Here is a 245,342-nt window from a genome sequence, read left to right on the forward strand (position 1 = left end):
TCCTCACAGGAACATTTACCCTGCAGGAAGCTATAATGAGACTAGAGTGCCTATAAGCCATTCTCTCATATGTCTCCTTATCTTTTGCTGGCAGAGGCGTAGTAGGTTTGCCAACATTTGAGCCAATGATGGGGTTCAATTCTTTTTAATTACTGATTATGTGGGCTTGGCTTGGTGGGCGTGGCAGTGGAAGGATACTGCAAAATCTCCAGTCAGAGATAGTGGATATTTGCTGGTTCTCTGAACTACTCAAAATTTCCGCTGCTGGTTCTCCAGAACTGGTCAGAACCTGCTTGAATACCACCTCTGATTTGAGCCATAGCTTGGCTGAACTACACTATCCAAGAAGCTCTCTGCCCAATCCTGCCATCTGCATTTTAAATTCACTTTAAAGCTAGAACTCCTTTCATCAGTTGATTAACTCCAGGTACATTGTAATATACATTATGTATATTATACGTATAATACATGTCATAGTTCTGAGCTGCTAGTTTCATTTCATAGTATTGGAAGTTGAGATATAAAGATAATTGTTGACAATTGCAGAATTGTCCCATGTAGTTAGCCTGTTCCGGATTTTGGCCAGCTCTTTTATTCATTCATATACCCATTCCAGATTATTCCATTTCCCCCCTCGCCCCACCTGCAGATTTCTGGAGCATTTGATTGGTTAACAGAGAAATAAATAACAGAGGAACACTGATTTGGTTTGATAAGTAGAGTTTTTCACTTCTCATCTCAGAAATGCAGGAATTAGAAAAGGGAAAATTCTTAATCTAAATTTTAAAAGATTAAAAACTTTAATAAAAACATAACTTTATATAGTTTTAGCCTGATCCCAGGCCACATTGATGGCAGGGATATTTCTGAGCAGTTAGTCATTCTGCATGTCAGTCAGTGGCAGATTAAGGCTCACCGGTGCTCTAAGCACTGAGAAATCTTGGTGCCGCCACTCCTTTGTACATACTGTACAAATGAAGCCATTTTCTCAACTTTGTGGTACCCCCTTTGGGCCTGGTGCCCTAAGCATGTGTTTAGTCTGCTTAATGGTTAATACACCACTGATGTCAGTCCTAGGGGGAACTGGAAAACAGTGGTCCCCAATGTTTTGGGAACCAAGCTCCAGTTTTGTGGAATATAATTTTTCCACCTTGGGGAGAGCGGGGTGGAAGAAGAGCACACACAACCTAGATACCTTGCATGCACATGCTCACTTGCCTGCTGCTTATCTCCAGTGGGTGGCCTGGTCCCAGTACTGGTCCATGGCCCAGAAGTTGGGGACCCTTGCAGTAAAAGATAGATAGTTGTTTGAACAGTGCCACAATCACAGTAAATATCATTATTTACAGTAAATAGTTCTTCTCATATTAATTCTTTATTAACCTTAACAATGGCAGTGGTAGGGTGTTCACTGTTTTTTGCCCTGGTTTTTCACTCGTAGCATCTTGAGATGAACTTCAGATCTTTGTTCCTTCATCTTTCCCCAGGCTTGAAGTTAAGTCAGAGTGAAAGTTGGCCTCGGGAGTTTTGTATTCCAGTCAGCCCTGATGGGGTCAGAGAGTTAAGTGCCTGTGGGTAGTTTTAAAAGGATGGATAATTTTATGGCTGAGACAATAATTTTATGAGCTTTTGCTTCTTCAGATGAACTAATTAGAATTGGTATTTCGGAACGTCAGCAAAGCACTGGCAAAACTGGGCATAAAGTTTGGTAAATATATTTTATCTTTGGGAGTGACAGCACGATTTCTTAGCATTCAGTCCTCTCCTACAGCATCTCATTGGCTTTCTGAAAGTTTGTGCATTCATCCATTTTAGTCATCATGATACCACCAAACTACTCAGGCTAAAGCTCTAGTTGGGATAATATTATTTTTAAAAACCCAGTAGAAGTCATGATAACTCCATTTTCAGTGCTCATCCATCACTATAAGTTAAAAATGGCATCATTCCATAAAACAGAAAGCCTGTGTGTAAGATAAGCTACACAAGCATTACACACATGCATCAGGGAGCAGATTGCTGAAGCATTGAAATTAGAATTCATTGCTTGTTTATTTCCAGTATTTCTGCACCGCCACAATTACGCATCTTTAGATGGTCCACAAATCAAATGGTAAAAATAATAAATGACATCAATCTCACAAAACATCAGTAAAATTTGCTTCTTGTCCACTGCCATTTGGATGGGAAGCAAAATGTTCAAGTCTGTCAGAAATGCCATGCTTTAACCTTAGGAAGACTAAAGTAGCTAATGTGGATAGCAACAGAAAAACGGGGCTGATGGGTATTCGTTCCTTTCACTGCCTAACCTGAAGGAGCATCTCTTCCCAAGCAGAATGGATAAGTCAGGTGCAATCAACCTGGAAGAAATGGTCTGATAAGTAATGTAGTAAAAGGTAAAAAATGTAAAGGTAAATCCCTGTGGATTTTATTTTTCTGGTCGTTGCTGACTCTATGGGGCAGTGAGCTCTATGAGCTCTCTGTTTCAAGGCCATTGAGCTAGCACTGTCAGAAGATATTTCTGTAGTCATGTGGCCAGTACAATGCCATGGAGCACTGTTATCTTCTCACCAAAGTGGTACCTATTTACCTACTCGTATTTGCATGCTTTCTGTGATGACCCAAGATGGGATGCAAAACAAACACAGTCACAGAAAACAGGTGAAGCCCCTTTTATTCCTTCACTTCCAAGCTCCAAATATCTTTGACAGAAGACAAAAAAACTCCCACACAAACAGTTACATGAAGAAGGAAAAAAGCAACAAAAACCAGGCAAGATAAGGGCTGGAGGATGTCCACAGATAACACACACTGGGAAGGATGCCAAACTCAGAAAGGGACTTTAAACTAGAGATATTTACACACTTTGTTTCCAGCGTTTGCCAGTATGCAGGTCCAAATTCTTATTCAGTTGTCACACCTGCAGCCCATGAAGAGGATCAAGGCCCTCTCCTCCCAAGGAGACCACATCTCTCCCTTATCCTCTCCTCCCTGCGTGCCCTAGGATGGATAGGGGATGGGCCTGGGTTCTCCTCTGACTGCTCAGCTGGCCTCTGCCCTACCACAGCCTCCTCCACAACCTCTGGAGCCACACTTCCACTCCCTGTCAACTGTTCCTCCTCTCCCTCAGAGTCAGTCTCCACCAGGGGCATGACACTTTTAAACTGCTAGATTGGCGAGGATGGGAGCTTACTCTGTCATGTAGTGCTCAGGCCTTGAACCTGGACTGCTGGTTTTCCAACTGACAAGCCCAGCACCTTAACCACTGAGCCACCACATCACACAAATAACATGGACTCTTACTGAAAAGGGCTTTATTTGCCACTGTGGTGCAGTGGATAGAATGCAGGCTACTTCTGCTGACTGCTAGCTGCCAGCAGTTTGGCAGTTCGATTCTCACTGGTTTGAGATTGACTCAGCCTTCCCTCCTTCCAAGGTCAGTAAAATGAGGACCTAGATTGTTGGGGTTAATATGCTGACTCTAAACTGCTTAAAGAGAGCTGTAAAGCACTGTGAAGTGGTATATAAATCTAACTGCTATTGCTATTGCTTGTAATATATTCCATGGGCTCAAATCACTGCACAATGTCTAATAAAAATAATAATAAATGTTGTCACAAATTGAAAAAAAAATAGCAAAGAGGTCATATTGGAAGATCTGCAAGAAATACCATTTGCCTGCAAGCAAGAACTGGTGGGACCACAAAAATAGATAAATAGAAAATGAAGAAGCTAAAATGCTTCCAGATAACACCCCAGACTTAACAATTGTTGATAAGATAAAAGTCTAGATAGTAGATACGTTAGTGCCTGGAGACAGCAGAATAGAAGATGCTGGGGTCAGGGACATAGGTACACAGGAGGAATTTCATGCTTTAAAAAATGGTGCTGGTTGCCGTTTTTAAAAATTGACCATATTGGGTGCACCGTGAAGAAAATTCCTGATGCCGGGATCTGGGATGTGAGTGGGAGAACTTTTTCACATGAATGCAAGGACAAGATTCAGGGTGGAATTTATGGTCCTGGCTTCTATTTATAAAAATTGTCCCTATGGAGTGCTTGTGGAAGAACATTTTTGATGCTGGGGTCAGGGACACAGGAAGCTGGGAGGCCAAAATTTTTTTCAACCAGAATGCCCAAACCAATGATGGGATACAATTCAGAGTGGAATTTCATGCTTAAAAATGGTGCTGGTTGCTGTTTTTAAAAAATAATGGTAATGGGTTCCTGGGGAAGAACATTCCTGATGCTGGTGTCTGGGATGCAGGAGACCAGGAGGCCAATTTTTTAAAAAAACCTGAATGCAGAAAACGGATGCCGTGTCGAGATTCAAAGACCAGCAGATAAAAGTAGAATGAGTGTGGCAAAAGAAATCAAAGATAATACCAATAGGGACAGGTGCTTTGGGTACAATTTGAAAATATCTGGAGCAATGCCATTGACCCTGACCATCATCAGTATTGACCCCCATCAACACTGACCATCTAGTGCAGGGGTGTCAAACTTGCATTGTCATGGTGGCATCACATGACGTATCGGGACTTTTTCCCCCTTTGCCAAACCGGGCAGGGGCGTGGCCAGTGCATGATGCTTTCGGCCCATGGTCCACAAGTTTATCAGCCCTGGCCAAGTGCAAAAGGTGGCTTTACGTGGAATAGCTTACATCTTGACACAATACCTTTAATACCATCAAAGCACATTTGTCAAAAATGTCAAATCTATTCTAAATATCTAATTATATGATTATATGAATAAAGAGTAAAGTTTTAGTTTTCTGTAGGTTTGCCTACCAAGTTTTCAGAAGTACCAGAATTATATATATCTCTCTCTTATCTTGCTGATGGCCACAAACTGGAGAATCAAAGATAAACTACAGAGAGCTCTAACTAGCTGGAATAAGGGAGAGAACCACCACTGAATGGAAGAGAACTACTGTAGAAACATGCAGCTTCCTGTGTTGTGTGCTTGGTTTTTGTATCCTTAATTACCTAACTGTGCAAAGCATGGTTAAAATTTAGCCACCATTATATCAGCCTAGCCAATTACAGGGTACAACAAACCTCAGGTAAATAAGCTAATACTTAGGTAGTACTCAAATGCAGTCTATAGTTTGTTCAAGATATCATATTCAATCAAAAGTTAAGAGGAATCTGGTGGAACCTTTCCAGATTAACAAACTGTATTGGAAGGGACAGATTTGAAAAGATGCTCCCAGATTCCTTCTGATTTGGGGCTATTATAAACTTTCCTACATCAAGCAGATTAAGATAAAGCATGAATCAACCGATCTGTAATGATACGTAGGAATAATCTTCAGAGCTGGGGAAGAGCCATAGCCAGGGGAATGGTTGGATAAGAGGTTGCTTAGCCCTACAGCAGAAAGGTGGGTGTGGCAAACATCTCAGAAGAGAGCTTCCCTAGTTTCTTGGAGGGTAAAGGAAAAGTGGGGGAAAGTGTACTTGCAAGCCTCTGTTAAATAAACTTGCTCTAGAGTAGAATTGGATGGTGTGATGGCTCAGCAGGTAAGACACTGGGCTTGTCAGCTGGAAGGCTGGCAGCCCAGGTTCAAGACCTGAACATTGTACGATGGGTGAACATTCGTCTTCACCTAGCTCCTGCCCACCCAGCAGTTCAAAGTATGCAAATGTGGGTAGATAAATAGGTACCACTTCTGCAGTAAGGAAACAGCACTTTGCAACATCATCCTGTTCACATGACTATGGAAATATCTCTGGATAGTGCTGGCTCACAGTCTTGAAACAGAGATGAGCGCCATCCCCTAGAATTGGCAAAGACTAGCAGAGTAAAATCTAGCAAGACTAGCAAGAGTTTCCTTTCCTCTCCTCCCCTCCCCTCCTTTCCATTCCTTCTTCCTTCCCTTCCTTTCTTTTAAAATCAGTTTATCTGGATGCGCTTCTTGCCTTGATTACCTTATAGGGCTAACATCATCCCTTCCTACCACTTCAGTAAATTTGGATCAAGATGTGGTCAACCGTTTTCTAGAAACAGGAAATGAAAGCTTTTGGAAAGATAGTCAGTGCAAGTATCTATACCAGTTGCCCTCCTGGGCTTTATTCCACTTTTCCAAACTACTCCTACCTTTGCTTATAGGAGGAAGTGCACTTTGGGCAAACACTGGAAGAGGAGCTTTTAACAGCTGCTTCCTGGTATAGTTGAGATTCAAAGTCATATGAGGCAAAGCTCTACGTGGCCTTTCACCAGGCACCCTACATGGCTCGGCTACATTTGTGGCCCCTTCTGCTTTAATCAGGGAACTCCAGGGGGGGGTGGGTTTCCTGTCAAAGAGGGGTTAAGTAAACATAGACAGCTGCTAAGCAGGGAGCCTGGAAACCCAAACCTTTTGTGTTTGTTAAGTGTGGCTGAGGCCCCATTTCCTTCAACATGTTACATAAACATCCCTTCCATCTCGGAACTGAAGCCTCATATGGTCTGTGATGAGTTTAGCATCTGCAGGCAGGAAGATCTATGAGCTCAGGAGATTTGACTGCAACTTTGGGAACAGCTGCCGTAAAAGTAGATGAAGTCACTGACTTCTTTTGTTGAATCAGCTCAGTGGAGTCAGAAGCTGGTTGGGCTGAAGACTTGGCCCAGCCCAGGTTGGCAGGACAATTGGATATTGTGTCTCTGGCTGGTACCCGGCATGATTTATATGAACGGCTGATTGCAGTGAAGTGACAAGGGACTCCCATGAGTCCCATTGTATTTATGTATATTCTGAACGCATATATTTGGAAGAATGGGGATTGAGCAGCCAATGAGAAGGAGAAGCTGATGGTCAGTCAGAGTATTTTTACTTGCATGGATAAATGGATAAACACTTTCTATTAGGAATGAGCACAACCCCTATGTCTATCCTGTTCGTGAACATTCCTAGTGTTGCACATTGTGTTCTGGATGGTTAAAGACACTGAGCTTATCAGCTGGAAAACTGACAATCTGGGTTTGAGTTCTGAGTGCTGTGTGATGGGGTGAGCTCCTGTTGCTCCTGCCCAGGTAGCAATTTGAAATCATGCAAATACAAGTAGACAAATAGTGGGAAGATAACTGTTCTTTGTGCCTTTGGCATACAGCCGTGCTGGCCACATGGTCATGGAAAATGTCTTCATACAACGCTGGTTCCTCAGCTAAGAAACAGAGATGAGAACTGCGCAACAAAACTAGACAGGGGAAATATTTATTTTTTTCTGGAATTCAGGAAATAAGAGTAAGTACTGTTTGTGACCCTCCACTTGGTTTTTTTTTTTTTGAGGTTTGGACTTTCACTTTCAAGGTCCCTTCCAACTCTGTTAATCTCATCTCATCTCATCCCATCTCATACCTAATTCCCACAGGACTAAGTATATTTACCCATGTGGTATGGCTGTATTATTTTCCTTCTCATCTTCTCTACTACCTTCTTTTATTTGCATTATATTATTATTGTTATTGTTACTATTATTGTTGTTGTTATCTTTCATTCATTAAACATGAAACTCAGTCAACTGAACATTTAAAAATGTATCACAAATGTCAGTGCCTGGCACTGATGATTGATACTGGTTGCTACCAGAATTCTAGGTGGCATCACCATCACCATTATATTTTGCATGCACATTGAAAGCTTCTGCACCAGAAACAAATTCCTGTGCACTTGGAAAAACAAAAATATTCTATTCTGTCCTGTCCTGTTCCTGTTCCTATTCCAAATCCAAACTACATTGCTTTAATTGAATTGCAGGTTTATTTTGTTTCTAAATGGTGCCTGTTCTTCATCTGGGCTGCCCTTCCCCTGTGATGTTGTTGTACTGAGGCTCTTCCTGTCTCCCGAAGCTCATTAGAGTAAGCCTTGATGCAAAGGAAACAAACTCATAAATCCTACTGAATGAGCTTGTCTTCCACTCCTGCTTTATGGCCCAGTTGCAATAGACTTCTTTGAAGGCATGCCAGAATAACTTGAAGAGGAGTGGATTGCAGGGAAGAAGTTCAAGGCTCAATTTGATTCCCCACCACCCAAAATGAAAGAGGCAATCATTGTTTATTTACCCCTAGGTAGATATGTATTCTGAAAGAGTGTGCTGGAAATTGTTTTGTGGTGCTGTTGGCAAACGAACCCCACCTTTTCAGACCATAAACCACATCTTCCTGGGAAAGCAGTCAGACAGTTTCTTGAACAACATTTCTCCTTGATTTACAGACTATAAGCTCATTCATCACTAAGAGCAGAAGGATGAGGTGGGTGGGTGTGGTCATGTATTCCCACCAGGATGATAAATTGAAAATATTACTTCCCTGAACAAATAATTCCCAACTTTTTTTTTAGCCCAGCTCTCTGGCATCTTGCACACCAATTTGCATGTGCTGATTCTGATATACGCCTGGGAAAGATAGACTGGCATAATGGGTATTGCAATTTACACTAATATCTCACTATAGTGGGCAATAAAAAGGCCATGACCAAGATACCTTCTCAGTTTGCCACCCAAGGATGTTCTTAATTGACAATTTCAAATCTTTTTAATTGATCACATCCTTTCAAAGGAAACAGAAATGGAACATAGGCTTAGGGTGCCTATGGGGATCCAAAGTTATGAGGACGCCAATCAATTGGAATAAAGCTGGAAGGGACCTTGGAGGTCTTCTAGTCCAGCCCCCTGCTCAAGCGGGAGACCCTATACCATTTCAGATAGGAGGCTGTCCAGTCTCTTCTTAAAAGCCTCCAGTGATGAAGCATCCACAACTTCTGGTGGCAAGCTGTCATTTTTCTCACGGTTAGGAACTTTCTCCTTAATTCCAAGTTGCTTCTCTTCTTGATTAGTTTCCAACTATCATTTCTTATCTTGCTTTCTGGTGCTTTGGAAATTAAGTTGGACACCCCTGCCTTCAGAGCAGGGATGTCCAACTTGGCAACTTTAAGACCTGTGGATTTCAACACTAAGAATTCCCCAGCCAGCATGTTAAAGTTAACGTTGCCAAGGTGGGAGACCTTTACTTTAGGGTAAAATAAAGAACCCTGTTTGTAAATAGTCTTGCACAGCTTTATTTCCCTAACTCTAGAACCTTCTTGGGGTCTCTCTGATTTTGCTGCTTGGTTGACTCTGGGCACTGATTTTATTTACTAATGTGCTCTCTTCAATTTGGTTCAACTAGGAAGCACTTTTGGCCAGCTAAACTACAGAAATGGTCTCGTGTCGGGGCAGCTGTTTATGACCACAAGGAGCTGATGTGTTTTGTTCAGCCATCAGGCAATAGGCTTGGTTTGGGCTTAGTGCATTGTTTGACCTCAGCCTGTTGTGAGGTTCATAAACCACAGCTTATAGCTTCATGATGTAGCCTAGCCAAGCCAAGCTTGACCTCATCCTTCTGTTTCACATTTCTGGCCCTCAGAAAGTTGCTGCAGCTTTGTGCAATACAATAAAGTAAAAACAATGCAGTTTCTGGCAATTTCCTTTTCGAAAGGGAGGTGAAACAGGCAAACTACCTGCGATACGGTAGCCATGAGGATGCATCACCAGGAAAAAGAAAAGCACAGATTATTCAGCAAGACTCAGGTTAACAAATAGCTTTATTGGCCATTTTACAAAAGGATTCATTAGCTACCAAAGAAATCCCCACTGAACCCTGCTTTATGGCAGGCAGGGCGAAGCACCTGGGCAGCATCTGATTATGTGCTTGATGTGATGGGCTCTTTCAGGGCCCAACATGAACTGAATGTCTGCAGATCCACTTCATTTCCTGCCTCATCTCCCACTTCTTTCCCACCACTGCTAGTGGCCCCAATTTCCCCATCTCGAAAAATGCCCAGCCTCTTCCCAAACAGGCCCACCGAGGCTTAAGGCTTGAATGTCTCTTTGTCTCCATTTATAAATACAGTTTCCTTGCCTCTCAGGGACCGTCAACCTCCAGAAAAACAAACCTATTTACATGGAGCCAGGCCATACTGCTCCTTTGGAAGGATCATAAATTAGATGCACAGAAAACCACCAGGCCCCAAGTCTACAGGTTTCAAATTCGTAACCTTGCTTTGCTCATGCCAATGGTGTTTGGTTTCATCTTTTCTCCTGAAAATGCAAGAAGAGAACACATCAGTATGCGTGTTCCTGTAGCTTGTTTGCCTTTCTGCATTGCATCATCCAGGTTATGCTGCTTAGAACCCAGACGGGCCACCTGTAGATCACACATCTGGACCCCTGCCCACTTTTCTCACTGCCTGGTTGAGCCATATCTTGGCTAGCTGCCAGTAACTGACCTTGTCTGGTATTTCCTAGAAGTTTATGGGGAGGCACTTTGATTATTGGCATCTCAAAGCTACGAGCAACAGAAAACTAGTAGCCATCAGTGATTTCTGAGGAAGGAAGAAGTAACTGAGGGAGAGGGAAGAGGCTCTGGTCTATTTTGATGTGCATGAATGCACATTATTACCAACCTGTAAATGTCTTGGCTCACATATATCACAAGATTTTAATTGTTACTTCATATTTTTTTCAATGATTTGCCAATTCCCTGCTTAACTTATCTAATTTTTCTCTAAACTGGCTTTGATTATTGTCTCTAAAAGTCTCCTTGGACTCCCTCATGCAACTACTAAAAATTTTAGGGCAGATCTGGATTGGGGTTAAAATTGTGCCTGGACAAAGTTCCCCCAAATGCAATGACCTAGAAATCTTATGAGGAACATTAATTAGGTAGTTTAAGACCTGACAAGCTTGCTCACTAATGCAAAGTCAAAGTGATGAGTCATGGTTTACAAACCCTGCTGATTTGTTTAATACAACAAACTAAAATATAATACTTTGTTTTATCTTAAACATGGCATACAGTTTAGCAGGTTGTATAATGCAGGCACTGTGAGCTAATCTAATACTTGGTTTGTCTGCTCCATATTAAATGAGCAATCCAGAAGAGTCAGGGTAGAACAAAGAGTTAATACTCTTCCCACATTCTGTGGTTCTAATACACGTCAGGATACACATCCTTTTCAGTTGTTCTTGAGACCTTCATGGCTCTATCAGCTCTGTATGACAGCCAGTCAACCCTTCCCAGCCCATCCCAAGCAGGGGTCTCGAACCCCTCATTCAATCATGCAAAAGAAAAGGGGAAACGTGGCGGTAGGAAGCCCTGTGCAGTCACCTCAGTGCGATCCCCTGTTGTCCGGCTGCGTCCTGATCCGTGGCCTCTGGATGCCGTGGAACCCCGGGAGGAAGAGCTTCCTGTTGTAGAGCAATTGCTTGACATCTGACTCCGGGAGAAAAAGGTGGGCTTGTGGTAGGGAACAATTTCTTCTTCTGCCAAGAGACACCCAACAAGGGAGTTTAAAACAAACCACAAAAAGCAACAGTTTCTCTCGCAATGCACACCACAGCCATTTTGCAGCCTATGCAGCTGTGGAAGCAAGGGTGGGATAAAAATAAGAATAATCACCAACTCTTGCATCAGATATCCTTTTCTAAGTAAGTAGCTATTGTGAGCACACTCAAAATCATGAAATAACAGTTGTTGATTCATTTCAAGTCCTTGAATGAACATCATCCATACCTGTGATCATTTCAAATTGCCTCTAATTCCTGCTTTTAAGAAAACCAACTTAAGAAGCAACTTCCAAGCATCTTATCTTGGCAAAAATTCAGTCCAGAGGACAGGAAAATTCTGGGCTCAATACAAGGAACAAGGCTAGCGATCCTACACCATGCAATGGTCCTTGTCAACTGCATAGTTCAACAAAGTTACATTACAAATAAAAGTTGTGGGTCTTGAAAGAGATCCCCTAATCTCCCTAATTAGATCTTGTGGAAGTGCCAAAAAGTAAAAGGGGGTTAGAGATGAGAAGAGTGAGTCACTGTAGAAACGTCTGCTTGTAATTGTCACCTACATGATCTAGAACAGGGGTGTAAAACACAAGACCCGTGGGCCAAAAAATCTGGCCCACAATGTGGTTGGATCCGGCCCATGATGTGGTCAGATCCAGCCTGTGGGGCCATCCTGGAAAATGGAAGGGGCCAGCATGCGGGGCTTCGGCCTGGTCTACCCAATGCAACACTGGGCCAGCATGGCTTCAGCCAGGTCTACTCAGTGCGAAGAGGACACATGCCAGCAGTTTGGGGAGTTTGCGTCACACCCACCCAGTTGGCCTCACCCACCTACACAGTCAAGGTCAACCACAGCCCTGATGCGGTCCACGCTGAAATTGAGTTTGACACCCTTGATCTAGAATTCCCCCAGGAATTCTTCACTAGCTTGGATCATAAGCTGAACCGACACACCTCCTTCTCTCCAGGGACCTCAGAAACAGCAACTGAGGCCGTAGGAACTCTGGGAACTGTAGCTTCATTTGGGGACCTGAATTCCTCATGTCTGTACAAACTAGGTATCTTAGAAATTATTTCTCAGGGTTCCTGCATTCTGATTAATATTTTTTTTAGAATGGGGGAAGATTTCATTATAGGCATTCACATTTTGTCATACTGCCAAAGCAAAACAAAAACAGTCAGGCTGCCCATTGCTCAAAGGACCAAGAGCAGTCTGGTTTACTGTATATGTCTTTATGATAAGAAGTCCTCAACTTATAACTACAGCGGGAACCAGAATTTCCATTATTAAGCAAGGTGGTTATTTCAGTGAGTCACACCCAATTTCATGACCTTTTTTGCCACATTGTTAAGCGAATTGCTGCAGTTACTAAGTGAATCACATGGTCATTACACGAATCCAACTTCTCCCATTTGACTTTTTAGAAGACAGTTCGGAAGATCACAAATGACATTCGATCCTGGGAGGCTGCAACCATCATAAATAAATCTTGGTTGCCAAGCACCTGAATTTCTACCATGTGACTGTGGGGATGCTGCTACGATTGGTTGTAACTCACTTTTTCAGTGTTATGGTAACTTCAAATGGTCACTAAATGAATTCTTGTAAGGAGAGGACTACCTATATTGAAATCTACTGCAAACTGCTTTTGAGACTCGATCTGTTGGATGGTGAAACATACATCAAATGAGCAGAAGCACTCAAGTTTTCCAAGTGGAAAAAGCAAGTGGATTTCAATTATTTTATATAACAATTCAGTTTGCCAAGCCCCATGTCAGAGTTCCAGTTAACACACCTAACGGAATCAAAACTCCAAGGCAGGCATATTCCTCAAAGTGTAGATTTATTAGGCATGTCATACTGGCACATCTGGGGAAAACCCAACTCTGAAGGACCGGAGGTTTTCTCCATCCAAAGTTCTTTCCCTCAGGCCACATGTCCATCACATGGTCCAACAAGGTTGCAGCCACCATCCTGGCTGGCTTTGGTCCATGCCTCTCCAATACCTGGTGGAGTGTGCTTGGTTCCCATGGGAAAGAATGTTGTTATGGCTACACATCCCCAGCTATCTCTATCTCTCCCCCCTTAGGTTCTCACCACTCCAAACCAGCCTGGCTGTGGCAGCCCTGAAGATGCTCCCAAAATGGCTCCAGCTTAAAAAATGGCTTCAGGACTGACACCCCATGCTTGACCTTTCTATGGTAACTGTGGCAGGAAAGAACATTTCCAAGACAAATCAACTCCTTGAATTGTCAAGGAGTTCCAAAGCTCCAAATCTTTCTTGGAAAGAAGAAAGCCCTAGAGAGGGATGAGAATTCACACTGCTGGCCCGTGACTCTACATCAATATGCAATCTCACAATCAATCCATAGTATGAGAAATGCTTTCTATGGCTAACATTACCATCTCGGTGCTGTTGGTAGAGCTGGCCAGCCACTGTGCGGTGGGCAACTTTCCTCTCCATGGCTGAGAAACCATTGAGGTCTTTCTCTAAAGAAGGGTCACTGTCTAGACGTGGGGTGCTGTCTGGAGCACAGCTGCCGAGATCTTCTGCAGGTGGTGGCAAAGGTGGTGGTGGCAAATCTGCAAGCAGAACTGATGATAAAGCATCCACTCTTGCTTTCTAGGAAGCCCCTGAAATTTCTTTAGACGGTCCTCCAATGCATATTCATCTTAGAGCAAGGGGGTCTCCAAACTTAGCAACTTTAAGACTTGGGGACTTGAACTCCTAGAATTCCTCAGCCAGGCACACTGGATGAGGAATTCTGGGAGTTGAAGTCCACAAGTCTTCCAGTTGAAGTAGAGAGTTGAAGTCCACAAATCTTAAAACTGCCAAGTTTGGAGATCCCTGTCTTAGAGCATTCATACTGGCAGCCTTAGGAATCTGAAAATCTCAGAATGGTATGTGTTGTACTCTGAATGGTGAAGCTTGGAGAATCAGGTGGATCGTGATAGTACTTCATTTGTAGTTACTAAAAGAGAAAAACTGCTTGCTGTTATTTGCAAAAACCAGAAGGAAGTGGGAGAATCAGGACCAATATCAGCAAAAGCAGAGTTTGTCATTGGCGAGTTGTCATTGCTGAGCCAGGACCTGGGGTGTCTAGAGCAGGGGTGTCAAACTTGCGTCGTCACGGCATTGTCACATGATGTATCAGGACTTTTTTCCCCTTTGCTAAATTGGGCAGGGGCAGGGCCAGCACATGACATATCTGGCCTGCGGGCCGTGAGTTTGACACCCCCGGTCTAGACAACCAGAAAGTAGCACAGACTTGGAGCAAACCAAAATGACTCCTTCCCCCACAGATAGCCCTGGATATGAAAAATTTAATATCTATAAAGGAGCATATTTGTAGCTCAGGGTTGATATGAGGGGTTCTTGGCGCTGTCTGAGCTTGGTTGTTTCATTATTCAAACTAGGTAGAATCATCAGTGCTAAGACTAACACCAGTGATGTAACCTAGTTTGGGCAAAGAAACATCTACAAGAAAACAACCAAGCTCAGAGATTACCAAGGACCTCCCCACTTTAATAATAAGTAGGATTTGACATTATTTTGGGGCCATGGGAATCATGGTGTGGCCAAATGCAATGGCCTGAATGCCCAATAAACACATCAAACCAAAATGGAAATCCCATGCGAGCATTGTGAGAATCTCAACATCTTGCAATTGTGACAAGGACATTACATGCATGGATACACATTTTAAACATCAACAAAACCAAACCAGGGTTGTTCTTGAGGATTTCGCAGGCACGCTACCATCCTGGGGTTCTATGTTCCTCTCTCCAGGTCTAAATGGTGGCTTATTAGCCTTTTAAATAAGTAGCTATTTTCCTTAGTAAATTGCTTCATTGGTCCCCAATGGCTAAGTCCCAATTTAATACTTGCAATGTGTGGCTTGCTTAAGATACGAGAAAGGAAAAGTTAAATGTGTTCCTGAAAACAATTGTGTGAGCAAGTTTCTATAAAAGGAGGCAGAAAGCAGATGCTTCCCAGATGTGAGTGGCTGCTTCTTGGTACACTTAAAACACACACACACACACGGAGGAACTAACCCGATTAGGTAATGGAATTAGGAGGATGCTATAATTAAATGCATCAAGCCAGTTTGGTATAGTGGTTAAAGATCTGAGGCTAAACAAACAGGAGACTGAATTTGAATCCTTCCTTAGGCATGGAGCCAACTGGGTGACTTTGGGCCAGCCATTCTCTCTCAGCCCTAGGAAGGCGGAGACAAAGGCAAACCACTTCTGAACGCATTGCCAAGAAGACTACTGCATATAGGCTTGTTCATGCACTCATCGGGAATCAAGAGACCAGAAGAGGATTTAACGCTGTATAGCACAAACTTGGGATTTACCTCCTTGTTTCTTCTCTCGACGATAGTGGCTGGACTTGGATTTCTTTTTGCCTTTTCCTTTCTGACCCAGGGGAAGCAAAACATCACCAAGGCTGGAATGTGTCTTGCCTGCCAGTAAAAGCCCAACATCAGTAATAATTTAGCCTTCCCCACCAACATATTGGTAAAGTTCATAATTGCTCACCTGTGCTAAGTGGATAAAAAACATGGGCAAAATATGTACATTATGCTAAGCTGTTCTACAGTATGTTGGATTTTGGTTTAGGGTGTTGGGTGAACTCCATCATAATGGCTCCTCCCCAAAATACTTAGGACCAGGTTTCAAAGTTTTGACAGCCAGGCCCCCATCTCAGTCATGCGACCACATTTCCAGCTCTTGGCAACTGGCCTGCATTTATGGCTTTTTCCCATGGTCACATGACCACAAATTGATTGTTCGTAAGCCTCACAGAGTCACTGAGAGTGAGTGGGCAGCCATATAAATCCTCTAGATAGATAGATAGATAGATAGATAGATAGATAGATAGATAAATGGTTCTGCTGAAAACTAGTATTTACTTCTGTTTTTAGGAGAAAAGTCCCATAGCAAACAATGGGTTTACTCAACAAACATGACATTTGCTTAACAATTATGGTATTCACTTAACAGTCAATCAAAAAGAGTAATAAATCAAGTCCACGTGTGGATGATCCACTTTACAATTCTCAGAACTGTAAAAGGCACCATTACAGTCATAAATCAGAACTACCTGTCACTACAAATGTTTTGCCCTTCCTGTAACAGGAAGTTAGTTATAAGGAGAATTCCCTGACATTCTCTTCAAAGAGGATGCCACAGCCATCCCTATTCCTGTGATGCTATGGGACACCTGGGAAGAGGGATTTAGAAAAGGTCACTCACCTTGACCTGGAGAGTCCACATTCTCTGCACTATGCGCTGGTGTTTGGCTCAGGTTACGCCGGTGACTTTGCCTGGGAAGCATGGCTTCTGACCTCTCTTCGGGCAGGTTTAGACTGGGATTAGACTGAGTCAAGGGAGGACTTGAGGGCCTTGGCAAGGGACCTGACCCATTGGGTAGCCGCCTGGGAAGAGAATTAGAGAATTAGAGAAGAACTTTATTGTCATTGTACAAGTACAATGAAACTGTGGATGCACCCCAGCAACTGTTCACAATACAATAAAACCAAAGCACTTAAAAATGAAGATAAGGAAAATAGAGTACCCACGTCTTCATTTGCAATTTGAGAGTACAATACCTACGAATATACACAAAATATACATCCAACACTGACTGTTACGCTTAGCTGAGTATAATACACAAGAGATGGATTGTACTGTAATATGTTATTATACATCTGAGTGGGGTATTGAGATTTCACATCTTTTCACATCTTAATAAGGTAGTGACTTCGTGTTTATTTGCGGTTCGGATGGCCCAGAGAAAGAAACTACTTGTTAGTCTAGTGGTGTGGGATTTTATTGACCTTAAACGCTGTCCAGACGGCAGCAGGTCAAAAAGATAATTGCCAGGGTGTGAGGGGTCTTCTATAATGGCCTTGATTCTGCTTTGGCACGGGACCTGGCTAAGTCATCCAGGGAGGGCAGAGGGCAACCAGTGATCTTTTGAGCTGTGTTTATCACCCTCTGTACAGTTTCCCAGTCCTCAGCTGTGGAGCCTGCATACCACACACCCAGACAATATGTCAGAGTGTTCTCCACAGAGGCTTTATAGAAAGCCAGCAACAGCAAAGGAGTATCAGATTAAAAGGACGGGTTTTGGGGATGTTTTAATTTTCTAATCACTTAAATGTAGAACATTATCAGAGGTTTTCAGAGAATAGGCATCGCTTTAGCCTTCAAATAGTATGCTTGAACACCATCAAGATGACAGGCCCTGTCTGCTTTCACTTTCCATTGTACCAAACACTGGGGGGGGGGAGGGTGTCTTGGGGGGTTATTTCCTTACTTAATAGATCTTCCTCCTTTTTTCCAATACATCAAAAGAGCTAATGGCCCACATTGATAAGAGAAAGATGTATTTATTGAATATGATCCAATATGGTCAAGTCTATACTAGCACTCAAACTGCAGCGGATTAACATCTGCCTGAAATGACCCTTCTTTTCCAAGTCTCGGGCCACTTCCCATAGCAAAGAGAGACAACAGAGACTGAACGTAAAGGTTCTGCAGATCTTTAGGAGGACTGGAATCTGTGAGGGCCACACTAAAGGTGACCTCATAAGCCGAGACTGCAGACTTGGGGAGCTCATACCTGGGCAGATGTGGAATCTCAAACTGGTGCAACCTGGGAATGTCCTCTGAAGCTCTCTTCTCTTCCCGTGGCGAGGGAGTCAGAGTGGCCGTGGACTGCTGTCCATAGGAATTTGCAGGAGAAGAGGCATCGTTGCGAGGTGGGGGAAGAGGACATTCTTCTTCCTGGATGTTCTCCATTAAGTAGGTCCTCTCCGGCAGAGGTGGACACCATTCCTCCACCCCTGACCTATTAATACATTGTCTTATTGATACATTGTCCTAAGCCATGACTTGTTTTAACAATGATTTATTAAATGCATGCTCTTTCATATGTAATATACAGCCATTACAACTCTGACCTACACTTATTCATACATCATGCAACATACCAAACAAGGCACGCTGTGGATTCATTGATGCCTAAAGTAAGCCATCTAGCAATCTACATGGCTGTCAGTGGACTAAAACATGCTTAATGCAGTTTCTAAATTAATTCATTTGGGCTCACACTGACATTGAGCCATCAACTGCTACAAACTACAAGTAAAGCAAGACAAAGTGAAACCAAGCTTAGTACATTTCCTAGGTTTTCAATGAATGAACGCAGCCAATAAACTGGCCAGGAAGACTAGGCTCCTAACATTTAACTAGTATCCTAATTGAACACATGTATGCTCCTTGTAGCATCAATAGGGAGAAGACAAGGGAGAAAAAAGTCATAAATGCCCCGTGGAGGAGCATTTAAGGGTTCTGAAGGTTAAAACTTGATTTTTGAGTCAGCTGAGGATATCCTGCATGGAAGTATTGACTTCAAAACTGGCAATACTGATTATAATTATTTTGCCTCTCATACGTATTGCTCTGTTCATAAGCAGTACATTAGGAAAGTTTGTACTACAGGAAAATGCATTACTCCTGGAAAAAGCTGGTCAAAATTCAAGTGCAAACTCAGCCTTAATACGAACATGAAACCCATACTTCAGTGCCAGCTCTTTCAGCGAAGAAAACACAGTAAAATACTGCAATTTCCCAGTCCTCCAGTAGCCCTTACGTGAGTTCTAGTTCTTCTTCTTCTTCCTCTTCTTCTTCTTCTTCCTCCTCCTCCACATATTGGCTCAGCTCATTGGCAGATGGTGGTGGGGGCAGCACTTCTGTCCAATTGAGGGATGGTGTTTTTACTGGCTTCCCCATCGATTTCTGTTTCCCAGGTTTAGCAACTATGGAAACAGAGAAGTTAGACCTTCCATTACGGTAAAAGACTTCAGTTATAAGCCTAGTCCTATCTGCAAAGAACAACTCTTATTAAAATTAATGAACCTGTATGTTCTCTTAAAGTGGCCACCTAATTCTCTGTATGCTAAGCTTTATAGTTCTCCTAATCTTCCTGCAGCAATTTGTGCTCCCCTTGAACAAGATGTTATGCATTTTTATGGTACACATATTGTATTGCATTGTCATCAAGTGACGAATTATCCTTTTCTGGGAAATGCCAGGCCCATTCTTCTCAAGACAAGATGACCACATTGCAAGTTGAGACTAGGTACATGATATACTTGGTGGGGATGGGAAGGGCAGAGGAAGATGTCTAGTGTAGGCTACAATTTCCATCGTCTTTAACTTGGCTACACTAGCCACATCTTAATTAGACTTGCACTATCAAACATTTGAGTACGTCCACGGTCTAGCTTCTTGTAGGCTTATGGTCCCTACCACTCTCCACCCTGCCCCGGTCGGGCTGGGCATACTGGATGGTAGAGATGCCAGGCTCGTTGTTCCATTGGCCTTCCTCTTCATCAGGTGAGTGTAGATGGGTTGCACCATATGGTACCACAGGGGTTGTGGCATATGGGGTGGTGTGCTGGGAAAATGCCCCATTGAAAGTCCTCATGTCGTCACTGGCTGGGTCAATGGTGCTGTATATGGGGCCATCGGACACCCCCGTCCCAAACTTCTCTGTCTGAGCAATGTAATTAGAAATCCCAGCATCTGTAAACAAGGAGAGAGGTTGTGGGCCTTACCAGGTTTTCGGGTTGAGCTCAAGCAGATTCTGGCTGCCTCAATTTTTCAGACTATCTTTTATTTGCACTTACCAAGAGAGAGAGAAAAGGGGGTCTTTATGGTATTTTCAAAATCCTGTTTCAGTTTTTCTCTTGGGTGGGAATGTCTCTCAGCTACTTCCTCTAAAGGATCAAGCTCCTTACTGGAGCCTACCCACCCTGTTCTCCCACAGATGCAGATTCAGCAGGTTCTGACTAGTTCTGGTATCAAAAATTTTGACTGGTTCAGAGAACCGGCAAATACCTCTCGCTGGTTCCACCCACCTGCACCTGCCATTATCTCTCCTACCTGTCAAATATTCTGTAGTTTATTAGCTCAGCTGATTTGCATGGCAGAGCGGATTGCCGCGCCTCAGCTGAGCTAAAAAACAGCACAGCTCACCATTGTTGATAAAGAGGGTGGTCTCTGAGCCCTTTTCACGCATGCACAAAAGGTGCGTTTGGCATGCATGTGCATTAGGCACAGCTCACCAGCGTTGATACAGAGGGCTGTGTTTGAGCCCTGCGTATGCGCAAAGTGAGCTTTCCGAACTGGTAGGAAATTTTTTTGAAACCCACCACTGCACTGATCAGCTAGCTGGCTACAGATTTTTATTTATTTATTTGTAAAATTAGACCCCGCCCACCTCACTTACAGAGGGAGTCTAGGCAATGCATGTTGCCTTTTGCTAGCCAGTGCTAGACTTTCTGTGCTCCTGAGAGACACAACTGAAGCTATGGAACTCTTACCATTGTAGTATCTTTCGGTGACGTTATGGTTTCCTGTACAACAGGCCATTCCAGGATCTTTTGTCTTCCCATTCCGCAGCAGATTTGGGGCTGGCCAGGAGTCTGCCAGCCATGGGTAGCTGGAAGCACTGGTAGCCATGGCCAGCATGCCAGGGCGGCTAAAAGAGAGACAGAAAATTATTTATTTGGTGACTAATGTGGCAGGCATTTAAAAATAAATTGTGCATGCTTCAATTAATTAATTGATTAAAATGGTTTCAATTTAATACATGTTTTTTTAATTAAATTCAATTATGAGGTGAAGAAAACACTTTCAATTATCAGGGGTATCCAACTTAGGAAAACTTTAAGTAGTGGACTTCAACTCCCAGAATGGGAGGCTAGGGAATTCTGGGAGTTGATGGCCACAAGTCTTAAAGGTTCCTAAGGTTGGAAATCCATCTTTTGGATATGCACAAAGTTGCAACAAACAAGGCAATAAAGGAAGTATTGGTTCAGAAATGCATAACTTTAAATTTTGGAGTTTGCCTTATACCACATTTTTAACTTGGCTGCTAATGTTCAAATACCCAAATTGGTGTCCTGGGGAGCTGAGAATTATAGCCTAACATAACAGGAAAACACTTGACTGAAAACAGCTGGAGTTATTTATTTGTTTGCTTGATTTCTTAATTAATAAATAATTGCATTATTGTAATGTTCAACATCAACCCTTCATATATTTCTTGGTATTTGAGGGATTAATGTATTCCAGCATGCTGTTCTGTTTTGTGATTAATTTTTTAATCTTCTCTTTGGGTGAAGTGTTTAGAATGATCCTGAAACAGACACAGGAAATTTGGCATATAATGAAACAAGCTACTCTGGAGAGATCTCCTGCAATTTTAACTATTTCATTGAAAAATATTGAAAGGGTTGAAATAAAGATTAACCGACAGCTGGCCAAAAAAGAGGTAAAAGTCTGAGTTATATGATGGATTATCAACATGCTTTCATCACTTCCTTCAATATCAAGATAAAAAGGGACGGAAGAACTTTGTCTTTTCAGAACGTGCTTGCCTATTGCAATGTTTATTGCTCCTTAGAAATGCCTTGATTAGCAGGATTTAGTTGACCAAAGGCATTTAATTGATCCAAATCCAAATCAATTAACTGATTAAATGTTGCAGTAGCTATAACTTCTAAGATTTTGCCCCGATCAAGCAGAAACATGGGTTGTGCTACAGAGATCTAATAAAGCTTATGGGAGAATCCTTCCTATGACCTGAAGCCCCTGCACTCACCTGCTGCTGCCAACACGAGCTGGTCCATCCGTATGGGGGAAAGAAACTACAAAGGAGAACAGAGCAGATTCTCAGGGATGCTCCTTTCAACAACAAAAGAAGGGGAAAATTGGTGGTATGGAGGACCAAGCAATACGATGGGAAGGGGGCATGAAGCCTTACCTGCTGGCGTGTATGCAAAGGAAGCTGAAAAGAGAAGCAAGCAAAGAGTGAGGCAGCTCAAAGAAATCATTGCTGGGGTCAGCATGGATGGGCAGGGAGTCTAAGTTAAAATGATGGGGCACAGCAGGTGCATTGCATGCAGAATGGCATATAGTCCAAATCCCAATTAAAGGGAACTCACCAAAAGGAGAAGGAACCCCCAAATGGGTGTGGTGTCCCATTCACAAAGACTACATTTTCCTCCAGTACTCAAATATCTATTTGGCCCATTAACACAGTACAGAATAGCAGGGGAAGCTGGGGGCAACTAACACGAAGTTTGCCTTCCCCTTCTCCAAGAACAGAAGATGTTTAGGAGGGGTGGTCCAGCCTCCAGGGTAGGGTTCAACTTCATCTTTGGAGCAAGTGATTCAGTTGGAGCTCTCCATGGTGCTGAGATGCTCCATTTGGCTTAGTAGGCTTCTAGTCTAAGACAGGCCAAAGGACCTAGTATAAGACAGCCCACCTACACCCTCCCTTAAGATTGCTAGAGTGGAGAGCTGGTAGTAAAGATGAGCTTATCTTGCCTGTATAGTGGCTCATCTCCTTTCTCTTCTTTCGGCGACAATAGATCCACACACTGAAGCACATGAGAATGACCCAGCAGGCTCCTCCGATGCCAGCAATAAAAGCTGGTTGCTTCACTACACCCGTGATCTGTTCAGCAAGGCTCACACTATCCCCATTATCCACAGGTGCAGTATCCTGGTCTGGCAGGGGTTCTGCAGCAAACATGGAAGGCAAAGGCATTTGCAGTCAGAAGAGGTACAAGGCTTGAGCAAGGTTAATTATGCGGTGAGGACAGTAACCAGGTCGAAGATTGCAGTTTTTCTACAAATAGAATTAGCATATCAAGGAAAGAGCCTGGTTTCTTACTAATTTTCTTTCTGGTAGGAACAGGGCTTGCATGGAAAAACACTCAATAATGTGAGTCTCTACTTTCACTGTCCTAAAATAGCAAACTGCTGTTTATTGTCTTGACAATGTGGCAAGTGTGTCTCACACTTTCTTATTCCTATTGCATTTTATCACTTTTCTTACCTCTGGTATCAGCTGTCTCCTGTTTCAGAACTAAAGTTATGGAACATTTGCCAGAGAGACATTGAAAGAGGGTTTATTTTTGAATAAACATATTTAAGAAGACCTTGAATACAATTCAACCATCTAAAAGCATGATAGTAATAGCAGTGGATGTAATTTTAATCACTGTCCTCTTCATTATCAATCAATTTCTCACAGGCCATCTCTGAAAAGACCATCTCTTGTCCATATGATAGCTGTATCTTTGAAGATGCTAGGGATGTGCTATAGAGCTTCTGCAGGTGATTCACCTGGTTGGGCAGGACTGTATGGAAATAGATCCTCTTTTTACCAACCGTGGACATATGAAGGAGTACTGAATACTCACTGATCTGTATGATGACTGGGGCGCTCCTTACTCCGATGCCAGCACTAGTAGCAGCAGCAACCTCTGTGCGGTAGATCATTCCAGGGATTAGCCCCATTAAAACTGTGGAACGTATTGTGCCATCCACTGTCTTATTAATATGATAGCGAGACTCATTTCCCAGACACCAAACCTGTCCAGAAGAAGGAGAAAACCATAGTAACTAATGGCTGAAGAAGACATTACCCTGCAAAAAAACCCCAAGCTGCACATCACTGGATTGCAGTATCTACTAGAGTAAAGAATTTATGCATTGGCCAGGGAGTTGGACAAGACAGTCTACAATGCACATCCCAACTCTATGACAATATACTCTAGCTTCTGTGACCACTGGAAGTCCAAAGGACTTCAGATCCATCCTTTTTGGCATGTCCCTCATTGCAAAAGTTGTCATCTTACCCGGTAATCTTGGATGATTCCATTTTGTTCTCCAAGTGGAGGTGGCTCCCAGGATATGCTTATACTAGTACTGTTGCTGGTTCCCACAGTCACTACAGAAACTCCTTGTGGAGGAGCGCTAGGAGCTGAGGAAGAGGAAAGAAAAGGGATTTCTTGCTCAGATTAGTCTGATAAAGATCATAGCCATTGCAGCTTCTACTCCAAGTTGTGAGCACACAGCAAGATATTGTCAGGACAGGCTGGCAGGGTTTTTATACGACACTAAGTTTTGATACAGATTTTGATACTGGTTTTTGCTAAACAGAAAACTGAAGAGCATCTGGTCTTTATTGCAAACAAGAAATTCACAACAGAAATGGAGAAGCTATTGTTATGAATAAAAGGGGGTCGAAGTCACTGCTTGGCTACAACATCAAAATGCTAAGTTTAAGGCAAGTCACTTAACGTTTCAGTGATCCCAGTCTTATTTTCCAACCCCAGATACAGCTCTATAGCATATTGCAACACTTAAAAAAAAACAGTGGGAGACTGGAATCCTAAAATTGGAACTAAATAATATCTGCAATAATGGGACAATTTGACTTCGGTATACGAACTAAAGCAGGAGACAGACAAATAGAGATTTGCTAAGAAAATTCAATGTTTACAGAAAATACCTTCTTCCAACAGCCTGAAAGATTACTTTACACATGGACATTAGTCAATGGACAAGTCCAAAATCAAATTTACTATATACTCTGCAAGCCGAGATGGAGAAGATGTATTCAATCAGCAAAAACAAGATTTGGTATTGCCTGTGGCTAGCATATGAACTTCTCCTTGCAACTTAATTCATCAGGCAGACAAGATATTATCTCAGCAATATTCAATATGATTATACAGCGAAGGTAAAGCATATATTTAGTGGATTAGAATTGATAAATAGAGTGCTTGAAGAACTCTGGATGAAACCTTGTGACATCACCAAAGATAAAGCCAGAGAAATATATTGAAATGCAGAAAGCAAAAAAAAAGGTTACATTGCTGCCTGCTAATATATTGAAAATAGCCAAAGAAACAAAAGGCAACAGAGGCAGAAAGAAATTGGTGTAACTAAATGCTACATTCTAGAGAATGGTACAAAGAGACAATGAGTTATATCTACACTGGCATGCAAAGAAGTTAAGAATAACAATAAATGAAAAGGACAAGAAATCTGAGAAAATTATAGAAATTGAGTGGTCATAATAAAAGACAAAGCTCTAGAGAAGTTAAAAAGAAGAGATGGCACAAATATATTAAAAAAAACACATGGAAAAAGAGTTGCACATGTACAAGATGGGTTTGGAAGAGTCAAAGGCACCTGAGATCACACAGGTAACATCCTGTGGAAAATGAAAAAAGAGTAGAGAGTCTTTTTTCCATTTATTTATGTATTTATTTATTTGTCACATTTAAAATAAAAAGTGACTCTGGGCAATGTTTTAGCTGCAATAAATTGTGAATAACTCCTTAAAGACATTGGTGCACTCTAAGCTTCCTCTTATTCTGCCTTTGATTGAATTTTTATCATGACCGGGAATCAAGAATGAGAATTGAATGTGAGGCAACTGAAGTGTTTAAAATTGGGAAAAACGCCAGGGCTGTATACTGTCACTGTACTCAATATTTATTTATTTGTTTATTGATTGATTGATTCGCATTTAGAGGTGGCCCATCTCACTCACAGAGTGATTCTGAATTGTGTACAATTAAAACATAAAAAACATATAAAATATTATATTTCAATAAAAGGAGGCAGTTAAAACAAGGCTGGCAATTAAAGTTTGCAAGGCAGGGGAGAACCTTCAGGGATGTTGACTGTACCGAGAAAAATGTCAGATTAGGAGAGACAGAAACTGGAATTACAATTGCTGTGACAAATGTCAACAACCTGAGATGTTCTGATGATACCACTTGATGCTTGGAAGTGGAGAAGACTTAAGTGAAGTCTTTTTGAAGGTGAAGGAAGAACGTGCTGGTATGCTGCTCAATATTAAAAAAACAAAAAACAAACAAAAAAACCCAAAAATTATGTCAACAGGCAGTGCCAACCCAATGCAAAGAAACAGGGAAACTGAAGTGGCCAACAGATTTTATCTTCCTAGGCTCAAAAATGGCGTACATACTGTGGAGGTGTCATGCCTGCAACTAAATTATATATTGTCAAAATCATTATTTTCCCAGTTATAACATACAGTGTAAAATGGTAGACGATCAGAAAAGCTGAATGAAAAATGCATGCTTCTGAATTGTGGTGCTGAAGAACATTGTTGGGGAAATAAATAATTTCTTTTTCTTGGATTGCAAAAAGAAGAATTCATTCAAGGAGAGGTGAAACACCACCAGAGTGCACATGGAAATACTAACAACGAAACCAATGCTTATATATTTCAGACAAGCAAGCAAAGCACAGACAAGATTTATTTTAAAAAAAAGGCTGGGATGCCTGGAAAAATCAAACTCAATTGAAAAAAGCCAATAAAAGAGCAAGTGGCATAAGAACTATGAGGCATAAGAACTAAAAAAAATGCAGTTCTTCAGTGATAATTCTGGTAGAATGATATCCTTTGGGAACCTGAAATGACTGAATGACTGAACAATTTCAACATACTCTGTGAAGCCAGCCGTTGTGGTTTATCAGTTGTGATTTATTTAGTGTATTGTGTTAACCTGACCAGTTTCAATCTGTTAAAACAACCCTCATTCTTATGCAGGGTTCTCCTCTCTCCTGCTGATGGGCTTTCTGTAGAAATCACCAGGGGATCGACCAAACAGAAGACCCTATTAGGCAGAAGACACAGCCGCTTCATCAATGCATGTTAAGTTTATAAATCAAGACCATGTACTTTGGTTCTATTAAAAATTAAAGCCAAATTATCATTTTTTTTTGCCTGTTAAAAGGAAGACAATTTGGGTGGGAGATGAAAAGGGAGCATATGGAAAGGGATCATTTAAATGTCTTATAAACCACCCGGAAGATAATTAAATCAAAGGGCCAACATTTGATCAATCATTTTTTCAATCGGGTAGGAAGCAAATGTTTGGTTATTAATAATAGATGAAGTGGCCATGAGAATCCTAATTCTGTAAGATATACTGCATTTTACAAAAGAAAGCTCAGAGATCTCCTAATCCATTCCACCAATGTTAACAATTACCACTCATGAATAGTTCACTGGGAAATTATTTCTTCCCTTATTTCTATCTAACAATCAATATAGCATTCAGAATTCATGTTTCTATAGGAAAGAAGCCTATAATTCTGGGTGCCAAACCTGATTTTATTGAGGGCTGCAATAGGGTTGTCTTTGACCTCAGAGTGGGGCAGTGGGCAGTGGTGGTATTCAGCAGGTTTGCATTGGTTCGGGTGAGCCAGAGGGTTGGAGGAGGCTATCGCAGCCAAAAACAGAGCTTGGGAGCCCATTTTCGCTGGCAGAGGCACCGTGAGCCCGTCTTTCCAGGGCGGCCCTGTGGGCCAGATCTAAGCTCCCCACGGGCTGAATCTGGCCCCAGGGCCTTGAATTTGACACCCCTGCGATAATGTGCTGAGTTAGACACAAAACAATGATGATGACAGCAAGATGCAATACACTAAAAGAGAATAATTATATCAAACTTAAACAGCAGATAGCACTAGATTTGGCGAAATGGGAAAATTTACAACTGTCATTAATGGGGAGAATATCAACAGTCAAGATGAATATATTACCCAGAATTTTATATTTGTTCCAAACAATTCCAATTAGGCTTGGAAAAGATTATTTTGAAGATTTAAATAAAATTGTGTTGAAATATATATGGTAAGGTAAGAAAGCGAGAATAAAATTAAAACTTTTGCAAGATGCTAGAATAAGAGGAGGATTTGGTTTGCCTAATTGGGAGTTGAACTACCAAGCTACAAATCTGATGTGGGTCAAGGAATGGATAACATTAAGAAATGCTAAATTGTTGACACTAGAAGGACATGATCTATTGTTGGGGTGGCATGCTTTTTTATGGTATAAAAGAACTAAAACACAGGGGTATTTTAGAAGACATTATATACGGGAGTCTCTGTGGTTAAACTGGGAGAAGACTAAAAGGCAAATTATGGTCTGGCTATCGACTATTGAAGCATTTTCGTATCCTATAATATACAAAAAGGAAAAAACAGTTAGATATGGTGAAATATTGAATGAAAAGGGTGAATTTAAATCTATGCAAAAATTAGAGGAACAAGGTATAAAGATGAATTGGTTTTCATATGCGCAAATACATTCAAGGTATGATAAAGATTCTAAAACAGAGGCTTCTATGATAAATTGACTGATTTAGATAAGATTTTGACAGGTACTGATGAAAAGATGATTAAAAAACTGTATGGATATTTATTAGAAACCAAACTAGAAAAAGAACAAGTTAAAGAAACAATGATTGCTTGGGGGAAGAATTTTGGATATGGGATTGATTTAGAGAAATGGCAAAAATTGTGGCCTCAAAATTATAAAATGACAATGTCAACAGCATATAAAGAAAATTTGTATAAGATGTTTGATGTTTTACAGGTGGCATTTTTTCCCAACAAGAATAGCAAGAATGTTCAAGAACAAGTCTGAATAATGTTGGAAATGTCATCAGATACCTGGCTCATATTACCATATGTGATGGAGGTGCGCGGATGCCAAAAAATATTGGATTAAAATCCAGACATGGTTGGAAAAAATGACAAAAAAGCATACTGGCTTGAAACCAGATATATTTTTATTGGGAATTTTACCTGAAATATATGGTAAAGAATTGAAATATTTGATTGTAAATGTAAACAGCGGCTAGGATGCATTTGCTAAAAACTGGAAAAAGGAGAAAATACCAACACAGGAGGAAGTTATTAAGAAAATAATGGAATGTGCTGAAATGAGTAGATTGACATTTGAAATCAGAGAACAAGAAGATAAACAATTTTATAAAATTTGGGATCTATTCTATCAATGGTTAGACAATAAAATGGTAATGAAATATGTAGATTTTTAGAACATAATGAATATATAAAGATGTATTTTTTTATTATGTCTACAAAATGATTATAGGATAGATTTGAGATGGAAATATGAATTGTCATAAAATAAATTAAGTAAAATATGGATTATTTTGTAAAACATGAATGAATAATAGTATAGTCAAATGATTGATTAACAATGATATTAATGTTTTCAGGAATATTTGATTGACAATATAAGAACATATACAATGTAATTCTAATTGAAGACTATGAAGTGGAAGCACAAAACAATTTGTAAACCAACCGACATACTGTATGTACATATACGGAAGATGGTTTGATGGTTTGATGTTTTTATGTTGTGTTTGTTTATGTATATCTTAAAAAAGCAATAAAACTTTTTTTTAAAAAAGTGATGATGATACAGAAATAGCAAAATATCAAAATGTTGATGTAAAGAGGAAACCTCAGTATGCATGTGACCATTGAAACCAAGAAATTTGGTTATGGGAAGGCTTAAAGATAGCAGCTTCCATTTCCTACAAACCTTCTTCTGGGGTGCGCACCAGGAGCACCTCACTATCCATGCCTTGGAACTCATCAAAATATGGCCGGATCTTGACTTCATATTCTTGGCCTTTGCGTAGATCTACTAAGACAGTGTTCCGTTCAGCAGGTGACTTCACATCCTGCACCAGCCAAGCGCTGTTCTTCAGTCGATACATTACTCGATAACCTTGGATGAATTGAGCCTGGCGATCCACCTGAATGAAATGAAGAGATAGCATTGACTGTATGGGTATGGAACCTATTGCCTGGATCCATGCTTTTCCAATCTAGGATCCCATTTCTTCCTCTTACTATTGGTTCTGATGATGTTGTTTCAAGAAAAAAAATATGAGTTTATTAGCACTCACAGTCCAGGTCACTTGGATGGTGGTGGAAGTGAGGACAATGGGTTCCTGGAGCTGAACTACCACATCCCCAAGTTCCCGTTGCACCTGCCGATGGTCAACTCCTTGTCTGGTGGGACTCACATCTATCAAAAAAGCCACAAATCCCATACCAGATGATACTCTTTGCAACAAGACCAACATAAAATATCCAAAACAGAAAACAACAAATTTTCAACAAGCTGTAGAGATGCATATGCCCATGAAGTTTGTTTCTAGGTTTTACTGGGTTTCTAGGTTTCAAGAGTTAGAAATATGTTTTTGTTAGAAGAGTTCAATCTGTACTAGGCCAACAGAATTTTCTATGGAAGGATTATAGAGCTACAGATGTACAACTGGAGATTATAAACTATGAACTCTTCTTAACTATGGTTCCTAGAGGTTTTCTCAAAAAGTATTCTGAAAGGCATAAGAGGGCAGATAACTAAAGTAGAAGGGACCATATATCATTGAGTAGATTTGTTGACTTCTCTACAATTAATTGGAGGACTGCAGAATGAAGAAAGGGGTTCTACATATGCGATCATCCACTGCATTTGCACAGCTTCTAATTCCTTATAACCACCATGAAATAAATCTTTTATTTCTCTGTTTTACATGTGGAGTAAAACCTATCACAACAGCAGTAGAATTCAAAATGGGGCCTTGATCCATCTTTTAATCCCTATCAAAAACTTCCATCAGTGTTACTATCTAGGTCCCTTTCACACATACATCAAGCCAGGGTTAGCTTTAGCCCTAATTTTCTAAATCCCCTCATAGTTACATGGATTCACACAACATGCATGCTAACACAAAACCTCGTGGTTGGATCTCCTTCCCATGCTAAACCCAAATAAATAAATGACATTATGGCTTTAATACACTGCATCAACCAAGCTCGTGTCAGATCAAACCCTAATTCAACGTAGTACCTCATGGGAAACTCACCTTGTGTACGAACTGGCTCTGACACCGGGCTAGGATCACTGAGGCCATAGGAGTTGACAGCTCGTACAAGGAAGAGGTAAATGGTGTTTGGATTCAAGCCACTGACTGTGTGCTTTTCAAGCCTGACATCATCTGCCACGGTTTGCCAAGTACTGCCTGAAGACTGACTGCAGTAGGACAGAGTTCAAAAAGGAAGAAAGAGACAGCACAGGCTTCATCTGTGCCCTTGGCATCTGATTTAGCTGCTTTAGCAACGGTCTGATTTAGCAGCAGCCTGATTTAGCAAAATTCAGAGGCAGAGGTACACTAGTAGAGCTTGATGTATGTACTTACAATGTCCCACAGTTTACTTTGGGATCAACTACCCAGTTTCCCTGAAAACAAGACTTATCCCCAAAATAAGCCCTAACATGTTTTACATGTGCCTAATATAAACCCTACCCCCCAAAATAAGACCTACTTAAGAGCCTGTACAGATGCCTCCACCCCTCAAAATTTGGTTTGGTTGCTTGCAGTGCCATAGCCACGAAGTGAGATGGGTAGTGGTGGAGTTGCCCCATGCATCAGCTTACCTCGGGGCCCCCACAGCCAGGCCTTCTGCACCCGGATAGCTGCCTCACAGTGGCAGCACTAGTACCCATGTGCAGCAAGAGCCCATGTGACTACTGGCCCACTTCTTGCTTGCGGCTGCTATGGAGGCTGAGTTGTGTCCTGGTGCCACAGCCATGAAGGAAGGCAGGTGTAGGGAAGTGGCTGCAGGGCCTGGCTGCAGGGCCCTGAGGTAAGCCAGTGCGGGGTGTGTGGGGGGGGGCAGCTCCACCCACCCTACCTCACCTCATGGCTGCAGCACTGGCATGTTGTTCAGTCTCCTCTGTGGTGGCTGCGAGCAAGCAGAAGAAGTGGGCTGGTGGCCACTCGGGGTCCTATGAATGGGGCTGTTGGAGCCACCACTGTGAAGTGAGGCAGGTGTCAGGGCCTGGCTGCAGGGCCCTCAGGTAAACTGATATAGGGCACATGGGGCAGCTCCACACACCCCACGTTGTGGTAGTGGCACTGGTGTACTGCATGGCCTCCTGCCCCACCACAAGCAAGTGGCCCTCCCATCCATGAAAAAAGACACTTCCCTGAAAATAAGCTCTAGTGCTTATTTTAGGGCTCAAAAGAAAATAAGACCCAGTCTTATTTTCAGGGAAATACGGGTAGCTATAGAAATTTAGTTTAATTTAATTTCACTAATTTTTATTCACTCTATTTAGGTATCACTGACTCCAAACAACTCTAGGTAGCTCACTGTATAACAACAAAGTTAGCACAAGTCAAAAACATAACCAACCAACCAAAATAAGTAAAAACAGATTACAAATGTAACAATAATGGGTAGAACTTTGGATGTCTACCAACAATTAGTCCACATTTTTCTTATCATGAAATGAGAAAATTAGTGGTTTCATTAAGACAAGACTATTGACAGCTTCTGACATTCTTGGACAACTATTTGGGCTCATGCAACCTCCAAACCTAATGAAGATCATTTTTTCTCTGGCTGTTGGGTTGCCCCATTAGGTCCCCAAGGACCTGGGTTACCCCCTGGCATTTTAGATTCCCCAAACTCTAGCAAAAAAGCATGGTTGTACTGTCCAGCCAGTTATAGTTAATGGGAATTGGTATAGTTACTTAGTAATTGGGAGCTATCCTGTTAAGGGAATGCATCATGGTAAATGTAGTTAAGGTTTCCTGGGAAATGTAGTCCATGTCATGTGGTCACATCTGTAATCCTGATTGGTCACTGAATTGACCCTTGATGGGTTGGGGGAGGTTTCTTCACTCTTGCCTGAACACAGCCTCATGGTAGCACCTCTACCCCTTGCTTCTACTACTACGGGATGAAATATGGGATAGAAAGATTACCATCATTTTTCAACTATGCAAAGAATTGGACATTAGATGCACCTCGACATAACTGTGAGTTACCTTGAGGATACCTAATATAATCCAATAAAAGAAACTTCGTATGGAAGAATTTGTAGAGTTATCTATCTGTCTTCATATTCAGCAAGTGAACCAAAAGACCGAATGATAGGTGCAAAGCATTCTGGGAAATTTGAAAGGGCAGGTGGATTTCAGCTACTTGCTACGCACATGACACTCTTCCCCAGTGAGGAACCAGCATTAGAAAGAGACCAGTTTTTCCAAACAGTCTCCCTGCAAGCCTTAAAAGATCTCAGTAACTGCAGAATGACTTTGCAGTTATAAGCAAAGACGTTGCAGTTATAAGCACATCCTTTTGTAGACACAAAGGAGCTGTAGACAAGATTCCCAGGGCCTTAACCACTGAATTTTAAGGTTCACAAAATTGTTGTAGAATTACTGCCCACCTTGAGTTTTCAAGGTTCAGAATTCAATGGAACTCTGATTGACAGGCTTTTGGCTCAGGTAAAGGTAAAGGTAAACAGAGACTTGGCCCTTAGCCCAACCTATTCTCCCTGCAATCAGAAAATCTATTTTTTGAGCCTTTTGACTCTGCTTCAAAGAGATGCAATTTTTTGTAGCCTTTAAATGGGATGCGGGAACAATGGGGTAATATGTTCCATGCTGGAAGCTAGAAAGAGCTGAAACTGAATGCAACTCCAGGACATTTTCATGGCTTAGAATAGGATAACTCAGAATTCAGACCAGCTCTGAATTCTAAGCTAAACACACAAGTCCACGTTAAAGAGGATTTGTAGCAGATGCCAGGCTGCCCCTAGTCTTGTGTTTCCATGTCCCTTCGTGCATGTTCCCATACAAGTCTGGATTAGTTTGCTCAATGATTTATGAAGTAGCAGGGCTACCTCCCCATTTGCCAAACCACTCAGTGTAAGTGACTTACTCAGCCACCTGCTCTTCCCCCCAAAAAAACTCCCTGTCCAGAACAGATGGCTCTGTTAGGTAAGGTGTGCAAACCACACAAAAAAGAAGAGCTTTCCTTGATGCACGCATCCCTTGATAGCTCAGCTGCAGGGAGGCGGAATCCAAACAGGGCATGTGGCGGTGGTGATGTGTGTGTCATGGGCAGGAATCACAAACAGAAGCTTAATATGGATTTAGCAGAGGAGGAAACGGGTGGTCTTGGAATGTACCAACAGCAAAAAATTTACACAGCTGCCTGGATCTGCTCTCTTGCCCTCTGAAAAACTAGCTCCAGACACAGCTGATAGATTGGGGGAGGGGGGAGAGAGGAAATAAAACAGCCCAGATCTTTATAAAGCTAAGTCTTCCTTATCAGGTGAAAGGTGGAAGTTGCCATTCTTGGATAATAGAACAGGGACCCCCCAGCCTGACTTGTGTTATGCTTCTTCTAAACTTGTGAGTAACATTCAGGGCTGAATATTGCATTTTGAATATTTTGCCAGTATGCTGGATGGAGTGAGCAGAGCTAAGAGAAACCTAAATTAAATTTACAGTTCAGCAAGGTTCAACTTTTTGCAATGAGAATTCTAATTCTGGCCCACAGCCATACATGATAAAAAAAACCCAAGGAAAGCACTAGTTTCTCCCTATTGTCCCATCTGAGCAGCACAATCTCATCTTCGTTTGCTGACTGGAACAAAACAAAATCCTGACTCGGTTTCACCACCCCTGTCAAGGGGCAGCCAGCGCAACAGGAGGCATAAGATTGCTTGACCCATGGGCTAAGGGGAGACTGAGAACCATTTTATTGCCCAAGATCCCATTACATGGCTGAAAGCAGCAGAGCAAGGCTAAAAATGTGTGTGTGTGTGTGTGTGTGTGCTCCCATCTTCCTTCTCTCTTCTCATCCAGCAAGCTGCTAGGAATAGATTGTTCTTAGAGGAGATCTGAACTAATCATTAGTAGATAATTGGTGAAATCACAGATGACATGCCATTAGGCCAAGGGCTGTAGATTGCCTAGCCTTGAACAGATGGATTAACTCTTTTATTTATTAGATTTTTATCCCACCTTTATTATGATCCTTTCCCCAACAACCACCCGGTGAGGTGGGTTGGGCTGAATGAGAGTGACTGGCCCAAAGTCACCCAGCCAACTTTCATGCCTAAGGTGGGACTAGAAATCACAGTCTCCTGGTGATTAGTGCAAAGTCTCCAAGCCCACATTTATGCCTTTCAATGCCTAAAATGGGACTAGAACTCCTGGTTTCTAGACCAGCACCTTAACCACTATACCAAATTAATTCTCCAATTTTTTTTTTCATTCTGAAATTGCCCAACTGTCTTCTTCATGCCCAACAGCATTTGGAGACACAACTCCCAAGAAACCTGTGAGTTACCTGAATGCTTCAATAATATATGAGCTGATAGGAGCACCCCCATTCCCAGGGTTTGGCTTCCAGATCAGAGCAACACTGTTCTTGGTGACATCAGTGACCAGGGGAGCTGAAGGTGGACCTGGAAGCAGGTTTGGCTCTGGAAGCTGCATCTGGAGATCTACTCCATTCTCTGGAAAACCAAATGTAGAGGATGAAGAGAACATTAGCCAGAAGGCCTTCAGGGAATACTGATCAAATCAGCTACAGAGGGTCTTTGTAGATGGTGCGCTGAATTTAGTATTGTGCACCTTGTGGTTTCTCAATGCATTTTCCATTTGCAAAGCAAAACATACATAACCTGGAACATCGATCTTCCTTTTATGAAGGTATAACGGTCTGTGCAAGGAAGTATGGACTTTCTTCATCCTGGAAATTAGGGCCCCCTACTAGCCAGGATGATATCTTAATAGAATTTACTGTCATGAGATGTGACAACAGCCATAAACTTTTATGATCTTTTTCCCACTCCAAGAAATTAGGCAACTGGTGGTTTAAGGAGACAAGAAGCCAAACATTCAAGTCTGGCAGGTTTCACATTCTTTCCAAGGATGTAGAAAGGCTGGGCATTTTTAGATTTGCTGGTTGCAAAAAAGCCATTCAGAACTGGTCACTGGGGCTACCTTTGTTTATCTAATTGTGGGCAGGATCTTTCTCTGGGACACACTAGGAGAAATGGTGTTCTGCAAACTAGGTCTGCTTGAAAGATTGAAACAGGTGTGACCAACTGTGGCAACTTTAAGACTTGTGGACTTCAACTCCCAGAATTTAGCAGCCAGAATGTCCATTTAAGACCAGAAGTCTTAAATTTGCCACTGTTGGACAACTCTGGATTAACGTCAAACTAGACCTGCATTTAATACAGAATTTTTTAAAAATTGGAAAGGCTCTTCCTTATTGGGAGCAACCATTAGGACAACCTCCTTCTATCTTAGCTATGGACTGAATAACCAAATTCTGTCTTTGTTTTTATGGCACACCTGGCACCTGCATTCCCCTCCTTGGCCCTATGTGTTTATTTTTAGAAGAAATCCAATAATCTCAATTGGGTTTAAGAGTTTGGTCTACTTCTCAGTGCTTCTGAAGTTACCCGCCCTTCCATACTCCGGCACCTCAGAACAAGCATAGTAAATATGAAGTCCCAAGTAAACCACGTTCTCCCACCCATCTCCATTCAAGGGGTCCTGTCAATGACTCACCTTGCACTGCCAGAAAGCCACTCCACCTGGTTTCACCGGTTGAGCTTGTAGCAATGCAAACATACAGCCCAGAGTCGGAGGTCTGAAACATGCCAAGGGGAGAAGCTGTTACTCCTTTCTACTCACTGCAGTTGTAGTATGGACTTTGTTGTTGGGTTTTTGTTTTTTTTTTGCCTTCAGGGAGTATGTATACTATAGCCCCTTAGATGTATACTAATAAGTGCTCATCCACAGGAGATATTGAGGAAAGAATAGGCTTGATGGAAGCTGGAGGGCATGAGACCAGCCCAGATGTCCTGGTACAGGGACTCGTTGTCTTACAACTATTTATTTAGTCACCGTTCAAACCGAAAAGTGATTTACAACCAGTCTTTGCACTTATCACTGTTGCAGCATCTCCATGGTTATGTGATCAAAATCCAGGCAGTTGGCAATGGGTATGTATTTATGGCCCTTGCAGTGGCCCAGGATCATGGGATTGACATTTGTGACTGTCCCAGGGGACTTCCAAGGATCAAAGTCAAAGGATTCGCCTTAGGACCCTGGGATTCCCTTAACTGTTTGCTTAACAGCTGTAGTTTTAAAAGAGTCATAAAATCGGAAGTAATTCACTTAACAACTATGTTACTTAGCCATGGAAATTCTGGTCCCAATTGTGGTTGTAAGTTGAGGAATACCTCTGCATCTCCCCGACCCCTTCTGCAGGTTGTGTTAGCTCTCTGAAATGCAGTTGCGGAGCACAGGAATAAATATAATAGTTTGGGTGTCATAAAAACATGCCGGCAAAGGATTCTAGCACTATATTTTTACAGACAAAGGGGAGCTGGACTCACTGTTCCCCAGGCACATTTATCCACATTGGAATTTTAACATTCGAATGCTCAGATAATCTGAAAAGCAGCAGAGAACCTGTGGCTATGTGCTAAAATCTGCAAAGATGGAAATGTGTGTTGCCATGGCTGACATCCCACCCCTTTTGAAGCGGCAGGTTTTTTAGTTGTGACACTCCAACTGCCACCTTGCGGATTTTGACCACTCTCTAGAACTGCCAACATTCGGAACAACTATTATTTTGGCCTCATTCTATCAATAGGCAACACAGAGGTACTTCTATTAATTACCTGCCTGTTATCTTTCATATTTTCCCCTCCGTCTCCCTTCTGTAGTATGGTAATTCTTAGCTCACTTGCCAGACTATTTATTTATATTTAAAACATCAGATCCTTCAGGTATGAATACAGCTGGAGGAGCTAACATACAATAATGACAACAACAATAACAATGGTTTGGTACTAAATTAAAAATGTAAGTCAAAATAAAATTAAAGTGGAACAGTTGACGAAGCCCATAAATGAAAAATAAAGTGACAGATGGAAAGAAAAGAAAGAAGCCTAACTTTGACAAAAGGAAAAAAAAAAAGTGTCTGCCTAGCACATAAAAGCAGAAGAAAGGCATTTCTACAAGAATAGAACAGAGCAGAATAGAATAGAATAACAGAGTTGGAAGGGACCTTAGAGGTCTTCTAGTCCAACCCCCTGCTTAGGCAGGAAGACCCTATACTATTTCAGACAAATGGTTGTCCAATCTCTTCTTTAAAACCTCCAGTGTTGGAGCATTTACAACCTCTGGACACAAGTTGTTCCACTGATGAATTGTTCTAACTGTCGTGAAATTCCTCCTTAGTTCTAGGTTGCTTCTCTCCTTTATTAGTTTCCATCCGTTGCTTCTTGTCCTGCCCTCAGGTGCTTTGGAGAATAGCTTGACTCCCTCTTCTTTGGGGCAGCCCCTGAGATGTCGGAACACTGCTATCACACGCTTCTTTTCATTAAACTAGACATACCCAATTCCAGCAACTGTTCTTTGTACATTTTAACCTCCAGTCCCCTAATCAGGTCTGTTGCTCTTGTCTGCACTCTTTCTAGAGTCTCAACATCCTCTTTTACATCATGGCAACCAAAACTGGACGTTGGATCTCTCACCTGAACCCTTGCTGATATTGAGGTGCCTTCATCAGAGTCTATGACAATTCACCACAGTCAACTCACCACAACCAACTTGTCATGGTCAACTTGCTGCCGGACAAGAATTACACTAGTATCAAAGAAACAGTGGGATAGAATAATTAAAGGACGGGTGCAAAAGGAGGGAGAATGAGAATGAAATGTGAATGAGAAAAATTAAAAATATGTTTTATATATTTAAGATAATTAGACTGAATTGTTCAATTGTCCCGTGGTAAGTTGGCTGTGGCGAATTGTCCCACGGCGAGCTGGCCATGGTGAGTTAGCCACATTGAGTTGGCTGTGTTGTGTTGTCCCATTCTCCTTCATCCACCTGATCCTTTTTGACAACACTGAGATGGCTGTTGCCCAAACTGACGAACACAACAAACACAACAGAGGAGCCTGCCTGACACTCAATGAACCTCTGGCTCCTGCTTGCCTCACTCTAATTGGCAGCATTCTCCAGGATCTTTCTCTCTCTCCCTCTTGAACTTCACCTTCATGCTTGGAGCTTCAGAGTCAGAAGCTGGACTCTTCTGTGTACAGGTAGTCCTCGACTTACAACAATTCATTTAGTTTGAAATTGTAATAGCACTGAAAAAAGTGACTTAGGACTATTTTTCACATTTGCAAACTGTTTGTAGCATCCCCCGTGGTCACATGATCAGAATTCAGATGATTGGCAACTGACTCATAGTTATGACTGTTGCCATGCTCCGTGTCATGTGATCTACTTTTATGACCTTCTGACAAGCAAAGTCAGTAGGGAAGCCAGATTCACTTAACAACAGTGTTGCTAACTTAACAATTGCAGGGATTCACTTAACAAATGTGGCAAGAAAGGTTGTAAAATGGAACAAAACTCACATAACAACTATCTCACCTAGCCACAGAAATTTGGGGCTCAATGTGGTCGTATGTCAAGGACTACCTGTATAAAGCATATATTTTACCACTAAGCTATGGTTCCTCCCAACCTTACAATGAGCAAAAGCCAAGAACTAGAGTTTGTGAGCAAGTAGTTGCTAGTTGTGTTGATGATCATAGAGACAAAAGGAAGGGGTTCCTTTCATGTCTTCACCTGGTGGGCTCTGTGATTTGAAGGCCACTGACTTGCTTTCCCCTATGTATCAGAAGGGCCTGATGAAGACAACTCATCCTGGGGGGACCATTAATTCATGTTAGTCTTCTGAACCACCTGACAGTTCTAATTTTTTCCTGGGCAAAGCGCCACAACTGCTATCAAACAATGCTATTAGGTGCTCTGGGATCCAGTTGATGCATTAACCTCCTGACTCTGACACAATGAAAGCACAAAACTAACGTGAAATATTTCACTCCCTGCTGCCTGCTGGCATTAATTTTTAAACAAATGTTTAGCATTTGGTCTCTGTTTTGATAAGTAATTCATGAATAACTTTCACATTACCCTGTCACTGTATTTGACTCTAGTGCATGAAAAAGCAGATTGGACTCGCCCAGATTGGAATTGTTATAAGGAAATGCAATGCGTAATGCTATGAACTCTAAAATGTTTAGCTAAGATCTTGTAATGTGGGAGGGATTGTCCCCTTGTCTCTGGGCTTTTACACTACATCTGCCTCAATTCAAGATTCAAATTATGCAACAGGAAAATCAGATGCTCAGAGCCACAGCTCGATGGCAGAATCCTTGCTCTATAAGCAGAAGGTTGCAGGTTCCATTTCTAGAATCATTGACTACAGAAGAATCACAATCTTTGTTGCTGCCCTTGTTGAGAGTTGTATCAGTGCAACTCTTCCTAGCAACATTTGCATGATGGGTGGAGCCATTCCCATTGTGAATTGGACTTTTAAAACTGGAAGCATCTGCAATTGATGGAAAATTGCCTTGACCTTTAGCTTTGCAAAGCTACTTCGACTTATAGAATATATAACAAATGGCTTAAGCCAAATCTAACTGATACGTGTTTATGAGCAGGCTGGAGTCAGGGATATTAGGTGGGTGAAAATGACAAGTCCTCATGCCATAATAAGTGTGTTCCTTTTCAAAATGCAACAAAAGTCTTTGTTGGTTTTCCTACCTGAATGAATGTCCTGGATGTATCTTCTTCATATGTGGGATCTGGCTCTAGAGGGCCATCAGAACAGCATGAAAGCAAACGCTTTGTGATCCCCATGCCTGCCTTTACGCAGAGAATGATTTTTTGCCCAACTATCAATCTGTTCAAAGCTATCAAATTATGTTGATGCATTATATCCACTGCAATGCATTTATAACAGCAGGGTGGTTTACAGCCCCCATCTCCCAATGGAATGAGCATCTCTTGGCATCTTTACATCTACAAAACACACATGCACACACCTCCTTCTTCTGCAGTATTGTAAATATTCATAAATTAACTTATACTGAGGGTGATTATGTGAAAGTGCTGAGAGACTTTAGACTCACTGAATCAGTAGGAAATTGAAACCGTTAACCAAGTGTGATTGTAATGCATCAAAATGTATACAATGCTTCACTGGGGAAATAGTTAATTTCTGAAAAGAGGTAAACAAGCAAGACACAAACATTTGTCTTGCCAACTGTTAAGATGCTTTTCAACTGGAAGGCCCTCCTACAGAAATATTGTGAGACCTCTGGCTTTATCGCAGCTTTCCACATGTGTTAGAACTGTATCTACAAGATTTAGCAACTAACACTTCCAACACCACATCAGGCAGCATGTTGGTGAAGGTATATATAGATGACAGGGTGTTGACACTGGTTAATGAACATTCTCTTTTGCACAGGACAGGAAAACTATATAATGAAGACTAATTAGAAGACAGGTCCACCACAATGGTTACTATTAATAAGAGGTTTTGCTTCTATCTTTTTTGAAGGTCTAGGTCTCGTTGTTTAATTTCCAGAATGGCTCTCCAAGGTCCTGACATCATCAGCGTTTGGGTTAATTGGCCCCAATAATTCATTTCCAAGATTATGCTTTCCTTCCAAGAACTGCATTTATCAGTTGGGACTAGTGGGTGAAAGTACTATCAAAGGAAATTTACTTTAGCCAATACTTGATTCAACAAGGTAACCAAAGTTGAGTCCCTACCAAAATGCATTAAACCCACAATCAAAACTATCTAAGGAGACTTCATGGACAAAAGTAGACAAGAACCAGATTGAATTTCTCTTTGAAAAACTATTAAATCTAGAATCCAGAATGTCAGCCCTGTTATACCAAGTAGAGCCATGTTCAGATATTGATTATTACACTGTGGCTCTTCTGATGTTCTGCTGATTGGGCCTAAAATGTCACAGAAGCTGGATTCATGTGTTGCATAAAAACACAGCTGGAGAAAAACAGAAGAGCTTGCTTCACTCAGCACAGGAAGCCATAAAACATGGGTTTATAAACTGCATTATATACTAAAAAACCCAGTTAATATCTAGGATTGGGTGATCATGCCCATGGATATAGGAGGTTTTGTTGAAGATTCCAGAGCTTCTTAAGTATTTATTACTGGAATTCAGTAACCAAAGTATAGTTTTCTCTAATGTGATCTTTAACACTTAAAATAAGCAAATTAAATCTCTAGAAATATCTTAAAGAATATATTTAGGTTTTTTTTTAAAAGCCACATCCCCAAATATCATTCCAGGAAGCAAAACAATGTCCCTCTCTGAACTAAGATATTCCTGGTTTAGAAATTCAGCTTTGAACATGAACCACAAACAGTAGTATAACTGAATTGATTCTATCATTGCACTGAGGCAATTATTGTTTTCTGAAAAGATTAAAGTGACTGGACAGTAAATAACTTTGGCTAGAGAACCCTGGTTAAAAAGACTTAATTACAATTGAGTTCTTGGCAGAAAGTTATGTTATAACTTTGCTCATAATGGCATTTGCCACAAAATGGTTTTCAGATTCAGCTGCATTGCAAAGGGATTGATTTGGCAGGCGTTGTTCTTTGTTAACTGATATTTACTTTGTTAAGGATAAGAAAATTGCATTCAGCTGTTTTTAGCCAGTAAAACAAAGGAACTGCTTATTGCCTGTTAACAACATTAATTTCTTAATAAGTACGCAGTAGCTTATGGGCCCATTCTCTATGTTAGCTTTCAGGAGTATTTAAGAATTCTTTTTCAACTTCTGAACCATGCAATTACAGTCTCTCTTTTATTGAGTAATTTCATTACTGAGCTATTTAGCACAGTTATGAAAGCAAGCAATTTAATCCCTAGCTAGGTTGTGGCATTCAATTACTAGCTGGCTAGTTCACTAGAGAGATTGAATTTTCCCAGATACAAGAAGTCATGAGCTGGGAGGAAGATCAGAGGGTTCACAAAATTCAAAAATACTACAACTGGGAGAAGGAAGGGAAAGAACATAATCTCATATTGACTTGATTGCATAAAAATAGTCATGTCAAATGGTTCACTGGGAAGGTAATGGGTTGAATCCAGTGGAAATTTTACCAAGAATATCTGTAAGGCAATTGGCCTACATGATTCCTAAGATGTACCTTATTTGGTTTGAATTTGGCTTAGCACGTTGGGTGAACTAGAATGGGCATTTGGAGACCTGGTGGTGCAGTATTGCAGGCAAATGCAGTATTGCAGGCAAACTTTGCCCACAGCATGGAGTTTGATCTTGATGGGGCTCAAGGTTGACTTGCCTTTCATCCTTCTGAGGTTGCTAAAATGAGGAACCAGATTGTTGGGGGCAATATGCAAATAATGCTTTTATATTGTAAACAGCCCAGAGTGTCCATTAAAGCACTATGGGGTCGTATATAATTCTAAGTGCTATTGCTACTAATGAGTTTTCCAGTCAATTCTGGTTTATCCTGCAAATCATGGCAAAGCAAATTATGACAGCATAATGAATGAATCCTAGCAGGTAGTCCACTACTGGTGAGGTAAAAGTGGAGAAAGTACAGAAGAAGCAAAGGCAAAGCAAGAGACAAAGGAAAGCCAGAAGAAGGGGGAGTTAATGGGAGCAAAAACAACCAGGTTGGCCATTGTCCAGTAGCTTTTGACCCATGATTCTGGTGCCTTGGAAATCATGACAGAGGTCCTTCTACTTGCAATGTCTATTGGGATATACAGTATAGAAGCAACTTATAAGTCCACTAGTACTGAGACTCTCAGAAAAAAATGTATTTAAAGTTACCCAATACCTTATAGATATGAGTTCATACATAACAGTTGCAAAGTATTTTTTATATTGCTATTGTGTTGTGGTTGTAACTCTACAGATTGCATCAGGCTAATCTTATTATCTGATTTTGCTGAGGGTTTTGTTGCATTGGAGGATTGGCCAATGGCCTTAATAAAATATATTGCTGCTGTTGTAGGTACCATGGGAAAGGAGAGTAGAAGTGGAGAGCAGAAATGCTCTGAAGGAAGCATTTGGCTGAAGAATTGGGAAAGGATTGGTCTGAAGACAGATTTGAAATGAGGGCTGGAAGGAGCTGGTGGACCCCAAGGGGAATGAAGAAGTTCAAGTTAGAGACATTCAATCTTAGTTTTTGAAGAAATGTTGCAGCATCTAAGACCCTTCCTTACACAATTTCCTTTTGCTCTCGTAACCATGTAAAAAATGGTGTTTTACCGTTTGCTCTACTTTTACACATGCAAACTATCAGAAGAAGAAGAAAAAATATGATTGTAGCTATGGTTTTCAAAGAAAAAGCAAGCAGCTATACAATATTTGTGAATGTCCTTGTACATTACTGAAAGACAGATTTCACCCTGGCAATTTTACCTCACTTCAAAGAAATAAATAGGCTGTTATCCTATACCTTCATCAGAACATCTCTACCTATCCAAAGCCCAATTAAAAGTGCCTGGAAAAGGTAACCTGGACATTCTCCCTTTCCTGATTTGTTGCCACTGTGCAAAGGCGAATCTTCTCAACTCAAACACCCCTGAGATAAGAAAGCAAATGCAACAGGCACAGCAAGGTCCTCCCATCAGTCATGTCACATGCATGGCTGGGAAACTGTGGGAAAACCCAAAAAACATTCTGGTGGGTCTACTCCAAGGGAGAAGGAAGAATGTTGCTTATTTTAGAAACGATAGAAAATATTTGTAGCTTGGGTGGTAGATGGTGGTGGTGGTTATCTTCTACAAGGTTACTGTTTAGCTTCCAAACATTTCCTCACCAGGCTGATGTCATCCTCAACGGGATCTCACACATAGCATGACCAGCCAGTCAAATGACCCACCAATCACATGACCACATGAGATCAATGTAAGCGGTGAAGAACTGGAACAAGATGCTCCAACCGAAGGCCCACTGAGGATGTTACGTACCTAGCTTGGTGACGAAATGTTCAGAAGAGAACAAACCACCACCAACATTACTTATTTTGTCTAAGGGAGGGTTATCGTACCTGCAGATTTGTAATCTGTAACGTTCCATTGTCCAACAGGCTCATTCTTGGATCACTGCCCACAATCCGCTGTCCATCTTTCAGCCACTGGATGCTGGGGAGGGGGTTCCCAGTCACGTGACACTGTAGCAGCGCTGTAGATTCTATGGCAAGGGTTTGATTCACGGGACCCCGGCGAATAATTGGTGGAATGCGATCAGTTGTTACTTCATGCAAGACAAAACCAAGACAGCACATCATTAGGAACAGAGACTCTTACCAATACACTTGTTTCTGGGGTTTTTTATTCACTTCTTACGTGATATTTTTAAGTGGAGTGAACGGGGGACTGATCTTTCCTGCATTTCAAAAGCCTTCTTGACAGATCCTTACCAGCATCTGAGCTACAGGTGATGACATTCAAATCTACCAGCTTGTTTAGTAACATGTAATTAAGCAGTCAATTAAGGGCAAGGCACTAATTGATTACCTGGAGTTGTACTGCCGGAAAGTGACAAAAAGCAATGAAGGTGTCGATGTACACCTTTGATGTAACCCATCACCTGTCTGATCTGAGAGAGGCAAGAAGAGTTTCTAATGAAAAGCAGAAGTTTTTCTCTTGTAGCTTGTTATGGATAGTCCTCAACTTACAACAGTTCATTTAGTGACCGTTCAAAATTACAACAGCACTGAAAAAGGTGGTTTTCACATTTCCCTTGCAGCATCCCCCTGGTCATGGGATGCAAATTCAAATGCTTGGCCATTGGCTCATGTTTATGAAGGTTGCCTTGTCCTGGGGTCACATGATCACCTTTTGCGACCTTCTGACAAGCCAAGTCAATGGGGAAGCCAGAATCACTTCACAGCCGGCTTACTGACTTAACAACTGCAATGATTCATTTAACAACTGTGGCAAGAAAGGTTGCAAAATGGGGCAAACCTCAGAAATTTGGGGCTCAATTGTGGTTGTAAGTCGAGGAATACTTGCACTGTATTTTATTTTAGTACCAACCTCTTCCCAAATTGAGTGAAGACACAGACATTTCTTTGAACAGCAGGTTAGAAGATAACTGGAAGAATCACAGAACCGCTGTGCATGACTGGCAGACTGGGACCAATTAAAGCAGGCACCAAGAATCCCAAAACGCTGAAATAATATTTATTGTAGAAAAGGGACAAACCCATTATGAAAGAATTCCACAATTGCTGTGCACTGAATATGAGGTGCATTTATATTGCAATCGCAATTCAAATTCTTAATTCTCACACCCTTTTCTCCTGCCTGCTGTACATAAAGGACTAGATGTGGCTCTGTAGATTCAATTTTCATCTGTGCCTTGCTGGACAGTTTCTACTTAATCTGATTTGCCTCTCCACATTAACCTTATTTTGATCAGGTGGACAAAAGGACTTCAGATCTAAGTTGTTAGCAATGCAGCTTCTGTTGGGTGCTCTCCAAGTTAGTGGGTCCTCACTCTTGGCAGTACATCATTGAAATGTTTCCGGGGATGTTCAGTTCTTCCCTTTTCAAAATGTCTCTGATGGTCACCAGGAGCATTATGGGTAATTTAAATCAGTGGGGGTCCAGGGGAGGAGTGAACAACAGCAAGATCATCCCGATCTATATTGACTGTTTCCTAGTATGAGTTGATTGCTTATTGTACCCTATGACTATTATTAAGTGTTGTACCTGATGATTCTCGACTCCTGATGAATGTATCTTTTCTTTTATGTACACTGAGAACATTTGCACCAAGACAAATTCCTTGTGTGTCCAATCACACTTGGCCAATAAAAGAATTCTATTCTATTCTAGTCTATCATCTGGTAGCATTAAGTAGCAGGGAGAGTTACCCGCGCCTTTTCCTTTGATGTTTTCTAGGCACACGTTTCCTTCTCTTAGAAGACAGAACTGTGTGTGAACTACATAAAATATTTTGAATCTCCTAAACAAGCTGTGGCTATCAGATGGGATGATGGCTCCTCTCCCATGCCAACAAGGAAACAAGATCTAACTGCCTTCTTGACTTCTACTCAGATGGTGAAGTGTTCTTTGCAAGCACAAACTTGGCCATGGCCCCTTGTTCAAGAGTGCCAGGGATTTTGGGAGTGAGAGCCGCACACCCTCACAGTGATGCAAGATTCATAATGTCTCCTTCACACATGCTGTTAGCACAAAATGTTAAATCTGCATGTGTGAATCATGTCTGTGGGATGCAAAGTTGCAGAGAAGGGGAGACAATAGTTAGAGATGATTTAGCACTGTAAGCGGAGTGAACACAATGAAGTGCCTGGCTTTGCTTTCCTTGCTGTCCCCTCAGTCATCAAAATGGAGCCATTATTTCTTTTTACACATAAATTGTTTGCTATAGAAGAAGAAAACGCATTAAACTATTTCTTGTGCAGAGAATAGGACCAAGGTAGAATTAACATTGCAGAAATACATACTCCTTTTCTTCACCCCAGCCTTGCAACCCCTCTAGAATTTGCCTCCTATTGGAACAAAGTTAAAGACATATGTAATCAGCCAATGATATGAAACATTCAGCTGAGATCTAATAGTGATAAATCAGTTTGACTGCTGTTAAATAATTTTGCTCAATACGTTGCTTATGTTAGAAGTGTTTGCCTAACATCTGCACAGACATTGAAAAAGATGAGAGATATTTAGAACCATATACAGTACTCTAATTTCCAAGACCTGTGTAAAATATATAAATATATATGTAAATGTATATATGAAAGAAAACTCGTGTTCTTTGATTTTACATGCAAATGTGTGCAACACTCCTAGCTGTTTAATCATGTGCTATGATGTGCTGAAAGAGGATCGAACGGAAGAATCAAACTTGCCTTCTGTCCTTATCATTCAATCTAGTCACTGCCAAATTAAAGCATTTCTAAAGTCCCCTTCATAGTTCATTCTGCAAGGATTCCAGACTTCATGATAACCTGCACTATATAGTCCTCAATTTATGATCACAATTGAGCCCAAATTTTCTGTTGTTAAGTGAGCCATTTGTTAAATGAGTTTTGCCCCATTTTAAGACCTTTCTTGCCATAGCCGTTAAGTGAATCATGGCAGTTGATCAGTCAGTAAGCCAGTTGTTAAGTGAATCTGGCTTCTCCATTGACTTTGCTTGTCAGAAGGTCACAAGAAATGATCACATGACTTTATGAACCAATTTCTAAGCACCTGAACTTTGATCACATGATCACGGGGAAGTTACAAACTGTGAAAAACATTCATAAGTCACATTTTTCAGTGCCGTTGTAACTTTGAATGGTCACTAAATGAATGGTTGTAAATGGAGGTCTATACGTAGAAAATCTCTTTTCTTTCAATGAAGGGCGACCATTTGGGTACCATGCTGGGAAGGACTAGAACAAGCTATGAGTCCTGCTAGAGGCAACGTGGGTAGTGATAGTGGGGAACCAACTTCTCCTTAATGCTGCCTCTATCAGTTGTTCTCTTTCCCAAGATGCACAAGAGCAATAAAAATTAAAAATATCATAATTCAGATTATATCATCTTCTGCATTATGACACTTGCATTTCACCTTCCCTGATAAATCAAAATGAGATGATGATTTCTGGAGACATCTCCCCAAAATAACCCAGGGAGATGATTCACACTGAGAAATAGCAACTGGCCCAAAGTCACCTGGCACACTTCATGATGGAGTGGGGATCTACTTGGTCCCAATCAAAAACCTTAACCACTGTAATGAACCAGGGCATGACACAAAAATAACAAAGTCACAAAAGTAGAATAAATTCCCTTTAACACCTCCAACTTGGCTCCAATGTCCAATTATCCTTGGCTGGATAACAAATTCTTCAAAAAAACAGTCTACGAAGGGCAGAAATGCAGTCCGAATCCAAAGTGAAGATAATTAGAAATAAAAAAACCAACACAAACCACACTGAAGTAATTAACACGGTGGGCCAAGATGATAAATTGCAGACTTTCAAAGGATAACTCAGCACCCACAGTTGGGAGGATGCCAAAACCCAGATAAGCCTTGACCAAGATAATGCACACTTTGCTTCCAGCAGGGAGCTGGACACATATCCTGTTCTCCCAGCTGCAACTAATGAAAGGGATCAGGGCCTTCTTCTCTCTCATAAGCCACGTTGCTCCCTTATCCATTTGTTCCTGCATGCCCTAGGGTGAAGAGGGGATGGTCTTCCTCTGAATGCCCAGCCGGCCTGTGCCCTTCCCCCGTTTCTTCCACAGCCACCGGAGCCACACTCCCACTCTCTGTCAGCTCCTCAATCTCTCCCTCAGAATCAGACTTCAACAAGGGCATAACAACCACTACATTATGCTATATCTTCAATGGATGATACACAATCTGCTATCATCCACAACTCAGCTCTTCTAGTGGTATAAGTAAATTAATACCCCTCATTAGTCATCTTCAGATCTGTGTTTGGGGGATGGGAATAGCTTGGTGGAAGAGCACATTTTGCACGCAAACAAAATTGTACTTTCAATGCACTGCATCTCCAGGTAAGACTGAGAAAGGCTCTGCTTGAGGTCTAGGAGTTAAGTTGTGTCTCATGGTGCTGGTCTCTATGTCTAAAGTCAGGATAATCCTGTGATTACCCATATCTGTTAGATTTGCTCTTTCCTTTAACCACGGTCCATTCTTGGTGTCAGGGAAGTTTGTCCTCACAAGCTCTCAGATAAAGTATTCTAGACCACAGCTATGTGCTGCTCATTGTTTAAATGGGAAGAAGCTATTAGTCATGATCATGCTTTTTCTTCTCTGTCCACTCTCTCCACGGAATTTCTTCATTTATTAACTAGGTTCACACCAGTGGTGGGATTCCAAATTTCTTACTACCGGTTCTGTGGGTGTGGCTTGGTGGGCATGGCATGGCTTGGTCGGAAGGATACTGTAAAATCTCCATCCCCTCCCCACCCCACTAACCTGCTTTCCAGCTCCGTTTTCCTGTGCAGGGCAATAAAAGAAGACCCAGCCAATCAGCTGGGACTTGGGAGGCAGAGAATGGATGGGCGTGGAACCAGTCGGATGTGGTATTGGCTAGTTCTCCGAACTACTCAAAATGTCTGCTACCGGTGGTTCTCCAGAATTGGTCAGAACCTGCTGAATACCACTTCTGGTTCACACCTTATGTCAAGTCATAGCTTTGGCTTAGTATGTTCTCAGCCACTGTGGATCATAAACCATGGTTTATAGCTCAGGATGATGTGTGAACCTCCCACTACAGTTTGTTCAATATGGCATGATTAAAACAGGTCATGACTTTGCTTGAGGTATTAACCCAACCACTGACAGAGGTCATCACCAATTGAATTGGTGTCAATGGCAGAACTGATCCAGCACTGTTTCATTATTCTAGCCATTGTCTATCCACTGCAACACGAAGGCCTTTCTCGCATATATCCAACCAATACAGTTCCAACCAATTTCGTCAAATACATATTTAGAAACAAAAGAATTTTTTATAAGCTGTAAAATAAGCCAGCAACTGGGCTATCCAAATCAACAACCCACGCCTTAGTTGAGAAGTCTTTCGTTCTTCTCCAAGCACTCGGTGTCAGTGCCAATTTTATGGTGGATCAATCTGATTGATCAGTTGCGCTGGAGGGTGCTTGCTCTGACAGTATGAGCAATGACACTAAATAACTACTTTATTGAACACAGGCGAAACTGAAGCGTATGAGCAGAGGGAGAAGAGGGGAAAGAGAACTGTGGGTGGGCAGGAAGGGGTTACTTGAAGGATTATAAGAGCACCTCTGTCCTCAGAGAAACAGCCACTAATCGAAGCTGAAATATTATCCGACTTCTTTCGGTCAGCATACTGACACAAACATTTGCTGGAAGTAAAAGGAAGTGATGGGGTTTTCTAAAGAGAGCTGGACTGCAGGACTGGAGAAGCAAAATGCAATGGGATCAGAAATAAAAGGCAGCCATGTGGAAAGAACACATTTAGACTTTCATCCATCCATCCACAATACAATGTTCCATATCAACCCTTCCTGACTTCCCATTCCCGCCCCCTCAAGTATGTTTTCTATGGCTGCTAAGCACATTCAGCTCCTACTGAGATACTCTAGGATTCCCTCCCCAGCTCCATCTCAGATTTTCTCTCCATCCCCCGTTAAACTGCCAGGCTTTGGGCTTCTCCCAGCCTGCTGATAATGCTCTTTAGTGCGCTGATGATGTCCTGCTTGCTTTATCCTAATGCTAATGGGAAATTTTGGAGAAACAGAGGGCAATCTGTTCTCTCCTCCATCTTCTAGGAATCTGACTAGTCCAGGATTTCGTGGGCCTTTGGGTTAATGCTCTTGGAATTCCTTATGTTGTTTTAAGTTTCCCTTTATAAAAGCACCATGTCTACCTAAAAAGTGGCAGAAAAATAAATGCTATTGCATTTGGTGCCCTGAAGTTTTAGAGGCAGTGTTTCAGAAGCGTTTCATAAACAGCCGGGAATGGCTCTTTTTAATTTTACTAATATTTTTCAGGGTGATTTGAAAAATGTGCATTGGTCTGTATAGGAAGCTTTTTTTTTTTAAAAAAGATCAACTAGTCAAGGAACGCCGCCCTAGAGTTTTCAGATCAGCAGACAGCCTGCAAACCCAGATCATATTGTAATTAGTTATTCTCTGTACTTAAAAATCATCTATTGTTCCCTAAAGGATCGCTAAGGCGGCTTACAAACTGCATGGAACTGGATATCATTCGCCTTTGGATCTGAGCCAAAAATTTCCTGGACAGATAAAGTGATTCTCATTCAGGCCCACTTTTATTCCACTGTGGGCTGGAAAGTAATTTTGTGAAGGGGAAAGTTCAAAAGCAAATGCCCCCTTTTGATGTGGCTGTCTCCTCATACTTGGCTGTCACTGTGATTAATGCCCACAATTAAGAGGTAGGCTTAGCTTTGATTTCCTGCCACTAAAGAAAACATAAAAAGACTAGATTAAGCAGGTTTTGCCCCCACATATTTGGTGATTTCTTAAATTGCAAAGATGAGTAAATATTTATACGTCTGAAGTCTTAATTTTGACTGAAGTAGGACAACATCCTTCTACTTGGTGTTAGGTTGCACACTGTATTCTAAAATTCCCCACAGCTTTTCCCTCAAAAATAATTGAAAAGCTGAAATCTTCTGAGATTGTTGAGTCTTAGGTGATTATGACTTTCTCACATGAGATCTGGAGGACAATGATTTTAATCATGCAAATTCTGGCAAGCATATTATTATTTATTTGTATCTTACCTTTCTTATTTGTACAAATAACTCACAAGGTGGCAACAACCACTCTGTGAGGTGAGTACAGCTGAGAGAGAATGATTGGCTCAAAGTCACCTATCTAGCTTTCATGCTTAAGGCAGGGCTAGAACTCGCTGTCTCCTGGTGATTGGCCCCAAATCACCCAGCTGTCTTTCATACCTAAGGTAGAACTAGAACTCACAGACTCACGCTTCCTGGTGTTTTAACCACTAACCACAGTGACTCTTGTGAGATTTCAGCTAAGTTGGGGGAGAAACCAGAGCTATTATATAACACTGCATGATGGTACCTGGAGCTTGAAAATATCACCAACCTCTGCTCCTATACATAAACAGCTTGCCTGATTTACTGCCCTTCTTAGCAGCAAATTGTCAGAGGCAAAAAGAAAAGAAAAGAAAAAAGCATCAGTGTTAGGTTATCGTGCCAGTTTCCTGAAAGAGGCATCTTTCTATTCCCCAGATGCTCAACCAAAGAAGTGGCCAAACTCCATCAGCCCAGCGAGCTACCTGCTCTGCCCATTATTTACAGCCCTAATTACTCTCCATCGACTGGGAAATAGCAAACAGACAAAGGGCAATGAAAAGTTCACACACAATTGAATTTCCCGGTAACAGTCAGCAGTGAAAGTGTGCACAAGGCGAAGAAGGAAGGGGGCCGAAAAATCAATCATGGCAAAGGAGCTGGCTTCAGACGGACACATCTGTTGCCCCTGCCAAGCTTTGAGCATGAGGGACATGCACCCGTCGCGCATGAAGGGGGTTGATCATTGGTTCTTCCTCCCTCTCCACCCCAGCTGCCCTGCCAGATCTCCCATGCAGGAGAGAAACTGTGTGATGTCTTTAGTGACATGCATGGGTGCAATCATCAAGACGTTGCAGGAGCCCAGATTCTGAAGCCTCGAGCTCCACACGCTAGAGGTAGAGGAGGGTACGGGAGCCAATTGGCTCTTAGGCTCAGCTGACTCGCTAATGCCTCCCTAGTAGACTCTGGGCACTCAACTCTTCTTCTTTTTTTTAAAAAAAAAAGAAAGTATTGCTTTGTGTAATTTTTTTTAAACAAGTGACACAAAAGAGCCCCATCTCCTGCCCAGTGTGCTAGAGCAGTTTAGGAAGAATATGCCTCTTTCTGTTGCCTTAGAAACCCAGCTGGTGATTCTGCAACTAAATGAGGATTTCAGGTTACAAACTCCTTTGTCTTCTTAATCTCTTCCAATTGTCCACCACCAATGGGTCAGGTATTCCCATTTTAAAAAAAGGGGGGGGGGCAGAGGAGGCCTCTAATCAGGATAAAGAATTGGTATAGAGAGGAAAGCCCTAGAGAAGAGTGCAAAACCTTTGATTTCCAGATCATTAGTTCTACAAGGTAATAACTCAGCCAAGCTTATTTGCAGCTGGAATGGATAAAGTGGGTATTAGCTGGAGCAACAGAGTCTTGGGGCCATGATACAATGCCTAACATCCTCCTGCAAGAGCCAGAGCCAGATGTTCTAGAAACAGCATTGTGAGCTTCTGGAATTCTCAAGATTGACAATGGCTGGGATGGAATCTAATGATACCTTGAAACTCTGTTGCCTAGCCTTCATATGATTTAGACCAGTGTTTCTGAACTTTACTGTAGGAGTAGAGCAAGCTAAGTTGGAAGGCAGGGTTAAATGTGTCATTAGTTTGGAATCATTACATTGCCGCAAGAGACCAAAGTCTCACCCCCCCGCCCCCGAATTCTGTTGACCCTTATCTAGCACCAATTTAGCTTTGACCATTAGTTGACTAGATTCTTGTGTATAGGTATTAATAATAAATTCTTCTGTGCTTTGAACTCTATAAATATTCCTGGTTATTTGCAGCTGACACTTATTGACTTTAAGCTAACAGAGTAACAGAGTTGGAAGAAGACCTTGGAGGTTTTCAAGTCCAATCCACTGCTCAAGCAGGAAACCTTACACATTTCAGACAAATAGCTGTCCAAGGTCTTCTTAAAAAACCTTCAGTGATGGAGAATCCACAACTTCTGGAAGCAAGCTGTTCCACTGGTTAATTGTTCTCACTGTCAGGAAAGTTCTCCTTAATTCTAGGTGGTCCTTGATTGGTTTCTATCCTTCTATTGTCCTTGTCCTGCCTTCTAGTGCTTTGGAGAATAGGCTGACTCCTCTTCTGTGTCTCAGCACCTCAAATATTGGAGCACTACTAGTCCTTCTCTTCATTAGACTAGCCATGCCCAGTTCCTGCAACCATTCTTCATATGTTTTAGCCTCCAGTCTCCTAATCTGCTTTGTTGCTCTTCTCTACACTCTTTCTAGAGTCTCAGTGTTTTTTTTTAATATCCTGCTGACTGGGGAATTCTGGGAGTTGAATTCTCTTTAAATCACTAAAGTTGAGAAACACTGATTTAGACTGTTGTTTCTGAACACTTGGTGCTACTTGCAAACATAACTATGGAGGTGCCTCTCTTCTTCCTCTATGAAGAAGGCTTGGAATTTGATATTTTACTAGTGACTCCTTTGGCTTAGACAATGTGCAACCTGCTATAAGGAGGGCAGCCAAAATAGGGTTATGAGAGCAGTTCTGGAAAAAAAAACCCCAGCAATTTTCAGAGGCAGCAATGAGAGAAAGAAACCTGCCTATTCAGCTCTTATCTCTCTCTTCCCCCTCCCCTTCTTGCTTTCCGGTAGTTTTATTTCTAGCAATAAAAGTGAGAGGTTCTCTGATCCAGACCAGCTTGTTTTTTCTGGCATCCGAACATTGCCAAGGAAACCCTCCCCATATAAAATTAACTGCAGAAAGCCGAAGGAGGGAGGCGGAAGAAAAATCCTTCTGGGGTTTGGGGAGAAAACATTAACAATTCCCTGCTGCCCATGAAAATGAAATGCCACCAGGAAGAAGCTGCAAGACCAGAGAAAGATCTGCAAGCTTTTTTTCCCCCCATTGGACAGAAAATGCCCACCGTCTAGTTTCTTCCTGACCTGGAGTTCTTCAGACATGGTTGAAATTACATGCTCTTGGCTGTGGTGGGAAATAAATTGAAAACATCTGGAGGGCATCAGTTTCTCATTTGTCATTTGAGGGGATCATTTACAAAGTATCTGTGATATTTATGGTTTATCCATCAGCCCCTCTCCTGATCTCACAGACACATGCACAAAACTCTTTAGGAGGGTGGGTGGGTGGGAGGAACTCTTTTCCTGCCTGCTGAAAGTTAAAAGAAATGGGATCAAAGCATTGCTAAATTACTTGGGTTTTTGGTAGATGTGGTTGACTAAATCTCCTGCTCCTCTGGGTTAAGGGACTTATCCCCCTACACCAATAGTGCCTGATTGCAAACCACTTAGTTTGGAAAGCAGCTGTTCTCTGACTGCTGCCAGCTGTTGCAAAGGGCAATCAAGGAAAAATGTCCCTTCCCCTCTACCCACCCACTCCTATGAAGGGGGCATATAAAGGAGACAGGGGCAGAATACCCAAAGAATTCCCATTTTCACAGCTTCATCGTTCCTGTCAGGTGCGAAAGACCAGATCCACACATGAAGGTCTAATTAAACTGATTTATTGCTAAATAGCCTATAGACAGAAATCTTCTCAACTGCTTGAAGTTAGATTAGGGTCCACAGAACTCAAGAGAGGGGTGAGGTTGGGTTAGTCTGCTTGTGGTTGTATTCCAGGCTGATCCCTTTTTAACCCCCAAGTTCTGTCACTTTCTCCTATGGTTATTTTACAAGCAGGTGGGGAACATCGATGCTCCCAGCTGCTTCTTCTTCTTCTTCTTCTTCTTCTTCTTCTTCTTCTTCTTCTTCTTCTTCTTCTTCTTCTTCTTCTTCTTCTTCTTCTTCTTCTTCTTCTTCTTCTTCTTCTTCTTCTTCTTCTTCTTCTTCTTCCTCTTCCTCTTCTTCCTCTTCTTCTTCTTCTTCCTCCTCCTCCTCCTCCTCCTCCTCCTCCTCCTCCTCCTCCTTTTCTTCTTTGCTTTATTGGGTTTTTTCCTTTATACATATTACCGTTACTTAATAAACAGTACTGTGACATTTTGTATACCTTTATGTATCCTATCCAATACTTTCTATACATACTACTTCCATACCATCTATATCTATATACATTATTTACATTTTCTTTTTTTATTTCTATTGTCAATCCAGATATACCATATTTCCCATATTGCATAGTATTCTGTATCTATTTTCCCTTTTAATTCCATGGTTAATTTATCAATTTCTGCACATTCGAATATTTTTTAAATTATTAAACCTTCAGGTGATGTGGAGTTTTTCCTTCCAATACTGCGCACAGGAAATTCTTGCTACTGTTAATACATGTAACATAAGATATTTTATCTTTCTATTATATATATTTTTTATTATTCCTAAAAGGAATAATTCCGGGATAAAATCAATTTTGCTTCCAATTAACTCCCCTAACCACATTTGTATCACTTTCCAATATTTTTTTCGCTTCGGGGCATGACCACCAAGAATGAAAGAACGTACCTTGTTGTTGTCCACATTTCCAGCAATATGGTTTTAAGTTTGGATAAATCTTAGCCAATCTTGAAGGTGCCATATACCAATGGTAGAACATTTTATGTTGATTTGCCCCCAGCTTCAGTAAACAGTTTATGAAATATGGTTGAACAGAGAAAGTAACTTTAGCCTGAAACTCCTCTGGATGTGCCAAAACTATTCCCTTCATGATTAGTTGCTAGAATTGAGTTGGGATGTTCACACAATACATTGATCTCCTGCAGAGCTTATTGTGTGAACTGGGCCACCAAACTTTAACAAGAGACTTTTGGAAATAATCTAACCCCAGTTCCTCGAGATTGCTCCTTCTGTCCTTAATATGGAGTATAGTGAAATTTCTAAGAATTGCTGCCCTCTCCACTTCTGCTATGAGGACCTTTTTTGTGGCTTCTCTGGAACAATATGTACATTGTCCCTCCTTTTTGGCAGAAAAGAAAGCAATACAACTTCATGTGCTTAAACACTTACCATCTTCCACTTCCAGAAGAGCTTTGGCAAGGATGCTTCCTGCCACGCTAATGGCCTGGCACATGTAGTAGCCTGAATCCGAGGTTTGCACATCCATAATTGTCATCTCACCACTTGGAGCTACAGAAAAGCGGCCAGTAGCTTGAGGGGGCTGGCTGGGAAAAAGAAGAACCTGTACAAAGAAGCAGAAAGAGGAAGACATCATATGAGGGAATGGAACGATCACAGAATTCCAATATAACTTTCTTTTAACATCCTTCATATGCTAATCTACCCTCTACTGAAACCACTATGGAACCCACAAGAAATGAGAAGACCACCTCAAGAAGTACTGAAGAAATTGCATTTTAACTGGTTTTTGACAATGGACACCCCTGTCTGAGACCTGTTCTTATTTGGGAATTATAGGAGGCTGCTGCAAATTGAATTCCTACAGCAACATTTTCCCCTCTCCGCAATAGACCATAAATATCACTTTTAAATAAACCATAGACACACAGCAAACTGTACTGTGTTTCAAAAGTAGTTTTAGAACAAATCTAAAACTATTGGACGATCTTCACTTGCTCTCATTGCTTCTCATTTAACAAATCAGTTTCTTGAGAATGGAAGCTACAGGGAGGTATAGATTGTTTCAAACTGGAACGGGAATGTTTTACAACTTCTTTGCAGACATAAAGACCGAGACAAGAGTTCTTGAGGTTAAGACTCACTGTGCCTCATTCCTGAGGTAGGGAATCATGGCTCCCTAATATGTCTCAAGTGCTCTACAATGCTTAGGCATGCGACACAGTCTTTATTATTCTCCTCCACTCACTGTTGCCTACCCAGAGCAAACAGTCCTAAACATGCCAAGTTAGACAATATTCCAGACAAATGGCCTGCCTTCAGAGGCTTTCCATTAATGACCCCTCTACCAAACCACCTGATTTTGACCTGCCTCGCTCTGCCTAATTTAAGATAATTAGGTGTGATGCTGGTAAAAGTGCCTCTGTCCTGTATCAATGGGGATGGAAAGATTCCCCTTGTTGTGATTGTGGTGCCATATGCAAACTATTAAACATTGTGCAAGATTGCCCATGATGTGCATTCTCTAGTTCCCTAGAATGGTCTGCACAAAACAATGCCAGAGGAGATCGCCTGGATAGCTGAATTGGATATCCCGTTATGAGCTGTACCCCCATTAGAAGTTTTTGTACACAATTACACAGATTGTGTGTGTGTGTTTGCTTCTCTTCTGTCATGTTCTGATCGTATGCTAAAGAGTAAATAATGAGGCTTCCCAACTGTGTTTGCTCCCATTACTTAGAGAAGATCTAAGCCCCACCCATTCTTCATATGGGGCAGACAAAGCGTCCATGGGATCAGTTTTCTGTCAGGGATTCTAACTCTGAACTCACCGAATGATCCCCACATGCTAAAATGCTATGATTCTGTGAATTTGACACCTGCTTCACTGAATGAAGTTCAGCCCTTGCTTTAGAGCAAATGATTCCCCTCGGGCGCTTCGCCTTCCCCCTTCCTTTCTATCACTGATCCTCTTAGGATGCAAGTAATTGACACGGTAATAGCTCAGTGCTATTTAAAGGCATCTTAAAAACTCCAATTGTTCATTCCAAGAGACTGCATCTCCCAAGAGGTGTCTCATCCCATACATCTGGATGACACAAGCAGCTTTGGCTTGTACGGCAAAATCTTAGCTCCTGTTGGCAGCTCAACAGAAGAAACAATGCCATTCTAGGAATTATTAAGGATTTCTTTTCAAATCCTCTCCTTTGGCTATTTTACCTAAAATCTGGGAGGTATCAATCCACACAAAAGTCTCTGAATTAAGAACACCGTGACACCACCTTTTTACCAAAATAAAAGGGCTGCAGTAACTATTATGTCATTTAAGCTCCTATAGCTAAACAATATATATTTTGAAAAGCTGAATTATCATTTTGCCCTGTTTTCTAATGCAGTACATAGCTTGATGACCTGCGAATCAGTGAACAAATTCACGAGGAAAACACCTGCATAAGACAGTGCTGTTTACATCTCTGAATTATTATTGTCAACAATCTGGAGGCCAAAAGAAAGACATTCAAATCCTTTAAAAAAAAGAATAAGTAGAAGATCGTAGACTAGAAGACAGCTGGTTGCGACATGGTCTATTGACATGAGTTTGCGATTCCCAATGTTTAATACAGCAAGTACAATTAAAAGCATCCACTGCAGATGTAATTTCTGTTAGTGAACTATACATGTTAAATACAACTGTGGTGTAATATATTGCCTAATCTGGTCCTGGGGTAAAGGCTCTGTAACTTATTTTATAGGATGTCCCAAAATATGGTTCAAGATATACTGGAGGTAAATAGTTTTGGCCCAAACCATCCCACCTTCCCCTATTTTACACTAGTGACAGTTGAGATTCTAGACCACAAAGATCCTATTACGTAGAGTAGGTACTTTTGCTGTGAGAACTCCTTTTTTTTTTTCAGCCTACAAAACACTTCTATAATCCATAGGTCAAGGGTCCCACCCCCACATCCCCCACCCCCAGGCTGCAGCCTGTTCAAAACCATTGGAGCAGAGGTGGGATTCAATTCTTTTACTACCAGTTCTTTGGGCGTGGTATGGCTTGGTGGGCGTGGCAGGGGAAGGATACTGCAAAATCCCCATTCCCTGCCCACCCCACTAACCTGCTTTCCAGCTCCGTTCTCCTGTGCAGGGCAACCAAAGAAGACCCAGCCAATCAGCTGGGACTCGGGAGGCCGAGAATAGATGGAGGTAGGGCCAGTCAGAGGTGGTATTTGCCAATTCTCCAAACTACTCAAAACGTCCGCTACCGGTTCTGCAGAACTGGTCAGAACCTGCTGAATACCACCTCTGCATGGAAGAGAAGGGCAAACACGCATGTGTGAAGCTCCATTCGTGCAAGTGGAGCTTCGAGCATGAATACAAGCACCCACAGGTCACACAAGTGGAGCTTCGCATGCAAGAACAGGCACCCTGTGCTCAGACACGAAGCTCCATTTTTGCGAGTGGAAGGTACGCCTGCACCCGCTGCTCACACAACTCGAACTAGAGCATGTGTGTCTGCCACTCACATGCCCCCCCCCCCCCCCCGCATTAGGCTGCCAAGCTGGAAAGGTTGGGGACAGCTGTCATAGATCATGTAGAAAACCATCTTCAATGTCTGCACTTCCATAAAGATGCAAACCCCAGCTAATGCTACTACCCAAGCTCTTCCCGTAATGGAAAATTACTGCTGACTTTAGAGTCAAGACAAGAAATCGTTTTTTGCTTAAGGACTGTCTTCCTCAGGAACATCCTCTCATGCATTGATGCTGGCCAAGAGTGGAGTGAGAGACGAAATCTGATCAGTTTGCTACCCTGCAGGAATTCATAACACTTTAACACCCTCTCTTTCTCTCTCAGACACTCCATCTCTGTTGGCAGCATGAGATTGGGGCAAATGTGAAATTAAGCCAAGAACTGACTCTAGTACTTTTCCCCCTGTACTGTGTCTTAATTCTGTACAAAAGTCTATCCTTGGCCATGGAAATTCATTGGATAACTTTAGGCTAGTCGTTATTTATCAGCCCAGTTTTCCCAATAGAGGAACTGTGAACTGAGATAATTGATTGCTAACTTGAGCCACAGGGAGAAATGTGAGGAATATATCTAATAAGCCCTACAACCAGGAGGCTCTGGGTGGCTAAGTGGTGGCCACAGTTTTAGTCATCCCAGCTGCCATAAGAGCAACTGCAAGAATGTCATTTCCCACTCTATTTTCTGCCTTTTTTTCCTTCCTCGAGTTGTACTCAGGATCAGCACTCCCACAGATAAGGTTAGAAGATTATATGAACCTTTATTGCACCCCATGTAATCACAGGGGGATTAAAGCTGAAAAACAACAGGAATCAATTGTCTACAGAGACCCATTTTCATAAACCTTTCCTAGAATTTCAACTTGATCACAGGTATTAGGAGGGGCATTTAACCTTCAGATAGTTTGCACTACCCTGGAAGCAGAGTTAGTTAACTGGGAGATTTAATTCATTCCCCCCATCCCAAATATCCAGTTGGGTCAATTAACTGCATTTTGAAGCTTGCACAACTCCGTGTCCGCCCCCCCAACTCCATGATCCTGTGGAATATGGTGTGAGGATAGGGTCAAAATACAAGCTGCATGCACATTCCCTCACACCTGTCTACCCATGAACTTACCTGGCTCCCTTCCTTCTGCCAGAACACGGCTGGTGGTGGGTTTCCTTTGGTCTCACACTGGAAGGTCACAGTGCGGCCTTGGGTCACAATCTGGTCCCGTGGACGGGTCACTAACTGAGGTGGGACTATGGGCAAAAGAGAGGTGGAAAAAAAAAGACTGTAAAATGGGCCAGTTAGACCAGCATCATTTTAGCAACGTTTGCATTTAAAGGCCAATCAGGTTTAAAACAAAAAAACAAAAAACTGAGGGATGGGTTGGGGGGGATAAAGGAGAGAGGGAGCCTTATTTTGTTTAGGAACATTGAAAGCTCCTTTATGTCAAATCCAACCACTGGGTCATCGCTGACCTACATGGATTTCCTCGATGTAGTCAACACTCACCCAAAGTCCTCCAGATGTGCTGGAAGGACAACTCCAGAATTCTTCCAGGGCTCCAGTCCCAATACAGCCCAAACCAGGCTATAGTCTTATCCAGTTCTATCAAGAAATGCTGAGAATTGAGCCTGGACTTCATTTTTGTGACCCCCTTGGCTTTACCGCCTTTCCCATGGGAACTCAGTAACCTGAGAATGTGTCCTGGCTAATCCCTCTCTCCATTCTGCCCATTCCTGGCAATCCTAAAGGAGAAGGATCAATGCCTTGGCAGTTCCCAAAGTATCGGTAGCGGCTTCACAGTTTGGACATCTCAGAAGAGCAGCTAAAGGCATTTACAAGGAAAGAAAGGGGGGGTGTGATTCAAAGCATTGGGAGGTGCCAAAGACAGTTTAAAAGGGGGGTGGGGGGAGAGAGAGACACCAAACAAAGGCCAACAGTTTTTCAGAGAGCCCTGAGATTTTCTTTTTACAAAAAGCACCCGATACATGCATGCAAAGAATATCAATTTGCAATGGAAGAAGGCATTTAAGAAGTCTGAGGGAGGCCACGAAAGGAACAAGTCAGCTAAATCAACCACCCAACCATGAATAATGTCTCGGATGTAAATTCCTCTCTTTCTGAGCACTTCTGGCTTTTTGAAAACCTTCCCCCATCTCAGCTCTCAATGCAAGACAAATGACAGTCAGGTTTTACAAATGCTAATCACTTGCCTTATCACCTCTCCTCCCTTCCCTCTATTATTCTATCAAGAAAAAGAAGAAGGCAGAATGTTCCTAGCCCCTCTTGCAGTTACTGTGAAGCGTTCATAGAGCACTAGGTGCCGTTAAAAACAACAACCCCAACACATCCAGGTGTGCCCTTGTAGGAGCCTTGCCAGCCTCTCCTTAATGAAGTTAAAGATTGCTAGGTTACCCACTTGCTAATCAGGAGAGGTGTATGAGCCTAAGAGCAACGGTGTGCTTGCTTGCTTCCCTCCTTGTCCACAGCCATCTTCCCTTGGATAACTTCCACAGAAAGAAAAGAGGGGTGGGGTGGGGGAAACCCTACTGATTGTTAATAGTTATTGATTGGCAGGAGACATGTTTGCTTGGGAGGTACAATGGAATGCATACAGATAGAATTGAAATGAGAAGTTGGTCCTGAAGGGCTAGATTCAGGGGTGGGATTCTACCAGTTCGCACCTATTCGCTAGAACCAGTTGTTAACATTCTAAGCAGTTCGGAGAACCGGTTGTTAGAAGAAGTTACTGGGCTAATCCTGTAAGGAAGGCAGGAAGGAAACATTCTGGTGTTGTTTAAAGAAACTGCCTCTCTGTTAACCCTTTTTACATTCTTGGCAGAACTAGACTTCCTGTCTCAGGAACTTCTCTGGAGTTTTTTCCCCCTCCTTTGCTGGTACTTTGCTTGTGTGGAGGGACCATCCAAAGTTACAATGGCACTGAAAAAAGTGACTTATGGCCGTTTTTCACACTTTCGACTGTTGCAGCATCTCCACAATCATGAGGCCAGGCGAGGAGATGCGTGCCTCGATGTGAGTGATATTGAATTGGCCACGCCCAGCCAATAACATGACCACCAAGTCACGCCCACCAACTAAGCCACACCCACAGAACCAGTTGTTAAAAAACTTGAATCCCACCCCTGGATAGATTGCTTTCATTTCTTACACTGGGGTCCCTTAAACTTTGTGTTGGGGTTGATACTAGGCAAGAAAAGAGAAGGGAAATTAGTGCATGTCAGAATGAAAGATGTCAGTGGTGGTAGGGATCAAAAGGCTGCCCAATCAAAGAAATGAGTATCTGAAGAGGTCAACTCATCCTACACTGAAATAATCTAGTGCCGTGATGGCGAACCCAGGCCATGCGTGCCAGAAGTGGGAGAGCTCGCCTGAAAGAGCCCCATTGTCTTCTGGGTGCTGGCACGTGAGTGTGAGTGCACACGCAATTATCGGCAAGGGAGCCAAAAAAGGTTGCCACCACTGATCTAGTGCAATTCTCTTTTAGAATACGTGTTGCCAATGTAGCCAGGTGGTTAGCAGAGATTTGGCCCTTGGGGTGACAGCGTCCTGCTTTAAGCATCCTCTCCAAGAAAGCTGGCCTAATTACTTATTTTGTTATTGTTACAGCCAAAGTAGGACTAGTTTTATGTTCTCATTCCCTGATAGCCCCCATCAACATGGCCTATGGAAAGAAATTATGGGAATTCTAATTCAGCATTGACAGAGAACACTTTGCTTACTGTGTATTAGAGAACTGGATAGCCATGCTTCGCTACGAAACTATGTGGTTGGGCTTAGATTTTTTGGGGGAAAATAAGGGGGGAAAAATTCTGCCACTGCCTACCAGCATCCACCGGTATTCATCTGGCTAGCGTCCTGTCAGTGTGTGAGAGTTGAGGGCTGTTTGGAAACTGAAAGAATATTTGCTGTGTGAGCAAGGAGACAGCAAGGAACCTGGGCGTGGCTTAGCTCAACTGTTCTGTATTAAAGCTGGTTGCTGCTGTGAAACTGACATTCCTCTGCTTATGTTTTGCATTTGTAACAGATTTCTTTTCAGGTGGGGAGGGGGAGTAGAACTCCTTAGCATAAGAGCGTGTTAATAATAATGTAGGAAATACTAATGCTCATTTCAAAAAATCCTTTCTTAGTGAACATCTAGAAGCCAAGAGGAACATACGGGCCAAATTTCAAGTTTGTAGGCTTTACGGTTCTGGAGATTTTGTGATGATGCGTGAGGGGTATTTCACCTTTATATATATAGATATCAAGGGAAAATCTTATTTTTCTCTCCAGTCTCTAGGTTAAGCTAAGAGCTGCAGTCAGAAACTGTTTGTTCAAACATCATGAACTAAATTTGATCTGATTTTAATTTAAATGGAATAAATTAAATACCATCCCGTTCAAACACTACATTTAACTGGGTTGTGCTTGGTGTTAATGTGGAGTGCTCAGTGCTCTTTGAGCTTGGTTGTTTTCTTATAGACGTTTCATTAACCAACTAGGTAATGTGATCAGATTATCATCATGAGAATCATTACATGTTACCTAGTTGGGCAATGACATGTCTGCAAGTAAACAACGTAGCACAGAGAGCACCAAAGACTCCACAGTTCAGTGTTCCGCTATGAATAATCTCTTCTGTTTAATACCATACCATAACCTAATCTGATGGAGCTGTTTGGAGTTAAGCCTACTTCCTTCAGTGATATGTAAAGTGGAAATAGGGACCTTTATTTTATTCTCTTGTTTGCAGGCAAAAATGATTTGACTTTTTCCAGTCCCACAGTCCTGTGTGCGTATGAGAGAGAGAGGGGTGAGGCAGAAGAAGGGAAGGAGAGAGAGAGAGAGAGAGAGAGAGAGAGAGAGAGAGAGAGAGAGAGAGAGAGACCTCCTTAATACTGACCCTGATGGGATGGCTGCAGATAGTTCCCCTACTGTGTTTTCTGGAAATTAAAAACAACAACAACAGGGGAAGTCACAACTTCTCAGTTTGCTTTGTGGTGACCAGGACATCATCAAAAAGGCTTCAAAGTGCTGGGATTCAAAAAATTTTTACGATCGCTTGGTGGGTGTGGTATGGCTTGGTGGGCTTGGCAGGGGAAGGATATTGCAAAATCCCCATTCCCTCCTCACCCCACTAACCTGCTTTCCAGCTTTGTTCTCCTGTGCAGGGCAACCAAAGAAGACCCAGCCGATCAGCTGGGACTTGGGAGGCCGAGAATAGATGGAGGTAGGGCCAGTCAGAGGTGGTATTTGCCAATTCTCCAAACTACTCAAAATTTCCACTACCGGTTCTCCAGAACTAGTCAGAACCAGTGGTGGGTATTCAATTTTTTTTATTACCAGTTCTGTGGGCATGGCTTGGTGGGCGTATACTGTAAGATCTCCAATCAGAAGTGGTATTTGCTGGTTCTCCAAACTACTCAAAATTTCTGCTACCGGTTCTCCAGAAATGGTCAGAACCTGTTGAATACCACCTCTTCTGCTTCCCATTGGACAAAAGGGATGGCAATTCACTCGATCAGCCATGTTGTCTAAACACAACCATAAAAATGTCCTTCTTCCCAATATATTTAATAATAGTCTCTGTCAGACTTAGAGTGAAGATTTAAGAGCAACTTTCTTGTGCTAGCATCATGTTCATGCATTGGAGGTGTACATTTGACTCTGGGGCACCTGTAAAACCATGCTGTTTGAGGATCAAAGGTCCTCAAACTTGGCAACTTTAAGACTTGTGGACTTCAACTCCCAGAATTTCTCAGCCGGCATAGCTGGGAGTTGAAGTCCACAAGTCTTAAAGTTGCCAAGTTTGAGGACTCCTGCCCTAGATGTAGCAAAACAGGAAGAAAAATGGTAGGGAATATTACAAAAGCTCTTCAGGTTCAGTGGTAATGAAGCTCACAACACACCAATCACATTTGTCTTTTACTATCACCCACTCTTTAAAAAAAACATTAAAAATGCAATATTCCTCACTAATTGCCTTTTGTTTTGACATCTTACTCCACAAAACTGAGGTAGGAAAAATTATAGTTCCTTAAGATTTTACGTGCGCCTGGGGGAACTTGGGTGTTTGGGATATTTCCTGTCTTGATTTTATCATCCTGATATCTGAATGCACGGAGGGATCATGGCAGGTAACCCAATCATCCTTCAACCATCAAAAGGCTGGGGCCAAATCGCGCGGATGCAACAGTCTACAGTTTTATAACTTGAGCCTCTGGGTTATATTTTACTCCTCGGAGCATGGAGAAGCAGCCTCTTGTCTGGAGGATCATAAATCTTGGCGGACAGGCCGGGTGGTAACACAAAGAACACTCGAGCATTGAGCATCTCGTTGAAGGTCAGCCTTTGTCCCCACAATCAGTGTTGAAGCCATCAGTGGGTAAGGATGTATTTGTGGAACTAGAAGGACCCTTTCTATGGGTAGCTCAAGTCCTTCTGTCGGCACAGCAGAAATCAGCAGTTTCAGGATGTTGCACCCAGGGGTGGGTGACTGGTCAAGGGCCATTTGCTCCAACATGTGCCTGGATGAAAGTTAAGAGACCTTTGACCCTTCAGAGCAAGAACTGGCTGGAGCCACCTGCTCTATAATCAAATAAAAATGCAAATGGGAGGGAAGCAGGGGCAGCTTTTGTTAATTTGTCTCTTTGGTTAATAATTGCTGGGAAAGCCCCTTCCCAAATTATAAATGCAGCCAGACGCAGCCGCCGCCCCAGTTACTTCAAAGACCAGTCAAAGCTGGATGATGGAAAGGATCTGGTGATCTCAGGAAATTCATCGCTGCCCCCCAGCGCTGCTCTGCCTTGTCTTTTTTTTTTTTTTTTTTGGATACTTCCTTGCTTCAAAGGGGAAAGATAAAACAAGGGCAAGATTGACCTGGTATGCCTGAGGAAACGTTCCTGTTGCCCACAAATCCAGCATGGAGATAAGAGATGATGGCAAAACAAGACACCCCCTCCCACCTCTTCCTGCTCTCTCCATCCCCAAGGCAGGAAATTGACCTGCCTTGCTGGATACACAGCCAAGGATGGAGAAGGGGAGGGGGAGTGCGCTCTTCTAGCATTTCTTGTTCACCTTTGGGCTCCTTATCTGCACAGCTACAAGGACTCCTGCTCTTTGTTGCAGGCTGATTTATTAGCACCAAACAATAGGTACCTGATGAGGAGGCTTGCCAACTGGCCTCCAAAGCCATCAGAAGCAACAGAGGAGCCTGTTTTTAACTTAGCCTGTTAGGGATCTGCAAGTCCAAGATACAACGGAGGCTGCCTGGTAGGCCGGTCTTAAGCCCAAGTGCAACCATTTCATTTGCAAGCAAACACATCTTTCCTTGTGCAAATTCACACACAATTTTTTTTTCCCCACAGGCTCATAGGAACCTTTTTTGGCTAAGTGTACGGATTCTGAGGAAAATCGAATTGTGCAATAAAAGCAACTGTTTTTACAAGGCTGTCTGTAAGCAAGTTCCTGTCTTGAGGGATTTACAATCTAATATTCAACCCAGAAGAAACAGGGAGGAGAAAAGAGGGAAGGAAGGAATGTGTTACTCGGTCTGTATTTTAGGAACAACCTTGTTCTCTTGACCTCCTCATTGATATTTTCTGCCTCCTCCAAAGCCTCAAATCATGAAATGAAAGGCTGATCCATAATTCAGGATGGAATATCCATCTGTGGAAACTCACCCGTGCTATATTGAAAAGTCACTGAAATGGATAGGTTAACTTCTTTTTCTTTTAACTACGTATGCTGCTGGGAGATCCTTTTGTTGAAATCCAATCTATAAACTTTCTAAATAAATACGCTTCATGAAAATACCTTGGAGGAAAGAACTGAGCAAGAGAGACAGTGTGTTGTTCAGTTCCAGACGTAAGTGGGTAGCTGCAATATGTAACTGGAAGATTTCATGAGAAGACAGCTAAATTTGCATACTGTATTGAATTCCCTGTATGCATATTAACCTTTTAAGCTGCTTGCAGAACACGCTAAACCATAGGCTGTTGAATGAATGGATGCATATTACCTTATAAGCCCTGTCAATAATGTGTTGATCTTTAGTCAAAGTCATTGGCTTATGCTGAAACTTAGAGCAGTCACTATTCCCAAAACTATTACTTGTTGCTCATAATAAACGCTACCTTCTGTTCATCCCAAATGCTGGTTGATCTTGGCTTGCTGACATGTTAGGTCTACTTAAAGGGCATATCATGAGAGAATATATGTTTGCTTCTTTACATGAATCTCCTTGTCTAACTTATTTAAAAGAGCTTGCAATGCAAAAACAACAGCAACAACACAGGCTAGATTAGTGTTTTTTAGATTTTGCAACTTTATATTGTGTGCACCGGGAGTTGAAGTCCACACATCTCAAAGCATGCTCGCTGGGAAATTCTGAGTGCTGAAGTCTATGCATATTAAATCAAGCTGAGTTGGGAATTGTGGGAATTGAAGTTCACACATCTTAGAGTTACCAAATTTGAAAAACATCAGAAGAGAAAGTTTGGTTTATATGTTAAGACTTCTCCTCCAAAGGAATGGTTGAAACGTGAATGTTAGCATTGCAGGAAATTGAGAGAAGGACATGTACTGCTCGGAGTTAGTAGGAAAAGTATAATAAAGGAGAACCTTGTTATGAATCTTGTTACACTGAAGAACAAAACTATAAACTGGAAATTTCCCTTGGCGCTTACTCTCTTAAATCTATTGCCCTGACATATTCTTATCAACTGCACCTTGTTGTCCTAATTGCTTTCTAGTTTTCATTTAACAACCAAACAAACTCAGAATGGTTTGTCCAGTTTTTTTTCAAAGTTTTCTAAGTCTTTATCTGAGTTTACCTGACCATTCAGATAAAAGTGAGATGGTGGGAGATAGCAGTCACCATCCTTCAATCTTTGCCTATTCAAACCCAACTCAACATGTCCCTGTTAATACCAACAGGACTTAGCAAATGATGTGATCGACATCATATACAACCTTGGTGATTACCTAGTTCAAATCAGTCCTAATCTGCTGGATATGGAAATATTTAAGAAGATTTTCAGGGAAGATTGAGGGTTATTAATGTTTGTGTTTGATCAGCATATGATTATTTAGCAATGTAGTTTTTGCTTGCTTTGGAAGCAAATTTGTTTTGTGAATTCTATTTCTCTGCTTTTCCTCTGAAGAGAAACATCTGACTCCACTCTTTTGCTTCTTTGTAAGCTAGGTTTTGAACTATCATAAATACTTGTATCATTGCTAGATACTGACAGTACCTAGCATCTCTTTGTTCCATCGTCCATAAGAAGAAACCATTCCATGTTCTTTATTTTTAAACCCCCAAACCACAAACTTTAAGAATACAATGATGAAAATAAGATCCAGTTAAGATTAGAAATCTTGCATTCCAAGGAAATTAAGAAACTTTAATTGCAATAGGATACTCGCTTACTTTAATATCTCCATGAAATCGTGAGACTACTCAGTGAGTAGACATATAATTGATTGCATGATCAGGGTATGATTTTGTGTGTCATTACCTGTATGACACATAAAATGAGACTATGCCTCCTGTATGTTTAGAACACAGACTTTTGAAAAAATATGTCCTAGATTGTACCCACAATATTATACTTTCTAATTTGCTTCAAAGATTATGACTCATTTAGTTCATTGTCACAGTAGGAAAAATGATTTAGAGTCTATCCCGCCCTTTATAAAAATCAATCCATTCCCACTGTGGCTTGAAAGAAAGAAAAAAAAGCATGCAAAAACCTGATTCATGTACCCTAACCCCCACCAGCATGCAGCAATGATATGTGATGAAATGAATACTTACAGAATGGGCCAACTGGACCAAAGAGAACATATGAGAAAAACAAAAATAAAAAAGTATGAGATGCGTTTGATTAAATAAGGCTGACGTGAATGCTTAGAGAATTGGAGGATAAAGGTATTAAGAGGCCAAAAAGTGCAGTCATCCAGTTGCCAGATCAATATAAAATCCCTGATTCAGTTCACCTACAAAGCCCTTTAGAACTTGGGTCTTCTCTACCTTCAGGACAACTTGCTCCAGGGAGGAATCTGTTCGTCCAATACCATCTAACTGAGAAAGGTAGGGTGCGAATCCCACCCATGAGATATTAAGGGACAGGTGGGCCTTTCCCTTCTTTGTGGAATACTTTGGCCACCAAAATCAAGATGGAACCCATTTGGTTATTTAAGAATGGGGCAAAAACAATCCCTTTCTGCATGGCCTCTGGACCTCAGTAGTTATGGTGGAATCTGGTGTGGAGATAGAGGAGGGAGAGGCTCTTTCCCAAGGAGCTAAGAAGCAGATCAGCCTCGAGTCCTTGGTTGCAGAAAGCATTGATCTGATCATTATGCAAAGAGTACTTTAGTCTGGCAGGATTCCTGTCTATGGGCGAACAGCAATAAAGAAACACCCCCCCCCGCGAGTAATGCATCCTGTTGTTTTTGGTCCCCTGTGCTGGGGACCAATGATCAATGTGTGATTTAAGGAGGATCTCTTCTGGGCCTCTTTCTGCAAAACAGTGGACTTGAGGGTCGTCTGCCTCGTAGCTCCTTGGGAAAGAGCTCATCCAGCCTCCATCTCAGCATCAGATTCTACCACAGCAGTTGTCCCTAGCAGAGCAAGCCGCATATGCATTTTTTAAATTATGCGCTACATGTTTTGATATTGCAAACTAAGCATACAAATTGTTGCAATGAATAAGAAAGTACAGATGAGCTCAGAGCATTTTAAGGTCAAGGTATCCCTTCTTCTATGCAGACGCAGAGACTAATATTACAATCCCTATTTGTTTAGGGTGAGTTTTAGAGGTTGGATGTCTTTCTAAGAAAAAGAGCTGACTTTTTAGTATCAATTTCAACCTTTAGCAACTGGCCAGGAATTTTATTCAAAGGTTGCATTTGTTTTTTTTAAATAAAATGTTGGCTTGTTTCTATTAAATAGAAACCATGGTGGCACAGTGGTTAGAATGCGGTATTGCAGGCTACTTCTGCTGATTGCCAGCTGCCAGTAGTCTGACAGTTCAATTCTCACCAGCTCAAGGTTGACTCAGCCTTCCCTTCCTTCCTTCCATGGTGGAAAAATGAGGACCCAGATTGTTGGGGGCAATATGCTGACTCTCTAAATTGCTTAGAGAGGGCTGCAAAGCACTCTGCAAGCGTGTATCTAAGTGCAAGCACTATTGCTAAATAAGTACTGCAAACAGTGTGACTGAAAGCAATTTTCTAAGTAGCTGCAAATTTATTTAAACAAGATATAGAAGCTCTTTTTATAACTGGGCAGCTCTATGGATGTGTTTTCCCAGCTGCTCTGAGGAACACTCCAGGTGATGTTTTTGGAGGAGAAAAGCCCAGAATATTCAATTCCTTTCCCCAATTTTTTTTATAAAGCAAAATTTATTTTGTGTTCATCAGAAGCTAAACACAACTGTTTCATTTTTTTAAAAAATCTGGAAACTGCTAACCTTGTTATTTTGCAGTTTGTTACCAATTTATAGGAGCATAATCATAAAGTAGCTCCAAGGTTTGCAAAAAAAAAAAAACCCGAGAGAGAAAGAGAGAGAGAGAGAGAGAGCGAGCGCACTGGGAGCAAAAGCAATACAGAATCCTCAACTTACAATCATAATTGAGCCTGCAATTTTGGTCGTAAGTTGTGATAGTTGTAAAATGGATCATTGTATGACTGTGACTGATTTTACAACCTTTTTTGTGATAGTCATTAAGTGAACACCAGAGTTATTAAGTGAACCCATTGCTTACTATGGGGCATTTTTAATGGCCAGCTGGAAGCAAACACTGGCTTCTGTCAAAGACATAAATCATGGTCATGTGATTATTGGACACTGTAAATGTACATGAATTTGGGCTGGTTGCTGAGCATCCAAAACTTGAGCACATCAGAGCTTCCAATCTGGGTCACAACAAGTAGCTTTTTCAGTTGTAACTTTGAATGGTTGCTAAGGGATCAGCCACAAGTTAAGGACTATCTGCATATAATTTATATCAAAAGGAGGGGAAAAAGGGGGAGAAGGCTGTACAAGAAACATATACAACATGTTCCTTGATCTCCTTCTGGAACTGTCATGAATTGGGTGCTTTCTGGATGTTTGGATTACAACATCCATTTGTCCTGATCCTAGTTTGGAAGGTCTAGTCCCAGAAAGCTGGAGGGCATATGAATATTTATCCCTCCTTTACTAACTTTCTGTTCCAATCAACCCTTAAGATCTGCCTTGATTGATCAGAACTGCTGGCTCTCAAGCAAACAAAGCTGTTTTAGCTACAGTTACACCAAGGACAACATGACCCACATCCGAGTTGGACTTCTTTGATTGTAGCTCTTCAGCAGCCCACTCATACATACTTACCATGTACACTGAGGGATCCCGAAGCCTCAGATTTTCCCACACTGTTCTCTGCCACACAAGTATAGGTCCCCTCATCCTCTGCATTCACTCGGCTGATGCGCAAGGAATTGTCATTCTGGATCTCTGATCTTGGTTTTGAAGGGAAAAAAAGGATGTCAATGACAGTGTTAAGCTGTGGTTAATTGCTGGAAGAAGCCACCGTGAGCTGGATTCACACAACGCCCTGAACCCTGAACCTGTATTTAGAAATCTTAACACCTTGGTTCATGTGATGTTCTTTCAAAGAAAAATTGAATAAATAAATAAGTAATCAAGCAAAATTCACCAATCTGCATTGAAATTCAGCATGAGGCCTGAATTTATCTCCATAGTATCAAATTGCTGCATTCTAGACCATATGTACAATGGAATATCCACAATGGAGGAATGATAGGTGAAGATGATAGAATTTGCAAAATTGCTGTGCTTAATAAGATAATTGTCAAGCACAAGGAAATCAGGAGATTCAGGCAGTTCAAATGAGTATAATGATTTATTGCAAGCTTAAGCTCTGTACAAGAATGTGTGCTACTATCAGTCGAGGGAAATGAACGGGAGTTAAGAAAGGAATTCAAGGTGGGCTGGACTTAGATCTTTTGTAGATGAACAGGGACTCATGACTTATGACATGTTTGACCCCCCCCCCTCCCGATTACTGGTCTAGTCATCTCCTACAATAACTAGACAGCAGCTATATGTGCAAATGACTGGAAACCCTGTAAATAATTTTTGCTGAAAATGGGGAAAATGTATTTGTGATTTATGGATTTGATGATTAGAAAGTGTAGATTATGCTATGATATAATTCGAGAGAGGATAACATTAAAATGCATTTATAACTGCTGTAAATCAATCTGAAGCTATTTCTTTATATTTTGCCTTTCTTTTTTCTATTTCTCTTTCCTTCATTCTTTTCTTAATACTTTTCTTTGACTTTGCTTTATTTTTTTCCTTTACATGTTTTTGTTCTGTATTTTTTTCAATACAAATATTTTTTTTAAAAAAAAGGGATAGCAGGCTGGACTAGGAGCAAGTTATCCCTCAAACCACTCTTAAATTTTGGGCTTCAGCATGTAGTAGTAGTAGGGCTTGTAACACAGGCAATGCTATATATTTTTATACATATATGGATGGTCCCAGAGCAGCTCCCATTACAATAGTATCAAATTCATTTCTCAGCATAATGTAACAAACATTTCATTTCCATTACACTCACATTTTAAACTCATTACAAAAGTGACTGCATCAGTCAATATAACACAGTATCATTTAGGAGGTTGACTCTCTGCATGTCTTCCCCACCAATACCACAGAAAAACCACAAAGGTCTCCTGAGCATCTGAGATGAGGCCTCAAGAGCTCTAGATTTAAAAATCAAAACACTGGTTCTCTCTGCCAAGTTGTTCTTTTTTTTCCATGAGCAAAATATTCTCTTAGCAGTAGAACAAACCTTTATTATTGGAATTGTTCTGGAACTGATCTTCCCTTGAGGAAACTGCTTGCAGAAAAGACAAGTAAATCTTCCCCGATTGACAGAAGTAGAGCACTGAACCTATTTGATGTTTGGAGAAGAAGATGTTTGTATTTTGGATAATGAACTTCTCTCATCTTTTTGTACATGAGAAATCTTTCTCTGGGACCATCTATAGCAGAGGTCTCCAAACTTGGCAACTTTAAGACTTGTGGACTTCAACTCCCAGAATTGTCCACAAGTCCTAAAGTTGCCAAGTTTGGGGACCCCTGATCTATAGCTTTTAAAAACCATGGTTTGCATTTAGAGTCACCACAGGTATCAACTTTTCTTATAGTTCTTAGAAAGATTGTCACCGACTGGACTGATTCCTCAAGTTCTCAGCCCAGTTCATTCCTAAAACTCAAGTTATCGAAGATCATTTGAAGTAAATATCAGACATTGAATCGTGGACTTTATTAATGTAAAGCCCAACTCTACACCATTTCTTCCAAGCTATAGCTCTGCAGGTCAGTTCTGGTAGACTAGCTCCATGCCAGGTTCTGGTACAAAGGATGACCTCTTTTACTGAGCAATTGGATTTGCTTCTACTGGAAGAAGCACGTTCTACCAGAAGTGCTTCTTCTTATACATGTGAGCTACATGCTCCACTGCTGCCAGGAGTAATGAAAAAAATAAAAATAAAACTAGAGACCAAATTTTGCACAATTATTCTTATTAACTATATGTCCTTCTGGAACATCATTCCCCTAGAGAGTAGACTGGCCCCAACTCTGATTCTCTTCCAGAAGGCGCTGAAGACCTGGTTCTGCCAGCGGGACTGGGGAATCCAGAGTGGGATGGAGCCCATTAAATGTCTCATGTAATCTGCTGTCGCTGGTGGGGAAGGAGGGGGGTGATTTTACTATATTAATTTATTTGATTTTATTAGTTTTATTGTTTTTAAATTGTGGTTTTATATGATGTAAGCTGCCTTAAGTTGCCATGGTGAATAGGTGGCAATACAAATCCAATAAATAAATAAAATAAATAAACTATCATCTTCCTTTGAATTCTTGGCTGCATGAAAAATCATATTGTGCTATCTGGTTTAATCATGTCCAGTGACTTCCTGCGTCCCATATAGGGAACCTATTCTTCCTTCTCATCGTTAAACTTATTCTCCATTCCCAGTCTTCAAAAATGTGTTCCGTCTTCTCATTAGTGCATTCAGAAGGGGAGAAAAATAGAAGCCTTTAACCATACAGCAACTAGTGCAATTGCCTGTAATGATATTTACTGTCAGCTCTGTTGTGCCTCATGCATGATTATCCAGGGGATTAAGCTCTTTGTCACCCTGGAATCAAGACAAGGATATCTGAACAATGGTCCCATTTCAACACTCACACTTTGACAGTAATCGACTGACCTTTACAGCCTCTACAGCATGGCAAAAGAAGCCTTCTTTCGAATCAGCAAAGGGTTGTCAGCCATTATTGCTACTGCTTGTCGTTTCTTGCACTTGTCATTTTTAACATGCAAAGGAGCTGATGGCTCTCCTTTTACAACTGGGGAAACGAAGGATGCCAAAGCTATTTGATAAGGGCTAAGGGGAAAAAGCCAGCTACTGCAATCCTTACAAGTTCTCCGGCATTTTTTTCCTATCACTTCCTATTCAGTTTGATGAATTTGCTTCTGATGTTTTAAAGAAAAAAGAATTGAATAATTTTAGTTGAGTTTGATTCTGACCAGCTTAAAGTTGACTCAGCCTTCCATCCTTCTGATGCTGGTAAAATGAGGATCCAAATTGTTGGGGGCAACTTGCTGATTCTGTAAACTGCTTAGAGAGGGCTGTAAAAGCACTGTGAAGCCAGTGGGGGATGCAAATATTTTTACTACCAGTTCTGTGGGCATGGCTAGGTGGGCATGGCCATGTGACTGGGTGGGTGTGGCTTCTTCTTCTTTTTTTGCAGCCCCCCCCATCACACTCTGTTTTTGGCCTCCTGAGGCCCAGGAAGGCAAAAAAACAGAGTGCTGGGGGGGGAGGGGGGCACAGCTCCCCCACCACCCACGAGCCGCTTTTTTATTCCTGGGCCTCAGGGAAGCGTCCTGGGCAAAGCAGTAAGGCAGCGAGGGGGATCCTGGCACAGCTGATCATTGGAAGTGGGGGGGGGGGGAGAGAAATACCTTAAGGAGTTACTGAGAATGCAGTCAGCAATGTCAGGCATGTGTGCAATTGGGTGGAGACGGGTGGGGGTGCAGCCGATTTGCCAGTTCTCTGAACTGGGCAGAATTGTAACAACCGGTTCTACAGAACCAGTCTGAACCAGTGGAATCCTACCCCTGTGTGAAGCAGTATATAAGTCTAAATGCTATTGCTATTGAAGGTGTTCCTCAAGCACTATAGGGAAGTATATGTAAGTGCTATTGCTACTACTATTGTAACTGCTATCTTTACTGTCATGTTACTATAACAGAATCTTGCAAATCTGAGTGCAATTCTCTCTTATGTTAATTTTACTTTTCAGGAAATAGGATGGGTTCCTTTTCAAGATGCTTCTCACAGCCCCTTTATCTATCTGGGCTGAGATATCTTCACATGACAGTCATCTAGTTTGCAGTTCTTTCTCCTGTTTCCCATAATCATTCCCACATAACATTACATCCATCCAAGGAAGCTTTGAGTTTCATAAATTTTTGAGTGTTAACAAAGCAAAAAAATCAGCACAAGACCCACCCCCTACTCCCAATGATCAGCTCTGCTCAAAAAGCCATCAATAGAAAACAGAAATCAGAAAAGTTTTAAACAGTGGTACAATACGGTAGAAAAACAGCAAGCTCTTTTGCAGGGGAGGAAAATTACAAGACAGATTTTAGCACAGGAAGAATAAAACGACATTTACACACCATTCAAGAGACAATTGAAAAGCTGAACAGGAAACAAAAAGACCCAAACACATTCTCGCCAATAATCAACGCCCACATAAGAAGAGATTGACATCAGGATTAATACCAGACCAACAATCCAGCAGTAAACAACACCCCAATCAAGGAATTACCAAGAAGAAAACAACACTCCTACCAATACTAACAGGAGAAGTCATTGTATATAAACAGAGAGCAAACCCCACTCCCTTCTAGCACTGAAGATATTACCCGCTTGAGTAATGAAATGTCTGCAAGGAAACCACAAGCTCACAGAGTCCAAGGACTCCGCAGTTCAATATAGAGGAAGAACCTTAAAGATGAATGGAGAACTAGCAGCTGCCACTTACCTCCCCCGAGGAAGTTCTCCTTCCTCTTTTCGCCACCGGGATGTTGGCACTGGATCTCCTTGCACCTCACAGTGGAAATTCACAGTGTCTTCGGCCAGGACCACCTGGTTGATGGGCCTCTTGATGAAAGTGGGCCGTTCTGTCAGGATCATAAAGTGTTTCAAAAGCAAAGAACAAGGACAGGATACAGAGACACATATTATTTTGGATCTGGTGTTGAGATCTCAGTTTGGCCTTCTCTGTCATAATGAAAGGAGATGCGATTGAGACTAGGGGAAAGAAAGAGAGATAACTAAAGTATGTTTTCAGTCCTGGGGAAAAGAATTTGAGTAGGAGAGAGTGAATGACTAATGGGCCTGGGGCTACTTTAATTTCCTAATCCTCATGCAAGCAATCCATAGGGGTATGTGAATCACCCAAGACTGGTTTTCAAATCGGTAATGCAATGGGATGAGTTGAGTCGATTCAATTCAAACCATCCCTTCAAGGCACTGAATCAAATTGATTTCAGTCATTAATTCAATTTGAGGGGAAGAAAAGATGGACTTGGACTTGCACAAATGTGCATCCAAATGATCTCAAAGAACCCGATTCAACTGATCAACCGGATTTGCCGATTTGATCAAGAAGGTGATTTGAGTGAATCTCTGCATAATCCCAGTAATCTTGTAAATCTGACTCCACTCTTGTGGCCCAATAGATAAAAAAAAGGAGGGAATCCAGGAAAAAAAGAAATTTGAAAAAAGATTGAAAAAATGGCTCAACCCAATTTTAGTGATAGCCCCATCAATTAATCTTACACATGTAAAAAGAATTATCCTCCTTCATTTCCCTCATTTCAATTCCTTCAACTTCTAAACTTCTTTTTAAATATAATTTTCCATGGTCTCGTCTAGTTGAACCCAAGGAAATTCACTTTCTTCCACTTCTCCATTAGAGTCCAGAACCCTGCTTCTACGTACCAAATACCACCAGTTCTGCAGGTTCGCTATCCCGTTCGCCTACCATATTGGTGGCCACACAGATGTACATTCCAGCATCACTCTTTCTGGTGTTGGACATCATCAGCTTCCCACCTCGGATCTAAGAAGAAGGTCAAGAAAAGGCTCTAAGGTCTCCAGCCACAGACTGTTTCTAGGCCTATATGTTGATGGAAAATAGCACTCTGGCCTTGCTTCCATGTTATGAGTGACCTAGTCAATCCTTCTACTAGTGATCAGACTCATCTTTTAATGCCAATAGTCACATAATCTTGGGCAATTTATTTATATATTCTGGGTGACCTACAGAGATGAAAACAAAACCCACAACACCAAACACTCAAGGTTAAAACAGTTAATTCCCCTCAAAAGAAAACATTACTGATTCAAATGCTAGGGATACAGCCAGGTCTTTGAAGTGCTTCAAAAGCCCAACAGTATTGGGGTCACCAGGATTTCCTGAGGGATACTTTTCTAGAGGGCAAGCACTGCCACCAAGAAGCCACAACTCTGGTATCCAATAAGATGGCACTGCTTGGTGGAAAGGACCAGAGCATGCTAACTGGGAAAGAGGTAGTTGTTTTGTGGGCTCCCAGTTGCCACAAAGCAGACTGGAAAGTAGTGACTTCCTTTCCATGTTTATTATTTTTCTACCTAAAGGGCAGAAGAACTTGGCACAACTAGGATGGCACAACTTGGATTAATACATCCAGAGACAAGTTGAGGCTTCATCTTCCCCATACCTGTCCCTTTATTCCTCATTTACCCTTCCCTGTGAGGAAAAGAGGATGAAAGATAATACAGCAAGAGCCTAGAAAAACATTGTCTTCATGGGACCCGTTTCTTCATCCCATATGAAGGGGGAAAAAACTATTAATCCTCCAGTGAGCAGTTTACATACCACTGTGGTGGGAATTTAATTGATTAGGAAGAATGATAGCTCAGGTATGGTGTCCTGGACCAGAAGATGAACATGTCAACTTGGCCTATTGACTAGAAGCCGTTTATCCTTGCCTAGAAGTTCCAGCCCAAGGCATTTTCTAAGTTATTCAATCCTGACATGCAATGTGTGCACAAAAAGTAGAGATGCTCAATCTCACCGTGATGCGCTCCTCCTTATCACTGATGCGGATGCTGTTCTTCTTCCAGGATATGGTGGGCTCTGGGTGACCTCTTGGTGGGATGCACTCCATCACTGCTGGCTCACCAGCTGCTACTACTACATCACTGGGGGCCTGCCGGAAGTCATCTCTTAAGACTGTAAGAAAAAGGAAGGCTGTGAATGCCCTTCAGAAGTATCTATGGAGATTCCCAGTCATCCAGGTCATGATTGTCTCAAAGGCGCTTTTTCAAAAGGCAGCTGGACTTTTCTTTGTTTGTTTTTTCTCTTGGAGACGTTTCACTTCTCATCCAAGAGGCATTCCCCACCATTCAATCAGAACTTAAGGTGCTTCTTGGATAAGAAGCAAAACGTCTTCAAGAGAAAAAAACATGGAAAGTCTAGTTGCCTTTTGAAAAAGCACCTTTGGATCCCTTCAGAAGGGTTAAGACTAAGAGAGCCAAGGAAACACATGAAGATAATCCTCCTTTGCGTCCTTCAAAAAGTTCTTTTTTTTCAAATAACACAGAATGAAGCATCCTTTAAAAAGTACTGCATGGTGGTGGTGGGGATCTATAGGCATCTCCAATAATCCCCAAAGCCAGAAAATTATAAATTTTGAGAAAGCAAGATGTGGATCTCCTTGAAAGACCTATTTTCCAAACCTCCTCACCAAAACAGGCCTTCCTGTCTTATTGCCAAGAGCTGCTGACCCCAATGCTTTGCATCGCTATGGTGTTTCATACCACCCTCCACCTCATTTCCTCACTGCCTTCCGGACTCAGCTTTAAGGGCATCAGGAACTAACAACTCCCACGCCGGAAACAACACTCGACTTAACAGCTGCTCCCTCTGCTATCTGCTGTATGCCCCAATAGGGCCAGCTTTGCCATATGGCCTAAAGGGATGCAAAAAGAGTTTGCAAGCAAAATACATCTCACCTTTGCCAAGTGCAATATGGCAATTTTCCTAAGCAAGTGTAATCTCTTTGGACATTTTTTTCCAAAGCAAAAACGGTTTGCAAAAAACCTGAATAGAGCCCGACAATTGCCTTCCCCAGGGCAAACATGCCTGAGGCAAGGAGCTGTACTTGGGAGCTTTTTGGCATATAAAGCATCAAAGCAGCAGTAGAGTTCCAAACTTTAATTGCTGCCCAGTAGGTACACGGGAAAGAGAGAAGGAAATATCTGCATTGGTTATAACTCAATGAACTCAAGGCACACATTTCATTATGGAAAGAAAAGTAAGGAGGGATATGGGATTAAATGGTCCTCATGGACTACAATGATCATTTAGAGGTGGGAGTAATGTAATCTATTGGATTCCTTGCATGGGTTGCCCCCCTGTGACTATGGAGGAGAGATGGGGAGGTTAACTACCAGATTATAAGGACATGAGCAAATGGTTAGGCATGGAGACCTGAACTCATTGTAAGCTTCACATGCAATGAACAAGGATGTGCATTCAATTTCACAGCTACCACGATTGTTGGATAAGCAGGGACAAAAATAGACAGAGAAATGAGTAAAGTCTGGGAAACAGGTCCCTTGTCAGTCAACAGGAGGGCTGATTTACCACCAGCTTACCAAGTACTTAGGAGCCCAGGGCGCAGCAGCACAAGGAAACAACAACTAATGACTTAATAGCTGGACATCAACACCCTAATTAACAACTAAAAGCTACACACAATCAGGCACCATATAAATACCATGTGTAGAACAGCCCAGTGCTGGAGAGAGAATATTCCTGATGATGGGCTCTCACATGAACCAAAAAGCTTGGAAGAATAAACCTGTGGTCCCAGTGACCGACTCAAATTAGATCCTGCAATCCAATGGTCTATTTGAGAATGTGCTTAGGCTCCAAACATGATCCTTTCAACCCTGCCATCTAATGATGTCAAACAATTCAAGAGGAGAAAGCAATTATTTCCTGATTGCCAAACTCTTTGGAAGCAGAGATAAGGACATCTACACCCCTTCTCAATCTCTAGTCTAGTTTCATCAGACTGATTTCATCAGGAGCCCATCTTAATCTCTTTTAGTCTGTTTCAATCTTATCAGTGGCCATTCTCCTTCTTATTTAAGGAGCGTGCATCTTACCCTAGCAACATTTCACACTTGAAGTTGCAAATACCACCGCTTTGGAACACACTATGTTTGGCAGTCCACAAAGGAAGGGGTTGAAAAATCACATATTACAAAAGGGATAATAGTACCAGTGGGCTCAATCAGAATGTATATTTCAAGAATGGGACAGTGAATACATAGATGAAATATAGTCCCCATGCAGATTAATTTTATTATTAATGCAATGTTTATAAAATAGTGGTGTCTAAATTAAGGGCAAGAATACTAGATTGATGGTTCTTAGACCAAAGGAATGGGAGTCCCAAAGGTGCTTTTTCAAGAGACAACTGGACTTTCTGGTTTTTCTTTGAAGATGTTTTGCTTCTCATGCAAGAAGCTTCTTCAGCTAAAAGGAATGGGAGATGCTGTGTTATTTTCTCCCAAATATTAAAAAACAATCTCCATTCTTATTTTTTTTCCTTAGCTGGTGTGTGCGTGTGCGTGTGCGTATAGATGGGAGGGATCTGCAAAGCAAGAGAAGTTTCCTCACTGTTTTGCAGAAAGGGTTCATTTGAAGGTTTCTCATGCATGCATGTGTGTGTGCACAGTCATGCATGCGTGAGCACATACACAATTGTTGGTTGGATAAAAAGCATATATGGTTGCAAGAGTCTTAGCTCCCTAGCAGTGGTGAGAGATGAAAAAATGTGTGTGTTGGGGGTGGGTGGGTTCCTTTTGAGATGGTCACCAAGCTTCTTCATAAATTGAGGATGTGGGGCCAGCATCTTTGCTCTAAATCAGAGGTGGCATTCAGCAGGTTCTGACCAGTTCTGGAGAACCGGTAGTGGAAATTTTGAGTAGTTCTGAGAAACAGGAAATCCCACCTCTGACTGGAGATTTTACAGAATCCTTCCCCTGCCATGCCCACCAAGCCACGCCCACAGAACAGGTAGTAAAAAAAAAATTGAATCCCACCACTGCTCTAAATCTGTTCCCAAAACAGAATCTCAAAACTGTATTGTGAATGGGTTGATTTGGAAGGCAATGAAATAAATATGGAAGACATTAAAAAGGGACGCACCATCATCAAGATTTAGAAGGATCAACATCTCATGACAACCTGCGGATGAAACAAAGGCAGGCTTTTCACAGATGAAGTCTGGGCTTTTTTCCTCAGTCTCTTTCTGCTTCATCTGAATTATTAAGCACCCCACAAATTCACTGCCCCTTAGGCTGCCTCATGTATTTACCACTGCACAACTAATTATTCCTTCTCTGAGTTGTTTCTTAATCAGCCACTGCTTGCCAAAATAATTCAGCATTTTATAACCATTACAGGGAAATGTCAAGGCTTTATTGCACAACTGCCTGTCAGAGGCTATTTATGGCGTTGCAGAGATTTCCTGGACTTGTAAAACACACCAGAGTAGCTGCAGCCAGCAAAAGAGCAATGGCAAAAACAACATTTCATTTCGCCTGACTTTATGATTCTGGAGGCTTGGCCTTGTGCTTTCGACACGCACATGACTATTCATCCATGTACTGATCCCAAGCCACCGGGGAAATGATCCCCTGAAAATAGGAACCGAGAGGAGGCCAAGCCACTTGGCTGGAATTAGCAAGTGTCTAAAGCAATCTTTTTCAACCTCAGCAACTTTATGCTGTGTGGACTCCCAGAATTTCCCAGCCAGCTTGCTCAAGTTGAGAAAAAGAATGGACTCAATAACAACAGAGGTGAGTCCACCATTGGAAGATATGAAGAATCAGATAGGGGACAGGATCCTCTTTGGGAAACTCTTGCCATATGGTTGCTAAGATTTGACACCAAACTTGATGTTACACAATCAAACAAATTGCCTAAGGAGTCAATAACCAATTAGAAAACTGAAATGTGAAAGATTCCATTGTACCAGGCAGTTGAAGCATATTCTCGCCTTAACTATCAGATGCAAAGAAGAGGACTGCTTATTTTTAAAGACCCTCCCGAGCTTTGTTATTATTTACCCCTCTCTGAAACTGTTATTGGGTGCTACTTACAACTCCTTTTTCCCATACTGTCATTTGACCTGAGATATTATTACATTGCAACATTTCCTTGGCTAAATAATGTGGTAGGAACACCAAGCTGATAAGCTGAGCATTGCAGAGCTGGGCTAACACAAAAGGCAGGGATGCAGCTAATAATATTTTTCCCTGGGTCACAAAAAAAAAAGATGAGGCAAGAAAGGTTTCAGGAAAAGGCAGAAGAAATTTTCCTCTTGGAGTTTGGGAAGTTTGTCTGTAATCCCAACAAACAAAACCTCAATTGATCTGAAGACAACTTCGAATATTTGGGTTTGTAGATCACCCAAGGAATGGTAGGCTGAAGATTTAGAATCAATGAAAGAAAGCATATTTTAAGCCTTTCTCTGCAACAAGGTGTGCGGTGGGATTCATACTTTAGACAAAGAGAGCTAAATAAATTCATTGAGGATTTATTGTTGTTCAGTCATTAAGTCTTGTCCAACTCTTCACAATCCCATGGATCAGCCCCCCAATCCCATTTTAGATTAGATTAGAGTCAACTTTATTGTCATTGCCACAGGCAACAAAATACAGTTAGCATCTAACCAGAAGTGCAAAACAGCAATAAAGTAGATAGATAGATAGATAGATAGATAGATAGATAGATAGATAGATAGATAGATAGATAGATAGATAGATAGATAGATAGATAGATAGATAGATAGATAGATAGATAGAGATACAATAAAACTGTAACTATATATGGATATACAGAATATCTATGAATATGCAGAATATATATCTATGAAAGAAAGAACGAAAGAATGAAAGAAAGATATATATAACCATATATAACCATACAAAGTGTTTATGAACATATTAAATATAAGTATAATGCTTAAAAGTTTATACAAGCTATGTTATATATTATCAGGGAAAGTATCAGTATGTGTATGGGGATAGACGAGTTGAGGAGTTCAATAAGAAAACCGCTGTATGGTAGAAGGTGATTCTTAGCCTGCTGGTCTTAGAAGGTGATTCTTAGCCTGCTGGTCACCTGAACCTCTTCCCTGATGGAAGAAGGGTAAACAATTTATGGGCTGGATGGGAGAAGTCCTTAACGATGCTGTAGGCTTTTCGCAGACATTTCCTCTGAATGTCCACAATGGCAGGAAGTGGGATCCCTATAATGTGTTGGGCAGTTTTCACTATCCCCTGTAATGCTTTCCTTTCTTTAATGGTACAATTTCCATACCAGACTGAAATACAGCTGGTTAGGATGTTCTCAACTGCACAATGGTAGAATTTGATCAGAATAGTCGGGGAAAGGTGGTTCTTCCTCAGTAATCTCAGAAAGAAGAGGTGCTGGTGAGCTTTCTTGATCAGGCTGGTGGTGTTGATCTGCCAAGACAGATCCTCAGAGAGGTGGATCCCCAGGAACTTGAAGCTGGTGACACGTTCTACCATTCTCCCATTGATGTATATAGGAGAATGTGTGTAAGCATTTTTCTTCTTGAAATCCACAATTGAGCTCTTTGGTCTTGTTAGTGTTGAGTAATAAGTTATTGTCAGCACACCATGTAACTAGGCTCTGCACCTCCTCCCTTTACTCTGAGTCATCGTTATCGTTGATGAGTCCAATCACCGTGGTGTTGTCTGCAAACTTGATAATGATGTTAGAGCCATGCACAGGCCTGCAGTCATAGGTGAAAAGAGAGAACAGGAAGGGACTCAGCACACAGCCTTGAGGAACGCCAGTACTTAGTGTGATGGTGGATGAAGTAGAGTTATTCAACTTGACCTGTTGTGGTCTGTTTGTCAAGAAGTCCAGTATCCAATTGCAGAGAGTAGTATTGATGCCAAGGTCACCAAGTTTGGTGATCAACCTGGAGGGAACGACTGTATTGAATGCTGAACTGAAGTCAACAAACAGCATTTTTGCATAGGTGTTCTTATTGTCCAGGTGTGTTAGAGTGCTATGTAATGCTATGGAAACAGCATCCTCAGTGCTCCTGATCTTGCTGTAGGCAAACTGATAGGGGTCCAGTGTGATTGGGAGACAAGTTTTGAGCCGTGCCAGGACTAACCGCTCAAAGCACTTCATGATTGTAGATGTAAGTGCTATAGGGCGGTAGTCATTCAAACACTCTGGCTTGGAGTGTTTAGGCACCGGCATAATGGAAGTGGTCTTGAAACAAGTTGGTACAGCTGCTTGGGAAAGATACAGATTAAAGATGTCAGTCAAAACCACAGACAGTCTGGTCTTGGTGGCTGTTTCCTGGTTGTATCGTTCAAAACAAGCATAAAAAACTTTCAGCTCATTGAGAAATGAGACATTAACGGATGAGGGAGTAAGGTGGGCAGGCTTGTAGTCGGTGATATTCTGAATACCCTGCCACATGTGCCGGGGATTGGAATTAGCAAAGTGATCCTCAACACTTAACTTGTAGCTACACATCGCTTTCTTGATGCCCTTTCTCAAATCAGCCCTGGATGCACTGTAGGCCTGTCTGTCACCAGATCTAAAGGCAGCATCTTGGGCCCTGAGCAGGAGACAGACCTCCCAATTCATCCATGGCTTCTGATTGGGGTATATGGTAATCTGTTTTTCAATTGTGACACTGTTAATCGTGACGTTAATATGATCCAAAATGGAGGAGGTATATTTATCAATGTCTGCATGAGAGTCAGAGATAGCTTGAGAGGCAAATATACTCCAGTCCGTGTGCTGAAATCGGTCCTGCAGTATATTATCTGATTCTTCCGGCCAAACTTTGATTGTAGTCACAGAGGGTTTCACATGTTGGATGAGCGGTGTGTATTTAGGGAGTAGGAACAATGGGAGGTGATCAGACTGTCCCAAGTGGGGGAGAGAGAAAACTCTGTATGCATCTTCAACGTTAGTGTAGACCAGATCCAATGTTTTATTCCCTCTTGTATGACATAAAATATTCTGATGAAATTTAGGGAGTACTGTTCTGAAGTTGGAGTGGTTAAAGTCACCCCCAACAATGAAAGCTGCCTCAGGATGCAATGCTAATTGTTTGCTAATGGCTGCATATACACTGCTCAAAAAAATAAAGGGAACAAAAAAATAAGACATCCTAGATCTGAATGAATGAAATATTCTTATTAAATGCTTTGTTCATTACATAGTTGAATGTGCTGACAACAAAATCACACAAAAATTATCAATGGGAATCAAATTTAGCAATCCATGGAGGTCTGGATTTGGAGTTACACTCAAAATTAAAGTGGAAAAAAACACTACAGGCTGATCCAACTTGGATGTAATGTCCTTAAAACAAGTCAAAATGAGGCTCAGTTGTGTGTGTGGCCTCCACGTGCCTGTATGACCTCCCTACAACGCCTGGGCACACTCCTGATGAGGTAGAGGATGGTCTCCTGAGGGATCTCCTCCCACACCTAGACTAAAGCATCCCCCAAGTCCTGGACAGTCTGTGGTGCAACGTGGCATTGGTGGATGGAGCAAGACATGATGTCCCAGATGTGCTCAATTGGATTCAGGTCAGGGGAATGGGAGGGCCAGTCCATAGCATCAATGCCTTCGTCTTGCAGGAACTGCTGACACACTCCAGCCACATGAGGTCTAGCATTGTCGTGCATTAGGAGAAACCCAGGGCCAACCGCACCAGCATATGATCTCACAAGGGGTCTGAGGATCTCATCTCGGTACCTAATGGCAGTCAGGCTACCTCTTGTGAGCACATGGAGGGCTGTGCGGCCCCCTAAAGAAATGCCACCCCACACCATTACTGACCCACTGCCAAACCGGTCATGCTGGAGGATGTTGCAGGCAGCAGAACATACTCCATGGCATCTCCAGACCCTGTCATGTCTGTCATATGTGCTCAGTGTGAACCTGCTTTCATCTGTGAACAGCACAGGGCGCCAGTGGAGAATTTGCCAATCTTGGTGTTCTCTGGCAAATGCCAAACGTCCTGCACGGTGTTGGGCTGTAAGCACAACCCCCAACTGTGGACGTCGGACCCTCATGGAGTCTGTTTCTGACCGTTTGAGTAGCCACATGCACATTTGTAGCTGGAGGTCATTTTGCAGGGCTCTGGCAGTGTTCCTCCTGTCCCTCCTTGCACAAAGGTGGAGGTAGCGGTCCTGATGCTGGGTTGTTGCCCTCCTACGGCCTCCTCCACGTCTCCTGATGTACTGGCCTGTCTCCTGGTAGTGCCTCCATGCTCTGGACACTACGCTGATAGACACAGCAAACCTTCTTGCCACAGCTCGCACTGATGTGCCATCCTGGATGAGCTGCACTACTTGAGCCACTTGTGTGGGTTGTAGACTCTGTCTCATGCTACCACTAGAGTGAAAGCACCGTCAGCATTCAAATGTGACCAAACCATCAGCCAGAAAGCATAGGAACTGAGAAGTGGTCTGTGGTCACCACCTGCAGAACCACTCCTTTATTGGGGATGTCTTGCTAACTGCCTATGCTTTCCACCTGTTGTCTATTCCATTTGCACAACAGCATGTGGAATTGATTGTCAATCGGGGTTGCTACCTCAGTGGACAGTTTGATTTCACAGAAGTGTGATTGACTTGGAGTTACATTGTGTTTTTTAAGTGTTCCCTTTATTTTTTTGAGCAGTGTAGTTCTTTCATTGCTAGCTTAGCATTAGCGTCCAGTGGAATGTATGCAGCAGTTATTAACAAAGAAGTTAACTCCTTCGATAGATAAAAAGGTCTACACTTGATCATGAGGAAGTCTCCACTGTCTCACTAGGAGAGACCTAGCAACAACTGTTAGCCAAATAAATAGATGAAACTTCCATATTCAATGGCACTGTGCCAACAAATACCGGTTTTTATACATGAAGTCCTTGGTTTTCAGGCTACAGTGATAGATTTTCTGGAAGCCTTGGATTTAGTTAGTTTGAGAAGCAAATTTTTGGCCTCTCTTTGTAACTTTTGGAATATCAATTTGCCTTCTATTCAACACCATTGTGGCTGAAAAAGATACACAAAAAGACATAGTCATGTCTGCTAACAGTAACCTGGGCTGTTTAACCTGAACGTTTGAGAAAAATCTCTTTCAGCTAAATGCCCTGTATTGACCTTCATTCCTATTCTTCAACCAGAGAGGGAGAAAGAGAGAAAAGTATTAGGATTTTGTCTACTTTTTGAAATATTTGTTTCGTCCTTCAACACTTTAGAAGGGAGGAGGAAGGGAGGAAGGAAAAGGAGGAAAAAGAGTATGCTTACTAGGCATTAATAGAGTGTCAATACGCCATTTAACTTTGCGCCGAGTAATACACCATAAATATTCATACCTAAGTGTAATATACTGAAATAATCTTGCTGGTAATGAGCAATAAAATACAGATATATTGCTTGTTAAATATTTATGCCTACAACCCAAGAGCTTTGTCAAAATGGATGCCTTTGGAGGGAGCTGGACGCAGCAACGTAGTAAAATGCTTACAATATTAGTTAAGCAACACGTCCCTTGAGATCACGGTTCCCAGATCTTGCATAGCAGCAGAAGCATCATGTGCCAGCAATCAGTTATTACTTACATTGCCATCATGACCACTAAGTGGTCTTTAGAATAGAAATGGTCCAATCATTGGTCAACTCTCTTTCCTAGCAGAAAATGGTGCTGGAAAACTGTTCAGAAGGGGAAAAGTGCAGATTCTCTGTGAAGTCAAAACTGACACGAAGAACTAGAGATGGACTTAAGAATTCAGCCAAGATGCTGAACTGATCAACTATACTACATTCAATCAGATTTACATCTTCTTTTCTCCAGGATATGGAACTCAGTGCTTTCCTAAAAATTTCAGAACTGAAGTTCACAAAGCCCTGGCCATGCTGACCAGGACTGATGTCTATTAACCTCTTGTAATATGTCAGGTGCTTGCTAATGATTTACTTTAACTGGCAAAAAAACTCCTTCAAGGTCTTTCCTGCCACTTTTGATCCTTTTAATCAGAGAGATAACTGACCGGATCAATCACGCTCTGAATGCAATACACCTGCTGTAGCGTTCCACTCCCTTTCATATGACAGACCAGAAAACTAATTTCCATTCTGGTTGACAAAACTGAGTTAGAAGGAGACGCACTGCAGTCTGTCCAATGAACTGCAGGCATTATCATGATTTTCAGAAGGAAGGGATGCTGCCAAAGGAATGATCAGATAAGATCAGTGTAGCCTGCAGGATGGGTGGGAGAGCAAGAGAATCAGAAAGGATCCTCCCAGTTTCCTGGGCTGTAAAGGAGATGCAAAGAGAATTGTGCAAAAGGTGCTTTTTCCAAAGGCAACTGGACTTTCTGTGTTTTTCCTTGAAGACGTTTCGCTTCTCATCCAAGAAGCTTCTTCAGTTCAACAAGTTGTTCCTTTGGAACAACCATGATCTGGATGCCTGAGAATCTCCACAGACAAGGAGAATTGTACTTACAATTTTCAGATTTGAAGGATTGTGTTAATTTTGCTTTACAATAAAGCAGAATTAGATAATCTGCTTATTTTTCTTGTCTGGTCTACCTGGTAAGGCTGACACCAGTTTAGACGACCTCTGTCTCCCCTCCCATATCAGAGTGAGATTAAAGAAAGAAGAGGAGGAGATGTGGCTTTCGTGAACCTTATCACAGATTGTTATGGTTAGCAGGCAGCAGGTGCAGATGGTGGAGGAGAGCAAGGACTCAATGAGGGGCCAGAACCATTAGGGAGTGGACTGCTGCCTCCAGAGATTGTGGAGGCTGGCAGCAGTGATGAGGAGGTTTCCGAGGAGCCTGTGCCAAGTGCACATGCACGCAGGATTGCTCGTAGGAGAGAGCAGTTACAGCAGTACGGGAGTAAGGCTACAAGGTAATGGCCTCTCCCTCAAGAGGATAAAAGCCAGATTTGAAGAAGTGCCCTTTGCAGAAGGCAAAGACGCTCGGAAACTTAGCCTCGTGGACATTATACTTAGTCTTTGAAAACTCTTGTAAACTATTTCTTATTGTGGGTTTTTGGCAGCCTTGAAAAACAGCTTGGCAAGGCTCTTTCTTGTCGGAGCTAATTAGTTGGAAGCAGCCTTTTATTTGTGAAGAAACAGAATTCATAGATGAAACCTTAAAAGGCGGGGGCTGCTGCCTTTGTCTTGTGTTTGCTCTCTTGGGACCAGGTTGGATCAGAACACAGACAGAGGAATTATCGTCAGAAGTAGAAGCCACGACTGTTCTAGATGTGTCCAGCCTATGGTCACAAGTTCTCCCAATCAGAATGACGATTCCAATTATTTCTCTGAGGGGCATACATTGGGCAGGAAAATTAAATAAGAAGGGTGGCATATAACACACATCTAATATAATATACAGGTAATCCTCAACTTACAGCAGTTTGTTTAGTGTCTATTCAAAGTTGCAATGGCACTGAAAAAAATGACTAATGACTGTTTTTCACACTTACGACTGTTGCAGGACCCCAGTGATCGTGTGATCAAAATTTGGATGCTTGGCAACTGACTCATATTTATGATGGTTACAGTGCCCTGGGGTCATGGGATTACCTTATGCAAACTTCTGACAAGCAAAATCAATGGGGAAGCCAGATTCACTTCACAACCGTGTCGCTAACTTAACAACTACAGTGATTCACTTAACAACTGAGGCAAGCAAGGTCATTAAAAGGGGCAAAATTCACTTAACAAATGTTTCACTTAGAGACAGAAATAGCAATAGCACATAGACTTATATACCACATTCACAGTGCTTCACAGCCCCCTCTAAGCAGTTTACAGAGTCAGCCTCTTGCCCTCAACAATCTGGGTCCTCATTTTACCAACCTTAGAAGGATGGAAGGATGGGTCAACCTTGAGCCTGGTGAGATTTGAGCTGCCAGCAGTTGGCTGTCAGCAGAAGTAGCCTGATGTACTGCATTCTAACCACTGCATTACTATGGCTCCAATGTTGGACTCAACTGGGGTTATAAGTTGAGGACTACCTGTAATATAATAGCCATAAAGCACACATCTCATCAAATCACAGCACCTGGATGACCTTTTCTAAATTTGAAGCTAACAAGGTTGGACCTGATCAGGATTTGGATAGAATTCAACCAGCAATTTCCAGGGCTGCGGGCTAAATGGGACAATTAAAATGTATTCTGGAAGAAAGAATGGCAAATTATTTACATATTGAAGCTATAAAAAATTACATTGATGTATTCATGGGGTGAGAATGAGTTGAGTCTGACTTGGAGGCATTATCTATTTACGGCAGCTAACATTCCCTCCCTCCTTCCCTATTTGGCTTTACTTAAGCAGAGAGAAATAAAACATGTTTATTTGATACTAGAAATTAACTTCTTTTTCATAAATTTCAGATTCTGAATAATAAGTTCATGAAAGTTATACAACTGGAAGGTCACCAATTTCTTGCTTCTTGTCCTTCCGCTTCTCTCACAGCCAGCTTTCCCTTTTATGAGATGGACAGCTTTAAGCCTTAGTTTCAGAGAAGAATTCTAATTTTAAAGAGAGATGATTTAACTTCCTTGGTTTTCACATCTTTTTATTCTAGTCATACCACCTTTTCTTTAGAAATCTTTTACAGGAAACCTGTAAGATTTAGGTGACCTCAACACAGAAGCAAAAGGTTGCCTGGATTTTCCTAGAGCTCATAGATAAGCAAATGAAATGGCTTTGATTCTTCTCCGAAAATCTTCCGGCAGATTCTCTTCTTTTCATTGCTCAGTCCCAGATTTAGACTTTCATCCACATTCTGTAGAGCTTCTGTTGGAGGGGGGAGGGGCTGGATCACATCAATTTTAGATTGGTTCCTGTGATATCTAAATGTTAAACCTTGAAACAGTAGTAAATGGTGGAACAACCGCTTAGTCCTAACTGATTCAAACATTTCAAGAGATTGAGAATCGGGATGTAGTAAATCGCTTATAGGTTTTTTTCCTCCCAATGTCTGAATAGGGAACTTCATAATGGAACAGTTGCAATGCACAAGGCTACTTCTGAAAAGTTTTCAAAAAATCCAGCTGACTGAAAATACAACAGTCAAACTATGGATTAGGACAGATTTTAGGAGACTAGTCAGTCTACTTGTTAGAGAAAAGAAGGACTAGGGGTGACATGATAGCAGTATCCCAGTATTTGAGAGGTGGCCACAAAGCGTGGGGGGGCGCGCGCTGGAGGGGGTTTGCCAACTTGTTTACCAAAGCACCAGAAGGCATGACAAGAAACAATGGGAGGAAACTAAATAAGGAAAGAAACAACCTGGAACTAAGGAGAAACTTCCTAACAGTGAGGACAATTAACCAGTGGAACAGCTTGCCTCCAGAAGTTGTAGGTGCTTCATCACTGGAGATTTTTAAGAAGAGACTGGACAGTCACTTGTCTGAAATGGTATAGGGTCTTTCTGGTTGAGCAGAGGGTTAGACTAGAAGATCTCCAAGGTTCCTTCCAGCTCTATTCTGACTGATTGATTGACATAATTCAAAATGCTAGTTAGGACTGTCAATGCAGGATGACCTTTGATGACAAAGGCTTTCCTTCCTTCCTTCCTTCCTTCCTTCCTTCCTTCCTTCCTTCCTTCCTTCCTTCCTTCCTCAATGCAGGAAGATCACTGTGGTACAATGATACCTTCAGAATAAGCATGGAAAATGTTTCAGAATTGGGATTGCATTTCTTTTGTATTTTAGGGTTTGATATGTAGGCGAGGCATTTAATATATTGAGATTTCCTGCCATTTTTTCTGTTGTTTTGTTTTCTATTAAACAACAGCAAAAAAATAATGCAACTATTTGTCAGTAGCCTATTGCTATGCTGTCTTGAACAGCAAATGAGAGCCACTTTAGAGTAGTGGTTAAGGTACCAGGATAGAAAGTGGGAGACTGTGAATTCTAGTCCTGTCTAGTTACAAAGCTAGTTGGGTGACTTTGGGCCAATCGCTCCCTCTCAGATCTAGGAAGAGGAAGAGGAGGGGGAAAAATCACTTCCAAAATCTTGTCAAAACCAGCTGCAGTGACTTGTCCAGGAAATTGCCACCTGTCTACACTGACTAAAATGGCACAAGCACCAACACAAAAGTGGAGTTTTCTTAATGGTTAACTCTTGTTTAAAAGAAAAAAAAAACCTCTGGAAGAGTTAGTGGTTAATCCAACACCAATATCTACTTTGTTCCATAATTAGATCCCCATGGGAGATTTTTCTAAATATAGCAGCCAATCACGGAGCACCTCTCTCTGGCTCTCCAAATATAATTAATAAGTATAGGAAGATGCAATTAACTGGCAGTAACCCTGATAATCTAGATCAATGGCTGGCAAATTCTTAATGAAGTGTTAAATTGGGTCTGTCTCCCTGTAGCACCCGTCTCCTGAAGGCTCCTTGGTGATAGATTTAGTCCCCCTCCTGTCCCAGACTGGGATAAGATTATTCAGGGAGATGAGCCTGGCTTAGAAGCAGCCAGAAGGAAGACGGATGAATGGACCATCTGGGCTAGAGGAATACCCCTATTCAAAATGGGATCCCCTTTCGCACATCAACCCAGTAGCAAACAAAGTCACCTGGGATTTTTTTTTATTTACCATCTCATCCATTTCTATTTATATATTCAATTTCTAAGGCCAGCGGCTTGCTAAATGATCCAGGGCAGCTTACAGAGAGTTCAAAACAAGAGAGAGTGACAAATAGAAATATCACAACAGTAAAAATAAGTCACCCCGGGGAAAGAGACAGAGTCAAAATACACAACACAGAGCAGGTTCACACATCATCTCAGCCTAGTGCCTAAGGCAGCGTTTCTCAACCTCGACAACTTTAAAATGCGGGAATATGGGTGGCTGGGGAATTCTGGGAGTTGAAGTCCATGCATCTTCAAGCTGTCAGGGTTGAGAAGCATTAGCCTAAGGGATGAACAAGACTCTCCTAAAGACAGCAGGACCGGAGCCCTAGGGATCTTGCTGTACCAAAAGGCATACACATTCACTGGGAAGACAGGCTGCATATTCCCGCCACTCAGGAATACACAATGCAAAATATTTTCTGTGTTCAATGCAAGGACGCAGCATCAATTACTTCTCTGTAAACAGGAGCACAAAGAACTTTTAACTATTCTCATATGGTCTCTCTTGCATTTCAAGCCCGGTGCCAGCCTTCGGGACAAGCCTCAGGATTATTGTTTTCCATTGTTATCAATGTTTCACAAAAGTGGAGATTACAAAATTCCTCAAGGAAGGGATAGAGATGAAGAAACACCACCCCGAAATATAAATTCAAAAGAGTTTTAAAGGATTGCTCAATGCATCCCTGTTATGTTCAGTTATACTCTACTTGATTAAACAAGGAGATTGTGATTTCATCATCGCTAATGAAATAAGTTGCATCTGTTCCTGGAGTGTAAGTTGATTCAGAACAGACCAAAGAGATTAGTTTAAAGTAAAAATACACACAGTTCTGGTGTAGGACTGTTGGGAACCAGAGATTTAGCAAGCCAAGTTCGGTTTTTGACGATGGGTCTTCCAATATAATGTATACATACATAGACTCTAGTATTTGTAGTGCCACAAACAAGCCTAGATATGTTTGTGAAATAGAAAAGCAAATTTTGTTCAATAAAGTTGCTACTAAGGTGTTGTTCTCCCATGAAGCCAACATCTTGGGACTACTTCACTGAACAAAAGTAGGAATGTTTGCTTATGAAATATTTATTCAGGCTTTGATGTTAAGAACCAAATAATTTGATTTTGGTGAGCCCCATCAGAATTAATGGACAAATAAATCCCATACAGGATACTAGATTATTCTAGTATAAAATATGTTTGATTTCTGGCCGTGACCATGAAGAAGAATGCAACAACTCTTCTCCATGCTAATGCACAGATTGGTACGGAAATACCCATAGATTTGAGGGTGCCAGAGACCATCTAGAAGGCATTTCAATATCTTCCAAATGAAATTCTAAAAGGTTACAAGGTGGAAATCTCAAAATCCTGCAAATCTGATGCAATTTCAGGCAAGACAACCTGAGATCTCAAGGCTGAGCAATTGCCAAAATGTGATAGAAATTGGTGATTTTTTGGATGTTCATTCATACTTTCATTCTTGAAGCTTGAAAATGTTTACAATCTCTTCTTTGCCTTTTACCATAAGCGAATGATTCAAAGTACACACAACTCCCAAGATATTCCTTTAAAACAAACTGTGTTTGGCTTCAACTTGTTTGAAGTCTTGACTTTGACAGAAAACCATGTGGCAATTTTCAAACAACAAAAGGAAAGAAGAAATTGTCCTTGGTTAGATGAATCTCTATGTCCAGCACCCATCTCTTGTATAAAATGAGCTAACCCAGCTCTTATAAACTGCTCTAATGTCACCAGCCTGCATCCCTGGGTGCTTTAGCAAGTGGATAGCGTTAGAGAAGTGACCCCTGTGAATCTTACAAACTACAATAGGACCAGAGGTGGTATTCAGCAGGTTCTGACCAGCTCTGGAGAACCGCTAGCAGAAATTTTGAGTAGCTCAGAGAACCAGCAAATTCCACCTCTGACTGGAGATTGTACAGTATTCTTCCCCTGCCATGCCCACCAAGCCACACCCACAGAACCAGTAGTAAAAAAAAATTGAATCCCACCACTGAATAGGACGCAAAGGAGGAACAGATCTGTTAACGAGGTATGGGAAGGAAATCCAAGTCCTTCTACCATGCAGTCTTTCCGTAAGCAGGAAAAAAGCTTCAAAATCATATATTAGAATAGGTTCTAGAGGAAAGGTGTCCAACCTTGGCAACCTTATTTTTATTTATTTTATATTGCTGCCTACTTGCACATGGTGACTCAGGGTGGCTTACACCAGGGGTGGGATTCTACCAGTTCGCACCTATTCGCTAGAACCAGTTGTTAACATTCTAAGCAGTTTGGAGAACTGGTTGTTAGATGAAATTACTGGCCTAATCTTGTAAGAAAGGCAGGAAGGAAACATTCTGGTGTTGCTTACAGAAACTGTCTCTCCATTAACCCTTATTACATTCTTGGCAGGACTAGACTTCCTGTCTCAGGAATGTCTCTGGAGTTTTTTTCCCCTCCTTTGCTGGTACTTTGCTTGTGTGGAGTGACCATTCAGAGTTACAATGGCACTGAAAAAAGTGACTTATGACCATTTATTCACACTTACGAGTGTTGCAGCATCCCCACGGTCATGAGAGGCCAGGCGAGGAGATGAGTGCCTTGATGTGAGTGATATTGAGTTGGCCACACCCACCCAGTCACATGACCACCAAGCCACACCCACTACCTAAGTCACGCCCACAGAACCGGTTGTTAAAAATTTTGAATCCCACCCCTGGTTTACACAGATTTAAAACCATATAAAAGAAATGAAAAGAATAAAAAGGAGAATAAAATAATAAATGAGTAAAATAATAACTGCAACCACACACATTCATACAAACCATTTAATGGGCTCCACCCGCACCGGGTTCCCCAGGCCCACTGGCAGAACCAGGTCTTCAGCACCTTCCGAAAGAGTGTTAAAGTGGGGCCAATCTAATCTCTGGGGGGGACGATGTTCCAGAGAGAGGGAGCCACCACAGAGAAGTCCCACCAGATGTCAGTGATGGCTAACCTTTTCGGAATCGAGTGCCCACAGCATGCACATGTGAATGCGTGTGCACAACCCCCCCAAAGTGCAATGCGTGTGTATCCCCTGTTCATGTGCCCCACCCCTGCGCATTCAAGCACACACATCCCCCTGCCTGCATGCCACTCCCACACATGCACGTGCATCCCCCGCATGCACCTCACCCCCCCATGCATGCATGGCAGAGACCCAAAGACCAGCTGGCCGAGAGGAGGCGTGCACACATGCGTGGTGGAGCTAAGCTGGGGCGACGGCTCGCAGGCCCGCAGGGAAGGCTCTGCATGCCACCTCTGCATGCCACATAGGTTCACCATCATGGCTCTAGGGGATGTCTGGGGCATTCTGGGAGTTGAAATCCAAAATTCTACATTGTTTTCTTTGAAAGTCAACACTTCAAACAAGTCAAAGCCAAACACAATTTCCTTTAAGGGAGCATCATGGAGTTTGTGTGAAGTTTGAATCATTCAGTTATGGAAAATAGCTGGGGAATTCTGGGAGTTGAAACCCACAAATCTTTAGGTTGCCAAAGTTAGACAACCTTTCTCTAAACATGGATGGAAATGCAACAGGCAACTCCCCCATAATTGGGGATCTATTCCTCCCAGTTTGAGCTTAATCTAAGATCCCTTTGAGCAAATAAGAAAAAAGGTCCTTTCTACCATTTCAATCAATCAATTCTAAAAACTAAAAAGTGAAAAAGTGCAACTCAGCAGGTTGCCTGTCTGCAGAGGGCTGCCTTTTGCAACATCAGCTAAGTGCACTTTCTTGGAATGCCCAAGTCACTTGCTTTCCTGCACTTGGGAGGAACAAAAGAACAGCTTTCCTACATAAAAGACTTTGGGAGCAGGGCTGAGTGTGGCCACCTCTGACAGTTGACTCTGTATGAGCTCTCTGAAATAAATCTCACCTTTGGTTCCAGCAACTTCCTGCATATTTTATTCCCGGCTCGGAACAACCTAGGTAAAATTTCTTTCTAACAGAGGGCAAGCCCATAACACCATCTCATTGCACTAGCAATGGTTTTAATTTAGTGCATGAAACCTATGTTAGATTTAGAACATCCTTTGCATTAAGGAGAGGGGGGGAGAGGAAGAAAGAAAGGGAGGGAAGGAAGGAGAGAGAGAGCCAAAAATTGGCATTTTTTCCTGATCAAGCAGCCTTGTCTTTTTTCATTGCATCTTAACTATCCCATCCTTAAAAACTATTTTTCTCTGCATAGATTGTGTTAGTTTATTTTCTTGAGGCATTCTTTAAAACAACAACTAATTCATACAAAAACCTCACCTCACCACTGGGATATCAAAACTGAAATCCTAAACTGCATTCAGCAATCTGAACATAAGTCGGTATCTCTAAACTAAATCCTAAACTGAAGACCACCCCTGACAGATCTAGAGATATTAAGGACCATAGTGAGAGAATAATGTGGGAGAAGAATTTGTGTGGTTTCCCTAAATTTTGTGGAGAAGTGTGAGTTGCCTTTGTTTCTTTTAACTATGGCAAGCCTCTCTGAGGACTTACATTAATGTTGTGTCTCTTTTAACCTCACCATTGATAGGAAACCTGCCCCTGATCTTCATCAATGTCAAGAAGTTGCTGCGATTGTGTAGTTGAAGCCCATCCCTTCTTGTGTGACACATATAAGAAGGGGATGGGGCTCTACAAGGCTACCAGGGTGACTTTTTTCTTAAACTTCCCCTGTGGACACCCATGCAGTAGAGGCCATAAAAAGGACACTGGGACTTGGGGCCCTCAAGTTATTGACCTCTGTGGCAAACCCTTCTGTCATTGCCGCTTCTGTGTCACTTTTTTAGCAGTACAATTGATTAGCCAATGAATTAGATTTTGCATATCCAAGCCTGAAGCAAACTGGCTTCTTATGCACACTTCCCCAGTTTACCTCCCTCCCTCCTTTTGAATATATTAGATTAGGACTTCCATAATCCCCAGGTACCACAGGTTTTCAATTCAAACCCACTGAAGGATGCCAGGCAGGGGAAGACCGATCTAACACCTTAATAGCAGTGATGGCAAAAGCTTCTTTTACTTTGCTTGCATCTGCTCCGCCGAATTTCTTTGAAAGCTCCGTTTTCAAAAGAGAAAATGACGGGCTCCCTTGGGGACAGAACAGTCTTTCAAAACCGGCCAATTTGGCTACTAACAAACTTAATGTGACCACCAGGTTATATATTTGTCATTAAGCAAGGGAAGATGATATGCTACCTACGAAGCTACCAGGTAATCCTTCTTAACACGCATCACACATTTGCATCCCTTTATCTCTTTTTTTGTTTCAGTTTGAAAGCGCATTTTTTTCCCTTGGATAATTAAAACTTTTAAACGATGGTTCCTAAGCAGCTAGACTTCGGAAGGTTTCTCAACCGCACATCAGCATGCACAAAAACTGCATTTTGAAATTATTTTAATATTAGTGAAATAAAATTGCCTTTAACACATCTGATTATATGTTAAGGCGAAGAGCTAAATCCAGAGGTAGTAATTAAGGAAAAAGCTTTTGTGCCAGCAGCAATTCTAAAAGCTTTTGACAGTTGGGAAGAAAGAAGTGAATGCTAACATTCAAATTCATGGTGAAAAAGGGAGGAAATTAAAGCAGAAATTGCACAGCTGAATCTTTCACTCACTGTCATCAATAACCCCTTGCCAATTTCCCTGAAGAGCTGTAGAGTCACTGATACTTGGAGAGGCAATCAAATGCAGAGTGACCCAGCATTTATTTTATTTTACCACCAGATTTACATCTCACCTTGTAAAGTACAATCCTCTCTTCAAGACTGTAAATTATTTTAGAAAATGCCACTGCACTAATGAAATGAACAATGCGCAATGAAAACCATCTTAAAAGCATACCTTTTATATATAAAAGGTATAAAGGAGTCCCTGTGGATTTTACTCTGCTAGTCATTGCCGACTCTAGGGGGCAGCACTCATCTCCATTTCAAGGCCATAGAGCCAGCGCTGTTCAGAGACGTTTCCCCAGTCATGGGGCCAGCATGACGTCACAGAGCGCTGTTCCCCTCCCACCAAAGTGGTACCTATTTATCCATTCGCATTTGCATGCTTTCGAACTGCTAGGCTGGCAGAAGCTGGGATGACAATGGGAGCTCACCCCATCACGTGTATACACAGACACACACACACAGTGTTAAGATATTGGACTTGTTGGTTGGAAAGCCAGCAGCCCAGGTTCAAGACTGAGATATGAGCATCATGCAATGGGGCTCCCATTTTCGTTCCAGCACCTGCCAAATGGTTCAAAAGTTTGTGTGTGTGTGTGTGTGTGTGTGTGTAACATTGTCACTTTAAAAAAGTGTCTTTAACATTTTCACAGAGGAGAATGTCACTAGTTTATTTTACATAATTATTAAACAGAGGACTGCAGGATGATGATCTAGATAATAGATTATGATGTTTTGGGAAAAACAGGGGGAGCAGCTAGTCTAGTAGACTCCAAAGAGGTGTGAGAAAGCCATGGGCTACAATACAGATGTTTTATTGCCTCTGGCTTCCTCCCAATGATGTTGCTCTGTAACACAGGAAGGAAGGATCACCCGGCAGATGGGAGCGATGTGAACTGCACCTGGACTTCTGTGTGAGAGCAATGTCCACATGGATAGGAACGTGTGTGGAAATGCATAGGCAGACTCTTTGCTGGCTCTCACAGTGGAAAAGATTGCCCCCATTACCACCAGGAGAACACGATGAACCTTTTCTGTCCTCTCTATCTTTTCTATTGCTGAATTAAATTCAATTCCATCTTCTGGGCTGGCATTTCCCAACCTTGGCCACTTTAAGATGCGTGTATGTCAATTCCCAGAATTCCTCAACCACAAGGCTGCTAGCTGGGGTATTCTGAGAATTGAAATCCAGACATCTTAAAGTAGCAAAGATTGAGAAACACTGTTCCATGAAAACAATGTAGATGGTCCATGAACAATCAATGTAGTTCATACCAGCACATTTCCTCTGCATTAACACATTGCAAATGCACCACTACTCAAGTGAGATTCTCCAACTAGATACCACCAGAGCAAGTTCCCTTCCAAGTTTCCCTTATCTACATTTTGCACAACCTTCTTTCTGCAGCAGTAAGCAAATTTCCCCAAAGCAACAGGGTGTGATTAAGCCATTGGATGCCTTTTGCCATAGATCAGCCATCATCTCCTGTCGCAGTCCCAGACTTCTGCCTACCTTTTAGCCTGTCAAAATTGATTGCTGGCATTTAGAAGGCAAAACCCTGTAGGGCAAACGTGCCATTATATCAGTCAGTAAAGCAATGTGAAGCTACATAAATAATGTGCCCGTTATTTAAGGCCTGCGTGCTTAGAGGAAAGTGTGAAAAAATATCAAGGCGAATTATCCAAATAACCTCCATATTTATGAGACAATCCATTCAACTGTTGCACTTATGCTGCCCCAGTCTTCAGCTTCTGCTTCAGGTGGGGATTCTGCAAACTTAAGATCCTGGACTTGGTTTATTGCATAGGTATAAATCTGAGCATTTGTTGTAGACATTTATATAAATCTCAGCAAGAGTTCAATAACCATCTGTTGCTGTGTTCTCTAGTACTTTGCCATGGGCACCATGCTTTGGGGAAAATCTGAAAGCATCCCCTGTCCAGTTTGACTCTTTGCCCTAATTCTACCCATGGGTACAATATTGACAGAGGCAGACAGACAGACAGGAAGACAACAGTAAGGAAAGACAAATCCCTCCCTTTTTTTAAAGCAACAGAAGCTTGAGCTACTGGTTTAGGGCTCCTCCAGGCTATTAGACCTGCTGCATAGGGAATGGGCTTTGAGGTCAGCTTGAACGCTGTCTAGATGAGGCTCTCAAAGTTGCATTCAATATACAGCCATTAATACAGGGAAGGGCAGAATGGGGAATGGAACACAACCTGTCCATTCCTCTTTTATTGCGGCTGTCGTATGTATCAAGAAAACGAGGCGCTCCTCCAAAAGGGAAGGTTTCTTTGCAATTCAGTTGTTCCAAGTTGCTTTTTTGCAAAGCTCAAATAGTCTTTGCTCCAAACTTTATAACTTAATCGGGAAGGTCAAGCAATCAAGGCTTGAGCAGGGCTCTGAATTCAGAACACAGTCTCCATTTTTCTTGAGATATGGGTACGTTCCAAGATGCGGCTTTTCATTCCGTAGAGCTGCTATAATCGGTTTTCTCAAAACCCTCTGAAAAGGCTCATCCCCACCCCCTCTTTTTGTAGTAATGTCCTCCTCCAGTGCAAGCCAGCCATGCATATTCCTCCCTTCCTTCCTTTCTCTGTTCTTTGGCTGCCCCTCGCCCTCACCTCTTCCTCACCCCTTACCGCCTGTTCACCCTTCATCTTACATTGAAAGAAATCAGGCATGTTTTGTCAGGCATACAGCTTTTTGAATTCTACCGCACATGGAAAATTCACAGTTTAGAAGTGCTGACAAGTTAATGATGAGATCCAGAGTGTTGCAGTGGAGAAGGAGTGGGTGACACTTGGGAGCAATTAATTGCCTGCATTTCAACTCGTATTTTGACTTTGCATTTTTTTTTAAAAAAAAAAAGCAGATTGAGCTCTTTGGAAAGCATGGCAGCTGAATGGCTTGGATCTCCGCCTCCATCTCCATGGGCTATTTTACAGCTTCTCCTTCTCCGCAGAGGTTACGGGCCTCACGTGGACCTTGCGACATCTGCCATAGGCTACTAGAGGTGAGTCTTTGTTCTACTCAGGGGACTGACCTCAGTAAATAGGCGCCATTAGCCTTTTTTTTCAAACAACTGCTTTGCATGGAGTACAAAAGGATCCACTTGCCACCCAGGGAGGGATTCTGGGTGAAGGGGTAATTACCGCAATCGATTGTACTGAAGACCCCTGGATGAAAGGGATGATGAGGGAAACCAACCATTGGTATTCCTACTATAATGGTAACAGACGAGGCACTAAAGGGCTTGATTGTACAGATTCAGGCTGCAGGTGGGCGTCCCCTCCTCCCCACTCCCTGACACGATAAGATTAATTGCACATGGAAAAAAATGGAATTAGGCTGAAGCCTGGCCTAGTATCCATGTCCCTCTGTACATGTGGGACAGGTGTACTGCGTATGGTCGGAAAAACTTCAGTCCCACTGAATCATATCTGCAATCCAGGAAAGATGGGGGCTGAACCAGGTATAGTACTGGCCAGCTACTTGGGAGAAAGTGGTGATGAAACCTTTCCTTAAAAAAAAAAAAAAAAACAGGCTAAGCAGTGGGTACACAATCCTTTTAGGCTAAGGGTTACATTCCAACAAATAGGTGGTGGCAGAACAAAATATAAAAATGAGAGACAGTTTGATCTGGTGGTTAAGGAACCAGGCTTGGAACCAAGAGGCTATGTGTTCAAGGCCCGCCTTAGCCATGGAAGTCAGCTGGGTGACTTCGAACCAAATTCTCTCTCCCTTAGCCTGACTCACTTCACAGAGTTGTTATTGTGGGGAAAATAGGAGGAGGTTTAGATACTTAAGTTATTTGTAAAAATAATAAAGGCAGAGATGATTGATAAATAGATATAGATGGATACTGTAGATAGTTAGATAGATAGATAGATGGATGGATGGACGGATGGATGGATATACAGACAGACCAAATGTGACGTTCAGGGACAATATCTATTTAGTTGCTAAGAATAAAAAATGACTTAATGGCACATAAACCATCACTAATCAATCAAGTGTGATCTAATTAATAAAATAGATTTGGAGAACTATAATACTCTTTGTTTTTTGATTTTTTAAAATGTTCTGTCACATCGATTTGTGTCAATTTGGTGGTGACTTTTGGAGGGCCTTGGGGAGCATAGTCAAGGATTTGAGCATGGCTTATGGTCATGAGGTCATGAGCTAAGCATCCATGATATAAACTTTTTATCTTTCTGCCTCATAGCCTTTGAATTATCCTACCTGTGGTATATGTGGTTCTGTTGTAGCAGGCCTTCTATATTTCAGTTCTCTAAGAGATCCTATTTGGAATTGGACAATTATTTTGTACGACACATTAAAATCTGCAAAAGTTTTTCTTTGAAGAAGCAGGATATGAAGTGTATTGATACTTTGAAGTTTGTTATTGGAAACTTGAAAATATTGTGGACAGCCATGAAAACAAACCAATGGATCATTGACCAAACCAACCCAGAGCTCTCATCCAAGGCACAAATGAAAGCTCAGATGAGGCCTAGCTCTCTAAAGAAGTCTCTAATGCTGGGATAAAAGAGGAGGATAACCATCAGAAAGCTGAATGGATTAAGTTACAGTGGACTATATGAGTGAACTGTTGTAAGACCAGGTTAGAGATAGGTTGTCATGGAGAAAATCTACCTATGTGATCTCTAAGAGTTGAAAATGACTTGATGGCACTTATCAACCAACCAACCAAACTAGGTAGATACCAGTTGGAGTCAGAAGATGTCTATGGAAATTCTCAGTCATCCAGGTCATGGCTGTTCCAAAGGTACTTTTTCAAAAAGCAACTTGACTTTCTTTGTTTTGTTTGAAGATGTTTCACTTCTCATCCAAGAAGTTTCTTCAGAAGTATTGAAGAAGTTTCTTGGATGAAATGCAAAACATCTTTAAGCAAAACAAAAAATGTCCAAAGGTACTTTTTCAAAAAGCAACTGGACTTTCTTTGTTTTGTTTGAAGATGTTTCACTTCTCATCCAAGAAGTTTCTTCAGAAGTATTGAAGAAGTTTATTGGATGAAATGCAAAACTCCTTTAAGCAAAACAAAGAATGTCCAGTTGCCGTTTAAGCACCTTTGGTACTAGAACTGGAAAGGGCAATTTAGGCCTTGAGTTAAAGTCAATGCAGATACTTTCAGGTAGCCTAAATCCAGGTGACAAAACCTTTCGACACTATTGTCTCTACTGCACTGTGTTCTAGTAGATGACATGACTTTTCACACTTTCTACAAAATGATTTTTTTTTCTTCTTTTCAATATCTTACATTCAGGAAAAATGATTTGGAATAGAAATTATACCAATGGCTTTTCTGGAAACTACATCTTAGTTTAAATTTAGGCAAATGACAGCTAATCCTATTATTCTGAAATAACCCTTCTGGATTATGCAGAGAAGCACTGACATTGCTTGAAAGTCTCCAGTGGTCATAATCAGGAGCTCGGATTTCATCAAGAGAGTTCTTCTCCAGTTAATCAAGAATCAGCACAGCAGCATGGGTGTCAACATAGATTTACAAATTAGCAAACACATATATGATGGTGTGAGTGCATGGGCTGCAGGCTTTGTTAATGATGAGAGTCTTCTTGGGTGAAGACAGGATATTTTGGGGGGGTGCCCATTCAGAATTATGAGGGATGCATCTAACTCCATCTGCTCATGATCAGCATTTGCCAATTACATTCAAGGCAGGAAGAATGAAGATTGATGGTGCTGCAGTGTCCTCCACAAAGGGCAGTCATCCATAGAAGGTTTGATTCATGAATCCACTCCCCCCTCCAGAATGGCCCCACTAGTGGCAGGGGAAGTCATCTCCTACATACTACTAAAACACTTGTGCCTGTAGCCTTTAGTTAGGCGAAACGGGACTTCATAAAGAACAACTTTTTGAACCAAGGTACCTCTACCTTGTAGAATGCATCCCAAATCTGGAACGCATGACTCCCACAGAATTAAAATTTGGCAAATTTTATAAAACATTTTATGGCATAAAAATTAGCATTACACATTTTATGACATAATATAAAATGTCATAAAACATTTCCTCCGGCCAGCTGCTAGTGTTTGATTGTGCTATGAAGTTCAACATGGACTGCTTTCAAGGCAGATACAATTCTGAATATCTCTCTAAATGTTTAATAACTTTTGCAGTACATTAGAAGCTCTTCTGCCATGATTAAAAGCATTGAGGAATCTAGTAAGGAGGCATCTCTAAAAGAAGGACAGATTTTTCTACTCAGTACAAAAAATCCCACTTTAACTTGGATCTGCTCAGAGCAAATATCATTCCCAATTCTACAGATTTGATCCCATATAACAGGCTAGGCTGATGGACCATATGCAACACTCAGGTCCTTTTATTGTCCCTCCAAATAACACAACTAATGTTTAGTAACTGATAAAGAAGATGAAGAAAAGATGTGTCCTTGAGTCCACTGAACATATCCACATGTTTTCAACTGCAGTTTCATAATGCCTTGACTGGAGCTGATAAGATTAGCAATCTAAAACATCTGGTAGATTCCACGTGGACAGAAAGATAATGTAGTGCAGGGGTGTCAAACTCACATTGTCACAGCAGCATCATGTAACGTATCAAGACTCCCCATTCGCTAAACCGGGCATGAGCCTGGCCAACACATGACACATCCAGCCCTTGGGCTGTGAGTTTGACAGCCCTGATCATCCTACAGTGTGTAAGGGCCACAAAGAGGTTTCCAAAAAGAACATGAAGAGTGCAAGAAAGTCGTAGCTATCCTGTGCTGTCACTATTCTGTCACATGTTCTATTGCATTTCATAGGATAGAATTCCTAACTGATCTCCATGAAATTGCTCTACACATCAGTGGTTTAAAAATTGAAAGTCACTGTAAGTGCACCATAAAATAGGGTTTCTATGTAACCATCCTGGCTAATATCCACTTAACAGATTTCAAATTTATATAATTCTTGGTGGATTGATGATGCAAGACAAATCTATTTTTCATGCTACTAGAATGTATAAATTTTTCTATTACCAAAGACCAGGCTAGTGATTGATTGATTGTAGTGGTTGCAATACTCAGAGACACCTTCTAGTTACTATTTCTCTGACTGAGGCCTTTTTAGGCAACCTTGGCCCATCAGAAATCTTGAGTTTGGGACAAACATCTCAATTTGCTTGCATTTAGGATTGTATTGCCAAGTGTTTTGTTCTGAAATGTTTTTCAGAAATTCCAAAGTCCACAAATGCTCTTGGCAACTTGCCATGGCCGATACACATTTTTTAAACCACTGATCTGTGGAACAATTTCATGAAGATCAGTTAGAAATTCTATCCTATGAAATGCAATAGAACGTAATTTTAGATAAGGTGTATACAAATGCAGGCTTCCACTATTTTCCTTGTGAGTGGCATAACACAAAGTTCTTCTTTATTTATGGATTTACACCCTCAGCTTTTTGTAGATTGGCAATTACCTTAGCATTATAATATCAAATTTTGCAAATGACAGAATCTGCCTAGGATACATGCAAGAGAATAAAACATGATCTCCATCATCCAACAAGGATTATGAAGTTCTGAAAAGCAGAGATTCACACCCTTACAGTTTGAATATTAAAGGTCAACATTTCTGGCCTATTAAAAATTAATGCCTATGCTACTTTGAAATAATAATAAAAAATGAATCTGTGAGTGACCTCTCTAACAATAGTACATTGTTCTAGCTTCAGTCTAATTAAATTACATTTTGCTGGTAGATCCCCAAACTGCTGCCTGCACATTTTGTTCCTATCTTTGAAACAAGATAAACTGAAGTAAAAAATATACAGTATGCTCCTTGATCTTCTGATAATAGGCACTGGTTCAGACTGCTACAAATGAATAAGCAGCAAAGTAACTCCAGAATCTTCCCATTAACCTGTGATCACTAACAAGAGAATGAGAATTTTTAGAAAGATCCATCCCTTTGTCATGTGCATGGACCCTTGTTTGACTTCCTTGAACATCCCACTAAATTGCCATTCCATCTAGCTTTGTGGCGAACTAGAATGACAGTAGTATTATTCAAAATGTGAGCAATCCATACAGTTACCCTATGACAGTTAAATCTTCCCTGTCAAATTATAATGGTTCATTATCTCAAATTATCAATGATCTCAAGGGCTAGCATCACTTCAATGTCACTGCAAAAAGCAAGACCTTTCCACCATGATTAATACTCATTTAGTTTCTGCTGAATGAATCAAAAGACTCCTGAGAACACTGTAGAATAGGATGTGGAGCGATATATCGAGAGATGGTGTGTGTTACATTTATTTTCCTGCCCGTTGGTCTACCATGATTTGACGATGAGGCTTGATTGAAAGCTGAATTAAGATTCAAAGGAAAAATCAGCAACCTGAATCCAAAGATAAACTCTTCCAAAACAAGGTGTCATATGACTGTAAGAGATCGGTCTTGTACTCCAACGCCTGGATCAGACAAAAAAATATTCCTGCTTCATAAGGATTCCTGGATTAGGGACAATTTGGATGTGAAGTGACTTGATCCATACCCCGAACTCCAACCCCACCATGGACCAGAAGATTAGAAGACTGTGGGATTATTGCCCTTTCAAAAATTTCATAAAGCCGTTGTGTCACCAACATTTCATGAATGTGAGCATGTGTGATATACATATATACATATACATATGACACACACACATATCTACACACAAATACACATTTAGGTAAAATACATTTATGAATGCTTATGAACAAGCTAACTACCACATTTACGCAACTGCTACAAATTATATGCTGATGAAGAAACAGGGCAGGCAAAAGAGATGTGGGAAGGAACACAGCTGACCTGGCTAGAGAGAGATAAGCCCATTAGATACCTACACTAAATGCCAAATCATGTCATAGAACTAGTAATATTTCCTTCCCTAAAATTCTGCTTTATAATCTGGAAGTCCTATTTTACAATTATGCCAGATAAATCATTATAGAGTATGCTGCCAGATTTTAGCCCACTTCAGGTATTTTGGCGAATACTTGATGGTTGTAAATAAGGGACAGACCCCCACTTACACATTAGCTAGGGTGTGTGAGGGAAAGGGCTAGGGAAAGTTTACAGAAGAGCCTCTTGTCTTTTAAGACAGTAATGGGAGGGATTCAAGATCACTGCATTGCACCATTGCAGTTTCTCATATTCCTTTCTCTTCTGTTTTTAAATTACTCAAGCTTGTCACCACTGCTAAGCCTTGAGAACAAGATTTTAATTATAACTTTAATGAGAAATAATCTCATAAGCAACAGAGGAAAAATAGGAAGGAAGGAAGGAAGGAAGGAAGGAAGGAAGGAAGGAAGGAAGGAAGGAAGGAAGGAAGGAAGGGTTCCTAAGGTTGACTGTCCAGCACAATTTTAAAAAGTGTTATTTGGTCTATATCAGAAGGTGCTTCTAAAGAATTTGGGGGGAATAATTCTTCTTTGAAACTAGTGAAGCCCAATACTATAAAAAAGCAATTAAGCAATTAGAGATACCCACATTCTTTTAAGACAATCACCTAGAGGTTTATTTCTCCTTGCAATTTTCCCCAGACAGTTCAACTATTATGGGACATACTCTAGTCTGAAAGGAGAAGATACAGAGTAGGACAAAAGAAATTAAATAGTCAATTTAGCATGTATTTATTGTTGTCAAACTTTCTGATGTTTTATACCAGGGGTCTTCAAACTTGACAGCTTTAAGACTTGTGGACTTCAACTCCCAGAATTCTTCCTCCAGTCTTGTTAGCTCAGAAATTCTGGGAGTTGAAGTCTACAAGTCTTAAACTTGCCAAGTTTGAAGACCTTTGCTTTATATGTTTCCTTTTCTTGCAAGCTGCCCAATAATCTTCTAAGTTTTATGATGATCACCCCAATTCAGAAGTGCAGCGTGAGATTGGGAAGTGAGGTTGAGAGATTAGAAAAACAGATCAAAGTTACCTAATGAATTCACGGCAATCAAGAGATTAAACCTGAGAAACAAGATGTGTTGCTCCATTGGCTAAATTCACCAAGGGCCTTGGCTTGGCTTTGGCCTTAGAAGGATGTGGAAATCTTATCACTACAGCTCATAAACCATGATTTATGGTTCAGCATTATTGGACCTATAGCTTATTCAACATATATTATTTTAGCACACTACTCAAAACACAGCTACTGTCTCTCAGACTAGCTGACCTGACAGAGTGGATATTAGAGCAAAATCACAGCAGAGAAGGTTATAAATGTTTAAACTTCTCAGAGAAAGAGTCAGGAAAGCATACAATATCATGATCTATGTCTGCAATCTGCTAGGCTCAAGCTTTCTCCAGAGGTATTTTGTTATGAAATTACTTACTTTTCCAGATATAGACTTTAAGACATGAAGATTCAACATATCTGTTTCCCATCCCCCCCCTATCAATCTGATGAATCAGGATGCTATTGTTCAGAGATCTGACTGGCAGTGATAAGCAGAAAAAAAATCTTACACAAAGCTGCTATCCCCTTAATGAGAGGGTATATGAAAGGAAGTACTTTTCTTCATTTGTAATAGGGTCAATTATGTGAAGTACTAATCAAATTTCCTAACAAGGCACCCCAAGTGATTAGCACAAGCTTGCTAATTGGCTGTTGAAATAGACGCTGCTCTAAATCAATGGGATGATCTAATGGGGGTGGGTGGGAGTTGATGATTGGGGGTCTCATGGCATTTGCAATATGCCCAAGCTTTGCTATGAGCCCAACTTGCAACTAGGAAGTGAATTGTGCAGCAAAAGCAACATTTAACTAACTGATTGTTGTGGTCTTCAGAACTCTACCTGCACACTTGGTTGCTGAAAGGACAAGAGAACCTCAAAAGGCAAAACAGGTGTCCACATGTGTGTATGCACCCTAGTAACTGAAAAGATTAAACTAATAAAACTTGTCTCCTTTACATGTCATATTCAATATATGATTAAAGGAATTTACTGAACTTCATTACTGATCTAGCACTCAAGGTCACATGGTTTTCCCTGGGTCATCTTTAAGTGTTATCATTCTCCCCCTACAGACATCAATAACTAAGATTTATTTTTGAGGTCCAACTTTCTAAGAGATTGGAAGCCAAGCTGACATTGCTCCCTAGTTTCTTTAATGAACTATTGCCTATTAATGGTCTGCTATGTTGATCTCTGGTCACAAATTTGCAGCATTAGCAAGTCACCCATAAGTCATAAATGCAGCTGCCCTAATAAAATACTTTGCTGAAATTTAAGTGGGTCTGTGACTGGATATCCAATCTATACTGCTCTGAATTCTCATCATGAAAAAACAACAAGTTAAAATGCATGAAATGAATGGGTCAATGAAGGGTACAAAGGAGTTGGTGGTTTTTAAATGACAAGTGTCTAAGTGCTCTTCCCTAGTTGTCAAGAAGATTCCAATCTTAAACAAAATGTTCAGAGTATTGCAGCATTAATTCAGCACCAGAAAAGTAAACATAGATGGCTGAAGAACTTCTTTATAAACACAAGTAAACTTTACAATACCAGTTGTAGATTTCTTCAACATGGAGCAAACTCAAACAGAAGCAGACATGTTACAGGTTCAGAGCTTAGCAGCAACTCAGGAGCCCAGAAACAGACATCAGTTTCAGTTTAGTTCAGCAGGCAGGCAAGCAAGTTAGTTTCTCTTTCACTTTAGAGCTGAACACACAACAGAGATAAACCACACTCAGGTTCTCTCTTTAAATTTCAGCTCTCAATTGAGCTCTCATTGGCTGACCTTGTTACTAAGCTCTATTCCAGTTCATGAATATACTCTGACACAAAACAGATCTTCTAGGAGTCCATGTACAGGGGCTGCTCAGGAACACACTGATTATAGGAGAGAACAAGTGTTAGAAAGATGGAGGAGAACATGTTACACAAGAGCAGCCCAATAGGCCTACACAGACTCACTCGGTGTCTATATTGGGGCAAAGGGGGAATTGAATTGGCATGGCATTGTTGGCATGCTTAGTCCATGTTACCAAGCTCTTCAAGCATGCACAAAAGCTCTTCAAAGCGAAGATGTCAGAGATACAGGAGAGTCACAGCATGGATCCCTGTGCTGTAGTAAAATGCATGTAAAATATCGATTAGCCTTGTTGGGCTTTGTGGTAATGACATCCTTCGTTTCATTTCATTTTGTTTTGCTTGTTTTAGAGAAGGGGAAAATGCTTCTTGGCTCTTGTAATCAAGCTCATTCAGAGTCTCTTTTCAGAAAGTGATTGGCCAGCTGGCCTTTCGGGGAAGGGGTGATTTTTGTTGCTCATGTTTTTTTGATGACAGAATGCTCAGGAGAGGGGAATGGGAGTAGAAGGAGGAGGGGAGGAGTACATTGGCACCTTCTAGGAACCAAAACAAACTTCTAATTTTTTGAAAAAAGAACAAGAAGAGGATGCTCTCAATCACAGTGGATATGAATCCAGGGTGGACAATCCATGGTGTCAGGATTGAGGTTGCCCAACTCCCTTTTTGTTGCCCTTGGAGTCTCCTCCAATCATGAGTACTGAAGACAATATAAAATCAAAGCATCACAGAGTTGGAAGAGAATGTTGAGATTACAGAGTCCAGCTCCTTACCTACCTAATTTAAAGCATCCCTAATTGATGAATCTGAAGTTCTACTTGAATAATCTGATCTAGAAAAACTCATAATTTCTTTCAATTTTGAATTTCTGTATCAACTTGCTCCCATAACTAGGGAGTTTTTGGTAACTTTTAACCAGAATCTATCTGTAATCATGATTAGAATAGGACCAATGTAGGACAAAAAAGACCACTATTCCTTATCCTACACTGTGGGACAAGAGAGATAGATCCCCCGTTAAAAGTACTTTCTTAAACATTGACTGATATGTTTTCCTCAAGACCTAGTTCCTTTAATGTCTCCTTATAGGATACAGTTTTTAGTTTCTGGGAAAATTCTGGAATGATAAGATGGCTGCCTTCTTGCAGCTACTAGGTATTGAGTGCAGTGGGAGGGCATCTTTACCTATTAAATTTCCTTCTCTTAATTTTGCTCACCCATCAAGTTCATTCTGAATTTTGTAAAATTTTCTGCAGTGGTAGGTACCAACTTTGTCCCATCTCCAAATCTGATAAGCATTTCCTCCACCCCCTCCATCTAAGACATTCATAAAAATGTTGGAAAATCCTGGACCCAGGATCAAATTCTGAGATGCCCCACTTTATATTTTATTCTATTTTTGAGAACCAATGGACTCTGAGTATAGCTCTTAATTCCATTCTGAGATGGAGAAACTGATGGAACTATACACTAAGTCCTAACATATATTAAATAGAAGATAACTCCCCAATTCTCCCCCCAAACCAGCCAACTCACTCACATTGCCATTCTTAGTTGCCACCATCTCAAGTGCAACTCTTAATGAAGAAAGTTTCCCTGTCTATGCTGGCTGGGGAACTCTGGGAGTTGAAGTCCACATGTTTTAAAGTTGCCAAGAGTGGACACCCCTGCTCAGCCATAAAAGCATGTCTGCAAAGATTTGGTTCATATATGTTGTATAAATCAAAACCAATCCACAATAGGGTTTATTTCCAGCATCTAAAAGTAATTTCTGCATGGAACTTTAGAAATGGATTCAAATGGCAATTTCAAAGGATAATAAATAATAAAGCTTATTATCACAGTAAACATGCTGAAGACCGTCTTATAAACCAGTGGCTGCTGGGAGAAAAGTTATCCCTCCAACCATCTCCAGTGTATTCTACATAATTCACAATACATAGTATGTGCTGTCCCAGCCAGTCTATGGGAATTGGATAGTTACTTAGGAATTATGAGCTGTCCCCTTAAGGCAGGGGTTCCCAACCTGGGGTGCTTCCCAATGATATTCCAGGGGGTACGAGAAAAGTCCAGGTAAATAATAGGATATTGGCTATATGTTGGCATTTTTATTTATTATGCAATGGATTAACTTTGTTTTCATTTTAGAGTTAAGTATCGTTATTTAGTGGCTGTCACATACATAGCTGAAAAGATTCAATCCTACCATATATTTAATGCGTTCAGTAGTTCCTAAAGACTAAATTTCAGGGGGTGCGAGGTTCGAGTGAAATTTCTTTAGGGGTGCGGGGCAAAAAAAAGGTTGGGAACCACTGCCTTAAGGGAATGCATCATGGTAAATGTAGTTAAAGGTATCTTGGGAAATGTAGTTCATGTCACGTGGCCACATCTGTAATCCTGATTGGTCACTAAATTGACCCTCGAGGGGTTGGAAGAGGCTTCCCTCCATTCTTGCCTGGACTCATGAACTGATAGTAGCTTTTTCTACCGCTATGAGATGGGTTAGGAGATAACCATCTTTTACCTGCAAAGCTGATATACAAAGGATTGGTCATTATAGAAGAACGTCATCACAAATGTGAGTTATGAAGATACCTGATGTACCAATAAATGTACTTTGTTATGGATGTTTTGTGGAATTTATCTATCTGCATCTGCACAGCTACAAATCCACCTCTGTGCAAGAGACAGAAAATAGCACTTTGAATGTTGGGTTTTGCTTAGTCTGCAGGAAATGCATCAGGCAGGAGAGAGCACTTCCTTCAGTATCACCTTTGCTCTTCCCATTAAAAATGCATTTACCCTTGTTCCTAATTGAGCTCAGCTAATTATCCACAAGGCCTTGCTACTCTGGGTGCATTCAGGTGATTCTAACCACTCATGACACGGATCCTGCTAAATACAAAATAGAAAAATGGGAGGTAGTTAAACACATGGGGTCCCTTGGTAAACAGGTCAGAGGAGCCAGAGGAGGAAGGGTTACACGGAGAATGTATTTCTTTGCATTGCTAAAGTTTTATGGAGATTCTCAGTCATCCATGGTTGTCTCGAAGGTGCTTTTTCGAAAGGCAGCCAGATTTTGTTTTTCCTTGAAGATGTTTCGCTTCTCATCAGAACTGAAGGAGCTTCTTGGATGAGAGCCTTTCAAAAAAGCACCTTTGGGATACTTCTGTGCATTGTTTCTCTAGCCCTTTACCAGACCCATGCCAGCATTATGGCCAGTGGCAGAGCTGGCATTTTGCTAAGACTTCCACTAGGTTTTGGGGGCTGGGGGATGGACCTGGAGGGTTTGTTTACTTTGGGGAAAATGCACTACTGATTTTCGACAATAACACAGCTTAATTTTTGACTACAGGTAAGTCCTCAACTTGCAACCAAAATTGGGACATGAACTTATTATTTGTGATGACCCAAAGGGGCGTGGCACAAAGGCAACACAGTCAGATAATCAATAAGAGTCACTTTATTATCTCCAACTTGCCCCCCAATGTCCAGGTTACCTTCTGGCTGGAGAAAAATTCTCTCAGGAACAGCCTTTGACTGCAGAAAATTACATCCAAAACATGGTCAACACAAACTGTAACTTAAAGTCCAAACAAGCCAAACTGAAGTAATTCGTTTGGCAGGGCAAGAGCAAGAATGTCAGACTTGAAGGCATGGCAAAACTCACACAGTTGGGAAGATGCCAGGAACACAGATAAGACAAGACAACACAGGATAAAGTCACGTTTGCTCCCAGCAGCCTGGCACATGCAGCCTGCCTTTCTTATCAACTGTCTTCCCAGCTGTGGCCCTTTCCTCCCCCATAAGCCACGCCACCCATGTTGCTCTCTTCTCCGTTCTTCCTTGTGTGCCTTAGGATGAAGAGTGGGGTGGGCCTGGGTCTTCCTCTGCTTTCCCTCTCCCTTGTTCTCCCTCTCCCCTGCTCTGCCCAGCCGGACTTTGCCCTTCCCCAGTTTCTTCCACAGCCAATGGAGCCACACTCCCACTCCCTGTCAGCTGTCCAGCTTCCTCCTCAGATTCAGACTCCGACAGGGGCATGACATTATTGCTGAATCATGTGGTTGGTAAGTGAGTCATCCCCAATTTTATGAGGGTTTTTTTTTTTGCCATGGTCATTAAGCAAATCACCCTAAATGCAAATATGGCTTCCCACATTGACTTTGCTAGTCAAAGCCCCTCCGAACGGTTATAAATGACCATCATGTGGCCCTGAGAGACTGCAATAAATACATGAATTTTCCTTATGTTACTATATGAATATTTCATGAGGACTGGTCATGGGCCACTTTTTTTCAGCACCACTGTAATTTCAAACAGTAATTAAACAAATGGTTGTAAGTCAAGGACTACCTGTACGATTTAGAGTTTAGGAGCTCCAAATTACCCACCATTAGTACAGCCAATGACTGACAGCAGCATTTTAGGACCCCTGACCTTCCACACCCAGCATGGTTAGACAGATCCTGAGACCGGACTGAACTTCTACATACAAGTTAAGGAACAAGACCTCTGAGAAGAAGCTCTTACATAGAGTGGCTACAGCTACCATCACGACTCCCCTCCCTAAATATATTGTCCCAAGGTAGCAACCGAGAACACAGAGACAGAAGATAGCATCTGCGATCAACCCTTTTTCCCTTTTGCAGTGACCATTATTTTTTCACCGAAGACATCTGGTGTCCTTTGGTTGTTGTTTAGAAGATCTGATTCAGCAGGGCTACACCAAGAATAGGTGTACATGTAAATCCCCACTCCTCAGAAAAACTCAGTACAAATTCTTTTGGGAGCAAAGTAAGGGAATGGTTGACACCTTCTTCATATATTGAATAAGAATTTAGACCAGTACATCAACAGATTCCTGGCACAGCTCATAAACTGAATGGATTTCCCTTCTATCTTTCTTGAAAGTCTGACTGCATTCTTGCAAGTCTCTCTCTCTCTCTCTTTTCCTCCCTCCCTCCAACAATTATTTTCTCTTAAATGAGTCTCTATGACCTTCCTTGCTTCCCTCCCCCACTGTGGAGGATATGACCCCAGTGCTAATGATTTCCAGTTTCACCTTTGATGTTTCACAAAGTGATCCCTGTGGACAGACATGTCGACAAATGTCTATCTCTAGCTATCGTGGCAGGCCGGCTTCACTCAGCAGGTTTCCTCTGCCTCGTAGTTCCATTTAATCGCTTCAAACCTGACTGAGTGCCAGGTGTCTTCCTCAATGGACACTAGCTTTCAATTATGGGATGCACCACTGAACTGATTGCAGAAAAAGGAAAGCCACTGGCACACTCTAGGGGAGTGGAATGGAGCAGAGGAAGGCGAAGCCTAACCCTACTCTTCCTGATGTTTTTCTAAAGATTTACAACAAATGGGGGTCATCAGAAGTATAAGCTAAATGAGGTAGAGCAATTTCCATGAGTATCTAACAAGCACAGCTGGAGAACTAATGAAAAATAATGAACATTTCTTTATTTGTATTCAACATCCTGCCCAAGACTTATCAGACTGCAGCCAAGACTTGGTCCCTATACTGTATCTATAAAGCTTCTGATGAATCAGGAGAATAAGGCAGAGATGGCTTCTCTTGAAGGTCCATCGTTTGGGGAGAGAAGAGGGGAAGTGGAACAACTCTTGAACTTTCTTGTACCATCAATATGCTGGAGAATTGAGGGCAAAATTGTGCCTCATTTAGCCCCCGATTCAGCAACAGTTTCAATATCAGAGAAGGATTTTCTGTCTTCTCTAATATTGTAGAAATCTGTCAACTCCATGCCAACAATTATTGGTTCTGATCCAGATGCAGATTATTCTTGACTTGGATTCAGAATTATATCCTAGAAACACAACTAAACTAGGATCATTGGTTATCTTAGCACTAAACTGGATAAATAACTGCCAGAGTTTCATAAAACTTTCATAAAACTGCCACTTCCCCCCACACCCCCAAATCATGAGTCCTTTGGAAATATGTGGAGAGTTTCTCAGAGGTGCTTTTCCAAAAGGCAACTGGACTTGGGGTTTTTTCCCCCCTTGAATATGTTTCACTTCTAATCCTAAAAGCTTCTTCAGTTTTGAAGAACTGAAGAAGCTTCTTGCATGAGAAGCGAAATGTTTTCAAGGGAAAAACCTCAAGAAAGTCCAGTTGTTTTTGGAAAAGCACCTTTGGGATAGTCTTCTGGAAGTTAAACATTGGAGGATTTGAATATGTGGTCAGAGAAGAATGCTCATTTGGTGTTTGCCTTTTGTCTGCAGAAGCCCCAAGTCCACTTCTCAGAGTCAAAGGCAATGGAATTTATGTGACAGCCCAAGTGCAGAGCTTAAATTGGGAGACTATTTATCAGACCAACTCGGAAGAGCTATTTCTGAGTTCATGATCTGGGACAAGCATATTCTCCTGGCTCTGCTAATGTCATATGAATTACAGAACACCAATGCATGTGCATATGTCACGAGAGATCATGTTTTCAACTAGATATTTTTTGCTATAGATGATGGAATTTTCATGATAATAAATACCAATGAATATTTCCATTTTGGGATGTTACTTGTATTATCTCCATATACATATACTGTTGCTTGACTTATTGAGTAGCCAATGCTAAGGGAGACAAACAGTAATCTAATGAGATACATCCATTTCTGTACGCCCTTGTTTTAATTAGAGGAGCTTAGATCTAGTTATAAGTTTAAGTATGGTGGCAGATAGAAGAACCTCTGGCTTTCCAGCTATAATTCCCTACAGACCTAACCAGTGACAAATAGGTTGCTCCTCAGCATTTAGAAGGACTCACATTTTGTTAGTGCAACAAGTTCTTCATGGAAAAGGTAGACTTGGAAGGAGGCAACAGAACTAGCTCACCAGAGATGTTCTGGGGGCATAATAAGCAACAGAAAGAGGAAAGTCATATCTTTTTCTGCTCCTGCAACCTGTTTCATTCCCAACTGTTCTCGATGAAAAGTGGTGCCACAAAGAAGAGGGGATCAACCTATTCTCCAGAGCACCCGAAAGCAGGACAAGATGGAAACTAATGAAGGAGAAAAGCAACCTAGAAATAAGGGGAAATTTCCTGACAGTGAGAACAATTAATCAGTGGAAAGATTTGCTTTCAGAAGTTGTGGGTTCTCCATCACTGGAGGTTTTCAAGACATTGGGCAACCATTTGTCTGAAATGGTATAGGGTTTCTTGCCTGAGCAAGGGCTTGGACTAGAACAGAGGTCTCCAAACTTGTCAAATTCAAGATTTCTGAACTTCAATTCAGGGGTGGGATTCTACCAGTTCGCACCTATTCGCTAGAACCGGTTGTTAACATTCTAAGCAGTTCGGAGAACCGGTTGTTAGAAGAAATTACTGGCCTAATCCTGTAAGGAAGGCAGGAAGGAAACATTCTGGTGTTGCTTACAGAAACTGCCTCTCCATTAACCCTTATTACATTTTTGGCAGGACTAGACTTCCTGTCTCAGGAACCTCTCTGGAATTTTTTTTCCCTCCTTTGCTGGTACTTTGCTTGTGTGGAGGGACCATTCAAAGTTACAATGGCACTGAAAAAAGTGACTTATGACCATTTTTCACACTTACGACTGTTGCAGCATCCCCACAGTCATAAGAGACCAGGCGAGGAGATGTGTGCCTCAATGTGAGGGATATTGAATTGGCCACGCCCAGCCAATAACATGACCACCAAGCCACGCCCACCAACTAAGCCACGCCTACAGAACCTGTTGTTAAAAAATTTGAATCCCACCCCTACTTCAACTCCCAGGCTGGAGAATTCTGGGAGTTGAGGTCCACAAGTCTAAAAGTTGCCAAGTTTGGGGACCTCTGGACTAGAAGACCTCCAAGGTCCCTTTCAATTCTGTTACTGTGTTATTTTGTGCTTTTCTGCACATACTCAGGAGATTCTAGTCACAGTTCAACTTTGAAACAACACGCAGCTAACTAGTTCTTCAACACAATGGCTTTTCATGATGATATCTCTTTGGTCATCAAACTCCAGCTGCAAAGAGATAGCTTCTGTGTTTGCACAGCAGAGTGCCTTGAAGGGATATCTGGAAGCGTGATGTCCCAATACTGTCCTTGCCCAGTCAATGGCATTTCCCTCCTGCCTAGGGCCAACACTCATGCTTATGTCTGAAATGTGTTTTGCCTGCCTAGAAAGAACCCTTTGTAAGTAGGTTGCTGCTGGGGCAGGCAGAAGGTAAGCTGTCAAACAAAGGTCACCTTTGCGCTGATATTGCATACAGATCAATACGTAATATTGTTACAGAAATAGGGCTTCATTAGTGTGGAGTTTCAGCAGATGGAACCTCTGGCCCGAGGGAACTCCGCATGCCTTTGCTAAAAAAAGACAGAAACCCCGCTCACTTCCTTGAGGGAAGCAACCCTTTAATTAGCAACCGTGGCCATCAATACACTGCACACAAATGGTGGCATTCCTTTAGAGCTAACAAATTGGAGAACAAGCTTCTGGATTCAGTAGAGGGTGCTCAGAACACAAAGGATGCTTGAAATCTACTGAAATCTGTCAGCAGCAGCACAGTGGAGAGGATGTGTGCAACCAAAGGCTTCTGCCACGTAGGGCAAGTACTCCTTCGTCTCTTCAAGACAGAAAAGAGCTTTAATGTGGAGAGTCAGTTTGGTGCAGTGGTTAAGGTGCTGGTCTAGAAACCTGGAGACTGTGAATTCTAGACATAGCCTTAGGGATAAAAGCCAGTGGGGTGACCTTGGGTCAATCACCAGGAGACTGTGAATTCTAGCCTCTCCTTAGGTGTGTAGAGGGCAGCATGGTGGCTCAGTGGTGAAGATGCTGGGCTTCTCAGCTGGAAAAGCCCATAGTCCAGGTTTGAAACCCGAGTGCCATGTGACAGGGTGAGCTCCCATCCTCGCCCTAGCTCCTGCCAACCAAGCAGTTCGAAAGCAGGCAAATGGAAGTAGTTAAATAGGCACCACTTCAATGGGAAGGTAACAGCATTCTGTGGCATCATGCTGGCCACATGATTGCAGAAATGTTTTCAGACTGTATTGACTCAATGGCTTTGAAATGGAGATGAGCACCATGCCCTGTAGCCCGGTGGTGGGATTCAAATTTTTTTCTGTGGGCGTGGCTTGGTGGGCATAGCAGGGGAAGGTTACTGTTAAAGCTCCAGTCAGAGATGGTAATTGCCGGTTCTCCAAACTACTCAAAATTTCCACTACCGGTTCTCCAGAACTGGTCAGAACCTGCTGAAGACCATCTCTGCTATAGTCGGTATTGACTAGCAGAGTAAAAACCTTAAGCATGAAATCGGGGGGGGGCGGGGGGGGGGGGGGGGGGGGGGGGGGGGGGGGGGCGCCGGCGCGGGGCGGGGGGGGGGGGGGGGCGGCGCGGGGGGGGGGGGGGGCGGGGCGGCGGGGGGCAAAACAGCTGGGTGGCTTTCACTGTCTCCCAGCTCAACCCACCTTACAAAACTGTAACTGTGGAGAACATATGGGTAAGAAGAAGCATTTCATATGTTTGAAACCTTGAGTTACTTATAGTAATAAAGGCAGGATAAATATCTAATAATGTTTGAGAGATGAAAATACTGACTTTGATTAATGAGCCATTAGACCAGAGATGAGGCCTTGCAGATTGCCATTTACTCAAGTTCAGGTTTTCCATTGAGCCTGCGAAGATTGGGGTAGATTTTTTTTTAAATCTCCCCATCAGAAAAAAACTGGAGATATGCTATCCACCCCTTTCCATTCCTTAATCAAGGTTACCCATTTTTCTTGCCTTTCCGTGGTGACAACTCCTGATTGCCCAGCCACAAATCTGTGGCAAACTTCTCCTCTTTTCAGCTGCTCCCTCCCCCAGTCCCTTTCCAAAAAAGAACGGAGCAAAAGTTTCCGTCCCTTCTGTCCTTGAGGCCATAATCATTTCATGGCCACCAACAAGATCTCTGCAGATTTGCTCTGAAGTCTGCATTTCTGCTCAGGGGAAAAAAAACCCATTGCTTAGTCAAAACTGAGGAAATGTTTTTTTTATTTCTTTATGCATTTATTTATATAACTAGCTAGTAACTTCTGTGGGCTTCCTGACTAGGCTGGATTCTACCAGTTCCTCCAGGCATATGCCCCGTGATATTATTAGCTTCAAAATGGCCACAATTACTTTGCCAGAAGTGTGGGAGGCAACCCAAGCTTTTGAAAGAGGAAGGACTGCTGATGTTGCAGAAGCAAAGGCTTTCTTTCTGTACAGATTTTAAGACAAAGGCTGTGCTGTGTTTCCCATGTGCTCCTGTCAGGCTTTTGGATCTGAGCACTCCCCGGTCTTCAAGCCCCGAATGTGATTAAATTCTCAGGATTAGCAAGAGTCTTTTTTCAGAGTGGAAGGAAGAAAAATCAATATCCCAATTAACCAGAGACAGGAACAGACCTGAATGGTTTTGAGGAGCAAATATTAGAAATACTTGGGAAAATCCAGCCCACCTGATGCCTGGAAGGACAATGCTTCAATTAGCTGTATTTTTCCCCCTTCCAAAGTAAAGTACGGGGAGGAATCCACCTGCTGTTTTAACGCAAGCCAACCTCCGGCTCTGCCGAAATGTTCGAATTACAGTGCCAGGATTATAATCCAGTGAGTCTTAATGGAGCCCCAGTGAAAACCAGACTGGATGAGCCATTCATCTCATCTGCTGAATGAAGGACTTCTACACCATGAATGTGCAACTTGCAGATGATCAGGCTTTTCGGAGGTCCTGGAACTTCCACTGATTGCGATCAATAAACACTAGAGGCACAACAGGTGACACAAAATGATGGGCTTGTCATTTTGAGGCAAGGGATATGGTGTACAAGTCCATTAAAAAAAAACCTAACGGATTTTGGGGAGGAAAGATCTCTCTCCAAAAAGGTCTGTGACAACTCACCATGGCCAACTTGGCATGGCCAACTTGGCATGGCCAACTTGCAGCAGGACAACTTGCCCCGGGACAAGAGTTACACTAATACCGAAGAAATAGTGGAACAGAATAATTAAAGGATGCCAAAAGAGGGACAAAATGAAATGTGAATGACAAAAATTAAAATAATGTTTAAATTATTTTATATAATTAAACTGAATTGTTGTGTTGGAAGAAATATCCACCTGGCTCAGTTCGAAGCCGGGAGAAAGACACAGGAAACATGGAGGGTGATTGGAAAGATGGTTTAATGATGAACAGAACCTCCAGCGTTTATGGTTCTGGTGCAGCTGACAAAATGGAGTGGAGAGTGGGGGAGTTTTATACCTTCTTTGGGCTTTGTATTTGAGCTTCCTGTCCCTGTGCAAGAACATGTATTCTGTTGGCTGTTGTCAGATTCCTATGGGGTCATGTTGAGGTTATGTAGGGGTCATAGCTGGCTCTATAGGCAAAAGAGGAAATGCAAAACCTAGGTGTTTGTCTGAACTCCCAAGTTTGAAGTTTGGACTGCAAACTTCTTCCTTAGCTGCAGAACACAAGCTATATAAAGCATACAAATGCTGAGGGGGAAACAATAGTTTTGTTTCACCCAAAAAATACACTGATTCCATCTGACCACCCATAAACACACACATGCATGTTCATATAGATGCAATCCTGCTGTCTCAACATCTGGAGACAACTAGCTTACTGGGCTGAATGTCCTTTAATTCACACATTAGGACATACTGGATCCAGCCTGGCTTGTTTGTTTTTGTTTAATTGGTTTTTGTTAGTTGCAACATTTAGCTAAAACAATAATACATCAATGCACACTTTAAATGTGTTCAGCAGCAAGTTAAGCATTAACTTCAGTTATTAACTGCAGATACAGATGTTTAGATGGATCCAGAAGGATTGACTACATTTATTTGATATTTCATTGCAAATATCAGCATACTCTGGATCGGGGTGTCCAATTTTGGCAACTTTAAGACTTGTGGACTTCAACTGCTGATTGAAGAATTCTGGGAAGCATTAGACAGTCCGTGTGCCACCAGATTATTTCTAAAGCTACTTCTGCATCCTCAACACAGTTATTGGGAATAATTCAACCAAGGAATTCAGCTCAAGGGGTACGACCTCTCCAAAACCTGTCACAGAATAAGCACCAGCAGTAGCAAAGGTATTTGTTCTTCATACAAAGAAAAGTTACAGGAATTGGATATGTCTAGTCTAATGAAAACAAGGACTAGGGGAGACATGACAGCAGTGTTCCAATATTTCAGGGGCTCCTACAAAGACAAGGGGGTGAAACTATTTTCCAAAGCACCAAAAGGCAAGACAAGAAACAATGGATGGAAACTAACTAAGGAAAGAGCCACCTAGAACTAAGGAGAAATTTCCTCACAGTGAGAGCAACCAACCAATGGAACAATTTGCCTTCAGAGGTTGTGAGTGCTCCATCACTGCAGGCTTTCTCCTGCTTGAGCAGGGAGTTGGTCTACAAGACCTTCAAGATCCCTTCCAGCTCTATTATTCTATGTTCTATGTTTTTGCGACAACCTCCTCATTGCCTATGGTGTGCTTGGGCTATTGCAATGAAAGAATCTTCCTTCCTCAGCATACAAATAAAATACATAAAAAATGTTTTACAGATGGTATTTAGCTCCAACGAGATTGGCAAACATTTACCCCAATACAATCCCCAAGTGTTGGAAGTCTAAAAAAGTTGACGGTACATTTTACCACATGTGGTGGTTATGCCCTGAGACCAGGACATATTGGATCCAAATTAAAAACTGGTTACAAGAGATTACTGGGTATCAGATTGAGCTCAGACCGGAAACCTTCCTCCTAGGAATTATTAAAGACAGATTGCCAAAAGAAGTAAAATATCTATTGTTACAGATTACAACAGCCGCCAAAATAGCCTTTGCGCAGGTATGGAAAAGCCCAAATATCCCCAACGAAGAATTAATAATACATAAAGTAACAGAAAGCGCTGAGATGAATATGCTAACAATGAAACTGAAAGAAAGAGATGACTCTGAATTCTTTTTAATTTGGAACAATTGGTATAAATGGTTAACAAACCGAACTAAGAGATGGGACAAGAAATTTAACTGGAATAATCCTTATGAGAGTAAAATGTAAATTTGTAAATAATACAAAGATATAAGAATAGTAATTATAGTTAAAGTTATTATTTAATATTAGACAAATGTAATAATATAATGTATTATGATATATAAACTAAGAACTTGTATAGATGCCAAGAACACTGTTGGAACTATGTTTTATGATGTAATAAAAGAAACTCAATAAAAATATTTCTTTTTTTTTAAAAAAAGAATCTTCCTTCTAAAAAGAGTTGTGTTCCACCTCCATTTGGTCTGCACAGCACGTTTCAGGAAAGGATTACCACATCCTGCTAAAAAGGTGGCATCCTTCTGCAGGTGACCTGATAATTTCTGAGCCAGAGGAGAACTGGCAAATGCTACTCTACATCAACCCCCTTTTTAAATTATGGGAGAGATGCTGAAAGAGAAACAGGTCCTCCTGTATATTATGTGCAAATGCTCCTGACAGCTTGCTTCCTAATGGCTTTGATCAGGACCCTGTGATCTACTATTAAGCTGAGATTTGTGCCTCCCTCTGACCTACTTGGGTAGGGATTTGGAAAGCAAGTCTGCAAAAAGGCCATAGACAAGAGCGGCTCTGCCATGTTATCATTCTAACCAGGTGTTTCTGAGATGCAAAATCCTGCAATTGGCCAGTGGCCTTCATAAGAGGCCAGGAAGACTTCAAGACTTAGATGGAATGGGAAGAATAAGGGATAGGTGGATACATGCACAGCGCATCAAGGACAGATATGTTTGTTGGATGAACAAGAGCAGCCGCCAGCTGCAAAAGGCATTAGCTCTGCATCTGGAAATTTGCCAGGCCAAGCTGGCAACAGCTTGCTTGCCATCTCTCAGATATAGGTTCTTGGCACCGGATGTGCAAATGCTCCCAAGGGAAGGGAGGGGCCAGGGATTTTCTGGGATTACTCAGCCCGGAAAATCCCTCCGTCCCAGGACATCCCTTCCCCTGGGCATCATGACATACACTGCTTTCCTCTATATGGGGATGGGGTGGGGAAGACAACCTGTGACAGCTTTCGTTTAGAAAGGAGAGGGAGCTCCTTCCTGGCATCCAGGAAAGGACCGAATGCATCCATCACAGCTCCTGGGAACACCACAGTCAACACTGAACTTATGAGTCAACATTTGATCTGGGGAGCAATGGACTGCAGTGCTTCTCAGGCCCAAGTTGAACTTTGAGTAGGAAACGTCATTGCAAATTACAAAACAGATCACGGCAAAAGGTGAGTTTCATTAAGTTGGTGGCAAGTCTGAAGTTACTCTAATAAAGGACACAGGCATCGCTTCTGGAGTTCACAAGTATTTCTGAGGCCTTAGGCAATGCTTTTCTGGGATATTAGAACACCTCTTTTGTTCCTTAATGTTACAGAACAATTTCCCCTTCATTAGGTATTTAAATTACAAAAAGGACACAGTCTGTGAACTGCAGTGCTGTACCAATAGCAGAGAATATTTATATCTCAGGGTTGAACTCTATGTCGTTAGTGTTGTCTGAGCTTGGATGTTTTCTTGCCGATATTTTATTACCCAATTAGGTAACATCATCAGTGGTAGAAGGAAGTGTTGATATACTAGTGGTTGGTTATCAACTCAGACAAACAAGCTAACAGTAAACAACAGCAACCAGCAAGGACACTCCCACCAACCCTGACGGGACAAGCCACTGTTATATAAACAGAGAATAAACCCCACTCCCTTCTATCACAGTTGGGTAATGAAATGCCTGCAAGAAAACAACCAAGCTGAGGCAGCACCGAGGATCACACTACCATGCTGGTTTCTTTTCCTCTTTCCCCAGCTAACTAATGCTTAGATCAGGGCACACAAATGCATTATGTCCCCAAACTCAGAAGTTTTCTCGATGAAGATTTTTTTTCCCATTTCTCAGAAGGCTTATTAACATAATCAACACTTCCAAAATAAATAAGTTTCTTATCTATTCTATGGACACTGGGCTTCCTTAATTTTGTGCAATTATCTCCATGTGCATTTAAAAATGGTTGTATATTTTTCTTCCAAAATCATACCAAAGGGTTCAGAAAAAAATCTGGAAACCTCAAAGCTATTGTTCTCTCTTTACACAAAAAGGTGGAAGAGTTCTAAGGCTGTGTGTTTTTCAGCGATGTCAACATCTGGGTAATACAACATTTTCTCTGTACATGTTATCCATAATTAATTTACCAGGCATTTTGGACTATGCTGCTGAGTTCATCTAATTTACACTTCCTGAAGCAAAGCCTAATTACACCATGCTTTCTGTGATGTGAATCTCCATTTTTTTTTAACAAACAAACAAACTAGAAAATGCAGAAATTGAGAAAAAGTCAATCTCCAAAGGTATAAATGAACATAATGACAAGAACGGATCTTATCTAGAGAAATTATTTTGGCCAAAAATATTTCAGAGAAGTACATGTATATTAGGAATGTACAGAGAAATGTTGATGTGTTTCTTTTTTAAAAAAGCACAAAAAAGTTGCAAAAGTCACAAAAGGAAGAATAAGTTTCAGCTTGGGAAAATAAGAAACCGAATGAAACTGAAACTGACAAATTTATTCATTTGTAATGAATGGTTGGGAATTCTGAGAACTGAAGTCAACATATCTTCCAGCTAACCAGGGAAGACTGTTTTGAAGGATTGTATTAATAGGTCACATTGAGGCAGAGTTTATTGTGACTCTAGTTTGTTGTATAATTCACAATTGGCTGGGTCCATACAATATACTAAGTCATAATCTAGGCCAATAACCGGTTGGTTCACACAAAACAATAAGCAAAAGCAAGTCATATCACATTATGGCTTAGTGTAAAGCATATATTGAACTTAAGACTGTAGATATCTAAGATCAAATCTTCCTTTCGCCTGAAATTCCCTTAGGCCAGTTTAGTTCAGTTTAGTAGTTTGAAATAATGCAAGTGCAAATAGATAAATAGGTACCACTTTGTGGGAATGTAACAGCGTTCCGTGTACCTCCTCGGCATATAGTCATGGCGGCCACATGAGCATGGAAGTGTCTTCAGACAACACTGACGCCCTTCACTAAGAAACAGAGATGAGCACCGCCCCCTTAGAGTCAGACAGCGGCAGGGGAAATCTTGACCTTTTAAAATGGTTGCACAGACTTGTTGGGGAAATTAAAAAAAGGAATAATAGGGGCACATCACTCATACTAAGCTGCCTTGCCCTAAGCAGCCTTGAAGCAAGATTGCACGAGAAATCAAGCACTTGTGTAAGTGAATAGATAGTTTCACTCACCATCATTTTTGGCACCAGCAAGGGCTGCTGCTGGGACCACTCGTTATTGTTTGCTATATCACCGCCTCCCTTAACTGCAATTACATGCAGAGTTGGCAACAAAGTCAAAAAGTTGACGCTGCCTTTTGATGTCAGTTACTGAAGTCTTCTTGCCAAACACTGTCTCTAAGCTGGACAAAGGCTTTATAGTTGGGAGTCCCAGCTGCAGCAAACCGGATTCGTACCGTTCTGTTTCATTTGCCGGGGAATTAGATGGGAATGTGGAATCTCTCTAGATAATCTCATTGGAAGAATAAGCCAGCGGCAAAGCAGATGCTAGTTTTGCTCCACTAGGCTCAAAAACAAAAAAGACCACATTTCAGCTTAAGTGCTATTGCAGCCGCTTCAGATGAAGTCAAAAAAATTATGTTCACACTGTTACGGGTAGACCTCAACGTACCAGAATTTTCATTGTTAAGCAAAATGGTTTAGTTAGTCTCGCCTGATTTTTACAACCTGTTTTGCCATGGTTGTTAAGTGAATCACGTGGTCGTTAAGCAAAACCAGCTTCTCCCACTGACTTTGCTTGTTGGAAGCCATCTGGAAAGGTTGCAAATAGGGATTGCTTGTGACTTAGGATGCTGTGACTCTGTAAATACATGCTGGCTGCCAAGCGCCCGAATTTTGACCATGGGACCATATGGATGCTTTGGTTATAAGTCTCTTTTTTCAGTGCCATTGCAAGTTCAAATAGTTGCTAAACAAATGCTTGTAAGTTGAGGACTACCTGTAGTGCCATAGCAGTTGTGGATTGGCAACAGGCAGAGTGCTTGTTTAAGGAGTTAAAAGAAGTGTTACCTTTTCCTCTGTGAGATGTTTGCTGCCTCCTCAATTGTGAGAACTACAATACAAAGGTTTGCAGCTTATTCAGATTTGTCTCCAACATCTGGATTCAGAGACTGACATGCTTCATAAAATTCTTCTGAAGCAGAATATTGCCGCTAAAAGTTTGTTTCTACGGCCAACTTCCTTGGAATCAGCAACAGCAACCACACAGCATTTTGGACTCAGAGACACATTTGGTTTTGCAGTGGGAACCGCATTCCAAAAAGGAGTGAGTAAGCCAAGTCTGAAGATGGAATTAATTTCAGCTATATTCAAATTTAATTCAACTTGAACATAATTGATGTATTTAAATATTTCCCCTTTCTGACCGGCTAAAGATTACAATTTGATAATTGCTTCTGGAACCTATGGGAACATAGCAGTAGGGCTTTCAGCAACCATTTGTGACCCAGAGCCTTCTCTTCTCAGTGCCCTTCTCATCTAAGGAGACTTCAGGGGAAGCCTGAATGGTTACAGGACAAGAGTTTCTGAGGGCTCTAGTGGTAATCTTGGTTGAAATTTTCATCTCTCTCTCTCTTTCTTTTCCTCCCCCCTCCCTTCCCTTCCTTCTCTCCTTCCCTCTCACTCTCCCTCTTTTCCTTCCCTTCCCCTTCCTTCCTTCCTTCCTTCCTTCCTTCCTTCTTTCTAAAACAATCATTCTAGTAAAATAATATTTTAGAAGACTCTGGAACTCTTCGCTATTGGCAATGCTGATCCAGCTGTTCTGGGGTGGTCTGACAGGTTCCCAGAAGTTAATCTTCTGAATCAAAAGCAGTTTGTGTTCTGGACATATCCATCTTAAATTGCTTCCAGTTCAGAAATCTAACTTCTGGAAAATTGCCAGACCACCCTAGGAGCAACCAGATCAGCATGGTTCTGGAGAAGACTGGAATGTTCCAGAAACCACTATTATGACCTCTGGCCACAAATCCCTCCTATGGGCAAGAAAGTGAAATGCCACATGAAATGAGTTGAAATCAATAAGATCCCAAGTCTCTTCCAGGTCCATCATTCTATTATTCTCTTTTCAAGAATGCTCTTTACTTTAAAAAATGACCTCAGTGGGATGCCTCCCCCCCTCCAAAGGACTCAAGTGTCTCAGAAACAAATATATGTTCAAGCAAAGATGTTGTTTGATTTCCCTAACTCCCTAACATTGTAGCCTCACACTACAATGAACAATGACATATATTCAATTTTGCAGCTACTAAGATTGTTGGACCAGCAGGCACGAAAACAACCAGGGAAGTGATTGTAATGGAGCCCTTTGTCAGCCAATAGGAGTCACCACCAGCTTATCAAGAACCGCACTTAGACGGCGAAGGCTGAGCAGCACAAGCTAATGACAGCCAATAACATAATACACAGCCATCAATACCCCAATTAATATCTAAAAAAGTCACATACAAAAAGTACCTGATAAATACCACACAGAAAACAGCTCACATTCTGCCAGACAGAAATTCCCATGAGTCCAAAAGCTCAGAAGACTAAACCTCTGGTCCAGTGGTGGGATTCAAATTTTTTTACTACAGGTTCTGTGGGCGTGGCTTGGTGGGCATGGCAGGGGAAGGTTACTGCAAAATCCCCATTCCTGTTGTGGTTAGCCGGCAGCAGGTGCGAATGGCTGAGGAGAGGAAGGACTCAGATGAGGGGCCAAGACCATTAGAGAGTGGACTGCTGCCTTCAGAGATTGTGGGGGCTGGCAGCAGTGATGAGGAGGTTCCCGAGGAGCCTGTGTCAACTGCGTGTGCATAGCAGGGCTGCTCACAGGAAAGAGCAGCTGCAGCAGCACAGGAGACTCAGGAGTAAGTCTGCAAGGTAATGCCCCCCCCCTTCAAGAAGATAAAAGAAGATAAAAGCCAGCTGTGAATCTGACGTGCTTTGCAGGAAGCAAAGACGTTTTGAAACTCAAGCCTCGTGGACATTGCAGTATCTTAGTTGATATTTGAGGACTCTTGCATTGTAAAATATCTCTAGGTAACCTTATCTGTTATTCTTGGAAGCCTCGCACAGTTTTGGTGAGGCTCGTGCTTATCAAAGTTAATTAGTTTGCAGTAGCCTTTTAACTTGGTTTCTTAAGAATCATTAAAAGGTTTCTGTTCCCTTTGGTTTGTGTTTGTTTTATTGGAAAAGGGTTTGGGTCAGAACTTGGGAAACAGAGGACTTGGGACTTGGGAAACAGAGAATAGATGGGGGTGAGGCCAGTCAGAGGTGGTATTTGCCGGTTCTCCGAATTACTTAAAATTTCCACTACCGGTTCTTCAGAACTGGTCAGAACCGGCTGCATATATCACTACTGCTCTGCTCCCGGTGACCAACCCAGATTAGATCCTGCAACACATATATTGGGACACATATATTTGCCTTCATTCTTGATTTCCCTAGTCTCAGGCCTAGAAATCAATTTCAGCTGCCAATCACGTAGCTTCCTCCCCTTTTCTTGTCCCTTTTGGCACAGAACCTAGGGTTTCCTGAGATGCTACTGCCAAACTTTAACAGCAAGCTGTTAAGTATCCAGTGTAATTTCTGCCTTTTTAAAAAGAAGTCATAAGGAAACAAATGAAACATTTCCCCTGTGGCTCTCAGTAGCCAAAACGAATCGTGAAGGTTAAAAAAAATCAGCCATGCATCAGCAACCCAAAAGTTGCCCAATCTCAAATAACCTATGGCAGTCTTAGCAAATCCACTTACCGAGGAAAGCACCATTAGGGAAGGGTGTTGCTTTTAATCAGAAAAGCTTATCCTTGCAAGGAGTAGATACACTTTTATACAAGCATACGTGCAAGCTTATGGGCCGCCCTGAATAGCACCATGCACAGCTTTCCTTTTGTTACTTATTACAACTCATTTCTTTAAGCCTCGCAGCTCCAAGTGGTCTTAAGGGAATATTTGGCAGTCCAAATTTTAACAATGCACCAAATGAGCCTCTTTCCTTCTTTCTTTTTTTCTTTTTTTCCTTCCTTCCTTCCTTCCTTCCTTCCTTCCCTCCTTCCTTCCTTCCTTCCTTCCCTCCTTCCTTCCTTCCTTCCTTCCTTCCTTTCTTCTGCCAGTGCAAAGGAAAGTATCAGGCTTGGCACAAGAGCTTAAAGTGCTCTTAGGATAAAAAGGAGGGTGATTTCCTTGACAAATAGGAGACGGGCTTACTCCTTTTTGCCTGAAACCACAACCTTGTTAATTTGATGGAGGCCAAATTTGGAAAGCTGTAGCTGCATTAATCATATACGGGATGCTATGTGAACTCAGTCCAGGAAGGCAAATGCATCTTAATTGGTTTGTATAGACCAATACTCAAATACAGCTATCAGTCTGGAACCCACATTATGTATCTGATGTTAACACAGTTGAGAAAGTCCAGAAATATTTCGCAAGAAGAGTTCTCCACTCCTCTACTCGTTGCAAAATACCTTATGCCACCAGGCTCAAAATTCTAGACCTAGAAAACCTAGAACTACACCGCCTTCGGTCCTATCTAAGTATAGTATATAAAATCATACATTGCAATGTCCTACCTGTCAATGAATACTTCAGCTTCAACCATAACAATACAAGAGCAAACAATAGATACAAACTCAAGGTAAACCGCACCAAACTTGATTGCAGGAAATACGACTTCAGCAACAGAGTGGTCAATGTCTGGAAAAGTCTACCTGACTCTGTGGTTTTTTTCCCCAAACCCCTAAAACTTTAACCTTAGACTGTCTACTATTGACCTCACCCCTTTCCTAAGAGGCCTGTAGGTACATAAGCGCACCAACGTGCCTACCGTCCCTGTCTTATTGTTTCTTTTATATATTTTTTTATTTTTCTTATATGTATCCATGTATTCATAACTATGTTTTTACTTATACCTATTATCTTGTAAGCAATTGACAAATTAAATAAATAAATAAATACATAAAATTGGGAGCCCAGCAACCAGGATTCCTTAACTAAATGGAAGCAAAAGCAAGAAATCTCACTTGGGTCAGCTCTTAAAGGGACTACAATGTCACATCGATGCTTTTTTTCTCCCACTTAGCAAGCAAATTACAAGGCTCTCTTGACAGTTACTCCTCAATTTATGACCGGTAGCTTAAGAACTATTCAAAGCTATGATGGATCTCTCCAAAACTACTTACAACACAGTTTTGAAGTTCCGATAGCTCCCCCCACATTCACGTGAATATATTTTGCGTGCTTGGCAACTGCCCCAAATTTAAAGCTGCTTGGAGCCTCCTGTGAACATGTGACTACAATTTACTTTTTTTTTTTTGCCAGAATCTGGCATTTGGTTCTGGTTTTCTTGCTAAAAAAAAAAAACATTGGATACCATGGGTTTGCATAACAACCACATCTGTTTAATGAAATATTAAAATATGAAGATCTAGACAAAAGATACATATTAAAACAGAAAGTATGTATAAAAAAACAAGAATCAAAAAGGAAGCATAGACACATTAGATGGGTGAGCATAAAGGCTAGAATGTGGAAGACAAATTTGAGAGCAATCTCGTGTGGCAAATTAGATGCTCATTAAGTCTAGTTTATGGCACAGGTCAATATCTGACAAATTTTAAGCATGCTGTGCAGAACCTGGAGACAGGGTTAGTATCTGCAATCAGCAGGGAAGTGTACAATTGTCCTATGAGAACTGGACAGTTACTCAGTAATGATGAGATAAGGCTAGTACAAATATCACTGTATTAGAGACATTGCAGTTTCTGTGTGTCCAGAATCGCTGTCACTTTGAGTAAGGAATCTTCCTGCAATGGCCTTGGAGGACAGCTGAGGGCATGGCACCCAAAGGCTCTCTGGGGTTTTATCATGCCCCTGGTGGATACTGACTCTAAGGGAGAGGAGGAACAGCCAACAGAGAGTGAAAGTGTGGCTCCGGAGGTTGTGGAGGAGGCTGGGGAAGGGCAGAGGCCGGCTGGGCAGTCAGAGGAGGACCCAGGCCCATCTCCTATCCATCCTAGGGCACGCAGGGAGGAGAGGATAAGGGAGATGTGGTCTAAGGGGGAGGAGAGGGTCTTGATCCTCTTCTTGGGCTGCAGCTGTGACAACTGAATAAGAGTTTAGACCTGCGTACTGGCAAACGCTGGAAACAAATCGTGTAAATATCTCTAGTTTATTGTTCCTCTCTGAGTTTGGCGTCCTTCCCAGTGTGTGTTATCTGTGGACATCCTCCAGCCCTTATCTTGCCTGGTTTGTGTTGTTTTTTTCCTTCTTCGTGTAACTGTGTGGGAGTTGTTTTGTCTTCCGTCAAGGTTATTCGGAACTTGGAAGCGAACTGAAGGAATAAAAGGAGCTTCACCTGTGTTCTGTGACTGTGTTTGTTTTGTATCCCACCTTGGGTCATCACAGATTTAGGGGCTTTGAGTTAAAGTATGCTAAAGAAGAGGCAGTGGACCAGTTGGATTCATCGGCAATAAAAATCGGGGTTCTCGTTAGATCTGATTGGCACGCAATATTTACCCCACGCCTTTATCCCAATGCTTTGTGCTGCATGTAGCCAAAATCTTTTCCTACAACCTGCCCACGAGGGTGACTTTAGAACCAGCAGACATCAAGACTGTGCAGAGATATCATCCATGTGCAGAGATATCAATCATGTGAACTGTGCAGCTCACATCATTCAGCAAAGTAGCTACTCCCCCACAAATCCTAAACTGCATTGCAGGGCTAGTTTCAGATAACAAGCCTGAGTTGCTCAGGCATCAATCAATTTTCTGGTTTCCCTTGGTGCACCCCGTCCTAAAGAAACTAGATAGTCTGGGTTTGTACATAAGGTCTAAACCATACCAAATCAACATTCAACTAACCAAATGTATAGAAGCCACGGAGTCTTTAACTGATGTGTTGTGAGAAACATACATATAGAAAGACACAAAGTCGGTTTATAAAGATCAAAGCTTATGCTTTTCTCCTAAGAAAAGACCCAAAGATCTTGTAGCTTAGGAAGGGGAAAGGCTAAATTCCATAACCATCACCTGTTTGAAATTTTTCCCCCAGATTCTTTTTAAGCCTGATTGTTAAACCACATTGCTTTTGGGAAATCCACCTATCCCCAGTCAAAAGTAAGCTGCCATACAACACATCATAGCACTTCCTCCCCGGTGAATACATTCTTCATGGAGAGAATGCTGGAGGAAATCAGTGGGATTTACTTTAGGATTATGCTGTATATCCACAATTTCCAGATATCCAAAGAAAATTTAATGTTTCTTCTTCCCTTTCCTTGCTAACCTAACCTAATTTACCAAGTCTGTTATACTGCATGTTACTATTAAGATGTTCAGTGTTATACTACACTTCACTATTAAAATGCTGCCTACTAACATGATGGTAACTGCCATCTATGCAATTGTTTTGATCCTCCAGAAGCTTAACAGACCTGGAGTTCATAGAAGGAAGAGCAGAACAGACAGAAATGTTTACATGCAGAGTCTGGCTTATTTCTTGTTATGCCTCTAAGGGCTTTTGCCAAATGAATCTTTGGTCTTCAGTGAATGTTCTGGAAACTGCATCAGTGAACTCATTAAACTGATGCTCTAATTGCTTACATGATGGTTGCTCCAGAGCTTGAAGGTCTGTTGGAGAAATAAAGCACTCAGAAGACTCATAGATTAGGGATTCACGAGGCTGAGGATTTAAGCGATGACATGTTGGATCAAAGCCAAATCTATCCAGTCTGGGCATTCCATTCCTATTGTGGGCAACCAAATACCGATAGGAATCTGGAGCAGAACACGATTGCAACTGGACCACTCCACTGCTTCTGAATCAGAACTTCATATACAGCCATCATAGCCAGTGGAAGTCTTATCCTTCATAAGTTCTTAACAGTTTCCAGGCATCAATTTTATCTGATAGTGATGGTGTGTGAATGAATTTTTTTTTTCATCTTCCACACAACAGCTTTTTCTTTAGGGCAGAGTCAAGTAATTTGGAGGTGCATCCAAGCCCAGAACGGAGAAGACATGACATGATGAGTCATAGAGATGGATGCAACCGTAATTATTAGGAAAGGAATTTTTGTCCTGTTTGTATCTACTTTGAATTTGAAGGTATGCCCACTGATCAATTTTTTGTCCTCGCTCTTGAAGTTCTTGCCTCGATTTCAAATTTCCTTGTGTATCCAATAGGTCCTTATATTTAATCATTTTAATGATATCCAGATTATTTGGGTGGATCATCGCCTCCATAGTTTAAATCCAGATTGGTACTTTTATATAGTGTTTTTTCCGTATTTCTTCCAATTAGTTAATAATGAGTCTCTGATTAGATGTCTGTGGAAATATTTTTGACTAGTTTTCCCTACATCCCATAAAAAAGCGTGCCACCCCCTCTGCAAATCATGGCCTTGTAAAAATAATATTCTCTTGTTAGTTAAATTCACCCATTCCTTCAACCATACTAAAAAGGCAGCAATATAATACAACTCCCAATTTGGAAGTGCCAGTCCTCCCCTGCTCTTCATATCCTGCATTGCCTTTAAATTCCAGCAATTAGATGAAATTTTATTAGGACCAGGCAAAAAAAAATAGCAAAATTTTATAATTATTTATTAGAAGTCGAATTAGAAGAAGAAATTGTAAAAGGGAACTTGATTGCCTGGAGTAGGAATGTAGGACGCAGCATCACCTTAACAGAATGGGAAAAGGTCTGGGGTAGAAACAATAAGATTACAAAATCGGTAGCATATAAAGAAAATGCCTATAAAATGTTTTATAGATGGCACCTTCCTCCTTCGAGATTAGCGAAGATGCACCCCAATATGAGTCCGAATTGCTGGAAATGCAAAAAAAAAGAGGGAACTTTTTTCCATATGTGGTGGTCCTGTACAGAAGCTCAAAAATATTGGCAGAAAATTAAAAATTGGCTGGAAGAAATGACAAAAGAGCAGATCGAATACAAACCAGAGTCCTTTTTGTTAGGGATCTTTGACAAACAAATATCAAAAAAAAAGCGAAATACATAATAATATACATTTTGACAGCGGCCAGATTAGCCTTTGCCCAATGTTGGAAGCAGCCTCAGGTTCCATCAGAGGAAATGATCATTCAAAAAATCTCAAATTGTGCAGAAATGGACAAACTAACTCTGGCACTTAAAAAGAAAGACACCTCAATATACTATAATAGCTAGAACTGCTGGTACAAATGGATAGACCAAAGATAGATTTTACACTATAAGGCAAAAGAGGATAGGATAAACCCATAGCAGTGATATATAGATATATGTAAAGATTAGTGTGTGTATATGGGATAAATTAAGGGTTAAAAAAAAGAGATCTTACAAACTGTTGAAGATGAGAATGTTTTTAATTGCTTTCTATTTTTTCTTTCTATTTTCTTCTCCTTCTTTTCTTTTCTTTCATTTGTATATGTGTTGTTGTTTGTTTTAATTGTAAAATTAATAAAATTTATTTATTAAAAAAAAAGGAAAGGAATTTTTTTTATGTTTTTATGTACTTTTGTTAAATCTTTCCAAAACTGTACCCACTTAATTATGCTCTGACCCAGATAGCTTGCACCTCTGTTTTGCAGAATTTCAATCAAATTTCAGAGCACAATGTTTTGCGCTGTGCTCACCGCTCTGTAATGATTTAGGGATATGACCATTGCAGCATTCCCATTGGTCATGTGATCAAAGTTCCAACACTTGGCAACTGACATGTACTTATAACAGTTACAGAGTCCCAAGATCATGTGATCACCATTTACGATCTTCTGAAAAGCAAAGTCAATGGAAGAAGCCAAATTCATTTAACAACCTGGCTACTAATTTAACAACTACAATGATTCACTAACAACTGCGGCAAGAAAGGTTGTAGAATGGGGCAAAACTTGCTTAACAACTGGCTTGCTTAGCAACAGAATTGTTGGGCTCACTTATGGTCATAAGTTAAGGAATTACCTGTAGAACAGGACTTCCTTTTTTTCAAAAAAGACCAGATATGTAGACTATGGTTACCTAAAGTAGAACAGTTGACACAACACTAGCTGTATCTACAACTAAACCCAGAGTAATATGTTTGAAATATGCTGTCACTGACCATATGGTTACTATGTGCTGGTGATGTTTTCTAGCAAGGCAGTTTTTGCTAAATAGTGTGCAACTAGCCCTATGGATAGGAGATACTGATACTACACATAGCGCTATGGAGACGACCATGGAAAGGAGAAGAGATTACCACCATAATATTTCCAGTAATGTACACAGAATACAGAATAACAAAGTTGGAAGGTCTTGTAGTTCAACCTCCTGGCTAACCTTTTCAGCATCAAGTGCCAAAATGGGAACATGTGTGCGTGCACCGGAAACTGGAAGAGCAGCTCCCTGAAGTGCACGCAGGAGTGCCAGAAACCGGAAGCTGAGCTTCCCGGTGTGCGCATGTGCACCAGCCACCTGGTCTTCCAGTTTCTAATGTGCATGTACGTGCAAAGACCAGCTTGCAGCATGCGCATGTGCTCCAGGGAGCTCCTCTTCCAGTTTCCGATGCTCCCGTGTGCATGCGCTGGGGGGCTGCTCTTCTGGTTTCTAGCACTCCCGCATGGAAGAGCAACGGGTGATGGCTGCCATGCCCAGAGAGATGGCTCGGCATGCCACTTCTGGCATGCATGGCATAGGTTCACCATCACAGCCCTCTACCATTCTGAATAAATTGCTGTCCAATCTCTTCTTAAAAACCTCCAGTGTTGGAGCACCCACAACTTCTGAAGGCACGCAGTTCAACTGGTTAATTGTCCTCACTGTTAGAAAGTTTCTCTTAATTCTAGGTTGCTTCTCTCTAACCCCGCCAATCCTTCTATTCATATAAATAAGCATCCATTTGATGAAGGGTATGGAGGAAGCTGGATGCCTCAGAGGTCTGATAGGAACAGAGAAGCAGTGTTTTCATCTGATATAAGGTTGCCTGGATATTACTAAGAACATCAGAGATAAGCAGCACAGTGCCTAGAAGGTAAGATGATCCACTCCCATTTGGAAGGTTGAGAGTTCAATCCTAGGCAGCGGCAGATGTTTCTCTATCAGGGAGCAAAGAGAAAATATCTGCTGCAAACTCCACATAGGCGTCAGGGAGGGCATCTGGCCAATAAACACTCAGCTCCCATTAGTCGTCCTGACTCCATCACAAAACAAAGGGATTAAAGGATCATAAAAAAAAAACTAAGAATAAAAGGGATCCATTTTACAATGTGAATTCCAAAGAAGACAAGTTGCAGACAGAACCATATAACTTCTCTTCTTTGGAATTTGCATTCTGAAATGGATCTCTTGAAACTCTTGCTATCTTATAAGATCACTTGTGATCTAGAAAAAGTAGATTTTAAAAAAATTCTCTTCTCCCGTTTCACATTCTTTGGCATATCACAAATTGCTAGTTTTCTTTTAAATGATTCTTTTCCTCAGCCTCCCATTCAGGAGGCAACGTAATATGTTGACATAACTATTTCAAAACATATCCACCAGTATTAGGGGAAAAATTGGCTGTGAGGGAAGTATTAATTGCAGAGGAAAGAATGTCTCAGACGGCAAAAATAGTATGGGGTTGCAGGAGGCCGATTCCCAAAGAGGGAAGAAAAGAAATAATAAAAAGATGAACTTGCCAGGACAGTCAGACAGATTCCGAGGCATGTGAAATGGAAAGTAGAGACAGTGACATAAAGCATCACCTAGGAAATGGGAAAATTATGCTGAATGTGAGTGAAAAATTCTTGACAGCAAAGTGCATTAGACTGTGGAATTGTCTCCCAAGGTGAGATCGGGCTTTAACAATGGAAGCCCCAGAGCAAGATGGCTAACACAAAGACGCAGCAGAAGACAAATCATATAACACCAGCCATCTTCCATCTCGTGGGACAAAGCTGGACCATCCAGACCTCTTTCATCATTGTCTTGATGATGAAACAGCAATTGGAAGATGTGTCAAGAGCAACACCAGGCCCTGCAAGCTCATATGTCTCGATACAGCTCTCCATTTGGAGCCTGCAGCTTTCATCTGCTGGGTCACAGCTCACTGATTTGGCTGGAATAATGACTATGTAAAAGGAAAATCCTGCCAGTCGGATGCAACAAAGGGAAAGCATCTTCGTGCTTACCTTAGAAAACCCTGCCAGTTTTGGAAAGGAGAAGTTAAATGCCCCACCAGAAGGGTCGTCCAGTTGGCATGGGCTGGTGCTCTGTACTTGGGCCAATAAACACGGTCCCACTGTGTGATCTGTCTCCCCACCTGCCCCACACGGGCCCCAGCTGGGACAAATAATTGAAAATATTACTTCAATGAGGCAGATGTTACCCAACAGTGGTGCAGCTTGATCAGGACTAAATTAAATGTCTGGCTTTTCATTTAGAGGCAGAGGAGGCCATCAGTCCAAGCAGCAGAATGTTGACGTTGCTGCATACTTAAGAAGCCACCTCGATGCTTGAGGAGGGAATCTTCCAAGGCCCTGTGCCTGTACCACAGGCTCTCAAGCACCAAAGGAAAACAAAAAGACGACCAACCAGGCCTTGTGCTTGAGTCTAATTAGTAGCACATGTAGGAAGGAGCTGCCTCCATCCCAACCCCCAAAAAGGTCAGATGGATTTTATTAGTGGCTTTTGTGCCATGCGAGAAGAGAGAAGGGTGTGCTGCAGCCAGAAATTGGAGAAGGTCCCCCCCCGCAACACATCACAAAGTCTGTAGGAGGCGCATCTCAAGCCTAGGAGTGTTTCTACCTTGTTAAGAACCGCAGGAGAGCAAGGGCAAGAAGCATCTGGAATCAGAGCAAAGGGTAAGAGGCATGCCATTGGACACAGCACATGGGTGCCCGAGGCAATCTTCTCACTTGGAGAACATGGCATCCGCCAAGCAGGTGCGGGGAATGGAGAACAGCCCACGGCAATGATGTCTGCAGGGTTAGATGAAAACGGATACGTTTGTTTTATATGTATAGCTCCCTCACTAGGGTAGAGTGGGAGCGAAAAGCCAACATGCCTATTTGAAGTAGTTTAAAAACTTTAATGCTTCAACCCATCTGTCTTGCAGGCACATCGTTTTAAGTTTGAGATACTCTAGGGCATTTTTTTTTGTTTTTGTTTTAAAAATGTAGCTACAAAGTAGGGCTTTTCTGTGGTGTGTACATCCCAGCATACATTTGCAACTTTGCAGAAACAACAGCAACAGATATTTCCAATGTATTTCCCAATTAGAAGAATCAAAATTAAATACCATCATTTGTATTCTATTGTAATTGGGTACAGATGTCTAATCAAATTATTTGGGACACTAAATAGGACGGTGTGGATAACTGTTTACTATCCATATGTCTGCCTGACATGCCGAGGTTTTCTTTGGTCAAATTAGCACCAAGCATGATATGCACAACATACAAATCCAATTCCTACTGAAAAGTGGGAAGCCTGTGTGCATGAGCATGGAGGTAGGTGCTGGGTTCATCAAAATATGGAAGATTTCCTGTCATTGTACAAGTAGTCCTCACTTTACTGACCATTCAAAATTACAATGGACCCCAAATAGTTACTTATAACCCAGATTTAAAGTTCTAACTCCCTGCGATCACATAATCACAATTTGGGTGCTTGGCAACTAAACTGCATTCATAGCCTTTTGCAGTGCCAATTGATGTTTACTTCTGATTTCCAGCAATAACATGCCCCATAGAGAACAAAGGGTTCACTTAATGACCTCAGGTTAACTGAAGGACCATGGCATTTGCTTAATGACTACCACATTTGCTTGACAACTGCTGCGGAAAAGGTTGTAATATTGTGTGCAGTTGTAGCATGATCCACTTATCAACTGTCATGACTTACAATTGAAATTGTAGGCTCAATTACAGTCATAAGTTGAGGACTACCTTTGCTATGCAATATATTACACCTAATCTGGATTCCTAGGAATACATCTAAAAAAGAGACTTAGAAGCATGGAGAGTCCTACTACAATGGAGAACAATGCAGAAATCTACAACGATTCCCCGTTTTAATGTATTTGGGGTTCTTTCTATCAATGATAACCATATTTTGAACTACTATTTCAGTTTACTTTAGGATTTCAAAAGCAAATAGCTCAGTAGATCTAACTAGCAGCCCCCAGTTTCTGAAGAATATTGGATTTTTAGAGTTGATAGGTAACTTTTCTTTTAGGAGACTATTCAGGAAGAGAAGGTCCAGCTACAAACAATCTTTTAGCAAATAAGTAGGAAGGCAAAAAGTTGGTAGTCAGGAAATACAATTAAATCCCTCCTGGATCTTTTTGATGTACCAGATCCTTATCCATGCAAGTTTTCCATTAACATGGGGTTTCAGACTAGAATCATCTGGATGCCAGTCATCAAGTTTGTTTATTCTCCTTTTTAATGGTACCATTAAGCAGATTGTTTCATCCTCCTGCACTCTCTCCCAAGCCGCTGTCCTCCAGATGGAAGAAGGTCCAAAGACCAGAAGTGGTACTAACACTTGCTGGAGAGCTAGTATTTGTGATTCTACTATTTCTTGGACCCAACAGGTTTGAAAAGGCAGAAAACGTAAAGAAAACCTAGAAGAATGTCGAAGAAAATATATAAATCTGTCTCATGGAAATCAATGAGACTCAAAAATGTTTATTCCAGGAGAGTGCCCCAAAACCAGCAGGGTAGCAGTTCCCAAAATAAGATGGCCTAGATATATTCAGAGAAATTAACTTAGTTGGTTTGCTCAATACCAAATTTACTGCCAATTGCCAGGGCTAAGCTGAAGTTTTTGACTTCTTAAAAAAGAAATATGCAAGACAGAGAAAAATATCCTGTTTTAGTTGTCTCTTCAAAAACAAGGTCATCAATCTGCCAATCAAAACATCTTCACCTCAACCAAAACACACTCAGCAGAATAACAAAATTAGTATCTCCTTATGTATTTATAAATGGACATGCACCGTACAAAGAGGCACACATAGGCACGTATTGAAGCACACCTACTTAATAAAAGTTAAGACTTTTAGGTGACACTTTTAAAAGTATTTTAGGGACAGAGTAATTCCTTTTGAAGCACTTGTGGTTAAAAAAAAATGTTCACAGGCTTCTGTGTTTGTTTGAAGAATGATTTTCCAGCACATACTTCCTTTAAATAGAAGAAGTTCTTTTTGTGCTATAAGCAAAAAAAAAAAAAAAGAACCACCAGTAGGGACATCAAAAGTCAGATGAAGCTCTGTGAAAGGTGCTTAAATCTTAGGCTATTGAAAATCACCTCATAAAAACCGTCAAGGTTTTCTTTTTTGCTAAGCAGGCTTTGCCCATTGCTTCATCTTTATTGCTGCTTGGGTTTTTATCCACAGAGCAGGTGCCCTGCCTATGTCTGGAAAGACAAAAGTTCTACCCTCACCGTAATCTGAAGGGATTGGAAGAAGGAAGGGAAAGCAAGATGAGGCAAACCTTCGGACTTTCTTTGAAGGCAATAAATGTCCACTTAACTTCCATAGCCAATTTTAAAATGGTCTCTCGCTTCTGAGAATCTGAGGTGGCGATGCTACCTCAGAATGTTCACAGCAGCAGGAACATCTGGTATAATTATTTGAAAGCACAAAGAGCCCCAAAATAACTTGCCTCCAAAAATTTATTTAGGTTGCTTACAAAGAATCTGTCCTCTATGACAAAGGATAACAATGACTTTATTACAAAGTATGTTCCTTCTATAACTTCTCCCTAAACCATTTTGTGCCTTAGTTTTGAGTTAGTGTGAATCCACCAAAGCAACCCAGCATTCTGAACAAATAAGGAACAAATCTCTCTTTTTAAAAAATAAAAATCCATATTCCTCTTCCACAGAGGAAAATTGGGGAGGGTTGTATGTCTCTCAGAGAGCTAATTGCTATTCCTCTCTGCAATTTGGAAGAGAAGACAAGAGGAATATAACTTCCAGCTTGTGACCAAACTCTTGTGTGTTCTTCCCCAACTCACTTCCCCTACACAAAATCTTCCTTCTTCCTGAATCAAAGCCACAAAGTGGACTTGGTTGGGGGGATTAACTACAGATAGTCTTCAACTTATAACCATTTGTTTAGTAATCATTCAAAGTTACAATGGCAATGGAAAAAGTGACTTATGACCATTTTTCTCACTTACGATTGTTGCAGCTTCCCCCAGGTCATGTGATCAAAATTCGGGCGCTTGGCAGCTGGTTCATGTTTTTTGGCAATTGCAGTGTCGCGGGGTCATGTGATCAGCTTTTGAGACAAGCAAAATCAACGGGGAAGCCAGATTCACTTAACAGCCATGTTGCTAACTTAACAACTGCAATGATTCACTTATCAACTGTGGCAAGAAAGGTCATACAACGGGACAATGCAATTCAACTAATTTTTATTACGGTCACAGACCAGCATTCCAAAATCATTAGAAACAATGATAGTCATGGGAAGAACCTACGTTTTATTTCTATGAGTTTTGTTTTAAACAAACAAACAAATCCTGAGACATATAGATGTTGACCACAAATCTCCAGCACATAAAAAACACTCAGAAAGCAAAATTTACACACAAGGTCATTTTTCCCCTTTTCCTTCTTTTCTGGGCCAGCAAGAAAATGTTTTTTTTTTCCTTTTTGGCAACTTGATCTCTCCCTTCAAACTGAAGCCAATCTTTCCTCATTGCCAAAATTAAAAGAAATGTCATTCTATTAAACTTCCCACCACCACCACCAGGAAAAAACTGAAAGGGTCATTCCAAATGACTCCCATTACTTAGAAAATGACTTAATTTCCCCTCTTAGATATCACCGGCTTCCTAGGTTTGAATAGCTCCAACTTGGACAAAACCTTTATCTTCCTATTCTCTCTATGGTTCACAGAGACAGATTCCCTCTAATGACAATCACGTGACTTCCTTCCCTGAAGAGGGTGTACTTTATTTGGGGAGGGGGAGGTCACCATAACTGGAAGGTACAAAGAAGAAACAAAGAAGAAGAAACAAAGCCGTCACTCTTCACCAAAGGGGAGACAATCCCTCCTAAAGCAAGGAAGCCAGCCTGATTCCAAGGCTTAGATAAAAGTCTCTCCTAAACAGAACTTTCTTGCCAAAAAGATTTGCTTGCAAATGGAGGGGAAAGAGAGGCGGCATATTTACTCGAGGGACGGATTGTTATTTCTCAGGCAGCTTTTCACCACCAACATTCCAGACCCATAAGCTTGACAGACACGAAGCCCGCTGGATGCTAAAATTATCCTATAAATACAGGGTTCTCTGTTTCTTCAAAGGACATCCAAACTACCCCTTCAAGGAAAGCCGTGCAGGGTGCCTATCAGGAATCTGCAACCTCACCCAGCTGGAGATAAGAAATTCATTTTTGGCCTACAGGGTGGCAAAGAAAACGAGACTTCTCAAGAGATCCCGCAGATCATTAGAGTGTGGTTAAGGCACCAGGCTAGAATGCAACAGACCATGAGTTCAAGTACTACCTTATCCATGAAAGCCATCTGATCTGGGAGACTTGGACTAGTCACTGGGAGACTGTGAGTTTTTGTTCCGCCTCAGGCATGGAAAATGCCTAAGGGGTTCCAGGGGTTTGGGAGATTCTGTGCAGTTCAGAGAACCCCCAAATCCCACTCCTGGCTGGCCCCACCCACCCTGCCCCTCCCCTCCCAGGAATCCCCACACGACCCGTTTTGGATGCAGGGAAGTGTAGGGCGTGCATGGAGATTTGGGGAGGGCGAAAAAAAGGCCTCCCGGAAGTTCAGGAAGGCTGGAAATGGGCCCATTCCTGGCTTCCAGACACGCTCTGGAGCCCGGGGAGGCTGTTTTCACCCTCCCAGAGACTCGAGGAAAGCCCCCGGAGTCCAGAGAGGGCAAAAATGCCCTCCCCCGACATGGTGGAGGCTGACTAGGCCACACCCACCATGGCTACGCCCACCCAGCAACCAGGCAGAAAACCCATTGCTAAATTTTTTGAAGCTTCGGGATTGGGTGACTTTGGGCCAATTACCAGGAGCCTGTGAGTCCTAAGGTAGCATGAAAGCCAGCTGGGTGACCTTGAGCAACTCACCAGGAGATTGTGAATTCTAGTCTCCCCTTAGGTGTGAAAGCTGGCTGGGGGTCTTTGGGCGACTGGAGCCAGTTACTCTCTCTCAGCCCAACTTATCCCACTGGGTTGCTGTTGTGGGGAAAATAGGAGGAAGATGTATGCTGGATATGTTTCCCCACCTTGACTTACTTTTAAAAATTATAAAGGCAGGATACAAATAAATAAATAATATTAGATGAAAGCCCCCTCCCATCAATTCAACTTCTGGTATAACTTTGTATTGAGAACTAGGAAACTATAGCTTGGCAAGGAATATGTTGCTGGTTTGTTTATCCAGCAGTCGCCCCTTTTCCAAATTACATAAATGCATCCTGTCTGGGTAATGGACTGAATAGTGACACAAAAATCAATAAATAATTCCAGCTTAGAGGTGGCTGACTGATATTCCAAGATGCTGCCCATGCTGTGGCTTGACTCTCAACGGAGCTGTCAGTCAGTTTTCAGAGCCGTGGACACATTTCTGTCTCCAAAACACTTTAAAGAGTGACACTCTCAACCCCAGGCTCATCTGTGGAAGTATTTGTTGCTCAAAGATTTGGGGATAGTAGAGACTGAAGCAATAATTAGAAGCAGAATGCTGTTCTTGTGTTACGGGTTGCTTAAGGAAGTCTTTCTTGACTGTCCTCCTGGAAAGAATGGGATCGTGCAGATACCAGTTCTGGGCATCCATTTAAGAAGGATGCAGGAAATAAAAGGGAATTCACTAGAGGACAGCGGAATGATCAAGGCACTAGCAATGAAATCCTATGAGGAGAAATTGAAGGAAGTGAATATGCTCAGTCTTAACAAAAAACGCTGGTGGGGATCTAAGATCATTCTTCAAATATCTGATGGGAAGTCTCTCTCTCTCTCTCTCTCTCTCACACACACACACACACACACTCACACACACACACACAGATGGAAAACCCTTTTGTGTTGTCCTAAAGTGCGGGATGAGAGCCACTTTGATGTGGTGATTAATGTACCAGCTAGAAACTGGGAGACTGGGAGTTCTGGTTCTGCTTTAGGCACAAAGCCCGCTGGGACATTTGGACTCAACCAGGTGTCAGATCAGACATGACTCATTTAACAACTGCCCTGCTTAACAATGGAAATTCTGGTTCCGATTATGGTGATAAGTCAAGGACAAGGTATAAGATCAGTTTGACACTCGAACCAATTATTGAAAGAGACGTCGAACTCTGCTTCAGTGGATGAGTTCAGGTAGAGGTTAGAAATGGTTGTTTGGGTTTTAATTGAAATTCTGGCACTGAACTGTGTGGGTTAAACTCCAGTGGTCCCTTCCAGTTCTGCAATTCTTTGCTTCTATGAAGGAGACAAGCTTCTGGAAACAAGGCGTAAGACAGGAGACACCAAAGTGTTTCTGACAAATGCTATTTCCTTCTTGACGCTTCCACCTGATGGAGGCATAGTGAGGTGAGAGTCAACATGGCTGGAAAGTTGCCAAGGAACCATGGGTTCAGAAGAGACTCTCCCCATCAAAGCCAATCCCATGAATGAGAGCACTTTTGAACGTCAGTTCTTTTTATTTGCATGGATAGAAAAGTGCACAGGGTAAGGCAGTAGAAACAGAGGGCTGGAGCCAGGTAATGGCAGCATCTAAGGGACTCCATCAGCAGCCCCATATCTAAGGGCCTCTTGAAATGTCCCACCAGACAGGGGTGCCACCACCCTTGCTTTCTTTTTCCACTCAAGGAATCTATTAAAATAGATTGATTCGTGGATCTATAAATGTCATTCCAGCTATGGCTTTTCTCGAATACTCCTCTTTATTTTCACATTCAAAACCTAGGTAAAGGTTTCCTCTGTCCAGTCATGTCCAACTCTACGACATGGTGCTCATCTCTATGTTTTGGCTGAGGGAGCCAGTGTGGACTGTAGAGAATTTCTGTGGTCATGTGTCCAGCATGGCTATATGCCAAAGGTGCATGGAACACCGTTGCCTTCCCACCATAGTAGTACCTATTTAAGGTAAAGGTTCCCCTCGCACATACATGGTAGTCATTTCTGGCTCTAGGGGGCAGTGGTCATCTCCATTTCAAAGCCGAAGAGCCAGTGCTGTCCAAAGACATCTCCATGGTCATGTGGCCGGCATGACTAAATGCCAAAGGTGCACGGAACTCTGTTACCTTCCCACCAAAGTGGTCCCTATTTTTCTACTTGCATTTTTACATGCTTTTGAACTGCTAGGCTGGCAGAAACTGGGACAAGTAATGGGAGCTCACTCCGTTACGCAGCGCTAGGGATTCGAACTGCCGAACTGCTGACCTTTCTGATCAACAAGCTCAGAGTCTTAGCCATTGAGCCACCATCCTCCCAGGTGTCTGTTTAGCTACTCATATTTGCATGCTTTCAAACTGCTAGGTGCACAAGAATTGGAGCAGGTAAACAGGAGCTTGCCCTGGAGAGTTTGGGTCTCGAATCCAGGCTGTCAGGACTCCATCTGGCAATTTCAGCATATTTAACCACTGAGCCATTGCACCCATATTCAAAACTTTGGGAATTGTGGGGATGAAATAAACCTTGACGATGATAAGAATGATTCTAGTCCTAAACTGCACCCCACGTGGAAAGCAGAGTTGCAGCAGTACAGTTTTTGAACAGATTGCTACAAATCTGGTCACCCTGCCCACTTCCCCTTGGACCTAAAAATATGCATGGCCTTTTCTAACTGCCACTTAACGGCATTTCAACTAAGCATTAGTCTCCAATCTGTGCCAGCAAAACCATTTGGCAAATTCTAAAAACGGTTCCGTTCCATTCATTGCCACCCTCATAAGATGCTACCTATAACGGCTGCCTTCTTTCTAATAGAAGATGCCTGGGCCATTTACCTGGGGCTGACTCCATCCTTTAATGGAAAAGTAGCAGAAAATCCATTTGTGCCAGAAGGAGGAGGGGGAGGAGGCAGAAGTCAGGCTGCTTACTAATTGCTAACAGCCAAAGTCTTCTCTTTCCCTATTCTAAAGTGCACAATAAAGAAGGAATGGGACGGCAAGGCAGAAGGAGACTAACCCTTTAACCATGCCCAATAATCCGTTTCTACCGCCAACAAAAGGCCATTCTGTTCCCGTCCCTCAACTCCACCTTTGAGACGCTGCTCGCTCAAGCCCTTCTTCCTCTCTTGATTTAAAGGCCTGCTCCCCCCACTGGGAGCTCCTCTCTGACCTCGCCTCCTTTAAATCCCTCATGCAGACACAACGTGATGCCTCTGAGTCTTTTATTAAAAGCAACGCTAAGATGCAGCTAAAAGATAGGGAGGCTCCGGAGCATGGGAGCAGCTTTGGATTAGCAGCACGCTCGGCTTTTGGGCATTTAAGCCAAGAAAAGGAATGGAAGATTTTTCAGCCTCTTCCCGTTTTTAAAGGAAGGCAGCTCAGCTACTCTTTTAGCATCTCCATGAAAACGCTGGGATTCAGTACGATGTGCAGGCAGTCCTTGACTTATAACCATTTGTGTAGATACAACAGCACTGAAAAATGAGTTGCAACCCGTTTTCACACTTACAAACTTCACAGCATCTTCAGGGCCACACCCTTAAAATTTGGGCCCTTGGCAATCGGTAGGTATTTCTGACAGCTACAGCATCTTTTGCCTTTACCTTACCACTGCACACTATTCTTAAGGTATCTTTTTTCCACTGGATAACAAGAAAGAGGGAGAGGAATTAAATACATCATTAAAAGAAATCCAAAGAGGCATCCTAGTTTCCTGCCACTTTGAAACGAGGATAGAGGAAAAGTATAGTCTGAACCCTAAAAAAGGAGACTGATTAGTTAAATCACTCTCCTTTTTAAAATTAGTTAAAAAGCGAATTAAATAAAATTCCACCATTAAGCACCTTACTCACTGCACATCCCTGAAACTGCTGGACCAGTCGCTCTCTTCTGAATACTTGACCTCTTCTCAGTCCACTTCATTCCTCCCCTCTCTTAGCTAATGTACCCCAACAAATGCTGAAGATAGCCATCAACAGCGATCTGTACTACGTGGGATCTTTTTATCTTTTCTCTTTAGCTCAAAAACTCTCTTGCCATTTCTTGAAGAAGAAATGGAAGCAAAGTCCTGTCAGATGAACCAGAAAAACTCCCAGATGCAAGGAAGGTGGAAAACAACCCTTTGTAAATTTTGCCGCGTGCCTGCAGAGATGCCACCGGAGAGTTGAATCGGCTCAGTAGTCAATAAATTTTCTGCCAGAATTCTATAGAATTCTATAGACCAAGGGTCTCCAACCTTGGCAACTTTAAGGCTTGTGGACTTCAACTCCTCAGCCAGCTTTGCCAGGTGAAGTCCACAAGTGTTAAAGTTGCCACGGTTGGAGACCCCCGCTACAGGCCATGCTGGCTGGGGAATTCTGAGAGTTGAAGTCCACAAGTCTTAAGATTGCCGAAGTTGGAAGCCCCTGCTATAGACATTCATGCAAATATAGCAGATTAGCAAGCAGGCTGGCTGTGCCCCTCAAGGTGCAAAATAAGCTGCTGCATTGCTCATCACTCCCTTGAAATATGCTAAAGAGTGAGGCCATTTTTCTGTGCAGCTACCACCCTGCTGCTAAGATGTAGTAGTCTTAGCTGGGATGGTGGAGCATTTGCAAAGTTAATGCACAGCTAAGGAAACTTTATGCAAATAGTTATGTATCAAGAGGGATAAGCAACCCAATTTCCATAGATTTCCAATGTGGCTTTCAGGGCAGAGTACGTGGGTCCTAAAGCTTTGCATTCTACACCATAACAGATGAGATTAGGGTTTTCAATCAATGGACACTGCCAAGCATAGCAAGGAAAGGGCTATTTTGAATTATGCAGCATTTTGCTCAAAGCCATTTTCCTATCCTGGAAAGTCCATTAGAGAAAGCATCGAAAATGCTGTTTGGATAAGATCACTGACCTCTTAGGTGTACAAATAGGGATGTGCCCTATTTGTACACTTAAGGCCAGGAAGAAGAACATTGTCCCCAAATTTCAAAGTTCTGGATCAGAACTTCCATGATGATCTAATCATTCAGGTAAAGGTGAAAGTGGGAAATCTTCCAGAATTTACTCTCAGGCTGACCACTTTCATCATGGTCCAGAGGAACGATGAAATGTTTTTGGAGTATGCTAAGAATCAATGGAGGGGTGCCGTGTCCTATTGGTTAAGAAAAACACTGGGCTTATTGACTGAAAGTTTGGCAGTTTGAGACTCAAACACCACATGATGGGATGGGCTCCATTCCTGCCCAGTTCCTGCCAATCTAGCAGTTCGAAAGCATGCAAATGTGAGTGAATAAATACTGTAGGCACCACGTCAATGGGATGGGAGCCGCATTCTGTGAATCTTGGTGTACAGTCATGGCAGCCACGTGACCACAGAAGCATCTCTAGGCAACGCTGGCTCCCTTGGCTAGCAAACAGAGATGAGCACTGCCCCCTAGAGTCGGACATGACTGGACAGTGGAAACCTTTACATTTTTAAAAGAATGAACCGTGCTGTTGAAGGGAGGCTGAGGTGACATTTATTATGTTTTGTGATTTGTTCTACCTATTGTGACAGCCATTTTATGACTAGGCAATTTGTCCAGATTGTGGGAAACTCTGTGGGACAGGGACAATTCCATAAAGAGAAAACAGACATTTCCAAATGTGGAAAAAAGGCAACCCACAGCTAGTATTTTAAGAAGCAGGGTTATCACTGAGAATAACAGCCACTCAGTTTCACCTTATGACTTTCTGTAAGTAACTTACTTCCTTAGTTATATAGAATTAGCAAGGTACCCATGCTTCAGTACGAAACTATGTGATCGGGCAAGTTTTTGGAGAGGAAAATAAGGGGGAAAAATTCTGCCTCTGCCTACCAGCATCCATCGGTATTCATCTGGCTAGTGTCCTGTCAGTGTGTGAGAGAGTTGAGGGCTGTTTGGAAAGTTAAACAGTATTTTCTGTGTGAGCAAGAAGGAGACAGCAAGGAGCCTGGGTGTGGCTTAGCTCAACTGCAGCTGGAACAGATTTCTTTTAGGTGGAGAGGGGAAGAACTCCTTAGCATCAGAGCGTGTTAATAATAATATAGGAAATACTAATGTTCTGATGGTCATTTTGAGAAATCCTTTGTTAGCGAGCACCTAGAAGCCAAGAGGAACATACGTGCCAAATTTCAAGTTTGTAGGCTCTACAGTTCTGGAAATTTTGTGATGATGTGTGAGTGCTTTTTTGCTTTTAGATAGATAGATAGATAGATAGATAGATAGATAGATAGATAGATAGATAGATAGATAGATAGATAGATAGATAAGATAAGATAAGATAAGATAAGATAAGATAAGATAGAATAAGATAAGAATAAGAAAGAAAGACAACTTAAGCTATAAAACAGCTGTACAGGCAACTTTCAGTGTACAACCACAGTTAGTACCAGAAACATGTTAAACCATGGCTTGATTAAACAGGTTTATGGAATAAACCATAACTAGATTTGCAAAACAGAGGCTTTGCAAAATTCATGAACATTTGGCCTAAGTCCAACATAGAAATCTAGCCAAGGACTTCTTGCTTTGTCTTCTCTTAGCTCTCTGTATCCACCAATCTAAAGGACTGTTTCATTCAATGTGAAGCATGTTGACCTTTTACACTATAAAACATAGAATAATATGGTAGAGACATCTATCCAACCCCCTGACCATGGCAGGAGATCCTATGCTACTCCAGACTTTATTGGGGTTTGATGGAATGATACACATTATCATAAAAAGAAAAAATAACAGAGTTGGAGGGGACTCCAAAGATCCTCTAGTCCAACTGCCTGCCCAAGCAGGAAACTCTATACCATTTCTGACAAATGGATGTCCACTGTGAATAACAACATTCAGAGATTCTCAGATGACTTTTTGCAGTTGCAATGTTAGAAAATTCTACAAAGGAGGCCCTGCCTTTGGAAAACCTGCCCATCTATTTTAAGTTTATATTACCCATCAGAAAAAAAAATAGTTTTGATAGCTTTCAACCCCAATAATAGCCATAAAGCAGCTTAAGATTCTTCTGGCACAGAAGCACACCCACAAACACAAACACTCACACATTTGATAGCATTATATGAAGTTCAGCTCAGGAGAAGCCTGTAAATATTAGTGACTCCAAGGCCTTATCAGAGCCAGCATCCCATTTCCCTTGCTTGTGGCATTTGGCCTTGTCTTAAAGGAAGGCCATCATTTTTCTTGTGTCACTTTCCGCAGACCTGAAGGATTTTCACAAGGTTTGTTTCTTGATCTTTGTCTCTATAAAACCATTAGCTGAGAGCACCTTGGGCAGCCTTGCAGGAGATGGGCTCTGAGGTCAGGGCAGATAAATAACCAACCTGGATTTTACCCCCATCCGTAAGGCACCCACACAGGTTGAAAGAACTGGCCAGGAATGCAGTTGGACAGGTTGCCAGAAAGAGTTTATCAGAAGAACTGAATGGACCTATGAATTGAGGATTTGTTCTTGGCTTACATTTGTTAGAAAACGTCCAGAATAAAAAGAACCTTGACTTGCTGGTATAGAACTAGGCATGTCATAAAAGATGTCTACTGGACAACTTTTGGTAGGCAGAACCAATGCTACAGGATGAACCACACAACTGATTAAAGCACACAATAGTAATAGCACTTCGCAGCCCTCTCTAAGCAGTTTACAGAGTCAGCATATTGCCTCCTGTAATCTGGGTCCTCATTTTACCAACCTCAGAACAATGGAAGGCTGAGTCAACCTGTTGTGTCCCTCCAACTGCCAGCAGAGCTGGTGTCAGACATGGACGATGAGGAGGTTGGGTAAGAACTTGAGCCATACTGGAGCCTGGGGAAGAGCCAGGGCCATCACACAGAGATAGAGCCAGGGCCACCCAGCATTTCCCAGCCAGAGAGGCAGCTGCCTTTGAAATCAGAGATAAGTGAGGAGGAGGAACAGCTGGGGCCTGTTCCAGATTTGCGTATGCACAGAGCAGATAGGAGAGGTGAACAATGGAGGACCATGAGCTGGCTTGGAAAGCAAAACAAATGTGGACGCTGAATGGCCCCTCCCTGGCTAGGGAATAAATAGGAAGAAAGTGGGGGTGGCTTGGTTGTTGCAGACAACCGTTCACATTTCTGGAAAGGTTGCTCCTTGTGTGTTTTATGCAACGAAGACTGCCTTGCCAGAACTGAGGTTTGTCTATTACTGTGTTTGAACTGACTTAATTTGCAGGCTAGAAGCTCACAGACTTGTATTTATCATAATGAGCTGATAAGGACTATTGTTTCAGTTAACTCCTTGCAGGACTTTTGCCTGGACTTTCTGTTGGTGAATGCAGTTAATTCCCAAGATGTAAATAAAGAGGGGGGGTTTCTTTTACGGGGAGTCTGTTTCTTGCTTCTGTGAAGCCTAGGTCAGAACACAACGTTGAACTGGTCTAGATCGAACTCCTGGCAGTGAGCAGTCAGTTAGCCTGCAAAACTGAATTCCAACCACTGCACCACCCCACAGATCTTTTACCACCACCACCCCATTTCTGACAATGCTGATTCTCATTGCATTTTTGTCCCAAAACATTTCCAGGCTTAAATTACATATTGGCCAACTTTTAGATAAAATTAGAATCTGGGGAGAGGGGTGCCATCCAGGAAAAATAAAAGGGACAGACAAGAGGAAGGTTTCTCTATACAATGAATTGCCAGGTGTAGAATTGTCTGGCAACTTAACGGGGTTCAAAACAGAATTAGACAAACGAATGGAAGCTATTAACCATGATGGCTGTATGCCAGGGTTGGCAGCATAGAAGCTATGGGCAGCAAGGTTCTTTTACATAGTACTTCGAGAGTCTGCCTGTTTCTCAATATCACCAGTAGGCGAGTCTATGGTCCTGAGGTCTTGCATGCTTTTTTTTTTAGAGGCATCTGGTTGAATGCTATAAGTTGTTCCTATCTAGCAACTTTTTTTTAGCACTAAAGATAAGTTTTGGGGTGATGCTTTATGAGATACATATGACATAGGTCTCTTCGGGGAGATGCCAGGGATTGAATCCGGGTCCGGACCGCATGCTAATATTACTTCCTTCAGCAAGAAGCTCCTTTAGCCAAATTATATAGGCTGCCTCCTTATAAAGGCTACATCTAAGATATGTTTCCAGAGAAGAATGGCAGATTGAAAATGGCTCCACTAAAAGCATAGCCAACAAATATGTCAAAGAACAAAGAGCTGGCAAAAACCTCTATGGACAAAGGAGAGGAACAGAAATCACCCACAAGCATCTCGTGAAAAGACTGCAAGACGTTGGTTAGAGTTGCAATCCTATGATTGCGGGGTTACTGCAATGGTTGTAAGTGTGATGATTGATCATAAGTCACTTTTTTTCAGCACCATCATAACTTTTGTCATTAAGCAAATGGTCATAAGTTGATAGTTAACTGTGCGTCTTTTTTCCTATTGTTTATGCCTTTCCTGTTTTTTTCCTTTGCACCTTTTTATTTTTCCTTTAGTTTGTAAACTATAATCTTTAATGAATTCACTTGGGGAAAAAAGGCTTACATCTAAGATATAGATAGATAGATAGATAGATAGGTAGATAGATAGATAGATAGATAGATAGATAGATAGATAGATAGATAGATAGATAGATATAGATAGATAGATATAGATATAGATATATGATATATGATATATGATATATACTGTATAATGCATAAGCACACCAACTTGCCTACGGTCCCTATCTTGATGTTCCCTTTTATTTGTATCTATTTCATGTATTAATAATCATGTTTATACTTATATATATTATCAAATGCATACTTGACAAAACAAATAAATAAATACATAAAATAAAATATAAATAAATAAATAAATAAATATAAAATTGGATGCTCCTTCTGGGTGTTTGACACCCTCAGACCATGCAAATTGCAAGCGCAAAGAAATTCTGGGAGCTGTAGTTCAAAACAGGTGAAGAGGTGCAAGCAAAATTATAAAGCCTCCACCGGATATGCAAACTGGAAGAGAAACATCTTAGTAGATCCAACTTCAAGCCAACCAAGTATGGGCATCATGACAGGAAAAGGAAAGCAGTCAAGCTGCTTTCCAGTCATCCCAAATCCACCCAGGTCAGAATGGTTAGTGAAGAAGGAAAGAAGCAGTGTAAGGTGGACTAAATTCATATCTAGTTTCCTTTTTCCCTCTCATTGACTTCTTGCTTATCTCATATTGCTAAGCAAATAGCTCCCAATCCTCACAAAGATGAGATTAGTTCAGTTTTCTTCCTAGTCTGGGCCTTCTTACTTTCAATCAATGCAGAATGGTGCAGCCAGTAGGGGAGGCGGCATTTGAAGGAAACTGGAGCAAGAGAAGAGAACAAAGGAGCAGCAGAACAGAAAACCTGTCACTCACACATCTCCAGCCAGATGTTTTATAGCACATAAGTAAAAAGAAAACTATTTTGAAAAGGACAGGGAGCTAGTCCTCCCGGGTATATTCTTCCTTCCATATACACACAGCAGTAGGAAGGACTGCAAAATGAAGTTTTGTAGCCAGGGGCTATACTGATTCCCCCACCCCAAAGAATCAATTTTTTGAGTGGCTGAGAGCTAGCATAATCATGATAACATCATGGTATTATCTCCAGAGGGGGCTGGTGAAATTTTCAGCCCTTTATCCTCATCTTTTTTTTAGAGTTAATGCATTTTATCTCTTTTTGCTAAAAATGACAGAAAATCATGCTGGTAGGATGTGGCTCTTTGCCACTCAATTTCAGAGACATTATCTTGAGGAGGGGGGCACAAGCCATGGAAAAGGAGGATGTGTCTGAGCCACAAGTTGCTCCTCCTTGGGGTAAGCTCCTTTTTTGCAGAAGAGAAAACCCCTGCTCCTTTACAACACACTGCAACCTCCAAGGAGTTGTCTTGAGCTACATATAATGAATACTTTCAGGAACCGGGTACGCCTAGTTTAATGAGAAGAAGGACTACGGGAGACATGACAGCAGTGTTCCAATATTTGAGGGGCTGTGACAAAGAAGAGGGGGGTCAGACTATTCTCCAAAGCACCTGAACAAGAAGCAACAGATGGAAACTTAGCATGGGGAGAGGCAGCCTAGAATTAAGGAGAAATTTCCTGACAGAACAATTAATCAGTGGAATAACTTGTCTCCAGAAGTTGTGAATTTCCCAACACTGTCTGAAATGGTAAGGGGTCTCCTGCCTGAGCAGGGGGTTAGACTAGAAGACCTCCAAGGTCCCTTCCAATTCTATTATTCTGTTCTATTATTCTGAGCTTTCGATTCCTTATTTTCAGATCAGTTCTGTTTCTACAAGGAAGGAAAGACGCTGCAACAGAGTCTCAGGAACTCATCAAAGTAGAGGTCAAAGTAAAATATGACATAGAAAATGCTCAAGCAACATTAATTAATGAATTCAATTGACTTATGTGATGATTCCTCTGATAGATGCATCCCTGGACAGCTAAGAACACATTAAAAACAAGGCAAAACACAATATCAATGATACATAGGAAGAAATTCTAAAACTGTCACTAAAAACAAAGCCAGTAAGCACCCATCAATACTAGAATATCTGACTTCACAGGCCATCAAACCTTCATCTAACCTGCTAACATAAAAGAAATAAAACTGGAAGATATGCAAAAATTGCTTCATGGCAGACAGTAAACTGTGGTCTCGGCTAAACTAAGCTAATGAGCTTTTGGACTCTTGCTGGAGTCTGAAAGTTTGGAAGACTAAACCTCTGGTCCCAGTGACCAACCCAAGTAAGATCCTACAACATTATCCAGGGATGTATACATTCACCTTCATTCGTGAGACTAAGCTAACCTTTTTTTCATTCATTCCCTGTACCAATCTCCTACAACTAAGATGGTCAGAAGTTCAAACTTCTACTGAAAAGCAACAGCATACCATGATCTCCAGGAACTGAAAACAGTATTACCTTCGAACCTTCCAGCTAAGTTGCTATTACAAGCAGCAGGGGAATATCAAGATCTGTAATCCCAAATGTATCTAGAGGATACATATCTAGGAGACCATATGGTTCACAGTCAGCCATAAAGGATAGTACAAAAATACATGTGCTAAGCGGGCAGAAAGAGTCAAGTAATTTTGAAGTGAATATTACAAAGAAAAGAAAAGTGGGCGCCAATGTTAGTCTTGATACCAAGATTGAAGTTTTCAATACTGTCGATCATTCTTCGCGGCCTTGGTACTTTCTGGATTCATAATTTCCACTTCCAAATTTTCAGCAATGACTGTAAATTCTGAAAGCTAAAGTCCAGGCATCTGAAGGATGTCCATGATAGAGAAGGATGACGTTGTGCTGCAAGCAAAGCAGTAACTCATACAATACTATAGTTAGATTATCATGGTTTAATCTTGGGTCTACTGTTGGGCTGTACTATAGTTTAAAAAGTCTAGACTAGTCGGTGAATTCCTAAAGCTATATTATTGCTGAAACTACAGCAAAAATAAACCCGATCAAACCCTCTACAACCAATTCCATGTCAAACCAGAAATAAATATTTAACATCCACAAGATGGGTTCATGCAGCATTGAAACACAACAAGATACTGCCAAGTTCAGCTTCAAGGTTTGCAGAGCTAGAAAGATACTTTCATTGTTTTTATATTTATATCTATATCTAACAACTCCCAAGAGAGCTGAATAGTTCACTAAAAATTAAGCAGCTATGGAATGTTGAGTGACACTTCTGGGAGAGAACAGAAAAGAAAAGGAAAGAAGAGAATGAAGTTTTCTAGAGAAGAATATTGAGCAACTGCCAAAAAATTTGAAGAGCAAATCTCCTGCTGGGTGAGGCTACGTGCAACATTTTATAGATTCTTATGTATTTGGGCACACGAGTACATTTTGACAAATATATTTTTCAAAGCCTAAAACTCTTCAGCTTAACATTAAAAAACCCCATCCAGTTCCCAAAATGCTTTATTGTAACATGCAGATATATAACATGGCTTCCTTCCAATAAAATGGGAAATTGCAAAGCTACAATTCAGCAGCCTACTAAATACATCTGAAGACTGCCACAAGATTATTCATCTCAAAATCCAGATCTGGTGCACACAATGTGTAACCCAAGTTCAAGGTAACTCCTTACCAACCCATAACTCCTCACTACTCATGTCAAACTAACAAAGCAGGACATCCAATATATCCAGGTCATCACGTTCACACAAAAAAAAATCTACTTACTGGCTACCTCCAGGGAGGCATTCCTGCTGACAGCCTCACCCAGATAGTTTCTTGCGACACAAACATATACGCCTTCATCTGGTTTACTCCTCCGTCCATGCACGATGCGCAGGAAGAAGAGGGAGCCACTGGGCAGCAGCATGCGATGAGACCGGGGATCTTCCTTGTCCGTCTCCACTCGCTCACCATCTTTGTACCACTCAATGATGGGTGTGGGTCGTCCTTCGGCTTTGCAGTTGAGTGTCGCTGGTTCCCCCTTAGATACAATGAGGTCGGAGGGATGCTCTATTATCCGTGGAGATGAATCCTCAAGGCGAGGACGAGAAGCTGAGGTTCAAGAAGTAGAAAAAAGAAAGTATTAACTCAGGGGAAGATCAGGAAGCCCCAAAACAAGGAAGGGCAAGTTATCAAGGAACCGACTGAGGGATTTATGGAGATTCTCAGTCATCCAGGTCATGGTTGTCCCAAAGTTGCTTTTTGAAAAGGCAATTGGACTTTTTGTGTTTTTTTGTCTTGAAGATGTTGTGCTTCTCATCCAATAAACATCCTGAATGAGTCAAAACTGAAGATGCTTCTTGGATGAGAAGTGAAACATCTTCAAGAGAAAAACATAGGAAGTTCAGTTGCCATTTGAAAAAACATCTTTGGGACAATTGAGGGATTATTGTCTGCTTTAGATTCTATGTCAAACCATGATTTAATTGCCAGAGATGTGAATTTTCTCACACACACCCATCCAGGCAAATTCCATCTTTCACTTCTTTCAGGTTAGAGAATTCCTTTATCAACTATTATGGCTTTAAGCACAAGTAGGGAAATTAATACTCTATAATATCCCAAACCTTCTTGAGAAAATGGAAAACCAGCCCCAAACAATGGAATGAAATGTGGGAAGGGTAAACACGATGGCCTTCAAACATGCATATATTTGCACACCTAGGAACGAGATAGGATATGACTGTATAAAAAGCAATGACAATGGTCAACTTGAAGAATGTGTGGAGGGAAAGTCCTGTAAAGAATGTTGCAGTTGGAATATTTTCAGCCTGGAGAACATTGAGGGTAAACATGACATCCTTCTTCAAATATCTAAAGATTCAGGGCAAGAAGCAATCAGAGAGATAAAAATCAGAAAGGCCTTTCACAAAGATTATGGTTTTATTAAAGACATCTTGCCAACTCTCTGGTTTAGTTAATCAATGGGAATTGAGACCTCTCTTTCAGAAGAAAACAAAAGCATATTTCTAGATGAAAATTGGTGCTTCACAGCAGGCACAAAGTCAGAAGAGGCTTTAACACAAACAACAACAGCCCCAAGATTTGCACGTGTCAGCCCTCAGGGTAAACCAGACAGTAAACATGACTAGATGAGCTAATTCTACTTTATTATAAGGCTACTATCAGGCACAAATAATTGGGACCATTGGATAAGCTACAGAATAGAACATTTAAGCCTACACACAAGAATGTGATCAACTAAAGTTCAATATTAAATTGGTACCACATAAGGGTTAATGGAATTCAGGAGGGGTTGGACTTGGAGCGCTTATGGGAATGCAACAACTCTAAGCTGATGACATATTTAATTCTACCTCCTCCAGTTCTGCCTGCTCTTCAGCTCCATTAACAGATTTTTTGCAAGTCTGAAGGTACAGATCTCCCATTGCCACTTTTAACTGCTTCATCCACTAGGACAAGTCCTTCCTAAGTTTCTGTTTTTGACCACTAAGCCACTCAGGGCTCCTGCCTCTCTTCTCTGATTATTTCCTAGGCAGCATCTCTTCCCCACATTGTTCCTTACATCATTTCCCCATGCTAATAGAGTATCTTTTAAAAGAAATTAATTCAAAAATTAATTATCCAATCTATCGATTGGTAGATGAAATGTTAATGTCTTAGCAAAAGGAGAGAGAACGTTGGGATCAGCTTACTTATGATTGGGAAAAAGCACCGGTGTTTTGCTTCTCTTTATTAATCAAACTGGATTCCTACCACACTCAACCTGGAAATTCAATTTTTACCTAGATCTCCCATTTTCAAATTTACTCATGGCTTTACATTTGGCCTTAGGACCATTATCATCTTACTTTTTTACTTACTTACCAATTTTTATAAGAATCACTATTGGCTATATGAGGGGGGGGTCACCACTTTTCCCTCATTCCTGACTAAAGGGGGATAAACAATATTGACTAATTTACATCAAATCGATTTATTTATCTAACTTCACAAAATAATACCTACCTCCTCATCACACCATTTCTTTAATAGGCTAGGACAATCCCACTCTATGTCATACAGAGAAGGCAAAGAGAAGCCACCTCAAAAATCTGTTTTAAAGCTAGGATTTTATGGTTGGTATGCCTTAATTTGTTGATCATATTTATTTATTTTTTTATTTTGTACGTCTGCCAGAGAAACCATATGAATCACTCCATCAACAAAATAAAATCGTGCCAGAGTTCCCAAACATTCCACCAGTAAGGCAATGGGCCAAACTCTGAGAATCTTTATTCCCATAAATGATCTGGGAAGGAACATATGTTTCCATTGCCATGAATCCAAAATACAATGCCTAATTTGTGCCAAAGGAAAAGAAACCCCTTGACCCCAGGCAAAGCTTAAAAGCCAGAACCCCAGCTGAGGCTGGAACATATACAGACACACACAAAAAAGAGGCCATCATTTGAGACACCAGGGAGAAGTGTTATCTGTAGGCTGCAGTGATCAATAACCTTGAAATCCTAAACTCTGATAAGCGCTAGGATTATTGATTAATTCACCTATCACAGCAGAGATCTCACACATTTCAAGATTCTCCAGCTAGGACAGAACCTTTTAATTGTTGCTTGCTTACCCAGAAAAAAAATCTGGATATTTGTTCTGGTCACCAGGTATAGCTGTATGCAAGGGTGTGCATGTGTGTGCACACAGAAGGTATGATCAGGGACATGTTCATATTGAGGAAGGGGATAATACTTCTAGACCTCCTTCCTGGTTCACAGATGATTTAAGATGGGGGTCTCCAACCTTGGCAACTCTAAGACTTGTGGACCAACTCCCAGGAATTTTGGGAGTTGAAGTCCACAAGTCTTAAAGTTGCCAAGGTTGGAGACCCCTGATTTAAGAGACAAAACCATTGCTATAAGGTTTAAACACTACCCTATGTTCAAAAATGGGGAAAAATTGGTTCTAATTGCTTAATTATATAAGCCTTAAAATGTATAACGTCAATGGATGAATGGCTAAGTAAACTTTGGGAATATGCTTCAGTATCTAGAATAATTTCCTACCTGAGAAACAAACCTGACACAGATTTCAGCTCAACCTGGGGACCATTCTTAGATTATAATGTAAAACGTGGGCTGATACCATGTTTGCAATTTGGCTTTTTTAATGCACAGAATCTATACTTTAATTTTATGAGCTGTTTAAATCAGAATAGATTTTAATAATATGATCTGAACTTATTACAGTACACAATTTCATTTGATTTATATTGTGTTGCCATTGATTCTGGCTACAGTATTCATTTTTAGCTTAAGTTCAATAGTGATTTTTAATCTGTTACAGGACATAGAAGAGATGTAATTATTCATAACTAATTATTGATATTTTAGAAAGTTATAACTATGACATTTTCAATTCTCTGGTTCACTTGTTTGCATTATATTCATATGTATATATATACTGTAGGTATATACGTATCTGTTCAATCGTATCATCGAGAGAGATAATATTGAAGATAGATGATAGGAGAGAGAGATGATAGATAGATAGATAGATAGATAGATAGATAGACAGACAGACAGACAGACAGGAGACAGAGATAGAGAATTGAGATTAATATGTAGCCAGTCTTGTCCCTGCTTCTCCACAACTTCAAAAGTAGCTGAATGCCTCAACTCTGAGTCAACTTATGTAAAGACAACCATGGAGAAAGCCAACTTTGCTAGACAAGCAGAAAACCTCTTGGGCTTCCCATGAAAATAACTGCAGTTACATCTGGAGAATTTTGCTCCGTTTGCATTTTGATCCTATGATCAAGGTCTCACTTCCTCAATCAACACACAATGTCCAGTTATCCTTCTGAAGTACCTCTAGCAATCTAAAAAAGGGGGGAATGTATATAAATTGGAAGGGGAAAATGCAAAAAAATATGTTGATGGTGTAAAACAGCCTAAAACCCCACTAGATGAAGGAAAAGTGCTTGGAAAAATATTTATGTAACACAAACTTTGGTATGAACATGCATATGTTAGGATATACAGGCTATAGTGATCTAGCCAAGGATTAAAATAAACTGAATGGGGGGGGGAGAATGAGACCCCAATGTTAATGGATTCAACTGTGCCCCATGTTAAGAAACCAAGCCAGCTCCTTTAGCCTGGAGGCCAGATTACATGGCCAGGCATCGCATTCTGAAGAACCATCAGAGAGAAGAATCCCAGCTGGCAGGAACAGAAGTTGCCTGTTGCTGCTCCTTCTCAAGGGCAGATGTTAGCCACGAGCCTCCAGCTGCAAAGCTTGGCGGTTGGGCTGCAACCTCTCCTAAGTGCAGCCTTTGCTTTTGTGATATTAGCTTTGGGGACAAAACTAAATATTTACTCAAGGCTTTTTTTCTGTCTTTCACTGTGAAGCTGCTGAAATAGCAGACTTCGTCCTCCTCTGAGAGGCCCAGGGAGAAATGGGAACGAAGCCTCTGGGTTCCTCGTTAGTGGTCAGATAAGTTTCTTCTATATTTACAAAATGGTTCCCCTTCAATTTGATGGAAATTGGCTCAATTTTTCCCCCTTAAAGGAGAATATCTTCGTAACTTTTTTCAGTTCTTTATTTTTGTCAGGAGCACCTTCGAATTATAGACACAGAATGTTCAACACTGAGCAGGTAAAATAAGTATTAAATAGGTCATAGAGATACAGTACATGTGAAAAGTATATAAAATAAATGAGTTTAAAACTGGATGATGTCATCCCAGGATCGGGCCACTTGGATGGCATTTTCTCTCGCCAGCATGAGGTCTTTCTCCATGCATGTTGAAGGACATCATGAGATGGGTTACTCTTCTCCACATTCACACAGAGTATCTTTTATAGCAGGGGTCTCCAACCTTGGCAACTTTAAGCCTGGCGGACTTCAACTCCCAGAATTCCCCAGCTTTCTCCATGCATGTTGAAGGACATCATGAGATGGGTTACTCTTCTATCTTTTATAGCAGGGGTCTCCAACCTTAGCAACTTTAAGCCTGGCGGACTTCAACTCCCAGAATTCCCCAGCTTTCTCCATGCATGTTGAAGGACATCATGAGATGGGTTACTCTTCTCCACATTCACATAGAGTATCTTTTATAGCAGGGGTCTCCAACCTTGGCAACTTTAAGCCTGGCGGACTTCAACTCCCAGAATTCCCCAGCTAGGTGGCTGGGGAATTCTGGGAGTTGAAGTCTGCCAGGCTTAAAATTGCCAAGGTTGGAGATCCCTGTTTTATAGGGAAGCCCCATTTTCTTAGATTGGCCTTTGCCCTTCCTATCCCAAGGCACAGTCTATTTAGTGATTTCCATACAAGCCAAGATTGCTCCGGAGCAGGGGAAGACAGTTGTGTGGTTGTGTCTAGTTACCTGATAGCTCCTGATTCATTTTCCATAGTTCCAGGGTGGTCTTTGATGGCTGCTTGTTAGGAGGGGTGAAAATTTTGAGGACGCTATCCTTACAAAGGTTTATTTAGTGCCCACTCTAAGTTATAGCCACACTGAAAAAAGTAACTAATGACCGCTTTTCACACTTATGACCATTGCAACATCCTCATGGTCAAGCAACCAAAATTCAGGTGCTTGACTCATATTTACTACGCCTGCTCTGTCACAGGTCATGTTGCAACCTTCTGACAAGCAAACTCAATGGGGAAATCAGATTTGCTTAACAATCGGGTTATTAACTTAACCATTGCAAGTGATTCACTTAACAATGGTGGCAAGGTAGGTTGTAAAATGGGATAAAATTCACAACAACTGTCTCGCTTAGCCACAAAATGTTGGGGGTCAGTTGGGGTCATAATTCACTACCTGTACTGAATTTTTTGCATGTAGCCAAATTACAAGATCACTGAAGAAAATGTGTGAATGCTCTCGACTCAGCTCTTTTTCCCAAATGCAGATGGTGTACATAACGGCGATCTCCAAGCCTAATGCTTGAATTTCATTGTTTTCTCACCCACTCCCAGGCACCCTTTCTTCACTCCTCCAGATGCTTTCTAAATACATTTTGGCTGGCTGGCTCTCTCCCCCTCTCAAGATACCAACCAGCTTGCCTCTTCATTGAAGACTGAGCAAAGTTATTTCACGCCTGAACACCCAAGAGACATCCTTCGAGCACATGCTGAAAGAAGGTTTTCAGGTGAGGCCTGGTGGCTTCCCTACCATGCTATCTTCAGCCTTAAACCACCTGTGGCACCTTCTCCAAGAACACCAAAGTCAAAAGCAGACGTGCCACCGTTTATTAGAAATATCTGCCCCAGGATATTCAGAGACGTAACACATAGGCAGCCCTTAATTTGAACGACATTCCCTAAATCTCAGGATAACAAGAAAAACATGGAGAATTAGAGAGGGAGGGAAGGGGTGAATAGAGGGGTGAACTCTCTAAGTATAACTACAAACAGCAGCTTTATGTCAGAACAACGCAGGATTAAGATGTGTAAAAAGGAGGTAAATGCCACTGTGGAGACAGAAACAATGGAAATAAACCGTGTCTTCCCGAACAGCAAAAGAAATGAAAAATATATCTCTAGTCAAAAAGAAATGCCCTGCGAGACCACAAGAACATCGCCCTGCTCCTTGTAAGCCTTCGGCAGGATGGCTACCCCTCCCTTACCAGAATTTGCCCCGTCCTCCTTTTGCTACTGCCAACTTCAAAGATGACTCTATTCTGCACTGTAAAGTGGCCGCCTCTGGCAGCAGATTCTTCAAAGGGAAAAACAAGGCATTGGAAGACACAACTGAGTGCCAATAGTCAAATTGCATTTGGGGTTTGCTGGGCACGTTTCAGTGGCTGCTTCAGCACCTGCCACACCCAATGTTATGTTTCTGAAAAGCTTGCAGTTACATTGATCTGCAGAGGCTTTTCTCTTGGGTTGGCTACAAAGAAGAACTTAAGACTCCTTCCTTTCTCCCCCCGCCCTCCTTCCTTCCCTTCCTTCTTTCCTTCCTTCTCGCCTTCCTTTGCCCTTTCTCCCTCCCTCCCTCCCTCCCTCCCTCCTACCCCTTCCTTCCTTCCTTCCTCCTCCCTCCCTCCCCCTTCCTTCCTACCTTCCTTACTCCCTCCCACCCTCTTCCTTCCTTCTCCCTCCCTCTCCTTCCTTCCTTTTCTCTTCCACCCCTTTCCTCCCTTCCTTCTTCCTCCCCTCCCTCCCACCCTCTTCCTTCCTTCTCTCTTCCACCCTTTCCTTCCTTCCTTCTCCCTCCCACCCTCTTCCTTCCTTCTCTCTTCCACCCCTTTCCTTCCTTCCTTCTCCCTCCCTCTCCTTCCTTCCTTCTCCCTTCCTCCTTCTCCCTCCCTCCTTCCTTCCTTCCTCCTCAAAGGGAGCTTGTGTCACTAATTTTATCAAAATAATTGACCCAGAAATTAGATGTGGGACAGGTCCTGATGTAGCCTTTTCTATGCTCCCAGAAAACACCTTTCCCAACAGCGACTGATGATATGGGGCTCCCTGGTTTGCTTTTAAGCGAATCTCAGCGCTCTCTCTCAGGCGATATGCATCTGGCAGGCTTGTCATGTCTGCCCCTGCAAATCAGCCAGAGTTATCACAGCAGAAGAGAGCAATTTCCCCGCAGAGCATCACTTTGTTTTCCAAGACTCTGTGCTGCCGCAGCTGAGAAAATGCACATTCATCGGTGAAGTCGTTCTGGATTGCAGGAAATTGCTTCCACTGTGCAGCCTGTTGTAGAAACCTGGTGCATCATTCTGCAGCATGTTATAACCAGGGGATACGTATGAATAGAGGGAGAAAAATCTTGGACAGCAAGAGAAAAATATAACATGCAAATCACTAAATAGAGTAACTTCCCTGTTCAGCAGGAGGTGCACAAGCTTTACTGCCTATATGGATTGTTCTTTTTAAAAAAGGAACCCCCTGCTTTAATTGGGAAAAGCCGCATGCAGTTAGTTGGCACAATGCTATTTACTGCTTCCCATCGTTCTCTTTTCATCCTTAGAGATATTCTCCTTATTCCTTTGCTTTTTCAGTCCCACCCGCCCCCCATTTTATGGAGAGCGTGCTTTGGCGTTACAACAGTTAAACCTGGATAAGGTATTTTGAAATGTACACCAGCTTATTTCCCAAGGAACAGTTTTTGGTACTTAAATTGTCTCTCTCACGCTTTGAACCAAGGCATCCAGATTGTGAAAGCTATAAATATGATGAGGCTATTTGGGAAAAAGAAAAAATCTGGCGGCTTTCTAATTTTCAAGACTTCAATTTCACTCCTTTAGCTCAAGGCCGAGGAAAACACAGCTCTTCCCGTATCTTGACTGGAAGACACCTTAGCATTTCTGATGACGGCCTTTCGGGGTGGGGGAAATCACGGAGTTGGCTTGATTTAACTCTTTCTCAGTAGCGTCCAGTTGAGTGGCAATTATTCTCCCTTCCTTCCTCCCCCGAACCCCAAAAGAAGATGCAGCGCTAGGTCTATGCAGGTAGTCCTCGAGCCAAAAATTTCTGTTACTGAGACATTTGTTAAGTGGAGTTTTGCCCCATTTTACAACCTTTCTTGCCACTTTTGCTAAGTGAATCACTGCAGTTGTTAAATTAGCAATATGGTTGTTAAATGAATCTGGCTTTTCCATTGACTTTGATTGTCAGAAGGTTGCAAAAGGGGCTCTCGTGACCTTGGAATGCTGCAATTGTCATAAATATGAGTCAGTTGCCAAGCAACTGAATTTTGATCATGTGACCATGGGGGAAATGCTGCAACGGTCTTGTGTGCAAAACGGTCATACGTCCCTTTTTTCAGTACCTTTGTAACTTCGGTCACTAAAAGAACTGTTGTAAGTTGACGACTACCTGTACTTCATATTGTAACAGCAACCTTCCTGCTGAAATGCAAAACTGAATTTTTATACGAGAGGCCTAAAGACCTGAGATTCCTTGTTGGCTGCAAAGAACTATCTTCAGGCAAATTCATAAAACCGATGTGCAAAACTAGCAGTTTCTACTCATCACAAGATGCCCTGGGCTGAAATAACACAGCAGTCACCACAAAAAGGAAAGTTGAAAGGAGAGCTTCAAGCTAAAATGGGCAACTTAGTGATGCCTGTTTGTTTAAACGCTGCAGCTCATTGGTTCTTCTTTGCAGACAAGCGTCCCAACATTTATTTTCCAACACCACAACGGTGAGAGATGACAGGGGTGAGGTTTAAATTAGCCACACATGAGAGCAAATGAGCAGGATCCTTGTTTGGTTGACACAAGCACCTGCAGAGGCTTGGAAGATTTTTTTAAAAAGAAGATTAATGGAAGCCCTACCACAGTAAACAACAAAAGCTGTGCTGAAACACAGCTCTTGAAAGGTACTCAACTGGCTTTCAATAAAAGAGACACCTGGGGTAGATGTCATCCATTGAACTTCATCAGGTACTTACCAATGGAATGGGACAACTCACCTCAGCCAGCTCACCAACAAATCAATTTAATTGTTTAAAATTATTTTAATTTTTGTCATTCACATTTTATTTTGTCCCTCCTTTGGCATCCTTTCTTTAATGATTCTATCTGACTATTTTGTTGAGATTAGTGTAACTCTTGTCCTGTGGCAAGTTGTCCTTGCAGTGAGGTGGCCATGACGAGTTGTCAAAGACCTACTTGCCAAGGCCCAGGTCTCAACAGGGCATCCACTCTTCAATTCCTGAAAGCCTTTGGCAACACTGCTTGTCCCACAGTTGAGTGTAAGACGTAGGTAGCAAAAGCGAGAACAAGAAAAGTTGACCGCTGGAAGTACTTTATACAGATATTCAGTTAAGATTGAGGTGGTCAGTCTTAGCACACAACTTCATCACTGGCGCCCTTTTCGAGGTGACTGGAGTGCTAAGCTATTTATGCATGGAGAGCATTAAAATACCTAAATACATCCGATCTAGCCCAATCTCATCTATTTCTGTGTTCAAGGAAGGTGGTCTTTTTTACTGCCTAAGAGCCATCCCCCAGATTACACCCTGGATCTCCTACATTTGATCCATTACCTTGTAGTAGGTTTTTCATTAGTTAGCAAAGTTCTGGGATAACAGCTGTAAAGCCTGCTTCTCAGTTCAGATCTGTCCTGTGTATTTTCTAATTTAGCATCCTGCCCAAGATACTTGGTTGAGGATTGTGACAATTGGTGTGTTAGGTATACTTTAAATACTATCATCTTCACTGATGATCGAAACTACATTCAGCTAATTCCACTTCCACCCAACTCAGTCGATTTCACTGCTCTATGCAGAATTGCAGCTCAGGTTCTAGATGTGTTTTGGCATTGTGCCTGTCAATTGTTCACAAGGTTGGTTGGGTGATGCATCTCTCACTTACGAGCTTAAGAAAACCAGAAAGATCACCAGGGAATATTGACAAGGAAGTTTGGGTATGTTAATACAACAGAGACCCACCCATCATATGTGGAAGCGAAATTAAAAAAAAAAATACATCTCCATAATTCTTCAATTACCTTCTAGGGATGAAACATTACAGAACCCCAGTCTGAGTATCTATATTTTCCAAATAATGGTATGAGAAATACAATATTCTCCCTTTTCTTTAGCTACGTGTAACACGTATGTAAGAATGACCTTGGGAGATGAGGAAGAGATGCTGCCTAGGGAACGGTTAGATAAGAGGCAGCATAACCCACAGCTGCATAGTGGGAAAAGAAAAGGCTCAGCAGGGACCTCCCCTAAATTATCAGGCTGAAAAGGTGATGGTGGGAGTATTGTACTTTCAGACTTACAAGATTCTGTTGAAACAGCCCTACAATAAAGCAGAATTAGTTCTTCTAGTTGTGTTTCCTGTTGGTTTACCAGAGAAGGCTGAAAGATTCTTCTTTTTAGCAAACCTTCAGACATCTGGCTGTTATGCCTCCAGCTCTTTGTTTTATACATCTCATTCACTGTGTGGTCAACGGATTGTGCTTTAAGAAATGCAGTGCCCAGGAACAATGGTAACCAAAGCAATAGTCACTCAACCAGACCTGGGCTAGTTAAGTACCTGGATAAGGGATGCTTTATAGAGCTTGAAAAAAAGTGATTTGGAAGAAGTACTTTGGAACTGATACAATCTCAACCACGGCATTCATTAACGTGGCCTTTAACAACACAAACTCTGTATTACTGAGACAGGAAATAATGAAAAGCTTCTGGTTTTGAATGCTGCCCTGGAGAGCTACAATTCAGCAGAAGGCAACACCGAGGACCCCCCAAAAATAAGATTTACGCATAATCCTAAATACAGGTAATCCTCAACTTACAACCACAATTGAGCCCAACATTTTCAGTTGTTAAGCGAGATATTTATTAAGCGAGTTTTGCCCCATTTTGCGACCTTTTTTGCCACGGTTGTTAAATGAATCACTGCAGTTGATACATTAATAACCTACTTGCTAAGTGAATCTGGGTTCTGCATTCATTTTGCTTGTGAGAAGATCACAAAAGGGGATTCCCAGGACCCTGGGACACAGCAGCAGTCCTAGGTATAAACCAGTTGCCAAGCAGCTGAATTTTGATCACATGCTACGAAGGTTCTAACTGTGAAAAATCGTCCTAAGTCACTTTTTTCAGTGCTGTGGTAACTTTGAACGGTCATTAAATGAACTGTTGTAAGTTGAGGACTACCTGTAGTTATATTTGTTTATTTTAGTTATTTGAGCCTTGTTTACACCATTGTGTAAAGTTAGTGTGGATATATTAATCAGCTCATTCCCTGCCAGCTAACCACATTCACTACAGATCCCTTCTTTATCGACTTCCTTTCCCATCATGACATTATAGTGCTCCAGGAAACATGGAATGTTGACATGCTATCATTAAATGGATTTCATTCATTTTTGGCTATTAATCAGGTCACTGGAGCACGTTTGGTGAAGCATGCTTAAAATAAGTCATGACTTCGGTGTGTAAACAAAGCCTAAATCTACAAAGGAACATTTTGGCTGTCTTTTCTTTGGAGAAAGAACTGCTCATCCCAAATAGTAGCATTTTTATTTTTGCTGAAGATTGTCTGCTGAAGCAAGATGTGTATAATATGAAAACAAATAGAGCGGCCTTTTTATTTGAACAATTCTTGTTTTTAATCACGCCCAATGTAAATAAGTGCACTAAGGGAATCAATTAATTGATCGATTAGCTCTATTATTAATGCATTATTTATGTACAGAGAGGTTCAGAGGATGTGCTGTGCTTGATTTCTTTGCTTCAGGCATCAAAACATCTTTGGTTGTCATTGTCTGCAAGTTGCATAAATTATGGAAATTGAATTCATTTGCACCTTCTGCATAATTTATTCCACATTATCTAATTAGGGGCTGGGGAAGAGGGAGAGTTAGAATAACTAGACACCAAAGTTACATCCTCTGAGAATCTAATTCAGATTACAATCCCATGCCTACTTACTTGAAGGAAAAACCTCCTTGGACTCAAGGGTTTCTCTTTCTGAGTACACATAGATAGAAGTCATTCACACACGCAGACACACCCAAATGGCCTTAGGAATGTGCATCTGCTACAGTGAGAATTTACTTCTGGTGCAAGTGGCGATATCACATGACTGCAATTTGCAACCTTCCCTGCTGGTTTCCCTCTTGATTTTGCCTGTTGGAAGCCAGCCGAGAAGGCTGCAACTGGCAATCACGTGAGACCCAGAACACGGCAGGAGTCAAAAATGCAAGACTGCTCGTAAGTCACGTTCTTCGGTGCTGTTGTAACTCTGAACACTCACTAAACAATGGTTGCAAGTTGAGTACTACCTTCGCTTTTCTTAGGAAATTAAAAGTCTGAGATTCTCATAACGCCAAATTCTCCACTACAGGATGGCTTTATATATTGGGATAAGTCGTAGCTTCCTTATCTGCAGTCTACAGAATAACCCAAGTCACAAGAGCTAAATCAAAGCGGCCTCTGACTGGATTTGAATTCTTTATATACTGTGTGTGTGTGTGTTTGTGTCTTTGTGTATATGCATGTGTGTTTCTATGTGTGTGTGTGTGTGTATTTGACTCTGATAACAACAATACTATAGTTATAGAGCTATATAGTATTGTTGTTATCAGGGTCATTAATTTGAGATAGGCTGCCATATGTATTGAAGTAACAAATAAACCCAAGTCTAAACCAAACAAACCCCATTATGGTTATGGGGTTTACCATATGAATACAATTGCGTGTGTGCATGTGTATGCACCTTTGAGCCAGTTTCAAAGTTTTTAATAAGAGATTTTCCCTTGCCGGCTCCCTAGGGCTGAGAAAATGTAACTAACCCAAGATCACCCAGCTGGCTTTGTACCTAACACAGGAGTAGAACGTATACTCTGTTTCTAGCCAGATGTCTTAACTATTACACCAAGCTGTCTTCCTCAATCAATGAAATAGAATCCAAAAATACATTAAAATCAATGCCTCTTTTACTTCACAAGTAAGAACCTGGTGATTTGTCTGCTCTTCCAGAAAAAGACTCTAGGGGACTAACAGAACTCTCAAGAGATGATATTCCACAGCCTAGGAGCAGTACATGTATTTCTCCGTCACTGTTTGATGTTTATATGCCAGCCATCAATATATCAGGCATTGCAAAGAAGCCGGTCTGAAGACTCTGAGAACACTAGACTCAAGTAGCAAGGAAACTAGAAAAGGAAGAATTGAGAGAACCCAAGAAGTGAAGGCTGCAGTTAAGGTTCTCACAAGGATAGCACAATATTCAGAGTCCCAAGACTATCATCTCATTTTGTTTCAATTAGTCAACATCCAGACTGTGCTGACTTCTATCTCAATTATCTTTCAGCTGATCAGAGTGAAGCACTTACTTATAATATTGCCAAGGTTTGTTTAATACCCTGCAAGATTCAACAGGACCTCCCTAAGAACAGGTTTGACTTGATTGAACTTGTTCCAAGTGTTGAAATAATAACTGTTAACCCTCCTGTTTATCTGTCTCTAGTTATACTTATGATAGTTCTTCACTGAAGTCTTAATGCTTGTAGTCTATGTTCAGATTGGTTTATTTTATCAAAGACCATTTCACCTGTACTGGGGGTGGGGGGGAAGATATGATAGACAGGCAGGCAGGCATAGATAAATAAATAAATGAATGAATAAATAGAAAGATAGAGACATAATGATAGAGAATAAATAGAAAGATATAGATAAATAGATGATAGAGACATGATAAAGATAGATAGATAGATAGATAGATAGATAGATAGATAGATAGATAGATAGATAGATAGATAGACAGACAGACAGACATAGATGATAGAGACATGATAGACAGATAGATAGGCAGTCAGACAGGCAGACAGACAGAATGATAGATAGATAGAAAGATAGAAAGATGATACATTAGGTAGGTAGGTAAGTAGGTAGATATGTGATAGAGATATGAGAGAGATAAGATGAGAGAGCTGAGAGAGAGAAGATATAGATAGATAAATAGACAGACAGACAGACAGACAGACAGAATTTCATTTTTTCCTTAGGTTTAGTTGATTTCAACTTGTGTATTTGTTTTTAAAAGGTAACTTTCTAGACAGCATGACAATTGGTTTGAGCATGGGGCTTGAAAGACTGAAGAAGCCAGAAGAAAGGTGAGGTATGACTCTGCCCATCAAGATATTGTCAGTGTATGCTTATATGAGCAGGAGAAATGGCTCAAGATGTGTTAAGCCCTGGTTCCACATTACAATGCTGCCCTTTTAGGCTTCCCAACATTTCTCACTGATTATTGCAAGGCCCTCGTTCTTGGTGGCATCCTTTCCATGACCACATGTTAAACTGGAGAGAGAAGCTTTAATTTCTCCAATAGAGGTTTTGGTTGGAACCCGTCTCTGATCCTTTGGAGAATTGGTTAGCTTCCTGGCTACTGTCACAGACACACTATATGTGAGATATCATGCCAAAGTTACAGCATGATGGTTAACAGCTAGTTTGTGATCTGGTGAGATGAGTTTTTTCTCTTCCCCTGCTATTATCCCAGCAGATTTCAAAACAACCTTTCTTCCCAAGTTCCATCAACTCTCCAGGAGAAATAATTCCAAGGGCCTTGCAAGTGTCAGCTTTTTCTGCACAGATTTAGGATTGCAGGAACCTCAATTTAAGAGCATTTGGATCCCCAAATGCTCACTAACCCTGAGAGATGCCTGCGTCTCTTCTTGGAAAGGCCCGTCATTCTTTGTTGAATTGTTCCAAATGAAATAACCATTTTCAGTTAAGAACATACTTATGCCTCATGAAAAGACTGGAATCCAAAACGTTATTTTTAGAAGATGTTTATGAAAACATTATCAGAAGCATTTGAACATTTACTCCTTGGCTAATCAGGGCTCCAAACAAAAACTGCAGCTGGAAATGGCCACTTCTTCACATTGAAGGCTGAGGCAGTTTGCAAGTAAAAAGTTTACATTATACCATTCCAATTATTGCAAGGTCATTTTTATTCTCCTCTTCAGCTCCTGGCCAAGCCAGCGTTTCCATTTTCTGCTAACGCTGCTTTTACATTTTGTTGTGCAATTCAGTTAAGTATTTTAAGCAAGAGTGTATCTTACTGAAAGTAGTGCTGGTAGCTGAGCTTTTGAAAGTGAGAAAGAGAGAGGGAGGGAGAGAAAAAGAGAAAGAGAAAAAAAAGAGAAAAGTCGAAGGGAGGGAGGGAAGGAGGGAGGGAGGGAGAAAGAAAGAGAAGAAGAAAAGGAAGGAGGGAGGGAGAGAGAAAGAGAGAGGGAGGGAGAAAGAGAGAAAAAGAAAAAAGAGTTGGAGGGAGAAAGAAAGAAAGAAAAAGAAAGAAAGAAAGAAAGAAAGAAAGAAAGAAAGAAAGAAAGAAAGAAAGAAAGAAAGAAAGAAAGAAAGAAAGAGGGAAACTCCAGGAATGGCATCTTAGCAGCTTATTTCCTCACAAAGGAAGCACCCAATTATTCATTGTCATCTTCCTTTCCTCTCCTGTTTACGGTCCCTCACGTAAAATCGCCATTTATTTGGAGCCTCAGCAATCAGGATCCCGCTTCTCTGACATTTGACATTCTGATCCAACTTCCCATGGTTGCTCTGGATGGCGATCTCAAAAGAACCCCCATTTAAAACAAAAGACAAAACCCACAGCTAATCTCTCTTTGAGCCTCACAAGGCAAAGGAGGAGTAGCATTCTCCTTTGGGGGGTTTGGGGAGGGGGATGCGAAACAAAAATAGAGACAATAAACCACTTTTTGGGGGTCTCCTAACAGGGTTGGGGGATTCAGTTGCAAATTTATCCTTCTCAGATTTACCCACGGGGAGAGAAGAAAGAAGATTGACAATAGCAGCCATTTCCCACTAGGTGGAACAAAGAAGTAAAATGCCACCTCCCCCGAAGAAGTCCCAACGGAGTGGTTTTCCTTAGTAAGCTTCCTGCTATTGCTTGTATCTTATGGCTTCAAGCCTTTCACTCTATCGACCAGCTCTGCAGGTCAGAGAGGTGACTGAGATTAGCCCACCGCAATTATTTATTTATTTGTCTAATTTGTATCAATTGGTGAACCTCTCCCTTGGCCAGACAGACCAGAAGATGCTGATCAGCCATAACAGCAAAAATGAAATTGAATCAAGACCTCATCAGTTTGCTTGCCTGGCTTTCTTTAGCTAGGTTTCATTGCCATTGCTAGGTTTCAAGCCATGGTTTCATTGAAATACTTATTCGTATATATTATTCATATCCCATTCATTTTGTTTCTTTTAAAATCCTTCCCCAAGTGCCACCAGTCTCATGTAAGGCAGGGTTCTCCAACTAAGAAACGACATATGGAAGAAAAGCAGTAAGAGTAGTCCTTGACTTACAACCATTCATTGACTTACAGCCATTCAAAGTCATAATGGCAGTGGAAAAAAGGGACTTGTGGCGGGTCTCAGACTGGCTTAATGTAGCCTGCCAAGCCATAGTTTGCTTAAATAAGATTAATTCACCCAACAAGCTAAGTCGTAGTTTATGAACTTCAATGATCGAATTTATCCAACAACTGAATCCAATCCAGACAATATAACATTGTGGTTTGGTGCAGTGTATACATCTGGGTACATATCCCTTGCTCAGCAAAGAATTGGAAAAAAAGGATAAATCGAAGAAGAAAGGGGGGCAGGAGAAACAGAGACAAAGAGGCAACTATTCTATTCATAATCATTATTGAAGACATCTTTTGTCCCTTCATTTATTTGTGAACATCTCAATGCTTTTGGAACTCTCTTTTCATTACTGTTGTGATATTTGGTTTTTTTAAATTATTCTTCAGCTGCTTTGCACCCATTTCTCTAGTCTATTTGCTGCAATATGGCTAATGATCTTCTAATGATTTTGTTTCCTAAAATTGCATTGCCTATAGAATGCTTTCAGAACATTCTGGGGAAATTAAAGGAAAAAGCTCCTGCAGCAAATACTACCTACCTACCTACCTACCTACCTACATCTCTCTCTCTCTCTCTCTCTCTCTCTCTTATAACTGTCTGTCTGTCTGTCTGTCTATATTATTGCCCTCATTGGATCCCCAAAGAACAAATAAAACAAAGGTTCCTTGGATGGAAATCCATATGCACAGTGGTTCACTAGAAGCAGAGATCCAGGTTTAAATCTACACTCATTGGGCTATTAAGAACCACTTAGAATTATTTACCTTTATTTGACTACTTTTTATGTTTTACAGACAGTCCTTCCAAACCAGGTTCCATAAGGCAACTTACAAACATTGTCTTTAAAATTGCCACCTTACAGATAGCAGCTAAGGAGACGAACATGCAAACAGTAATCATTGGTGCACTAAACCACAATGTTTTCTCTTTTCATGCAGCTCAGCCTTTCCCTCCAGGATTTGTGGGAAATTATATTGGTGGATGAGTTAAGGATAGTGGCTGCCTTGGAGCCACTGGAGTGAAAGTGAAATAAAGCACAAATAATGCTATCAGTGGACAAGAGAGTGTAAGGCTGGGCTTTTAAGCAACTCATTAAGAAAAGCCAACATTCTGGCATAGCTTTCTCAACTGGTTATCTAAAGGACCTTCCTTTCACAGTTTTTCCTGGACATCAGAGGCATGCTTACCCATCAGTCATATTTATTTATTAATCCAAATTTATATGGCCACCCATCTCATGGACTCAGGGGTGCATACAACAATCCAGTAAAACAGGAAAAATATAAAACAGTCATTAGCTAAAACCATCATGTACTGTAATGGTTTAAAAACCTATCAACTATGCAAGTAAAACTTGTAAACAAGACAGAATGTAATAGGAGGAGGAATATTAATAAAAAGGGGGCCATTTCACTCATCACCTGTCACCTGGGGTTTCCAGGTCTGCTATCATAACTACATCTTGAGGGGCCTTCAAAAGCTCAGGACCTCATCTCAGGAGGGAGTGGGTGAAGAATCCATAATGTAAGGGCCATGGCAGAGAAGGCCTGCTGCCTTGGGCCCACCAGATGAAGCTCCCTGGATCAGTTGTCACCAACCAATGGGCCGGGGACCACTGGTGGTCCGCAAGAAAATTTTGATGGTCCACAGAGAAATATCACTCCCATAAGCAATTAATCCAGGCTGCATGGGAACACAAGGCTGTGCCGCCCACATGGCCTGCGGGAACACAAGGCTTGCATCACTTGCATTGCGAACAACACGAGGTAGTGAGGGGAGGGGGGAAAGGGCGGAGGGGGGGAACTTGCCCCACTTGCATGGCCGGGCCACCGGGCTGCTCCTTTCCACTTCTTTCTTCTTCTAGTTTTGGCTGCACACAAGGAAAGCAGCAAAAGTCTTTCTTTCTCTTCCCCAAACTCCACCAGAAAGTCTTTGGGACCCTGCAAGGCATCCTGCTCCAAGAGGCTGCGCCGGCGTGACAAATCTCACAAAGACTCATTTCTGGTGGAGTTTGGGAGAGAGAAAGACAGACTTCTGCTGCTTCTGCTGCTTTCCTTGCACGAAACCAAAAGTCTCTCTCTCTCTCTCTCCCTCTCTTCCCCACCCCTTTCTCTCCCTCTCCCCCTGAGAATGGAGCTGAAGACGATAACCTGTGATCCCAAATAAAGAATGATCAATTGGTAGGAAAATGGGGTGGGGAATTTTCCTGCTTTTTTACTGCAGCCACCGTCAGTCAAAATTCATATTAGTGGTCCGCAGGATTTAAAATTATGAGTTTAGTGGTCCCTAAGGACCAAAAGGTTGGCGACCCCTGCCCTAGATCAGCAGTCACCAACTGGTGGGCCATGAGAAAATGTTGGTGGGCTGCAGAGAAATCTCACCCCCCGAGCACCCCCACATAGCAATTAATCCAGGCTGCGCAGAAACACAAGTCTGTGCCGCCCACATAGCCCGCAGGAACCCTCCCCGCCCACTCACTCCTTACCTGGTAAACTTGCCTGCTAAATTACTATTTTTTCTTTTTCCGACCATCATCTGTTCTGCTGTGTCGAGAGATTTAGATTAGCTAGGAAGCAGGAAATGGTTGGATTTCTTGTTTTCTAACTAGTCTTTAGATCTTCAGCTCAGCACAGCCGAATCTCCCTTAGGACTGAAGGTTTACTTGCAAGCAAATTCAGTGCAGGCTCACGGCAAGCAAATTTGAGAGACTGAGCTAGCTGATGGCAGATAGATAGATCTCTGAATGAATCTGTGATTCTGTGAGCAACTCAATCTGTCTGCCTGCTTTGCCTGATTTTGGGTAAAAGTTGCTCATTTTTAAAATAAAAAATTCAATATTTACATGCATGGTGTATTGTGAGTTAATTTTGTGAGTTTGCTTGCAAGCAAATTTTATGTGACAGACTGAGCTAGCTGATGGAAGATAGATAGATCACTGAATGATTCTGTGAGCAACTCAATCTGCCTGCCTGCTTTGCCTGCTTTGGGTAAAAGTTGCTCTTTCTTTAGTAAAAAAAGTCAATATTTATATAAATATATATAATATTTACATATAAGCCATGCCCAGCCAGTCACATGACCATCAAGCCACACCTACAAATTAGGCCACGCCCACAGAACCAGTTAGTGGTCCCTGGGATCTAAAATTATGAGTTTGATGGTCCCTGAGGTTCAAAAGGTTGGCGACCCCTGCCCTAGATGACTGAACCTGTAACATACCCACTGTGTTGGATCTGGTGGGATGGACAGAAAAAATCTGGAAGAGGTACTCCCTCAAGTAACCCAATCCTGTGCCATGTAGGGCTTTAAATATCAACCTCAGTACCTTGAATTGGACCCAGAAACAAACTGGTAAACAATTCAGCTCGGGCAGCAGATGTGTAACATATGCGTTACCAGAGACTCACAAAACTGCTGATGCCACTGCATTTTGCATCAGCAGAAGTTTCCAGGTGCTCCTCATGGGCAGTCCCATGTAGAGTGTATTGCAATAGTCCAACCAGGAGGTGACCAGAGCATGGGTGACCATGAGTAGGAATTGATACAACTGGTGCAAAATATGAAATTATGCAAAGCCAGCCACCCATCTCCGCAAACCATGACTGCTACCTGCTTCTTAGGCAAGAGTTGTGAGTCCAGGAACGCACCCAGATTGCACTCAGGGTCTGTTTGGAGCAGTGCAACCCTTTCTGGCACCAGAGATGATATAGTCCTAGAACCAGAAGGCTCCAGGACCCAGAAGCCACTCCAGTCTTGCCAGGGTTCAGCTGTTTCAGTTCATACCACCTCATGGGACCTAGGAAGGATGCTTTTAGTGTCATAGTCATAGCATCATCTCCACTTCTTCAAGTTACATCTGGCCCCAACCTGGCCATGTTCAAAAGTGTTCTGAAAATCTGGAATTTTCCCAGGCCTTGGGTTAAATTGGCTGGCAGATCCTACATTTCTGATTGTCTTTTCATGGCGATTTTTCATCTGAATATTTGGGTTTTTCATTGTATTTTAGGACGGCTTTTATTATTGAAGAGCTGTGTGGCCTTATAAATAAATAAACTATTAGAAAAGATAACCCCCTCCACATCCCCAAGACACATCTAAAATGTGCATGGACAGACAAGGAATTTCTAAGTAGGATGATCTTCAGCAGTGATAGGATTCATTTTTTTTTATTACCGGTTCTGTGGGCATGGCTAGGTGGGTGTGGCCAGGTGGTCATGTGACCAGGTGGGTATGGCTATAGGTCCCCCCCCCATCTCCTGCCCCGTTTTTTTGCCTACTGGGCCTCAGGGAAGCCTCCCTGGGTGTTGAAAAAAGAAGCATTTTGAAGGTAAGTACAACAGTGAGGGGGGAGGATCAGCTGTGCCGCACAATTTAGATTAGCTACAAAGCAAGAAATCCAACAATTTCCTGCTTTCTAGCTAATCTAAATTGCACGGCACAGCTGATCATCAGAAATGCTGGTTCGGCTGAACCAGTAGCATTTTTTTACTACCAGTTCTCCCGAATCGGTAGCATTTTTTACTACCGGTTCGCCTGAACCAGGCCGAACCGGTAAAATACCACTTCTGATCTTCAGCTTTTTTTTGGAGCAATGTCCAAATCCTTATTTCTGCCATGCTTCTCTACCGTGCATCTCAACTTTCCCATTTTCTACTGAATCTGGAACGCTGACAACTAGCTCAGTACCCAAGAGGCAGGATTTTTTTTTAATATGACAGCAGAGAGAAAAGGATGATTGTGTCGCTGCTCCAGATTTCAAACTCTGTTAAGGACCCTGAAATCAATCAGTCAATTCAGGAACTTGATTTGGAGGGACAAAGATAAAGTGCTACATGTCTCTTTGCCTTGGAGGAAACAAAACACATTTGTTTTCAATGACATAACCCCGTGAGCGTTCCAGAACTGCTATTTTTACAACTCTCTGGAGAACAAACTTCATTTCAGTTCTTATCCCACCAAGCTAAAAACTTACAAGATTGAAGAAGACTGTTACATCCAAGGCCACCCTTTGCACGGCTGAACTGGGATTGGATTCTTTCAACACATTCACACGAATAACTTTCTCAGTTTAACACTTGACAGACTCCGTACAAGACCTGTTTCCACACCAAGCAAGGGGTGTAGGAAGGGAGGAACATGGGTTTTGTTTGGGTTTGGGTTACCGTGATGTGTGAACTCATAAGTGATAATGTTGCAAGATGTGAGAACCAATAAATGCTTTAACAAATCCTGGCTTAGCAGAAGGTGTGAGAGCACCTTCTGTTTTAACATCAGTCAAATGAACAACTCTTGGTGCAATCTACAAAGAACACAAGCCAAGGTTCTGATTTTTTTTAAAAAAGAATGGTACTGGTAGTCCTCGACTTGCAACATTTCATTTAGTGACCGTTCAAAGTTACAACAGCACTAAAAAAGGTGACTAAAACCATTTTTCACACTTGTAACCATTGCAGCATCCCTGGAGTCATTTGTGATTTACATTTCAATGCTTGACAATTGACTCATATTTATGACAATTGCAGCGTCCGGGGGGGGGTGTTGTCATGTGATCCCCTTTTGCAACCTTTCTGACAAGCAAAGTCCATGGAGAAGTCAGATTCACTTAACAACGGTGCTGCTGACTTAAAAAGTGCAGTGATTTGCTTAACAACCGTGAGAAGAAAAGTCATACAATGGAACAAAACTCACATAACAACATAAACTCACTTGGCAACATAAATTCTGGGCTCAATTGTGGTGATAAGTCGAGGACTACCTGTACTTTCATTTAAAAAAAAAAACCCGTCATGTGGTCCCAATCCTAGACCACAATTGGGACTAGAATTTCCACTGCTAAGCAAGATAGTTATTAAGTGAGTCACAGCCTATTTTGTGACCAATCCAGCTTCCCCCAATGACTTGGGAAGATTTGAAATGGTGATTACATCATCCTGAAATGTTGCAAACATGGTAAATATATGGCAGTTTCCAAGCACCCAGATTTAATCCTGTGACCATGGGGATGTTGCCACCGTCATAACTGCAAGATCCAGTTGGTCCTAAAGTTTCTTTTTTTTTTTTTTGTGCCGTTGCAACTTGGAATGATCACTAAACAAATGGTTATAAGTTGAGGGTTTCCCGTAACATTTGTAATTAAAGATACATACAATAATAAGAGTGAATCAAGGATCTCTTTGATACAGGCCGCGTAAGAGAACATGTCTCAACCTTGCCCATTCAACAGCCACAATAGACTCAGCTAATGGGGTATCGCGATGGCATCTTCCCACAAGTAAGGCTGATGGCAAAGCCCAGAAGAAGGGCAGGGATTAAGCTCTGTCAGACCTCCCCTGCAACTCTGCTGAGTCAAGCACTTCCTGGGAGAAGACGGAGTCCAGAGCGTCTAGGAAGAATCCCTTGCCTTGTCTTTCTACAGCAGTGGGACACGGCTTGTTTAGGATGGCATTTTCCTGACTTTTCACTGACACATCATCAGTGGTGCAACTGGTTTAACAACCGGCTCTGTGAGTGTGCACTTTGTGCGCATGCACAGCATTCAAAAAACACCAATTTGAACCTCTACAGAGCAGCCCCAGTAAATAAACAGCGGAGGTGCATGAAATCCACTGTGCTGTGTGAATCAGCTGAGCTGAAAAAGACAGAAATATAGGACAAGATAGGGCAGGGATGGGTGGGCGAGGCCAGCTGATCATCAGAACTACCAGTTCTCTAGAACCGGTCCGAACTAGCAGCAGCCCACACTGCATGTCATTCTTTGGGCTGCAATGAAGGAGTGGGCACAGCCAGAAAAGGATCTGCATTTGATTCTTATTCCTAAAGGAAGATGGTGAATATGATCCTTCTCCATGGATTTCATTCTCTTGCCCTTGGCTCTTATTAAAAATGACCATTTGCTAGCAATTTTTGGTGGGCCCTGGGGGGCACTTAGAATGTTTTAGGGACTTTTACCTAACTTATCAAACCCATTTGTGTGAATGTTTTTAGTGCATGCTTGAAAGGTTTGCTTATTGCCTACATGGGTGGAAGATATTCTACATAACAGCGTTTCTCAAGCTTAAAGTACAGCTGTTTCCCAGCTACCAATATGAGTGAGTGTTTAGATATTCCCAGCCTGTCATGGTATGTGGGATTGGCCTTGGGAGGCAGGAGGAAGAGATGTTGCCTAGAGAATGGCTAGATAAGGGAAGGCAGACCCCACAGCTGCATAATGGATGGAGAAAGAGGTTCAGAAGGGACCTTCCACATGTTCTCAGAATGTAAAGGAGACAGTGGGAGATTTGTACTTTCAGACTTGCAAGGACTGATGTCAGCCTTCCCAAGTAAACCAGACAGAAAACATGGCCAGATGGGCTAATCCTGTTTTATTGTAAGGCTACAATAATAGAATCTTGAAAATCTGAAAATACAAGTCTCCCACCATCTCTTTTATATTCTGAGAAGTTAGGGCTGTTTCTCTCTTTCTCTGCCCCTTATGCAGTTATGGGCTAGGCCCTCTCTTCTCTCCCTTATCTGACCATTCCCATTCCTTCCCCTTTCTTTTAAGGTCATTCCCACATACCATTGCACCTCCCTTCTTTGACTGGCAGAATCTGACCTAGAATTTGTCCTTTACAAAGATGACAACATTCTCCAAGGATGCGATGCCAACAGGAGCAGCCAGCAACTCTCAAGGTTTCCGCTGGTGCCATGTCTTTCCTTCCCCTCACCTCCCACCAGCATCATCTGTTGCCATGTGAATCTGAAAAGCAAAGTCTCTGCCAAACACTGGGAGCCAAACGTGGTGTTATTTTTAAAGGAGGGGGACAGACCCTCTTAGTGGTAACAAGTCAAGCCCTGTCTGGCCTTAATTACCTCAGCAGTTTCCCAGAGAAAGGAGATGGAGAGGCAGAAGTATTTAGGAAGGATGAAAGGGGATTTGTTCAAGTGACTTGGAGATTTGGCGTTCAGGTAACAAGCAAACCAAACCGGAGTGATGCCCTTCCTGAACAAAGAGTGATGAAAACACGCCATTTCAGGCTTTTTCTGCAGACTCCGCAGACACATAAACAAGCTCACTAATGTTTAACTTATCAATGGTTTATGTAAATGAGTCCCATTTTTTTCCCTGAGTTTGCATCACACACCGTGCCACAAAACATATGGGCTCAGTTTGCACAACCTGCTAGGCCAAAAGATGTGTCACTCAGTGTGTTGTACACACATTCAACATCCGTTTCAGGAGAAGCCCAAAATCCTTACATGCAAAATTGAGGAGGGGGGCGGGAGGAAAGACAAAGGCCAGGGGGGATGTCAGCTGGAAAGGATCTCGGTGTTTACCTCTCCCACTTCATAGCCTTCCTTCAACACCTCCTTTTCTATTCTTCTCCTCTCTGGGCAAGCTTCTAAAAAAAAAAAGCAATCATTCCATTTCACAAGTAGAAAATTAAGGAGAGGAGTGGATTTGTCAGAGACTGCTGAAATTGCCACTTCTGGTACAAATAAAAAAGGGTTCAGATGCAGTCAAAAATCTCGAGAGATTTGGATCAGCCTAACTTGGATACAGAGGGATCAGCTTGTTTGAATATGTTTGAGTGTGCATATGTGTCCACACGCTTGGGAAAAAAATGAGCTTGGAAACCAGACTATCTGTCACCAGCAGGGCACAATGCTTGAATGCAATTTTTTTTGTTCAGCCACCCCCCCACCCCAAGGCCTGGGAGAAGAACCAAGTTTCTAGGGATTTGGAGAATATTATCAAGGTAGCAACCTTACAAATCTTGGGGGAGGGATAGTTGTCCTTAACATGCAGTAGATGCCATTTCATCTAAACTCCCCCTCCCCACCTCCCTCCCATCAAAAAAGGATAACCATAATTAACTATTTCAAATGCTAGGCACACTTCTCAAGCAGGGTACCACAGCCTGATCAAAACACCAGTCCCCGGCTTGTGGATCAGACTGGCGGGGGCTGATGGGAGCTGGAGTCCCACTAATCTGCAAGTGCCAAGATTGGGCAATATTGTTTCTTCTCCGCTCTGCCACAATTCATGGATCAAGGCCTCCAGGAAGTCTAGAACATGGGTTGTTTGTTTTTCAAACTTGGCAACTTTAAGGTGTGTGGGGGCTCCCAGAATTCCCCACATGTTATTTTAGTAAGAGGGACAGTAAAGAGGAATGTTTGTAGTTCAGGATGGGAAGGAGGGGTACTACATACAGGTATTATACATACAGAAACTCCTCGACTTACAACTATTTGTTTAGCAAACATTCAACGGTACAGTGGCACTGAAAAAGACTTAGGGCTGGTCCTCGCAGTTACAACCATTGCATCATCCCCATGGTCATGTGATCACTTAAGGACTGTACGATTCCCATAACTGCTTCAGCGATCCCCTTAACAACCATGGCTAAAAAGGTTGTAAAACTGGATGTGACTCACTTAACAATTCAGCTTAGCAATGGAAATTCTGATCCAAATTGTGGTTGTAATTTGGGGACTTACATGCAGGCACATATCCCTAGCACATTTTTCACTCTATTTAGCAACTAACTCGATACCCGTACTTCGCTACAAAACTATGTGGTTGGGCTTAGTTTTGGGGAAGGAAAATAAGAGGGGGTGGGATTCTGTCTCTGCCTAACCAGCACTCATCGGTATTCATCTGTATTCCTGTAAGTGTGAGAGAGTTGAGGGCTGTTTGGAAACTGAAACAGTATTTGCTGTGTGAGCAAGGAGACAGCAAGGAGCCTGGGCATGGCTTAGCTCAACTGTTCTGTCATAAAGCCGGTTGCTGCTGTGAAAGTAAAACTGAAACACCTCTCCTCTGCGTGTGTTTTGCAATTGGAACAGATTTCTTTTCAGGTGGGGAGGGAGAATAGAACTCCTTAGCATCAGAGCATGTTAATAATAATAATATAGGAAATACTAATGCTCTGATGGTCATTTTGAAAAATCCTTTCTTAGTGAGCCCCTAGAAGCCAAGAAAAACATATGTGCCAAATGTCAAGTTTGTAGGCTTTATGGTTCTGGAGATTTTGTGATGATGTGCGAGGGGTATTTTGCTTTTATATATATAGATTTGTATTCAGAGATAGTTATACTAAACCTCAGTGTTCAAAGCATTGGGAGCCCTCTTCTCCATCAACTCATCTCATCATTCTCCTAACAAAGGGATGCAGCAAGCCTACAGCTCAATCCAAAAGGCCAACAAGAACATCTATTGGGGGAGCTTGTCCATTTTAAGGGTATATTTAAACGTGTCTTTCCACAACACATTCTGGATTTGCCAATACATATTTCCTTCTCACAGAGCTTGGACGTCAATCAGGAACTAGGATTGACTGTGAAAATTTGGGTTACAATTTTATGTGCCAGTTCTTCATGAACAGGCTGGCCCGTGTCTGTGTGAATCAATCTGCCTGCTGATATCTCTTGATGGGGACTGTTATCCTTTGAGGGGTCTCTCTCTTTCCCTTTTCTCTCTCCCTCCCTCTTTCTCTCTCCTTTTGATTAAAAATACATAACTGGGGAGCCAGTGAGCTGCCAAATAAACTTGTGCCCAGGCACACTACTGAAGGATATGTAATCAACTTGAGCTCCTGGCGGAAAGGTGGGCTGCACAGCTCATGAATAAATAAGGTTGCAGCCCGAGTTTCTGATGTCCTCCAAGTTAATATCTTCCATGTTCCCTCAAGCCAGAATGTTGCCTGCAAATCCTATCCTTCTTACAGAAATAAGGTCTTCTTATTGATTCTGCAGAAGTAAGTTGAACTTTGCATTGGTCTTTGCATTAAACTTTGCATATATTTTTAGAAAAGAAAAATGTTTTTTTTCTTAAATAGACCTGAATTTAGCAAAAGAACAGTGGAAATATTCTCCAGAGGAATGATTGAGTCTGTTATCTGCACCTCTATAACTGTCTGGTTTGGTTCTGTAACCCAACAGGACAGACACAGACTTCAGAGAGTAATTAGGACTGCAGAAAAAACAATTGCTACCAATCTGCCTTCCATCGAGGACCTCTATAGTGCACGAGTCAACAAGAGGGCTGTGAAAATACCTACAGACCCCTCACATCCTGGACATAAACTGTTTCAACTTCTACCCTCAAAATGATGCTATAGAGCACTTCACACCAGAACAACTAGACACGAGGACATAATTCCTCAACACTATCAAACTATTTACTAAGTTTGCATTACTATTACTATTAATCTTCCCATCTTATGACTGTATAACGGTATAACTTTGTCGCTTTTATCCTAACAATTTTTATTGACTGTTTCCTAATATGATTTGATTGCTTATTGTACCCTATGACTATTATTAAGTGTTGTACTTTGTGATTCTTGATGAACGTATCTTTTCTTTTATGTACACTGAGAGCATTTGCACCAAGACAAATTCCTTGTGTGTCCAATCACACTTGGCCAATAAAGAATTCTATTCTATTCTATTCTATTCTATTCTATTCTATTCTACTTGAAGATGCTCTTATCAGTCTGTAAACCACATTCAATGATTTGTGCATGTTCAGTGACTGATGCACACTCCTGGCTACTCAGCAATGTTACTTCTGACTTCTGGATGCCTCTGAAGCCAGATTAATGGCATCGGCTCTGCATATGAAACATCAGCCCCACTGATGTTCCTCAAACACTTCCAAAATTAACCCCTCCTGCTTTCCTGTAACAGGTAGTCCTCAAGTTACAACAGCACTGGAAAAAGTGGCTTCTGACTGTTTTTCACACTTACGACTGTTGCAGCATTCCCACGGTCACGTGATCAAAATTCGGATGCTTGGCAGCCGATTCATATTTATGACGTTGCAGGATCCTGGGATCATGCGATCCCCTTTTGCGACGCTCTTACAAGCAAAGTCAATGGGGGAAAGCCAGATTCCCGTAACAACCTTGTTACTAGCTTCATAACTGCAGCGATTCACTTAACAACGGTGGCAAGGAAGGTCGTAAAATTCACTTAATCAATATTCCACCTAGCAAGGGAAATTTAGTTGTGGATGTAAGTAGTGTAATTCTCCAACAGGCATATTTTGCAGGTTAAATTCAGATTTCTTCCAAGTTTGATTCACACACGGGGGGCAGGCAATGGCGGGGAAACAAGCAAGAGGTGTGCAGTGCAACGCCTGCTGATATACCACACTACTCTAGTATAATAAAACATCCCTTGAGCAGGACCTCTGTCTGTAATGGCCCTGTAGGCCAGATCTGCTCTGCCAAGATAGTTTCTGCTGCTGCATTTTACATTCCTATTAAGATAGGCCTATTTGAGCTGAAATGGAAAAACGGGGTTGGGGAAACATCCTATGAATAAAAAATTCTAAAATCTCATGCATTTTTTCCCCACCCAACCAAATGGCCTGCGAGTTGCGGCAACAGCCCAAAAGCAAAACAAATGACAACCACACTCAAACCAAATTCTTGGTAAGAAAAATGTAGATTGATCAGAACGAATTGGAAACCCGGAATTCCGTTTCATCCTTCCCCAAAAGCTGGAAGGAAGGAAGGAATCCTCCCAAAACATGCTTCCAAATTCAAAACAGGAAGAGCCTTTTCTCCCTTTACTCAAAAAGGGAAAAAAAAAAAACAAAACCCAATGCCCCAACCACTGACGATCCTCACCATCCAAAGCTTTGCAGTTTACTTTAGCTCACACCTCCTGTTTGGAGAAATCACTTCTATTTTTACCTAACCCAGAATGGCTGTTTCTAATCTTTTTGCTTGGAACAACACACCCACAATTGTTTTCTCTTCCTAGCCCGGGAGAGCAGATTCCCAACTGGCTTCTGCTGCATCCTTTTTCTGAAGAGCATCCTGAAGCCTCCTCTAGCGGCCAGATTCGGTTCGTGTGTTTGTGTCTGTACCTTGTGTGTGTGTGTGTGTGTGTGTGTGTGTGTGTGTGTGTGTGTGTGTGTGTAGGGAGGGGGCTCTTAGTGCGGATTGTGACTTCCTGCTGAAAAGGCTGCTGAGCTCATTCAGGAGGAGAGGAGCAAATTAAGAACATCCCCCGACAGTTACGCGGCAGGCCCCAGCCTAGGAACGAGGATCGGCCATGAGCTGGAGGAGCCCACAAGTCGGGGGAGGCCGGAAAGGTCAGCCTCCCTCCTGCTGACTGCCTCGCCTCTGCAACTAGCTTCTCCCAGGCAACACCCCCACACTAACCCCCCCCCCCCCACGTGTCCTTTTTTCATCCCGCTCCGGCCCATCTGTTCCCTTCAGGAAACCGAGAAGGCAGAGGAGCCCCTGGCTGAGCCTGGGCGGACTCCGCAGACACAGGCCAGGTGCTTGGCTGAGGGGGAAAGGCCACGGAGGGGGTGGGGAGGGACTCAGCAGCTGTCCCAGGAACCTTCTCCCCCCCACCCCCACCCACTCAGGATCGGGACCGATCTTTCCCGCCGCCCGCTTCGGCCACCGACCGTTTGCCCAGACCCGCGGCGCGCACCGCCGCCTCCGCGCTGGGGACGAACCGTCGAAGGCGCTGCCTGCCCACTCGCAGGACATTTTAGACACGCGTTAGTTATCCAGCTGCAGCCCAGCGAGCCCTCGAGGGTCCGAGGTGGTGGAGTGGGGAGGGGGAGGGTATCTGGGGACAACTCGCCAAGCAAGCTCCCCTTGTGCGTGGATCGGGGCTGAACGCGGTCCCTGGCGGCGCCCCAGCCGGGCGAGGTAGAACGGAGAGAGCGACCCGGCGGGGAGGGGGGGCGGTGTTGGGGGTCTGCATAGCCAACGAGACAGGATCGCCTTTTGTTGGCTGCGCCGCTCCTGCGAAAGCGCTACGACCTTTGCCGCGCGGGGTGGAAGCTGCGAGGCAGCCGACTTGCCCAGCCCCGAACGGTCCGTTCCCACGCGATCCCCGAGAGCCTCCAAACTCCGCAACTCTCCTCCCGGGGCTCCGTTTCTCCCCGGAGAAGATGCCTGGCCAGGCTTCCCCCTTCCGCGTCCCGGGCGCTGCGCTTTCCCGTCTGGTTCGGTCCCCGGAAGGCCACCTGCGCCCCGCGGCTCCCTTGGACGGGTGGGGTGGGAAAGTGGAGGGAAGGGGGGAGCGGGAGAGCCGGGGCTCGAGGGCGCCTCTTACCTGCCGCGGGTCCCAGCAGGACCGGCCAGAGGCACAGCAAGCTCCGGAGCCAGAGCGGGAGCCTCCGCCGCATGGCTCAGCTCCGCCAGGGACGCATCCGGCAGAGGGAAAAGGGGCTCCCCTCTCGCGCGGCGGGTGGAGGGCGCGGGGCGGCGGCTGGGCTGGGCTGCCTGCGGGTCCTGCCTCCCAGACCCCAGGGGCGGCCGGCGGAGCCAGAGGGCGGCGGGGCTGGCTCGGCTTCCAGCAGGGGAGGAGAGGGAAGCTTCCCGGAGCCGCGCTGCCGGCAGGCTCGCCGCGGAACTCAGCGCCAGCGCGCCCTCATCTCCGCCGAGCGCAACGCTCCCGCTCGCCTCGGAGCTGCTGGGGCTGGGAAGCCGCCTCCGCCGCGGAATTTTCTCCCACTCAGCCGGGCCGGCTCATTGTCAGCCGGCTGGTCCCTTCCTCCTTCCCTCCCCTCCCCTCCGCTCTCCAGCTTAAAGAGACACCGACTTGCCTCGGCTGGAGGCCGGGCACGGGGAGGAGTTGGCGCCAGCCCGGGGAGGGGGCGGCGAGCGGGCGGGGGACGGGAGGTAAAGGGCTGCGTGGGTTTGGCTGCCAAACCGCGGCGGCGCGCTTGGAGCTCTTGCCTCTCCCCCCCCCTCTCACTTCCCCCCACGGGTGGGCAGCGGCAGGAGTTCCCCGCGAGGAACTTGGCCGGGCAACTCTCGGCTCGGACGCAAGGGGCGACTGGAACCCGGCATCCTCCGGCTCCGACTACAACACCCAACGCTGGGAGGGTGTCGAACTCTCTGGGCATCTTCCAGGCAAGCTGGGACACTGTCACGTTTGAGAGCCTTGCAGCGGTTCGCCTGTATGGAAGTCAGCAGAGTTTCTCTCTCTCTCTGTCACACACACACACACAACTCTGGGCCATTGGGAGGTCCAGCAGCCACAGATGGAAGGGGATTAACAGAGAAGATGGAATGGTTGGGGTAGACTGCCCAGCAAGACAGAGGAAAGCTGGACACTACGTTTGAAGAATGCCACATAGAGCAGGGGTCTCCAATCTTGGGAACTTTAAGACTTGTGGACTTCGACTCCCAGAATTCCTCAGCCAGCAAAGCTGAGTTGAAGTCCACAAGTCTTAAAGTTCCCAAGGTTGGAGACTCCTGACATAGAGGATCTCGGGATCTCTGACAACAGAGACCCAGAATTCAACAGGCATGGGAGGAATCCACTTTCTTTTTCATGCAGTTGATAACAGACCTCAGACCCTGAAGAGGAGGAGGAGGTATTGCCCTCCTGAAGAAGGATCACCAACCAGATGCCCACCATCTCCAGAGACCAGATACGCTGAGTCACCCGCAGTTAAGGGTGCAGGTTATTACCATCCCATCGTGCTTTGTGAAGGCATGCAGAGAGGGACTGATCAGCTTTTGGAGAAGGGAGGACCTTCCACTTCTAAAGTAAGAAGTCAACAAGATCTTGAGTTGTTGGAGTCCAGTCTTGCTCAGAGTCAGGACAGATTTAAAGAAGTGCTACCTGGGTGTCTATGCTTCATGGGGTGTGTGTGTGTGTGTGTGTGTGTGTGTGTGTGTGTGTGTGTGTGTGTGTATCTTTCCAACCACTACATCTCTTCCTAACCAAGGACACTCCCACTAACACGGCAAGTCGCTTGTATATAAACAGAACAACTCTCACTCCCTTCCAGCATTGATGATATTACCTAGTCGGGTATTGAAATGTTTGCAAGAAAGCAACCAAGCTCAGAGGCCACATTAAATCTCCCTTTGATATCCTGCAGAAAAAGTATCTCTGATCCAGAACTGGGAAGTGTCTCTGGCTGACTCCCTATAGGGAACTGCTCTTGTAAGGCAGACAGAATTGAACTAGAAGACACGTCATGCAGCTTCAGGCATTCCTCACACAAAACAGCATAGCTTGCTTTTTCACTTGGCTGTAGCTTTAGCAAACAAATATCACACACACACACACACACAAACCATCTTCACTTCTCTTAGGGAATACTCACTTTATTGCTTTCTATAGAAATAATACTTTCTATATAAATAATATAGAAATATAAAAAAATAAGATAGAAATATAGAAATGTCTATAGAAATTGCTTTCTATAGAAATAATCAGGAAGATCTTAGTTAGTGCAACAGTGATCTTGCACCAGAGATGCATAACTTGTGGGTTTAGTCTAATTCCAAAAATCTTCCATTAGGGATCCTCACAGTGTGTGTGCATGTGTGTACACATGTGTGTGTGTGTGTGTGTGTGTGTGTGTGTGTGTTTTAAAGGTGATAGCCAAGATCGCTGCAGTGCATGCAATTTAAGCCCTGCCTCTTATTTTTTACATATCTCCAACATGCATTTTTTTACCTCAATGAGCCCAGAAAACGAACCAAGAACAATCTATTCTTCCCCCATGTTGGTGTGTCCTCGCCCAGGTTTCAGGGCTCCCCTTGTGGCTGCTTTTGGCCCTTCTCACTCTCCCTACTGGCACCCTTCCAGAATAAGCATTGGTTTCCTAAGCCTTTTTTTAAAAAAAACCTTTCGTTTTTAAATGAAACCAGAGCAAAGCTGCTCATTTGCTGGTTGAGGAAAAGCTAGTGAGATGGCTGGTGCGTCATCATCTGCAAACTTCTGTCACAGCTCGTTAATGGCAACTCTTGGACCCCACGCCCTTCACCACCTAGGTGATTAAAAAGACATCGCAGCTGCCTTCTCCCTCGTCACACTTGGCATTTGCATATCAATAAACAAGACCCCCTTTTAACATAATAAATGTGCCAGTGCCATGCCACGGACAAACACAAATTAAACATGTGCACACGTGCTCATCCACCCCACCCCCAGAGCTAGACTGCCAGACCAGAACATTAGGAAAAATGGAAAGAGAGAGAAATCGTGAGGGAGGGGGAATCAGAACAAGACTAAAGTGTCTGCTTGATTTGAAAGAAGTGTTGCCTGTTAGTATTTCCAATGCAGGCATCCCAGACGCTCATCAGAAGCCAGGTAAACGTAACTTGGTAGCTAATTTTGCACCATTGTCCTAAACTGAAAGCAGAGGAAGCTCTGAGGAATATAAAACAGTAAGTCCTTTTGTTCTCTGACACCTGCAATAATCTGAGAAACATCCATAAAATGAATGCAAAACCAAACTGAACCAAACCAAAAATGTCTGTCTGTCAATCGAATTGACTTGATTGGGTGTGCAAACAGAAGGGAGTAACTGGTGCTTATTAGCAGCGCTATGCTAGAAATGTGCCAATATGCCTTTCACCAATGTAATCAGAGGGATGACCCATTACATATTTATACTCAAGTAGGTGTGTATGGTGCATGTGCACCTGCCTGGGTGCCAGTTCCATTGTGGTGCTTTATTTGGAAAGAAAAAGTTAAAGGTAGTTTCCCCTTGTGCCCAACTCCAGGGCACAGTGCTCATCTCTCGTTTCTTGGCTGAAGGAGCCAGTGTTGTCCGAAAACATTTTCCATGGTCACGTGGTCAGCATGGCTATATGCCAACAATGTATGGAACACTGTTACCTTCCCACCAAAATGATACCTATTAATCTATTCACATTTGCATGTTTTTGAACTGTTGGGTGGGCAGGAGCTGAGGCAGGAATGGGAGCTCACCCCATTGTGCGGCGCTCGGGTTTCAAACCCAGACTGTCAGCTTTCCAACTGACAAGCAGCATCTTTAACCGCTGAGCCCTTATGTCCCCATTTAAAAAGAACATACATAAAAATGCACCGGTGAACTTTTAAATAAGGAAATCCATCCTGAACTAAGTGGGACTTATCTGGGAGCAGATGCATAGAGAACCAGGTTGTACATCCATCAAAGAGCAATGTTGTCTTTCATACTTCTCTAAACGAAGAGTAAACCACTCATGCTTTCCCATTCATCAGTTGAAGGAGAAGTCATATGATCAGTAGAATTGCCAACTTGCTGAGCTGGACCACTCCTAAGAGGGCAATTGCACTTTCAAATATAAACATCTCACTGTTTATTAAGGAATCATGAAAATGGCTCGTTTTACCAAGTCTCCTAGTTTTCTGGGTACATCATAGAGGAGATATCTACAGTTAAGAGGAGATATCTACATCTGTAGATGATTCAGAAAAGCAGTTCCCTTCCTTGAGTTTCCCCAAAATGACACAATCTGCCACATGGCTCAGGTCAGTGGTGGGATTCAAATAATTTAACAACCAGTTCTCTGCCCTAATGATTTCTTCCAACAACCAGTTCACCAAATTGCTCAGAAAGTTAATAACCAGTTCTCCTGAACTGGTGTGAACTGGTTGAATCCCACCACTGGCTCAGGTCCTTTTTGACGAGTTTGTTAGGGAGGCTTGAGGTTACATCAGGAGTGTCCAACCTTGGGAACATTAAGACTTGTAGGCTTGCTGGGGAATTCTGGGAGTTGAAGTCCACAAGTCTTAAAGTTGCCAAGGACGGACAACCCTGGTATGGATATATTTATTTGATTCATATGGCTGCACACCAGCCCCATGACTCTGAACAACAAACAACAAATTAAAACAATAAAAACGTTAACAAGTACCCAAAACTGACCACAACTGGAACTGTCTGTGTGTTCTCCCAAATGGGCTAACTTAACTTCACAGCCCAATGTCCAGATGAAAAGTCCGTGGTCCATGCCTTATGGAAGGCCATGAGGATTGTGGTCATCCAAATTTCAGGTACTCTTTTCCACACCCAGGTGCAAGGACCATCAGACAACACTGTTTAATTGAGGACATCCAGAGCCTGCTAATCCTACCAGGTCTTGTGGGACAGGTAAAAATAATGGCACATATGAGTCCTGTAGATATGCTGAACATCAGTTCTCTCAGCATTAAGATGCAAAGGGAGCATTAGCTGAAAGTAATAGGATCTGTAGTCCAATTCAATGGAAAGAACTAGATTGTGGACAAGTAGTTTAAAAATTGCACTTCTCCTTTCCATTTCAAATTCATTCTCTTCAAACTGTAACCTTACCAGAATCAGATCAGCACTGGCGCAGATAGCATCTTTCAAAGCAGAAAGAAGGGGTCAGGATACACTTGATTGATCCTTTTAAACCAATGCTATCACTTTTTAAACATGTCACCACCTCTTAGTGACCTTTCACCCCTTGGGAGAGGCTCAGCGGGCTTGGCCTTTTCTTCTGCAAACTGACCCATCCATCTTTCATGCATCTTTTTATAACAGGAGTCTAGAATGGACTTAGATTCCCCCCCTCCACCCTGATAAATACTAATCAGATGGCTTTCCAGTTTCTGCAAGGGTGAGAAGGAGAACTATTTCTGCCTCCTAACTTCTTCCCCGCTTGCCATCCCAGTTCCAAGTGACAGAGTAAAGTGATAGCTGTGCATCAGGGAACAGAAGAACTGTGAATGAAAAGCAGTGAAGGCAAAATCTGTTGCAATGCCCACAGCCTGGAATATTTGTCAGATGAAGAAATCAGACAGATCCTTCACCCATTTGTCTAATTCTGCCACTGGGTCTTAAGCCAAGAGGTCCTCCAGCAAGAAATTTTTCTTTTTCCTCTGGAAAGGACTAAAATAGATCAATAGGTCTTTTTCTCAGTGCAAGGTTCTCTCAGCAAAAAGCTTTTGGCCAAACAATTATAAAGTATCCAGACAATTGGAAGGGGAAAAATATCCTCCTACGGAATTAATGTTCAACAGCTAAACTGGGAAAGTGATAAAAATGCAAATTTGTTACTAAATTAACCCACAGCACCAGCCAGCCTCAATTTGGAAGGAGGAATGATTTCAGCATTAAAATCTAGGCGCCTCACTTCTTCAAGTCTCCAAAAGAATGAAAATCAGATACTTCTTGTTCATAAGAAACACGACCAACAAGAAAATGGAAGTTATCCCATCATTATCTTGCAACTGACCTTGGGTGAGGAATCCACCAAGATTTTCTTGCAAATGGAGGAGAAAAAGTAAGCTCATTTCTATTGGTAGCACTGCTGCTTTGTCTAAAAGTTGAAAACCTTCTAAATTAGAGCTGAGCATTTTTCTACTTTCTGCAATTTTGTCTTTTTGTTACCTGACACACCTTTCCAAATCAAAGGAGTCTTCCAGAATGTGTTACATACAATGCATTCCTATCTCCAGGGACAATGCTAGATCTTGTTTGTTGGTAAAGGATGAACAAAAAAAAATACTTCCTGGATTTTTAGAATCATTGGGGTAACTGAGATTGAAATCTATGTGGAGCAATTCAAAGATTCTCCATGTAACAATCCAGGAGGCATCTCCCCCAAGGTCATCATGGATTGACAGGACTCTGCAGAGCTCACCTGATCGGTTTACCCTGTATCTATCTATATACAGTATATAAAAGCAAAATACCCCTCATGCATCATCACAAAATCTCCAGAACCGTAAAGCCTACAAACTTGAAATTTGGCACGTATGTTCCTCTTGCCTTCTAGGTGCTCATGCAGAAAGGATTTTTCTAAATGACCATCAGAGCATTAGTATTTTGTATATTATTATTAACACGCTCTGATGCTAAGGAGTTCTACCCCGCTCCCCACCTGAAAATAAATCTGTTCCAAAGGCAAAACACAAGCAGAGGAGAGGAGTTTCAGTTTCGCAGCACCAAGCAGCTTTAAGTACAGAACAGTTGAGCTAAGCCACACCCAGGCTCCTTCCTGTCTCCTTGCTCACACAGCAAATATTGTTTCAGTTTCCAAACAGCCCTCAACTCTCTCACACACTGACAGGATGCTAGCCAGATGAATACCAATGGGTGCTGGTAGGCAGAGGCACAATTTCCCCCCTTTTTTTCCTCCCCCAAAACTAAGCCCGACCACATATTTTCATAGCGAAGCACGGGTCTCGAGCTAATTCTACAATAACACTAACTTTTTTTAAAAGTAATATGTTTTAATCAGAAGAGGGGGACTTAGGTGCATACATGATTACAGATGTGTTTTACACAAAACACAGTATAAATATGTTGCCTTTACCTAATTAAAAAATGGGGGAGCGGGAGAATCTATTTCTAAATTCCATTCAGGAGAAACTTCTCAGCCGACAAATAAGGTAGAATAACAGAATAACAGAGTTGGAAGGAACCCTGGAGATCTTCTAGTCCACCCCCCTGCTCAATCAGGAGATCCTATACCACTCCAGGCATGGAGAATATTTAGAAGTCCTTCCTGACATCGTAAATGGCACCACCTCTTGAGGGAGCACATTTTCTATCCTTTCCCCAGTAGCAATATCAATAGCACTTAGACTTGTATACAACTTCATGGTGCTTTACCGCATTCTCTAAGTGGTTTACAGAGTCAACATATATTGCTCTCAACAATGAGAGTCCTCGTTTCCAAGACCTGGGAAGGATGGAAGGCTGAGTCAACCTTGAGCCAGTGAGGATCGAACTCCGAGCAGGGAGCTGAATTAGCCTGCAATGCTGCATTCTAACCACTGCAGCGTTACAGCTCCTGGTGCCCTCTTGATAATCTGGAGAGAATGGGAGATGCAGCAGTTCAATAAAATCAGAAGACATTAATTAAGACTTACATGATGCCCAATTCCTATTTTTACAAATCAGAGTCATTGGGGGATGTTTCTATAGGTAATGAGAAATATTTTCCTCTTTCTCCCACACCTCATTCGTTATGTAAGAGGGGTATCTGGCAACAATTTCCTTCTTTTCCCGGAATATCTAGGGAGCAGAGTCATGAAGCTTTTAGCTGGAGAAGAAATGGCAGACAAGCTGGAGTCCAGTGAAGATGCTGGCATCAACCCTAATATCTTGAGCATTGCAAATCCAGGATGGAACCTGGCTATTGAGCTACTGTTCAACAAAGGATAAATCTGTTTATGTTAATACAGATAAAATGACCTAAGCTGCCCCCTGCTGTTGAAGTTTATTTTCTCTCCTCTTGCCATAAAAGTGAAGCAAAACCCAGTATTCAAAAGAAATATAATGTGAGTTGCGTTCCAGGAAGAATGTTACTTAACCAGATGTCCTTCCTCAAGGGCTATATAGTTCTTCTTAATCTCTCTAGCTGTTATTGGAATCACGCTGTTTTATGGGAAGATCTGCCATTATCTTCCTGCTTCGGGATAGCAAGGCACCATAATTTTTTGCTGCTGTTACATCTCTACAGAGATGGAATCTCAGCAAGACACCTTATGCCAGGTCAAATTAAGTACAGATATCCATTTCGCTTGGTAGAGTCTGCACTGACAAAATGGTTGCATCCCAGGATCTCAGGAGAATATTTTTCAGTCAGCTTGCTCAAAACTCTAGGTTGCTCCTGTTAATACAGTGTTTTCCAGCCTTAGCCATTTTAAGATGGGTGGATGTCAACTCCCAGAATGGCTGGCTGGGGAATTCTGGGAGTTGACGTCCGCCAGGCTTAGAGTTGCCATGGTTGGAGACCCCTGCTCTAGAGGGTGAGTGTTTTCCTCCAACAGCACATCAGAGAAACCACTCTCCCTACCCTCAGTGTTTGCCCTTATGAGCAGCAAATGAAATTTACCAATTTCATCCCTCCCACCAGCAGAATGATTTCTCCTCCAGGTGGGTTTTCTACATTCTGAACATACACGCTGCCTTTTTATCCCAGCTCTTTCAAACTCTTTTGATTCTGCATATTTTGGTGCATTTCGAGCCAATTAAAGACACTTGTGAGAACAAGCAATGAGTGATTTCTGAATTCCTCACTTAGCTGTCTTGGGAAATTTCCGCTTCATCACTCATCATCAGTCAGCGGAGTCTGGAGCTGGTCCCATCTATAATTTCCTCCTTAGATCCTAGTTCTATGTGCCCAATGGTTTTGCATCATCTTCATAATGAAACTATATCGCTGCCTTAGCTCATTTCATTGAAACAGTACTGAGTTCTGTGATTTCTCTGCTGCCTCAGTCAGTATAAATCTCAGCCTTCTACTTTTGACATTCTAATTAGGGGACTCTAAATAGCTATGCTTTGTAGATCCTCACTCCACCTCTGAGCTTCACTTTTTCAGTTCTTTTTGCCACTTTGGACAGAAGTGGAGGTACATTAATATCTCTTTTCATGTAAACTCTTCCCCTCCTTTATTTTTCTTTTGAAAAAAGAAATTGCTGCAGCATGATGTCACTACTCGGCTTCTTGGAGAGGAAAGGAAACTATACCGGACTTCTCAATTCAGCTCCACCTGAATTTAATTTAAAGCTTTCTTGGCATGAGCCAAATAACACGGGTCCAATTCAGGCAACACCTCCAAAAGACTGTACTCAAGCTACAATCACTGGAAGGTTTTGCTGCTTCCAATGGTTCCTTGGCTATTCATAAAGGACCACACTTCAGTTTTCCCACACACCTGCAAATGCTGTGGAGGTGGTGTGTTTTATCTGGGAGCAAATCCATAAAGGCCGATGCTCTGCTGTGAGAAGTTTTTGAATAAGAAGGAGCTGCATAGATTTCTTTATAAAGAATTGAATACGGCATTTTTCTCGAAATGTACAGAGAGCAGTGATATGGTGAGATGTGAAGAATAAACAGTGAGCTCCTTAGAATCACATAGGTATACAAGAAGTGTTGCTACAGTTCTAGGTCAAGATGTTTTTCCATGGTAAAACTGGCAGTGCTTGATGGAATTAACCTACTTAACTAATCTCATTGGCAGGGTCCATATAATCTAATAAACCCAAACTAAAGAAAGCATGTTGTCATTTAAACCTCAGTGGCGCAGTGGTTAGAGTGCAATACTTCAGGCTACTTCTGCTGAATGCCAGCTGCCTGCAATTTGGCAGTTCAAATCCCACCAGGTTCAAGGTTGACTCATCCTTCCGAGGTGGATAAAATGAGGACCCAAAATTGCTTGGGGTCAATAGGCTGACGTTGTAAACTGTAAAGCACTATGAAGTGGTATATAAGTCTAATATGCTATTGTTAATTGCTATTGCTAATGTTGTGTGAATCCAGAGCCTATGTGAACCAGTCAATGCCATTTGGACTTAGCACTAGCAATTAGACTTATATACTGCTCCACAGTGCTTTACAGCGGGGGTGCCCAACTCCTGGACCAGAATCGGTCCATGGCCCATTGTAAACTGGGCTGCATAAGTGGCAGGGAAGCATGCAACATTTTATTTGTGCATGTACGGGATTAGATTGCACAACCATCCCCTCCCCGCCTGTCCACAGACTCAAAAAGGTTGGGGACCTCTGCTTTACAGAACTCTCTAAGCGGTTTACAGAGTCAGCATATTCCTCACCCCCAACAATCTGGGTCCTCATTTTACCGATCTCAGAAGGATGGAAGGTTGAGTCAACTTTGAACCAGTCAAGACCGAACCCCTGGCAGTGGGAAGAGTTAGCCTGCAATACTGCACATTCTAACCACTGCACCACCATGAGCTTAATACATAAGTAACCCCTGTAATTTAAGGAATCATTAAAAGAAGCAGTAGTGTAGCATTAGGTGCAGAGGGAGCTGTGGCAGGCTGGATTTCAGGTGCTGATAATGCTGACAATAAATGTACAACTTTAAAGGTTCTGGAACTGAGGGGCTATTTCCAAATCTCAGACAAAAAAGGCTAAGCCTGCTCTACCTTCATTGCTTCTAGCCTGTTGGGCAAAACCAGTCAATAGCCACAGAGTCTCAGAAACATAAACAAATCATGGGTTAGCACCACTTGTGATTCCAGCTGAACAAGCCTGCAAATGAAAAACAACCCAAACTAATGAAGTGACTCTTCCTGCTGTGTTTTCTCTACCTTGCTTTCTTACTCCGCACCCCTTGGACTGCCTCCATTGCAGCTGGCCCTTCAGAACTCAAGATGACAAGCCTGATGATCTAGGAAAGAGGGGGAGGTAATACATCTCTAATTATAGGAGAGGCATCCAGAGATCTTTCCAGATTCTTCCTTAATTGAGCCTTTTAGAGGGAAACTGTCAAATGCAACACATTTTCCTTTGATTGCCATTGTCTCCCGATAGACTGGCGATGTGCTGTCTTCTCTTTCTCTCTCTGCTGTTTCCATTACCCACATTTGACAAGAGGCTTCCATCTCCCTGCTCTTACTTCAGAAAGCCAAGTCAACCTTTCTTGGTCTTCCTCGCTCTTTCACTGGGCGAGGATAACAAAGTCAGATCCAAGGAAAGGTACTTTTGTGAACCGAGCCTGGTTTTTCAGGGAAGAAAACAAGGGATACCTACCATTTCTATGTGATTCATAAAGCCATGGGCTGGTATGGTTTTATAAAGAGGTTACATTCAACCCGCTGCTAGCAGTGAGTAAGCACCAAGGATTTGTGTAGATTTAGACAAGAGTTGATGGTTTACTGGATTTCCCTTTCAAGCTTCTTTGGATAACAAACTTTGACTCTGTACTGAATTTATATTTACTGGGAAAAAAATAAAGGGAGACTAGTATCGATCTGTTTCAAGCAATTTAGTTCTCATCAGCTAGCCATACCTAAATATGGTATGGCTAAAGAAAGCTAAATACAGTAGCCTGAAATAGATCTATACCAGTCTTCCTTTATTTCTTTCCCAGTAAATATAAATTCAACACAAAAATAGTTGGTCGTGAAAGCAACTGCCTGTGAAGGCTCCTGGATTGCGGCTGAAAGGCAAAAGTGGAAGCAGTCTGCTCCATCCTATATTTGGTAGATCAGGTTGCCCTGATAGACCAGTCTCTCCAGAAAAAAAAAACCACTTAACATTTGACTCTATCTACATTAGCTCGATACCCACGCTTCGCTACAAAACTATGTGTTTGGGCTTAGTTTTGGGGAGGAAAATAAGTGGGGGGGGGGAAATTCTGCCTCTGCCTACCAGCATCCATCGGTATTCATCTAGCGTCCTGTCCATGTGTGAGAGAGTTGAGGGCTGTTTGGAAAGTGAAGCAGTACTTGCTGTGAGCAAGAAGGAGACAACAAGGAGCCTGGGTGTGGCTTAGCTCAACTGTTCTGTACTAAAGCTGCTTGGTGCTGTGAAGCTGAAATTGAAACTGAAACTCCTCTGCTTGTGTTTTGCCTTTGGAACAGATTTATTTTCAGGTGGGGAGGGGCAGTAGAACTCCTTACCATCAGAGCGTGTTAATAATAATATACAAAATACTAATGCTCTGATGGTCATTTAGAAAAATCCTTTCTGCATGAGCACCTAGAAGGCAAGAGGAACATACGTGCCAAATTTCAAGTTTGTAAGCTTTACGGCTCTGGAGATTTTGTGGTGATGCGTGAGGGGTATATAGATAATAACAATATTCAGGAGAGGGAAAATGTGAAAAGTGATAATCTTCTACAGTGACAACCAGCACAGCAGAATCAGGGGTCCTGGAAATTGACTGAGATATGAAATATGCAAAAAATACCTATCTAATGTCACATAGTGATTCCTTTCTCTATTTCAGCATACTGCTAAAAAGACACCCCTCTTTTATCCTGAAACAGCTGGCAGGCCAGGGAGCTGCCCCACCATCCATCCTGGCTTCAGCCCAAAGTGGTTTAAGGATCGTGCCAAAGAAAATAAGATACCATAGGTTGCCATGATTTTTTTCTTTTCTACTGAAGAATTTTTTACTTTCAGGTAAGTCCTTGACTTACGACCACAATTGAGCCCAAAATTTCTGTTGCTAAGGGAGACATTTGTAAACAGAGTTTTGCCCCTTTTTGTGACCTTTCTTGCCACAGTCATTAAGTGAAATCACTTCAGTTAGTAACACAGTTATTAAGGGAATCTGACTCTGCTTGTCATAAGATTTCAAAAGTTGATCATGTAACCCCGGGACTCTTGGGAATACGAGTCAGTTGCCAAGCATCCAAATGTTGATCTTGGGGATGCAACAGTCATAAGTGTGAAAAATGGTCATAAGACACTTTTTTTCAGTGCCATTGTAGCTTTGAACAGTCACTAAATGAACTGATGTAAATCGAGGACTTACCTGTATTTATTCCTGGCAATGCCAATTGACTCCTTTGTTCTAAACATCTCTTTTAGGTAGGCTTTAAATCCAACGTGATTTATAACTGCAAAGTCAAATTAGATTCTAATAGTCAAATAAGTACCATTAAAAACATCCATCTTCCAAGCTTACATCTATCTTGCTTATGTCTACAATCAATATCACTCTCTAAGATGCTTAAGAAGCCACAATGAAAATGTCAATCTGCTCAATTAAATGCAAAATAGTAAGTTCCAATAAGAGAATCTATGTGGCTCTGGGTTAAACTCTTGGGGGTTTCACATTCTCTGAGCAGGTGTTACATTACAAAACTAGGTGTCATGCCCCTGGTGGAGACTGACTGGCAGGGAGTGGAAGTATGGCTCTGGAGGTTATGGAGGAGGCTGGGGAAGAGCAGAGGTCGGCTGGGCGGTCAGAGGAAGAACCAGGCCCATCCCCTCTTCATCCTAGGATATGCAGGAATGGAGAAGGCTTGGCTTACGAGAGAGGAAGCGGCCATGATCCATCTCATTGGTTGCAGCTGGGGAGAATAGTATATAAGAGAGGTGGTTACAACACAGTGTTGCCAGAAGCAAAGCGTGTTTTATTTTGGGCTGAAGTTATCTTGGCTGGCATCCTTCCAACAGACTGTGCCTTGTTATATACTTGAAGTTGGCAATTACTTATCCTGGTCAATTATGGAATTTCCTTCATTGGAGTTTGTTTTAGTTTTTTATTTCACCTCTATCTGCTCATTAAGTTTGGACTGTATTGCTTTCTTCTGAAGACTATTTTTGAGAACGTTTTATCTCCAAATGAGAATTATTGAACAATGTGGCCAAGCTAGAGACATTAAAGGACATTTATTTATGTTTTGGAGTTTGTTATGTTTGTGTTACAGTCTGGGTCATCACACTAGGTATCAGCAGTGCACAGGGAAATGGAATTGGCCAGGCAGTAAATTTGCCTTGGCAATCTTGGTTGAGGTGTGGTTTCTTCATTGATGGTCCTTGAATTAGGGTTGTTTCTTCTCTAGTACACTCCTTGACTTACAACAGTTCATTTAGTGACCATTCAAACTTACAACAGCACTGGAAAAAGTGACATGATCATTTTTCACAGTTACGACATTTCCAGCATCCCCATGATCATGTGATCAAAATTCAGATGCTTGGCAACTGGTTCATATTTATGACCATTGTTGTGTCCCAAGGTCATGGGGTCCCCTTTTGTGTCCTTCTGACAAGCAAAGTCAATGGGGAAGCGAGTTCCATTTAACAACTGGGTTGCCAATTTATCAACTGCAGTGATTCACTTAGCAATTGTGGCAAGAAAGGGTTAAAATGGGCCAAAACTCACTTAACAAATGTCTCACTTAAGAACAGAAAGTTTGAGCTCTGATTTGGTCGTAAGTCAAGGACTATCTGTAATTTACCCAGTACAGTTTGTTGCTCATTTGGAAGTTGTGTAGCAGGAAGAATGTGATCTGGCCTCTTGGTTTCCTTCTTTGAAAGTTTGAGTTTATCTTTTAAATGATATATAGATGGGATTTATTTTGTTGAATCTGAAAGCTAATCTGAGAGCTGCCTAACATTTTTGTATTTGGCTTAGTGTAGAATATCAACAGTTTCCCAGTTGAAATTTGGCCATGTGATGAGAGATTAGGAAACAGACACATCTAGCAACCAACACCCAACTAAAAAGCAAACTGCACAAGAAAACAATCAAGGGGCCAACAAGACCCAATCAAGGAACTGTCAATGAAGAAACCATACTCCAACCAAGACTGCCAAGGCAAGCTACTTATATGCATACACAACAGTAACTGCAACCTCTAATGCAGAGGTGTCCAAACTTGGCAACATTAGGACCTGTGGACTTCAACGCTTAGAATTCCCCAGCCAGCCAGGGGTAATATGGGTTCAATTCCTCTGAGAGTTGAAGTCCACAAGTCTTCAAGTTGTCAGGGTTGGACATTCTTGTCCTAAGTCATACATAGATGGTGTTACTTAGCTTGGCATGGTAACAAAGTTTTTATTTTTTATTTATTTATTTTGATTTGTCAATCGCTTACAAGATAATAGGTATAAGTATATACATAGTTATGAATACATGAAATGGGTACATATAAGAAAAATAAAAGAAACAATAGGACAGGGACGGTAGGCATGTTGGTGCGCTTATGCATGCCCCCTACAGGCCTCTTAGGAAAGGGGTGGGGTCAATAGTAGACAGTCTAAGGTTAAAGTTTTTGGGGTTTGGGGAAGAACCCACAGAGTCAGGTAGAGTATTCCAGACATTGACCACTCTGTTGCTGAAATCGTATTTCCTGCAATCAAGTTTGGTGCAATTAACCTTGAGTTTGTATCTATTGTGTGCTCTTGTGTTGTTATGGTTGAAGCTGAAGTATTCATTGACAGGTAAGTCATTGCAATGTATGATTTTATATACTATACTTAGATCAGACTGAAGACGGCGTAATTCAAGGTTTTATAGGTCTAGAATTTCAAGTCTGGTGACATAAGGTATTCAACAATGAGTAGAGGAGTGGAGAACTCTTCTTGTGAAATATTTCTGGACTTTCTCAACTGTGCTAATATCAGATACGTAATGTGGGTTCCAGACTGATAAGCAGTATTCGAGTATTGGTCTAGCAAATATTTTGTATGCTCTAGTTAGTAGTGTGATTTTACCAGAGAAAAAGCTACGTAGGATTAGGTTAACAACTCTCAATGCCTTTTTGGCTATGTAGTTACAGTGGGCTCTAGCACTTAGATCATTAGAGAAGAATATTCCAAGGTCCTTTATAGAGCTTGGATCATCAGCAAAGTCTTGACTATTCAGCTTGTATTTCATTTTCTGATTTTTTTTTGCCAATATGTAAGACAGAGCATTTATTTGTTGAGATTTGAAGTTGCCATTTGTTTGACCATTCTGATACATAGTCAAGATCTTTTTGAAGGGTAGCAGTATTGTCTGTGGTATTGAACAGCTTTACATCATCAGCTAAGAGAATGCAGTTGCTCTTGATATGATCACAGAAGTCATTTATGTAGAGTATGAAGAGAGTTGGTCCTAGAACATTGCCTTGGGGGACACCATTATTGACAGGTACAGAATTTGATAGGACGCCCCCAATTTTGACCATTTGTTGTCTGTTTGACAGGAATGTTTCTATCCAGTTATGCAGGTGTCCAGAGATACCATAACATTTTAGTTTTAGGAGTAGTTTGTCGTGTACCACTGAATCAAAGGCTTTACAGAAGTATATGTAGATTACGTCTATTGCTTTGCCCTGATCGAGTTGTGTAGTCCAAATGTTTTTGCAGTGTAAGAGTTGCAGATTGCAGGATAGCTTTTTTCTGAAACCAAATTGTTTATTAGAGAGTAGGTTGTTTGTCTCTAAGTGGAGGATAATGGATTGGTTAATAATTGATTCCATGACTTTACAGGTGATGCAGCACAAAGAGATTGGTCTGAAATATTCAACCAGGCTGGGGTCTCCCTTTTTGAAGATGGAGATGACTATGGCTTGTGACCTTTGGTTAGGCAAGGAGCTAGTCCTGAAAGATTTTTCAAAGATTATGCTTAGAGGTTCGGCTATGGCAGTGGGTAGCTTTTTTAAGAAGTAGGCACATGTTCCGTCCGGTCCAATAGATAGAGATGGTTTTAGATTGTGTAGTGCTTTTTCAATATTGTCTTCTATAAGATCGATATATTTTAGATCATTGTAGTTTTCTGTGGTTCGGCTAGGAAATACTGTTTGTAAACATTTTGTAAGCAATTTGTAAACATTGCTGTTTACAAATACTGAGCCAAAGAATGTGTTAAAGAGGTTGGCTTTAATAGTGTCGTTGTTGCAGTTTTTACCATTAGGTCTTTTCAGGGTGGGATGAACCTTGAGTCTTTTAGTTTGTTGTTTACAAAATTGTAGAAAGCGTGGAGTGGAATTGGTGCGTAGAAGGTTTTCTTCTTGTTTAATGTGATAATTGGTCCATTCAGTCTTTATCTGGTGGCATAAATTTTTGTATCAGCTTTTGAAGTTGGCAACATGACCAGATTTGTTTTTCCACCAGAGTGTTCTCTTTTTGGATTGAAGTTTCCTTATTGTTATGGGTAATCTGTTTTTTTGGTGGGGGGGGAGTTGTTGTTGGTACATATAGTTTGATGGCTCTTTTGACTTCAAGTAAAAATATGTTGTAATGGTCTTCAACAGTATTGCACCCAGTGAATAGAGATTGCCAATCAAGGGATGAGAGATCATTGTTTATAAGATCATAGTTGCCTTTTTTGAAGTTATAATTGGGGATTACGTCATTGTGATGATTTTTGTGTGGGCATATGTTGAGACAAAAGTCAATCATATTGTGGTCACTGTTGGAAAACGGTTCTTTAGTTTGTATTCTGTAAATTAAATTCAAACTATTGCAGAAGATGAGATCGAGGCAGCTGTTAAGTCTAGTATTGTTGGTTACTAGTTTTTCCAGTCCCAGATTTGTAACAGCATTGTAGAAGGTTGCATGTATGGGTTCAGTTGTACATTCGTTTAGGGTCCAGTTAATATGAGGTAGATTGAAGTCACCAAGAAAGATAAAAGTGTGTGGGCAGGACACACACCTTATGTTAATAGTGAATTTAGCTTCTTTGCATGTTCAATGTCATAATCAGGTGCTCTGCAACATAGTAAGAATCAAAATGTGATATTTAAGGATAGTTCACAGATGATGGTCTCAGGAAGAGCAAGCTTCTGGGTAACTTGGATTTTTTTTTAGATGTACGGACTTTTTATAGAAGATAGCAACACCACCTCCTCTACGGATTTCACTATCTGATCGGTAAACATGATAGTCTCTTACTATGGTAATGGGGCCAGGGAGAGATGCATTGAGCCAAGTTTAACAGACAAATATGATGTCGAATTTAGCCATATTTAGTAAGAGGAAAAATTCAGGTATTTTATTCACAAGGCTTCTTGCACTGAGTAGCTTGCATTTAAGGCCAGCAATAGTTGGAATTGAGGTAGTTAGGGGCGTGCGTGCCTAGTCTTGGGTGATGGTGGATTGGTTGAGGTAGGGTTGTGGTTGGTAGGGAAACAACTATGCTCAGAAAACATCAAGAACTCCCAAATAGAAATAAAAGCGATGCTGTTTCTTTTATTAGTATTGTTTTACTGGTTCTTTGCCTACCTAGCAAAGTATCTTTTATAAAAAAAGAGGGGAATACTAAATTTCACAACAGCTTATGCGCTGCTTAACTGAACAGCCATGTCATGCTCTATCCAGAGCAAAGAGCAATCCAGAGTCACAACTTTCTTTTAAAATCCCAGTCATTTCATGAAAAAGTTTCATCCGTTGCCAAGCACAATTGTCTCCCCTGCTAGTAAATCCCACCAACTCATTAATATGAACTGCATCCACCTTCCTTCCCATTTAATAGATCCTCAGAACTGAGGGAAACAGAACTTATAATGAAAGAACTGGAGTGTTTGTGTTTTTAGCTTCCAAGTTCCTGTAATTTGACTGTTGTTTGCAGACTGACAATCAGATAAAAATTTCAAAATCTTTGCCGAGGCTGCTAGGCAATCCAACATACACACACACACACACACACACACACACACACACGATTTCAGATGCAGCTCCTGAGAGTTTAATTTAATGTCCAATTATTCTGGAAGAGAGATTTGTATTTGCTGAGTTGTAACCTGTTTCCCTTAGATGCTGGGACCCTTGGTTGACTGACTTCTCTAGTTAAACAATTAAAATGGCTTGCATCTCCCAGTCTACGCAGCTTTCCATAGAGTAAGGACCATTATACTGAAAATGTACATAAACATTGGCAAAATTTTAGTCACACTGTTATAGCTTCTGTTTTATTATATGCTGTGGACACTGAAAATTCTTATCAAATTATTCTGGAATAATTGGGGTGTGGTTCCCTATGTTCCTGGAGAACAAGGAGGATATAAATTTAACAGATAAAATAAATTCCTCACCACAATGGGTAGAATAATACTAACAGCCCATGAAATATGCTTAGATAGCTGTTGTGTGATTTAATTGTTGATTTGCTTTTCTAAAAGAAAAGGATGAAAGAAAAGGTTGTAAGGAAAAATCCCCTGCATAAATGTCTCTAGAGAATTGACCTTGCTAAGAACTTAGCATTGCAAATAGTGAGTGAATGCCAGAGATGTTCATTGAATTGGCTTATATTGTGGTTTTCTCTATATGTGTGTTCACATACATGAACACATTTCTGAAACAAATATTCTGTTTAGCCCTGGGTTTTTCTCAGATTGCATTTTTTTTTTGTTCCTGTTGAAAGATTTATTTCTTACGTAGCTAGAAGGCTTAAACATTACTTTGGAAAATATGAAATCTGAGATGATGTGAAATAACATGACCCAGTGAATATTAAGAAAAAGAAAAAAATGGAAAAAGAAGATAAATGAATTATTTGAGATTTGCAAATACAATGTGCAGGAATTGGCAGCAGTGGCCGCTTGAAACAGATCCAAGAGCTGAAAGATTTGGCAAATATTCTTTGTAGAGCTTTCCAAAATTACTTCTAAAAGGTTAAAACAAAACCAAAAACAGTAAGGCCTTTTTTTACTATGATAGACAAGCACCAATATGAAGAATGAAGGCTGAACCCTGCCCACTGAGGGCTCTGGGTCCTCTAAAATTTCTGAAATTCTTATGAAGAATGACCCAAGGCATGGCACAAAGGCAATACAGTCAGATAATCAATAAGAGTCCCTTTATTATCTCCAACTTTGCCCCCAATGTCCAGATTACCTTTGGGCTGGAGAAAAACTCTCCCAGGAACAGCCTTTGACTGTAGAAATTTCAATCCAAAACAAGGTACACACAAACTGTAACTTAAAATCCAAACAAACCAACTGAAGTAATTAGTTTGGCAGGGCAGGGGCAGGAATTTCAAACTTGAATGCATCGCAAAACTCACACAGTTGGGAAGACACCAGGAACACAGATAAGCCATGACAATACAAGATAAAGTCACGTTTGCTCCCAACAGCTTGCCTTTTTCATACACTGTGTTCCCAGCTGCAGCTGATGAAGGGAATCAGGGCCCTTTCCTCCCCCATAAGCCACACAACCCATGTTGCTCTCTTCTCCGTTCCTCCCTGTGTGCCCCAGGATGAAGAGGGGGTGGGCCTGGGTCTTCCTCTGAATTCCCTCTCCCTTATTCTACCTCTCCCCTGCTCTGCCCAGCTGGACTTTGCCCTTCCCCAGTTTCTTCCACAGCCAACAGAGCCACACTCCCACTCCCTGTCAGCTGTTCAGCTTCCTCCTCCAAGTCAGATTCCAACAGGGGCATGACAGCTTTTATTCTTAAGGAAAAGTAAAATTCAGTAAAGATAGTTCCTTGACTTAGGGGCATGATGGCTCAGTGGTTAAAGATGGTGAGCTTTTCAGCTGGAGAACTGACACCTTGGGTTTGGGTTTGAGACCCAAGCATCATACAATAGGGTGAGCTACCGTTTCCTGCCCCAACTCCTGCCAACCTAGCAGTTCGAAAGCATGTGAGTAGATAAATAGGTACCACTTCAGTAGGAAGGTAAGAGTGTTCTGTGCATCTTTGGTGTATAGCCATGCTACCACATGACTACAAAATTTGTTTTTGGACAAAGCTGGCTCCCTTGGCCAAGAAACGGATATGAGCACCATGCCCTAGACAGGGAAACTTTTACCTTTATTCCTTGAGTTATGACTAGTCATTTAGTGACTGTTCCAAGTTATGACCAGCCATCCAAAAGGTAACTATGACCCAGATTCCAATACAACACACACAGAGACAGACCATGCTCGTATGGACACATTTTTGGTGCTTGGCAATTGACCCACAATGTATGTTTTTTGCTGAAATCAGCATTTACTTCCAGTTTCTAGCAAAAAAATGCACATTGCAGACAATGGGCTTGTTTAACAGCCACAGATTAGTTTAACTGCTGCAAAAATGTCATAAAATCAGATTGGTCCTTGACGACCTGCTTAATGACCGATATGATTTACCACCATAATTCCAGGCTCCATTATGGTTCTAAGCCAAGGACTTCCTGGTATTTCATATTAGTTATGTTTTATGTGTGTTAAGCGAGCACAGGCTCTTGCTATATAAATATTAAACCTACTGCCTGTGCCCATGGGGTCTAGTTTAAATAGAGACAGAGAACTCAAGAATGAAATCAACACAAAAAGTTTGATTTGGAAGCTCATGAAATTAACTCCCACCTGACAAATAATTCTAGTCTCTTTGAAATATGGCAATGAGAATGACATAGAAATCCAAACAGAAATACATTTTCACTCTAAATTATGTGAAATTTCTATAGTGCAGGAATCAATGGGGCTTGCCTCCAAGAAAATACACATTCAAGAAACCCAGCATTTTTACAGTCTGCAAAAATATTTGGCTCAATACAGAATGACTTCTGTTCTTATTTAATATATTTATTAAAATTCAAAAAAAATAAATAAGAATCCTTTATTGGAACATTTCACCAAAAGACTTTTTCTAAATTACCTCTATAGTTTTTGGACTCCTGGTTTCTTCTTTGATTTTAACTTTTCTATTTGAGATGTAGCCAGCTGGCCTTGGAGCCAAATTCTTTGCTTTCCATATTTTTTTTAATGTGTCTCCAGTTCATCATAGACTTGGAGTCCAAGGTTTGTGTATCCTCCATAGAGATGGTTGTGAAAGGAGAAAGGGAATTCACATAACCCCAATTTCCAGTTCGATTCCTAAGGCAAGCTGGGCTGCCTGGCTCTGATCAATAATCACCAGCTCCTGGTTCCCGTGGAAAATTATTAACTACATTTTTTTTCCAGATGCAAAAGAGGGAGTGGGAAAGGAAGAGAGATGTGAGTGGAATTAAGTGGAGACTTCTCTGTGGCCAAACCAAGGAGCTGCAGGCACCCAAAGCTTTCATCCTAAACGTCTAAAGTTCAGTAAAAATTCAAGCAAGACACACATTAGAGAAGGAGGTTTCAGGAATAAATAATATCTTACAAATCAAGATTAACCTCCTGCAAGAGAGGGCAACTTGAAGCCCCAAAGTCTTGGATGAAGATCTCTCATCTGCGAACAAAAAAAACCCCAGGAATCTGTGAGCTCTAGTCCTATTTAGGCATGAAAACCATCTGAGTGACTTTGGACCAATCATCAGGAGACTGAATTTTTCTAGTCCCAACTTAGGCATAGAAGTGGCCTGAGTGATTTTTAGGCCAATCATTCTCTCTCAGCCCACAATGTCAGATTCTAGCAATAAATCAGCCAGTCAATTCCTATCACAGCCAATGGACTAGTGCTTGGGTTGATCTGCACTTGTGGGAAAAGGCTGAGGGGGGGTGGGGGGAGGATGGAAGAGGACAATTATGACTATACTGTAAATATCTGGAGAGTAATCGCATCTGAGCAATACCGTCTGGTTGCATTCACCCATGACCCTACATCACAATAGAGTTCACTTGATTTGTACAGAGGGCATGTATGAACTGAAACCCTGCAGTGTTGTAAACCATAGTTTATGGCTCTTCAAACCCAGTCATGGTGGCTTAGTCAACAAAATATGGAAAATCATTGGCTTAACGTGAGGTGCGAACTCAGCAGAGCCATGTAAATAGGTGGAGGCTTTGTCTTACTAACAAGAGAATCCTATTTGAATCTAAGCCTGACTGAACGCTGTGGGGATTCGTTTCCTTTATCAGTTTGCAGCTGGAGTGTCATTCTCCCTCACCTGACATAAAGTGGGAGAAATAACAGCAAGTCTGCTTTTACCAGCAGAGCCGTAGCTGGCCTTATCTCAAAACAAGTTAATTAACTGCAGTAGCAAGGTCAGGCAAAGCAGATTTTTTGAGTGTCACATCATTTCACTACATCACCTGGAGACCCCTGAATGCATGCTCAATCTAAGTAATGACTGAGCAGCCGCCTAATCCTCAGAAAAACATTGAAGGGGTACAGAACTGCTTGCTTGTTTCACACACACAAACACGGTCAGACACACAGCTGCTGATCTAGTCCTTGGAATTATCCTATTTTCTCTCCACATTTTTCCCACCCTACAAGGTTATATTTTTCAGAAGCAGCAAGAGATAAACAGCTTTGGATGACTGAGTGTCAATAATCTCTATCAGATTGCTTTTATTTAATATTTTGGAGTTGGAGTAAGCTAGGGTCATTTAGCCTGACCCCTGGACTAATGCGGCTGTGATATTCTTGAAAGTAGCTGGAGAAGGACAGTCTGCAAAGCAATTTATTCCGCTGTTGACCATCACTGAGACATCATGAAGTTACACCTTGTGTTACACTTAATTCCTCCATGGGCTTTTCACGCTTAGGTTCAAGTTCTATTTTTCATCCAAAAAGTTGTCACATTCACTTGTTTATTTGTATCCTACCTTTATTTTTTAGAAAAAACCCAAGGCAGACAGGGAACATATCCAACACACCTTCCTCCTTTTATTTTCCCTACATCAGCAACCCTTTGAGATGGGCTGCAAGAGAGAGTAACTGGCCCAAAGTTATCCAGCCAGCTTTATGGATAAGACAGGACTTGAACTCACAGCCTCCGGCTTTCTGGTCTGGTGTCTTAACCACCAGGCCAAGTTAGCTCTCTAAATGCAACATATGTTGCATTCACTTATGCAGCCAAAGTTTAATGCCATATTGTCAGGAGTGGGATTCTACCAGTTCGCACCTATTCTCTAGAACCGGTTGTTAACATTCTAAGCAGTTTGGGGAACCGGTTGTTAAAGAAATTACTGGCCTAATCCTGTAAGGAAGGCAGGAAGGAAACATTCTGGTGTTGCTTACAGAAACTGCCTCTCCGTTAACCCTTTATTACATTTTTGGCAGGACTAGGCTTCCTGTCTCTGGAACTTCTCTGGAGTTTTTTTTCCCTCCTTTGCTGGTACTTTGCTTGTGTGGTGTGACCATGCAAAGTTACAATGGCACTGAAAAAAGGGACTTATGACCATTTTTCACACTTATGACTATTGTAGCATCCCCACAGTCATGAGAGGACAGATGAGGAGATGCGTGCCTCAATGTGAGTGATGTTGAATTGGCCACACCCAGCCAGTCACATGACCACCAAGCCACACCCACCAACGAAGCCATGCCCACAGAACCGGTTTTTAAAAAACTTGAATCCCACCCCTGCATATTGTATGCTGGTGAAACAAATGGTTGAAAGAGAGAATAGGTTAGGAGTACTTCACAGTTTTGTTACAGTCATTTTAAAATTTTCAATTTTTGAAAAGTTTTATTTATTTATTTTTTTTTAAAGTTTAAAAATCACTTAGGACTTAGCTCCTTCCAGGAAAGGTTTCCAGAAATCAGATCTCAAACCTGTAATTTAGAGGAGCTACGGCCGTCCTAAATAATAGCCTGTGGACCAAAATAATGGTGTTTTTTTTTTACACCATTTGGTTCTCTTCAGACTTGACTGTGGCTCTCTCTTCTTTGTTGGAGGCAACATGCTGGCTCTGTAAACTGCTTAGAGAGGGCTGTAAAGCGGTATATAAGTCTAAGTGCTATTGCTATTAAGTCTTACCATTTACTCTGCAAGCCCTCCCATCTTACCAACAAGATGAACCAAGCCTTATCCAAATTAGTAAAGTCCTTCTTCCTTCTCAGTCTAAGAACCAATATCATATCTATAACTCCATCTGACTGCTGTCTCTGGCTTTTTCTAGTCTAGGCTATGACTCCACCATGGTGAACTCTTGTCAGAACTCCATCAAAATAATGTGGTTTTCAACAGCAGAACCTGATCCTAACCTTAAAGCAGGATTCTTAAAGCGAAGTAATTCTATGATTATGCTATTTCTGAACCACGGTGCACCCTTGGGACAAGTGAATTATTGGGAATTGGGTCACCTTGTCTGGACTGAGCTTCAGTTTATTGTCTGTCTCTGAGCACTGATTTATCTTCCTCACCTGGAGGAAATGAAAAGGAGAAAGGAAGCTTCGACAGCTGCCAAAAGAAAGTTACTGCCTCTATTCACGATGAGCTGCTTGTATGGAGACCAAACCTGTCCAAGGGTCACGTATGTTTGAATACTAAAGCACCACCTAACTGCATCTGCAGAAGCACATGAGGAATGGATTCCCACCTAGAAACATTACAAAGTAGTACACCACATTACAAAAAAGATGTTCAGAGAAGAGCAACGAAGATGGTTAAAGGCCTGGAGACTAAAACGTATGAAGAACAATTTGGGAATTGGGTTTCGCTAGTCTAGAGCAGTAATCATCAACCACTGGTGGTCCATGAGAAAATTTTGGTGGTCTACAGAGAAATGCCCCCCCTAAAGAAGACCCCCCAAAGCAATTAATCCAGGCTGCGCCGCCCACATGGCCTACACACCCGCTGGCCCCCACCCTTCAGCTGAGCACAAACCTTACCTTGAGTAGAGCCACGCGAGCTGGAACTGGAAGGTAAGACCACCAGCAGGGGAGGGAAATCCACCCCGGGGTGGCTTGCTGACATTGGTGGGAAAGTCGTTCCCATACTCCAGAGCTGCAGTAGTCATAGGACTGGCCCTTTGGTCATCTCGGAGCAGCTCCTCCAGTCCATGGCAGGCCGGTACACCGAGGTAGAGGAGCAGCTGTTCTGGGATGACCAAAGGGCCAGTCCTGTGACTCCTGCAGCTCTAGAATATGGGACTGATTTTCCCACCAACGTCAGCAAACCACCGTCACTCAAAATTCATCTTAGTGGTCTGTGGGATTTAAAATTATGAGTTTGGTGGTCCCTGAGGTCCAAAAGGTTGGGGACCCTTGGTCTAGAGAAAAGAAGAACTAGAGGTGACATGATAGCAGTATTCCAGTATTTGAGGAGCTGCCACAAAGAAGAGGGGGTCAACTTAACTTTCAAAGCACCTGATGCCAAGACAAGAAACAATGGATGGAAACTAATCAAGGAGAGAAGCAACCTAGAATTAAGGAGAAACTTCCTAATAGTGAGAACAATTAACCAGAGGGACAGCTGACCTTCAGAAGTTGTGGGTGCTTCATCACTGGAGATTTTTAAGAAAAGACTGGACAGTCACTTGTCTGAAATGATATAGGGGCTCCTGCTTGATCAGGGAGCTGGACTAGAAGACCTCCAAGGTCCCTTCCAGCTCTAGTCTGATTGATTGAAACAATGATGTGCTCACCTGCATGTAAGAACTATGATTATTTATTGTCTTCTTTGCTGATTTCAATGTAGATAGACGTTTATCTCATTGTTGTGACTCAACACAGATAGTAACAATGAAAAAATCATAACTCAAACAACATAATACACGAATTCAAGTTAAAACTAAAAACAAACTTCAAAATCCAATATTAACAGAATGTGTACCCCTCCTCAGTCCTTGAGTGGTGATGAAATAGGTGTTAGAAAGGAATGTAGTGGCTCCGCCCACTATTCTTTCAGATATCATACAGATCTCTCATCCAGCACTCACACATTCTAATGGTATGTGGGGATGGCCTTGAGAGATGGAGGGAAGAGCTTCGACTAGTGCCATAGTGGGATAAGCAGCAGCTTAGCCTGCAGAAGGAATGTGGACATGGCAAACATTTCAGAAAGGACCCTCCCTAGTCTCTTGAGCTGTAAAGGTGATGGGGGAGAGATGTACTTTCAGACCTGCAAGCCTTTGTTACTGCAATTTTACAATAAAGTAGAATTACCTCATCTGGGCATGCTTCCTGTCTTGACTGCCTTGCAAGGTTTACATATAGAATAATAGAGTTGGAAGGGACCTTGGAGGTCTTCTAGTCCAACCCTCTGCTTAGGCAGGAAAACCTACACTTCAGACAAATGGTTATCCGATCTCTTCTTAAAAACTTCCAGTGTTGGAGCATTCACAACCTCTGGAGCAGTGGTGGGATTCAAATTTTTTTACTACTGGTTCTGTGGGCATGGCTTGGTGGGCACGGTGTAGCTTGGTGGCCATGGCAGGGGAAGGATATTGCAAAATCCCCATTCCCTCCACACCCCACTAACCTGGTTTCCAGCTCCGTTCTCCTGGGCAGGGCAACCAAAGAAGACCCAGCAGATCAGTTGGGACTCAGGAGACAGATCTCATACAGACCTCCCATCCATGGGGGCGGGGCCAGTCAGAGGTGGGATTTGCCGGTTCTCCGAACTACTCAAAATTTCTGCTACTGGTTCTCCAGAACTGGTCAGAACCAGCTGAATACCACCTCTGCTCTGGAGGCAAGATGAATTAATTGTTCTGTCAGGAAATTTCTCCTTAGTTTTAACTTGGACAAACATCCTTGCCAACAGATTTTTCTCAAGGGAAGATGGACAGAAAAAGGATTTAGGTTGCATTGCAGTCTTGCTGTGACCCTAGTTTGTCTTTGGATCCTGTCTCAAATAGTTGGGCTATCCTCCTCCAGCTCCCCTTTTAAATTCCCAAATAACAGCACAGCTGAAGACACTCGTTCCCATAATAGTGACCTTCTCCCTCCTTGCTCACCTTTGTTTTTGCACCAAAGATTTATTAGATACTTGAGAAGCCTGCCAGCTTATCAGATAGCCTTAATGGTGTCATTTATTATTATGCTACTATTTTTTTGGTGAGAGGGCAAGGCCGCCTACTCTCTATTCAGGCAGCAACAGCCAAACTAAGCCATGTCAGAAAATGATGGGTGCCTTGAGTTTGGCTCTCAAGTGGCTGAGAACAAGCAAAGAAAACATGGCCAAAATGATGAGTGACACAAATGCTGAGAATGTGCAGATTTATGCATGTATTGGACATGTACACCCACCACAAACCCTTGGTCTCTGTGCACACATGCACAGACAATCTGTTCATTAATCCTAACATTTCCTGCAGAGGAACCTGCAAACCATGGTTGCAGCAAGTTTAGTCCTTGGGATCTTTATCATATTTCTTTTAAGAGTAATAAAACATGGCCTCTGGAAAGCAATAACCATTCACTATATATCAGGGCTGGATGGCTCACAACCAAAGGTCAACATGTAACCGAAAAGCAATGGAGGGCAACTAATCACAAAGAGAAGCAACCTAGAACTAAGGAGAAATTACCTGCCAATTAGAACAATCAGTGGAATGACTTGCCTCCAGAAGTTGTGAATGCTCCAACACTGGAAGTTTTTAAGAAAAGATTGGACACCATTTGTCTGGAAGGGTATAGGTCAGGGGCAGGGGTGGGATTCTACCAGTTCGTACCTATTTGCTAGAACCGGTTGTTAACATTCTAAGCAGTTCGGAGAACCGGTTGTTAGAAGAAATTACTGGCCTAATCCTGTAAGGAAGGCAGGAAGGAAACATTCTGGTGTTGCTTACAGAAACTGCCTCTCCATTAACCCTTATTACATTCTTGGCAGGACTAGACTTCCTGTCTCAGGAACCTCTGTAGAGTTTTCTTTCCCTCCTTTGCTGGTACTTTTCTTGTGTGGTGGGACCATTGAAAAAAGTGACTTATGATTGTTGAAGCATCCCCACAGTCACGAGAGGCCAGGCGAGGAGATGCATGCCTTGATGTGAGTGATGTTGAGTTGGCCACACCCAGCCAGTCACAGGACCACCAAGTCACACCCACCAACTAAGCCATGCCCACAGAACCAGTTGTTAAAAAATTTAAATCCCACCCCTGGTCAGAGGTATCAAATTCAAAGCCTGCAGGGTGCTTAGATCTGGCCTGCAAGGCCACCAGTGGTGGGATTCAAAAAATTTTTACTACCGGTTCTGTGGGCGTGGCTTGGGAGGGGAAAGATACTATAAAATCTCCAGTCAGATGTGGTATTTTGCGGTTCTCTGAACTACTCGAAATTTCTGCTACTGGTTCTCCAGAACTGGTCCGAACCTGCTGAATCCCACCTCTGAAGGCCACCCTGGAAACAGTAAAGGACCAGCCTGTGACGCCTCTGACAGTGAAAATGGAGCTCGGGAGAGCCTCATGTGGCAGAGTGCTTTGGCCCCCACATGTGCCCCCAACATGAGTGATGTCGAGCTAGCCATGCCCACCCTGGCCAGGCCCACTCAGCCCCTGAGGTCAAACACAATCTTGATGCAGCCCTCAATGAAATCAAGTTTGACACCCCTGGTATAGGATTTCCTGCCTGACCAGAAAACTTTCAGGATCCCTTCCAACTTTGTTATTCTACATATATTCTAACCCTTCTGCCCGGTTTTCTCTCTAATCCCTCAGCCTCTCCTAAAATAGCAGTAACAAACAACTGAATTATGATGTTATGGTTTCCGACCACTCTGCAGTTGAAAAATAAAAAGAAGTAGGGGTGTTGAACTTCCTACAGGCTTCAACATCACCCAGCTCAGTCCCAGTGGGGTATGCATGACAGCCAATCAATAAAAGTGGGTTAGTCATTGCAGATCCACACCAGCTCACAATGATGCTAACGCATCACACCACTGTGTTCCCTGCAGCTGGCAGTTGTTGAAAAATTCATTTGTTAAAAAGAGTAACTTCCACTTTCAAAAGGCTGCCTATCCTGGCATTGATGGATGGATAGATGACCTGGCATCCAGTTGGGGTTGATTTTCAGTGATGACATAGATTTTCTTATGACAATCTAACCCTTAGCTTGATCCCTCAGGTCTTCCAATGGTGCCTCCGTTATCACTGTAACCGAGTCCATCCACCTTGTTGCTAGTCATCCTATTTTTTTTTCCTTTCCTTCCACCTTTCCCAGGATTAAAGCCTTTTTCCAGAGACCTGGGTCTTGCTAAATGAAATGGTCAATTAAAAAGCCACATTTGTTTGACTTGAGCTGTTGCAAGGCAGTTTCTTGTATTTAACCTGGTTCAGACAGGCCATCTCCCCTCTTCCTGCCTCTTTCATGCTGCACCTAATGTTTTACTGATACTGTTTTAGAGAGTTGCTTGAGGGTAGCAGCTGATGGAAGACCACCTGCACACCAGCTCCAAGGATGGCTACTCAGCTGATCCCTTGTGCAACTGTGTGCTGCCAGAAGCAGCATTTATATTCTACGCCCCACACATAAGAATGTGAAGTACTGCATAATCTGCAGCAAAGTAATTTTCTCCCTGGTGAGTTATGAGGTAATAAAGCAGTGGGACGATCAATAGGGACTGATGTAATCTGGTGAAAAGCAGCCTCTGTCTTCCCAAGTGTGACCCAGAAGGAGAAACGGCCTTTGGACTGGAGGGATTGTTGGTGTGGGGACGACAATTTTAAAAGCTGCAACTCAGTATTCCAGAGCAGTGGGAAGTAATGCGATCCCTGTTTGCCTCTTTCCACAGGGGAAAACAACCACAACAGAGCAGCAGTTCCAGTGTTTTGCCCCGTAACTTCTCATTCATGCTGCAAAGTCTGCCTGTTGCAGGCAATCAAGTAGATGGAAAACTACGTGGTAGTTACGAAGACCTTGCAACATAGAGCATCGATGGCTTCTCTTTGGACACAAAGCTCTGCAGGATCAAAGGCGCATCTTCTTCCAAAGCAAATGGCTGATAGACGAGGAGGAGGAAAAAGTGACTAAGAGAAGACACACAGGAATTTTTTCTTGAACACCTTGGAATTTTGGCAATATATTTAATGTAACAGATATAATTTGCATGGCTGGATTTGTGATCAGACAATTTGCTCTTAAACAGTATACTTTTCTTCCAATGTTGTTCCAATCCTGTTCCAAACGTAGGCATTGTAGGCATTTTGCGGGGGGACAGGACAGGTTTAAATGCCTTTATTAGAGTAGAAAATGAAACTTCACCTGCTTTCATCTATCATACCATCCTTCCTTCCTTTTATTCTTTGTGTGTGTGTGTGTGTGTGTGTGTGTGTGTGTGTGTATGTGTGTGATTCATGGGCTTTTACGAGGTCAAGATTTTCTTTCAACCGTATGGCTGCACACGGAGACTGCCTGCTTCTCCTTCCTTCTATAATGATATGCATTAGTTTGTCAAGCTCTCAGCTTCCCTGCTACATTTGGGAGCTCTCCTTCTTAGGCTGCTGGAGAGGATTACAGATTTCTGCCCTCTGCTCTATCCTACCAGCCCTCTGGCTTTCAGTCGGCAGCAAGGAGCACAAGTCATTTTTCACACAACTTTGCTTCTTGCTGAGCAATTAATGGGGCTTCTAGGCTACAGGTTGCTTCATCTTCCTGCAGCCTACGGGAATCCAGGCTCTCTCTTGGCCAGGTCCCCTTGTGAATGAAACTCAGCCTGACCTCACAAAGTTTGCCAACACATCATACTCAGTGCCAGATTCTTCTCTGAGGACTGAGCATTGGAAATCTAAGTGGATCTCTTTGGGATCTTGGCCATCAGGAGGCGGCATTGCTCATCCTTCCTTGCCTTAATCCGAAGAAAGGAAAAATAGACGGTGGTTGAACTTCTAATCATTCTAAGAGCTAAACAGCCCTTATGAATTTCCTAAACTGAATGAACATGGCACCTTCAAACTGTACAATGATTTAATGTGGTAGCCTGGTTCAACCAAACTTTTCAGGCACAACATTGTTTTACTGATTTCTGGTTTAGCCATCTGGCTTATTTAGAGCTTAGTAAATGGAAATCCACCATAGCATAGAATAGTTTTAAAAACATGCAAAGAGCATTAGCAGGAAGGAGGACAAATAATTATGGATAGAGCAGCAAACATGGGAAGGATTTGATTTCTTCTGTTGTAAACAAAAGAAAATGCTTCTATAGACTTCCAATTTGACCAAGTGGCAAGGCACATCTTAGGCGACTTTGTTTTTTGTGGCATGTGGATATCATGGTTTTAAATCCATCTCACTCCTCTGATAAAAAAGATTTTATCATTTTGGGCAGCCAGATTTGCCTAATGTAGAGGTGAAAACCTAATAAAAGTACACCGTGAGCAGCATTTTCACTCTCAAAACACTTTAAAGGCTTTGGGAGATATAAAAAAAATTCCACCCAGGGATTCTAATGAATGATTATCTTGTCAGAACAATATAATTGAGATTTTGGAAGGAGGCAGGAGGTTAAGTGGCATGCCCCTGTATTATACTTTGCCCTTATTAAATCATCTGATACTGGTGCCTCATTAAAATTGTAACTAAAAATGTAATTGGCTTGGAGAGCAGCAAAATGGATTGAAAATCACCTAAAAGGCAATGGCAAAAATAGAAACCTAGAGTGGACCGAAGGAAGTGGAGGCAGGAATGGGCTGTGTAGTTGTAAAACAAGAGCCCTGGTGGCGCAATGGTTAGAATGCAGTACTGCAGGCTACTTCTGCCGACTACCGGCTGCCAGCAGTTTGGCAGTCCAATTTTCACCAGGCTCAAGGTTGATCCAGTCTTCCATCCTTCCAAGGTCAGTAAAATGAGAACCCAGATTGTTGGTAGCAAGAGGCTGACTATCTTCTAAACCAGTGGTCGCCAACCAGTGGGCCGCGAGAAAATTTTGGTGGGCCGCAGAGAAATCCCACCCCCAGAGCACCATCCCCCAAACAATTAATCCAGGCTGCGCAGAAACACAAGGCTGTGCCGCCCACATGGCCCACGGGAACCCTCCATGCCCCCTAACTCTTTACCCTGCAAACTTGCCTGCTAAATTGCTATTTTTCCTTTTTCCTACCATCAGCTGTTCTGCTGTGCCGGGAGATTAAGATTAGCTAGAATGCAGGAAATGGTTGGATTTCTTGCTTTCTAGCTAGTCTTTAGATCTTCGGCTCTGCATTTAAGCACAGCCCAACCTCCTTTTAAACTGAGGGTTCTATTATTCAGTGCAGGCTCACGGCAAGCAAATTTAATGTGACAGACTGAGTTAGCCGATGGCAGATAGATCACTGAATGATTGTGTGAGCAACTCAATCTGCCTGTTTTGCCTGATTTTGGGTAAAAGTTGCTCTTTCTTTAGTAAAAAAAGTCAATATTTATATAAATATTTATAATATTTCCATACAAGCCATGCCCAGCCAGTCACATGATGACCAAGCCACACCTACAAATTAGGCCATACCCACAGAACCAGTTGGTGGTCCCTGGGATTTAAAATTATGAGCTTGGTGGTCCCTGAGGTCCAAAAGGTTGGTGACCCCTATTCTAAACTGCTTAGAGAGGACCATAAAGCACTGTGAAGTTGTTTATAGTGGTAGTTCTAAGTGCTGTTGCTATTTTATGTGACAGAATGCTGGAATTAGCATTGTGACTGACCTGATTTTATTTCTGCAGTAAAGTTCTTGTGGAAGAAGGAAGGGGAATATTGATGAAAGTCAGATATTTATAGGATGACATCTTGCATATGAAGATCAGCCAAGAAAATAACAATAATACAAAGTCAGAAGGTAAGTGGGGCCTGAAAATAGCTCGGTGAGGCTGTTCGAAGGAGAGCTGAGAAAAGATTTTGGATAGAGCAACTGGAGAAAAAAAAAACGTCTGGATAGGCAATGCAGGATTTGAGTCCTGAAGTCCAAAGATATCACTAGTTTCAAGCTGAGAATCAGGCACTTTGGGTGATTACGTTGGACTAGTCCAACGTAACCATTCCTAGTTTGACTATGGAGAAATGTCCTAGCTGTGAGATTCAGTGGAACAACTTGCCTTCAAAAGTTGTGGGTCATTGATGGGTATTCAGCAGGTTCTGACCAATTCTGGAGAACCGGTAGCAGAAATTTTGAGAAGTTCGGAGAACCAGCAAATACCACCTCTGACTGGAGACTTTATGGTATCCTTCCCCTGCCACGCCCACCAAGCCTCATCCACAGAACCGACAGTAAAAAAATTTGAATCCCACCACTGTTGTGCTGTCCAGACAGTTTAGAGTTAATGGGATTTGGGATAGTTAGTTAGGAATTGTGAGCTGTTTCCTAAAGGGAATGCATCATGGTAAATGTAGTTAAGGTATCCTGGGAAATGTAGCACATGTCATGTGGCCGCATCTGTAACCCTGATTGGTCACTGGTTTCTTCACTCTTGCCTGAACACACAGCCTCGTGGTAGCAGCTACACCCTGCCTCTACGATATGGGATGAAAGAGATAACCATCTTTTTACCCATAAAGACAGATATGCAAAGGATTGGACATTAAGAAGAACCTTGGCATATCTGTGAGTTGATGGAGATGCCTGATGAACCAATAAAAAAGAGACTTTGTATGGATGCTTTGTGGAGTTATCTATCTGCCTTTGTACAGTATTTGTACAGCATTTGTACAGGACACGCAAAATAGTTGTGAGTACTCCATCACTGGAGGCTGTAAAGAAAATAGCCATTGGACAGCCATTTGTCTGCAATGTTATAGGGCAGTCACAGTGATGGCGAACATTTTCAGCACCGAATGCCCAAAGCATGTGTGCACGCATACCCAAAATGCAGTGTGCTCCCCCTGCCCATGCATGCACAGACCACATTCATATGTGCACGCCCCGTGCATGCACACACGCCATGCCTGCGCCCCCTGCCCCCTGAGCATGTGTGGCAGAGACCTGAAGACCTGCTGGACATGTGCAGTGGAGCCAAGCTGGGGCGGCAGTGCACATGCTCACAGAGAGGGGGCTCTGTGTGTCACCTGCGGCATGCGTGCTATAGGTTCGCCATCACAGCTATAGGGTCTCCTGCTTGAGCAGGGCATTGGACTAGGAAACTCCCAATGTCCCTTCCAACTCTGATTTTCTGACTGTCAAGAATTCAAAACCATGGCCAGCTCACTGTGAAACTGGAAGAAATTAGATGACCTTGTAAGCAGGGTGGGATTCAAAATTTTTAACAACTGGTTCTGTGGGCATGGCTTAGGTGGGTAGGTGTGGCTTGGTGGTCATGTTATTGGCTGGGTGTGGCCAACTCAATATCACTCACATCGAGGCACGCATCTCCTCACCTGGCCTCTCATGACTGTGGAGATGCTGCATCAGTCGTAAGTGTGAAAAATGGTCATAAGTCACTTTTTTCTTCTCCTCTGAAAGGAACTTTCGAGTTTTCTCCACTCTATTTTTTCAGGATGACCCCCATAGAAGACAAAAAAGCAGCACTATCTTTCTGCCCCCTGCTTCTTTGGAGGACCCAGGAAGGACAGTTCTGCCTCCCAGGTTGTGCAGGTAAAGCATTGTTGGTGTCTGGTTGTCTCTCCTGACCGTTTTCTGATCCCAGGATGGTAGATGGATACAGATCGAATCCCTCCAAGTATGTTGTAGGTAAAATCATTAAGAGGGCAATCGTGGCTCCAATTAATTATAAAGAATGCATGCTCCAAGAAAGATAACATAGAAGGATCAATTTCAGAAATCTGAAAGCTTTTTTTCCCTTAGGCTATAAGGTCTTTTATGTCAGAAATGCTGTTTTTCTTTTCAAAGAATTGAAGTACAAGAATTTCTTTCTGAATCCTTCTGGAAAGAGCAACTTTCTCTCCTTTGCTCAGTCAGCGGGTTTTAGCTCTTAACAGGGAATAGAGAACAATCTTGCAAAACACCCAGGGTCTATGGTACCATATCAACAAGTGAACTGCATAGCCCCAAACCAAATTCAATTATCGCACCACCAAGAAAGCTAGTTCAGTTTTTAGCAGCCACGAGATAAATCAGTCCAATTATTTCAGTTGTTAATGGTCTCAGACCAGTTTCAAAATTATTTTCTTTAAATGGTTTTGGGAGGGAAAGAGAAAGAGAGGGAGTAGGAAAACAAATCCATCCCAGTGTGCCTGAAATGGAAATCAGGATTCTTTAATAATTGGGGAATAGAAATGCTGACAACTTCCAGGTCAAACAAAATGAATGGGATTATTGATTCTCAGTTCTGGGGCTGCAGGCAAAGACACAAGGAGAGAAGAAGAGATATTTAGGAATCCAGTCCTATGTTTCTGCCTAATGGCTACCCCATCCTATTATCTAACAGACCAACTTATGGATGATCTGTGATTTGGTTTCTTGTATGCAATCTTCAAGCAACCCACTTAGCTTTGCTCCTGAACAATTCGGTAACTCTGCGAATAAATAATGAAACAAGTGACATTGCTAACACTTCAACTTCTGAACACAGTGAGGAGGAGGAGGATCAGGGTCCATCTTTCATAAAAGAGGGAGCTAATGTCTGTGTATGTGTGTGTGTGTTGACTTTAATTTCATTCTTCTATAATGTAGGGTTAAACAAAAGGATTTTAGCCTTGGAAGTAAAATGTAATATCAGCTGTTGACAATAGAGCAAAGCTTCTGTGATAATTGGGTGAAGATTAATGGAGTCTGAGTATGAAAGGGAAAAGCAAAAAATATATATATATGCAGAGGGGCTGAACCAAAAAGTACACAGATAAGACTTCCTAGAGAGGCAATACAATGGATACCTCTCAAAGGTAGCCTTAATGTGTGTTTGTTTTTTCTAAAGGGCTCTGCCAAAAGCCACCAAACAGAATTTACAAAACCTAATCGATTTTTCTCCCAGCAATCATCTTCTAAAGACCTCCTATCATTTGATCTGCACAAACTGGAGGTCAACACAGCTTTCACACAAACCCAAACAGATAACCCAGCTTAAGCCACTGTTAATGATTATTGATAACCAGTTCGGCCTACAGAGATGCCTAACGAGAAGAAAATGTGGACCCTTCGATGAAAATAAATCAAGCACAGGGTACCCCTCACTTCATTTGCCCAGCATCTAATCTCAAGAAGGACTTACTAAGTACAGTTGGCATCATACCCTCATCTATCAAAGCTCTTTGCTATTGGTATTTTGTCAGGTTTTGCCAAATCCTGCCAGTTTTTGCGCTGTTCCCAGTAGGGCATTTGATTTAGTTCTGGCCAATGCTTCCTGCAAACACTATCCCTTAATTTAGTACATCCACAGCCATGTTTCCTGGACTGTGGAGATAAAACATTCTCAGCTTGCCACTTCAGAAAGGAATATATATTTCATTCATTTGGATGCCTCCAAGCTATTCCATAAGTGAAATGGCTTCTTATTATGAGATAAGCTCCAGGGAGGATAGGAGGAGTTGCGGAGAGAATATGTAGACCAGTTCTTTCCACCTGATGCCATCCAATATTCCTAAAGGCACCAGGTAGAAGAGAGACTTGTATTAAGTACACAGCCCAGACAATTGAAGCTCATGGAGGAATTTTTTTCCAGAGTTGAAGATAATTTGACAAAAGCAGCTGCTGCTACTCGGCCTTCTGTGACTCCTAGTAAAACAACAATAGAGAGCAAAATCCATCTATTTTCAATCCTTGCTCACATTTACATATATCCACCTTATTCCATTGTGCTGAATTTCTGCATTAAACATTTAGTTTTTTTAAAAAAAATGCAAAGAAAAAATTAAATGCATTTAAATTATGGTCATTTTTTAACTGATTTCTAGAGGTTTTTGTGCATTTTCTGAACCTGTAGAAAAAAATCTGCTGTTATTTACCAAGTCTGTTATACCAAGTCTGAATCTCCCAGGCTTCCTGGAGAAAAGGTATGGCAAGGTTTAATGGTTTAATTTGTTTAATGGTAAATCTGTATGCCAGCAACAACTATGTGAGAAACAGAAGAAAGAAGGAACGTACATATACAGAAGAAACGAAACAACTTTGAGTGTCTCAGAATAATGACAGGATTTGTACATCCAAGTGAGCTGGAGATTATTAATTATATTTTTCCCTAGTTATTGACCCCAGTTCCATGGTCCGAAACTGGGGAGTTAAGTTTCTCCTTCATTCATGGAAATTGGGGGCTAATTGATCAATGGGCATTATGCCTTAGAAGCAGAACCTGAAGTAAAGGCGTTCAAAGTATCATCTGCATTCATGCAACCTCTCTGCAGACATTAATATTCTTTGGCATAGGCCTAAAGAGGCACCAGCTGCAAAGATTTGGGGGACTGAGTTTTGCATGCGAGTGCTCACCCCACACATTTTAATCCTTGGGTTTCTAAGCCAGATGCCTGCAGGCAACCAGTATCTCTGTGAAATGATGCAAATTACTTTTGTGGATGAATCAGCATGAGTACCCCACAAAGTGAATGGAAAGCAAGGGGTTATGGGCACATAAGAAATGAGATTTTGATAGCCTCATCCAGGATTCATGATCTAGCCTTGAGATAAATATCTGAATTATTATCAGTAAGCAAGAACTTGGCAGTGATTCTAACCTCACCACAAACCCTTCCCAGAAGAGTTGTTAACACTGGTAGAAAATATTTACACATTGAAATAAATCCCTTTAATAGTGAAGATAATTGCTTTATGTCAATTTCTTTTCCCTTTTAGGCTTTTTATATGTGGAATAATAAAGCCTCAAGGTATGCTTTTTATTTATAGGGATGTTTGCTGACAAAATAAAACACACGCACGCACACACACATATATACACACACAATCTCCTTAGAGTTCTGGACAAACTCGCTCTGCACCAACCTCATTAGAAGAGGAAACACAGGGGGTTTTTTCCCTCTCCAAAAATCTACGCTATACCAATGTGGCACTATCATTTGGGGGCAAATTGTGCTTATCAAATGGAAAGTGACCCAAGCTGTCTCTCTGCTCACATAATTGAGCTACATGCTGAGTTAATCTCTTATCATATGCATTGGAAATGTAGGGTGTACGGATGACACTTTCTGCATGCGGAGGAAGATGGCCAGTAGCTCAGTGGAATGCAAGGCAAGCCAAGGTTTTTGTGAGATGGGAAGATATAATATTGCTCCCTAACTACAATTAATCCCTCTTGCTCTCCAAATGAAAAGGACGCTGTCACCCCATATCTCGAGGTTGGTACCCCCAAGTTCCCCCCACATCTCATGCCCTGCAGATGGCTCAGTTTGATGTCCAGGATCCTGGTCCTTCCCCGCGATCTTCTCTCCTCTCTCCAGGAAACCCTGCCATAGACTCCCTTCCTCACTGCGTCTGCTGCCTTGGCAGGATAATAAATATGCAGTTGTTCAAATAACAGCAGTTTGGTATTCAGCAAGAGCTGTGAGCCAAATCAGAACAGCGTTTAACCTTGCAGGATAATAACAAATGGGCAAAGGAGAACACAGCCAATGAAACCCTTTCCGGAGGGAATGAGGAGAATCCTGACATTCCGGAGAAGCAAGTCAAATGTTCGGGAATGAAATGAAGTAGAGAGTTCTGCTATTGCTATTGCAGAAAAATAGTCATGCTGGGTGCAGAGTTTCAATGACCCGCAGACAGGAAACCAGGGCAAATTTCAGACAAATGAACTAGCAGGGAAATCAATAGTATCTTTGGGTTATTTTAGAAGCTTCTCATGTTATATCAGGAATGAGCAATATGTAGCTTGTGAGGCACATGTGACCTGCAAAACCACATCAAAAGCCTGGGTTGTTGTTTTTTTTCAATCTGTAAAATATCAGGACCAGAAGTGGTATATTCAGCAAGTTCTGACCAGTTCTGGAGAACCGGTAGCAGAAACTTTGAATAGTTCGGAGAACTGGCAAATCCCACCTCTGACTGGCCCCGCCCCCATGTATTCTCTGCCTCCCAAGTCGCAGCTGATTGGCTGGGTCTTCTTTTGTTACCCTGCACAGGAGAACGGAGCTGGCAAGCAGGTTAGTGGGGTGGGGAGGGAACAGAGATTTTGCAGTATCCTTCCCCTGCCATGCCCACCAAGCCATGCCCACAGAACCAGTAGCAAAAAATTTTGAATCCCATCACTGATCAGGACAATTGGACATTAATCCCTAAACTGTCACCCCTGCCAATTTCAGTGGTGGCTTGCTCACTGAGCTACCCAAAACGTAATTTGAAATTATTTTTGCCTCTGTGCTATGCAGTCCATCTGGAATCTTCTCCAAGTGAAGTTTATAAAGATTGTAGCACAGTTGTAAGACAAGCCAGGTTTCAAAGGTTTCTGCAAGGGGCAAACTTTCATTTCTGGGTTGATTGCTGACATCCTGGTTTTCTTGCTTCTCCAGCCAATTGGGAAATGCATTCTTAATCAGTGCCAAGGCCAGTTGTTTATGCAGTTGTTGCATAAACATAGAATAATGAATAATGTTGGAAGGGGCTTTGGAGGTCTTCTAATCCAACCCCCTGCTCAGGCAGGTGACCCTATCTCATTTCAGGTAAATGACTGTCCAGTCTCTTTTGGAAAGCCTCCAGTGATGGAGAACCCACAACTTCTGAAGGCAAGCTGTTCCGTTGGTTGATTGCTCTCACCATTAGGAAATTCCTCCTTAATTCTAGATTGCTTCTCTCCTTGGTTAGTTTCCATCCATTGTTTCTCACCTTGCCTTCTGGTGCTTTGGAAAATTGCTTGACCCCCCTCATCTTTGTAGGAGCCCCTCAAATCTTATTAATCTTATTAGTGTCTGAACTGCTTCGCTTTGGAACTCACGGTATACGCCACTGTTATCTACCTGCTGCTCCTGTCACTATTTTCCTTCAAAATTCATTTGTTTAAAGACGTGTTTTTCAAACTTGATAACTTTAAGCAGGTTGGCTAAAGTTATCAAGTTTGAAAAACACTGCTTTAAACAAATGAATTTTGAAGGAAAATAGTGACAAGAGCAGGAATCCTAGAAATTGAAGTCTATGCATCTTAAAGTTGTCCAAGCGGGGAAAACACATTGGTTTAAGAATGCTTTGTAGCGACAGATACAGTGGTGGTATTCAGCTGGTTCGCACCAGTTCAAGCGAACCAGTAGCAAGGATTTGGCATGGATTGCCGAACCGATAGTAACTTCCGGCTGGCCACGCCCCCGACCTGGTCGCCCCTCCCCTCCCCGTCCAGTCAGTCCTTATCGCGCACGTGCAACATGGCACACATGCCTGACATCTCTGACTGTATTCTTCCCTGTCCAGTCACTCCTTAAGGTATTTCTTTTTTTCCCCCTTCCCAACAATCAGCTGTTCCAATGATCAGCTGTGCCGGGATTCCCCTCGCTGTCTTATTGCTTCAACCAGGAGCCTTTTGAGGCCCACGAAGGCAAAAAATGGAGGGAGGGAGGTGCAGCCCCCCACATTCCATTTTTTGGCTTCCTGGGAGCAAAAACACTTCCCAGGAGGCTTCGCTGAGGCTCAGAAGGCCCCAAAATGGAGCATGTGGGGGTTCTGTGCACCCCTTCCATGCTCCATTTTTCTACTTTCTGGGTCCCAGGGAAGCCTTCTGGGAGCAAAAAGGTCCCCCCAGGAGGCTTCCCTGAGGCCCAGAAGCCCCCAAAACTGGGGTGGTGGTACTGCAAAAAAGCCACACCCACCCAGTCACATAGCCACACCCACCTAGCCACACCCACCTAGCCACGCCCACAGAACTGGTAGTAAAAAAAAATGAATCCCACCACTGAGCAGTTACTACAATATTGGAATTTTGCAGAAATTGGACACTTCAGTCAATGCCACCAGAAGTATGTTAAAGTGACATCCACAAATGAACTTTAGTAGAACACCAGAAGCAATGGGTCATCAACATAATTAATCATTTCCAATAACTTTTCTCTCTCTCTGAATTGGTTATTACCCCATTTACAGCTAGTCCTCATCTGACAACCATAACGGAGCCTGCCCATCGCAGTCGTAACTCATGATGGTTGTAAAATAGGTCTGTCCTATGGCCGACCCAATTTTACAATCCTTTTTTGTGGCAGTCATTAAGCAGTTGTAAAACAAACCAATGGTTCACTCCAGGCATGGTTTTGCCAAAAACTGGAAGTAAGTGCCTGTTTTGGTGCTTTTGGAGCTTGGTTGTTTTTCTTGCAGAGGTTTCATTACACCAACTAAGTGTATCAGTGTAGATGATGTTACTTAATTGGATAATGAGACATCTGCAAGAAAAAGAGATAGGACAGCACTCCAGAGGGTTAATGTCATTGCCCCAAAGATCATTGGTTGCCCTCTCCCATCTCTGGAAGAGCTTTAGAGCTCCCGCTGCCTTAAGAAAGCTCAAAACATTCTCAAAGAACCATCTCATCCTGGGAACCCTTTTTTTGAACTATTACCATCTGGCAGACGGTACAGAATAATAAAAACAAGGACAAATAGGCTGAAAAACAGCTTCTATCCCAGGGCAGTAGCTCTTTGGAATTCTGCTATATAGTGCAGTGTTGGTGCGGTGTTGGGGGTTTTTGGTTCAATGTGTGGAATGTGAAGGATGTGTGTTTGTGTTTATTTTTACGGTCATGATGTGCACTGAAGATGGTGTTTGATTTCATTGTACGTGGTTCAATGACAATAAACTAAACTAAACTAAACTATGGTTGACTCAACCTTCCATCCTTCCAACGTGGGCAAAATGAGAACCCAGAGTGCTGGGGGCAATATTGCTGACTCTGTAAACCACTTAGAGAGGGCTGTAAAGCACTGAGAAGCGGTGTATAAGTCTAAGTGCTATTGCTAAGTGCTACTGAAGCGCCCCTGAGGTCACACAGTCAAAATTCAGATCCTTGACAACTGACTCATATTTGTGGCGGTTGCAGTTTCCTGGGGTCACATGACCTCATTTTGCAACCTCCTGATAAGCAACGTCAATGGGGAAGCCAGATTCAGTTCACAATTCTGTTACAAACTTAACAACTGCAGTGATTCACTTTAACAACAGTGGCCACAAAGGTCGTACAATGAGCTGAAATTCATTTAACAACTGTCTTGCTTAGCAACTGACATTTTGGGCTCAATTGTGGTCATAAGTCAAGGACTACCTGTACTCTATGAAGAAATTGCTTTTCTGTGCTGAGTCTGTGCCAAAATGTCAACTTCGTTACACAACTCCAGGTTCAGAGGTGGTCTTCAGCAGGTTCTGACCAGTTCTGGAGAACCGGTAGTGGAAATTTTGAGTAGTTCAGAGAACCAGAAAATACCGCCTCTTGACTGGCCCCGCCCCCTCTATTCTCCGCCTCCCGAGTCCCAGCTGATTGGCTGGGTCTTCTTTGGTTGCCCTGCACAGGAGAACGGAGCTGGAAAGCAGGTTAGTGGGGTGGGGAGGGAATGGGGATTTTGCAGTATCCTTCCTCTCCCATGCCCACCAACCCACACCCATCAACCCAGGTTGTAGTATAATGAAGGAGGAAACACTTTGTGTTGACTAGTAATGGTTTACATTGTTCCTCTGTGCTCATTGCTTCTGCTAGCTACCTCTGAGCCCTTTGGCGAAAAGACAGAATGCAGCTGTTTTTAAGAACAAGTGCGCCATCCTTGCTTATACAGGTGGAGCTGACACAGCCATAGCTGAAGGTAATATTTTAAAATATGATAATGAGGTCCAACTGCACTATCAAGCTAAGAGCATCTTTTTAATTTAGTAACAGATGGATATCTTCTCCATTACATTCAATACTGTTTGCCTGAGACGAGTGAATAAATGCATAGTGCCATTAAGATTGCATTTTTCCCAGTTCTGAGATTGCCCAAGGACAGATGGCAAAAGCTTTAAGCATGTAGTTAAGAATTCCAAACACTTTTTGCAACTTTATTCCTGCAAAGCCTTCTAGGTTCTTTGAGAATGCAGGCGTTGTCCTATCCTCCCTCCTGGTGTACTAACAGCTTTGCCTTTTGAGCAAAAATCTTCCTTTCTCTCTCTCCCCAACAACTCTGCAAAGTAGGTTAGGCTGAGCAATCATGATTTGCTTAAAGCTGCCCAATAAGATGCCATGGCTAAGCAAAGATTTTAAATTGGCCTCTACCCAGTCAAAACCTGCCATTCTAACTACCACACCTTTTTACCATGAGAAATTGGAATTTGATGGTTTATTATCTCTGACTATTTTAGCTAACAACCAGGATGGATTTGCCTAAGTTCCACTTATACCCAAACAAGAAGTTTTTAGAGAGCCAGGTTAGTGTCGTAGTTAGGCGCTGAACTAGAAAATGGGAGATTGGGAGTTATTGGGTTGGAAATCCATGTAATACATTGCCACAGCAGTCAAACAAAATCCTCCAAATTAGAGATTTCACATACCTGACATGATTAAGGAATCTAACTTCTGGTTCCTGCAGGAAATCTACTGAAAGTAATCTGGACTCTCTAAGGGTATCTTTTAAATGACAGCACAACCAAGAGTCTTGCAGGTGGATTATATGCCTGGAGAGGAAATCCCAAGCCACCTGTCGCCCCAGTGAGGTCAGATTGTGCTTTTAGGATGCTCTCATTGTAATACAGAAACAGCCTGCCCCAAAGGAAGAAATATCTTCAAGTGGAAGATAATTCAATGCATGGCGGGTACACTGGGAAACTAATAATATGCCCACTGTTTTTGCTCCTGCCTGTTCCAGTCCTTTGCTGTAATGATGATTGATTTAATCACTCAGAAAAGTTGATTGATTGGGTAGCTAGAAGGAATATTAAGATGGGAGATTACCAGACTTCACAATTTCCAGGAACTCAACTCTACATTCAGCAACTAACTAATAGCAGAAGCTTCATTGACTTGACTCAATTTTCTTTATGGCAGACAAGAAACAATTCATATACACACATGCAGATCTTCCTGTTGCAGAGTGCAAGAATAAAATACATATACAGGTAGTCTTTGACTTCCACGTTCATTTAGTGACCATTACAAGTGAAGTTACAACAGTACTGAAAAATGTGACGAATAGAAGAGAAGAGAAGAGAAGAGAAGAGAAGAGAAGAGAAGAGAAGAGAAGAGAAGAGAATTCTTTATTGGCCAAGTGTGATTGGACACACAAGGAATTTGTCTTGGTGCAAATACTCTCAGTGTACATAAAAGAGAAGATACATTCATCAAGAGTTAAGAATCATCAGGTACGACACTTAATGATAGTAATAAGGTACAATAAGCAATCAAATCATCCTAGGAAACAGTCAATATAAATCATAAGAATGCAAGCAACAAGGTTACAGTCAGTCATAAGTGGGAGGGGAGGGGTGATAAGGAGTGATGAGAAGGTTAATAGCAATAGTAGTACAGACTTAGTAAATAGTTGGACAGTAGTTATGACCATTTTCTACACTTATGACCATTGCAGCATTCCCCCTGGTCATGTGATCAAAATTCAGCCACTTGGCAATTGGCTCCTATTTATGATGGTTGCAATGTCCAGTGGTCACAAGATCCCCTTTAGTGACCTTTTGACAAGTCAATAGGGCAGACAGATTCACTTAACAACCGGGTTAATAACTTAACCACTGCATTGATTCACTTCACAAAGAAAAGTCATACCATGGGGCAAAACTCACTTAACAAATTTCTCACTTTAGCAGCATGAATTTGGGGCTCAATTGTGGTCATAAGTCAAGGACTACTTGTACATATGTACATACACACGTGTGACTACATTAGTCCATCTGCCTGTTTTTTACTCACAAATCCGCTTGTGCAGCCCCATTGATCACAATTTATCCAGACGCAACATGACGGGGGAACACACTGACCCAAAACTCATTGCAAATGTGGCCCCAAACAGTAATTGTTAAGTATCATATATGGGAAATTATTGGATATCCATGAAATAATCCAGTGAGGGATATTGAATTACCTTGAAATGTATTGAAATGCATTGAAACTAGTCCTATTTATTTTGGACAGGATGCATTGCATTCCATTAACGATGTAGAAGAAAAATGGGAGAGGAACAACGTCCTGAATTACTTGATTGCCTCACTGTGGATCCCAATGCCCTGGACAGCATTTTGTTCTCCGGGTGGGCTTCGAGGAGACTTCTCTAACTTGCTGCTCAAAAGCCCCGTGTGGCTAATGAGCAGACAAATATCGGGCCCTTTTGGCATTAGGCAACTATTGTCCATGTCCTCGGATTATATATTGTTAAATAGTCACATCATTATATAAGCCCATTTATTGCAAAAGCAACGGAGAAGTTGTGTTTTTCTTTGAATGGTTCCTATCAGGGGTAGCCCAGCAAGTGGACATGATTGAATTATATCAGAGGTCCCCAAACTTGGCAACTTTAAGACTTTTTTTTTTTAAAGAGAATTTTTATTTTAAACAAACATAGACAAACAAAACATAAAACCACCTTCCAGTTACATATAGAGTGTTGGTTGGTTACAAGCCTTTTGTGCTTCATCTCCATAGTCCTCACTTATAGTTTGTATAAATTCTCGTATTATCCATCTAGTATATATATGTATATGTATATATGCAACTTTAAGAGTTATGGACTTCAACACCCAGAATTCCTCTGCCAGCTATGCCAGCTATGAAGTTCACAAGTCTTAATGTTGCCAAGTTTGGAGACCTCTGAATTATATGGTTCATCAATTAAATTTGATTTCTTTGGATTGGATGGGGCTGGGGTTTCCCAGTCTTTGGGTCCTTTCAGAATACAATTGAGGAAAAACAATGAACCGGTGCTGGAATGACTTCTGTTCCTTAATACAATACCTCCCCCAAGCTTTTGGGCACCCGGGTCTTTGGAGAGAGGTTTTTCCACGGATCAGAGGTGTGGTTACATGTGCTGTCTGCATCCCATGGATGGGGTCTTGCTTGTTTGGGCAGCCTGATTTCTGGCATGCCGCGGCCCAGTGCTGGTCCATGGAGCCGGGGGTTAGGGACTCCTGCCTTAATGAACTGAAATCGATCTAATTCAGGGGTGTCAAACTCGATTTCATTGAGGGCTGCATCAGGGTTGTGTTTGACCTCATGGGGGTGGGGGGGTGGCCAGGGGCCATGGTCAGCTTGACATCACTCGTGTTGGGGGCACCTGTGGTGGCTCAAGCATTCTGCCAGCAAAAACCAAGCTCAGGAGGGCCATGCGCTCCATTTTCGCAGTTTCCAGGGCATTGCGGACTGGTTTAATACCTCCAACTTGGCCCCCAACGTCCAGTTATCCTCGACTGGAGAAAAAACTCTTCCAAGAACAGTTTTTAAAGGGAAGAAATTCCATCCAAACCCAAAGTACATATAAATTATAAATAAAAGCCAACACAAACCACGCTGCAGCAATTAACAAGACGGCAAGATTAAGACTTCAAAAGATAATGAAACACACACAGTTGGGAGGATGCCAGAACCCAGATAAGACTTGACAAACAAAGATAATGCACACTTTCCTTCCAGCAAGGTGCTGTGTGCAAATGTCCTTTTTAAATCCTGTTCTCCCAGCTGCATCTAATGAAGGGAATCAGGGCCTTTTTCTCCCCTGTAACCCACATAACTCATGTTGCTCCCTTCTCTGTTCCTCCCTGTGTGCCCTAGGATGAAGAGGCGGTGGGCCTGGGTCTTCCTCTGAGTGCCCAGCCAAACTGTGCCCTTCCCCAGTTTCTTCCACAGCCACCGGAGCCACACTCCCACTCCCTGTCAGCTGCTCAACCTCCCCCTCGTAACCAGATTCCAACAGGGGCATGACACCTTGGGCTAAATCTAAGCACCACACAGGCCGGATCCAGCCTATGAGCCTTGAGTTTGACACCCTTGATCTAATTGTATGGCTCAGAGCTCATGTAACAAACAATTTGGCTATCATCTTAGCCGTGGTGGTGCAGTGGTTAGAATGCAGTACTGCAGGCTAATTCTGCCAACTGCCGACTGCCAGCAATTCACAGCAGTTTGAGTCTCACCGGCTCCAGGTTGACTCAGCCTTCCATCCTTCTGAGGTTGGTAAAATGAGGACCCAGATTGTATGATGACTCTGAAAACTGCTTAGAGAGGGCTGGAAAACAATGTGAGCGGCATATAAGTCTTAAGTTCTGTTGCTATCTTAACAGAACCAAAAGAGGAAAAGGGTATGAATTTCTTCTGCACTTCTGACTTTATCCCCAGTTAACCTCACTTTGATCTCAACTTGATTACAGCTAGTCTTCAACTTATGACCACAGCTGGATCCAGAATTTCACTCACTAAACAAGGTAGCTGTTAAGTGAAGCACACCCGATTTTATAACCTTTTTTGACAACGTTGTTAAGCAAATCACTGCAGTTCTTAAATGAATCATGCAACTGTTAAGCGAATCCAGCTTTCCCCATTGACTTCGTTTGTCAGAAGTCAGCTGAGAAGGTGGCTAATAACACTGGTTTTTTGTTTGTTGTCTTTTGTTGTTGTTGTTTTCTTTTTCCTATTGTAACATTAAACATGTACTTGATATTTTGTGACCAAAGAGGCCACATATTTTTTTAAAAAGTACAATGCAGTACATTAGAGGCCAAGTATTTGGAAAAGCTAGGAAGATAATCAAGCTGACTGTTGTTAAAACAATTATTTGACTATTTCTCCTGGGGGAAATCTATATAATATTTGTGCTTCTTTAAGCAGAAGTTCGTTTCTATTTCACTTTGCAATTATATTTAAAATATGCACAAAAATGAGTATACATTCTTATATGCATGAAAATTTAGAACACATCTTTGAATTCATTTCTCCATAATACATTTTTTCCTAATACTTTCAACTAGTATATGCCTGTTGGTTTGCAATTTTTAATCACAAAATTAATGAAACTAGAAAAAAAAAGAAAGTAATTGCATTCCAATTTGCATATTAGCTCAGAAATTCAAAATTAGGTTGTTTTTGTATTCAAATGTGAGCCCCAGAAATTTCTCCCACAATTCCTATCTTTCAGGCCAACAAAATTACAGATAAGCAAAAAGCTAAATGCCAAAACTCCACAAACAGGACAGAGATGAAGGGTTTAAATAGTAATTATTACTTTAAATAGTAATTCGTATCAACTAAGAGAGAAGTGTATTGTGCAAAAAGACAAATGTGTTTAACATTTAGGTTTTCCATCTGAGTTGACCATTTTCAGAAATGCAGCAATGTTGCACATTCAAAGATTTAATATTTTGTAACCAAACTAAAGGCTCCCAACAATACTGACTTCTAGAGAGACATGCTAATATTCATCAATACCTTTGATTTCAAATTACATTTTTTAGAAGGGCATCAGTGCATGTGGCAAAGTGAGGTCCTCCGCAGTAACTGTCCGCATTTCATGCATGCAGTTTCATTAATTGAATCCATGTTTGCACAAATTAAATCCATAGCTCGGGGTAAAGCACATATCTATATAGAGAGAATTCTTGCATTTGTCTACTAAAAAGACAGAGAGTAGAGTTTACATAAGAAGAGAATTCTTGAATAGGGATATAGTTACTTATTCAATTTCCCAGTAGTATTTAATAACTAGTTTTCCCTGCTGTTTTATTGATGCTTTAACCATGTGATTACCATGTCTTTATCCACATGTAGAGATCATTCAAATACTATAATCCTTCAATCACTATGAAAATAATTATCTCATTTATTTAAGGGGAAAACAACTACAAAAATGCTTATGTTCGTATAGGAATGTAGAAATATGCATTTAGCAAAACACTTTGCAAAAATGCACACTTTAGGTAGGCTTGCAAAAAAAGGGGGGTATATCTCTAGAGATGTGCACAAAAATCACATTGTATTTTAGGATAAAGGTAGTCCTCAACTTATGACAATTGAGCCTAACATTTCTGATGCTAAACAAGATATCAGTTAAGTGAATTTTGGCTCATTTTATGACCTTTCATGTCATTGTTGTTAGGAGAATCCCTGCAGTTATTAAGGTAGTAACAAGGTTGTTACAGTATTTACATCCACAACTAAACCCCAAATTTCTGTGCTAAGTGAAACATTGGCTAAGTGAATTTTACCCCATTTTGCAACCTTCCTTGCCACTGTTGTTGTCAAGCAGCTGGACTTTGATCACGTGACCATGGGGATGCTGCAAAGGTTGTAAGTGTGAAAAATGGTCATAAGCAGGGGTGGGATTCAAACTTAACAACCGGTTCTGTGGGTGTGATCTAATTTGTGGGTGTGGCTTGATGGTCATGTGACTGGCTGGGCGTGGCTTGCATGTAAATATTATAAATATTTATATAAATATTGATTTTTTTATTTAAAAAAACAGCAACTTTTATCCAAAATCAGGCAAAGCAGGCAGACAGATTGAGTTGCTCACAGAATCACATATTCACTTAGAGATCTGTGATTCTGCAATCTGCTGTCTGAGTCTGCACTGAAAAATAGAAGCTTCAGTCCTAAGGAAGGTTCAGCTCTGCGTTTAGATTAGCTAGAAAGCAAGAAATCCAATGATTTTGCTGCTGCACAGCAGAACAGCTGATAGTTGGGCGGGGGGGAGGAGTAATAGCAACTTACCAAACCCAGGCAAGTTTGATGGTGTGCATGCCAGATAGAAGTGAGTGGGCAGGGAGGGGCAGGCCAGCCAGTGGCACGATTTGCCAGTTCTCCGAACTGGGCAGAATCATAACAACCAGTTCTATAGAACAGGACCGACTAGGTAGAATCCCACCCCGGTCATAAGTCACTTTTTTCAACGCCATTGTAATTTGGAACCGTCATTAAACAAGGTGTTATGTCCCTGGAACTTGCCAAAGTCCCCACCCAGGTCCGTTCATGCTGCGGGGCGTTTGCTGCCCCTCATTGGCTGGCTGCCCTCGGCAGCCGGCTATAAAAGCCGGCTGCAGGGTTCGGTCAGCCACTGATCGCTGTGAGCCTGCTCCAGGCAGGGCTAACACGTTCAGTCCTTTATTGTTTCAATAAAGTCTTGTTGCATCCATGCCCTGGTCTAGCCTCTCATTGCTCAACTACAACACTAGCGACGAAGGTGGGATGGCTACCAGAGGCACTCCGCAACAGCTGAAGTCACTCAATTGCTGAGTTGCAGCTGCGCCGCCGGAGAGCTCGGTCAGCAAGGAAAACGAAAGTAAGAGCGCTGTAGCCGCTGGTTAGCAAGCTACAGAGGAAAGTGAAGCGCTGAGAGCCGCAGCCGCCAACACAAAGAGCGCGAATTCAAACGGCTGTCGCTGAATTTCTTGCCGGATTACAGCGCGTGCTGTTATTCCGAGTCACTGATGCCTATGCAGGCGCGTAATTTGAAGCACTATCAGAGGCGGCCAGAATATTACCGCCGCGCTTCCCAGGAGCGCGGAATTCAAACGCTGCCAACAGCCGTTGCAGCCAAGCCACAATCGTTAACCCAGAGAGAGCAGAGAGGTTCTGTGGAGCCTCTCCAGAGCTGAAGTCACTAGCCTGACAAGAGCACAAGGGCCATTTGTTGTCCCAGAGAGATTTTTCAACAGCATAACCTGCAGAAGTTCTCATCATGAACTCCAACCCAGCCTTCCCACCGCTCAAGCCTGATGAAGAGAAGTGGGAGTCATACAAAAATCGCTTAATCACTATATCGACGCTTATAGGTCTGGCTGATGCAGGGAGCACAGAAAGAAGTTATTTTTCCTCAGTTATTGTGGGGCCATCGCTTTTGATACCGCCACAGCGCTCGTCGCTCCACGTGAGTTAAAGAATGTTCCCTGGGCAGAATTGCTGGAAATCCTCACCAATCATTATTCCCCTAGGCCCTCACAGATCGCGAGGCATTTCACCTTCCGGATGAGGAAGCAAGCTGAAAAAGAAACCGTCAACCAGTACATGGCCGCTTTGAGGACTGCAGCTCTCCACTGTGGGTTCGGGAACTACTTGGATGACATGCTCCTCGACCAGCTCATCTGCGGGGTCAAGGACCTTCACCTCCAAAGGCAGCTGCTTGCCAGGAAGGATCTCAACCTCTCCCAGGCCGTCGAGGAAGCCTTGGCTGCGGAACTGGCTACCCAGTCAGCCACCGAGATTCAAGGTCCTGTCCCCAAACAAAGCCATGCCACCATCCTCTCAGAAGAGGTGGTCAACGAAGAAGATCCCAACGATCAAACTGACATCCACCGCCTCGCTCATGCCAAACAACCACAGGTAGGAACCAGGCAAGAAAGCAACAGTCCACCGAAACACATCATCCTGTGCCTATCCTGTGGCGGAACTCACTCGAGAGCTACCTGAAAGTTCAAAGGTGCCACCTGCAACAATTGCCACAAAAAGGGCCACATCGCCAGAGTCTGCCAGGCCACACACAACTCAGCACAAAAGGTCCCTTCCTTTTCTCATTCTGGACTCCAAAGGCAAGTACTAAATTGTCACACTTGCTACCATGCTAATCACACCTGTCATTCCATTAGTAAAATCACACTCTCCATTTTATTAGAAGGTAAACTGTTATGTCCTGAGGACTCAAGGAGTTCTCACCAGGTCCACTCACTTTGTGTGGGCGTATTCCCCATTCCCATTGGTCGTAGTTCTCCCCAGCAGCCAGCTATAAAAGCAGGCTGGCGGGTCCAACTGGCTGCTGATTGCTGCGAGCCAGTTCCAGGCTTGGCAAGCACGGTCAGCCCTTTATTTGTAAAATAAAGTACTGTTGCACTCATGCTCTGGTTCAGCCTCTCATTGCTCAAACTTAACACTGGCGACGAGGATGGGATGGCTACCAGAAGCACCTTGCAACCGCTGAGTCACCAGCCACCGATCTACAGCCCAGAGAGAGCGATCGGCTGGCAACAGTGAAACGCTGATCCGCAGCCAGAGAGAGCGGTCAGCTAATGAAACGAGCGATCAAAAAGAGCAAACGCAGATCCGCAGCCAGAGAAAGCGGTCTGAGTCAAATAGTTAGAAGCGCCTGTAGCCCCTTGTTAGCCTCGCCACGGGAAAGTGAAGCGCCATGCAGCCGCAGCCGCTCTGCATTTGGCGCGAAATTCAAACGGGTGTCATTTGAATTTCGAGCCAGTAGGAATCACAGCACAGCGCTGTAGAGAGTCCCTAACGCCCACTTTTTGGCGCGAATCAAGACACTCCAACGGCTAGCAGCCAACGTGGTAACCCAGAGAGAGAGAAAGAGAGGGTAGCAAAAACCTCTCCAGAGCTGATATCACTAGTAACTCACGAGCGTTCGTAGTCCCAGAGAGATTTCTCCCGCAGGTAGCCCAGCCGCTTCCAGCACCATGGGTTCCAATCCAGTATTCCCGGCGTTTAAACCAGACGAAGAGAAGTGGGAATCGTATAAGAACCGCTTCAATCATTACATCGATGCGCCGGCCTGTCGGATGCGGAGAGCATCGGAAAAATCCTATTTCCTAATCTATCTGCGGAGCCACCGCTTACAGATACCGCTGCAGCACTCGTGGCACCGAGAGAATTAAAAACGCTTCCGTGGTCCGAAGTTGCTTGAGATCCTCACAAACCACTACGCTCCCAGGCCTTCACAAATCGCCAGGAGGTTCACGTTCCCGAATGAGGAAGCAATCAAGTAAGGAGACCATCAACCAATATATGGCCGCCTCAGAACAGCAGCCCTGCACTGCGGGTTTGGAACATACCTGGAGGACATGCTCCTCGATCAATTGGTTTGTGGGGTCAAGGATCTCAACCTACAGAGGCGACAAGCTAGCTAAAAGACCTCAACCTCAAGGCAGCGGTAGAGGAGGCCCTAGCAGCCGAGCTAGCAACAAACTCAGCCACCGAAATTCAGGGCCCAAGCGCCAAGCTAGCAGCGTGCTCCCAGTCCATTCCGAAGAGGTGGAAGCGGAGGAAGGCCACAACGATGAGAACGATGTCCATCGCTCACCAATGACAGACGGTCGCAGGTAGGGGCCAAACAAGAATACACCGTCCACCCAAGCACATCACCCTGTGCCTAGCCTGTGGGGATCACATCAAAGGGCCACCTGCAAGTTTAAAGGAGCCGCTTGCAACAACTGCCATAAGAGGGGCACATTGCGAGAGTCTGCCAAGCCCCCAAAGCACTGCACAAAGACCCCGTCCTCGCACTCGGGACCTCAGAGGCAAGTATTAAACTGTCGCACGCACCGCCTTGCCACAGGCGCATTTGCACACTCTGTTAGTAAAATTTCTCTCTCCGTTTCCCTAGAAGGTAAACCGTGCACATGGAGGTTGACACAGGGTCAGCGCTCTCAATAATCTTGTGGAACACCCTCAAGAGACTCCACCCCAGCCTATCTACTACCCGGCTTCAGAGATGCCAGTTCGGTCCGAAGGACTACCAGGGAAGGCCATTCCCGTGATCGGCAGAGGCAAGTTCTTTGTCAGTTTTAGAGCTTTTAAAGGCCACCCACCTCTAGTGGTAGTTAACGGCAATCTACCCACCTTATTGGGGCTCGATTGGTTTCCACCTCGGCCTAGGGTTAACAGGAGTCCATGCTGTCTCAACCTCAGACACTGACTCCTTATTCGCTGACTACGCAGATGTGTTCAGCGAGGAGCTGGGGTGTTATAATGGAACCCCATCTCTGCTCACCGTTGACCCCAGGCAGTCCCAATCAGATTAAAAACCACGTAGAGTTCCATTTGCTATTCGACCAAAACTAGACGCTGAATTGGATAAACTACTAAAACAAGGGGTCATTGAGCCAACAGATTTCGCCAAGTGGGAGACGCCCATTGTCACTCCCCTCAAAAAGATGGTAGCCTGAGAATTTGCTCGGACTACAAGACAACAATCAATAAATATTTACAAGTTAGCGCCTACCCCGTGCCCGCTATTCAGCAATCTTATTGCACACATTCGAACCGGCAGTATTTTTGCTAAATTGGACATGTCTCACATATCAACAGTTCCCTGTTGATAACCAAACAGCGAACTTCAGACCATCGTCACTCACAGGGGTGCCTCCGATGCTGCGTCCCAATTTGGCGTAAGTGTTCTCCCTCGGTATTTTTCAATCCCTCATGGAGCGGATTTTACAGGGCCTCCTGGTGTAGTACCCTACTCGGACGACATCTTGGTCTCGCCAGGGACAGACCCCAACTCTTCCAGAGAGTGCGAGCAGTGTTAGAGAGGTTCAGACAGCATGGCCTCAAGTTAAAAAAAGAAAATGCGCCATTGCCACTAGACAGGTGGACTTTCTGGGTTATAAAATTGACGCCTCTGGCATTCACCCCCTGGAGTCCAAGGTCAGGGCGATCCACGAAGCTCCCACACCGACCTCCAAAACGGAGCTACAAGCTTTCTTGGGACTCCTAAACTTTTATGCATCCTTTTTGCCCCATAAAGCCTCAGTAGCCGAACCCTACACAGATTACTAGACAAAAAGTCACCGTGGCACTGGGGGCACAAAAGAAGACCAGGCGCTTAACGCTCGGTCAAATCACTACTTACACGCCAGAGGCAGTGCTCATCCAATTCGAATTTCAACCTTCCTTTAGTACTGGCAGCAGACGCATCCCCTTTTGGAATTGGGGCGGTCCTTAGTCACCGACTCGCCAATGGCGCCGAGGCCCCCATCGCTTTTTTTCTCCAGGACGCTCTCGGCCACGGAGCTTGAAATTACAGCCAAATAGACAAGGAAGCCCTAGCAGTTGTTGCAGCCGTGAAAAGTTTCACGAATTCCTTTTGGCCACTTCTTCAACTGTCACCACCATAAGCCCTCCTGGGCCTACTGGCCGGCGACAAACAGACACCTCAAGTCCTCTCCCTCGGATGACAAGGTGGACGCTTTTCCTCCAGCGGCTACTCATACAAACTTATCCACCGCCCGGCAAAACTCTATCCCACGCTGACGCACTCAGTCGCTGCCCCTTACCCGCTCCGGCTGAAGACCCA

At 42.2% G+C, this 245,342-nt stretch overlaps 1 protein-coding gene across 3 annotated transcripts; it reads right to left on the bottom strand.

Moving 5' to 3' along the window:
• Positions 1-9,544: 9,544 nt before the first annotated feature.
• ROBO3 (roundabout guidance receptor 3) lies at positions 9,545-190,587 on the bottom strand. Of its 3 annotated transcripts, XM_026718014.2 has the most exons (29): positions 190,147-190,587; positions 158,978-159,304; positions 79,346-79,503; positions 78,228-78,348; positions 77,266-77,404; positions 72,502-72,629; positions 69,942-69,953; positions 61,253-61,377; positions 57,035-57,206; positions 44,815-45,020; positions 36,441-36,522; positions 35,206-35,374; positions 30,918-31,084; positions 29,952-30,073; positions 29,582-29,798; positions 24,036-24,160; positions 23,598-23,769; positions 22,717-22,911; positions 22,151-22,174; positions 21,989-22,034; positions 20,706-20,863; positions 19,630-19,905; positions 18,971-19,136; positions 17,939-18,166; positions 16,567-16,748; positions 15,666-15,773; positions 13,708-13,887; positions 11,128-11,282; positions 9,545-10,058 (listed from the first exon to the last, which is right to left on the bottom strand). In XM_026718014.2, the coding sequence occupies exons 1-29, from the start codon at positions 190,217-190,219 to the stop codon at positions 10,047-10,049; spliced, it is 4,245 nt and encodes a 1,414-aa protein (XP_026573799.1). In that variant the 5' UTR covers positions 190,220-190,587; the 3' UTR covers positions 9,545-10,046. The 3 variants fall into 3 exon arrangements, with proteins under 3 accessions (XP_026573799.1, XP_087795134.1, XP_026573800.1); XM_087939008.1 differs by lacking the exon at positions 69,942-69,953; XM_026718015.2 differs by lacking the exon at positions 22,151-22,174.
• Positions 190,588-245,342: the final 54,755 nt, after the last annotated feature.

This window comes from Pseudonaja textilis, chromosome 9 (genome assembly GCF_049901715.1).
Source record: "Pseudonaja textilis isolate UNSWEBS1 chromosome 9, rPseTex1.2, whole genome shotgun sequence".
Taxonomy (NCBI): Eukaryota; Metazoa; Chordata; class Lepidosauria; order Squamata; family Elapidae; genus Pseudonaja; species Pseudonaja textilis.

Excerpts from the sequence above, each read along its gene's own strand:
- ROBO3 (XM_026718014.2), bottom strand. The coding sequence starts at position 190,219 with ATGCGGCGGAGGCTCCCGCTCTGGCTCCGGAGCTTGCTGTGCCTCTGG. Across the intron at positions 35,375-36,440 it reads TGGCTTTCTGGCAGTGCAAG|AGAATGGAGTAGATCTCCAG; the intron begins GTGAGTCATTGA and ends TTGGTTTTCCAG. Across the intron at positions 16,749-17,938 it reads GAGATTCCACATCTGCCCAG|GCGGCTACCCAATGGGTCAG; the intron begins GTATGAGCTCCC and ends TTCTCTTCCCAG.